The 213,828-nt window shown below is 39.1% G+C and overlaps 3 protein-coding genes across 3 annotated transcripts; 2 read left to right on the top strand and 1 right to left on the bottom strand.

Moving 5' to 3' along the window:
- The first annotated feature begins 70,813 nt into the window (after nt 1-70,813).
- On the top strand, nt 70,814-148,851 carry LOC109428458 (ras-related protein Rab-27A). The gene is made up of 3 exons (XM_019704222.3): nt 70,814-70,953; nt 141,454-141,686; nt 147,904-148,851. The coding sequence occupies exons 2-3, from the start codon at nt 141,528-141,530 to the stop codon at nt 148,417-148,419; spliced, it is 675 nt and encodes a 224-aa protein (XP_019559767.2). The 5' UTR covers nt 70,814-70,953; nt 141,454-141,527; the 3' UTR covers nt 148,420-148,851.
- A 123-nt stretch (nt 148,852-148,974) lies between these two features.
- Nucleotides 148,975-164,093, top strand: LOC109428455 (TNF receptor-associated factor 5). Its single transcript, XM_019704219.3, has 4 exons — nt 148,975-149,232; nt 162,026-162,729; nt 162,786-163,182; nt 163,241-164,093. The coding sequence occupies exons 1-4, from the start codon at nt 149,149-149,151 to the stop codon at nt 163,550-163,552; spliced, it is 1,497 nt and encodes a 498-aa protein (XP_019559764.2). The 5' UTR covers nt 148,975-149,148; the 3' UTR covers nt 163,553-164,093.
- LOC109428456 (otoferlin) lies at nt 163,560-186,889 on the bottom strand. The gene is made up of 10 exons (XM_062852281.1): nt 186,737-186,889; nt 185,825-185,909; nt 171,072-171,228; nt 170,819-171,005; nt 170,386-170,758; nt 167,065-169,963; nt 166,758-167,004; nt 166,447-166,697; nt 165,875-166,390; nt 163,560-165,113 (listed from the first exon to the last, which is right to left on the bottom strand). Exons 1-10 carry the CDS (start codon nt 186,887-186,889, stop codon nt 164,933-164,935), a joined length of 5,049 nt encoding a protein of 1,682 aa, XP_062708265.1. The 3' UTR covers nt 163,560-164,932.
- Nucleotides 186,890-213,828: the final 26,939 nt, after the last annotated feature.

Below are 213,828 nucleotides of genomic sequence, written 5' to 3'. Positions count from 1 at the left end.
GCACTCCTGATAAGGGTGTATCATTTAAACAGAAAACTTCACCTGGTTTCATTTATTTTGCTCTCTTACAGAAGAGTTTTCAAAATTATGTTTATTGTCAATTATGAACCATTTTCAGCATTCAAAAAGTTTTCAGATTCTGCAGCATTCCGCGATCTGGATAAAATTACAATAAAATATAGGGCATATCCTTTGTGAATCGCAAGCGAACGGGTACCAGAAAGTACCAGACGAAAAAATAAAACATTTCGAAATTTACACCTTTTTTACTAGTTTTTAGTAACAATTTAGGTTTAATTTCGAAAAGCAACTTTGTTTCGACTACTTTTTCAATGAATGGCCACTTATTCTCGTAAGATAGATCATAGCAGAATACAACTCTGGTCAAAATGTGTCAAATGGAATTAATTTAGTAAATTTGGGCAGAAATCTCCATGCACCGATAAACGCCTAAATGTAGGCAATGCAATAGTAATCTAATGTAGCTAGAACTGTTGTGTTCAAAATTTGTTATAAAAAAAATCAAAAACAACTCAAATAAAGAGCTCACTATTTGTAGCATGTAATCATATGTTGATGCACCGTTAAGAAAATATTTTCAGATAAATATTGTTTTTCATAGCTAAACTCATTGAGTTTTTCACTCAGTACTCCAGAGAACTTACTTTTATGTATAAAGTTGTGTTAAAATGCCATGTTTTAATAGAAAAATTCAAACTGATATATTCCACACGGCTTCTATCATCATGTTCAAACTCCTAAAATTTCAATCCATGATTAATTTTTGAGTTTTGATGCGGAAAACACAAGACTATAAACACTATAAAAGTTACCCCAAAATGAAAATGCGATTCCCAAAATATCTAGAAAAAGGTACAACATTTAAACTGAGTTTAAGAGGCCGTTCAAAAATAACGGCCTATATTCCCAAAAATTGTGAAGATAGAACAATTGTTCAGCAAGTTTCCCAATTATGACACTCCTTACAACTTTGCTGAAGACATAAACACTTAGGCCTGTCCAGCTTTTCAAAAATGTTCTCTGAATCTCAAGTCCACCCCCATATTTTGATTGGCATCCTAAAAGAAGCAACTGGTCAAAATTTCAGCCAAATCCATTAAAATTAAGAGGTGCATCAAATCAATTTTGAGTTTTTCGACTATTTTTGAACTTCAAAAAATCATAACTACACTAAAACATGTCAAAACTTAATTCTTTCGGCAGAAATTGAAAGCTATACTTGTTTGCTACAACTTCTCCGAACAACGTGTGCCAATAAAATTGAAGAAAACATGTGTAATTATCACATTTGTAATCAGAAAAACCTTAAAAAGTTGATTTTTTGATAAATTTTGTTCTGGAATACCCTAATATACGTAATAAATTGGATTTTTCAAAACGGCATCATATTCTCCAATGTTTTTTAGTTATTTGCTTCTTTGGCACCAATGCTGTAGGAGTTGAGCAAAAATTACTAAAATTCGTGAAAGCCAAATGTGGCCTAAAAACTAGCTTTTCGGGTGCAATCACGCTTTGGCGCGCAAAAAGTGGCATCGCGTAAGCACTGATATGATAGCCAACACCTGTCATCGCGCTTGTTTGTTATCACCCGTGGTAGGGGGTAGCCAAGGCAAACTACTAGGAAGCAAAGCTACTACGTTCAGTACAATTTCGCGCCACAACGTGATTGCCTCCAAAAAGCTAGTTTTTAGGCCACATTTGACTTTCACGAATTTTAGTAATTTTTGCTCAACTCCTACAGCATTGGTGTCAAAGAAGCAAATAACCAAAAAACATTGGAGAATATGATGCCGTTTTGAAAAATCCAACTTATTAAGTATATTAGGGTGTTCCAGAACGAAATCTATCAAAAAATCAACTTTTTAAGGTTTTTCTGATTACAAATGTGATAATTACACATGTTTCCTTCAATTTTATTGGCACACGTTGTTCGAAGAAGTTGTAGCAGACAAGTATAGCTTCCAATTTCTGCCGAAAGAATTAAGTTTTGACATGCTTTAGAGTAGTTATGATTTTTTGAAGTTCAAAAATAGTCGAAAAACACAAAATTGATTTGATGCACCTCTTAATTTCAACGGATTTGGCTGAAATTTTGACCAGTTACTTCTTTTAGGATGCCAATCAAAATATGGGGGTGGACTTGAGAATCAGAGAACATTTTTGAAAAGCTGGACAGGCCTAATAAACACGTTATCTACACTTATATAAGAATTGTATTTCTCTCACACTTCTAGGAGAATTTCTATGAAACGAGGTGGCCCTTGTTTCCAAACAATATTTTTCATGGAAATATAATTATTTTTCAGTTCTCTGTTGCCAAATAAAATGTTCGACGCTTCAAGCTATTTTTGGGGGTGAAAATAAGCGTTGTCCTTATAGAGGTTATAAGAAATCATTTCTAGCCTTTAAGTGGATTAAAATGGCTATTTATAATCCAAAATGCTTCCTCAATATCTAAATTCAAAATTTTATCGCTAGTACATACATAATACACCATGAAAAGGTGTTAAAACTTTTTGGCCATGAAATGGACCCTGTTACTCCAGTGTGCGACGGTATGCCTTGCGAGCGTACGACCGCCGCCGGACTCTAAGAAAAGAAAAGCGCGACAATCACCAACACTCTTGTAATTTAATAGGATTTAGACCTTTTTTTTAGGTCAAGAGAGAAAACAATAATCTGCGTTTCTCCTGGGTTTCTTCAGAAGCCGATAAACTTAAAATACTTAGTTGTTTATACCAACTAGTCCGTCCTTCACGCTAGTTGCTCGTGCCACATTTACTCATTTTCAGTTAATAAGCACTTGCAACTCTGTTTTATTGTACTTTTTTCTTTGATACATTTGCCTTTTCAAAGCTTCCTTCCATTCATTTCACTAGCTAGCCTTAAGCATAGTTTTTTTTTTGTTTATATTTATGTGTATTTTAACTTATAGCTACACACTTATTCGAGAATTACGAGTTCGGTAATTATTTTTACTGGGGTGGAACTGTTAATCGAAGATTTTGCGACAAATCAGTATTTTTGTTCAAAGATATAACGAACTTCAGTAATGTGTGTTACATTTTACTGAGTTCGGTAATTTGAGTCACTTGTTACCCGGTAATTTTCACATTGTACTGGAAAAGGGTAAAAAGTCAGTGAAAACAACTACCGATTTTCAGTTATCATCCTCCTTTACCGAGTTTTCGCCAATGCAAAACGAAAACAAACAGTCGCTCTCACAAGCAGCTGTCAGACATGCATTCACCATCATTTTACAGGAGCTGCAGCAGTAGAATTGTTATCGAACTCGGTTTCGCCTTCCACAGTAGCAGAAAACTCGATCTTTTCAACACTTTATGAACTCCCAGGTAAGGAATACAAATTCTGAGACGAATTGGTGGAAAAAGTTATTGTGCAGGAGTAGATCAGCGAAAATGCTGCAATGCGAGGCTTCTCCCGTCTGATTCAAAGATGTTTAGCACCAGCACCTTCGCGGATCTAATTTTGTCTACCGCTTTCACAAATTCGTTGCAGATTATGTACTATTTATCCAAGAGCTTTAAAGAAGATTTAAAAAGACGAGTCTTTTGCCGGCATTCATGACTATCTGCAATGTATGCAGAAATGACCAAATAATACAAAATGCAAGGGAGTGCAAGGTATGGGCAAGCATTTTGAAACTGAGAAACTCGGTAATAAGCTGTAAACAAACGAATAACTGAAAGTCAGTAAATTTCCTCGACAAAAATTACTGGCTAGCTCAGTTATTCTTTGATGGATGACAAAATTTCAATTTACAGACACTTCGGTAATGGAATGGTATACCGAAAAGTCAGCAGTTCAAAAACCCAGTAAAATTTTACCGAAGTCGGTAATCTAAACTAGCTGTGTAATTCTACACTTATTAAGCATAGTATCCTGTTCAGAAAGAATCACTCGAACTGATTCTTGACAGAAACTTTCTACAATGAGTGTCATTTCATTTCTTCAAAACTGTGTAAATAATACGGTTCCTCGAATAGATTACTCGAAATCCAATATCCGTATGCAGAACTTGACCAGTTTGCCTTTTTTTGCCAATCTGCCCTTTCTCCACACTATATCTCAATCACATTAACGAAGATGTTTATTTTCCACGCCAGCTCGTCTTTCCTTCAACAACTGTCCTTTTTTTTTGTCCTCATACCAGTTCACTTTTGTTTTAAGGCAGATCTGTCCTTTTCTCGCCAGACTGCACAAAAAAAAACGAAATCTGTCCTTTTTCAGATGACTTGTAGACAAAAATCATGACTGACTTCTCTTAAAACTCCAGATATTGCATATTTTTTTACTTTGCATCAAAAATTTATTAATAACTAAACTTTTGTCGAATTCTTTTTTTTCTTGCATTTTGCATTTTTTTCTTACATTTTTTGATGAGCCTTTCAATAACAAATTATGTCTAAATATTGAATTTATTAACAGTTGTCAAAACGACATTCCAAGGAATCGTGTTTCTCATGCGGACAGTCAGGACATTTCTCCAGCTCACCGGATTGTCCCGCACGTGGTCGTACCTGTCGCCGGTGTCAACAGTTAGGCCATTTCGAAGTTGTGTGCAAGAAGCGTAAATCCAGCATTAGGAAACCAGGAGATTCGAAGAGAATTCACACAATCGATGAAACGTCTGCAACATTCAAGAATTCAGATGAAGAGATCAAATCTGCGACAGATGAAAAGGTTTACTATGCCTTTTACGGTGGAAATGTCAGCAACGTTCAGGAAGCTACGATCGGAGACAATAGAATCAACGTTTTGATCGATTCTGGTGCTGACGCAAATTTGATTAGATTGGAGACATGGGAAATGTTAAAGGCTAAGAAGGTGCGAATTGTTAAGTCGCGTTAAGGGTATGTCTCGTATTTTGAAGGGATATGGCTGCGAGAAACCATTAGATGTTGTGGGAACGTTCGAAGCAGAAGTCATCATTGGACGCCGATCAACGATTGCGGAGTTTTTCGTTGTCAGAGGTGGTCAAAAGGATATTATCGGCAGGGAGTGAAATTATCGATCACGATCGCGATAGTAGAAAACTCTCCCACACGCATTATCGGCGAAAAAAGACGTGCGATAAATTCAGACCCGGGTTTCTGCCGAGAATGTGTTTTCGCTCGTTCCGCAGCGCCGAAAATCGATTATCATCAGCAAAGAAAAGTTGACTGGTTTGCTTTCTGCTCTTTGTTCACCTTTCCGTAGTCCCGTCGTCACTGGCTGTAGCTTTTATGTATAAAATTTCCGTCCTCTCTCGAGTAGCTTGTGTGGTTGAGTGGTTATGGTGCACGCTCATACACATTTTTGTGGAGGGTCTAGGTTCCAATCCTGTTAGCGGCAAATTTTTGTTATTTGCCTTCTGATGATTATCGCGATAACTTTGCAGGCGATAAAGTTGGATAGCGAAAATGAAAAGAGCGATTTCCAGTTTTCGGCTATCTTTGATCGAGGACAAACAGCAACGACCGATAAACATTTCTCACAGGAAAAGTAAAAACAGAAAAAATCGGTTGCCCGAAAAACGCCGTTTTTCGTCTCAATTTGCTGATAATTTCATTCCCTGATTATCGGAGACTCGACGGCAAAGCAATTGGGAGTGTTGAAGGTGGGTGTTGATGTGAACAACGTCAGCACCGATACTAAACCGTTCGCAAAGATAAAGGGCGCGAAGGCGAAAATAGAGATGGATCCCGAGATCAAGCCAGTATTCCAGCCGTTGCGACGGGTACCGATACCATTGGAAGGCGCAGTGAATAATAAACTTGAGCAGTTGTTGAAACGAGATATTATTGAGATCAAGAAAGGACCGGCCACGTGGGTATCTCCATTAGTGCTCGTTGGCAAAGCTTCAGGTGAACCCAGAATTTGTCTGGACTTACGGCGAGTAAATCAGGCAGTGGCTCGAGAGCATTTTCCGATGCCCGTGGTGGAAGAGTACCTCGCGCGATTAGGAAAGGGAAGGATCTGGAGCAAGCTAGATATACGCGAAGCATTCCACCAAGTCAAGTTGAGTGAAGATTCCAGAGATAAAACAACGTTTATCACCAACTGGGGGCTGTTCAGGTTCAAACGTCTACTGTTTGGCCTAGTCACCGCACCAGAAATTTTCCAACGTATCATGAAGGAGATGCTGGCCGGATGCGAAGGTACCTGCTGGTATCTGGATGATGTCATCATTGAAGGTGAAACCAAAGAAATTCATGACAGAAATGTGCAGAAGGTAGTTTTTTAAGTGTATGAGATAATTGTTGGAATAAATTAACTAGATTTGAATATTTGTTTTAGGTCCTTGACAGGCTCGAAGAAAGAGGAGTAGAGTTAAATTGGGAGAAATGTGCTTTTGGGGTTACACAGCTTGATTTTCTGGGTCATTATATCTGAAGCTGGTATCAGTCCATCTCAAGTCAAATTGAACGCGGTTGCGTCATTTCGATCACCGTCCACCGAATCGGAAGTTAGAAGCTTTCTTGGTCTCGCAAATTATTTGAACAAATATATTCCTGACTTAGCAACAATCGCGGAGCCTCTTCGAGACCTGACGAAGAAGGACACTAGGTTTGAATGGACTGCCGTACATGAAAGTGCGTTTAAGAACATAAAAACTAAGATTGCTTCAGCCACAACGTTAGGATTTTTCAATCCAGGCGATGATACAATAGTGATAGCTGATGCAAGCCCTTCGGGATTGGGAGCTGTTCTGTTGCAGGAGAACTCGAAGGATGATCGCAGAGTAATTTCTTTTGCATCTAAATCGCTGACGGATACTGAAAGACGGTACTGCCAAACCGAAAAAGAGGCTTTGGCTTTGGTGTGGTGTGTCGAGCGTTTCCGAATGTACCTTTACGGAAAGCCTTTTACGCTCATGACTGATTGCAAAGTTTTGCAGTATCTGTTCACACCACGCTCGAAGCCCTGTGCTAGAATTGAGCGGTGGATATTACGGTTGCAAGCATTTGACTATAATGTGGTACACATTCCCGGGCACCAGAACATTGCAGATTGTCTTTCTCGTTTAGCAACGGTGAAGTCAGCTGCATTTGATTGTGGTGCAGGCGGGAACTGCTTTCGCTTTAAAGTGGAAGAAACTAAAAGAAAAAAGTCAGAGAGATCCAGAAATATCCGAAGTTTCAGTACTCCTCGAAGATGGCAAACATGCAGACATGCCGTTGGCATATCGCGTTATTGCCGTTATCCACGAACTGTGTGTCGTGGATTCAATCTTGTTAAGAATGGATAGGATTGTTATTCCTAAAGTTTTGCGAAACAGAGTTCTACAAATCGCTCATGAAGGACACCCTGGAATAACAATGATGAAAAGTCATTTGCGAACGAACGTGTGGTGGCCAAAAATGGACCACGATGTAGAAAAGTGTGTCAAGCTCTGCAAAGGGTGTACAATAGTGTCCGCACCAAATCCGCCTGAACCAATGATAAGACGTGAGCCTCCTAAACAGCCATGGATGGACGTATCAGCTGACTTTCTAGGACCGCTGCCAGATGGAGAATATTTGTTGCCCAAGTAACACAGAAAACATCTTTTGAATTATGATTCATAAAAGATGCTTTATAAATAGATTATAAGCGAGAATCAAAACATCTTTAGTTGAAAATATGTTATAACTAAGTATAGCGACAACAAGTTGATAAATAATGTCATCGCCATTTTTAGAAGTTAATTTTACGTTTAAATTACGTGGAATACACATGTATGGAGTACTAAATTTTCCTTTTAAACGACGTGTAAAAATTATACTTGACCATTCAAACATGTTATATTTACGTCGCAAGTACGTTGCTGATACAAGTTTTTATCATGCGTAACCATTTATTTAATTGAGATGTATCATACCTAATCACCATCACTTAATAATCGCAAGGGGATTTGATCTTTGTGGCACTTAATGTTCATGATCAGCTCCAACATTTGCTGACAATTTGCAGAAAAACAACATTCTTGCATTAGCTAATAGCTTATAAAATTGAGCACACGTTGTAGTACACGTAGATGAGATTGACAGCCGTGAAAATTGAGTAATTTGACAAAAATTGTGGCACATATTCGTTGAACAAAAACTTACAGGGCACAGGGTACAAATCATTCGTTGCCAGGAGTTTAATTGAACTTATTTACTTACCTGGAGCATATGTACTTTATTTTAGAGAATCATTTCCACTTACAAACCTGAGAAAACTGAAAAATGTTCTATTAACAGAATCCTGATTGAATGCAGTTCCGTTTGTTTTGGTTTTGCTTTTGGTAGCTACCTTGTATATACAATTTTGTTATATTATTGTCGAAACAAAGTATGCAGCACCAGGAAAAAAACAACTCTGAACAACGCATTATAACTTCTTCAGCTTGGAGTTTATAGTACGTCAAATTAATGTTTTTTCTAGGTATTTTAATGACAAACAAAGTAATATGTTATTAAGATGTTCAAAAGATGTTGTTTAAACGTATTGCAGGCACACCTTTTTTATTAGGCGATCAATGATTAATTTATGGTAAGGTTACAGTGACTGATAAAAAACCTACAATTTCATATAAAATGAAAGTAAGCCGAAAATTCTTTGTTATATTGTTGGAGAGAAAGACTTTTGAAAATATTTTTATTTTCTATATCCAAGAAATATCACATAATTAATTTTATTTTTGGAAATATTCCCATTATCAACATTTTTTGACGGCACTGTATACGAATGCCACCATGTTGCCTTCACGTAAACTTGAAATGTATTCAAAATGTAAAAAACTAGCTGATTATTTGTGGCATTAACCATCTGACAAAAAGCGCTTGAATTTTTAATCACTGAAAACTATTATTTCACCGTAAATCTGGACTCGCATAGGGGATTTGATCACTGTACTGGGCAATGACAACATGATTATTCCCTAATTTTTTGATGGCTTCATAATAATGTTTGACCACCAGCATTTCGTAGGAGGGAGCTGATAGTAAAATTGTGTTTTGGACTTGAGCTGTCAGATATTATTGAATAGTTTGCGTTTGGTATTAGCTTTACTTCCTGCTAACATGATCACAGAAAGAAGGTATTGGTGACGTTTTTATATACTTCTCAAATACATAATGTATGTTCTGACGATGTATTGAAAAACATCTTGTATAACATCAAAGATGTTGTATAGTCCGCCATTTTTTGCGCTTTTTCGGTGATATAAGTGTATGAATTTTAGTTTTTCGTATTCGTGACCTAACATGAGGATTTGTATGAAGCTTGTATTATATACATTTATATAACAAAATGTGTTACTTGGGTGGTTATTGTTGACTATTATAGTCGATATATGGAAGTTTGTGAAATGAAAGAGATTGTTGAATAGGAGACTGGAAACATGAATTATAAAATAATGTTCCTATCAAATTATATTCTACGAATAAATTATATAATCGAAATAAAAAAAAAACAAGTACCGCCAGTTCTATGTTGCAAGATCGCCCAATGTTCCACGAGCCGAGTGACTGTCAGAATCGAAAAAATGTGGCAAGGTGCGCCGACCAGTGCGCGAGTCAGTTGGTAGACTGAAGCGAACGACGTGGTGCAACCGCTTACTGCAAGTCGGAACGTTGAAAGTTGGCAACAGCCATATTGAATTTAAGCGGCAATTGTGCTCATTCTGCGAATGGAGTGACGTGAGAGAAGTCGGAGTCGTATATCGAAGTGAGGAATACCGTCTCGAATGAAGTGACTCGCCGTGTAAATCAAATGGAGCGTCACCTCATTCGAGTCGAGATTTCTCACCTCGATATGCGACTCCGATTTTTCTCACGTCACTCCATTCGCAGAATGAGCACAAATGAGTGATTTCGAGTTTCCTCACTGCGGCTATCTAAAAAGTTATAGGCAAGTGACAGAGTTGGTAGCTCTGGTCCCGACATTGGCCAGACCAGAGCTACCAACTCTGTCACTTGCCTGCAGCTTTAGGTTCCGGCAGTGAGGAATCTACAAATTCCCTCATTACCGATCAGCTGCTCCATTTACTTACTTTCGACGCTGCGACTGGCAGAGCGCCGAACCAACCAAACCAATTTATCCTGCTGCTCCTGATTTCGTCCGTCGTCTACTGCGTTAGTCTATCAACTAACTCGCGCACAGCTCGGCGCACAGTTTGGGTGAGGAACGCACACACGTTGCCACGTTTTTCTCGATTCTGACAGTCGCTCAGACTATGAAGCCATGGGCGATCTCACTAGTACGTAATAGGGGTGTTACCCGAGCAAAGTCTGACAACAAATTGAAAACAAATTTTGATGTTATGATATTGCAAATTATGATAACTCAGGTTGTTGTCGTTTTGGCCGTTTTAACGGTTAAAACATCAAAAATGAGAGCAGAAAAATGTTCTCGTAACAGTAAGTTGAAAACAATTCCTGCTATCAGTGATAGCAAATTGATAACTGTTTTTGCTATCAGTACAAAAAAATAGAAACATCTTTAAATATAGGGTTTTTTCGATTGATACAGGTACTCTTCGATATAACGTACAAAAAAGTTTTCTTTTTGTACGTTATATCGAAGTGTACGTTATATCGAAGCAGAGAAAATTTTAATATTTGTTTTGCTAGTATTGATGTATTCGACGTGAAATTAATCCCAAATGATGATTTCGGTGAAATTCACAAAACCAATAATGAAAAACTTGAGTTTTGACGAAAAAGTAATTTCATTTTTTGTGCTTCGATATAACGTACACTAAATTTTTCCCCAAATTGCGCTAATTCTGGGTAACAAGGCTAATGCTGCAACAAAACATTGATTTGAGTGATTTCGTAGTTTATCTAAGGGTTATTCGTGGGAAAAATAAAAAATTTCAATGTTGTACGTTATATCGAAACAAAATGTACGTTATATCGAATTCGTTATATCGAGGGTACGTTATATCGAAGATTACCTGTATATAATCCTAAATGCCATAATATAATTACACTAATGGTATATCCTTAGAGTTATTATACAAAGTTGCCTAGAAGTTTTGAAATAACTTAAAAACTTATTTTTCATGATAGTTTAGAGTAACAGCAAAACGAAATCTATGTTTGAAATCAAATATAGTCAAGACCAACTGAAATCAAAATGTGATATCAATTTGCTGCTGAATACAAATCGAGTTTTCGATTTGCTTTCATTTTGTTGTTAGACTCTGCTCGGGTAATGTATTTTTTTATCGATGTATATTTTTCTCTTCCGTGCCAATATTTAAATCCATACAATTCTTATACATTTCAAAACCGTTATTTTTATATTGTCCAATATCCTATCTCTTATCCTACAACAACCATCTCAGTTTTCTCCGGAGAGAATTCGATACCCAGCTTGAGAGCACAAGTAGATAAATTGTCCAAAGTATCCTGTAGTGGTCCTTGCAAATCGACTGCTATTGACCCAGTCACAGAAACAACACAGTCATCCGCAAGCTATCTTAACGTGCGCTGAATTTGTTCGAAACGCATTTCAAATCAGCACATGGCACACTATCTCATTCACCACCATTGGAGGAGCAGAGAGACCGCGTAAACACTTCAAAACAGTACATCGAAAACCAGCGGAACATAAAGTGCGGAACAAAGCAGAAAGGATGGGATGCATCTACCAGAATGGCGATGAACACTCAAGTATTGCGTAAAGGAAATCGTGATGTCGGGTTGCCGGTTCGTAACAAAGTGGAGTTGCAAAATACCTTCTCAAGATTTCAAGACATGGAGAAGACCACGGATGCAATCGGTTGCGATCCACACCTAGTTACATCACCTAGTGACCCTACACACTTAATTTTGATTACCGAGTTCGGTAAATTTTTGACGAGACTAAAACTGCTGAGTACCGAACTCGTATTGGGCCGCCCGGTTGAATTACCACTGGGCATATAGTACGATGCTACAGCGCTGGCCCCTCGGCTGGTTCTGGCTCAGAGTCAAAGAGAAAAATGTAACAACAACAAAACATTGTAACCGCGTTGAGTTTTGCCCAATAAAGTTGAGTTCAGTAATCGTAACGTTTTTCCTCGGTTATTCTTTTATTCGCTACGGAAATTCCACTGCCCAAACCTCCGACAGGTTATGGGACCAGTTGTTCGGTCGGAATATCGGGAAGTTGTGCAGGTAAATCGTCGGTTCGGCCGGTTGTACGCGCAGGAGGAGAATTTCCTCGAGGAGGAGGAAGATGGCGGACGCTGCTAAGTTTTCGTTCCCGAGACTTTCCAACACAAATTGGAACGTGTGGAAATTTCGGATGGAGATGCTTTTAACTCGCGAGGAGTTATGGCATGTGATTGACGAGGCCAAGCCGGTGCCTGTCACGGAGCAGTGGACGAAGGAGGACAGACGAGCCAAAGCTACCATCGGACTCACCATCGAGGACAGCCTGCTGGGATTGCTGACGAACGCCACGAGTGCTCATGATGTATGGGAGGCACTACGACAGCATCACGAGAAAGCTACAGTAACCTCTCGTGTTTCGCTGCTCAAACGGCTGTGCAGTAAAAAACCTCCACGAAGGTGGCGACATGGAAAACCATCTTCTAGAGCTCGAAGAACTCTTCGATCGTCTACAAGTAGCTGGATTGGAGCTCGAGCCGGAGATGAAAGTGGCCATGGTGTTGCGGAGCCTCCCTGACTCGTTCAGCGGTTTGGTGACCGCACTCGAGAGTCGCCCGGACGACGACATTACAATGGAGCTGGTGAAGTCAAAACTGCGGGACGAACATCTCAAGCGCACGGAACGAGGAATGAACGATAGCAAGGCGCTGAAAACGGTACCAAGCGGAAAGGCATCCGAAAAAGGTATGTTTCTTTTGTAAAAAACCCGGCCATTACCGGAAGAACTGCCGAAAGTACCTGGCTACTCTCAAGGGGGAGACGGATGCAAGCAAACGTGAAACCTCGTCGAATGCAAGTGGACAAAAAGCGAAGCAGGCACAGGACTCCGGTGTGCCGTTACTTTTCTCGGCGGATGCTGGTAGAAGTGCTCCTGCGGCAGAGGAAGATGGAAAGTGCTGTACGGTGAAAGGATCTACGCGGTTCTGGTTCGTCGATAGCGGCGCGTCGCAGCACATGACAAGCAACAAAGCCTTTTTCTCCGAGCTGGTCGAAGACGTGCGGGTAGAAGTAACTCTTGCCAACGGTAAGAAAACGGTTGCTGCTGGAGTTGGCAACGGAATGCTGCTGTGCGAGGACGGCGGCGGCAAGAAGCGTGATGTGAAAGTGCAGGACGTTCTCTTCGTCCCAGAATTAGAAGGCAGTCTTTTGTCCGTGAGCATGCTTGTTGTGAAAAATTTCTCTGTTGTGTTCGATTCACATGGATGTCGGGTCCGTGATGCGAGTGGCTGCACGGTGGCGGTCGCTGACTTGCGTGGTGGGATGTACCTGTTGAGGTGTTGCGAGAGATCTTTGGCTGCTGCTGCGTCTCGCCACAATGAATTCTGCCAACATACGTGGCACCGTCGCTTTGGCCACCGGGACTACGACGTGGTGGACCTGATCAACAAAAAGGAGCTAGGCATGAACATGAAGGTGGTAGACTGTGGAATAAAGCTGGTGTGTGAGTGTTGTCTCGAAGGCAAACTGCATCGGAAACCATTCCCAAAGGTAGCACAGAGGCGTGTTAAGGAGGTGCTCGAGCTTCTGCACACTGATGTGTGTGGACCTTTCAAACATGTGACACCCGGAAGCAAGAAGTATTTTATGACGATCATTGACGATTATAGTCGTTATTCCACCGTATACTTGGTGGCGAACATATCCGAAGTGCCTGGGAAGATTAAGGAGTACGTGAATCTGGTTAAGAACCAATTCAACCGTAAGCCAAAAGCGATAAGGTCCGACAATGGAGGAGAGTACGTGAATACCGAGCTACGTGAGTTCATTGCTGCGGAAGGCATCAGGGCGGAATACACCACACCGTACTCGCCGCAGCAAAACGGAGTGGCTGAGCGGCGTAATCTCTACCTTCAAGAAATGGCTTTATGTATGCTCATCGATGCCAATCTTCCAAAGGAGTTCTGGGGCGAGGCGGTATCCACGGCGACGTTTCTCCAAAATCGATTGCCTTCTCGTTCCGTTGGATGTACTCCGTTTGAGCGCTGGTTCGGTCGCAAACCGGTGATGCCAGGGATTGAAGGTGTTTGGCTGCGAAGCGTACGTCCACATCCCGAGTAAGAAGAGGGGCAAACTTGAGAGCAAGGCGAAGAAGATGGTCTTCATCGGATACTGCAGTCAAGCTAAGGCGTATCGGTTTCTTGACCTGGACACTCGGAAAGTTACTGTGAGTAGAGATGCCCGTTTCCTGGAATTGGGTGCAGAAGTGAATAGTGAACTTTCCACCGACGTTCGTAACAAAGGAGAAGTAGAAGTTGAGATCGGTAGTGCGGAAGACAACCGTTTGGAGACGGAAGATGATCCGGACGAAGATGCAGACTCTTTCTACAGTGGACCAGAGGAACGAAGCTCGGAAGAAAGTGATTCTGCGGTTGATGAAGCTGGAGCTGCTGGTGGTGTAGTTCAGAACCGGCGGCGATCTGGCCCCATTACTCAGGGTGTGCTACCGAGAAGGCTCGAAGACTACGTAATCGGTGAAGCCGGTATGGCTGCGTTTTGTGGTGATGCACCGATGACGTACGAGCAGGCGATATCTTCTGCTGAAAAGAAAAAGTGGCTTGCTGCGATGAAGGAGGAGATGTCTTCTTTGCAGGACAACGACACCTGGACACTCGTTCGGTTGCCACCCGGGCGGGAACCCGTGGGAAGTCGCTGGGTGTTCAAGAAGAAGGAGGATTCGGACGGCCAAGTTGTACGGCTCAAAGCTAGAGTAGTGGCCAAAGGCTACTCTCAGCGCTTCGGGCAAGATTTTGAGGAAGTTTTTGCGTCTGTTGCGATGCAACAAACGTTCCGCGTTCTGCTGGCCGTCGCTAGCAGCAGGAAGATGGATGTCAGGCATATCGATGTCAAATGTGCTTACCTCTATGGACTGTTGAAGGAAGATATTTTCATGGCTCAACCACCGGGTTTCGAAGTTGCTGGGAAGGAGGACTGGGTGTGTAAGCTGAACAGGAGCATCTACGGCCTGAAGCAGGCCGCACGGTTTTGGAACCACACCATCAAGGAGTTCCTGACAAGTATTGGCTTCGAACAGTCGACTTCGGATGCGTGCTTGTTCATGAAGAACCTCGGCAACGGAGAATGGCTGTATTTGTTAATCTACGTGGATGACATGGTGCTCGTGTGCCGTATACAGAACGAAATCGACAAGGTTGAAGCGCAGCTTCGGAAGAGGTTCCGTATCACTTCGTTGGGAACAATTCGTCACTTTCTGGGGATGAGCGTGAATAGGGAAGCTGATGGAGTATATTCGATCAACCAGGCTGCTGCTATTCGAAAAATTGCGAAGAATTACAATCTGGAGGAGGCCAAGCGATCGAATGTTCCGATGGACACGGGCTACTACAAGAACAGGATGGAATCAAAGAGCCTGCCGAACAACATCGAGTACCATCGTTTGATCGGGTCACTGCTATACATTGCCACGAACAGCAGGCCGGATATTGCTGCGTCCGTTTCAATATTGAGCCGGAAAATCAACAACCCGCTTCAATCGGATTGGACTGAAGTTAAGCGTGTTGTGAGATACCTTTGCAGAACAGCAGATTCAAGATTGCGCCTCAATGCCGAGAATCTACAGTTGGAAGGTTTTTGTGACGCCGATTGGGCAAGTGATACCGCGGACCGCAAGTCGAACAGTGGATTCGTGTTTCGTCTTGGCGGCGCAACGGTGAGCTGGAGTAGCCGGAAACAGTCATACGTTTCGGCTTCTACGATGGAGGCTGAATATGTAGCTCTAGCTGAGGCTGGACAGGAAGCTGTCTGGCTGCGCCGACTTCTTGCGGAACTGAAGGCAGAGCAGAAATCACCAACCGTTATTTGGGAGGACAACAAAAGCTGTTTGGAGTTCGCTACCCAGGAGAAGCAAAACCGTCGCTCCAAACATATAGATACGAAGTATCACTTCATCAGGGAGCTATCCAACTCTAAAGAAATTCTGCTGCGGTATTGCTCCACCGACAACATGCTTGCGGACATAATGACAAAGCCATTAGGAGCTGTGAAGGTACGGAAGTTCACGGAGATGTTGGGACTGAAGGCCTGCCAACGCTGATCATCGAGGAGTATTGGGCCGCCCGGTTGAATTACCACTGGGCATATAGTACGATGCTACAGCGCTGGCCCCTCGGCTGGCCCTGGCTCAGAGTCAGAGAGAAAAATGTAACAACATCAAAACATTGTAACCGCGTTGAGTTTTGCACAATAAAGTTGAGTTCAGTAATCGTAACGTTTTTCCCCGGTTATTCTTTTATTCGCTACGGAAATTCCACTGCCCAAACCTCCGACAACTCGTTCAGCAAAAATGCATTGTTTACCTTTTCCATACGATTTTGACAGTTGTTTTACTGAACCTCAGTAAAATCGATTACCGAAATTACCGAGATCGTACTGCTGTTATAATCTCGTCAAAAAAGTACCGAACAGGCAATTCAGAAATAAGTGTGTAGGTAACCAGTTTGTTTCTGTGAAAAACTTATTTAGTCCCTAACCAGAACTCCTACAAGCTAGTGGTAATTTCCAATAAAGCTCTTGTTACTTGTTCAAGTCTGCCCAAGTTATTCCTGTCCTCAAACCCGAAACACAACAGATTCTAACAAATATCTCAACAACTCAAATCATCATTTAACGATTATGTATTCACTCTTTTTATCTGCTAATTAACTATTATACGAATCAAAACAAAATCTACTTTCGCGACTACTTTTACCCGCAGTCAGAGATACGCGCGAGACAGTCGCCTAAGAAAACGGACCCGTTTTCAAATTGTCCATCATAGTGCTCTTTGATAATTCTTGAAAAAAAAGGTCGCCACATGGCCGGGTGATATGATGACTGCTGCGACTGCACGTGGCATTTGCTCTGCGATTGGATTTTGTCCATCATTGAAGGCCTTGGAAAGTAGTCGCCATAATTGTGATTTTCTTGCAACGCACAATATTATAAACTCCATAAAATTGTGGAGTGAAGTTATGTTCAAAGGCGAACGTCAATCACTAATATAATTGAGAAGGCCATGAAAAGTGCATGCATACCGCAGCATACTTTGATCGATCTCAATTAAAATAATAATTATCAGCCGGCTTTCATAAATGATGTTCTTTTAATCTAATTACATATTTATACAAAATATAAAAAGGTGACCACGTTAATGGACCGCGTGGACCGTGAATACAATGAACCACTCTCGGAAGCGCGGTTTGTTGGAAATGCATCATCTGCACCCTTCCTACAACACTTGGAATACTTGCAGGTAGGTAGACCACACTGTCCCACCAACAACGAAAGCAACTCAATTAGTGCAATGATGTTAAAGTTGGTTACTGCGGTGAGCGTGGAGATATTTTTTTTTTTTTAATTTCAATTTTGCCGTCCTTGTATTTACATCAACTCGTGGGAATCCCTTCCCCGTCATCACGGTAACTAACTACACTAACTACATACCTACACATAAATGTACGTAAATGGAAGAGCACGCTGCTAACTTCCTTCCGCTCGCTATTGTGTTCCTTTGCCTTTCCCGGTAGCTTGGGTATCCGCTTCAACTACCTGAGGGTGTTGTTTTTTAGTTTTGTTTTGCGGAAGTGAGTCTGGCTAAGCATATTATGTTTCCACGCTCTACCTTTTGTTTGTATTGGAGATAATTAGTGTCCCATAAACATCGACTTCAAGGGTCTGTGTCAATTGGCGAATTACAATTAATTTTCACTTAAACTTGACAGTTCGATAATTATTTCCTTAGGAGAACTGTCAAGTTTAAGTGTTGAACTGTCAAATTTAAGTAAAAATTAATTTTAATTCGCCAATTGACACAGACCCTAAGGACGCTTAACGGGAATTAAGTTCTTAAACATTGTGCTTCTTTTGTAGAGGTGATGCAGATTAGTCTCTATAGCAGGCCGATCAGCAGGCCGTGATTTTTTTTATCAATAGGGCACTGCATGAAATTCTCTCCTTCTCTTTCACGCTTACAGAGATATTGTAAACAACAAGGTCAAGAAATGTCAAACTCCCATACATAATCAAAACAATGCAGTACCCTATGTGCGATACTTGCAAACAACCATGCGCCTCCTTTGAAAGGGATGAATTCGAATGCATCTCCTAAATACATCTCGAAGTGCAGGTGGCCACCGCACCCCTTCGAGGGGGTGAGAATAGATCAAAGGAAACGAATTTGTTTCGCATTGACAACAAAACAAGTTAATAAAGTTCTGGTCAAGGTTTATACAACTAACCAACTATATATTTTATGATAGATATGAGTTTGAAATTCTAAAAAGTATCAATCCTTATTCTCAAGGTTTTTTCGGTAATTTATCCCAATTTAACTGATTGCTCTAGAAACATATTTTTTTATAGGACCTGCTGGCAACTACGACGATTACACCATAAAAATATTGATTCGATATTCGCAGTATTTGATGAGATATTTCAGAAAATGTTTTGACCCAATCTTGCCCCTCTGTCCCATTGTCACCATCAACGACGGTATACGTGTTTGAGCTTTTTGACACTAGGTGTCACCTGGTCACCTGGTGGATAAATCCTGAACCAAAGACCGAATTGTCACTGGAAATCGAATAATTACACTATATGTCTCGTTTCAATTTTATTCCACTTACGAGTTGACAAATTTTCTCGTTTTGCGTAAGACGAAGACAACCGCACCAAAGCAGCAGCTAGCCGAATTGTTCTTCATCACCGTTCAATTTTCACTTTGCCAGATTCACTCATTGAACCAACCTTCAATTCGCACCCCACAAAAGCTCTGTGGCGATACTCTCTAGCATACGCAGCTTTTTCATTTTTCTTACTCACTCTCCTAAACAAACACGAGAAAGAGAAGGATGGAAGAGGGGGCACTTGATGTAATACTAAGTAAATGAAATGAAGTGAACATCCGAGTGAAAGCTCAGAAAAATCTTTGTAAAAAATCGCCGGAAGAACTTCTGTATTCCTTTACGGAATAATTTAGGGATTTGCTTGCATTAAGAATTCCTTTTCTTTAGAAATTTCTCCCGTGATTCTACCCAGGATTCTTTATGGGGTTCCTCCATGATTTTCTGCCGCGATTTCTCCGTGGAATTCTTTTGCGGTTTCTCTCATAATTTCTTCCTATCCCGAACTGTACACGGAGTTCCCATCAGAATTCCCCCTAAGATTTATCTCTGGATTTTTTCTGAAGGTTTTCCTAGACGCAAGCATCTAGGAATTTATTGGATTTATCGCCAGATTTGCTCCCATAGTTCCTCCCTAATGTTATTATGTTTCCAGTTCAAAACCGAATTAGCGACATCTTTTCTTTGACTTCCGCTGCTTTTGCCTTGCGTTAAACACAATGTCGGAAGTGGGGCGCTGTATAGAGCATCAGGTGTACAATACAGCGCCCCACTTCCGACATTGTGTTTAACGCAAGGCAAAAGCAGCGGAAGTCAAAGAAAAAATGTCGCTAATTCGGTTTTGAACTGGAAACATAATATATAAGAATAACGTCAGCGCAGATTTTGGTTGTATAAAAGTCATTTTGACGTTATTCTAGTATTGTGTTCTAATTACGCCAAATTAACTTCTATACAACCATATCGTAAGTCTTATATAACATGCGTGTTGTTTGAGTTTCCCGATCTATTTCGGAGCTTGTTATGGGATTTTTCTGGAGTTACTTCTGGCATTTCTCTTAGAGCTTTTCCGGGATTCTTTCCGAGATTTCTTCCAGAAGTTATCCTGAAAATTCTTCAAAAGTTCTCCTTTGGGTTTTCCCAGAAGTTAGTACCGAAATTTCAGCCAGAGTTCCTCCATGAATTTCTCCTAGGATTTCTTTCAAAGTCTCTGTCATCAGTTATAGAGTTATGTGTTTAGAATTTTTGTTGAAGGTTTTGTTGTTTTGTTTAGAAGATTTTGGCCCAGAATTGCTACAGGAGTTTCGCTTATTTTTTCTCGGGATTCTCGGGATTCTCGCACGAATCCCTCCAGAGATTTCTTCTAGTGAATTTCTCAGGAATTCTTTAAGAGATCCTCGCGGAATTCTTCCCGTAGTTCCATCCGAGATTTGTCTTTTAAGTTTTCCGGGATTGCTCACAGAGTTCCCCCAGGAATCTTCGGGATCTAGGCGTACCTACTCGAATTTATCTGATAGTTCTTCCCGAGATTACTTTTTAGAGGTTCACCACAAAAAATCCTGAAAGAACTCCAACTGAAATTTTGGAAATTCATAAGGAATCTCGGTAAAAACGGTTTCAAAAATATGCAGGATATCTGAAAAGAACTCTAGAAGACTTTGGAGAGACTTTTTTTTAAGAAAGTCAATTCCGAAAAACTGTGGTGCAAATTTCTTTAGGAACTCCTGCAGAATTTGTGAAAGGTACACCATGATAAATCCTGGGAGAACATAGGAAACTTTGGAAGAATTCCCGGAAAAAATCATTAGGAGATGTCCTGGGAAGAAACTTCTGGGACAATCTGTGTAAAATACAGAAGAATCCCGGAAAACCTATTGGATAAATCCTGGGTGAAATTGAAAAAAAAGTATCTCAGTGTAAACTCCTGGAGAAATCCAGCCGTAATTCCTCCCAGAGTTCCTACTTAAATTTATCCCGGAACTTTTCCTCAGATTTCTCAAGCTTTTTCTTAAGTTTTCTTCAGGAGTTTCTAACGATATTTCGGCCAGGATTTGCTCTCAGAATTTTCACAAAGTCTTTCCCGGAAATCATTCTGGAGTTTTTTTTTGGGAGATCCTTTTTTATAAGTTTTCCAAGGTTCCTTCCAATGTTTCTTTTGATATTACTTCAGGAGTAGCTTTCAGATTGTTTCCCTGATATTTTCGCGAGTTTCATTCCAGTTTTTATTCGAAGCTGGTATTTTCCTAGAGGTTCTTCCAGAATTTCTACGGTAATTCGCCTCGAGATATCTGTAGGAGTTATCCAGGAAAACATCCGGAATTCCTCCATAAATTAATCCTAAAAATAAATTCTCCATGAGCTCCGCCCGAGGCTTTATTTCGAACGATTCGACATAGTGGTTTTTCGAAGTTGCATTCCAATAGTTCCTCCTGAACTAGAATCTCCCAAGCAAAGTTTCTACGTATTACTCTTAGAGATATCCCAGAGTTTTTCTCGGGATTGCTTCTGTACATCCTCTCAGCATTTCCGCAGAAGTTCCTCCAAGGTTTCTCTTGGAAGTTTTTACAGTATTCATCACAGTCCCTCATGGGATGTCTCCAATCTCCTCCCAAAATTCTTTACGGAGTTTCTCGAAATTTTACACTATAATTCCATTCGAAGTTGCTCCTGAAATTTCTCACAAATAATCCTGTTAGTTATTCCAGGAATCACTCCAGGAAGAATTCAGAAAAGAACTTTGGGGGTAATTTTAGGAAATAAAATAAATGCACGATAAATCTCGCAAAAAAAAACTCTGACCAAAGTTTTATGAAAAACTTCAAAAGTAATTCTGTAAAAAACTATTAGATAAACCGGAGTAGCAACTCTTAGAGAAATTTTCGGACGAACTTGGGAAAAGTTTTTGGAGGGAATCCTATTTCAGTTCAGAATCGTATTTCAGTTTCATCAACCAACGTGGACTAGTACATATACACATACATTTTTTGTCTCATTTCTTAAAGCTAATCCTGGAAAACCTCTATGATATGTACATCCCAGTTAGTGTCTCCTTAACTGCCCATATTCGCATAGTCGATGTAAGCGCCACTGTACTTTTCAACATACTTTTGGAGTTTTAACAATGAATAAATATAAAGCTCAAGATTTTTCCACGTTGACATCTAAATTAGGGTTAGATCTTGTGATATTTTTAATAAAACTGGTCACCAATATGCACACGCGTTAGATATTAGCTTTTGTACGGTGGCCTTGCCAATGGTGGTTACATCGACTATGCGAATATGGGCAGTTAAGAAATCTTGGAAAGAACTGCGAGAGAAATCACGGTTAAACCTCCGAAAGAAATTATGGAGAGCAAGCTCCTTGAGAAATGTTAGCAGAAACTCCTGCAGACATCCCGAAAATGAATCTGGGAAAAAAATCGGGAGAAATCATGTGAGAATGCCCTGGAGAAATACTGAACTCTAGGAGGAATTCCGAAGGAACTCCTGGAGGAATTCTGGAATAAATTCCAGGAATATCGCTGGGAAAATATCGGTGTCCTGTAGAAATGCCGAAGGAAAAACTGTGGGAAACATTCTAGGAAAATACTAGTACAAATCCTGGGAGAGACTTCTGGAGAAACCTCGACAGGAACATTGGGAGGAATCTAGGGAAATCTTCAGGAGAAATTCGAAAAGCAATCTTGAGAGGAACTCCAAGAGAAATCTCTTGAGAACCATTGGGTAATACCCAAGAAATTTCTTGAAGAAGTTACAGCAGGAACTCGTTGAAACCTCGTTCATGAAAGAGTTGAAATAATATAGAAATTTCCCAGAATTCCGTGGAAAAAGCTTCATTGAATCCCCATTTAATGATACGTTGGAATCTAGATCAGATATTTTTGGAAGGCCGCCCAGAGGTTCGTTAGATCTTGTCGAGAGTTGCAATGGAAACTTGTTCAAAGATTAATTGGAGAGATCTGTTGGAATCTCATTCAGAGTAATCAGAGATTCTCTGGAATCTCTATTGGAGATTAGTCGTGATCTCGTCCAGAGGTCGTTGAAATCTCTTCTAAAGACTCGCTGAAATCTCGTCCTAAGATACGTTAAAATCTCGTCCAGAGATTCGCTGGAATCATGGTCAAAAATTCATTGAGGTGTCATCCAGAGATGCGGTCGAATTAGGTACAGATAATCGCTAGAATCGCATACAGAGTTTCGCTAGAATATCGCCTAGAATATTGCTGAAATTTCATCCTGCGTTTCGTTGTGAGATTCGTTCGAATTTCGTCCAGAGATTCGCTAGTATTTTATCTAGAGATTTGCAAAAATATCATTCAGAAATTCGCTGAAATCTTGTCCAGATACCCGACTAGAAAATTATATCAAGTTTGTATCATATTGTGTTATGATGTTATGATATTTTTCTCTAACTTATTGTGTTATAAACTAGCTGCAGGATGATAACTAAATAACTAAAATGGCAACAAAAAGTACACTGGTCTAATCAAGATTATATCCTATTTTGTTATAATCATATCAAAATTATAACAAAATGTGATATGAATTTTAGCTTCGGGATTACTGGTTTCTAGCATAATCTATATGTAAAAAAATGAGTTTGAAGTCCCTTTGAGGCAACAAAACTCACGAACGGCTGAACCGATCAGGATGGCTCTTGCATGGTTTGATTCGTATTAATGGTGGCTGTGTTTATATGTAAAAAAAGTTACGAAAATTAATTTAAAAAGTAAGAGAATTGATAAAGTACTGATTCTTTAAGAGCTGGGTAGAAAATCAACACGATCGAAATAAAACCAATCTAGAGTGCGGTGCAACAATGGCCACAACAATTGTCAAACCGCCACGTCTTGGCAAGACAAAGTTTGCCGGGCCAGCTAGTTGGATATAATTTTGTTACATTATTTACAAAATGTCAAAGATTCAAAACTAAATTATAATACAATAAGTTATGAAACAACATTTCAAGCCTAACTTTACCAAACACCGTATCTAACAAAACCCACGAACGGATAAAATCGAAGGGGAAGTTCGCTGTTCCCATAGCAACTCATACATTGAGCATTTCAGAAACGTGAATAATCCGGGTATTTTTTCTCAAATCATCCCCAAATGTGAGTGATACAAGTAGTCCTTAACGAAATTCAGCTCCTAATGTGAAAATCTCTTTTTTGTTTACATATGTCACATACGGTGTTTGGTAGAGTTAGGCTTGATTTATAGCATAATGTGATATAATTGAGTTATAGTATTTTGATAACACCAAGGATGTTGTACATGAGTTATAAATATCATGATTTGTTAGGATTATGTTATATTTTTGATATAATTTTATAGTCGGGTAATCACCGGAATCTCATCCAGTGATTCACTGAAATTTTGGAATCGCTGGAATCTCGTCAAGAAATTTGTAGGAATCTGGTACAGAGATTCGTTGAAATCTCTCCTAGAGATTCGCTGGAATCTCATCCAGTCATTTGTTGGAATCGTCAAGAGATTCATTGAAGTCTCGTTCAGAGATTCATAGAAAACTAGTTCAAAGGTCTACTGGAGTTTCGTCCAGAGGTTCACTAGAATTTCTTTCAGACATTCGTTGGAATTTCCTCCAGAGATCCGATGAAATCCCATCCAGAGATTCTTTGGAACTTCGTTCAGAGATTCGTTCGAGATTCGTTCGAGATGCGCTGGATTTTGATCCAGAGATTCGCTGAAATCTCGTCCAGACATACACTGGAATTATCCAGAGATTTGTCGGAATCTCGTCCAAAGATTCGCTGGCATCTCGTCAAGAGATTCGCTGGAATGTCATCCAAGGTCCAAATATTCGCTGGAATCTCACCCAGAGATTCGTTGAAATATGGTCCAGAGGTTCGTTGAGATCTTGTCTATAGTGTCGATGAAATCTCGTCCACAGATTTGCAGCAATCTCGTCCAGAAATTTACTGAAATCTCATCCCGATAATCATTGGAATCTTGACCAGAGATTCACTGAAAGCTCGTCAAGAGATTTGCAAGAATCTGGTCCAGAGATTCGTTGGAAAGTCTTCCAGTGATTCGCTAAGATCTCATCCAGTAACATCCTCGTTCAAAGGTCTACTGGAATCTCGTGCAGAGATTCACTGAAATTTCTTCCAGAGATTCGCAGGAATTTCGTCCAGAAATTCGATGGAATCTTGTCCAGAGATTCATTGACATTTTGTCCAGAGATTCGAAAGAATCTCATTCAGAGATTCTTAGGATTTTCGTTCTGAGATCTGTTCAAGATTCGCTGGTTTCTTATACAAAGATTCGCTGAAATTTCGTTCAGATATACTCTGAAATCTCATCCAGTGATTCACTGGAATGACATCCAGAGATTCACTGGTATCTCATCATTGTATGGAGAAACTCCTACCGAAAGAAAAAAAAAACCCTAATTAACACAACTAGCGGTGGTGGCGCCTTTCTCGTGCCTTCGAAAACATATTTCAACACAACTCAAGTGACATGTTGATGAATATCGCTCTCACACGTTTAACAGAAATCTATTTCATGGCATCAGAGATCATATCGTTTATCTGGCTTTTGATTTCTGAGCCTTAAACTCTTGAAAAATACCCGCAATCATGAATTGTGTGCCGCCATTTTGATTTTAAGTCCGGCAGCTTTGAAATTCTGGTCGCCATTTTTGGACTCCGGATTTCTTCCCCATACCAGATACACCCATATTGAATGGTTTTAGAGCCCAAAACTCCATTAAACAGCCGCCATTTTGAATTTTGAGACACCATCTAGGATATTCTGGTTCACTATTCCGATTGTCTTGCCCATACCAAACATACCCATATTGTACGGTGTTTTAGAGCATAAATCTCCATTAAACAGCCGCCCTCTTGAAGTTTATGCCGCCATCTTGAATTTTGAGACGCCATCTTGGATATTTCGGTCGCCATCTTGGATATTTAATTCGTTATTTTTGGACTTGAGACTCCCAATACCAGATATACACATATTCCATGATTTTAGAGCCAAAAAGTCCATTAAACTGAAGCCATTTTGAATTTTGAGCTGCCATCTTGGATTTTAGACCGCCATCTTGGATATTCTGGTTGTCATTTTTGGAGTCCAGACTTCTTCCCTATATCAAATATGCACGTATTGCATGGTTGCAGGTCCTAAAACTCCATTAAACAGTCGCCATCTTGAATTTTGAGACGCCATCTTGAATATTTTGGTTGCCATTTTGGATATTTAAATCGTCATTTTAGGACTCCAGACATCTTTCCAATACCAAATATATACATATTGCATGGTTTTAGAGCCTAACACTTCATTAAACAGCAGCCATCTTGAATGTTGAACCGCCATCTTGGATATTCTGGCCGCCATTTTTGAAGTGCAGACTTCTTCCCCATACCAAATTTACCCATCTAGTATGGTTTCAGTTCCTGAAACTCCATTAAACAGTCGCCATCTTGAATATGGAGCCGCCATCTTGGATTTTAGACCGCCATCTTGAACATCCTGGTTGCTATTTTTGAACTCCGGACCTCTTCCTCATACCAAATATACCCATATTGTATGGTGTTAGAGCCTAAACTCTATTGAACAGCCGCCATCTTGAATTTGGAACCGCCATTTTGAATATTAGGCTGCTATCTTAAATTTTGGGCCGTCATCGCGGAATTTCTGGTCTCTAGTGTTAGTTTTCGCATAAAATTCGTCAACCATGCCTAAAGGTTACAAAAATCGCCGCAGTTTGATGTGTCGCATTTTTCAGTTATACATACGGCCAGTTCCACCGGTGCTGGTCCGAATCACTGAAATGGCCATAACTTCGGAACGCCTCGACCGATCCGAACTATTTTTATTAGCAAACAATGCGGTAGAATTCCGGTTCGATTCGAGCTATAATCCGAAAAATCGGCCAATGGGAAGTGCCTTAAAAATGAGTGAACTATTTTTGCGCACAGACATACATACATACACACATACAGACATCATCTCAATTCGTCGAACTGAGTTGATTGGTATATGCGACTTGACCCTCCGAGCCTTCTGTCGAAAATTCGTTCATTGAGTACACTCTGGTGTACGAGAAAGGCAAAAAGGGTGCAAGAGAACTAAGTTTTCGTATGAGTGGACTGTGAATGACCCATGCAAGAGAGCTTCTACAGAGACGAGTCACTTCCCCGAAAAATGAAGCCAGCCAATCGATTGTTTTCTTCCCAACTCCAGTTTTTTATGATTTAAACTAGGACTCGAACAATTTTCCATCTTGCCTCAAAGTTCTGCAAACACAACCCATATCAAAAGATGTGAACTTTGGGGACCTTGAACGTCAAGAAGCGTAGCCTACTTTCACCATGTGGGACCGCTTGCGCTCGCTCTCTTGTCAAGTTCCATGACATGCTCCGCTGTCAACGCGCGTGAAATAAAAGGGCGCTCCCAGCGGAACAGCCATCTGCGATGCGACGGATAATGAGAAATGAACAAACGACCATGCGCTTCCATTCAAAACGTTGGTTGGTGATGTTTGTTACCTCGAATGAGAATGCGACTATTCTGGAAAGAATATTTTTTATTTGTGAGAAAACTTTGCGACGACACCGCAAATTCAATTTGTCATTCAAATCCAATTTCAAAAAAACATCAAACAGCAGTGCTACGGTGGGAATTATAAGCTGATGAATTGAACTGAGGTCCAAACGAGAACCACGGAAATGTACAAACGCTTGGAAGGAACTGGTGACAAACGAGGAGATGCAGGAAGTAAAATTTAATTAGTAAGCGATTCCCGTTTGTCGGAAGGCGAATCGAAGAACTCTATTGGAATCGAGCGGAATGTTTGCCTGGAGCGTATAATTGAAGCACAGACAAACAGACGTATCCCTTGGAACAAGTTGTGATTGAATTTATCTCCGCTAACGCTTTATTGTGTTTCGTCTACTAGATGGCGGTGGTGAGCAAACGTCAAACAGTAGCATGAAAGAAGCAAGCGTCGTAAGCGAACGATTTGCGAACTTCAGAGTATTTGAACTATGTAATCGTTGAAAATATGGTTGATGGAATGAGAGTAGAGTGAGACCTCTGTTTGTCCGTGTATGAATTATGCCACAGTAGTAAGAACTCCAGCAAAAATGTGGAATCTTTTCCTAGGAAATCGACAGCAAGGAAATTTCCAGTGCTTCCGGATGTAAGGTAAGCACACCGAACTGATTGTTTGAACGGAGGCATTTATCGAATCAGCATACCGTATTATCATCAATGGGAATGTGTAAATATTTTCCCTAATGTTTTAACAGTCTGTAATGGCAGTAAAGGGGAAAATTTTGCTCATTACCCTTGATTTTTTTGTCAGTCATCGATGCCAATCGAGCGAAGAACTACCTACCCTTAGTGGGCTACGGTTTTCACTTGTTTTCCCAGGATCGCACAGTGGAGCACCTAGTACATCAAAACTGATCAAAATTATTTTGACGCATTTTCACAACCCAAATGCAACCCAAATTAGTAATGAAACGTTTTTCATAGTTTTCGTATTTTTTTATTTCGTCATTAGGGTGATCAATTTTATGATTGTAAAAGTCAAGATTTTTCGAAACTAAAATTTTTCAAAAAATCACAACTTTTGAACCAGTTGACCGATTTTAAACTTCTTTTTTTTGCTTGAAAGCTGTTGAGTTCTAGTTTTCAGCAAAAATACGTTCAGAGGGCCAAATAGTGTTTTAAGACAAATAATATCATATAATAATATAATCATCACGATTTTTTCAAAGTGTTGCAACTTTTGAAATCGGAAACATCCGGAAGGTTTTCTTTCTGCTTTTGAAAGAGGAACAATAGTTTTATCATACACTAAACGCAGATTTTCCGGAAACAGCCGGAAAATCAACTTATTTCATTTTGAATGTACGGTAAAGGATTCCATCAAATATTTTTTTCAATATTTTCATATATTGTAAGTAAATTCAACGTCAATTTGTTTGGGTTTCAAATTAACAGAATAACAACATTAACCTTCTTTAACAAACTGCATTGTTGAATTGATTAACTATCAATTTCATTCACTTTGTACGGTCAAAACTAGCACGCGCTGTGAGTTATATCAAAGAAAACGGCTAAACTTTAGCTTCACTTAACCTCTTCTGATAAGCGTAAACAAAACATTTGTACACTGCTTAGCTGTCAAACGATTACACGATAACTACACTTGGCAAAAACACAACGGAAAACCCAATTACTTCATTTTGAGTTTTTCCACTTATGATCAGGTTTTGATGTGATTTACTCCAATGTGGATCGTTGTAAGCAGTGCCTACTGTGTGTTGATTTCCCGAGAAGGTTTCCCCTTGTTCCTATAGCAACCCAATTCAAAGAGTGCGACAGAGACAGTAAGCAAGCGTTGTGGGTTGCTGTGAGTGCCCCACGGAAGCATGCGGTTGTTGTTCGTGTTTAGCTAGATAACCCTAGCTAGAGTACCCACACAAGCGGAGTCACTACGCAGCTTGTTATCAGTTCAGTCCCAGTCGAGCAGTTACTCCGGGTGGTAGCCGTTTCAACAGGTTTATCGGTAAGGACTGTATCGGAAATTAACTATAAACGTTCACCACTGCCTAAAAAATAATCTATTCGAAATAAATATAACTTTATTTTTGGAGATACTATATAAATCTTTAAAATAAAGAATGGCAGTTCTGATTTTTGAAAAATAATCATTTAACTTGGACTTATATCTCAAAGATTACACATATGTTTTTAAAATTTTGGACACCCCCTAAAAATTTGAAATAGCGAAAACGGTGGAAAAATATTAATTTTTTTCTCTTATTTTTGCGCAAATATATTCTTTTCCAGAATGCTCATGATATTGGAAAATTATTTTCATTTAAAAAAATTTCCTCCGCCGTTTAGCGCAATTCTCAAAAATGAAAAAATGGCCATTTTTCGAGATACTCTTTTTTTATGCGTCTTCAAGGAACGATTACGCAAATAAAAAATACATAAAGTTGAAAATTTGCATTTTTTTCAATTGGGTATGCATTGAATTCTATTGAAGAGGTAGTTTTACCAGAGAACGGAATTTTATAACCTCTGAAGATATTTAAAACAGAGCATCAAAGTTCGACCAAAAAGTAGGTGTTTTTTGGGTTAGACCATTTTCTACATGTTGGAGGGATTTCTATCCAAAAGAAGATTTTTAAAAGTCGGTATTGAGTGATATGTTATGTGTACATAACTCCTAGTAATAATCATCATTTTCCAGATTTTTCCCAATACATTTTTTTTTCGCTACAGATTATTGAAACGTTAAAAAGATTTAAAAAAATTGCCTTTTGTCCAGATTGTTATTTTGTGTGGTGTACTCAAAGAACCATATTTTCAATAATACTATACATTATCCAATTTTCTTCAAGTTGTTCTAAACTTAACTATATTGTGAGGATTTCATAGAAGAACCGAAATAAAATGACCAACCATGCTTCGAGATAGAGCCTTTTGAACGTTTATAGTTAATTTCCGATACAGTCCTTAGTGTAAAAATTGGTTTTATTTTTAGTGCTATTGACCAGACTGCTTGGTGCCTGAAATTGCTGCTTTCTCCGCACGTTCGCCAGTCCAAGTAGGTAGGTCTGCTTGGCGGCGAAGTCAAAAACCTTAGCCCAGCTACAGCTGGGCCTACTAGATTGTACAGTTTTACAGTGGTGAAACTGTTTTAGTGGTGATTGTGATGTGTGTGTTAGATGGTTTTGCGGAAAGGATGTAAATGCAACAGGTGCCATCATCGTCCTTCAGAGCGTACCAGTCAGTAGTGACAACAGACGAACTGACAGACAGACAAGGTGGAGGCTCGTCCGTCCTTGATTTCTGGGGATCTGTCTCGCTTGCTGCAGAAATACGGTGGAATGGAGCAAACTGGCGTGTTCGGGTGCAAAGTGACTGAAACGGAAAGCGAGTGCGGATGACGATGCTTCGCCTGAATTTATGCAAATTGATGTGCTCTGTTGTTTACCGGATGGAGGGAAACTGTTTTTTTTTGTGAACGAACGCCGTTGTTGGCGGCAACCAACGAGTGAAGGACAGGTGCACGTGTTCAGAAGAAAATATGGCGCGATTATGAAAATTTAATCATGAAAAAGGTGAAAAAGGGATCTCGAAGTGCTTGGTTGGTTGGATTTCAGGTCGCATGAAATGTGAGGATGTTTCAAGAAATGCGACGATTTCGTAGAGTGTATACTAAACATTTAATTAACCCTAAAGCTCAAAATGCAAATTTACTTCGATAAAATGCCTGATTTAAAATAAAGTTAGAAGTAAATCAGTCAGGGTTCTTTTCATAAAAAAGTACAAACCATAAAGCAATCGCGTCTTCAATTCAGCGACACCACGCGCTTACGCTTACACTATATACTACAGCGCAGACACAGAAAAGACACTTTAATAATTCTCATCCTACACTAATTTAAATGTCTAGTTCACAAAATTATAGTAATTTTTTCAATTTTTTTATTTTGTAGGCCCATACGCCCAAAAGCTTAACGGAGCCAAATTAACTATTAACATTTTTCGTTAGACAATTTGGTATAACAGCCCTGTGATTAGTGATGTCGCAAATTAATCGATTATCCCAACTAATCGATTAATCGTTCAACTAATCAATTAAATTTTAATCGAGTAGCGCCTTACTCGATTATACCGATAATCGATTATTTGTTTCGATTATTTCATCGATTATTACAAAAACGTGGTACAGAGAAACAGTCGTCATACTCTGCTCGCTTCCCATCGATCATCTTTTCAACACTAGTTTGTGTTATGGGATAAAAAAAGAACAGGGGTTTGGGACCCTAGAAGTGCCATAGTGAAGGAATTTTTGAAAAATATTGAAACGGGGCTTCACAGTTTATGACCAACGTTAGAAACCCCATGGGAAACTTGGGGTGTTCAATTGATATGTTGATTAGAACGTGCATATATTTAGGCGCTTTCGAATGCTCACAGCTTTTTAAAATAACATTTGTAGGGTTTTCTTACAAACTTTAATGTTGTCTGGATCAAGCAGAGCCAAAGTTTTGAATGTTTTTTCCAATGCATTGCCACTTGTTCTTGGAATCTAAATTTGGTTTTGAACCTCTAAACAAAGCGTAGTTTCACGAAATGGAATCAATTCTGTAAATTGGAACAGGACTACACCAATAAACGCAGAAACGTATGTAATTCCATTGCAGAAACATGTCCCGTTAACAATCTGCTCTACAGCAACGTTCTGACTATTTTTTCAATACATGGCCACTTATTTTCGGTAAATCGATCATAGTAGATTCCAAATCTGGCCTTGAATCTCTTAATGAAGCGTGTTTTTATGAATTGGAATCATTTTTGTAAATTGAGACAGAAATCTCCATACACCGATAAACGCCTTAAAGTAAGCAATGCCCATGTAATTTCAAATAGATAGAAAGATAGAACTGTTGTGTTAAAAATTTGTTTAAAAAACTTCGAAAACAACTTCAGACTCTAGTTTAATTTAAAAACACTTCACTAATACTTCACTTTTGCAAAAGAAAATAAAAAATGAATAACTCTTTTAAAGAAAAACTAGAAAGGACGGGCAAATTCCTTTTAATTCTACTACTGTGCTTATCTTCGGACAGATAGGCCTATTTCGTCTGTGACTTACAGACTTCTTCAGTGTCAAGTGCTCGACTGAAGAAAACCTAGCATTCGTTGTGGTATTTATACTAGGAGCACAGACAAACAGACGTAACACTTCGAACATTTTTCAATTGAAATCATGGTCACGGAAACATATTCGCCCAATGCTAAAAGGACTAAGTTTGGCCGACCACCAACTAGGTGGCGGTAGTGAGCAAACGTTAAACTCGAACAAAAACTATGCGAGCGCCACGGTTGGGCAGTTGGCCAACTATCAAATTTTGAAAAAGACCGTTAAATCGGTGTACGATGAGAATTATCAGAGTGTTACGTCTGTTTGTCTGTGCTAGGAGTGTATGTGTAGGTACGTGTGTGGGTAAAAGTGTAGGTATAAAAATGTAGGTACAAAATTGTAGGTACATATTTGTAAAAAAAGGGGGTGTATCTACCTGTTAGAAAACAGGGTGTCAATAAGATACCTAAAGCTAGGAAAATTCCTACCGATTGGTGTTTGTTGTGTTATTTTTTCCTGCCGATTTGGTAGGTAGTCAATTTGTGTTTTGTGTATTGTGTAATGTTTTGTGTGTGTTAGGTAAAAATTTCTCGTCCTTTCTAGTTTTCTTTAAAAGAGTTATTCATTTTTTATTTTCTTTTGCAAAAGTGAAGTATTAGTGAAGTGTTTTTAAATTAAACTAGAGTCTGAAGTAACAAGTTCTACTAAAAGCTCTAAAGTAATAGTAAAGTTCGAAAACAACTTAAATAAAGGAAACTTATTATGCGTAGTATATAATCATATGTTAATGTACCGTGAAAATATACATTTTTCATAAATACCGTAATCCGGGGTAACATTGATCAAAATTTAAGATCTTTCTTTAGTAGTTCTCTTGTAGAAGCAAACGTTAAATGTTTTATACTTTTAAAACAAGTACTGGCACTCTTGGTTTGTGTTAGACTACTTTAAAAAGTATGTTCAAAATTTTAGATTTTGTTAATATGGGGTAACATTGATGATGTCAGTAAACAATGTTCGTTTGTGTTGAAAACACCCTTAGTCTAGTCTAGTCTAGTCTAGTCTACACATACACAGCCATTCATTGAAAGAATCCTGGAAAATGATAGAATCGACTACTTCTACCATTTTTCTTGTCATTATCAATACTTGCAAGGCATCGGAGATGTATTACAAGTATTGAAGCGGCCAGGCCTACTGTGCAGCGTTATTGAATACAATTGAACAGAACTATGGAACGGCGACATCTCGTCAGCCGCACCGTATCGTATGTGTAATAAATGTAAAGCAAAAACGTTGGGAGTGACGTTGCTAAGAAAGTTAATGTCACTCCGTTGGGGCTCCTCTTCTTCCTGGGATGGGACAAAGGTATTTATGGTACTATTAACCCCTCATGTCCTGGCTCGAAAGCCTAGGTTTAAGCGCCATTGCTCGCTCTCTGAAACGAGAAGAAAATATAACGATCCCTTCCCCGACTGGATTAAATACCCTGTATTATAAATCGACAAACTACTTAGAACCATAACTGCGAGTCTATGACGATGACGATTACACTCGTAAATTAAAACATTAGCGGTACCACTCATTACACATTCACCACTCTTCAATGAACCATGCATCACCCTACCCTTTCTTGTTGCATACCGATCGAAATAGGCCAGGGGAAGTGGTTGACCTAGGGCCAGGATGAACAAAACGTCAAATCCACTTTTTCTTTTCATACAAGCTATGGGGAGAAAAAGCAGATTTGACGCTTGGTTCATCCAAGGGCGCTCCCCTATGGCCAACAGCATCAACAACACATCAACATTCCTTGATGAACAGAATTCACCCGGCCCGAGAGTTCCGACACTAGAACGGCCCCTATCAGAATTGGAAGATTCCGATTGGAAACGGCCCCACTCCAGTGCCAAAACTCCAGGACCGAGTGATCTCCGTTCATCAATGAATAAGTCCATACCGTCCGCACGCAAAGAGCTATACGAAGAAAAACAACACGCCAGAATGCACTCCCATCCGAAGTAGCTCCACCTAAACTATTTCCGCGCACCGAATCACAAATATAAAACAAAAGCAGCACAACCCCAACCCAAAATAGTTAAGCTTTCAACTGGAATTCGCTCACCCGGAAAATGTATCCATGGAATCGTCTGATTACTGCCTTCTCAATGTTGGTAATCCAATTCGGCTACGGGTCGAAGCGGTCGACGCTGCTGCTTTTATGCATAACCTCCATCGATGCTTTTCTCCATTTTCGCCAGGCCAGGTCTTCAGAAAAACGATACCGGGGAATCCACAACTTCTTTCGCTCGGTTCCAATACCAGACATCATTGAACGGGTTCCACAATTTTTCTTCATAATCACTGGTTTTGCTGGTTTTGCTACAATTTGAATTTTCACTTTTCGAACTACAATTTGACGGGAGCAAATTTTTGCTTCCTTTCTCTTCTACAGCCCACTCGTTCGTTTGTGTTGAAAACACCCTTATTAACTAAATTCGGGGTCCCTGATTTCGAATATGTTGTCCAAATTCTTACAGCTTACCTACTTTTCAAGTTATTTTAGGAATTAAATCCTATAAACTAAGAATAACGCCTAAAGGTAGGCAATTACTTAGGAAGACTAATCTTAATAAATCGTCTAATTGAAAAGGAGCACTTTCATAAAAGTTTTGTTGATGAAATTTAACTCTGACATGTCATGTTTAGTTAATACAATGATTTCGAACCTCAAATGTATCTAGATTTCATAGCAGAACATGAATGCTTCAGAATGTATCTCAATGCGTTGCGAAACACAATTGAGAAAAAAACGATTTATTTCTATGTTCATTGAGTCGATTTCCATGAGTTTCATATCATTTGGTAGCTAAACAGTAACAGATTACGGAAAACCATTGTTGAGCAAAAACAAATTACCCCGCTGATCAGTGATACCCCGTTTTATGGTACCGTAATAAGCTTTAACATTGAATTGCCAAGTTTTCGCATTTTATTTTGATTTTTTTTTTCAGTTGTTTTAAACTGTTCAGTCCTATACAAAACGAGATTCAGGTAAATTTCATGAATTATAGAAAACGAAGGTGGAATGAATATTTTGGGTTGTGTAGGGGTAAGAAGGACCGCCTTAAGGGTGGGTAGGACTGACAGTGTTGGATTTAGTTTGATAGCTCCATGAGAACCACACTAAACCCACACATTATTCACAAATTGAAATCTAGGGAGTACAGAAATGATTGGAGAAGCCGTGTGAAGCACATCATACTGATTTTTTGTGTAATAATTCATTATATTGGAATTTTCACAAAATTTTAACAACAGCTTGAAATTAAATACCAGAGCATTGCATACTGTTAGGCGTTTATCAGGGTACGGAGGTTTCTGTTCTGTTCCAATTTACAAAATTGAATACAATTTGTAAAAAAAAGTGTTTCGTTAGGAGATTCAAAGCCAAATTTGGATTCTATTATGATTGATCTACCGAAAACAAACGGGAATAACCATCATTTAACACAATTAATGGCTTATTAGCTAATTTTACCGGTCCGTTTCAACCGCACAGTTGAAAAACATAACTTTGGAAATCCCTTTTTAATTACCCTAAAAGTCGACGAATTTCGCGCCAACTCGACCAACGGTTGGCAGCACCCTCTCAGAATCGAACGAAACTTTGTGGGCATAAACAATCAGTCTTTCTAAGCAACTTTGCATATTTTGTTTTTCGAAATTTTTCAAGAGTACCATTGGAAGAGGGTCTAATTTTTTTTCATATATTTTTTTCAAATCGATGTAACTCAAAAATGACAAGACCAACAAAAAAGTGTTGTATGGCGGACTATCGTGAAATTCCATAATTTTTTTTAGAAAAACATCCAAAAAATACAAAATTAATTCCTACACTAAAAAAAAAAGGTTTTAAAAATTTAAATCGATATTACAAAAAAACCTATGTTTTTAAATCGATGATTTTTTTTCTGGAGAAAGGTATTTCAATTACCTACATTTTCTCCAAACAATGTTGCTGTGACATATTTAAAGGAAAAAAGTTTTTCTAACAAAAACTTTTTTCATGTCTACATTGAGTGAATATTTTTCATCGTGTTTTGTGCCAACATGGCCATATATAGGTTCAGCAGCCTCTCATCAACCAATGAAATTTTATGGAAGTTCAAAAAAATGTTTCAGAAGCAAATTTGCATAATCTAATATTTATCTAGACTAACATTTGAAAAGGGCGTATTGGAGTGACCCACACTTATAAGAAAAACATAAAATTCAAAAAATGCCAAGCCTTACCTCCTGCATCAGTTGTTTTGAATTCCCAGAAGCTACGTTCAGCATTTGAGCAAAATCGATGTAGTCTAAGGGGTGATACACAAATTATGTCACGCAAAATTTGACCTTCTTCAACCCATACAAAACCTTTATTTTTCAGTGTAGGAATAAATTTTGTATTTTTTAGATATTTTTCTAAAGAACTTCATGAAATTTCACGATAGTCCGCCATACAACACTTTTTTGTAGGTCTTGTCATTTTTGAGTTACATCGATTTGAAAAAAATCTATGAAAAAAAATTAGACCCTCTTCAAATGTTACTCTTGAAAAATTTCGAAAAACAAAATATGCAAAGTTGCTTAGAAAGACCTATTGTTTATGCCCACAAAGTTTCGTTCGATTCTGAGAGGGTGCTGCCAGCCCCATAGGGGTGATACACAAATTATGTCACGCAAAAATCGACCATTTTCAACCCCCCCTCCCCCCTATGTCACACTTTTTGTATGGGACCTCAATATTTTTTGTATGGATCGTCACGTTTTGCTAAACCCCCCTCCCCCCTAAAAGCGTGACGTAATGTGTGCATGACCCCATAGAAGGGTTGGCGCGAAATTCGTCAGTCACGAAAAATCAAATTTAATTGCAAAATCGATTTGCACCCTGTAAAGTACCGTAATCCGGGGTAACATTGATCAGAATTTTCGATCTTTCTTGAGTAATTCTCTTGTTAAAGCAAATGTTTTATATTTTTTATATTTTATGTTTTATATTTTCGAAACAAGTACTGGCCCTCTGATTATGTGTTAAGCTACTCAAAAAAGTATTGTAAAACTTTTAAACATGTTTAAATAGGCTTTTTAATCTAATTTTTGATTTTGTTGATTTGGGGTAACATTGATCATGTCAGTGATCAATGTTCGTTTGTGTTGAAAATACCCTTTAAATTCGGGGTCGCTGATTTCGAATATGTTGTCCAAATTCTTACAAGTTAGAATGACAAGAGTTATTTTAAGATTCAAATCCTTCTATGCGTTCTTCATCAGTTTTCATAAATGGGGGCCAAACAATACTACAATATTCAAGAATCGATCTCACATAAGAAATGTATAATGTTTTGATAGTGTATGGATCGTGAAAGTTGATATCTACTACTAAATCACTTTATAAACCCCAGCATGTTGGTTGCTTTAATGCAGCCAAAACGTAACGGATCGCTGTACAAGCGATAAACCGTGCAAATGTTTAAGAAAATACTATAATAAAAATAATCGATTACCAGGAATAATCGATTAATTATAGCCGATTAATCGACATCGGTAATCGCCATGGCAAAACATAATCGATTACCGACTAATCGATTATTTGAAATTTTGCGACATCACTACCTGTGATTCCTGAATAGCACACTTTTTGCCTTTCTCGTACACCGAAGTGTACCGAAAGGCTATATGTTCACTCAAAAACCGAATTTTCGATAGAAGGCTAGGAGCACAGACAAACAGACGTAACACTCTGAATCAGTGAATCAAAATTCAACCATCGCGCAACAATAACGACAATGTCGCAACCTGAATTTGTTGCAACATTCTATCCAATGCGACATAGGTTTGTCCCAAATTGATCAGAATAGGACAAAGATCGAGTTTAGAGATTTTTAAGCCTTGCATTGTGATTTTCGAGCGGTAACTTCGAGTCGGTAAACACTGTAACGCTACTGAAGATGTATCATCAAAAAGTTTCGATTTTGGGTTAGTAATAATTGATTATTCACGAGTTGAAAAGTACGCAACAAATTCAGTTTCCGTTTTGTCTGCAACAAAAATCATCGAGATCATGTCATTATCTGTTACCAGTTGGGATAAAGAGTAATCGCCGCGTCTTGTTTGTTGCTTTGTGCCCCTTTTGTCTGACAATTCTCTTCACTGACTCTGATAATTCTTATCGCACACCGATTAAACGGTCTATTTAAAAAAATCATAGTTGGTCAACTGACTAAAGGTGGCGCTCGCATGGTTTATGTTCGAGTTTGACGTTTGTCCACTACCGTCACCTAGTTGATGATTGGCCAAACTCAGTTCTTTTAGCATTGGAGCGATTCCAAGCAACAGCATCAAAATTAAGGAAATTTTTTAATTCATGATTTTCTATTGAACTGAAACTTTGCACAGTTTTTAAGTTCCATCTAAATCGTCATTTTCCGATATCAAATTATTTTGAATCACGACTAACTTTTCAAAAGGGTGTATGTGAAAATGGTTCAAAAATATTCAAAAATCTGCACAGCCAAAATGGTTCGTTCGATTGCAATAAATTTTTCAGCAAAGTTAGATAACTAAATGGTGATTCCTAAGAAAATATACACTGTGAAAAAACATCTTTTTTAACATTAAAAAATATCATTTTTGTCACAAAAACTCAAATATCTCAAAACCCTATCTTTTTACCAACGTATTTTTTTTAGGGAAGACGGTCCATTGTATTAGCAATCTACCATAAAAATTTGGTGATGGTAAACTAATAAACAAAAAAGTTATAACATTTCAAACATTTCACAATTTTCACATTTGGTAAATATTTTTTTCTGTGTAAATTATTTCGATCAGAAATCGCAGTTAGATGCAGATTTTATTGTTCAGCAAAGTTAGATAACTAAATGGTGATTCCTAAGAAAATGTACACTGTGAAAAAAAAACTTTTTTTAACATTAAAAAATATCATTTTTGTCACAAAAACTCAAATATCTCAAAACCCTATCTTTTTACCAATGTAATTTTTTAGGGAAAACGGTCCATTGTATTAGCAATCTACCATAAAAAATTTGGTGATGATAAACTAATAAACAAAAAAGTTATGACAATTCTAACATTCCACAATTTTCACATTTAGTAATAATTTTTTTAGTGTAAATTATTTCGGCCGGAAAGCGCAGTTTGATGCTGATTTTATTGTTAATGGCCTTGCGTGAGTAAAACAATCTGTTTTTATTATGTACTAGCTGTCCCGGCAAACTTTGTCTTGCCAACCTTGTGGTGGTTTGACAGTTTTTGTGCTCATTTAAGCAACGCACTCTAGATTGGTTCAATTTCGATCGTGTTGATTTTCTTCCCAGCTCATGCAAAATCAATACTTTATCATTTTTCCTACTTTTTCAGATGGTTTTCGTAACTTTTTTGCATATAAACACAGCCACCATGAATACGAATCCAACCATGCAAGAGTCATCCTGATCGGTTCAGCCGTTCTTGAGTTTTGTTGCCTCAAAGGGACTTCAAACTCATTTTTATATATATAGATTATGTATATTATATGTACAGTACTGTTCCGATTTTATCACGCCCTCCGCGCATTAGTCGTTTATTGATTAATTTGCTGTTACATTTGAGGACAAGTGTTTTCCCTCTTCTTCAAGATGAATGTTGAAAGCGTGTTTTGCAACGTTAAAAATATTGAAATGGGTATAAATGTTGAAGTATATTTCAAAGCATTTTTGAAAAGAGGCGTGATTAAATTGTTTAAACAGATGTCGCTGATGGTACGGTGGCATGACTCTCTGCACTTAGCACTTCTGGCAATTTCTCAGTTGTTGTCGTTTTCGAACTTCCTGCGCCCTGCTTTACCGATGATATACAGATGGCTCGTTTGTCAAAGTCTAGACGGCAGGACGTGCAAATGCGTAAATTTGTATTCAATTTGGGCATAACCAGTCTCTTTCAGTTTATCTATGAGATTTCGTAACTCTTTTGAACATTTTTTTTCACAAGCGGTCTACAAGAGAGCGTTGAGTTGAAGACCTTTGAGAAAGCGACTGTTCATGTTGTTCGTTAGATTATAATAAACAAAATCACTTATTAGTTTTAACTGACTAGTTTGGTGTTGTTTGCTTGGACGAAGAAAAAATTTACTATAAAATTTTTAATATCCATAACGGTAGTATTTTTTTGCTTTTTCGTGAGCGTTTTCATGGTATGTATACAGTAAGGTGGCCCACACTTATATGAAAAACAAAAATTTCGAAAAATGCTAAGTCTTACCCCCAAAATAAGTTGTTTTGGAGTCCCTGAAGCTACGTTCAAAATTTGAGCAAAATCGGTTGAGCCTAAGGGGGCGCTCAAAACGCTTGAAGTTTGTATGGGAAAACTTGGCCAAATGTATGCAGAAATTTTAAGTTTTCGAATTTTGCCGCCAGGTGGCGCTGTAAGCGTTCAATAATCAAACCCTTTGGTCTTATTGTAGGTGACTATATGCCAAACAACTTTGTCGAAGACCGCAAAGTGATCCAACTTCTGTAAAAAAAGTTATACCCTTGGTAAAGTGAGGATAAACTTTATTGTTGTTTTTCCAAAACATGTAAAAGAATAATATCAATAATGAAATCTCACTACTTTGCCTCACTTTGCCTAGGGTATAACTTTTTTCACAGGCGTCGGATCACTTTGCGGTCTTCGACAAAGTTGTTTGGCATATAGTCACCTACAATAATACCAAAGGGTTTGATTATTGAACGCTTACAGCGCCACCTAGCGGCAAAATTAGAAAACTTAAAATTTCTACATACATTTGGCCAAGTTTTCCCATATAAACTTCAAGCGTTTTGAGCGCCCCCTTAGGCTCAACCGATTTTACTCAAATTTTGAACGTAGCTTCTGGGAGTCCAAAACAACTTATTTAGGAGGTAAGACTTAGCATTTTTCGAAATTTTTGTTTTTCATATAAGTGTGGGCCACCCTAGTATACAGACAAACAAACGTAACACTGACGAAATTTTCATTGACCACGCCTTTAACGATCATTTTGAATCTTGGTTGTGGCTTTCATAACCAGAAGAGTGCCCATCGTTTTTCTTTGCGTTTAACGTTTCACACTAGCGCCTTCTGATGACGATATTGCACAACGCAGTGTTTCGTGAAACATTTCTACCAGGTGGTGGTAGTGTGAACTGGGCGATGGATTTTCACGAAAATTGTTCTAGGCGTTTCGTCTGTTTGTCTGTGGTATGTACCTCTCATGCATTTGTTGTTGTTGAAGTTACTCGCATTTTTCCGATCATAAAGTCTGTTCTCTAAGGGCCGATTTCTTCACCTCGGCTTAACCCGTAAGCCAGGCTTACCCATATAGTTAAACCTGGCTTAACGCCTAAGCCAGGGTGAAGAAATCGACCCTAAGAGGTATTTTTTTGCAGATCAACTAGACGTATACGCGTATATATAAAACTTTTATTATGCAGCTTTCGTCTTCAAAATAAGTTTAATTCCATTTTTCTTATGATCAACAGCTTTTCAACACTATCAAGGGATTTTTTCACCAGTCACGTACAATAAAAAGTATGACAATCTCAATATTTTTGATCACAACACTGGATCGCGTGTAAGGTTCAAATAGGTACTATAGTAATTATAAATAATCAAACAAAAATATCATGAAAACAACTTGTTTAATTCATGCGGTAGCCTTTACAATAAAATCAGCATCAAAATATAGTTCTCGAAATAATTTACACAGAAAAAAAATTTTTTTTTGTTACTAAATGTAAAAATTGTGAAATGTTTGAAATGTCATAACTTTTTTGTTTATCAGTTTACCATCACCAAAATTTTATGGTAGATAGCTGATATAATGGGCCATTTTCCCTAAAAAATTGACGTTGGTAAAAAGATAGGGTTCTGAGATATTTGAGTTTTTGTGACAAAGATCATATTTTTTTATAGTAAAAAAAGAAATTTTTTACAGTGTATATTTTCTAAGGAATCATCATTTAGTTATCTAACTTTGCTGAAAAATTCATAACAATCGAACAATCCGTTTTTGCTGTACAGCTTTTAGAATATTTTTGAACTATTTTCGCATACACCCTTTTGAAAAGTTAGTCGTGAGTGAATATGAAGGTTTGATATCGAAAAATGGCGATTTAGATGAAATTGAAAAACTGTGCAAAGTTTCAGATATTTTTGAAATGGTCGCTCAGGATCGACTGACATGACTCCGTGGAATTCCTCATTGGGCGAATACGTTTCCGTGACTATGATTTGAATCGAACAATTTTCGAAGTGTTACGTCTGTTTGTTTGTGCTAGGAGGGTCAAGTTACATATACGTATAAGTTACACGTTGTCGGCCCAAAATTCAAGATGGCAGCCCATTATTCAAGATGGCGGTTCCAAATTCAAGATGGCGACTGTTCAATAGAGTTTTAGGCTCTAAAACCATGTAATATGGGTATATGTATTTGATATAAGGAAGGTGTCCGGAGTCCAAAAATGGCAATCAGAATATCCAAGATGGCGGTCTAAATTCCAAGATGGCGGCTTAAAATTCAAGATGGCGACTATTTAATGGAGTTTTAGGACCTGAAACCATGCAATATGTGTGTATTTGGTATTGGAAAGATGTCTGGAGTCCCAAAATGGCGACCAAAATATCCAAGATGGCGTCTCAAAATTCAAGATGGCAACTGTTTAGGAGTTTTAGGACCTGACACTATGCAATATGGGTATATATGATATGGGGAAGAAGTCTGGACTCCAAAAATGACAACTAGAATATCCAAGATGATGGTCTAAAATCCAAGATGGCAGCTCAAAATTCAAAATGGCTTCTGTTTAATGGAGGTTTAGGCTCTAAAACCATGCAATATGGGCATATCTGGTATTGGGAAGAAGTCTGGAGGCCAAAAATGACGATTCAAATATCCAAGATGGCGACCAAACTGTCCAAGATGGCGTCTCAAAATTCAAGATGGCAGTATAAATTTCAAAATGGCGTCTGTTTAATGGAGGTTTAGGCTCTTAAACCGTACAATATGGGTATATTTGGTATGGGAAAGACAACCGGAGTGAAAAAATAGCGACCGGAATATCCAAGATGGCGTCTCAAACCACAAAATGGTGGCTGTTTAACCTTTCAGGACGCGCGCCATCAAGCAGCCTTAACAGCACCGCGCTCGTGCTGCATACGAGAAGTGAGGTTTTTTGGTAGTGTTGTACATTTTACAACGTCGCGCGTCCTGAACGGTAATGAAGTTTCCCGAGTATAAGTAAAATTCATAACAACATCATCATTTGATATTCCTTAGTGAAGTACTCAAGATCACAATTAGCTATTGGTTTGTTTGACATAAGAGATAAAATGTAAAAAATTAGTATGGGGAAAAACATAATAATATCTCATTTTGATATTATAAGATAAGGCTAATACCTGGGAAGATCTGGGCTGTAGCACATCAAACCAATGTCAAAAAATGATCTGACAGATGGATTGGAGTAAAAAAAAAGAATTATGGCTGCGACCAGAATCGAACTTGTGACCTTGTGGTTTATGATCAGTGACATTACCACTGCACTACGACTTATATCCGAAAATAGAAGGTAACAAGAGCATCAAGTTCTACGTTTTCCAATGTGTTTGCGGCTAATGGTAGTTGTGTTGGTTTGGTCGTGACATGTTGTAGATGAGTGTGTGAAAGAATTAATTATGATCTTGAATAGTAGTTTTCAGATCTTACAATTTTCGGATGTTAAAGATGAATGTGTGAAAGAACTGATTTTGATCTTGAGCAGTAATTTTCAGATATTTCGATTTCTGGATGTTGCAGATGGAAATGTGAAAGAGCCAATTTTGATCTTGAGCAGTATTTTTCAGATTTCCCAATGATAAATGTTCTATTGCAGAATATGAATACAGTTTCCACCCAAAATTTGCAAACAGTAGTCGTAGTCGTCACGACTGTCGTCTGTTCGTATACCCGAGGCAGAATCGCTCCGAAATTTGTTAATTGAAACTCAAAAAGCTGATCGTCTGCAGCGGTATGTTTTGTTGAATCTAGAAAAAAAATAGTCCGTTTTTTCGAAATGGACGTATTCTGCTTAGCCGATGAAGTTCCCAAATTGTCCGGTGATTCATTTTTTGGATTCGTACCACAAATGCAAGCTCGACATCGAGGTCCAACTCATGTTGTCATCGCAAATATCGATTATATGCGTTTTTGTGCCGATTATTCTGTTTTTTTTTGGTTCAATTGCCGCATCCATAAACCCGCATATTGAAAATGAAGGTCACTTCTACTTCATTTTTGTCCCAGTGCTCGTTTGTAAAATTTGTGGTGGACATAAGGGAACATCTATTTATTACGTAACGCTGAATTCGACATTTTTGAACTCGGTGGTTGGTTCATTAGGATCTGGTGGACCCCATAATGTGTTTGTGTATGATAACTCCAACTTTTTTGTATGGGTCGTAACGCTAAACTGTATTCCCTATTCCCCTGAAGCGTTACGTAATTTTTTAAACCCCTATCTCCTGAAGCGTTACATTATTTGGGGATGGTGCATAATGAAAATTGATAACTTATAATGTAGTTATTTATGTAACGAGTTGCAAAAAGTGGATTTTTTCAGCACGAGTCGTACATTTATCAAACGAGGCTTGCCGAGTTGGATAAATACGAAGAGTGCTGGAAAAATCGAGTTTTGCAACGAGTTCCATACAAAATTTTATGCAATGATATTGGTATTATACAACTCATTTGAGTTGCATAATGTTCATAATGCAACTCAAATGAGTTGCATAATGAACATTATACAGCTATTTTTTTATTATGTAACTAATTTTAGTTGCATAATGAACCAATACGGAAAAGTTGGTCATTATGATACTCAAATTAGTTATATAAAATTGAAATTATGATACTGAATTGCATAAAATAGTTTTCGCGCGTAATGTTGGGAAATTTCGTCATTTATACAGCCCGTTGCACAAGGTTTTCCAAAGATTTTGAAATCATATCTCGATGAGATATTGAGCAGATATTTGTCAACTTCTTGAATATTTCATCAATATCATATTAAGATATGACATCAAAATTTGATCGTTTTAAGATATGATTATGATATTCACGTCTACCCGGGTAGGCTCTTGGCACTATAGAATAGCGTATCATATGCGGTGTGCGGTGTGTGTTGAACTGTACTTTCTCTTGCTTTCCTGGCGCGCAGCGTCATGCGCGATGCGGCAACGATGCCGAGTGCGTGCAGTTGAACCAGGCAGAAGATAATTCTTGGCACGCACTCTTACTCTTCCTGGTGGCTGCGTATAATATTTTCTCTCTTTTCACTTTGCGCTCTGATGTGCGTGCCATCTCTGGTGACCAACTCAATATCTAGCCTGTGGGGTGTGAACAAACGATAGTGTCATGCCCTTTTTCTGCCCTTCCCCTTGCAGGCATCAGTGACATCAAGTCTCAAGTCGAAGGAGTCAGTGCGATGCTGTCTGATTGAGGAGTGGAGCCTTGACCGTGAGTCCCGTATAATGCCAAGTGAACCAACCATAGCCTAAATGATCAATTAATCATTTATTCTATATTAGACATTAGCTTTCATTAATTGATCATTTTGCATCATCATGAGCAAAACTCAAGTTAGGATGGTGACTACCTACATACGGTACATTTAAATTATTACATCATCATATGTGACATGCGCGAAAGCGAAATAAACAAATCACACGCGGTAGTTGGTCAGCAGGTGACCTAGTTTGCTTCAGCAGGTCTCTACCTGTTCTAGTTGGCATACGGTAAGCCAAAAAGAATGCATAACTACCGGAGTATAACATAATAAAACATGTGACTCATATAAGGAAGCATTCTAGCCGCTTCCAATTAGATAATAAGTAAGAGACGCGAGCTTTCTCTCTCGCGCTTTTTGAAGTACTAGAATGTTGGTACTTGAGTAAAGAGAGCGAGAGCGGAGAATGTGACGCTAGGCGCTTAAGTTAAGTTAAGTGGGGGGAGAAAAAAAATAATAACCAAAAACTTGTAATTATATATAAGATACATTTTTGAATAAAGATGTCCGTCGGTCGGAGTTAGTTATAACAGAAGAAAAGCGAGTTGGCTTTTACCTTCGATGACAAATTCCGTGTAGAAGCAGTGAAAACCCTTGACCACTCTGGTCAACGCGGTGCATTTGGTGACAGCGGAAAAGCGCTAAACAAGTGCAGGCACGCCGTTTGTGATTGGAAAGTGAAAAAGAATAAAAACCTATTGAAGTATCTAAGACCCAGCTGGTTACTACAGAAGAAATCGTGTAAGTGTTGCGCAGAAAACTATTAGGCGAAGCGCGAAGAAAATAGTGCAAGTACGCCGTTAACTGATATGGTGAAACTTGTTAAGTGAAAAAGTGAAAAAAAGAGGCCGTACTACTTACTACAAAAAAAACTATTAGGTACCAGAATAAAGAAACGGTGCGAATCTTTTAGTTGAGTGGAAGAAAACGTGGCAACCGGCAAAATGGAAAAGATTACAACTACTGCCTATCATCCACAAGCAAACCTTGTAGAAAGATCTAACAGAGAGTTAAAAATATATTTACGGCAATTCATTGGCGGAGATCCTCAAACATGGGATCAACTTCTTCCGCATTTTACATTCCAGTATAATACGACAATTAATTCATCAACTGGATTTACACCTTTCGAATTACTCTATGGCAGAGCTGCGAGAATTCCGAACTCAATCTACAGAATGAGAGATATGGAACTAACTTATTGCGATTATGCCGACGAACTCAAATTAACCCTAAAACATTTTCATGATAGAGCACGAGAGAACTTGATTGTATCAAAGAAAAAACGAAAAGAAATTTACGATAAACAAACTAATGAATGGCAACCAATGTGGGGTGACATGGTTCTTGTGAAAGCCAACCCTACAGGTACCGGCCAAAAATTGCAATCATTATGGAGAGGACCTTATGAAGTGGTCAGCTTTCCTAGCGAACAAACAACTATCGTTAAAAACGGAAAAAGACTAGAAAAAGTTCATAATAACAGACTTCGAAAATATAATGATTAATGAACAAGATACAACTGTATGTAAATACGTAAATTTTAAAATATATCTAACTGATTGAGCAAATATAAATGTCAACAAATATTTGCGTATTTCTAAGTTAATATACAATAATTAAAATTAATTCAATTAAGCGGGTCAAATTAATAGTAGTGTAACTTTAGAATTAACACTGCATAACTAATTACTTTTCTTTTAGAACGAATATGCTACACTAGAATTAGACATAAAAATTATTATGGTTTAAATATATTAATCTTTACTTAGATAAGTCATTATTTAATGAATTATTACTATTTAAATATACTACAATATGATAGTATAATAGCGTTGAATAAGTAAATTTTAAGATTGATATCTAGGTAATAAAAGGAAAGTTTCCTTAATAATAACAAAAAAAAAAAACAAATATATCTATATATATAGAATAAAATGCCTTAGGTAATATTTAACGATATTTTTTTTATATACTGGTTTAATTATATGGTGGCAAATATGCATATACTTGTGTACATCTAATTTTCGATTAATAAGTAACTCAAACAAATCTCAATTATAATCAAGCAGAGACTTAAAAATAAGACCGAACACCGGCAATGAGTATAATAATATACAAATGGGGAGCATATTATAATTTTTTTTTTGGAACTATAATTTCTTTGAAAAGATCCAATTACGAAATATGGGATAAACATACTTGAGGGGTAAAGCTAACACAAGGGATAACTTGAGAATAAAGAATATACAATCAGTTAAACTCTGATATTTACTGGATATACTTAAAAAAATGTGAACTATGGAAGTTCATTATTTAGGACACAATGATCCTCCAGATTTTTGTTATAAACAAATACAATATACATTGAAAGATAATAATATCAGTTAAACGATTATGTGTTGAACATATTTTTTTTTTAAAACAAATTATTAAACTTTTGAGAAAACGTCGTATGCATAAACAATGCACTATATAAACAGACAATACATTCAAAATATCTATAATGATAAAACCATAAAGGGGAGGGACATAAAACTAATTACAATCGAATAGAACAATACTCATCATTCAAAAACCCAAGGCATGACATGGGTCATACAACTAATTGAACCTTCCCATATATTTTCGCTTTTAGAGAGAGCAAAAAGCAGTCTTCCAAAGGACGTAATATTCCCCAAAAAGAAATTGAACGGTGAAATAATATCTGAAATTCTAAACCTCATAGAACTTTCTTGGGAAACCATGAATAATGAGATTCTAATCCTTAAGCTTAAAATCCCATTAGTTTTAAAACAAACCTTTGTGGCTTATAAAGGGATAACCTTACCACAAATAAATGGTACACTGGTTGCATTAATTGGTTTAGATAAAAATATATTGATACAAGAAGTTGATCGAGACTGGGGTTTCGTGATCCCACAATCAACGTATAATCAATGTCAGCGCTTTACAACATATAGAATATGCGACTTCAATTCCATTGAAATAGGATTAAATTCAGAGGAAGAATGTCTCCTAAACCTCAGATTTAGAAATTCATCAAAAAATTGTAAAGTTAGAATTGTAAACATTACGAAAGATACGTGGTTTGCAACAGAAGACCCAAATATTTGGGAATATGTCACTCCATATGAAATCAGAATTAATGTATTTCATGGATTTAATCACTCTTTTATGAACATAAAAGGGAATGGAAAAATAAACTTAATACCAGGAATGATGATAATTTCAAACTTCACTAAATTAACATACACGAACATAACAATATTTGACAGTACAGCATATATCTATACGCACACCACAAAAAAATTAAACTTTACCTTAGATACTTGGGAAACGTTAATGGTCCCCACATTAAAGGAAAATAAATCACTCTATTCCATCTACGATCACAAAAAATTATTTGAGCTCGGGGTGGATATAGAAGATCTAAAAAATTCAAAACCTGTTTTAGAAAATATGATCTATTCCCCTTTATCGTCACCATGGACTATTTACAGCTATCTGCGGGGACAGTTATTATACTTATCATTATAATAATTTCGTTCTTTTGTTGTTTTAAAGGGAACATTTCTTGTCATAAGGAGTATCATACGAAAACACCGTCTCGATATAATAAATCAGACATTTTACATTTAGGAGTCATAAACAACCCACATAAAATTGTCCAAGATAATCAAAATACAAGAAAAAGTTCCCAATGTAGTACAGGATTGAAAACGGAACAGAGATTAAGTGTACACAAATCTAGAGATCTTCCAGCCCTTCCGATAATAGGAGAACAGGAAGAATACTACCTTGAAGCTTATTTGGAACTCCCAGAACATACAAAAAAACTCTCACTTCAATCGAAAATAACAGACAACAAAATCAATAATAAAAACTTTAGACACTCCACCATGCAGAGGGGAGCGCCTTTAAGACGAACAGTCAATTACTAAAACCAAGCAACAAAAACAACAAACTAGGGGAACTGCGGCCATAACGCCCATAGGGGGCAAGTTGCGCCACCCTTGTTTTAGGCAAACCACGTTATTTTCAGTATTTTTTTCAATTGCAATCGCTAAAATAAGAATAAAAATGCTTCTTTACATTTGAGTTTTCATATTTTTACTAAAAAAAAATTGTACAAAAACTTCGAAAAAAGATTTTGGTTAGTTTTGATGTAATTTTAGCCTGTCAAATGTATGCACTTTTTTACATCATTTAAAAGATTTTTTTTTCTCGCTATCCCCACAAACTGTTTTGCACACTCCCATTATTTGTGTACCAAGCGGAAAAAGTATAGAATTTGACCCTTACAACTTTCTTACAAGGGTCCAAACTTCTGAGGCATGTGTGGGGTAAGATGCCCACCCCTAGTTATTTACATTAAAATAGCCATTTAGATCCAAATTCTGGCACAAATTATGTAGAACACAAGTTGGAACCAAGCAACAGCACGTTTTTACTATAAATAAGTTCGCCCCGCATTAAAACAAAAATTCTGAAAATCAAACTTTTTTTTCAAATTTGAATTTTTAAGTAGTAAAACATAAAACTGGTTTATGGTTTCTTCCATTTGGAAGGAAACATGTTGATGCTTCATGTAAGTGCCAAAAAAGTGTGTATTATGAAATGTTTCATGATTAAAATTGGACTCTTCCTTAGCGTGGGCGTCTTACACCCAGTTCCCCTAAATCCAATAGGATTTAGTACAAGGTGGACAATACGAAAGTTGAAAGAATGGAGTTATTTCTAGCAAATTAAATAAGAAATTTCATACAATTTTGCATACAATCATTTATTTTCTTATCATCTAATTTTAACTAATTCATAACCAGCACAGAAAATTTCAACCAGCATTTTCCTATAAACGCGGTTGAAATCCGCGTTACTTAGGTTGTACCGAGTTCTATGTGGACAGCAGCATTCCTAAAAAAAAAAAAATTTTAAATACAGCTGCTAAGAAGCTCAATAGCTTCTTCACAGCTTCCATATGTCACTTCCTTTATATCGAAAATCCATTGATTTTCGAAATACAGGAAACGACAGACGGAGGAAAAAAATGAAACATTGCTCCATTTTAGGACGGGATTCTCCCATCCTAAAGTGTTGCATAAAATTCGTTCCGCCTCAGCAGTCTGAGGACCGGAACTACTAGACAACCGCCAACGACGGTGTACAAGATCATAGACCTCAGACAAGAAGTATCTTGCGGTCAATTTTTTTTTGCAGAAGGCAATAAAATAGGAATACAAAAAGATCCCATGATGCCAAACCAATAGATGGTAGCACATGTGATCTTGGTTTTGAACACAACAGTAAATATTTTAATGGTCCACTAATGGCTAAATAAAGCCAAATACTTACGTTGGATTGGGCCCACGCACCAGCATTGGGCCCAACAAAATCAGGCATTCCACTATAACAATAGTGGAACGCCTCTACACTGCCACAAGGACATACCAGCAATAGGGCTGCAGGAGAATCCGAATCCACGTCAAAGTTGTCATCTGTCGGATTGGCCATGTCCACAGCCGGAGGGTCCATGGGAAAGCTATCATCCGTCAGGGTGATAGGGTAGTCCATATCCAAATGATGAGAGCCGAAATTGTCATCTTTCAGGGTCGCCTCCCGCGCCTCCCGCACCTGGGAACGCGTAAATGGTCGACGCGAAAACACCATATTTTTCGTGACATTCTTCCTCGTTTTTTGGTTGACTCCAACCTTCGGAATGAAGGGAGATCCTCGGACTCGGTTGACTCCCACCTTCGGTCTGAAGGGAGTTGATGAAGATTCCTCCACTTTGGGCTGTTGGCGTACAAGTAGGAGAGATCCTTCGCCGTCTCCAACCCTCGGGCTGAGGGGAGAACCTTGGTTGACTCCAACCTTCGGAGTGAAGGGAGTAGAAGATCCGTTATCGGGGTTCATGATGACACGTTGATTTCGTTAGCTGGAACAACTGGACCGATTCACACAAACCACGAGATATTTATACTAGAGTCGAAACACGAGGTACCGAAACCCGCGAAGCAAAAAGAAAAAAAAAAACAAAAACAAAAATTTAAACCGTCAACAAGCTGATGTGTAGCACCGCTGTTGCAAACCGTCGATAATTGAACATTGAACATTTCGGTTTTATTACACTAGTACACAAAAATTTTCGAACCTAATAATTTGATACGTATATTCTAGCGTGGATTCATACACTAAGTACAAAAACACAACCGAGAATATTACTGTTGCACCCAACATTTATATATATACATATTTTTTTTTTTTTTGAAACATTGTCGATTTTAAATCAAGGTTCTTTTTTTTTTACCAATACTACCAACTTCGAATATCTTTTGCTCCTATTGGTATTATTACCAAACTGTATTATCAAACAGTATTTGGTTTCAATAGATATATATAATTTCTCAATACAGATAGTCGAAAAAAGAAACAAAAATAAAATAGTTCATATACATATTTAGATTAAATTTCTGCCTACTACTAACGAAAAATAAGCAGTTATAAGAGTAGAAAATATTTTTTTTAAATAATTGAATTAATGTTCCAAGGTAACCAATGCTCATGATTGTAAGTTTTGTAAACCGGTGTTATTATAAGCAAGATCAGCAAAATTACTATATTGAGGACATGAAAAGGTGATTTTAAGTTACTCACCATATAAAGCTACGATACGAGTACTAAAAAAATCAACTGTACACAAAAGCTAATCGTTACATACCTTTAGGCGATTACCGCGGTACTAGTATAAGAGCAATTTTTTTTTCTTTCTCCAACATTATATATGAGGATTACACACAAAATCTAAGTCTCGTTACAGGGTTAAAACTTAGTTGGAGATGTGGAAAACTACAGCAGGGAAAACCATCTAAAATCCCTTTAGATGTCTGAAGAGGGGAAATGACGAAAGGAAGAAGTTGTTTTTTTTAGACAACGGATAGCCTACTCTACCCAAGAAAAAAACTGTGAAAAGGGGGGAGTATCCATCCAGGAACAAGCCCGATGAAGCCGACTAATGTAAGTATAAATTCCAACGGAAAAGATATATTTCTATTTTGGACGAGAAATGTTACATTCCATTGGAATTTCATTTTTTGGAAATCGGAAATACCACTCAAAATTGAATCAAAATTTCTTTACAAATGTACATTTTGTACATATTTGAAACTCAAACATAATTTAAACGCATTTCAAAATAGTGAAACAATAATCGATAAGGGTCAATATCCCAACTAGAATGATTGAATCTTTAAGAGATAAGTAGACACATAAAATTCATTTTCACTTTCTTTTTGCGAGAGTCATAAAGAATGACAATAACTACTATGGGGATGAATAATCAGGGGAAAATATTTTTACATTACAAACGCGATCAATAAAAAAAAAAGAAAGAGTTAGGTTTTACCGCTAAAAGTGACATAACACATACCTTGAGAGCTAGAGACATCATCATATCTTGAGTGAAGACATCATCATTCGCGACCGGCATACCGCGGGATCGGAGGCAAGCAACATATCAGTCAATTACATGATCATATAAAAGAGCAGTCTTCGGAAGGTAGAGGGTATTGGACATTCTTTGGAAGAACGAGACCATCACGAAAGGGTGCACACTGCACATATGGAAAGCGAGTCAAAACAATATTCAACATTCAAAAATCTTCTTATCAAAAGAAACGTTTATTGAAGCCAAGTTATGTGCTTAAAGAGAATCAAGGAAGTTCTCAACTCAAATCATAGCAGAAATTCTGCAGTGAATGTCATTCGATCCATCAATTATTTTTTTTTACGAATGCATTATACGATTAAAAAAAAAAAACCAGAAACTGTTTCACGAACGATTTTGAAACAAAAAGTTTATCAACAAGAAAATAATTTATGTATCAGAGGATTCAATCTTCATGATCAACTGGAAGAGGTAAACGGGAAATACTTAGAAGAAGACAACATCTGTAAAAGTCACGATGGAATGGAGTAACAGTAAAATTGAATATTTCTTTGAGTGGAGCGGAAGTACATCTCATCCGTCTGAGGAACGATATCGTGACGAAGGAATATAGACGAAGGAAGTCCATTCCTAACACCTAACGTGAGACACTCTATCTGTGTGGACAAGATCGAAATTAGGAGAACTGGGAAAGTAATTTACGGAACGAGAGGATGACCGAAGGCGAAGGACAGCATGCAGGATGACCGATGGCGAAGGACAACATGCTCTCAAGCGTATTGTACGACATGATTGGTAGAAAGGAATTTGTTTCAAGGTAAATGGTAGAAATTTGTAGAATAATTATTTCGAGAGTTTCGGTAAATTTTACAAGAAATTTGGTTAAAGATAAAATATGACTAAAACTGATAATGAGAATTGACTCCAAACATATATCATAATACAACTTTTACGAACTTTCCATTTTATAACCAATATTATTTTATAAATCCATGAATAATAATAACCAACGCTAACCGTTTGCATCTTAAATCTTCAATTCAAGATATCAAACAGCTAATTAACGAAGGGGATATTGAACCAACCATAGCCTAAATGATCAATTAATCATTTATTCTATATTAGACATTAGCTTTCATTAATTGATCATTTTGCATCATCATGAGCAAAACTCAAGTTAGGATGGTGACTACCTACATACGGTACATTTAAATTATTACATCATCATATGTGACATGCGCGAAAGCGAAATAAACAAATCACACGCGGTAGTTGGTCAGCAGGTGACCTAGTTTGCTTCAGCAGGTCTCTACCTGTTCTAGTTGGCATACGGTAAGCCAAAAAGAATGCATAACTACCGGAGTATAACATAATAAAACATGTGACTCATATAAGGAAGCATTCTAGCCGCTTCCAATTAGATAATAAGTAAGAGACGCGAGCTTTCTCTCTCGCGCTTTTTGAAGTACTAGAATGTTGGTACTTGAGTAAAGAGAGCGAGAGCGGAGAATGTGACGCTAGGCGCTTAAGTTAAGTTAAGTGGGGGGAGAAAAAAAATAATAACCAAAAACTTGTAATTATATATAAGATACATTTTTGAATAAAGATGTCCGTCGGTCGGAGTTAGTTATAACAGAAGAAAAGCGAGTTGGCTTTTACCTTCGATGACAAATTCCGTGTAGAAGCAGTGAAAACCCTTGACCACTCTGGTCAACGCGGTGCACAAGTAATTCTACAGTGTAGTTTGCTAATGTTGTTCCGGTGAGTTCCAATATTCACATAGCCCCTTCTTCTTTTCTCCTCATCCAACAATCGACACTTCATGAACTCCATGTTCAGGTTATCTTTCAACATCGTCTTCAGAGCCGTGACGACTGACGAGGGTCAGCAGCAAGTGGCATACGATGTCAAATTTATCCATGTCCGCCTAGGGGCAAGACACTGTGAAATCCGGAGCAACTCTGAGCAATCCTGAGTAACTCTTTTTGTTCGAATCCATTCAGAAACGTTTCTACGAAGCGGGAAATCAGGCAATACTGCTCGATTTTTCACTGGTATCAGGCAACACTTCGGGAAAACCGGAGTGATCCAGAGCTTTCCAGAGAAATTCTCAGCAACACTTCGTTACAGAGTTACTCTCGCTGTATCTGTCTTGCCCCTAGATGTCCGCCCTTGTTCCGCAGAAAATGATCACGCAATGGGTCTAGCGATACTCTTTTTTCGAAGACTCCGCTCAGGGCCATCCATATCTCCTTCGGCGTTCGTTTCTCTTGGACATACTCCAGCAGGAAGTCATGAATCCAGGAGATCAAAAGCGATTTGCATCGTCTATCCTTTTTCTCTCGCTTTTCCCGGCTTCTCCCGCTTTCTGCTGTCGAATGTTTGCGAAATCTACAGATTTCAACCTAAAAACAACCTTCAATGTGAGTAATTTTATGTTTTATGTAACAAATGACTTGACTACTCAAACTTTGTATGTAAATTGTAACGACTCACTCAAAGTGCAAATTTTCGGTAATACCAATCCGTGTGATCAATTATGAATTTCAAATAACTCAACGTACATATGTACAGATGGGTAAATTATTGGTTAAATTGGAAAAAAATCCACAGCTCAGGTGTGGATGTTATAAAAACATAGGTACTTTTTGAACGTTGAAAAAAGTTATCATGGATTGACACTGGATCGGGAATATCTCCAGCAAGAATATATTTTAAGTTGAACAACTGTGTCGCTTTGTAAGTAATGAAAAACAAAAAAAAAAACAAGTCAGTGAAATAATCATATCAGTGTGGGAAAATATATTACACTCAGGGAAGTGAACTACCGAAATTCATCAAAAGATCTTATGCAATTTAGCCATAATTGTAAAGTATGGATGCCATAAGAATATTGTCGGGCCGCCACCAAACCGGACTTCGCATAATCAAGTCGCGACGCGACCCAACTCGTGACGTTTTTTAATCATGTCAAAAGTAGTGCGCATCCTTCCCGTTGTTGTCAGCAACACAGCGCACTAGATGCGAAACAGTTGCGACACTTGTGGACCAAGAAAATGGCAAATGTTGATTGAATGTCGGTCTTGATTCCAACCGGATAGACAATACCTTATGAAAATTGAACATGCTTATTATGACCTATTTACATAAGATAAACTTATGAAAATAGCAGAAAAATCGTAAAATGATGCAGACTGGAATCGATCCATGAACGTCGAGATCCACTGAGCTCGTGCCTAACATTTAACACATTTAAATCGGGCGTCTCATTGGTTAGATATCGATTTTTATCCAACTGGTGAAACTTTAACAGTGATCGCTCAGCTTTCCAGCAGGCAACATTGCTGCACATGGAGCCAAAGATAGCACACAGAAATCATGGCTACTATGTTTCAAGGCAAATTGTAGTGATGCCCATCGAATAGTGCAACCATCATGATCAAAGATTTTCATTCTGGATAAAAATCAATAACTAAATTATGAAGCGTCCGATTCGAATGTGGTCTTCGACAAAGTTGTAGCTGATAGAGTAGCCTAGGAGTATCAAGGATCAACTAACACTTAAGGGTAGCTGGGGAAAGGCTACCCTCAATTGAATGAAAAACCCAGTTTTCCCATAATAATTCCCATACAGACTTTGAAGGGCTTGTGCACCAAATCAGCTCAATTTTTGGAAGAAGGCTTAGAATCTGATTACGAATCGAATAAGCGGTGTGAAGCAAAAACGATTTTTTGAACCACGCTAGTATGCACCTGGGAGTCGCTTTAATAGGACACTGCATGAAATTCTCTCCTTCTCTTTCACTCTTACAGAAATGTTGTAAACAATAAGGCCAAGAAACGTCAAAATCCCATACAAAATCAAAACAATACAGTGGCCTATAATGAGCGCTTGCACAGTGACGTCAGCATTGCACAATGGTCCACGAAACAGATTTACGAGGAAAGATGCATTCAGCGCCTTCAAATGATTTTCTAGATTAATATGGTCTTCTACAAAGTTGTTCCTAAAAATAAGGCCCTGATTTCAATATACAGGAACTTCACTTCACAGAATTTGAACAGTAAAAAAAAAAATACATGAACATTAGGGTGGTCCATATTTTTAAAGAAATTGGGAATAAAACTTTTTTATTTGCAAGAATAACTATATACATTCTTCGGGATAGTTGTAGATCTATCAAATTTTGAGCAAGTTTGCTGATGACACTTTTTTATGTAGCTTTAAAATTGACCGATCAAGAGGTAAAAGTTAACGCCAGAAAACCGTTTTTTCTTGAACCACCCTGAGCTTATTCAGAAAAATACCTCTAGATCGGTCAATTTTAAAGCTACAAAAAAGTGTCTTCAGCAAACTTGCTCAAAATTGATAGATCTACAACTTTCCCGAAGAAAGTATATAGTTATTCTTGCAAATAAAAAAGTTTTATTCCCAATTTCTTTGAAAATATGGACCACCCTAATGTTCATGTACCGTCTACCCCCCTTTGGTTTGAACGATACCTCATGCAAACCAAAGGGGTTCATTTTCTAATTTGAACTTCTAGTAACCCTGTGGGCATCGAAAAACACACTGATGGTAACCCTTTTTGCTGTTTTGTTTTGATTCTGCGTTCCGTTTCACCCCGTTCCATAAGCAGAATGACGTTTGAACCATTTTTAGTTTGAACCATGTGCAGATTAGAGGGGGTCAAATTAAAAAGTGTTCAGATTAGATAAGGTCAAACCAACGGGGGTAGACGGTATATTGAAAAGAGGGCCTTATTTTTAGAAACAACTTTGTAGAAGACCACATTTGCCTAAAAACTCATTTGAAGGCGTTGAATGCATCTTTCCTCGTAAATCTGGTTCGTGGACCACTGTGCATTGTCTCCTTTTCTTTCTTTCCTTCGGCGTCGGTCCATAAAGCTGTCCTTGCCCTCAAAAAAAAAAAAAAAATGAGCGAGCTAAAAGTTCTGAAAACCCCTGGCCTATAGTAAAAATAAATTCACATTCAGGAATAATTCTATTAGTTGGACCATTTTACCCCATCAATGCATTTTGAGGCGGGTTCCCCTACATACGTTATTTTGTAAAGTTAGGCTTGAAATACTCTTGAAAAAAAAAAACAGAAATGTCTTCTCTAAACATAAAAAAAAAAATAAATGAAAGACTGCACAGTGGGAAAAATCGACCCAAAAAAAGGATCTTGTAACGCCGCTGGTTTCGGTACGTGAAGTTGACCATTTCTGACGTAAAAAAATGCGAGAAATCGATTGATGCTAAATTCATTCACCGCACGGCACGGGAAGTGGTCCATTTTGCCCCATTTTGCCCTTTTTTCATACAAGAAGAAAGTCAAAATGTACTTTCAAACAACAAGCGCGGCTGTAGATCGTTGAAAATAGCTGCAGGTAAAATAAGAGATTCATAGCAATCATAAAAATACATTAAAGATCCTTTCGAATGCTTATTTTGCCCCATATGCCCCCACAACTGCTGGAAATACACACTTTTACCTAATTATGAATGGATTTTTAATGTTACTGATTTGAAGTTGATTTTTTTGGCATAAACAAAAAGCGCTAAATCTATTATCATCAGAATCATCTTCGGGAGTTGTCCAATTTTGCCCTATTTTCATATAAAAAGGAGATTTAAAACGTATTGATAAGAAACATATACTACTAAGGACCGTAAAAAAATAGTTGTTGGTGCAATTGGCAGCTAACAGTAATCATACTCGTATATGAAAGATCTTTTCCCTATTTTACCCTATATGCCCCAAAAACTGCTGGATGATAACATTTTTTGTATTGTTTTGTAACATCACTCTACTCATGGTTGCAACATGATGTCATTTTTGATACATACAAATACGGTTTATCGATTAGCTTTAAAATCACGGGAAGGTACAAACAGCTGTCCGTTTTACCCCAATTAGCCTTGATTTTTTGTCGTCTCATGAATAAATTGATTTCTTGTGTTTGCTTATGTCCAAATTAATCGACTTCTGGTACTGAAACCAATGTAATCAAAAGGACAATTATAATATATGACTTTTTTCCAGTTCTTGCTTTTGGTGGGGAACTGAGGGCATAATAAGCATTAATCTTAATCTTAATATGTGGCAAATATGCTCAGAATTGATTAAATGTAGCATCTTTAATACATACATATTGGTACTTTTGAGACGGCCTATTTAATCAGTTTTGTTTATATTTGGCACACTTAAAAAAAACATATTATACCCTAATTCCTCATGAGAAGCTTAAATTATAGAAAAAGTCGTATATATGACTGTATTTTCGATTACATCGGTTTCAACACCAATGAAAATAAGGGAAATTAATTTATTGATTTAATTAATTTATTTATTAGCTTATAATTCATTACATAAAAAAGCAGGGCGAATTGGGGTAAAATGGACATCTGTTTGAACCATTCCAAGAATGATTCTTGTATTAATCGATAAACCGCATTCGTATATATCAAAAATGATCTCATTTATGTTTTGCAATCAGTGACATTGCAAAACCATACCAAATATGTTATTACCCAGCAGGTTTTGGGGCATGTAGGGTAAAATAGGGAAAAGATCTTTCATATACGCGCATAATTACTGTTTGCTACCAATTGCACCTAAAACTAATGTTAACGTTCCTTAGCAGTATCTGTTTCTTATAAATACATTTTAAATCTCCTTCTATGAAAATAGGGCAAAATGGGGCAAATTGGACAACTCCCGAAGATGATTCTGGTGATAATAGATTTATCGCTTTTAGTTTATGCCAAAAAATCAACTTCAAATCAGTAACATCAAAAATCTATTCATGATTAGGTAAAAGTGTGAATTTCCGGCAGTTGTGGGGCATATGGGGCAAAATAAACATTTGAAAGGATTTTTATTGTATTTTTAGGATTGCTATGACATTCTAATTATATCTGCAGCTATTTTCAACGATCTACAGTCGTGCTTGTTGTTTGAAAGTACATTTCGATTCTATTCTTGTATGAAAAACCCGATTTAATCCACTTATGGTGCACAGAACCCTTCTTACACTTATTAAAATTATTGTTGTATTATTTGTATATAACATATTTGTTTTGTGGAATTGACCAAAAGTTCTAGAAAATATTGTGGATTTGGCATCTAGTGGATTGGTTCCCAAAATAGCATCATGGACCATGGACTAAACTACCAGAAATGCCAGACACTTCCTACCCAAGTAACCACGAAGCCGTATATAAGTGCATCAATTTTGCTATATATTTATAATTAAAATTATGAATATAATGCTGCATTACTTTATACACCTCATTGAAGCAATATTAAAGTGGAAAAGGGCCCCACTAAAATCAAATTAGTGCCACATATTGCAGCACGCTGACAGCCATTGCTAAAGTAATATAAATGCATGTGCTGTACATTTGCATTTCACATGCTTAATACGTGCAACACGAAAAACCAAAACAAAAATCTATTTATAGCACCGTTTCGTTATCGACGGTGCTGATGCCCATGAATGTTTTAATCATTATTTTTTTGTCGTCGGATCGGGAGTCGAACCAGAAGTGTTGATGACCGCTAGATGAGTTCCATACGCGCTGGCGCCTTGGACCGTTTCTGCTGCAGTGATAACAACAGATATTTTATCAACTTAAAGGAAACTGTTCTTCTGTCTCAATCATTGTAGTAGAGGGTAAAACGACTATGCTATATGTAATAGAATACAGTAAACTATCACATTCCGATAAATTACTGATAAATACATAATGCATTTTGAAAGATATTTAATCAACATAAGAAAACTAAAACCTCGATTGAAACACCCTTCGCACACTGCTCATATGCTAATTGTGATTTTCATCGTTATTGGCATGTGATAGCAGCCTACAGAAAAGAGAAAAGTTCATCTCTAAATAGGTTTTGCTGTCGTCGATCGGTGGCTCAAACGGGGAATCAGTTGGTCGGTAGTCGAACCAGAAATGTTGAAGACCGCCTAGAGTTGACCGTAAAGTTGTTCAATCTTCTTGATTTCATTTGTTTACCATTAGAGTCAAGCTTTTATAATTGTATTGTTAGAGCAAACTTTGCTAGTTTGTACATTGCATTTATTCAGTTTTTGCAGTGTTGAATTATTGAATTATCTTATATCACCTTTTAATAAACCCGAATGTAAAGAAAAATGCAATGCATCATCACACTGATAATGCCAATCTAAAGGATTATTGCATGACAAGTGTGGAATTACTGCATTTCGCATTGCAAAGGTTGATATTCAGTCTAATTCGTGCAATATTATAATGCTTGTGGTTACTTGGGTAGAGTATTGTATGGAATGTTTAAAAAATAGCTTACATATTCTGGAATTTTGTATCTTTTATTAACTGCTAAAAGATCGTGAATCGATTAACAAATGGGTAAGAAAATCAGCGAGATACACTTTGTCTAAATCAGTCAATTAAATTAGCTCCGAAGTACTTGGTATTCATGGTTATGGTGTAAAAACGACAAAAATGGTATATCTACTAAGTTAATCAGTTTTGGCATTAGCTAGTTATTTTGGCTGTCTGGTTCTTCAAAGCTTTCATTTAACATATTGTTAGTTTCCATAAAATTCCTGTGTATTTGTAATTTGTTATTTATAATTTTGTTAAAAACAATAACCTGCTAGTATACACTTTGTATGAGGTCAGCATCATTTATTGAAATATAATTTCCCATAGACTGGTCAAAAACAAATGCACGATAACAAGTGAATATAATAAAAAAAGAATTTATTGAAATACTCTTCGTAAGATATCTCAGTAATCAAATGTCGAATCGAAATAAAATTTCAAGGCCTTATACAAGCATATTGTAGCTTTCATTTGGTGCTTAGAGAACCCAAATCGGTTGACAGGCGGCTGAGATATTTATTATGGTACCCTTACCCTTGGTCAAACATCTCTCAAAAAGTTAACCTGTATTACTCCCAAATACTCTTTGAAAGATATCTCGGTAACCAAATGTCCAATCCTAATGAAATTGTATTGGGTTCTACTAGAATGTTGTAGCTTTTATTTGGTGCCTGGATAACCGAAATTGGTTGACAGATGGCTAAGATATTTATTATGATACTTTTGGTCAAAAATCTCAAAAGGTTTAGTTGTATAAATCTGAAGTACTCTTCGAAAGATATCTCGATAACCAAATGTCCAATCCTAATAAAATTTCTGAGCAATCTACTAGGATGTTGTAGCTTTCATTTGGTGCCAAGAGAACCCAAATCGATTGACACACGGCTGAGATATTTAGTATGATACACTTGGTCAAAAATCTTAAAAAGTTTAGAAGTATGACTCATAAGTACTCTTCGAGAGATATCTCGATAACCAAACGTCCAATCGAAAAAAAAAATTCAATAGCGTTCTACTAGGATGTAGTAGCTTTAATTTGCTTCCAAGAGAACTCAAATCGGTTGACAGACGGCTGAGAAACGTGCGTGACTTTTTTTTGTAACGCACATACACACACACACACATACACACATACACACACATACAGACATTTGCTCAGTTCGTCGAGCTGAGTTCATTGGTATACGAGACTTGGCCCTCCGGGCCTCGGATCGGAAGTCGGTTTTTCGAGCGATATTCATACCCTTCTTATGGGTGTAAGAAGGGTAAAAAGGAATTTATTGAAATACTCTTCGAAAGATATCTCAGTAACCAAATGTTCAATCGAAATAAAATTTCAGGGCCTTTTACAAGGATATTGTAGCTTTCATTTGGTGCTTAGAGAACCCAAATCGGTTGACAAACGGCTGAGATATTTATTATGGTACCCTTGGTCAAAAATCTCTCAAAAAGTTAACCTGTATTACTCCCAAGTACTCTTTGAAAGATATCTCGGTAACCAAATGTCCAATCCTAATGAAATTGTATAGGGTTCTACTAGAATGTTGTAGCTTTCATTTGGTGCCAGGATAACCAAAATCGGTTGACAGACGGCTAAGATATTTATTATGATACTTTTGGTCAAAAATCTCAAAAGGTTTAGTTGTATAAATCCTAAGAACTCTTCGAAATATATCTCTGTAACCAAATGTCCAATCGAAATAAAATTTCTGGGCGATCTACTAGGATGTTGTAGCTTTCATTTGGTGCCAAGAGAACCCAAATCGATTGACAAACATTCGAAATATTTATTATGATACACTTGGTCAAAAATCTTAAAAAGTTTAGAAGTATGACTCATAAGTACTCTTCGAGAGATATCTCGGTAACCAAACGTCCAATCGAAAAAAAATTCAATAGCGTTCTACTAGGATGTAGTAGCTTTCATTTGCTTCCAAGAGAACTCAATTCGGTTGACAGACGGCTGAGAAACGTGCGTGACTTTTTTTTGTAACGCACATACACACACACACATACACACATACACACATACACACACACACACACACACACACACACATACAGGCATTTGCTCAGTTCGTCGAGCTGAGTTCATTGGTATATGAGACTCGGCCCTCCGGGCCTCGGATCGAAAGTCGTTTTTTCGAGCGATATTTATACCCTTCTTATGGGTGTAAGAAGGGTAAAAAGGGCAAAATGGGGCAAAATGGACCACTTCCCGTGCCGTGCGGTGAATGAATTTAGCATCAATCGATTTCTCGTATTTTTTTACGTCAGAAATGGTCAACTTCACGTACCGAAACCAGCGGCGTTAAAAGATCCGTTTTTTGGGTCGATTTTTCCCACTGTGGGCTGTGTGGTGACGAGTGTCTTATCCGCGCACCTTTATACATTGCAATCGTGTGCATACATGCAACTGTGCGGCGGCGACAGTCGGTACATGCTCTGCTGCGCAGCAGCCGAATAGTCAGTTCGTTATACACTCTTGTGCTTATCACACGCGGCTACCACAAGTGGCGACGAGGATGAAAAAAAAGTTGAATGATTTGCGGATAAAGCAGATCTTATTTATTTTGTTTATTCAATCTCGCTTGAGTGTCGATCAATGCATCAGTGAATTTAATAATTTTCGTTATATTCTGTGTCATATTCAATGAAAGCGGTTGAACAAAAAAAAATAATAATGAAGAAAGAAATAATGTTGTGCGGGTGTTGACGCAGCGTTGCAGTTTTTTTTCTGTTGATTTTAGTGAAAACAAATGCTAATAGAACAAAAGAGAAAAGTCAATATTTGAAGCAACAGAAGATTTTGATTTGCTTCAGAGTGAACAGCGGAAAAGTGGTGATACGACGCCGCGACCGTTTTGTGCAGGCTTTGTGCGAAGGTGGTGACCTTGACACATTGTTTTCTGCATGCGGTACCGAAATAAAAAAAAAAGCGTTCTATAATAGTGAGTGTGTGGCATTGCGGCTAAGCAGCGAAGGAAAGGCGGATGGGATGGCTGTTATGAGTGAATGCAGGTAATGCAAAGTGATGTATTGAGAAAGCGATGTGGCTTTTTGTAATAACGGAAAGGTGAGTAAAATAAAATCTTTTCGTTGATGTTCTTTCGATACACTGCGTAAAGCCGTGTTGGAAGTGGTACTAAAAGGTGTGTATCTATGCAAAACCATTTTAATAGTGATTGGTGTTACAAAGCTTTCCAAGACTTGTTTAAAATGCATTTGGAATACTTTGGAAAGTTGAAATTTTAGATGTGAGATGCTGAAAATTATGTCGTATCAGGTATCACGAGAAAAATGCAGATAAACTTGCAGATGCAGATTTGCATCTAGCAATAAGAATGGACTTAGTATCGTAGTGAATTAAGCATGACAACGTGATTCATGTCACGAAGAGCTTCGATGATATCGTGATTAAATTCACTTGAGCTGAAAAAAAAATATGAATGTGAGGAATTGTGATTGAATTCACTGATGACATCGATAAACTTCTGAAAGGATTAGCTTAAGAGTGGTTTTACAAAAAAACTGTTACTATCAAGCGCTCTGCGAATGTTCTTATATAATATTAAGTCGTTGTATCCTGACATGACTGGATGCTGTGTTTATCATACAACTCAGGGGCAGTGGCCGTTCTCCTCCATACCTTTTAAGACAGTCATGATCATGCGGTATTAAGATACATTTTACAATTTCAAGCGTTGACAAATTCAAAGGTACGGGAAAAATATGTACATGTGTGTTGTTTGTAAGACATTTGCTATGTTAACTTAAATCCTTTATGAATCGCTATTTCTTCTGAAGGTCATAATTCGCACAACCGTTAAATATATTGTTTCATTGGACGGATAAGGTTAATTATCGAGGTGCTAATCGTTTCAGGGAAATAAAAAAAAAATCCAAAATTTATTATCTGGTTGTTGTGCAGTATCGATTGTTCCTCCAATAAATCTTGCTTGCTTCGTGGAAACGTCGGTTTCATTCTCGTTTTGCAATAGACTTTTCGGGTTAATATCGTTCAACTCCATAAATGGGACAGCGCACAATAGGGGGATTCACTTAATAGCGAAAACTGATTAAACTGATTAAAGCTTGCGATCACCAAGACAATCTTTGATTATTTCATTCGCAAAATCATGAACCATTTCAAATAAACAGAAAATCATGGCTTACGCTGCAATTTAATGTTTTTAGTGAGTACCCCTACTATGATCGGATTTGTTTAAACTTGTGTACTTTAAACAAATTTGTTGTGCTGTGCTGTTATTTTATGTACTGACGTTGGGTCAAGCTTTCAATTCTTTCAATCATAGTCCTTATTTCATTGCTGGATCTATTCCTTCTTCGTAATAATAGAAAATTGTGTAAGCCACACTACCTAATTTTCGGTGAGCTATGTTGCCAGGATTGCCATAATGTATAGTTGCCAAAACAGATGCTGATGCAGAACAGATGCACCTTTTCCATCTCACTGAAAATAGGATAACATTTCTTAAGGTGCAGCACCAATTAAACACCTACGCAACACTTAGCTGGCAATCATTGTTATCGGCTGACTCGAAATATGGGAACAAATTAAAAAAAAACTAAAGCTTTGGACGCGCTTTTCAGTTTGTCGACCTCCATTTTGCAGTATTGTCTTGTCATAATGATGAACCTCGAAATATCAACAGTGCACGGAATGGGTTTTGTTCGAGTTGTGATTAAGTTCACTGCTCACAAAGACACGGTGATTACAAACACCAAAGAGAGTTGGAGATTACTGTGATTAAATTCACTCGGAGACTACGGTAACACATGTGATTAAATTCACTGATAATGTGAGGAATAGAATGTGACAAAATTACAGAGCTGTGATTGAATTCACTGAAAGTACGTGGAAGATACTGTGATTAGATTCACTTGTAAATGACAGGATGCCATGTGATTTAATTCACTGATGGTGTGATGAAAAGGAATTCATTAAGCCAATGGAAGTGCATGCAAGCAGTTGTGATTAAATTCACTGATCAGTTTAGTCCAACTGACTCATAGAGTACATAGAACGGTGTGATTAAATTCACTACATTACAGTGAAGAATACAAGAGTAAAAAAATAAAACGTGATTGTACTCATTAAGAGCGTACTGCACGAACGGTGATTATATTCACTGAGAACATATAGAAAGTTGTGAATGAATTCACTGTTACATGAAAAAAAGATAGGAATGCTTCTGTATAAAAATAGTTTCCATTGGATGTCACAGTTAAAAAAAAGAGTTTTTAAACAAAATAAGGGGTAGCCTACCAATTATCTGTACAGTTGTACAGTAAATAAAACAGTTGTATGGCAACCTCGAAATCGGTTTCTATTATTCATTATTCATTATCGTAATATATTTTATATGGGGAAGTTCTAAGCAAAAAAAATGTATTCTTTAACTTCATTTATATACAACTAAAAAAAAATGCAACATATCTAAGGTATCCGACAGAGCATAACTATTTTGTGTTGATATCAACCACTAGTAGTGTGCAAAGTTTTGAGCAATTGGTTTACGAAAAGGCTATAGTTCTGTTTGAATCACTCACGAGTTCAAAATAATTATTTTTTCTGAAAAACATGGAAACTTTGGGTAGATGTCCGGGATTTCCAGCTCGTCTATTAGATAAAGTTTTGGTTCACCAATCCAAAGACAGTTAGATTTCCGTTTCGGTCGTGATACGACTTCCTGGACATAGTATATCATTATGCCTGCTACATAATATATGAATTCTTTTAATGGCAGGCAAAGAAAGTCCTTCTAAACTAAGGAAGTACGCAAAGAAAACTAAATTGAAGGGAGAGAGGCCAAGTTCCAGTGGAAATGTAGAGCCGAAGGAAGAAGAAGTATCCATTTGGGCAGTGTATTGAGAAATTGTGATTAAATTCACTGGCAGAGGGTATGAAAAATGCTGAAAGTATACAGGAAGCGCTGTAATTGATTCCACTGTTAAGAAAAAATTGAAAAAAATAAATGCGATTTGTGGATCACCTAGGTTGTAGCAGTGTGGGCGGACGAACTCATAACAATAGGATGCGTGAAATGGAGCTTGATTTACTTAGAAGGGTAGCATAAGAAAAAAATCCCAAAGGATGCGTCAGCGAGGATTCCTACATGGATTCTGTGGAAATGAGCTAGTATTATTGTCAACATCGGAACACTTGGGTTATATAGATCTTATATAACGAGACTAATACGATAGACTGAGTTTTAGAATGATTACGCCATAACGACTCCGAAGAAATAATCAATATATTGGACCATTAATTAATAGCAGGCTGTACTTTTCCTTTGAGTTGAAAAGAATTCAAAAGCACTTAAATTTTCAGACGATTGGAAGCAGTTTATCAACATGTTGAACGAGAGAAATTATAACTGGTCAAATATATGTGCTCGAAATATGATAACTGTGGAAACTAAGGAATAGTGTGCAATTCGAGAGAATAAATCCTTCTTATCGTGCAATGAAAATATACGATCAAATAATAACAGTCCCGAGGAATAAAGGCAGGTACATACTAAATAAGAACAAGCATAAAGAATTGCTATTACGGCAAACCTAGCACCGTCAGTCGGCTAGGCGTGTCGTAAGCCGCGGAGTGAGGGTTCGATTCCCGCTCCTATCGAAGAAAACGTTTCGTCAAACGGAAAATTGTCCACTGGGTCTTATTTGTGTTGTCCGTTGCCTAATGATAGTGCTTGTTCAGTCTGTGTACAACCTCTGGTTGAAGACGGTGTAGTGTATTTTATATGCTATTTAAAAAAAAATCCTGAATGTTCCTGGCAAAAATACACAATCAATGTCAATGGGGAATAAATGAATCGATGATTATTGGAGTTCCTCCATAAATGTTACGATTGCTTATGGATGTAAGATCCCATCTTGGCACAACTTGTCCAGTAAGATAGATTTCGCTTGTATAATGCATTTGGGCGTGTTTAACCGAATATTTTGAGTGCACATCAATGGAGAGAAGAATAGTTGCTGTATTATATCAGTGGGTGTTCCTTTTTCTCAAAAGATATGAGGAAATATTTGTGCTGTTTCACTCCTATCTCTACAAACTCAGTAGGTAACACAGCAAAGCAGAGTCAATTTGAATCCATTGACAAATAATCTTTAAAACCAGAAAAAAGTGTTTTTTTTTTGGGAAATATGGAGGGGGAGAAAGAGCAGACAAAATGCAATAGAAGACTTGCTTCAACAACAACACAAGTGAATGAAGGATTAACATTTGTCGTAACAGGTATTATGAAATGCTGACTGGTGCAATGATCAGAAAATCATACAGTACCAAACACCTATTGTAACAATACTGCTTTGAATTATTCTATTGTTGATCAGTCCCCATGTCCATTTGTAATCAGAATCGTGTTCAGATCACTTCACTAGAGCACAGCTTTTAAAACACAATTGCGCCTGAAAAAGTTTGAACTATTTGACAAATGTAGAATAAAGAAAGGGGGATGTGGTGACGAGTGTCTTATCCGCGCACCTTTATACATTGCAATCGTGTGCATACATGCAACTGTGCGGCGGCGACAGTCGGTACATGCTCTGCTGCGCAGCAGCCGAATAGTCAGTTCGTTATACACTCTTGTGCTTATCACACGCGGCTACCACAGGCTGTCCTAAGATATGAAAATAAAAACAAAGCCTACTCAAATTCTAACAGTTCCTGTTTTCTCGAATCATCTGGCGATTCACTCTTCCTCAGAATTTAGTGAACAGGTTTTGCAAACAAATCAAATGTTGAGTAAATCGATTTTTTTTTAACAGTTCTAGTTATAGTTGATTTTCCTAGACTGGGCTGCACCTTCCTATAGAAACGTGCTATAAAGCATTATGCCACGGTGTTACATTCATGCGCCAAAACGCGCGAAGCGAATCAAGATCAAAAGCACATTCCACGCGCGTCAGCCAGACTACTAGAAAGAGTTGCCGTGTTGCGTATACTAAAGTTGAACGAAATATGAGAAACCCATCCAGGGGGATGATAAAGAGAGACAGCTTATCTGTGGAACGGACATTCACATTGTGCTCTGCCAGCATCGCCACCACCGCCGCCGGCAATTTTTATGGATGAACACACTTTTCGTGTTGAGTTTCGCATTTGAATGGATGATTTCCAGCAGAATTTTGAACCTTGAATATCATTTATGAACGTCTTAGTTCTAGGTAGATACATAGATGAATAGTTGATTAGTTTTGGTCTGATATGACGGGAATTAGCGCATATGACTAAGTAGAACTAACGAAATACTTCTATTTGGTCTGAGTCTTGTGAAAGACGGAATTTTGGATGCAGTCTCATTCTTAAAGTTCTGAAGTTAAGATATTATAACACTTATTAGCACCACCTTGTGGGTAAGTCCAGAAGCATCCAGTTCATTATCGGATGTCTCGACCAACATTGCCGATGACTCCGCACTTAAGCCGAGAAAATTTACACTTGCACCGCGTTCCTAATGGGTTAAATCTATTTATCAACTTCACCTCCCTCTTTTATTTGACCCTCGTACACAGAGCGTGAACATTAATCAATCCAAAACGGAAACCATAACTGCTGCAAAAGCCCCAAAAAAGTGCCAATCTTCATCAAATGTAACGTAGAGAACACACATCTGTAGTAATCGCCTTCTTTAAAGCTTCCAAAGCACAGAGACAAATTCAACGGAAACAAAACCACCCCCCGAAAGGGCCCAGCCAGGTCTAGTAGTCAGGGGAGTAGATGAGAGTTCCGCGCCTAAACGGAGCAACCTTCGGATTTTCCTTGCATAGCAACCATACAGTTGCTAACACAGAGTGTGCGAACGGGATGGATAGCAAGCGGTGTGCGCTGCGAGTGAGTGACTGAGTGCCGACCCGCCGCAAAGTTGGGTGTTTCAACCATCCATCGACTACTCGTTATCAGTAGTTCAGTTCAGTTCAGTTTCAGTTGCTGTCGAGCAGCGATTCGGTGCGGTCGTTTTCGTGGTTGGTGCGAAAAAAGTTGCAAAGTGTAACGAACGTGGTCACGTTTCAGCTTGGGAACAGGTGTTCGGTGGTGATAAAAGCTATCATACTCGGTGGGTAACTGAGCTTTAGTTTCGCTTTAGTTTTTATATTTTTCGATCCGGGTAGGCCGGGTGATTGGTAATACGAAGTGCACCATGGTGTCAAGGCCAAGGCCAAGGCCTACTGGGTTTCAGACAATGCAGTGTTATGTGAAAAACCCGCGAGTAGTTGGTATGGTGAACTTGATAAAATTGTAGGTACAAAACGAATTTATTAAGGCACAGGCGACAAGTGCAACAGGTGCTACCGGGAATTGCTTTAAAGCGGTTAAAGAGACACCGAAGAGTCGAATGGGACGGCTTGCTGTTGCGAAGACTCTCACGAGTGGAAAACTCGTTACGGAAAAAAGTGGAATCGAGGATACATACACGCAGTGTGTGAAAGGACGCCTGAATTTATACAAATTGGCTTACTCCGTTTACTAGATAGCAATGATGTGTTTTTTCTCTGTATAGGAGATGTGAATAGGTGATTCAGTGCATGTGCTGTAATTTGAGGATGGTTAACGCAATGTCGGGTCGACGGTGCGCTGGAGAGCAAAAATCGGGAACATGATTATTTTCCAGTCTGCAAATTATGTTGAACTAAATTACTATGAACTATTATCATTATTATCGTGAATTGAAAACATATTTTCAATGTATCGTCGGTGTATGTTTTGCAGTATGCAAATGACTAAACCTGCACTTGAATGCTTCAGAAAAAATGCAGAGTTCTTCGTTTTTATATACCTAACTCTGATCGTTTATATTTTTACTATCCCAGTAAATTCCATCACGTCTACTGCGTTTTGTTTGATCATCCCGTGCATCCAAGCATTGTCGTTGTCATTGATTTTATCAAAGCTTTTTCTTTCCAAAATAATTGTATATAATTGTATACTTAAATGATACTCGATTTTCAGGGATCACCCTAAAATAGTTGCTTCAAAAGTTCATATCAGTAACAAATTTTGAATTTTGCTACAACATTGATTATACGTCGTTTTCAAAATTTGTTACTGATATGTTGCACACATACATTTTGATTTTCTCTTATGTCAGCCCCTCTTGGGAAGGTCGTAGCAGGCTGTGCGCGCGAGCGGCTGCGTTTTTATAACTGTCACGCGTTTCCGTTGCTCTGCGTTGTTTTGAATATATTGACAACCGAATTGAGAAACGGCTGGTGGTGCTATTCGTTCCGGAAATTTTACCTCGAAAAGTGTTTGCAAATTGATTTTCGGTATTTACCATATGTCTCTCACCTGACGATTTAGCGGATTACGTAGAGTTGAGTAGGATAATTCGCGATTGTTGTGAGAGTTTGTCTTATTTCCATCGGGCTTGCCCGAATTCATCTTCACATTCACGTGATTTCCGTGTAATTTCTAGTGATATTACTGCTGGGTGCCCGGGAAATGTAAATGAAAGTCAACAATTTCGTCTTGAGAGCACTGGAATTCGTATTATTTGGTGAGTTTGTTCTTGTATATCGTTTTGGTGCCTAAAAGTTGACCAACCATATCCTATGGACTTAACCCTTCTACAACAACTCCCAAGTTCTCATGGCACATGACATCCCTGAGAGGACGTAGAGGTCTTTACATACCTTTCTTTGGTATCCAAACAATTTTCCATTCCCATCCTTCAGCTGCTGCAAGGACGTGGCCAGGACAGCTTCCGACCTTTGAAGGATTGCGTAAAACCGGTATTCTAGAATTGCTTCAGTAGTATTTCGTGATACCTCATTCTGCTACTCCTCTAATCTTTCCTTAACCTTCATCCAGCCAACGTACATTTTCCACCTTCAGAAAAGCACAAAAATGGTCATAACTTTTTTGTTTTTCGATGGATTTTGATGAAATTCTCACAACTTCCCGAAAAACTCTCCTAGTTTATGATGCCGGGGACATGGGTGCCTGGTCCACATGGTTCCGGAATTATTCCGGATTGTCTTGGGGTACCAAAATTGGCCACATACATTGCGCAACGTATATCTCAAGATCCCGATGAGGTAGAAGTATAGTGTCTTCGGCGAATTTGTTCAGCAGGTTAAGAACGAACTGGCAACGTCGACTTTGGTTCGCGATTCGGCCGCTAGGCGGCGCCAGTGTCAAAAATGTTCAAACCCTCATATCTCAGAAACCGGATAAGATAGAATGATGCTGTCTTCGGCAATATTCTTCAGCAAGCTCAGAACTATCTGATAGTAAAGTCTTTGGTTTGGGATTTGTCCGCTAGGTGGCGCATTGTGTTTGAATTTCAAACGCGTATATCTCGATACCCTAATGAGATACAAGCACGCCGTTTTCAGCAAAGTTGTTCAGCAGGCTAAGAACTATCTGGCAATGGCGTCTTTGGTTCGCGAATCGTCCGCTAGGTGGCACCAGGGTAAAAAATCTTCAAACTTCTATGTCTCAGAATCCTGATAAGATAGAATAATGCCGTTTTCAACAAAGTTCTTCAGCAAGATAAAAACTGTCTGATAGTTGAGTCTTTGATTCGTGAGTTATTCGCTAGGTTATTTGGTACACCGTCTTTGGCCCCCTGCAGACAAATTTCGTCACCCCACAATATTGCTCCGTTTTTTCTTCCGGGAACTCTTCCGGGAATTTTTCCAGGAATTTCTTCGGGAATTTCTCTAGGAATTCCTTTGGAAATGTCTCTTGGAATTCTTCCGGAAATTTGTTCAGGAGATCCTCTAGGATCCACATCAGGAACTCCTGCGGAGATTCCTTCAGGACTTCCTTCGGTAATTTCCCCAGGAATTCATCTGATAATTTCTTCAGGAGTTCTCCAGGAATTCCTCCGGATTTCCTCAGAGAATTTTCCCATGAATACCTCCATGAGTTCCTTCGGAAATTACTCCATGATTTGCTCCGGAATTTTCCTAAGGAATTCTTTCAAGAATTTTTCCAGGCTGGATTTCTCCGAGAATTTTTCTAGAAGTTTCTCCAGGAATGTCTCCAGGAATTCCTTCGGGAATTTCTTCAGGAAATCCGCCAGGAATTGCTTCGGAAATTTCTTTAAGAAATTATCCAGATTTTTTTCCAGGAATTCCACCGGGAATTTCTTCAGGAAAACTTAAGTTTAAAAAAATCCACTGGGAATTTCTCCAGAAATTCTTCCGTGTTTTTTTTTCTCAGAAAACCCTTCTGAGAATTTCTCCAGGAGTCCTGGGAATTTCTCCAGGAATTCCTCTAGGAATTTCTCCAGGAATTCCTAGGAATTTCTTCAGGAAATCCTTCAGAAATTTTTCCTAGAATTCCACTAGGAATTTCTTCACGACTCCCTCCAGGAATTTCTCCGGGAATTCTTCTAAGACTCCCATCAGCAATTCCTCCGGTGATTCCTTCAGAAATTTCTCCAGGACTTTTCCGGGATTATTTCCAGGCATTCTTTCGGATATTTCTCCAGGAATTCTCCCGAGGATTCTTCCAGGAATTCTCTCAGGGGATTCCTGCATAGATTCTTCCAGGAATTTTCTTGAGGGGAATCCCCCAGGAAGGAGGTTTTCCTAAAGAATTTTCCAGAGGAATTGCTGGAGAAATTACCGGAGAAATTCCTAGAGAAATTTCCTGTGGAATTCCTGGGGGAAATCCTAGAAGGATTCTCAGAGGAATACTTGGTGAAATTTCCAGAGGATTTTCCGAGAAAATCTCGAAGAGTTCCTTTAAAAATTCCCGGAGAAATTTCAGAAGAGTCCCCGGAGGAATTCCTGAAAGAATTCCTGGAGGATTTTCTGGAAGATATCCAGAAGAAATATCCAAAATAATTCCTGAAGGATTTCCTGGAGAAATTCCCGGAGACATTCTCGGAGGAATTCCTGGAGAAATTCCCGGAGGAATTACAGGATAAACTCCCGGAGGTATTCGTTAAAGAAGTCCTAGAGTAATTACGGGAGAAATTCTTGCGGGTTTTGTGAGAAAAAAAAAACCCGAAAGACTTCCTGAAAAGAATCCTGGAGAAATTCCCAGAGGATTTTCTTGAAAAATAAAACCGACAGTTTTCCTTAGAAAATTTCCGGATATATATTCCGGAAGAAACTCCTGGAAAAATTCCCGGAGAAATTCCTAGAGAAATTCTTGGAGGAATTTCTATAGAACATCCCGGAGGAACTCCTAAAGAAATTCCCGAAGGAGTTCATGAAAGAATTCTCGGAGGCACTCATGGACGAATTCCTGGGGAAATTCTCAGTGATTTTTTTGGAGAAAATCTTGGTAAAAAAGTCCGGAGGAATTCCTGGAAAAATTCCCAGAAGAATTCCTGCAGAAATTGCCGAAGGAGTTCCTGAAGTAGTTCCTGATGGAAGTCCTAGATGAAATCCTGGGGAAACTTTCGGAGGAATCCCTGGAGGAATCCCCGGAGGAATTCTTGGAGGATTTCCTAGAAGAATTCCCGGAAGATTTCCTGAAAAAAATCCTGGAGAAAGTTCTTGAGGAATTCCTGGATAAATTCCAGGTAGAATTCCTGGGGAAATTCTTGGAAAAATTCACGGAAGAGTTCCTATACAAACCCCCGGAGACATTCCCGGAAGAAAAAAACGAAACAAAAGAAGCAATATTGTAGGGCGACAAAATTTGTCTGCAGGGGGTCAAAGAGGGTGTTCAAGTATTGTATGTTGCTTCTATAACAATACGCGCTGCCAACTTCCAGTCGGCATTTCTGAATCATCGCAACGAATCAAGCACCACCTATGCTGCTGTTTGTGTTAGTGAGATCGAAGAAACGTCAGACTCCCGCGTGCTGATTGGCTGCGACGACTCTGGCGACGGTTTCATCCGCGACGGATTGAAATCGTCGCGTTCGATAAGGGGGAAAACCGTCAATATTCTCTCTTGTACCATCGTACTCGACCGTCTACAATCATTCCAAATGGCTCTTCGCTTGCTGAACAGCTATGCTGAAAATGGGATACTTCTTGTTCATTGTTCATTCAAATATTTTCTTAATACTAAGCGGACTTATCGAATAATATCAGAACCAAGGACACCAGATACGTCTTAATTCCTCTTGAATTTCGGAACAATTTGCTGGACGTTTTCCGATCTTTGAGATAAAATTGTTCGGATGTTTTGATTGCTTGTGTCACCTAGCGTCGCCATTGCATGATAGATCTCAACCTGCCAAACAATTTTTCAGAAAACACCATGCTTTTAGCTAATTACAGTAACGAGATACACGTGTTTGAATATTATACATAAGGTGCCACCCAGCCAATAAATCACGAATCAGACTGTCTATCAGACAGTTTTTATCTTGCTGAAGAACTTTGTTGAAAACGGCATCATTCTATCTTATCAGGATTCTGAGATATAGAAGATTGAAGATTTTTTACCCTGGTGCCACCTAGCGGACGATTCGCGAACCCAAGACGCCATTGCCAGATAGTTCTTAGCCTGCTGAACAACTTTGCTGAAAACAGCGTGCTTGTATCTCATTATGGTATCGAGAAATACGTGTTTGAAATTTTCAAACACAATGCGCCACCTAGCGGACAAATCCCAAACCAAAGACTTTACTATCAGATAGTTCTGAGCTTGCTGAAGAATATTACCGAAGACAGCATCATTCTATCTAATCCGGTTTCTGAGATATGAGGGTTTGAACATTTTTGACACTGGCGCCGCCTAGCGGCCGAATCGCGAACCAAAGTCGCCGTCGCCAGTTCGTTCTTAACCTGCTGAACAAATTCGCCGAAGACACTATACTTCTACCTCATCGAGATCTTGAGATATACGTTGCGCAATGTATGTGGCCAATTTTGGTACCCCAAGACAATCCGGAATAATTCCGGAACCATGTGGACCAGGCACCCATGTCCCCGGCATCATAAACTAGGAGAGTTTTTCGGGAAGTTGTGAGAATTTCATCAAAATCCATCGAAAAACAAAAAAGTTATGACCATTTTTGTGCTTTTCTGAAGGTGGAAAATGTACGTTGGCTGGATGAAGGTTAAAATATGAAAACAAGAATTCTTTGTGAGATTCTTCAAATGAGTTCTGTCGGTCAGAATTTACCTTGAACTAGGAGGTCCACAGGAGTTCTCCCTGAGAGTTCTTCGGGAATTACTCCTGAAGTTATGCGGAAACACCTCGAGGAGTTCCTGGGAAATTCCTCCAGGAGTTTTTTTTTGGGAATTCCTCCAGAAGATCCTCAAGGATTTTTCTTGGTGATCTTCAGGAATTCCTTCTGGAGTTCCTCAGAAATTTCTTCAGCAGTTCTTTGGGGATTCCTTGAGAAATCTTCCAGAAGTTCCTTGGGAGTTCCTGCAAGATTTTTTTGTAAATTCCTCGAGTTGTTCCTTGATATTATTTCAGGAGTATCTCGAAATTCTCTCCAGGAGTTCCCCGGAAATTCATGGGAACTTCTCCAGGACTTCCATGGGATTTCATTCAGGAGTTTCTCGGAAATTCCTCCAAAAAAATTTCAGGTTTTCCTCCAGAAAATTCTCAGAAATTCCTCCAGGAGATTTTTAAGAAATTCATTCTGAAGTTCCTTGAAAGTTCCTCCAGGTGTTTTTTTTAAAGAAATTCCTCTTGGAGTCCTTTGGGATTTTTTTTCAAAAGAGTCTTGGGAATACCTCCAGAAGATTCTTCAATATACCTCCAAGAGTTCCTTGGTAACTATTCCAGAATATCCTCAGCAATTCCTCTAGGAGTTTTTTCGAGAATACGTTGAAGAGTAACCCGGGAACTTCTCAGGGAGTTTCTCAGGAATTCCTCCAAGAGTTGATCGGGACATCCTTCAGGTGTTCCTCGGAAATTCTTCCAGGAGTTTCTCGGGAATACCTTCTTTGGAAATTCCTTCAGAAGATGCTTGGAAATATCTCCAGAAGATCCTTGGGAATACTTCCTGGAGTTTCTCAGGAATTCCTCCAGACAAATCGTAGGAATTCCTCTCGGAGTTTCATTTAGAAGTTCTTCATAATGTTCTTCCTTGGGAATTCTTCCTGCAGTTACCCAGGAATTCCACTACGGATATTTTCATAATTTCTTCTCGCGTTCTTCAGGAATCTCTTTAGAAGTTATTCGGAAATTCTAGCAGGAGTTCCTCGGGAATTCTTTCAAGAGTTTCTCCAGGAATTCCTTCAGGAATTCCTCAGGAATCACTTCTGCAGTTGCTTGGGAATTTCTCGGAAATTCCTCCAGGAATTTCTCGGAAATTCCTCCAGGAATTTCTCGGAAATTCCTTCATGAAGTTCTCGGAAAAAACTCCTTCAGAAAGTTTTCGGAAATTCCTCCAAGAATTTCTCGGAAATTCCTTCAGAAATTACTCGGAAATTCCTTCATGAGGTTCTCGGAATTTCCGTCAGGAAGTTCTCGGAAATTCCTCCAGGAAATTCTCTGAAATTTCTCCAGGAATTTCTCGGAAATTTCTCCAGGAATTTCTCGGAAATTTCTCCAGGAATTTCTCGGAAATTCCTCCAGGAATTTTTGGAGATTCCTCCTGGAATCTTTCGGAAATTCTTCTAGGAATTTCTCGGAAATTTCTCCAGGAATTTATCGGAAATTTCTCCAGGTATTTCTCGTAAATTCCTTCAGGAATTTGTCGGAATTCTTCCAGGAATTTGTCGGAAATTCCTCCAGGGATTTATCGGAAATTTCTCCAGGAATTTCTTGGAAATACCTCCAGGAATGTCTCGGAAATTCCTCCAGGAATTTCTCGGAAGTTCTTCTAGGAATTTCTCGGAAATTTCTCCAGGAATTTCTCGGAAATTTCTCCAGGAATTTCTCGTTAATTCTTTCAGGAATTTGTCGGAATTCTTCCAGGAATTTGTCGGAATTCTTCCAGGAATTTGTCGGAAATTCCTCCAGGGCTTTGTCGGAAATTCCTCTAGGGATTTGTCGGAAATTCCTCCAGGAATTTCTCGGAAATTCCTCCAGGAATTTCTCGGAAATTCCTCCAGGAATTTCTCGGGAATACCTCCAGGAATTTCTCGGAAATTCCTCCAGAAATATCTCGGAAATTCCTCCCGGAATTTCTCGGAAATTCCTCCAGGAATTTCTCTGAAACTCCTCCAGGAATATCTCGGAAATTCCTCCAGGAATTTCTCGGAAATTCCTTCGGGAATTTCTCGGAAATTCCTTCGGGAATTTCTCGGAAATTCCTTCGGGAATTTCTCGGAAATTCCTTCGGGAATTTCTCGGAAATTCCTTCGGGAATTTCTCGGAAATTCCTTCGAGAATTTCTCGGAAATTCCTCCAGAAATTTCTCGAAAATTCCTCCAGGAATTTCTCAGGCATTTCTCGGAAATTCCTTCAGGAATTTCTTGGAAATTTCTCCAGGTATTTCTAGGAAATTCTTCCGGAAATTTCGCGGAAATTCCTCCAGGAATTTCGCGGAAATTCCTCCAGGAATTTCGCGGAAATTCCTCCAGGAATTTCGCGGAAATTCCTCCAGGAATTTCGCGGAAATTCCTCCAGGAATTTCGCGGAAATTCCTCCAGGAATTTCGCGGAAATTCCTCCAGGAATTTCGCGGAAATTCCTCCAGGAATTTCACGGAAATTCCTCCAGGAATTTCTTGGAAATTCCTCCAGGAATTTCTTGGAAATTCCTCCAGGAATTTCTTGGAAATTCCTCCAGGAATTTCTTGGAAATTCCTCCAGGAATTTCTTGGAAATTCCTCCAGGAATTTCTTGGAAATTCCTCCAGGAAATTCTTGGAAATTTCTCCAGGAATTTCTTGAAAATTCCTCCAGGAATTTCTCGAAATTTCCTCCAGGAATTTCTTGGAAATTCCTCTAGGAATTTCTTGGAAATTCCTCCAGGAATTTCTTGGAAATTCCTCCAGGAATTTCTTGGAAATTCCTCCAGGAATTTCTTGGAAATTCCTCCAGGAATTTCTTGGAAATTCCTCCAGGAATTTCTTTGAAATTCCTCCAGGAATTTCTTGGAAATTCCTCCAGGAATTTCTTGGAAATTCCTCCAGGAATTTCTTGGAAATTCCTCCAGGAATTTCTTGGAAATTCCTCCAGGAATTTCTTGGAAATTCCTCCAGGAATTTCTTGGAAATTCCTCCAGGAATTTCTTGGAAATTCTTCCAGGAATTTCTTGGAAATTCCTCCAGGAATTTCTTGGAAATTCTTCCAGGAATTTCTTGGGAATTCCTCCAGGAATTTCTCGGATATTCCTCCAGGAATTTCTCGGAAATTCCTCCAGGAATTTCTCGGAAATTCCTCCAGGAATTTATCGGAAATTCCTCCAGGAATTTCTCGGAAATTCCTCCAGAAATTTCTCGGAAATTCCTCCAGGAATTTCGTGGAAATTCCTACAGGAATTTCGTGGAAATTGCTACAGGAATTTCGTGGAAATTCCTCCAGGAATTTCTCGGAAATTCCTCCTGGAATTTCTCGGAAAATCCTCCAGGATTTTCTCGGAAAATCCTCCTGGAGTTTTTCGGAAATTCCTCCAGGAATTTCTCGGAAATTCCTCCAGGAATTTCTCGGAAATTCCTCCAGGAATTTCTCGGAAATTCCTCCAGGAATTTCTCGGAAATTCCTCTAGGAATTTCTCGGAAATTCCTCCAGGAATTTCTCGGAAATTCCTCCAGGAATTTCTCGGAAATTCCTCCAGAAATTTCTCGGAAATTCCTCCAGAAATTTCTCGGAAATTCCTCCAGGAATTTCGTGGAAATTCCTCCAGGAATTTCGTGGAAATTCCTACAGGAATTTCGTGGAAATTCCTTCAGGAATCTCGTGGAAATTCCTACAGGAATTTCTCGGAAATTCCTACATGAATTTCTCGGAAATTCCTACATGAATTTCTCGGAAATTCCTACAGGAATTTCTCGGAAATTCCTCCAGGAATTTCTCGGAAATTCCTCCAGGAATTTCTCGGAAATTCCTCCAGGAATTTCTCGGAAATTCCTACAGGAATTTCTCGGAAATTCCTACAGGAATTTCTCGGAAATTCCTACAGGAATTTCTCGGAAATTCCTACAGGAATTTCTCGGAAATTTCTAAAGGAATTTCTCGGAAATTCCTACAGGAATTTCTCGGAATTTCCTACAGGAATTTCTCGGAAATTCCTACAGGAATTTCTCGGAAATTCCTACAGGAATTTCTCGGAAATTCCTTCAGGAATTTCTCGGAAATTGATCCAGGAATATCTCGGAAATTGATCCAGGAATATCTCGGAAATTGATCCAGGAATAACTCGGAAAATCCTCCAGGAATTTCTCGGAAGTTTCTCCAGGAATTCCTCGGAAATTTCTCCAGGAATTTCTCGGAAATTCCTCCAGGAATTCCTCGGAAATTCCTCCTGGAATTCCTCGGAAATTCCTGCAGGAATTCTTCGGAAATTTCTCCAGGAATTCCTCGGACATTCCTCCAGGAATTCCTCGGAAATTCCTTCAGGAATATCTCGGAAATTCCTCCAGGAATATCTCGGAAATTCCTCCAGGAATTTCTCGGAAATTCCTACAGGAACTTCTCGGAAATTTCCACAGAAACTTCTCGGAAATTCCTCCGGTAATTTCTCGGAAATATCTCCGGGAATTTCTCGGAAATTCCTCCGAAATTTCCGGGTATTTTTCGGGAATCTCCGGGTATTTTTCGGGAATTCCTCCGGGAATTTCTCGGAAATTTCTCGGAAATTACTCCAGGAAATTCTCGGAAATCCCTTCTGGAATTTCTCGGAAATTTCTCCAGGAATTTCTCGGAAATTCCTCCAGGGATTTCTCGGAAATACCTCCAGGGATTTCTTGGAAATTCCTCCAGGGATTTTTCGGAAATTCCTCTAGGAATTTCTCGGAAATTCCACCGGGAATTTCTCGGAAATTCCTCCGGGAATTTCTCGGAAATTCCTCCGAAAATTTCTCGGAAATTCCTCCGGGTATTTCTCGAGAATTCCTCCGGGAATTTCTAGGAAATTCCTCCAGGAATTTCTCGAAAATACCTCCAGGAATTTCTCGGAAATACCTCCAGGAATTTCTCGGAAATTCCTCCAGAAATATCTCGGAAATTCCTCACGGAATTTCTCGGAAATTTCTCCAGGAATATCTCGGAAATTGATCCAGGAGTTTCTCGGAAATTCCTTCAGGAGTGTCTCGGAAATTACTCCAGGAATTTCTTGGAAATTCTTCCAGGAATTTCTCGGAAATTCCTCCAGGAGTTTCTCGGAAACTCCTCCAGGAATTTCTCGGATATTCCTCCCGGAATTCTCGGAAATTCCTCCAGGAATTTCTCGGAAGTTCCTCCAGGAAGTTCTCGGAAATTCTTTCAAGAATTTCTCGGAAATTCTTCCGGGAGTTTCTCGGCAATTCCTCCAGAAATTTCTCTGAAGTTCCTCCAGGAATTTCGCGGAAATTCCTCCAGGAATTTCTCGGAAATTCCTCCAAAGATTTCTCGAAAATCTTTCCAGAAATTTCTCGGAAATTCCTACAGGAATTTCTAGGAAATTTTGCCAGGATTTTCTCGGAAATCACTCCAGGAATTTCTCGGAAGTTTCTCCAGGAATTTATCGAAAATTCCTCCAGGAATTTATCGGAAATTCCTCCAGGAGTTTCTCAGAAATTCCTTCAGAAATTTCTTGGAAATTCCTCCAGGAATTTCTGGTAATTCCTCCAAGAATTTCGCGGAAAGTTTACTGTTATCATTTCTTGAAATAAAAAAAAAAACAGAAAACTTATCAATCTGCAACGTCACAAGTTCTTGGAATACTTTAAAACCCAAAACTCAATTCATCGTCTTTCGTTTCGCGATTTTTAAAGCATGATTGGCTTCAGGCCTGCTGTGCCTCAAATCCACGCGCAAAGCTTCTTCAAAATGAAAGACTAACTTAATAAACAGAGCCTATCTCAATCCACTGAACTGAAACGAAACTTTCGATAGGTTTCCATCTACTTCTTTACGATGATTAAGGTGACGACCCGAGCAAAAAATTTAACCGATTTGAGTATAAACTTGTTTTTTTGTAAGGTTAACTCATGTTCAGACATCAAATGTCAAAACTACAACGAACTACTCGTGTTCGTGCAAACGAACACTAAATTAAAGCAACTCATCAAAGCATGCCGGGTATCGAACGTTTTGTTTATATAGGGTACTCCTTGCCGTCAGCCTCATGGTTAAGAAAATATTTATCGAGCAAAGATAAAGTTTTTCGCGCGAGTTCGTCCTCGATGACGGTGGCGATGGCTATGAGGCTATGACTTGGGGGATTGGTGGATTGAAAACCGAGAGTTCTTCAAACATTGCTTCTGTAGCTAAATGGAAATTAATCACCCCCTAGTTTCCGTGGATGAAGGTACCTAGATGGAAACGTTGTGCTGAGGGATGGGAGGTGTAAAATCTAATTACAGTGAATTCTACCTGATTCGATATCGAGTCATCCGTTACTTCCAGTTCAACTTCCAGTCAATTCGCATCAATTTCTTACCGGGATTTGGATCGAAGTAAGCTAGTTTCACTGTTTGTAGTAATAACCAGATTGGAAGGAAGATTCTCGGAAAACTTTCGTTCCCCGTGGAGACGTAAACTTCAACGACCGAATCGCACGTGACAGCTATCAGATTGCGCTTGGCTGAAGGTACCTTGTTCGTTACTACCTATGTCAAAGTGAACGTCGCGACTTGTGCGAAAACGTCGTGGAAATGAAAACCGATTTTTTTCGATTTTGTTTGTCTACCACTGGGGGAAGCGGCAACGATTCCAACGAAAGTTAAGCAAACTCCGAAACGTGACATCCAATCAAAGCGTTGGCATTTACTTGGTGATTATTTGTGGACAATCGTTCTACTGGGTGGATTATAGGACGGCCGGCATAGTGAACGGTTCAATAGTCAGCTAAGAGGTCACCGAGGTTAACCTATAATTCCGTTCAGAGTGGAAATGAGTAGGCGATGCGAAAAAAAAAATCAATCGTGCTTACCGCGATGGAATGAAGATTAAAGGCTGCATTTCTTCGTAAAGTAGGCGAGTTTTTTTTTTCGAGTTTTTTTTTCTTTTTGTAAACTCAAACCTCCCTTTCGCAACTTTCTATAGAATTTTATTTAAGTAGAATCTGGAGCCATTTATACAGGGGGCCTATTTTGGGCACTTGTCAAATTAAGCAGATTAACAAAAATCCTCTAAGCTTTCAAATTTCATTCTTCTCATTTTGTTTACGTATAAATTTGTACCACTTTTTTATGAAAATATAGTGTCCCAAGTAACAATGAATGTTGAACAGTGAGAGTATTAGCTGGACAATAGCTGGTTAATGGTGTCAACGGCTGAACACAATGACAGTTGAATACCCAGCGTATCAAAAATTATCTTTTGGTCTGTCTCGGAAATTCCTCCAGGAATTTCTCGGAAATTCCTCCAGGAATTTCTCGGAAATTCCTTCAAGAATTTCTCTGAAATTTCTTCAAGAATTTTCGGAAATTCCTCCAGGAATTTCTCGTAAATTCCTCCAGAAATTTTTCGGAAATTCCTCCAGAAATTTCTCGGAAATTCCTCTAGAAATTTCTCGGAAATTCCTGCAGGAATTTCTTGGAAATTCCTCCAGGAAATTCTCGGAAATTCCTCCAGGAAATTCTCGGAAATTCCTTTAGGAATTTCTCGGGAATTCCTTCAGGAATTTCTCGGAAATTCCTTCAGGAATTTCTCGGAAATTCCTTCAGGAATTTCTCGGAAATTCCTCCAGGAATTTCTCGGAAACTACTTTCCAGGAATTTCTCGGACATTCCTTCCGGAATTTCTACGAATTTCCTACACGAATTTCTCGGAAATTCCTACACGAATTTCTCGGAAATTCCTCTAGGAATTTATCAGAAATTTCTTCAGGAATTTATCAGAAATTCCTCCAGGAATTTATCGGAAATTCCTCCAGGAATTTCTCGAAAACTCCTCCAGGAATTTCTCGGAAATTCCTCCAGGATTTTCTCGGAAACTCCTTCAGGAATTTCTCGGAAATTCCACCAGGAATTTCTCGGAAATTCCACCAGGAATTTCTCGGAAATTCCACCAAGAATTTCTCGGAAATTCCTCCAGGAATTTCTAGGAAATTCTTCCAGGAATTTCTCGGAAATTCCTCCAGGAATTTCTCGGAAATTCCTCCAGGAATTTCTCGGAAATTCCTCCAGGAATTTCTCGGAAATTCCTCCAGGAATTTCTCGGAAATTCCTCCAGGAATTTCTCGGAAATTCCTCCAGGAATTTCTCGGAAATTCCTCCAGGAATTTCTCGGAAATTCCTCCAGGAATTTCTCGGAAATTCCTCCAGGAATTTCTCGGAAATTCCTCCAGGAATTTCTCGGAAATTCCTCCAGGAATTTCTCGGAAATTCCTCCAGGAATTTCTTGGAAATTCCTCCAGGAATTTCTCGGAAATTCCTCCAGGAATTTCTCGGAAATTCCTCCAGGAATTTCTCGGAAATTCCTCCAGGAATTTCTCGGAAATTCCTCCAGGAATTTCTCGGAAATTCCTCTAGGAATTTCTCGGAAATTCCTCCAGGAATTTCTCGGAAATTCCTCCAGGAATTTCTCGGAAATTCCTCCAGGAATTTCTCGGAAATTCCTCCAGGAATTTCTCGGAAATTCCTCCAGGAATTTCTCGGAAATTCCTCCAAGAATTTCTTGGAAATTCCACCAGGAATTTCTCGGAAATTCCTCCAGGAATTTCCCGGAAATTCCACCAGGAATTTCTCGGAAATTCCACCAGGAATTTCTTGGAAATTCCTCCAGGAATTTCTTGGAAATTCCTCCAGGAATTTCTTGGAAATTCCTCCAGGAATTTCTTGGAAATTCCTCCAGGAATTTCTTGGAAATTCCTCCAGGAATTTCTTGGAAATTCCTCCAGGAATTTCTTGGAAATTCCTCCAGGAATTTCTTGGAAATTCCTCCAGGAATTTCTTGGAAATTCCTCCAGGAATTTCTTGGAAATTCCTCCAGGAATTTCTTGGAAATTCCTCCAGGAATTTCTTGGAAATTCCTCCAGGAATTTCTTGGAAATTCCTCCAGGAATTTCTTGGAAATTCCTCCAGGAATTTCTTGGAAATTCCTCCAGGAATTTCTTGGAAATTCCTTCAGGAATTTCTTGGAAATTCCTTCAGGAATTTCTTGGAAATTCCTCCAGGAATTTCTTGGAAATTCCTCCAGGAATTTCTCGGAAATTCCTCCAGGAATTTCTCGGAAATTCCTCCAGGAATTTCTCGGAAATTCCTCCAGGAATTTCTCGGAAATTCCTCCAGGAATTTCTCGGACATTCCTCCAGGAATTTCTCGGAAATTCCTCCAGGAATTTCTCGGAAATTCCTCCAGGAATTTCTTGGAAATTCCTCCAGGAATTTCTTGGAAATTCCTCCAGGAATTTCTCGGAAATTCCTCCAGGAATTTCTCGGAAATTCCTCCAGGAATTTCTCGGAAATTCCTCCAGGAATTTCTCGGAAATTCCTCCAGGAATTTCTCGGAAATTCCTCCAGGAATTTCTCGGAAATTCCTCCAGGAATTTCTCGGAAATTCCTCCAGGAATTTCTCGGAAATTCCTCCAGGAATTTCTCGGAAATTCCTCCAGGAATTTCTCGGAAATTCCTCCAGGAATTTCTCGGAAATTCCTCCAGGAATTTCTCGGAAATTCCTCCAGGAATTTCTCGGAAATTCCACCAGGAATTTCTCGGAAATTCCACCAGGAATTTCTCGGAAATTCCACCAGGAATTTCTCGGAAATTCCTCCAGGAATTTCTCGGGAATTCCACCAGGAATTTCTCGGAAATTCCACCAGGAATTTCTCGAAAATTCCACCAGGAATTTCTTGGAAATTCATCCAGGAATTTCTTGGAAATTCATCCAGGAATTTCTTGGAAATTCCTCCAGGAATTTCTTGGAAATTCCTCCAGGAATTTCTTGGAAATTCCTCCAGGAATTTCTTGGAAATTCCTCCAGGAATTTCTTGGAAATTCCTCCAGGAATTTCTTGGAAATTCCTCCAGGAATTTCTTGGAAATTCCTCCAGGAATTTCTTGGAAATTCCTCCAGGAATTTCTTGGAAATTCCTCCAGGAATTTCTTGGAAATTCCTCCAGGAATTTCTTGGAAATTCCTCCAGGAATTTCTTGGAAATTCCTCCAGGAATTTCTTGGAAATTCCTCCAGGAATTTCTTGGAAATTCCTCCAGGAATTTCTTGGAAATTCCTCCAGGAATTTCTTGGAAATTCCTCCAGGAATTTCTTGGAAATTCCTCCAGGAATTTCTTGGAAATTCCTCCAGGAATTTCTTGGAAATTCCTCCAGGAATTTCTTGGAAATTCCTCCAGGAATTTCTTGGAAATTCCTCCAGGAATTTCTTGGAAATTCCTCCAGGAATTTCTTGGAAATTCCTCCAGGAATTTCTTGGAAATTCCTCCAGGAATTTCTTGGAAATTCCTCCAGGAATTTCTCGGAAATTCCTCCAGGAATTTCTTGGAAATTCCTCCAGGAACTTCTTGGAAATTCCTCCAGGAATTTCTTGGAAATTCCTCCAGGAATTTCTCGGAAATTCCTCTAGGAATTTCTCGGAAATTCCTCCAGGAATTTCTCGGAAATTCCTCCAGGAATTTCTCGGAAATTCCTCCAGGAATTTCTCGGAAATTCCTCCAGGAATTTCTCGGAAATTCCTCCAGGAATTTCTCGGAAATTCCTTCAGGAATTTCTCGGAAATTTCTTCAGGAATTTCTCGGAAATTCCTTCAGGAATTTATCGGAAATTCCTTCAGGAATTTATCGGAAATTCCTTCAGGAATTTATCGGAAATTCCTTCAGGAATTTATCGGAAATTCCTTCAGGAATTTCTCGGAAATTCCTTCAGGAATTTCTCGGAAATTCATCCAGGAATTTCTCGGGAATTCCTCCAGGAATTTGTCGGAAATTCCTCCAGGAATTTCTCGGAAATTCCTTCAGGAATTTCTCGGAAATTCCTTCAGGAATTTCTCGGAAATTCCTTCAGGAATTTCTCGGAAATTCCTCCAGGAATTTCTCGGAAATACCTCCAGGAATTTCTCGGAAATTCCTCCAGGAATTTCTCGGAAATTCCTCCAGGAATTTCTCGGAAATTCCTCCAGGAATTTCTCGGAAATTCCTCCAGGAATTTCTCGGAAATTCCTCCAGTAATTTCTCGGAAATCCCTTCAAGAATTTCTCGGAAATTCCTCCAGGAATTTTTAGGAAATTCCTTCGGGAATTTCTCGGAAATTCCCAAGAAATTCCTCTAGGAATTTCTCGGAAATTCCTCTAGGAATTTCTCGGAAATTCCTCCAGGAATTTCTCGGAAAGTTCCTCTAGGAATTTCTCGGAAATTCCTCCAGGAATTTCTCGGAAATTCCTCCAGGAATTTCTCGGAAATTCCACCAGGAATTTCTCGGAAATTCCTCCAGGAATTTCCCGGAAATTCCACCAGGAATTTCTCGGAAATTCCACCAGGAATTTCTTGGAAATTCCTCCAGGAATTTCTTGGAAATTCCTCCAGGAATTTCTTGGAAATTCCTCCAGGAATTTCTTGGAAATTCCTCCAGAAATTTCTTGGAAATTCCTCCAGGAATTTTTTGGAAATTCTTCCAGGAATTTCTTGGAAATTCCTTCAGGAATTTCTTGGAAATTCCTTCAGGAATTTCTTGGAAATTCCTCCAGGAATTTCTTGGAAATTCCTCCAGGAATTTCTCGGAAATTCCTCCAGGAATTTCTCGGAAATTCCTCCAGGAATTTCTCGGAAATTCCTCCAGGAATTTCTCGGAAATTCCTCCAGGAATTTCTCGGAAATTCCTCCAGGAATTTCTCGGAAATTCCTCCAGGAATTTCTCGGAAATTCCTCCAGGAATTTCTCGGAAATTCCTCCAGGAATTTCTCGGAAATTCCTCCAGGAATTTCTCGGAAATTCCTCCAGGAATTTCTCGGAAATTCCTCCAGGAATTTCTCGGAAATTCCTCCAGGAATTTCTCGGAAATTCCTCCAGGAATTTCTCGGAAATTCCTCCAGGAATTTCTCGGAAATTCCTCCAGGAATTTCTTGGAAATTCCTCGAGGAATTTATCGGAAATTCCTCCAGGAATTTCTCGGAAATTCCTCCAGGAATTTCTCGGAAATTCCTCCAGGAATTTCTCGGAAATTCCTCCAGGAATTTCTCGGAAATTCCTCCAGGAATTTCTCGGAAATTCCTCCAGGAATTTCTCGGAAATTCCTCCAGGAATTTCTCGGAAATTTCTCCAGGAATTTCTCGGAAATTCCACCAGGAATTTCTCGGAAATTCCTCCAGGAATTTCTCGGAAATTCCTCCAGGAATTTCTCGGAAATTCCTCCAGGAATTTCTCGGAAATTCCTCCAGGAATTTCTCGGAAATTCCACCAGGAATTTCTCGGAAATTCCACCAGTAATTTCTCGGAAATTCCACCAGGAATTTCTCGGAAATTCCTCCAGGAATTTCTCGGAAATTCCACCAGGAATTTCTCGGAAATTCCACCAGGAATTTCTCGAAAATTCCACCAGGAATTTCTTGGAAATTCATCCAGGAATTTCTTGGAAATTCATCCAGGAATTTCTTGGAAATTCCTCCAGGAATTTCTTGTAAATTCCTCCAGGAATTTCTTGGAAATTCCTCCAGGAATTTCTTGGAAATTCCTCCAGGAATTTCTTGGAAATTCCTCCAGGAATTTCTTGGAAATTCCTCCAGGAATTTCTCGGAAATTCCTCCAGGAATTTCTTGGAAATTCCTCCAGGAACTTCTTGGAAATTCCTCCAGGAATTTCTTGGAAATTCCTCCAGGAATTTCTCGGAAATTCCTCCAGGAATTTCTCGGAAATTCCTCCAGGAATTTCTCGGAAATTCCTCCAGGAATTTCTCGGAAATTCCTCCTGGAATTTCCCGGAAATTCTTCCAGGAATTTCTCTAAAATCCCTCCAGGAATTTCTCTGAAATTCCTCCAGGAATTTGTCTCAAATTCCTCCAGGAATTTCTCGGAAATTGCTCCAGGAATTTCTCGGAAATTCCTCCAGGAATTTCTCGGAAATTCCTCCAGGAATTTCTCGGAAATTCCTCCAGGAATTTCTTGGAAATTCCTCCAGGAATTTCTTGGAAATTCCACCAGGAATTTTTTGGAAATTCCTCCAGGAATTTCTTGGAAATTCCTCCAGGAATTTCTTGGAAATTCCTCCAGGAATTTCTTGGAAATTCCTCCAGGAATTTCTTGGAAATTCCTCCAGGAATTTTTTGGAAATTCCTCCAGGAATTTCTTGGAAATTCCTCCAGGAATTTCTTGGAAATTCCTCCAGGAATTTCTTGGAAATTCCTCCAGGAATTTCTTGGAAATTCCTCCAGGAATTTCTCGGAAATTCCTCCAGGAATTTCTCGGAAATTCCTCCAGGAATTTCTCGGAAATTCCTCCAGGAATTTCTCGGAAATTCCTCCAGGAATTTCTTGGAAATTCCTCCAGGAACTTCTTGGAAATTCCTCCAGGAATTTCTTGGAAATTCCTCCAGGAATTTCTCGGAAATTCCTCCAGGAATTTCTCGGAAATTCCTCCAGGAATTTCTCGGAAATTCCTCCTGGAATTTCCCGGAAATTCTTCCAGGAATTTCTCTAAAATCCCTCCAGGAATTTCTCTGAAATTCCTCCAGGAATTTGTCTCAAATTCCTCCAGGAATTTCTCGGAAATTGCTCCAGGAATTTCTCGGAAATTCCTCCAGGAATTTCTCGGAAATTCCTCCAGGAATTTCTCGGAAATTCCTCCAGGAATTTCTCGGAAATTCCTACAGGATATTTTTGGAAATTCCTCCAAGAATTTCTCGGAAACTCCTCCAGAAATTTTTAGGAAATTCCCCAAGGAATTTCTTGGAAATTCCTCCAGGAATTTTTCTGAAATTCCTCCAGAAATTTCTCTGAAATGTCTTCAGGAATTTCTCGGAAATTCCTCCAGGAAATTTTTACAAATTCCTCCAGGAATTTCTCGGTAACTCCTCCAGGAATTTCTCGGAAATTCCCCCAGGAATTTCCCGGAAATTCCTCCAGGAATTTTTCGGAAATTCCTCCAGGAATTTCTCGGAAATTCCTCCAGGAATTTCTCGGAAACTTTTTTTCAACCAATCAAGGGATAAATTGGTCACATAGCATCTAAATTAACCAAATCGAATATGATGGTTATAATTCTTCCGGGAATTTCTCGGAAACTCCTCCAGCAATTTCTCGGAAACTCCTTCAGGAATTTCCCGGGAACTCCTCCAGGAATTTTTCGGACATTCCTTCAGAAATTTCTCGGAAAGTCCATCAGGAATTTCTCGGAAAATCCATCAGGAATTTCTAGGCAATTGCTACAGGAATTGCTTGGAAATTCTTACATCCTACAGCAATTTCTCGGAAATTCCTCCAGGAATTTCTCTGAAATTCCTCCAGGAATTTTTCTGAAATTCCTCCAGGAATTTCTCGAGAATTCCTTTATCAATTCTTAAGAAGTTCTTCAGGAATACCTCCAGGAGTTTCTTATGGAACTCCGGGAGGAACTCCCAAGGAACTCCTGGAAAAAATCTGAGAAACTTTTGGAGAAATTTCTGAAGGGATATCGAAGCAATTTTCGAGGGACTTCTAGAGGAATTTCCGAGGCACTTCTGGATGGGTTTTCATGGATCTACTAGAGAAATTTTCGATGAACTGTTTGTGGAAATTCTTAGGAACTCTTGGAACAAACCCCGAAGATCTCCTTCTCGAGAAACTCTTTTAAGAATCCCCGAGGATCTCTAGGAGGATTCCCCGAAGAATCAAGAGGTCCGAGTTCAATTCCCAGTTTTCCCACAGATTAATTTATCCAGCTTTTTACGCTAGCTTGCCATAAACTGTGAATCACCCCCTTATGACAAGTCTTGCCAACACTATGAATTATATTATGGTTGAATCAAAGTAAGCTTTGTGATAATTTAAATTTTTCTATGTTGACAAACTGAAATTTCAAGATTTTTTTTCACTCCTTCGGAAACAGGACAATTTTATTTTCATTTTTTATGATCTTTAATTCATTTATAACTAATAATTTCACTTTTTAGGTTGATACAAATGTTGTCTCCCTGCTGGTAGGAAATATGGGACCAATTATCAAATGAAAAAGTTAAGAAGCACTGTCATCCACCATCGAAGATGACTAGGAGAGACGTTAAGTGCGTTATTACTAGCTGCAAACTGTGTTCATATCTCAGTTTTGGCTGAATATGAATATTTTTTATTTCTTGTGAATAAATGTCTGTGTCGGCCATCAATTTTAGCATGGCTCCTAGAGTCTCAGGGTGTTTTTACTGAACAGGATCTAGCGCATAAACACAGAACCGACGTGTGGGCTGGATAATTCAAAATAGCTCCTCTCATCAATAGTGAATATTCGGGGCCGGACCAAAAAGGCGGACGAGGGGCAGGGCCCCGGGCCTCCACATTTTAGGGGCCCCCACATAAACCATTTCTGTTTGCTAAACATTAACAGTACTGTTCAAAAACACAGAAATACTTTTGTTAATTGAATTTGTACCTCCGAAAGGCGTCCACATCCGCTCCGGCCCCGGCCCCCCATAATCTTTAATCCGGGCCTGTGTATATTCCAAAACTTTTACTTCCCAAAATTCTGATCAGTTAGTCTTGAACATGCCTTTTTAAGGCAAACAACATACCAATTAATCAATCCCCAATCGAATATAATAAAAACCTGAGAATAAAACCGAGTTTGCAGTTTGTGAATGGAGGGAATTATCATTTTATTGTATACTTATACTCTTATATGAAGTGAAACAATGTAATTTGGTTAACCCAATCCTCCCATTAGTGCATAAACGAATGAAAGGCAACACAATTAAAAAAAAACCGCGTCAGTCTCGTAAGAACACTGCTCGTTGTAGTCGATCCCACTTTAATGTCTGCGCTACGATGAACTTTTTTAACTTCTTCACTTCAACGCTTTATTTAAATTCATTGCATTGGTTGGCTCTCAGCTGTGTGATCCTCGGGTGCGTGAATCCGGTAAAAATCACTTATTTTTTATCCAAAAAATAAAATGTAGAGATCAACAAATTGGTGGCTTCCATGAAGCGAAAATTTTTGACAGTTGAATAAACAAACCTAAATACCCAGCCTACTTAGATGAAACTATAAAATCTGTCGGCAAGAATTGTCAAAATCGAATCACCCCTTGCAGTTTTATAGCCAGCGTAAAAAGCTGGATACATCCCGAAACACCTTCTCTGGAAATATTCGCAGCTTATGGTAAAAATTATACTCACGAAAGCGTTTTTTTATTTTACACAATTTTTAAATTTAATCAAATCAGCTAAAGGTTGAATAAAATGATCAAAATTAGATGTTTAGGAGCCGAATAAAGGATTGTACTTCTTGTGCTCAGCTTTTGTTTAAATGATGGCTAATTTAAAATAGTTGGAGAAACGTTTGTACAGCATGAAATTGTTACCTAGGGTACGCTCAGACAAACAGATGTCTCACTCTACCCACTTTCCTTCGTTTCCCTTTTTAACGGACTATTCAAATATTCTGTATTTCACAAATCTCTCGCTCATGACACTCGCATTTTTTTTGCTTCCGTTTGACGTTTGTTCACTACCGCCATCTACTCAGAGAAACACATCGTAATTAGCATGAAGCGATTATACTTTTGTGACGATGATTTGAATCGCACTCTGTTCGAAGTGATACGTCTGTTTGTCTGTGGTGTACGTATTCCAGTTTATTCCAGTGAATACTAGATCCCAGTCCTAGAAAAACGGATTTAACCGGAACCGCAAAATGAGCGCGGTATTTTCGGTAACGGCCCAATAGACTTTTTTTTGTTTCGCATGACAGCTACCGTCAGCAGTGCTGTGGATCGTTGTTGGTCCAAGGATTCCGTTTTTTTTTTCTTTTGTGCACCCTACCGATGCGATGACGCTGGTCGTTCAACGATGAAAAGCTATCCAAGCAAGCGAGGAAACGCTTGATTACAAACACACGTGGGAGTGTGCTGCATTAGATGGGGCGCTGCTGCTCGTTCCCTCTAGGTCTAGATAAAAGCTTTTCCAATACCTATGCTTCTAGAGAGGGCTTCTGTACTGTCTGACTGAATGGGGTGTAATAATTACTTTTCCATCGAAATGGTGCTTTCCTGTACGCACACACAGTGGGGGCCGCCCATAACTATGTGTCAGACATTACCAGGTCGGGTGGTGCAAGGAAGTTTTTACAGGATTTTACTAACTTGTTTGTTAGCTTGAGTGGTATTGAAGCCTGCATTTGTTCAAGCTTCATTTTAACGCTTGAATAACATAGTAGAATAACTAGCCACAGAAGTCCAGTGTCGCGACTGTTCGTGTGACTAACATCTAGTTTGCCACGCCCTTACAGCGTCAGCAGCGGTACTAGAAGTGTCAAGTTAATTTTGTTTACAAACAAAAAGTCCTCTTCAAGATGGACACTTGAAAATAGTAAATTATTGCAATCAAAGTTATTAAAATAATTGAATAAGAAAAGTGACTACAGCGCCATTGGAGTTCTAGTGTATTTCTATTAATAACATCGACTCGGCGAAGCAAGCTCCATTCAGCGATAAAAAAAACAAACTTGCCAATGAAGACAGAAAAAACGGTGTTCAGCATAATTACTTTCAGGATTATTTAATGTATCTGGCGATTTCGTTCACATTAACACAATAGAAAAAAAAACGTCACTACAAGTCACTACCATACAAAAGACATACAAAACTGATCGCTATTCGCCTACTATGTTGTTTAAACTTAAAAGCTCCATACCAAAGACCCCGTTTTGATTTTACAATCGTATTTAATTGAAACCTTCCAGCAAAACCAATTGCACCAAAATAATAAGAACAGATTAAGCCAGAGTCTCCTTCGATCAGACAATGGAAATACTCAACTGCGGCTAGTGGAAATGACGATGATTTCTTACCTTTTTTTTCGCTTGAAAACTTCTCTTCGAAAATTGCTTTCACGCTCCGCTTGCTGCGCTCGAACTTTGTCTGCTTTCTTCCTTACAGATAACTTTGGTTTGGAATATCGAACGACCACGCAAGTTTCACCTGACTTCAAGAATTAGAACGCCCACCACCACTTTTATTCGTGTCCATTTTTTCGAGCTCAAAAAATAGAATGCGTAGGTTCCGTTATGGGTTGGGGTCTCGCAATGGTTGAAAGGAAAAGGATCCACGCCATTCATGCACATAATGAGCTGAGCGCAATGGTATGCAACGTAGCCCTACCCTGGCTTCTTTTTAACGATGCAGAAATAACCATATCGCGAAGAAGGGTTTCACATTTTCACCCAGCTTTATATAACTTCCTTTTCGCGCGTCTATTCAGTTTAATATGCTTTTGATCTTTACGAGAACTTCTATCATTATTGGTCACTGGTCATTGGAACGGTTTTACCGTAGGTTGCAGCGATGATGTGTGCAAAAGGGTTTCTACAGCAACTTCCTGTTATATGGACTATATACGATTCTATTTATACATTTGTTTGACCAAATATCGGAATCGGAAATAGGGAATCCGTATAACCGTATTCTGGAACTCGTTGCCTACTTTGATTGCTAGTGAGGTCTTACAGCAACAGAACATTATGTGCATATTCCGATGTGATTTAATCGTGGAATATATTTAATGGGGTGTGGCACTATTTGGGCAGGGCATGGAAGGTGCCCTGATAGCATAGGCTAATTGCAAGACCTGAAAGTACCGAAGAAAATCAGGGAATTTCGTGTGTCCAATCCGGTACCCCATAATATTCATTCCCGTGTAATTTGTAATTTGTGTAAGTTATTTTTAGCGTGTTATCCTTAAAACTAGAGCAGACGTTTCTACAAATTGGCTACGAGCGATAAAATTGAAGATTTCCAGTAGATCCGAAAGCTGTTTTCAGGAACATGAACAGGGAAGCGAGCGTTTGCTTCTGCAGAGGGGCTGTTCATAAACCACACAGACCAAATTTTGGCCATCTCATACCCCCTGCCCCTTTTTGTATGGAGCGTAGACTTTGGCCACACTCCCCCTGCCCCTAAAAGGACTGCCGGAAAACAGTAAAAGCAGCCATCAACGACGCAGCTGAGAGCCCCATCGGGTACGTTGAAAGGAGTCGACGAAACGAATGGTTCGACAAGGAGTGCAGAGCGATTTTGGAGGAAGAGAACGAAACAAGGGCGGTAATGCTGCAGCAAGGAACCCGGCAGAACGTGGAACATTACAAACAGCAGACGAAAAAACGCCACCTCGAAGAAGCGGAGTGCGAAGAATGGAACTACTGTGCCGTTCTCAAGAAACACGGAAGCTCTACCAGAAACTGAACGCATCCCACAACAGCCTTGTAACGTGAGCCGAGATATGCAGGAATAATGACGGGAATCTCTCAACGGACGGACGTGAGGTGATCAAAAGGTTCAAGCAGCACTTCAATAATCACCTAAATGGTCTGGAGAACGGATGGAACGACTACGCCAATACTGGAAAGCATGGTATCGCAGCTGAACTCATCAAGATGGGCCTAAAGTTTGCCACCTGTCTGCACAGCTGGATTGTCAAAATCTAGGAAGCCGATCAGCTACCAGAGGAGTGAAAAGAATTGGTAATCTGCACAAGAAAGACGACCATTTGGAATGCGAGAGAGCGATCCACATTTTGAATACTGCCTACAAAGTGCTATCCCAGATCATCTTCCGTCGTGTGGCACCTCAAACGAATGAGTTCGTGGGACATAACATAAGTGGAACTCCATGGTCAGAGCGAAGGAAAAAGTTGTATCCTTTTCCAGCGCGCGAAACTGTTATATCTTTCATAAAAGGCGTCGAACTGTCACTTATTTTGGTAAACAAAAAACATCTGATCCAACCAGTATTCCAGTTTTGGCAAAGAATACAGGAACGAAGATTGGCATCTGAGATATGCGCAAAACTAGCTGCTGGAAATCCACATATTCCGGTTATCATAAATTCATTGAAATCTTCGAAATAACACATCCACGTTCCACATATCGATCTCCTTTTATATTTAAAGCCATAAAACGTACTTTCGACTTGAGTTTACAAAGTTTTATTACAATTTATGTCCTATTTTAGATCTCCACGTGCTGCCCGTCTAGATCTATGAGGTCTTTGTTTTACTTCACAGCAATCAAAAATGGTATACATGCTGAAAAATAGTATGGTAATTATGTTATAATGCATTTGACATTTCGATGCCTTGTATACCAGCGTACGAACTCGGAAAGGCATCAACTTTTTGAGCCAGAGTTCCACTTATGTTATGTGGTAGTTATCAACTTGGCTTCATAGACGGCCGGTCGACAATTGACTAGATCTTCATCGTACGGTAAAACCTTCACGAATATGATTAATAACAGGTCCGAACGCATCACCTGTTCATCGATTTTAAGGCGACGCAGAGTCATGGAAAATCATGGACGAAAACGGTTTTCCTTGGAAGCTGACCAGACTACTCAAAGCAACGATGAACGGTGTGTAAAATTGCGCAAAGGCTTCGGATGAACTATCCGACTTATTCTAATCTCCCCTGGAACCCCCTAAGACGGGCCAGGGATTGAACCTAGGACTTTCTGCATACGAATCAGAAGCGGTAGCCGCTAGACCACCAAGCCCGTCTGTTGCCATTTATGGGTTCCAGACAAGATAAAAAGTTAGATTATTATTTTCCCAATTCCATTTATTGACTACCCAGACAACCAATTTACACGTACAATGAAGTTTATGTTCATGTTATACGTAGTTTTATGCGTTAAAGTTACATCGCATAAGGTGCAGGAAAAGTGCCTTATGCGTACAAAAGTGGAGGCGCTATACGTACATTGACGGAGCAATAATAACGCTATATTACTTGAAGCGATATCTTATGCGACGCACCGTGAGCACTATTGCGACGTAATTCAGCATCTTATGCGACTTAATAATATTTGAAAAACAAAATTCTTGTCAGCTCGATATCGAAATAATGATCTTTGGATTGTTGAGACACACTTCAAACTTAACACCAAACGCTTCTTATGAAACAAGCTGATCAATAATCATGATATTCTAACTCACCTCAGTGTTTGAAATGCAATTGGTTCACCTGCGCTGTGCTTGTTTGGCAGACTATCTGGAGTTAAAAATGACGAGGCATCTTTTCTCGCACAGTTTTCACTACACCTCTTTAGCTAGCACCTCCCATTGTTGATTATCAAGCCAACAAAACAAATAATGATGACTTTGCAACCATAATTACGGCTACGTCGTAATAAGTTCAAAAAATATCATATGCGACGAATATTGTCCGTCCGCTGTACATATATGCGATAGTGATTTAAAATAGTACTTTATACGATGTACAGCGTGCATTTTTTGAGATTCTTTGTTGTCTGGGTATCTAAATGTTTCGTCACATAATTATAATAATAATTTGAGAGAAAAAAAAATCAAATAAAGTCTATATTTGCACTGATCTTAATGATCCTTTTGCTTGCGTGTAGGCCTGAGAACCAAGTACGGTAAATCACAGCAAGAAAAATCCAATCAAATCGTAGTAGCCATTGAACCCATTCGTAAACAACCCCGCCTGAAACCATGCTGCCCATGCCGCAATCAACCTGCAGCCTACTGAGCACCGGAACGACGACGGCAAGATTGGCAAATACTAGGTATACCGATTGGCACCAATCATCATCGATTGGTTCCGTTCCGAAGCGGCGGACGATGATGGTTTGGGATTCGCTTCACTATCAATTTGCCGTTGGAAAGTGAGAGTGCTCATGGGTATGCCGGCAGCTGGGCAAATATTTGCACATTTCCACACCTTTTTGATTACGGTGATGTGTGCTTTTCCGAACTGCTGACGACGACTGGACAGGGAGCGAAGGTCCAGAGGACCGTGCAGTGTCCGCAGGAAAGAGCAAACAGTGACCGAAACAGCAGCACAGATAACGGGATGCGGTCTTCATTTCCGCTTCCGTTTTCCGTTTTCTGTTTTCCGTTTTCTGTCTTCTGTCTTCTGTCTTCTGTCTTCTGCCTTCTGCCTTCTGTCTTCTGTCTTCTGTCTTCTGTCTTCTGTCTTCTGCCTTCTGTCTTCTGTCTTCTGTCTTCTGTCTTCTGTCTTCTGTCTTCTGTCTTCTGTCTTCTGTCTTCTGTCTTCTGTCTTCTGTGTTCTGTCTTCTGCCTTCTGCCTTCTGCCTTCTGTCTTCTGTCTTCTGTCTTCTGTCTTCTGTCTTCTGTCTTCTGTCTTCTGTCTTCTGTCTTCTGTCTTCTGTCTTCTGTCTTCTGTCTTCTGTCTTTTGTCTTTTGTCTTTTGTCTTTTGTCTTTTGTCTTCTGTCTTCTGTCTTCTGTCTTCTGTCTTCTGTCTTCTGTCTTCTGTCTTCTGTCTTCTGTCTTCTGTCTTCTGTCTTCTGTCTTCTGTCTTCTGTCTTCTGTCTTCTGTCTTCTGTCTTCTGTCTTCTGTCTTCTGTCTTCTGTCTTCTGTCTTCTGTCTTCTGTCTTCTGTCTTCTGTCTTCTGTCTTCTGTCTTCTGTCTTCTGTCTTCTGTCTTCTGTCTTCTGTCTTCTGTCTTCTGTCTTCTGTCTTCTGTCTTCTGTCTTCTGTCTTCTGTCTTCTGTCTTCTGTCTTCTGTCTTCTGTCTTCTGTCTTCTGTCTTCTGTCTTCTGTCTTCTGTCTTCTGTCTTCTGTCTTCTGTCTGCTGTCTTCTGTCTTCTGTCTTCTGACTTCTGTTCTCTGTTTTCTATTTTAATCCATTTTCAATCGTTTTTATGGGTTTTCACTAGTTTTCAGTTCAGATAAGTTTATTTGTGATAAAATTTAAAAGCATGCCACTTCCCTTTCCACAATTTGAATGACGTAGTTGCCTGTATGTACATTCCTAAACAAGCATTTCCTACATTCGGAAACAACTGTTGATTCCTTCATTCATCCGTACAACCCAGAACCATGCTGGCTGAATCGTTCCGCATGATGTGTCATTCCATAGACGTACAATGGAACCAAACATACATTTACTTTACACGACACCCACCCCCATGTCTTCAACAAAATCACTTCAAACGGTCCTACCTCCCACGCGCCTGTCTTTGTGCTCCATTGAGAGACGGAGGATTTACGCTGGTTTTCTGCTAGAGAAAGCTTCACTCCTCCGCATCGTCGTTGTAAATGCTGACAGAATACACTCTTCGTATCCGTGCGTTGTAAGCAACGTTGTTCTCCTGCTGCCGTTGACATTCATGGGCGCCGCTCGCAAATTCAGACATCATAAGTGAGCGCAAAAACGGTTTCCACTGACTCTCTCCGTACCATACCGGTGATTCTTCTTTTGTTCATGGGAAAAAGACGCAATTGCTGACTTGCACGCCAAGGAGCACAATAGCAGATTGACGGAGCAAGCTCCCACATGGCGACGCAGGTATGCAGAGAAAACGCCACCACAGTAGGCTATGAAGTTATGGGTTATATGGACCATACATCTGTCCGTAGTTGTCATCGCCTACTGGGATGGAATACCTATAGCTAGGCAGCTGACATGCAACGATCCACGCCTGTCGTGTTTTTTTTTATGTTTCCTTGAATCTGCGTGAGTAGCATCTCCAGGAGAGATAGCTCTTAGTCAAGCAAATTTGTTCTATCAATTCTACTCCATGTTTCACATTTGCCAACTCTTTGCTCCAAGTCGTCGAAAGTCTGAAACTCTTAAAGTGACTTCGTAGAGCATGAGCATTGAGCATTATTGATTTCATCGTAAAACCTCCTAGTCCGAAAATCCCAAGCAATAAATCCATAACCATACCGAGAAGAAACTAAGCCTAAAAGCATTCCGGTGAACACGGGATGGTAAAACAGGTAGCATTATCTACGCCGCTGTTTGGATCACCGTAGAAAAGCTACCGGAAATGGTGGCATCACGGATAATTGTAGGAATTTGGTTTCTCCATTTTCTTAGCCTCTGAGATTCATACGAAGTTATAACATCGATGTTGATGCTCGTACCTAGCTAATACCACAGACATTAGCTAGTATATTGTTCACTGCATTGAGATGTGAAAATGTATGAATATTTATTCAGAGACTGCTGAATTGGCATTGTCTAAGTATTAACTGATTTGTTTTATTTTTTGGTTCTACCTTACTTTGTTGAAATTTGTTTAAAATTCGTCAACATCTCTTATTATTACTATATCTTTATTAAAGAGATTTTCAGCCCTGTGCTAGTTCATCTCTTTTCTCTTATCGGTTCACCTCTACTGTTTATCATTATTTTGAATTAAAGAAACATCCAAACCATAAATTCCATTAAACGAGTGTGAAACAGCCCTAACCTTAAAGGTGGAGCATACTGGGAAAGATGTAAAACCGTTTACTGCCACTTTACTGCCCATAAACCATAAGCCAAACCGGCTATTAAAGAAAACTCGTTTACAAGCCTTTTCCCCCTGAAACGACGAAAAGTTTTGCTATTTCCGTTTGCTATTTGCTATTTGCGTTTTGAACTTAAGGAAGATGAAAGGTTATGGGAGAAAATCCCAGGGCAATCAACCGACGCACCCGAGCAGAGGAGAATATCAAAATAATAACAACGGAATCACAAAACCTGTTTTTGTATCTTGGTTTGTTATTATTAACTTATTGAGGCATTACCGTTCCATAACATGATATGTTCGACAATCTTATTTTGTTACGATCATGCTATTGGTATATATTCTTTAAAACCCATTTCAATAACATGTTTTGTTGTAGCACAAGCTCAGTTATTATTGTGTTATTGAGACTGCACAAATATTTTATCATTAACATTCATCCAGCCAACATACATTTTCCACCTTCGGAAAAGCACAGAAATGGCCATAACTTTTTTGTTTTTCGATGGATTTTGATAAAATTTTCACAACTTCCCGAAAAACTCTTCTAGTTTATGATGCCGGGGACATGGGTGCCTGGTCCACATGGTTCCGGAGTGATTCCGGATTGTCTTGGGGTACCAAAATTGGCCACATCCTTTGCGCAACGTATATCTCAAGATCCCGATGAGGTAGAAGTATAGTGTCTTCGGCGAATTTGTTCAGCAGGTTAAGAACTAACTGGCAACGGCGACTTTGGTTCGCGATTCGGCCGCTAGGCGGCGCCAGTGTCAAAAATGTTCAAACCCTCATATCTCAGAAACCTGATAAGATAGAATGATGCTGTCTTCGGCAAAATTCTTCAGCAAGCTAAGAACTATCTGATAGTAAAATCTTTGGTTTGTGATTTATCTGATAGGTGGCGCATTGTGTCTGAAAAATTCAAACACGTTTATCTCGATACCCTAATGAGGTACAATCATGCCGTTTTCAGCAAAGTTGTTCAGCAGGCTAACAACTATCTGGCAATGACATCTTTGATTCGAGAATCGTCCGCTAGATGGCACCAGGGTCAAAAATCTTCAAACTTCTTTATCTCAGAATCCTGATAAGATAGAATGATGCCGTCTTCAACAAAGTTCTTCATCAAGCTAAAAACCAGTGTCGAAAAAAAATCAGCACAATGATGTTCAATTTGTGCGAAAACGAACACAAATAAACAAACACAGTTACCCATAGACACGAGGCCGAGAATGAACATGACAAAGAAGAGACGAGACAATGAAAGCGGCGTCTTGTGGTGTCATCCACTGTAGTTGAAGTTCAGTTCAGCTGAACTTCAGCTCGATGAATTCGAATATGAATATTTCAATTTGGAATTGATTTATTATGGTTTCAGGCATGCAAATACTGATATGTTACGTTAATTCAATGCATTATAGTTACTTTTGGTGAGTGATGCAAAACAACTGCATTTTTGCTTCTGCATCGTCCTTAATTAACACAAATCAGTTGAAATTGAAAATACTTACTTTGAGTATCAGTAGGTGGTTGAAGTTCAGCAGACAGCGGTCAAAAGAATTTCGAAAGCATACATTTCTGAGAATGCCGCTCGGGTTGTCAAGACGACTATCAAAACAAAAACAAATCAACGACGCTGGCGCCACTGGGCGTCGGTGCAGACGACCGTAATTTGACAATTTCCGCCACTGGCTAAAAACTGTCTGATAATTAAGTTTTTGATTCGTGATTTATTCGCTAGGTTTTTTGCTACAGCGTCTTTGACCCCCTGCAGACAAATTTTGTCACCCCGCAATATTGCTCCGTTTTTTCTTCCTGGAATGTCTCCGGGAATTTCAACAGGAATACTTCTGGGGTTTTTTTTTCCAGGAATTTGTCCAAGAATTTCTCTAGGAATTCCTCTGGAAATGTCTCCGGGAATTCTTCCGGAAATTTTTCCAGTATTTCCTCTAGGACCCACATCAGGAACTCCCGCGGAGATTCCTTCGGTAAATTCCCCAGGAATTCTTCTGGGAATTCCTCCAGAAGTTCTCCAGGAATTCCTCAGAGAATTTCCCCAAGAATACCTCCATGAGTTCCTCCGGCAATTACTCCATTTGACTTTACGTCGAGTAATAAAATTTACCGTAGATTTTTGTGCGTGTAATAAAGGGATTCAAAACATTGGTCGGTAGTTTTTAATCTTAATTTGTTTGAAAAAAATATGGAAACTATCGAACGTCTAGATAATTGCAATATGCTTACGGTTCACTTACTCGAATGAAATTCGATAACTGCAACAACTGGCAGACGTCAAACATCTGTCAGTTGCTGCAGAATGCAGCCAATCCTCTCTCCTGTTCTTGGCGTAACGTCCTCACTGGGACAAAGCCTGCTTCTCAGCTTATGATTAAGATGTTATAACTCTCGTGTTCTATAAGCACTTCCATAGTTTTTAACTGAGAGCTTCCTCTGCCAATGACCATTTTGCATGTGTATATCGTGAGGCAGGCACGAAGATACTCTATGCCCAAGGAAGTCAAGGAAATTTCCTTTACGAAAAGATCCTGGACCGACCGAGAATCGAACCCGTCACCCTCAGCATGGTCATGCTGAATACCCGTGCGTTTACCGCCTCGGTTATATGGGCCCAGAATGCAGCCAATGTGCATTTAAAAAAACATTATAAATTACTAACAAAGTTATGCATATGTTATCAACACTTGTTTTGTTATTTATGTTATTTTATTATGATTAAGATATTATAACTCATTTTGTTTTCAGATTGTTTTCTATAACTTTTTCGTTTCAAAATTTGTCATTGAATATTTTACATATTTGCTATTATTAAGTTGTAATTGGAACTAACAAAACTTGTTAAAACTGGTCTACCAGGAACATTTTTTTTTGTTATTTTGCCGCTTATGACAGACAAGTTTATAACATGAGATGTTATGTTAATAACATGAAAATAACTCTTTTAGTTACTCAGTTGTTTTGCCTAAATAACATATTTTATTATGCTGTTATTGCTATTTCCTTCTGCTCGGGCAACTCGACGACAAAATGGAAAGGCGAAGAAAATGCCAGTGCTTATAATGGCGTCATCGGCGGTATGTATTCATTATTCAAGCATGGTGTTTATTGAGAACAATTTCATTTTTCCTTACGAAATTTCAACCGCTCAACCTTAACCGTTTCGACTTTTATGTTCTTTTAGCAGCATTGTTGTGATGCGGACTACTGACATAATTCAATGAAATATTAAAAGGGTAACTGAAAATGATATTGTATGAAAATATGTGCAATCGAAGCAGACATTTTACACTTTTAATGTGTGTTTCAAGTTGAACTATTGCTACTGACTTCTCTTTGAGTGAATCCCTTTTATTGTGTCACTGAATATGCGGCAGCCCAAGTTTTGTGCAGTAAACGGTTGGTGAGCTCGTTCGAGCTTTTTGCCTGTCTTGTACTCCATGGTATTCCGAAAGGCAATATGATCGCTTCAAAAACGAAATCCGGAGGGTTGTTTTATACATATACCAATCGACCCAGCTCGACGAGTTTTTATATATGTGAGTATACGTGTGTATATACACTAAATAGTTATTGCAAAATGAAGATATTTACAGCACGAGTCATACATTTATCTAACGAGGCTTGCTATTCTGTAGTTCCAAAAAATACCTTCAATGTGGGACCCAAACATCTGATAAATTTTTCAAGCTCTATTTCAGCACAAATTTAATACTATTGTTATGTTCTGATCCGCATGCAATGCATCTATAATTAGTGAAAGAGAGGGGATAACTACTGAATAAAAATAAGGAAATGACTGTCACATGACATCATGGTTTCTCTATTTTTCTCTTACTTTCACACTCTCATTAGCTGTAACTCACGCTCGGAAGGAATCCTTCGAAGTCACAAAAGAAATCCCGTACAGAATCCTTGATAGGATCCTTAAAAAATCACGGAAAGAAACCCGGCTGGAAGCTTGGCAGGACTCCCTGCAAGAATATTTGAAGAAATCCCAGGAGGAATGTCAAAGTAACGGGAAGAATATGTGGAGGGACCCCGGCAGGAATCCTGGCACGAATACTTGAAAAGCTCTAGCAGTAATCCTTGAAGGAATGCCGACTACAGTGATAGACATTCGTTTAGCCGAGAACAAAAAAAGTGTCAGGAAACTCATACAAAAGATTTTATGATAAAACTTTTTTATCGTAGTAATAGTATATCTAGTACAGTTTTATAAAAATGTGATACATTAAACTTACATATACACTGAAACAAAACCGAGGGTAAAAACCCTTCAAATTTCATTTTTTGGTTTTCAATAGATTTTTTGCAATTTCGTGAGTATATTTCGAGAATATACTCCAAGGCATTTAGTTTATGACGTGTTAGCAAGATATTTGACCTTAAAAGTTTATTTATTTGTGAAATTCAGAGAAATATTATAAAAAAATGTCCCGATGAGGAGAAGCGACGATAAACAAATTTATTTAAGAAAACTGATTTTTGTAAACACTCAAACGTAAGCTTGATTAGCAGTTTTGAAAATGTGGCACAGAATTATTGTTCGAAATGTTCAAATTATTGCATAAAATGTCATGAAAAAATTAAGTATATTGGTTTTTGATTGGTTAAATTTTAAAATGGGATTGATAAAAGCTAAAATAAATAGTTCTGCATTGAAATAAAGACGTGCCCTAATACCTGTGGAGTATACCCAGTGCCGGATTTAGGGGGGGGGCAGGGGGGCCAGGGCCCCGGGCCCCCACATTTCAGGGGCCCCCACAAAAATTCACTAGACGAAAAAAAATGTGAAGCAAGAAAAAAATGTAGTGCACGAAACTTTTATTGATTGGATTTTTGTCGTAAGAACTTTAAATTACTGCCTACTGGCATAATGTATGTGATACAGGGGATAGACAAAATGATCGGGACAGGCAAAATTTTCACTTCTCAAAAAATGTTCAATTAGCTGTAACTTTTCGAAAAGTGCATCAAATATTTTCAAATTTTTACTGTAAGTTCCTCAACTAGTTGTGTATCAGTGGACAAAATTTGGAAAAGATCGGACAATTCTTCACGAAGTTATAACGATTTTTGAAAAAGGTAAAATTATCCGATAGCCAACTTTGAGCTGTTATATCTCCGGATTCAATGAACCGAATGCAATGAAATTTTGTCCATTTATGACTTATATAATGAGCTATGAAAAACCATTGACTTAACTTAATATTCTTAACACGGAAGAAAGTTATAACGATTAGATTATTTTTCTAAAAAAACACCAAATTATCCAAAACATCAACATCGTTTCAAAATTCAAGATGCAAATTATAGTTCATTTAGTTTCCCTCTAATTGACTTATATATAAATGCGTTTTGAAGGAAAGTATCAACATAGCCGCCAAAAAATTGAAAAAGTAATGGGATGCATATTAAAAATAGACCAATTTACTAAAAATTCGTGAAAAAAATAAAATCGCTATAACTTTTTCGCTTGTTAAAAATTTCAAGTTAAGTTAAATGTTTTCCAGAGTTCATTATATAAGTCATGAATGGTCAAAATTTCATTGCAATCGGTTCATTGAATCCGGAGATATAACAGCTCAAAGTTGGCTATCGGATAATTTTATCTTTTTCAAAAATCTTTATAACTTCGTGAAGAATTGTCCGATCCTTTCCAAATTTTGTCCACTGATACACAACTAGTTGAAGAACTTACAGTAAAAATTTGAGAATATTTGATGCACTTTTCGAAAAGTTACAACTAGTTGAACATTTTTTGGAAAGTGAAAATTTTGCCTGTCCCGATCATTTTGTCTATCCCCTGTATGTTGTGAATCTTTTGAGAAAGACTTCAACAATTTATCCATCTTCTTCAGATTTTTTTTAGTGCAATTGCTTAACCCTCTAATACCCAAATTTTTTATTTTGATCTAAATATCATTTTTCGTCATCTAAAATCGATTTGAACATGTTTTGGAAGATGATTCTTTTTAATTTTCGATTTCGTGAAATTTAGTTTTTGATTTTTCTAATTTTTAATTTTGAACATCCCCACACTTTTATATTTTTCCTGGAAGCCTATTTGGGGTACGGATTTTTTTAGATGAAAACATTTTGAGATTTTATGATTATTGTTGAAGTATTTTTATTTTATTTTTTTTTCATATATAATTTTATTTTCCGTGTAATTTTAAGGATAATAATTTTAGAGTGTATTCGATTCCCTTAAACTATTAAACTAGGGTAGAATGATTTGGGAAAAATTTAAAATATGTTAATTGTAGCGATTCAACACAAAATAAACAATGAATTCTAAAAGGTAACCAAAACATCAATTTTTCAATGACTTTTAAAAAATGTAAATACACTTCAAAATACACCAAAAACCATTTTGAGATATACAAAACATTCCTAAATATCAGCCAATAATATAAAAATTTTGATTTTCCACGAAACAAAAATTACAAAAATGCTCAAACTATACCCCGTCTAAAGGCGGGGTTGGGTATTAGAGGGTTAACAAAAATTACTGGATATCCTGAAGAAAATCTTCGACTAAATTCTAGAGGAATTCAAAAACTCCATAAATTGCAGTTAGCCAGGGGGTCTCCAGTTAGCCTAGTGGTTAAGGCTATGGATCGCCAATCCGGAGACGGCGGGTTCGACTCCCGTTCCAGTCGGGAAAATTTTCTCGACTCCTTGGGCATAGAGTGTCATTGTGCTTGCCTCACAATATACAAATTCATGCAATGGCAGGCAAAGAAAGCCCCTCAATTAATAACTGTGGAAATGCTCAAAGAACACTAAGTTGAAGTGAGGCAGGCCAAGTCCCAGTGCGGACGTAGAGCCATAAAGAAGAAGAAGAAGAAGAAGATAAATTGCAGTGTCAAAAAGTTCCTGCTAAACTAGTTTGTTTTTTTTCTGTCCAAAGTTTTTTTTAAATATTTTGAAGAATTTTTCATAGATTTCTGGAAAGAATATTTTTTTTTAGAAATTAAGAAGTTTTTATGAAACTTTTAGTTTGATTTTACTTAGACAGCTTATGGCTTATCCAAACCCAAAACTGTTGGAACATGTTTTTTTTTGTTGAAATCTAGTATGACTTTAAAAGATTATTTTGTAGAGTTTCAGTCCGATTTTTTTTTCGATTTGAGAGACTTGTTTACTGAAATAAGGATGATTCCATGACGAAATCCCGACAAAATAAATTGAGAAAATTTCACTAGAAATTGATTAAAAAGTTTGGAGATGAACCAGCCTCGGGCTGAAAATCTCCCTAATAAAGCTAATAATAATAATTAAAAAGTGGTCCGAGTTTTCAGCAAAAGATTTTTAAGAAATTGAATGGGAAATTCCATTAGATATTAGATGAGAAATTTCTTCAGGAACTTATCATGGATTTCTTCAGCACTTTTTATTAGAATTTCCTCTTAGATATCAGAGTTTTGTGGAAAATTCGTTTCGGAGATCGCCAGAACCCAGCAGTCGCGTTAAGACAAGTTTTTGTTAAATGTTCATTCTTCATGGTGATCGACCAGCAACTTCTCCGGAGATTGCAGCAGGGATCCACTATAAATTCTCTTTTGATTTCGCAAAATCGACACCATCGATTGCGTTACAAATTTTACTAGAAACTAGCTGTCCCCGACAAACTTTGTCTTGCCTACTGCGTTTTTGACGTTTCAAGTGTCTAGCCAACTAGGCTGGCCAGATTTGTCCCGTTTAAATACGGGACACAGTACCCTGTTTATTCAAAAGCAGATGCTCATACAAAAATGCAAGATTTGGTTAAATAATTGGCTTATTTCATTCAATCTGAAGAAATATATTATAAATGAGCATTAGTTGTGAACCACATTCATTTTAACCATGATTTATTTGAAAAGAATGTCTAAATTATGAAACAAGTAGTTGATGCTAGAAATTTGAATACTTTCGGTGCCATTTCTCGAAATATGAGCCGTCCAATGTATATTATTTCAGCCAGAATACAGTCTAGAAGATATTGGGAGCTATTAGAAGACGTAATAGTAGTAAACGCTGTGATTTATGCAAGTGAAACCATCATATTTCATCAAAACAATACTTAAATACGTGATTTTTTGATGGTTTGTGTTATTTTTTTTCTGTTAAAAACGTTGTTTTTCGCAAAATTTGAACCTGCTTTGGTCATGAAACTTTCATTAGATTCTTTTGAAACACTTCCGATAAAAATAACTACATTAAATCTCAATTGAAAAACATTTAAAATATTATGACATATTTATATGAGATGCATGCATAATTAATATGGCAAAACTTCCAAAAACGATCTAATTCATGATTTACAAGTCGATCTATAATGCAGATCAGCATACAAAATGACTTTGTTGGATATTTTTCGAAATTTGATAGTTTTTTTATGGAATTCTAAAAAATTGTACAATTCGGCTAAACGAATGTCTTGGCAAAACATGACATTTGAAGGGTTTTTACCCGCGTTTTTGTATGTGTAAGTGTGATGTATCACATTTTTATAAAACAGTACTAGATATACTACAGTTCCTTACCGATTTTGGCAACACCCGTTTTTGTCTACTCCCGATTTTAGCAACACCCGTTTTTGGCAACATTTCCTTCCCGATTTTGACAACACCCGATTTTGGCAACAATTTTTTACCGATTTTGGCAACAAAAAATTTTGATCAAAAATTTTTACCAAAAAATCGTTTGCATTTGTAAATGTATTCATATTTTAGCCTTACTCTTCTTCAAAAAATCAAAATTCATTAAATTTTCTAAAATCAACAATATTACAAATCATGACGTAATTTATGAACGTCACCTACAGGGATCGTTTCATAACTTGTGAATAGTCCATATTTAAAATATAAGCCAAATTGGCGAATAAAAGTTGAAAATAATCCTCAAAAAAAATTACCGATTTTGGCAACGCCCCAATTTGGCAACATAAAATCCACCTCGTGTTGCCAAAAACGGTAAGAAACTGTATCACTACGATAAAAAAGTTTTATCATAAAATCTTTTGTATGAGTTTCCTGGCACTTTTTTGAATTTTTTTTAGCCTCGGCTAAACGAATGTCTACCACTGTAGAACACTGGGAATAAAACTTTCAAGCTTTTCTAAAGCAATCTCGGTAGAAATCCGTGGAGGATTTCCTGGAGGAATTCTGGGAGGCATATCTGGTAGAATCCTGAGAGGAATCTCCGCTGAAAGCTTGATAAGAATCCCTGAAATAATTACAGAAGAAATCCCCGGATGATTTACTGTACAAATCCCGAGAGGAAAGCCTGAAAAACTCCCGAGAAGCCAGCAGGAATTCCACCAGGATTCTCTGAATGTATTTCGACAGAACTGTTTGAAAGTATACTAGTATGAATCTGTGAAGTGATTTCAGCAGAAATCCATGAAGGAATTTTGGCTAGAATTTCTGAAAGAATTCTTCCAGGGTTTTCATTCAAATATTACGTAACGCAAAATTTGGCAATTTTAGACCCCCTCCCTACCCCACGTAACAAATTTTGTATGAGAAATTTTAAATGGTGTATGAAGCGTAACGCAGCGCTAGACCCCCTCCCTCCCCCCTTAGCGTTACGTAATATTACGAATTCTGGCTGGAAGTTGAGTAGGAATTCTTGCAAGAACCATAGAAGATGTCCCGGAAGGAATTATTGAAGAAATAAAAAAAAATAAACTGAAGAGTTTTTGAAAGATTCCCACTAGAAATTCTTGCACGAATATCTAAAAAAACAAGGATTGCCTGAAAAAAATCTCAGCAAAGATCTATATTTTTTTCATATATTTTTTTGAACGAACCCCTTAAGAAATCACAGCAGGAATCCCGGGAGGAATCTTTTAAGGAATTCCCACACGAATTCCTGAAGGAACGCAGAAAAGAATCTCTGAAAAGAACCCAGGAGCAATCCTGGAAAGATTCTCGAGAGGAATGGCTTAAAAAAAATCCGGAAAGAATTCCTGAAGGTATTTCGAGAAAATATCATCTCATCTAATTCCATCTCAATCTTCACTCTACTCTCTACCCTCTACCTAACTGTCTTCTCTAACCTCTACCCCAACCCTCTAACCTACGCTCTATCATAAACCTCAACCCTACCATCTGCCTTACCCTCTACCATAACCACTGTCTTATCCTTCACTCTACCTTCTACCGTACCCTCTAATCTAACCATTCACCATACTCTCTATACTGCCCTAAATCGTATCGGCTACCCTACTATCTAACCTATCCTTCACTCCACCGTTCACCCAACTCTCTATCCTACCATCTACCCTAACCCTCAAGCCTTTTATTCATCAAGCCCTATCGATAGATACCCATATTGCATGCTATTATAGGCCAAACTACCATTCCGTGGTCGCCATCTTGGATTTCAAAATGGCGTCGAATATCGATTTTTGACTTCTACTCATCGAGCCCGATTGATAGATACCCATATTGCATGGTATGTATTCTCAAACTTCCATTCCGTGGCCGCCATCTTGGATTTCAAAATAGCGTCGGATATTCATTTTTGAGTTCTACTGATGTAGCCCGATCGATAGATACCCATATTGCATAGTATCCAAAGTAACATTGTCGTTAAAAAATTTTGGCCGTCATCTTGGAACCTAAGCCACCATCTTGAATTCCAATACCCCTACAACCACCTTCACATCCTTAGCAATGTGTATGCCACATTTGATTGAAATTGCTTGACGCATTCCACAGTTTTGGACCAACATACAAACATATAAACATACAAGGATACATACTAGAGTGGGTCAACGTTGTATGGAGAAACTTTAAATTTGATCGAATCAACCCGGAACAAAGCTTTTTCAATCTATATTAGCGTCCAAAATAACTGTGCAAAATTTGGAAGCGATTGGTTGCGTCCCTGTTTTCCGCATTGCGATTGAAATTTGTATGGAAGTTAGTATGGGGGAAAACGTACATTTTTGCATTTTACTCATAAGTTGAATTCGTTTGTCTAATACCACGTAACTAATTACGTTAAAGTATAGCCTAGGATATACCGAAAAACTTTGCCGAAAACCGCAAAATGATCCGACGCTTGTGAAAAAAGTTATTCGCTTGGTAACTTAGGACAAAAATTGAGATTTTATTATTGATGTTATTCCTTTACATGTTAAACGTTAAGCACCACCCGGCAATCTGTACTTTATAACTTTTTTCACAAGTGTCGGATCACTTTGTGGTCTTCGGCAAAGTTTTTCAGCATATTCTAGGCTATACTTTAACGCCATTAGTTAGATTGTTTCAGACAAAAAAAATCAATTTATGAGAAAAATGCAAAAGAACACGTTTTCCCATACTAAATTCCATACAAATTTCAATCGCAATGCGGAATACGGGGGTGCAGCCAATCGCTCCCAAATTTTGCACAGTTGTTTTGGACGCTAAATGGAATCGAAAAAGCTTTGTTCCAAAAAATCGACTTTGTTGACCCAGTCTAATACATACATACATGCATTGACTCTTGTATGTTTTGATTAACAACTCTTCCGAAGACATGAACTATAAATTATTAATCATTGTCAAGATTCCAGGGATAAATTTCTTTCGCATTGGAAATGAAGCTCATAGATCGTGACAATATGTAATCTTCGCAGCATCGTTTACGCCACCTTGTGCACCAGTCACAAGCTATATTGCGCACCATGAACAAGGTATGGATATGGAGAATATCTTCTCTGAAGAAAGTATTCTGAAATTTTGCTTAATTCTGGAGATATTCACATTAAAAAGACTGTCCCATTTATGGGACGCTGGGAGTTCGGGGCATCTGTCCTATAAATAGGACGCTGGGTGGATATGGGTTATGCCCCTTGAAAGCTACTGAAACCTCCTTAATCCTATTGAAATGCCCCTCAATTTCCCGTAGTCCCATTGAAACGCCAACAAATCCTGATACAATGTGATCGAAAAAGCTTCTCAAATCCCCTGAAACGCCTCTGAAGCCCCTTGGAACCCCCATTTATGGGCTCTGGTAACTTTCTGGAAACTCCTTGACTCCTCAACAGGAGCAAGACCTGTTTTCAGGGGGTCTCAGGTTCCAAAGGGTTTAAAGAGTTTTTTATGCTATCCTTGCGGGTTGAAGGATATACCTGGTCTCAGAGGGGCACATGGAGGTCTCAGGGGCGTTTAGGGGTCTTAGGGGCTTTCAAGGTGGTTCCATGAGGTCTCTGGGCGATTCAGAATGTCTCAAGGGGTACCTGGAGGTTTCCAAGGCATCTCAGGGGATTTTCAGAGTGTTTAACCCTCCTTTGGCATTAGGGCCATTTTGACCCAAACTGTACTCTACGCCAGCGAGCTGCTGCCAACGTGATGCAAAAGGAAGGTTAAGGAAGGTTAAGAGAATGGTCTCGGGGGAAACCATGAAGGTTCTTAAAGGTGTTTCGAGAGGTCGCAGGGAGTTTTCAGAGGTGTTTCAGAAGATCTGACGTTTCAGGGGGTTCACGAGCGTTTTATGGTACTCCACGTGGTTTTATGGATAAGCTGATTCTAGGGATGAACCCTTGGATGAACCAGAAAAGGCCATTTGAAATACCTCTGAAACACCTTTGGAAGGTTCCTAAAATTCTCCTGCAACGACCCTGAAAACCCCTTAAACCGCCCCTGAAATGCTTCGAAACCTCCATAATTCTAGTAAAACAGCCTTGAAACTCTTGTAATCAATTAGAAACGTTTTGGAACGCCATTATAAGACACCATAAACCCCCTGAAATGCTAGCAAACGCCCTCGACACCTTTCGGAACGCCACCAAAACGTTCCTGTAACCCTTTGAAATACTCTGAAAACCCCTAAAATGTCCCTGAAGTCACTTGCTCAGCTAGTCTATATATAAAACAATGAATTTTTGGTTGTCTGTCTGTCTGGCCCTTATGGATTCGGAAACTACTGAACCGATCGGCGTGAAATTTTGTGTGCGGGTTTTTTTTTTGGGGTTGGGGAAGGTTCTTAGAATATTTATTGTGAGTACCCTGCCGCACTGGGAAGGGTAACTCACATACAAATGAAGTTACGGGGTTGTAAAAAAAACGCAGTAGGCTGGCAGAACGACGTTTTCCGGGACAGCTAGTAATAGTAATAATAAGAACCCTATTCTTTATTACATCAACGAACCTAACCTCAAAATGACTAACAACTCTCAGGTCATTTTGACAGATCTAACATGAGCATGAAAAGGACGGCAACAAGAAAGATCGATAAAGTAGAATATATGATCCGTCTTTTTCGTGTATGTGTGTGGTCTGTCAAAACAACCTGAGAAGAGTCAAACATTTTCATGGCTGGCTTTGTTGGTGAAATGAAGAATTGGTTAAAGTACTGTAATTGAATCTTCACCAGAGTGACGCGAGTCAGGGCCACGGCCAACTGCGACTCAGTTGGTGGGTAGTCGAACATCAATCAACCTCCAACCAGGCTATTATAACATTCAATGCATGATGACAATGAATCAATCAAATTTATTTTCTGTACCTACAGTAGTCTCACCTGATCGGAGTCTGGTGGAGTGGAGGTTATTTCAATATACTGGTGGAGATGGAGCGGTAGAACAAGCCATACGGTGATGGAATGCTTGCACTTTCAGTTTAAAATTACGAAAACACGAAAATATGTAATGAATAATTTAATAAAAAGTGCCGGGTGCTCCTGCCAACGCAACGTCGCGTTGACGCAACTGGTGACTGTTGGTGATGGTACTACGCACGCTCGCGTCAGAATACCCATTTTTTCATTGCTATCTCTGTCGCTCTTCAAGAGATTTTCCGCGTAACATCGAATCGTCCAGGAGTTGCAGCAGGCTGGGCGCGCGGGTGACAGCAGAAAATTTTTCGCTGCTTATTTTTTCGTTATCTCAGACAATTGAATTCGAACCAATTCTAATTCGGCAAATGGTGAAGCAAAACTGCTTGGTGAAGTAAAATGGCGTGTTCGACGTCGCCTCGGTCGCCTCCATCGACCGAGGCGTGGTGTGTAGTTATCTTGCTACATAGGACAGCGTTGTAGTGGCAGTGTTGTGCTTGATTTGTTACGATATTAAAGGAGTGGATACCGAGAATGATCATTTGACGGAGAGGTAACGGCTGGTGACCGTATCGAGTACGGTTGTTGGCATCCAGTGGCTGGCGGCTGCATCGAGCGCAGTTGTCGGCATCCCCACAACGTTGGCTGGTGACCGTGGCGTGCACGGTTGTCGGCATCCTGTGGTCGGTAGCTCTGGGTAAGTCGTCGGTGATGCTAATCCAGGTAAGTGCAACGAACATACCTCCAGAGAACTTGAGTACCCAACAGTTTCTGTTGCATTGATTCAAATTCTAAATATTTCAAACTGAATATATAATTTTATAATAATCCAGTTGCATAGCTTAATCATACTTAACCATACCCGTACAAAAATCCCATCTCCTTTCTATTTACGAGGGCGTCGGTGAGTCGCTGGCATCTCGATAAATAGATTCCTTCCCTGATATCCCTTCCCATCTGCATAACGTATTTCTTGTCGTTTCAGAGAGCGAGCAATGGCGCTTAAGCCTAGGCTTGTTAGCCAGGACACAGTGTAAATGCCTGTGCCCCATCCCTGAAGCGAAATGGCCCAAGGAGTGACAAAACCTTTTTAGCTACGTCACTCCCAACGTTGGTGTTTGAAGATACTATAACACTTACACTTACATCAACACATCTACATGTACTACTCGAATACACTCAATCTTGTCGCTTCACTCGCTTATAGTGAATCCCAATTCAACCCATTCCCAATATCCAACTCCTTGACACCTATGGGGGTGCCGGTGAGTCGCTGGCCTTTCATAAAGTAGGTGTCATATCATCACATCCTTTCCTATCCTCGTAACGGAGAAGATGGGCGTGGCCGGCAATGGAAGTTTTCATGTCTTTTTTACTTCAACCTCTAATTGGATAGCTGTTCCCTCCCAAATAGCATTCCATAAGCAATTAGAATAGGAGTATTAAAGTTTCAACATGGCAACTTTCAGTATGCAATCTACGAATTACTCCGTTACCACGCAACGCAACGCAACGCAACGCTATCTCTGTCGCTCTTCAAGAGGCCCCATTTAAAAATACCCATTTTCAAGTTGGGCGGCCCAACTTGAAAATGGGTATTTTTAAATGGGGCCTCTCTAGGGGCCTCTTGAAGAGCGACAGATATAGCAATGAAAAAATGGGTATTCTGACGCGAGCGTGCGTGGCATCCCCGATGGGAAGCGGAAGGGTAGCTCTTTGCATTTTCATCATTCTAGAGTGCCTTTAACTTAGAGTGGCGTCAATGTCAAAATTGGAACAAAGATCATGTGTCAAATTGCTGTCAAATCCATACAAACGCGCGTTCCAAATGAGCAGGAGACCTGTCAAAATCGGAACATGACGCCACTCTCCCTTCCAGTCACTCTACATCATTCGATTCCGGCGTAGGCATTGTGAGTAGGATGATTTTTCGTACCTTCGTGAACCCTACGCGAAAAACCTCAGTGGGAGTATTGTAATTGACTTTCAGTTTATTTTAGGATCATTCAAGCTTCGGGCAGTACAGTGTAGCAAACATATTTCGGGATTTTTTTTTAAACTTCAAATGTTTAATATCATTCTCAAGTTTCAAGGATCTCTCATTCTAACTGCCAATACCGGTGAAAACATCCGATTACGATGCTTCGTCAATTTGTGCTCTTGAAACTGTACTCACCTGAAATATCGCCCATGCTACGCTAAAATCGCGCTGGTCTGGGGCTAGGATAGGGACCGTCAAAGCACGCGAAACGCAGCAGACCAAGGAGACCATTTTTGAATTGTTAATTCAATTTTAGCGAATCAACTGCCGGACACCGCACAACAAAACACCAACTTAATTTCACCCAACACGTGTTTCCTACACAACACCACCGATCGGATGCCAGCAATTTACCTCAAAAAGATAAATTTTAATTTACGGGCGATCCAAGCATGCCCGTTGCGTGTGGTAGGTACACGCACGGTGTGTCTGGTAGAACAAAATTATTTAAAAAAAATCGGTATCGCTAAGATACCCACCAAATGAAAGCTGAAGGTCCCCCTTTCATTTGAGGCTAAAACAAGAAAGTTCTATCGGCGGTCCTAGAACAATTTTTTTTTTCAAAAATTTATTACTATGAGACTTGCATTTTCTTCCTTTCCACCTAGAGTGTAACCTAATGGGTTCGTATAAGGTCGCTCATTATCAACGTATCATACTAATAAGTAAACGGGTAAAACATATTCATTTTTTTTTATACAAAATGTTGCCCAGACAAGCGTAAAAAAATATTTAAGAGAGTTGTAATAGAATTTTGCCAATATGTAAGTATGTGTGTTAACCATCTTCTCCTTATTAACATGTAGAAGAAGTTATTTCAACTGCCATTCTTCTCGTTTTTATCGACAGTACCACAGGTTCGAAAAATTTTACAGTCGTAGTAGGCCATGACTTGAATGTCAATAAAAATAAAACGATCAACAAAGTAGCTCGGATAAAATGACTACGTGTCGAGTCCGGTATTCGTTCATTTTGTGTTCCTTTCTGGTACTTGTAAAAGCATTCAACATTTTTCGCAAATTAGAAGGATTGCTGTGTGGTATATAATTAGGTATTAGGCCATATGAATAAAATTGAGTAAATACTCTTTACTAAATCTCTGTGAAGCCGTAGAACAAATCACTGTGAACCTTCACAGAGATCTGAGTAAAGAGTATTTACTCAGCTTTATTCATATGGCCTATTGAATCATAAAAAGTAAAAGAAAATTAATTTCAACATAGCTTTGCTCCAAACTTTTGGAGAAACAACTACGACATGAAATCATAAAGTTACGATGAAAACCGTACCAAGGTGTGCGTGCTGTGATCGAAGAAGCTTTTTCTGTAACCACTATTATCATTGAAGGTAGTTGATGTTCACTGATTTAGATATTTGTTTTATATGGTTGAGCATACAAATAATAGACAGAATAAATTAGAAGTCCCAACTTGTTTTTATTTGTATTTGCAGGTTATTGATATTATTGAACAACATTTTCTGAAATATACCAAATGTAGAAGTTGGTATTATCCTTCGATAATATATCGCAATTATTCATTTAAAGTTTATTAGTTCAATGATGAGATCATACCCTTTAGAATTACTTTCTTTAAGTATAAATATAATTTAAATCTTCTACGCGGAGCATCTATATTAACTGTAATTCTGAAACATGTAGTACTGCAAGAACTACAGTTTCTCCTTAATTAACGGGCAAACGCGGCAGACTTAGCACTACTACCGATGGTGCAAAAAGATAGTGCTCGTTGCAATTCTGCTAAAGATGCTAAAAGGAGATTTAATATATGCATTGAAAATGCAATCACTGTACTCCATTCTCCTGCAGCAATACAGTGAATACATTCTTAATACGAAAATATCAGTTTAGACGAGAAGATCGCTTTAGATTTTTCAATGATGACGATTATGTTAATGGTGGCCTTGAGAACAATTGAGTTCTCCAAATTTTATCTCACGAAACCTATTGCAAGCCCATCCATATACGTGAGAACAAAAGATGTTTACAAAGTTCTTACAGATAGATTAACACGGGAAATCTGAATACAAACCACTACCACACAGGAATTTGGATTGGTCAATAAATCTCGGATTTCAATTAGAATATTATGAAAAAGTACCTTTTTCACTAATAAACTAATTAAAACAACACAATTTTTATTTTAGTTTTGCTCCATTATTGTAGGCCCACCTATTTCAAATAATGGGTCGTGACCCACCTGCCCCATAAGAAATACACGCGTTTTAAAGATTTGATTCCAGAAAATGTCGAGTTGCGGTCATCTTAGGATTCTGGAAAGTGTATGTCGTCTTGTAATTAATTGTAGTATCTCGGCATGCCCTAACACGCACACTACTATACATATCACCTGTAAGTTTCGTTTGTATCATTCAGCAACGTGTACATTCGCAAGCATCAAAGTGATCGAACATTAGCACCTCTGGTGAAAAAATCGCGGAAATCATACGAAATATGAATTCATCGTTAAATGCATGTGTCAAGTCCTGTAAAATAGTGTTACGTCTGTTTGTCTGTGCTTATATCGTGCATTGCTCAATAGAGAAAATAATAAAATTCTCAAATAATTGATTTTTTTGTCAAATGCACGCTACAAGGAGGAACACGGTGTTATAATAATTACCAGTATTAGAGCATGACGCGGTACACATGTAAATTTAAATTTGAACTCATCATCTCCACCTGCTTGAAACTATTACAATTTTTCTAGCATTACTGCCCATAACCACGAAACTGACTACTGTTTACTGGATTTTTTTTTATTCACTTGGGACTATTATGCTTTTTTGGGAAGTGTAATAAACATCATATAAAAAATTTTTCGTCGGAAAGCCATGTTGGCAATGGATAAACTGTTTTTCATTACTACTTAGTACTTTGAGAAAATACGAAAAAATATCATATTATATCAAAAAAAAAATTGTTCTAGACCCGCCGATAGAACTTTCTCATTTAAGGCTCAAATGAAAGGTGGGACCCTTAGCTTTCGTTTGGTGGCTATTTTAGCGATACCGATTTTTTTAAAATAATGTTGTCCACCAGACACACCGTGACGCGAAATTTGCATTGTCCGCGGTTTCCATGGTCTTCCGATGTTTTATGCGTCCCATAATGAGCATCCCGTTCTGAATACAAAACACATTGCACACGTGTTGGGTGGCCGGGGTGTTCTTTCGTGCAATTACCTGCATTATCCACCCGCCGGACGACGCAACCGCCATGACAGTTCGATGAAATTTTCAACAGTCGTTCGTTCTGCTGATAAATTTCTCTGTGATCTCAGCATGCGTGTATGTATGTGTGTTGTGTTTATCAGCATGCAGCAAGCAGTGCACAAATGAAATGACACATACAACAGCCGATAACAATCTGAGGTAATTTCCTCGCACAGTTTACTCCTACTCGACGTGGTCTTACACCTCCGTTATCGAGATCATTACATAGTGGGAAAATTGCAAATTTTGGTGGCCTCACAACAAACATACATACATTTATTTGATCAAAGGCACATTTAAGATAAGACATACTCATGTATGGTTGTTATCCGGCATTGCAACATGTCCTGCCCACCGTATCCTTCCGGCTTTGGCAACCTACTGGGGTCGCCGTAAAGTGCAGCGAGCTCTGGTTTATCCTTCTCCTGCACACCGCCAAAGATCGTCCTTAGCATCTGGCGCTCGAAAGCTCCGATTGCTTGCAGAGGGAATGGTGCCTTTGGTGCGAGTGTGAATTTTTGAGACCGCAGCTTTTCTGGAGCCCGTAGCAGGCGGAAAAATGTTCTGGCGATAATGTCCATGTTGTCCGCAAAGCACACAAATTGGCCGGATTTCATGAACATCATACCCCGGCTGTTGAACCCGGCTAGTCGCATTACACCTTCCAGAGCGATGTTTAAGAGTAAGCATGAGAGTCCGTCATCTTGTCGCAGTCCCCGGCGAGATTCAAATGAGCTGGATCAAGAGCTGGATAGTTCGTCCATGATTTTCCATGATGCCTCTGTGTAGTCGATACTATCGTATGCCGCCTTGAAGTCGATGAACACGTGATGCGTTGGGACCTGGTATTCACGGCATTTCTGGAAGATTTGTCGTACGATGAAGATCTGGTTCGTTGTCGACCGGCCGTCGATGAAACCGGCTTGATAACTTCCCCCGAACTCATTTGTTTTAGGTGACAGAAGACGGAAGATGATTTGGAATAACACTTTGCAGGCAGCATTTAAAATGATGATCGCTCGAAAGTTCTCGCACATTAACATGTCACCTTTCTTTTGGATAGGACAGATTCTCTATCCTATCTAGCATATTAAACTATAGAAGTGTATCCCTACTACTCAAATGAAGTTATCATCACAGGAATCCCGTGAAAACTATCTGGAGGAATCCAGTCTAACGATAAATCCTTGGAAGAATATGGGAAGATATCCCACAGCACACCAGAGTTGGAAATATTATCGTCGTAAAGCAACTCGCGAGTGAAAAACCAACACAAGGCTTACTCATGGTACCAAGAGTAGGCCATGTATGAGTTTATTAGCATTCGCCTGTTTGACAGATACGCATAATTCGATTACCGCTTGTTGTTATCTTCCTCAGTGTCTGTTATCCACTGAAGAATTAAGAATATGTGTTAAAATGAGTCCAAAATCATGACATGTCCTGCAAAATCATGATGGATGGTAACTCCCTGAGATTCCTGAGAGAATCTGGGAGGAATCTCGTCAAAAATCCCTGAAGTAATCCCGTAAGCAATCCCTGAAATAATCCTGCAGTAATTACCGAGAGAACTCATGAAGATTCCCCGAGCGAATCCTGAAAGAATCTCGGAATCTTAATCCTAATAGGAAAAATCCTCATGGAAATGGAGAAATTTTTGGATAAATTTCTAAAAGAATCCAAATGAAATCCTCTTTTTGGAAGAATGTCGGAATCACTCCAAGGAAAAATTCAATGATGAGAACCCGAAAGAAATCCATATAAGAACTTTCAAGGGAAAACCGGGAATAATTAATAGAGGAATTCCTATAGAAAATGGATCCTGGAAGAAAACCCAGGAATAGTTCTGAAGAAATCCCTGAAGCAATCATGCCAGAAATCTCTACCCACGTTACATGTACATAACATGTCAAACAAAATCACGACAGTGCATGTTTTAGTTGCCCACAGGTCACTGTGACTTACCACTAACAAATAAATACTAACATCACGCAGAAAAATCTGTGTTAAAATCAAAAATATTTGAGGCAAATTCAAATAAATTGTCAATTTGTTCTGGCCACAAAAATAAAACTGTTTGGAGCAAATCGAACGTCACATTTGAAGCTAATGCAATCCATGTTTGAAACAAAAATGCATCTTCTGACAGATTATGTTAGAAATAAATGTAAATATTTTTGTTTTTTTTTTTGTGGCAGGTCGGCCCTACGGAAATATTTGTTTTCCCATTGAACTTTTAAAGTCATTTCCTTCGCTGGAAAAATCCACCTTCCGTGTTGTACTTTCAATGCCAACATCATGTATAGGGCACTGCATGAAATTCTCTCCTTCTCTTTCACTCTTACAGAAATTTTGTAAACAACAAGGCCAAGAAACGTCAAAATCAAAACAATGCAGTGCCCTATACATCTATTAGATAACATACGCTCCCGAAAACAACGGGATTTCGTGAAGACTTTCGGTGAACCTTGCCTTTTTTGCAGGAGGAAATTTTGTTTGATGTTGCAGCTGGAACTTGTGAGTTTTGTTTATGTTCTCGACGGCGGAACGGGGGGCTCCTCAATGGGTATTGTCGCAATAAATGTGTAATTGAGTTATTTAGTTTTAAAAATTAAAATTTTAGTTTTAAACATTTTATCAATTTACCGAATAAACATGAATATTTTTGTTTCAAACGAACGAAATTTGTCTCCGTGATGCTACAACTATGTCACAGTGGCTTCTGCGCAATCAAAACTTGCGCCGCCGTGACTCTTCTGTGACATGTGTATTACTTGGTGTGGTAGTTTAGCACATTAAGCCCAGTTTCGAGTTCAACAGGAATCACTCAAGAAACTTCTTGACCGATTCCTGGCAGAAACTTTCTACGGTGACTGCCATTTGAACTGTCATTTCTTCGCAACTGCGTACTGTGATCGAAGAAAAACGGTTTCTTGGGAGATTTAGGCAAGGAATTTCCCATGCATCAAGATAGGCCGATCTCCAGTTAGCCTAGTGGTTAAGGCTATGGATCGCCAATCCAGAGACGGCGGGTTCGATTCCCGTTCCGGTCGGGAACATTTTCTCGACTCCCTGGGCATTGTGTATCATTGTCCTTGCCTCACAATATACAAATTCATGCAATGGCAGGCAAAGAATGCCCATCAATTAATAACTGTGGAAGTGCTCAAAGGACACTAAGTTGAAGCGAGGCAGGTCAAGTCCCAGTGGGGACGTAAAGCCATAAAGAAGAAAAAGAATCTGAAGAAATCGCAACAGAAATATGTTTAGGAATCTCGGGTGAAATCTCAGGGGGAATCTCAGAAGAAATCCTCGAAGAAATCACAGGGGGAAAGAGTCGTCAAAGGAGTCTCTGAAGAAATGCCTGGAGAATTCGGAAAAGCAATATTGAGCAGGATTCTTGAAGTAATTACTAAAAAAATCTATAGCCCAGTTTCGTGTTCAAAAGGAATAGCTCAAGTTATTTATTGACCGATTTCTAGCAGAAACTTTCTGCAGTGACTGCCATTTGAATTGTAATTTCTTCGCAACTGCGTACTGCGATCGAAGAAAATTGGTTTCTTGGCCAATTCAGGCATGGAATTTCCCATGCATCAAGATAGGCTGAGAATTTCCTTCTGAACTGCAAACAGGCCTTAAAGTGGAATCCCGAAGAAATTCACCCATAAATTTATAAAGAAAAACTGGAAATACATGAAACGTTTCAGAGAGAATCCCCTAAGGGAGCCCTATAGGAATCTAAAAAAAAAAAAATCAATAAGGTAATCTGGAAAGGAATCCCGGGGTATATCTAGTCTAGTCTAGTCTAGTCTACACATACACAGCCATTCATTGAAAGAATCCTGGAAAATGGTAGAATCGACTACTTCCATAATTTTTCTTGTCATTATTAATGCTTGCAGTACATCGTAGATGTATTACAAGGATTAAAGCGGCCAGGCCTACTGTGCAGCGTTTTGTATTTTTTTTTTATTAATGAACGTACCAACCGCTCAGTTTGATAGAAGTAGATAGAAGTGGGTCTGGAAAGAAATCCCGGGGTATATCACCAAAAACTCGGAACTCGCGAATCAATCCCTGAATGGAGAAAACACTAGCGAAAACTCAAGCAAAATCAATGAAGAGGTCCCGGGAGTACACAGTAAAAATATTTAAAGAAATCCTGGAGACCCAGATAGAATCCTAGAGGAGTCCATGATGCAATCAGTGGAATAATCCATGAAAGAATCCCGGAATTAAACCCGGGAGAAATCATTGAAGGAAACCCGGGAGCAGTCCTTTTTGGAATCCGGAAAATATTCGTGAGTGAATTTCTGAAGAAGTCCCTGCAGGAATCCCTAAAAGAATCCCAGGAGTAATCAATGAAGGAATCTCAGGAAAAATTTATAACGGAGTTCTAGAAATGATTTCTGGAAGAATTCTTTACAGAAACTTGGAGGAACCTCTGAAGGAATCCCAGGAGAAATCAGATATCCCTTAGGAGAATCCGAGAAGGATTCATAAAGGAATACTTGAAAGAGTCCCGGAGTTTCAGAAAAGAACAATGAAGACATCCCGGGGAAGTCTCTGCAGGAATTCAGAGTATATTCTTTGGTAGAATTTATGTGGGATTCCTTGAGGAAAAACAGGAGAAATTACTAAAGAATTTCGTGAGGAATAAACGAAGGATCCCTGAAAAAATGCAGATAGAATTCCTAAAACTATCCCGAGCAGAAGAGAATAACAACAGCATAACAAAATGCGTTATTTTGGAAAAATAACTGCATAATGGAATTAGTTATTTTTTTGTTATTAACATAACATATTGAGTTATAAACTTGTCTGTCATAAGCGGCAAAATAACAAGTCACATAACAAAAATTTGTTCCTGGAAGATCAATTTAACAACATGTTTTGTTAGTGTCAATAACAACTTAATAACAGTGAATTTGGGAAATATTTCAAGAACAAGTTTTGATATTAAAGAGTTATTGATAACATCCCGAAAGCAAAATTAGTTATGATATCAAACAATCGCACATGCTGTTGAATAGGATGCTAAGTGGAGGCGATATGCGTACACTTTACCCGTGGTTAAATGAAATCATGTACGCATATGGCCTCCACATTAGCATCCTTTTCTACATCATATATGACTTCGTGTTGGCTGAGAATGCTACATATATTTAGACTAGCATGTGAGAATGGCGGAACAATCATTGCGAACTTCAGTTTCTCTCTTCCCTCATAGGCGTATTTTCAACTATTCATGTAATCTTTTACCACAAATAGGTAGATCCGACTTCATCCTCTGGAATGACAAGGAAAACATGTGAAAATATAAAATATTTCTCTTATATTTTAGGCATTCGAATTTCGGTCCCCATACAGAGTACCTCGGATCATTATCATCGTTTGACGAATTCTTTTCAAGATTGGCTCCAGCTATGGATTATTTCCGGAAGAGCCTTTATTTTGTTTTAAATATTGTTTATAATGTTTGTCGAAAATATAAAGAGGTTTTGTGCCTTTTTGAGAACGATTTCACGCATAGTTTTCGAAATCACTCAAAGGGGTTTTCCCTCTTCCCAAATTTATAGTTAAAAATGAATAAATAAATAAATAAAATATTTCTGAAGCATAACTCGCGAAATACTGTAAATAACGTTGCTGAATGACGTATCAGAAGGCCGGCTCCAGAGGCACGTTATCCTCCATTTGGGACATTTGTGCCATTAAAATATACATTTTAAATATATACATTTTAAATACATTTTGCTGTATAAGAATGGAATCAACCATTCTTAAGCAAACTTTAGCTTAAGAAACTGTTGTTCAGTTACTTCTGTTCCTTGGGATAGCATAAAGTATTTGTACACTCTCAATAATACAATAATAATCAAACTTGTTCCACAACAAAATGTAATATTGAAATGTTATTTAACGGCTGTATACCAATAGCTTGGTCATAACAAAATAAGATTGTCAAACAAAACATGTTATGGAAACGTAATGCCTTGATAATTCAATAATAACAAAACGAGATATAAAAACAGGTTTTGTAATTTCGTAGTTATTAATTTGATATTCCCCTCTGCTCGGGATCATTCAATGAGTTATCGCATGAACATTTGAATAAATAAAAAGAAAATCGCGTTAAGTACTGTTCCTTTGAGTTCCACTAAGAATTTGCATCCTTCGACAGATACGTATTTCGACCTCAACTGTAAGGTCGTCTTCAGTGTCTTGTACTTGACTCGACTGGACACTGAAGACGACCTTACAGTTGAGGTCGAAATACGTATCTGTCGAAGGATGCAAATTCTTAGTGGAATTCAAAGGAACAGTACTTAACGCGATTTTCTTTTTATTTACAGATATTCCCCTAACAAGCCCAGGTTAATCATCATCATTTGAATAAAGGCAGCAATTAATCCCGCGAGAATCCCCGGAAGAAATCCTTGAAGGAAATTTGAGAAAAAATATTGGGGAGATCTTCTACTAGAATCTCAAGAATAATCCGATAACCCGCAAGGAATCTTGAGAGGAATTCTTAAAACAGTAACCTGAACAATTAATGAAAGAATCCCGGGAATAATCTTTGATGAATGTCGGGAAATATTTCTGAAGAACTTTTGGGAGCATTCTCCCTATAGGGATCCCGGGATTTTCGAAAAAAAAATCCTGGAGGAATCCTTGTCAGACTCCTAGGAAAAAACTCTTTAAGGAAACCCGGGATGGATCAATGGAGGAATCCTGAAAATAATCTTAAGAAGAATCCCGAAAAAAAATCCTGAAAAAAATCCCAAGCAAAATAAATGAACAAATCTCGGGAGGAAGCTCTGAATAAATCCCACGAGGAATCCTTGGAGAAATCCTTGACGGAAACCCAAGAGACACTAAAAAACGTAAAAATTCCTAAAGAAATCATGTGAGAGATCAATGAATGAATTGCTGGAGGAATCTTCAGAAGAGCACTTGAAGAAATCTCAAAAAGAACCGCAGATGAATACCGGGAGATATTCTAGGACCAAAGAGAATGCCATGAGACTTCTTGAATTCTCTGAAATCTTAAATAGCACGAATCTCCATAGGAATGTTGGGAGGCACTACAAGATGAGACCTGCTAGGAATTCTTGGAAAATCCAAGGAAAAATATAGAAAGGAATCGTTGAATGTTTTCATAGATTTTGGAAAGGCCTTGTATTCAAATGTAGTTTAATACATCAGCGCCATCTAGTGCGATGATTTTCAACTGTTAATCTTTACGACACATGGAGTTGTTGACCCGACTAGAAGATTAAAACAAAAATATAACATTATTATTACAAACCCTGATATTTATAACTCATTGTGATATAATCAAGTTTTTATATCTTTGGGGTTTAAAAATATTATATCTCAATTATATCATATTATGTCATAAATGTTGTTTAATAACTCATTGTGAAATAATTTAGTTTCAATTACTTGACATTCAGAAAATCATTTTGTACAATTGTATCAAAATATGATAGAAACTAGTTTTCTTGAAGCTAAAACTTATATCATATTTTGTTATCATATTGATCAGATCATAACAAAATAGGTTATTATTTTGATTAGACCGGTGTACTTTTTGTTACAATTTTAGTTATTTTAACATCATTCTGCACCTACTTTATAACATAATTTGTTAGAGAAATTTTTTATAACATCATAACACAATGTGTTATAAACTTGATAGATTTTTCTAGTCGGGGAAGACGCCATCTCTATATCTCTTCGTAGAGATGAGCTACAGTAATACAGTAAACACCTGCTCGAAGGATTTTTGAACACATTTGCGGAAAACATCATGTAATCCTTGCAGCAACGTTTCTGCCATCTAGTGGGCCATATCTGAAGTTAATTGTTCACCACCATGATGCAAGAAGTATGGGTATTCTAAACATCTTCTCCGTAGACAGTATGCTGAAATATTGTGTAGCTCTCAAAATATTCACTTCAAAAGTACTATACGAGTTTTAGACTCAAAGAATTGTTTGCTGAATTCTGAGAAAACATTTTCTGAGGATTATGCTCTAAAAATCCTCAAAATTTCTATAGGGTTTTGTCAAAACTTAAATTAGCATTGTTTCTAACATCGCCATAAAACCTACACATTGTTTTCTCTCCGAAACTTCTTAATAATGTGCATTAAGATCATCTCCAAACTCTATCTAGGTTTCTAATATTGTTTTAGGGGTATCAGGGGCATAACGGACACCCCTGTTTTTGTCGAAACCGTTGGCTTTTTTGTGAAACTTCTAATGCATAAGTGTAAAGGAGCAAGTCATGGTTGTATTTTTCAAAAGTACCATTTATATTGCTCCAAAATAACCAAAATATCATTGAAATTTAAATATGTGAAATTCTTATAATTTCGAAGCAGCATCAAATAAGGTATAACGAGTTTTGGAGTGAGTACTTCATAAAAACAAGTGAATTGTTACCTTATCTACATTATACGAAGATTCAGCTATGGATGAAGTATTTTATTTTTGATCAGAATTTACTTAAAATATCAATTTTAATGTTGTACCGTCTACCTCCGTTGGTTTGAACGACACCTCATGCAAACCAACGGGTTTCATTTTTAGATTGAACTTCTAGCAACCCTGTGGGCGATGGAAAAACACACTGCTGGCAGCATTATTTGATGTTTTGATTTGATTCTGCGTTCCGTTTCACCCCGTTCCATTAGTGGAATGACGTTTGAACCATTTGTAAGTGTTTGGTTTGTTAATTGGTTGTGTTGAAGTGATTTGGTGTTTTTATTTTCGAAAAATGAATGACAGGTAGATTTCGTGTTAGATATAGGTAAGTCCCCCCAATAGTCCCCCATTTTACATGCAGCTAGGGCAGTAGTAGACAAAACCACCTTATATGCAGCATATCTTCCACCGAGCTTCACCAACCCACCACCAGAGGTCGAGAAAAATGCAGTTATGGGCGGCCATAAGGGGTGGCGTAATGGGGCCATTACGAACGATGCACTTCGAAAAGGCAATGACCGAGGGCCGAGGTCATGGACCTTGAAGCCTTATGAAAAAGCTTAACTCTTTCACTTACCCGGTGAACGTTGACCAAACTAGTTTGAAGTCCAACCAACGGAAAAGTTTGAAAACCAAAACCGATAGTTTGAAGTGAGCTAAGTTAAACAGCTAGAAGAGGAGTGAAGTGGTGTGAAAGTGCTGAAAGAGGACATTAGGTAACGGAACTCAATCTCCCGTGATCAACCTGTTCCTTACATCGACATTTGTCCATCTTTTTCACCAGGACCCCGCAGTTTCCCCTTCGCCCCACCACGTCCTGGTGCTTAAACCGGGTAGATTCCGGCAGCGTTGTTGGCCGAAGGCCGATCCGTCCAAATATCGGCAGCCTAGGACGTGTAGGCGGGTCCATTCAGCTGCAGCTGTACCCCAAAGCCACCCCGAGGCAAGAGACGCGGCCAGACGTGGCCTGAAGAACCTGCGGTACCACGTGCACCGAAGGAAGGAACGCCGGCGACCGGCGGTGAGGAGAAAGGAGGTTGCTGCGGAGGAAAGGGGCCCCGAACATTAGGAAAAAGGTTAGATAGAATATAAGAAAGTGGGGAGGAGTGTAGAGGAGAAAAAGGAGAAGAAGCAATAGAGTGTGCACAATGTCCAGAAACCAGAAATATAGGCCTTGTTTTAACGAAGTGCTTGTGTAGCTACCTAAATTGAGTGCGAGAATACGTAGGTGAGCGTGCCGACCCTGAGGCAGTTGAGTCGGGGAGTCTCTAAAACGCTCCCGATTGGCTGACCCGATACTTACACATTTTTAATTTGAACGACGTGCAGATTAGAGGGGGTCAAATTAAAAAGTGTTCATATTAGATGCGGTCAAACCAACGGGGGTAGACGGTAGTCGATTCGGGGCGAAATGAACACTGGCAATTACGAATGGATGTACGCGCATTGCATACTGTAAGGCGTTTTAGAGAGTTTGGAAAAAATCAATCCGATTATTTTAGCCTAAAGTTTACTTAATTAACGTTGATGTTATATAAACTCGTCCAAGATGGAGTATATCTGTGGTATTGATCTCCGTAGGCAAATTACTTAACTGGTCGATGTAACCAAAGAATTAGCATAAAATATGCAGGGGTGTCCATTATGCCCCCTACAGTTTATTTTATATAATTTTGTCAGAGAAATACACCGAAATAGTTATTTATGCAACAAGTTGCAAAATGATGATTTTTTAAGCACGTGCGACTCGTGACTTATCCATCGAGGCTTGCCGAGTTGGATAAATACGAGGAGCGCAGAAAAAATCAAGTTTTGCAACGAGTTGCATACAAAGTTTTTTTTGTAATTACGAAAAAATCCCCATCGAGAGCGATCTTTTCTTGCTACACAAACATGTATCAGTAGAAACCACGTGCGCGCGCTTATGTTTGTAGGCGTAATTTTTTGTTTGATCAGGTAGGCTATGGTGTACAGCCATGACCCGCTGCGCTGGTTGGGGGTTTAATAGTTGGGTGGCTTTTTAGTTGGGGCTCCGGCAGTTGAGCTGTCAGCCAACTAAAAAGCATCTAGATGTCATAATTCAATGTCAAACTGAAAATGACAACCAATCTGTAATTCCGAGGGGCGAGCTAATGAGTTTTTGGTTTCTTAAATTTTACTGATAATCGAAAAGAATTTCTATTTCATATAACACATAAAAAAACATAAAAAACAACATGTACAATTACTTCGAAACAAATGCAAAACATCGGCAATCTTTATTTTGTCGATCATTGAAAGCATTTTGTGCTTGCACTTTGGTCCGGGTGGTTTCATAAACATCTATATTTTCACTTCACCGACTAAAAATGGGTGAAAATAATTATTTCTCGCATTGACCATATATGTATCTTGCAAAACGTATCAGTTTTGCTCTAAATGTAAAACAAATTGAAAATTTTTACTTTTTACTTTCAACCTAAACATGCAATATGCACGCCCCTTGTGCTGCTGTCACGTCACCCAACTAGCGAATCAAATTCGTTGGTTGGGTGGAGGTTGTGGCTCAACGAGCGGGTTCCGACTGTAGTAGGCGTCACCAATGATCGAGCTCCCGTTGTCAAACAGTTTTCCGCAGGAAAAAGGAAAAGCAGATTCAGCAGCTGCCTCTACACTACTTACGTTTGTAGTTCGAATCGTAATTGAAATCGTCCTGATTCGGATTCGAGCTGCTCATTAGATTTAGGGCCGATTTCTTCACCCGGGCTTAAATTTTAAACCAGGCTTAGCAAAATTTTAAACCGGGCTTAACTTTTTTTGGATTTCTTCACCTCGGCTTAACCACCAAACCCGGTTTGATAATGCTAGGGCTTAAGTTAAGTGTGGCTTATTTTAAGCGGTGCTCTGAGGTGGCTTAGCAGTGCTAAGCCAGGCTTTAGTAGCAAATTGCAGAGTTTGGGTTTCTTCACCTGCTTCAAGCACTGGCGTAGCCACGGGGGGGTTTTAGGGTTAAACCACCCCCCCCCCAGAGCCAAAATTTGTGGAACAAATTTTCTGTATAAAGCGCTGAGACGAAAAATTTTTTCGGCTGCGCCGCTATTTTCAAACTACGAATACAACTGCTCATTACTGTTTACAAAATGTAAATGTCAAATCAAAAAAGGTATCATTAACCGTTGAAAACCCCTCCCAGAGACAATTTCTGGCTACGCCACTGGCTTCAAGGATATACTTTGGAAACATAGCGAAAATATTTGGAATAAAATACCTTTACACTTGGGAACAATAAAACTTAAAATTTTTGGATATAGATGGAGGCGATGAAAAAGAAAATGATATTCATCATCAGTATATGAGAGTTCCAGGTCATTTGGCCGAATGCAGTTTGGGCGAAAAAAGAATGATGAAATTAGGAGCCGTTCATATAACACGTGGACAGAAAAATCGTGAATTAAAAAAGAAAAATCCTATGATAAAATCTTGATAGTTTCAGTGCCAACCAATCCCTCAATGGTAAAACTAGAATGAATAGGCTATGATTAAAAGAAGGAAATATTTCTAATGGTCATATTGATAATGTCAAGAAGTTCCTCTAAATTCTTTTGATCATGATTCGGCTAAATGGCATTTGGCCATATGACCGATTTGGCCAAATAGTGTTCAGCCAAACGGCCAGACACCGTTTTCGGAACGATCAAGATTTTTACATGAGATTGAAAGTCTTCAAAAAGGTACGTGTTGATAGTGTTGGAAGTTTTTCATCATGATTTGGAAGTCAAAAGTACATTTGCATTGAAAAAAAAAGAAACTTCTTTTTAATTTTATTGTCGTTCTCTAATTTCAGGTCACGATAACCATATTTTTGTCTCTTACGGTTCAAGAGATATTACTTCTTACAAACAAATTTAGGATGACAGTTAAAAAAAACTTTCTTTCAATAACTTTTTATACACTGATTTCTTACAAAACTTAGTTCAGATCACCTTTAGATCATCGAACATCCAACAATTTTTCTTCAAAAACAAAATATGTATTTCGACAATGATTTTTCATAAGGGCCTAACTGACTTGATCGATTTCTCTTCGTCGACTCTCTCTTTCGCTAATAACTTGATCAATACAAATAAAATCATTATTCTTTTTGTTTCTATAGCAAGATGTAGTCGTCCTCTTCGCATATCAACCAAAAAAACTTTAGAAAACTCTATATACATTCTGTAATAACACAAAGAGAGGATCGATGAAGAGAATTCGAAAATGTCAGTTAGGCCCAAATTAAGAATCAGTGTCGATTTATTTCCTAATTCTTTAGCTTAGCTTAGCTTAGCTTAGCTTAGACTGACTGCACATATCTATGGTTGCTACATCCGTGATTGACTCGAACCAATGACAGTTGCACAATGAATCAACTGAATAATTGACTGGGAGTGGTCAACATTCTCACTGTGCACGCTTCAGAGGCTCTCTTTAACAGTACAATAACGACGCCGGCCACGTCCTTGCAGTCAGGTTGGAAGAGTGAAGGAATGTTAATAGCAACCTTTGTTATGTGAAAGTTGGCGTTTACCGCACGTCTCCACCAAAGGCTGCAGGAAGGAGTGATTGTTAGTAGGGCAGGTATCGTTGGGTCAGGATTCACCTCGATAAGTAATATGACCTTTTGGAATTGCAGTATGCCGTGCAAACTGCAGTGATGTTGTTCGCTTCACGCGGAAAGCAAACAACCAACCACCCTCGTCAGGTGGTTGCTCAATATTCACTACAAATGAAGCAACAAAGTGCTATTGTTCGCATCACGCGGAAAGCAAACAATCGACCACCCACGTCAGGTGATCGTTTAATATTTACTATTAAAGACGCGACAACACATACAAACTTAAGCGCTATTGCTCACTCCGCGCGGAAAGTAAACAATCAGCCACCCGCGTCAGGTGGACACTCAAGATTTACAACAAAAGATGTGTCAAAACATGCAATCTGATGCGCTATTGTTCGCTTCACGCGGAAAGCAAACAAACGACCACCCACGTAAGGTGATCGCTCAATATTTATTCATAAAAATACATACAACAAATATACATGGACAGATACATAGAAAAACAGTATGTCGTTAAGAGATTGCACAAAAAAATGAAATTCAATAAAAAGAAGAGATAGTTTGTAAAATGCCATCCCGAACAGTGACAAATGTATTTATTTCCTAATTCTTTAGTTATTAAATTGTTCGTGGTTTACTTCCAAACATAGCTTATTTTGAATACCTAATATCTAAAAGTGACGCAAGTAGGTTTTAAATATCTGTTTCCCAACAAACATTTTTGCTGAACAAGATTTGAACAAACCGCTATTAAGCAAATTTTAGCTTAAGAAACTCTTATTTAGCTACTTCTGTTACTTGGGCTGTAGCTCAACACTATAATATTTGATTTATATTTGCCGTTTCAGTATGACAGCGGACTCAACAGCGGACTATTTTTTTCGTACTACATATAACAAACAGTTGAAATCGAAATATTGCAACTCATTTCGGTTGCATTATGAATCATAATGTAATGTAGTTGTTCGATTGACAACCCGAGATTCCACGGTAGGAGCTTGGAAAACTTTGGCGGTTATAACCGAGGTTATAACACGGTATGCTTGATTTAAATTTGGTGTATACATATCATGATGGAAAACGTGGTTATTTCAATTTAATCATCAGGAAGCACGATGATATTGATGGGAATGATCATATTCCAGTAAATATTTCTTGCCGTTGAATTTTTTTTAAATTTTAAATTTTGAAGCGAGAGCGATTTTTTTCATGAGTTTGTTGTAGAAATGGTCTATCCACACAAGCTTTTCATATACCATATGTTCAGGTTCAGCTTTTGAAATGAGCTGTAGCTGATTGAATTTAGATATGTCGAAATGACATTTTCAGCACTGCAAAAAAAAATCCGTTTTATATTAACGCTTTACTAACAATAAAATTGACAATTTCCGACCACTATTCCAGATAATGTATTTTTGTATGAAAATACAAAAATTTATGTATGGGCCATAACGCTTGATCATAGTTTCCCTTTCCATAGAGCGTTTTACAATTTGTGGACGACGCCTAAAAAGTATTTAAAACAAAGCATCAAAAACATCAACAAATGAAATAAAAAGGTAATAAAACTGTTTTGACTAAGGGTTTTCATTGAATGTACACAGCTCAAAATTCAAAACATATTCGCAATATGGTCTGAAGCATCCCGACTAGATGGACATTACAAAATTATAACAAGCTGTGTTATTTTGTTACAATAAATTTTTATAACAAGGGTTGTTATAAAACATGTACCGTTAGTAGTTAAAATAACAGAAATTCTAACAAAGTTGCCATATGAAAAGAACAAAAATGTAATAACTTTTGTTATGATCCCAACAAAAATATTATAAAACTTGTTCCATGAAATATGGTAGAATTTAACAAAATTATAACAAATTGTGTTATAATTCCTTGGCAACCTTTTAGGGTAAAAACTAAATATTTTTACTAATTTTTGGGTAAATATTTTTAACTGTGTTATTCTATTTTTAGAAAAAGTAGGTGACAAAAAAAAAGTTTCCAGTACGTTATAAAATTTTCGGCTCCGAACGGGATTTGAACCAAGACACCTACCATCGGTAGAAATCTGGCGCCTCTGCCAATGAGACCAACACGGCTCTTGAAGAGAGCGATGATAGAAGCTTTACTGGTTCTACGTATTGCCAGTGTCCTCATTCAAATCCTTGTTTGTCAGACGCACACGAGCGGGGTAGTAGTATGACGTCACATGGAGCTCGTTGACGTATAATAAATTTGATTTGTCGTTAGTGATTTTGTTTCAATCTATCACAATTATATCATATGCAGATATGATAACAGCTGTAGATATAATTTTGTTATATTCCACATTTTTTTATTTTAAGAAATGAAATGGAATCTATCACACAAGGGGTATATCGTCACGTTTGGAGAAGGCAGAGAGGGTTGAAAATTTCCAATTTTAGCGTGACGTACTTAATAGATGTTCCCTAAGGTCGAAGCAAAATAGGTAAAATAAACAAATTCCATGTTATAATTATTTTGTTCCACTTTTGCTTTCTCTATGTTCAATAACATTCACTCCTTGATATACTTTTTGGCGAAATTAGAACAACAATACTGTTTTGGTATTTATTGTACAGTATACGTTCGCTCGGTGCAAACGCTTTAACTGCAATGCTTTTTAACTGCAAGTCCGGTAAGTGCAACAATTTTGCAGTTATCGCACCGCTATCCGTCAAAGTTCTGTCAGAGCAGACGACAGCTGCATAGCGATGCACTTTCGAATGCATTTTAGATCACTTTCGGACCAACTGACAAGTCGTTGACGTCTGTCAGTCGTTGCAGTTAACGAATTTCATTCGGTAGGTGAAACGTAAACATGTTGCAGTTATCGAACGTCTACTGTAATCGTTTGTTGTCTTCAACTTGAGGGTTTTATCAGCCAAATTGCCTGAAACTTGCTCACGCAGTACCAAAATGTACTCTATGAAAGCAGCTGTTTTGTTGGTGAGGATTCTTATTCGATTGGCACATCATCCGGGAACTTTTCCGGCTTAGGATTAGAGTGCAATGAAAGAACCTCAAAAAATAGAAAAAAGATAGCTGTGAAGTATTTGATTTCCAGCTATATTCTAGCTTACAGTTTGTATTAATAATAATGTTTACATCCGACAGGCCATGGTGATATTCCAACAGATTTTTTTTATTACACCTTCTATCTGTAATGATATCGTATAACGATAGTAACTTCAAAGCACTGCCCGAATAAAAAATACAGTAGAAAAACCGAACGTTGTATTGTAACAGTACTATTTAGAACCAACAATAAGATGTAATGTAGACACCTATACCGTGAATTGTAAATAAGATTTTTACAATATATTATACAGGTTGTTAAGTATCGTAACAATATAAAAAAATATTTTTCTCCATATATATTTTTTTGCAAAACCATACATTTTATTGTTAATGAATTGTTCAAAATACTGATACGTGGGTTTAAATATACCGTACATTGTATGGTACATGAATGGTTTCAAACAATAAAATGTACCGTAAATAAATTGTTTTTAATTGTAATTTCACTACTGGTTATACATTTAATCAAATGGTTTTGGAATGGTTCTCTTTTGTTATGTTGTATTGTTTTACATTACATAAACCATATATTGTTATATTATCTTGTCATTTTCCTCCTGTTAATGGCACCTTAGGCTTACTAGACTTATAAGAATGCGCTTTGGAAATTCTCCAGAGCGTTTTCGATAACCCACGATCGCCCACGTCTAAGTCTGAGTAGTCTCTGATTGCATTAACAGTTGAAGCTTAGGCTCCCATGCCCCACCAGCCAGATAACTGGGTTTTGCAAACTAAGCATTATTTGTGGCAACACTTTGAGCGGCATGATGGAACTATGCCGAGCGCGCTAAGTGTTATTAGACCACTAATGTAGTTGCATGAAGTGGGTGACGAGGTACATAAGTATCATTACAGCGTGCTTAACCGTTATTGCAATATTGAGGCACCAGTTTGACTACAGTTTGAAATACATAACAACTCATGAGAAAACTGTCAAGTTCGATTCAAATATAAGTTAGGTTAAAAAGCGAACCAGCAGACGAACCTATATTAGAAGTAATTTCAGTGTTCAGTCCAGTCCAGTCTTGTTAGAGATCACAGTCATTTACACCTTTTCGTCGATATTCGGCTGCCTTTGTCTCCGACATTCGCAACACAAGCAATCAAACTACCGTACGAAACAAAAATGTCAAACGAATGCACTTGACCACGATTGCGTCTTCGGGAGACGGTTCGGCTTTTGTTATTCCTGTCTTCTTCCACAATGAGAGCTGTGATGGCCATATGTGTGTTGTATTCAAGCTGACACCCGACTGCGGCATCGAAATGAAGGTAGTGAAAAATGTCGAATGTTTACAAGACTGGTTCAGTCCATATGTTAAAGATGGCTCTACGTCAAAGATAAAGTTTGTCAATCGCATTTGAATCGATTGTGGTCGAAGGCAAGTGAGAGAAGACGAGAAAACTACCGAAAGAATAGTGTTGAACTCATCCACTGATTTACGGTAATCTGACCTGCATCTTTCCGGATTGGCCTACATTCGTATTTCTCTCATCGCACCCTACACACCTACCATACCACACCATATCTCTTGGAACCCTGCTTGGACCTGCAGTTCTTAGGACATCTGATTTACCACTGATTTAAACATGTTATTGACTTTAAATTGATGTTTCAACTTATTCACTTTTTTCTCTTTCCTTTCCTTTGCATCAAAAAAGTCACAAACATCAACAAAACAAAGCACGGAAAAAATCTTAAACTGAATAAATAATTAAAAATTCACGGAAAAATAATGTTTCGGAAAAGTGAATGGTTCAAACGTAAGAAAAACAGTATGATATATTTTTACATAAAAATCCAATGTAAATGTATAGTACAGCGAACCATTTCATTACAATACACTTTATTGTAGCTGGTACACTGTATGGTGCAGGAATGGTTTTCACCAAACACCCTATGGTCAGTTTTTATCCGGGTGCTGGTTTGGGAAGAATTTGGCAGATTATAACTAAATAATAACAAGTTCTGTTACTTTTTTTTTGAAACAAATATGACGCCGTTCCCAAATTACGCGTCGCTCAAGGGAGAGGGGAAGTACAACTAAGCGTTACGGTCCATACAGGACTTTCATTCAAAAAAGGGGAACGCACAGTGTTTTATTTTGCCGATTTCGTGACATGAAGAGTTGAATGATCAATCCACCTATAAGTGAGATGAAAAAAAAATATTTTTTCAAAAAATGCAGATAGACGATGTCTTCGGCAAAGTTGTGGAATATGCAATTTTAAACAACTTTGTCAGAGACGTTATACTGCTTAATCTCATACTTTACGATATATATTGCGTTGTATGTGCATGACCCCTAGAAATCATATATTTTATCATAACTTTTTAACGGGATTTTGTACATTTTTTGCGTCTTCTACAAAATTGTTTGAAATGTGAAAGTACATGTTTTTGCCGAACATAAAAAACGCTAGTTTATAAAATCACAAAGTTATTTACAAATTACTGATTTTTATAGGGTAATTTTGAACTCATCTAACTTCGTTCGGCGCCAAATGGCGCAGAGAACCGTTTCGAATAATGAAACAGTTATATTTCTACTATATGAAAATGGCTTAAACTTTTGTATACAAGTGTATAAAGGATTATGGTAGAAAAACAAACAATTATCAAATATTGAAATTATTTATTAACTTCTTCATTTAATGAGATAGAATATCGTAATGTTCAGCAAAATTGTGTATTTTTATATGTTCAACAACTTTGCGGAACATGCAAATAATGTAAAAATTCTGGATTAAAAGTTATAATAAAAATAAATTTCTGAGTGATTTATTAATATGTTCATTTTTTATAAATCGTTAAAATATTCATAGCTTTCTACCTAGACTTTCTACATTTTTTTCTCGTTCTCAAAAGTTGTTAAGCACAAAAATACGCAATTTTGCTGAACATTGCGATATTCTATCTCGTTAAATTAAGAAGTTATTAAATAGTTTCAATATTTGATATTTGTTTGATTGTTTACCATGACACATAAAGGATACACTTGCATACAAAAGTTTAGGCCATTTTCATATAGTAGAAATATAGTTGTTTCATTATTCGCAACGATTCTTTAGAAGTTATACGAGTTCAAAGTTACCCTATAAAAATAAGAAATTTGCAAATAACTTAGTAATTTCAAAAGCTAGCGTTTTTTGATGTTCAGCAAAAAATGTATATTAATAGCTTTGTAGAAGACGCAAAAAATGTACAAAATCCCGTTTAAAAGTTATGACGAAATATATGATTTCCAGGGATCATGCACATACAACGCAATATATCTCGTAAAGTATGAAACTTAGCTTTATGACGTCTTTGACAAAGTCGTTCAAAATTGCATTTTGCACCACTTTGCCAATAACATCAAACGTCTATCTGCATTTTTTGAAAACATATTTTTTTCATCTCACTCATAAGTGAATTGATCATCTAACTCTTCATGTCACAAGATGCGCCTTGTCTTATGTAGAAACTTATCCGAAGAAACTATACATATCTCAAAAATCAGCGGTTGAAACGTTATTTAAAAAAAGCGCAGGAAATCGGCAAAATAAAACACTGTGTAACGGACGAGAAGGGAGTGTTCAAACATGACGATTTTCGCGTTGCGTTCTAAATGAATGCTATAAGTTTTGTTTTATGGCGTTTGGCTCGAGTGGTTAATATTACAAAAATGATAAACTATTTCACGCCAATACTGAATATCCAACAAATTTTGAAATTATTTTGTTACAAAAAAATGTAGCAAATGCTACAATAAATGTGTTACGAAATTATGTTATAGGTAATTATTTTATTATGCATAATGTAGCAAATGCTGTTATATATCTGTTTGAATAAATAATACAATTTTTGTTATAGTTTTGTTTTTAAAATAATAACAAATTTTGTAACAATTTTGTTATGTTTATTCACCTATAAGAATCCTTACAACAAAATTATATCAAATTCTGTTATTTCTAACAAGGGTTGTAATAATTTTGTTATAATCTTGTTAGGAGCTTCTGGTCGGGATCTCACGACCAACACATTTTCAAAAACTCATTATCGACGATGCAACTCAAACAGGACTATAATGGGTATTAAAACATATAATAAACATTGCAACGCCTTTTCTGCAATATGGTACTTCAACTCTGTACAATGAAAGGCAAATTCGAACACGACATGTTGTGGAACGATCATATGGAGTAGGTACTACATCGAAGATTTTCGATACTGGGTAAAATATCAACAGTCTAGGTAGTCATCATTGTAAATTTCCTTCTGCATCTGAAAAATTTGCCGAGCGATTCCACTTTCCCTGCTAAAATTTCAGCGGATATTTTGTTGTTGTTACTCCATACTGCAAATAACGGGCATTTCAAAATATCGGCAGCTTAAAATGACATTTCCATTGGAAAGTCACTGGAATGATATGGGAAATTTCGTTAAGCTTGGCTTAGCGTAAGCCATCGCCTTTATTTGCTAAGTCGAAGTGAAGAAATGCAAATATGTAAACCAGGCTTAAATATTTGGCTTAACTTTAAGTGTGGTTTAAGGTAAACCAGGCTTACGTCGGTAAGCCGGGTAGGTGAAGAAATCAGCCCTTAGAGGCAGAGGCTGAATCTACGGCAGCCACGGTGGTAAGTAAAAAGTGCGTACGAGCAAAAGTGCCAAAAAGTGCTACTATTCAACACTCTTAAGAGTGCCGAAAAGTAGTACTTTTTGGCACACTTGCATTGAAGTGAAAAGTAGGCCGTTTGAGCATACATTATCCAACTGAAATGTTCAACTTTTCACAATGTAATTGCAAAAAACTATTTTAGGATATCCTCTCTTAGCGTATGTGGTTCTGAAAAGTGATCTACCTGAAACATCCAACCTGTCTAATTTTTACTCAAATTTCAACCTATTTATCCCACTGTTCGCTTATTCCAATGGCATTGTGCTCGAAGGTACCACTGGAAATGAGGAATCCACTCGGTCTATCTCGCCTCCCCTGTTCATTAACTATTTAACATGGGTTTTAGCTTTGGCCAGCCAGCACGATCTCAACTCCTTCCACCTGGCATCTAGGTACACAGCACACGTATGGGAAGGAAAGCTCCATCCGTTCCAGACAGGCATGTCATCTGAAACTGAAATATTATGTTGTTCGGTTTCGGAGTTAAAACTCAGAGGCAGCAGCAGCAGTAGCAAAAGCAGACATTCCACCTTCACTGAATGTATCCTCACATTTCATCTTTTGGTATAATTTCCAGGAGGAGGACGACGACCGGTTCTTCCTTCAACCGAGGAGGGAACTGAACGCGTTCGAGTTCCACGTGGGTTCAGCATGGCGTCGACAGCGATAGATTACGACTACCTTATCAAATTCCTGACCATCGGCGACTCGGGCGTTGGGAAGACGAGCTTCCTCTATCAGTACACAGACGGCGTGTTTCACACCAAATTCATTTCGACGGTGGGGATCGACTTCCGCGAGAAACGTGTGGTGAGTATGAGCTGTGTGTTTGAATTTTTGCGGCATGTTCGGTAAGGTATGGTACGGTGAAGAATTTTACGGATTCCAAACGATATAAAGTAAATCAAGTTAGATATCTTAGGATTAAGATCGGAGTTGGTTCGAGAGCATGTTTAGTATGGATTTGAATTGGATTTCAGTTGAATTGCGATTAGGACTCTGACTTGAATTAGATTTGAATTGGATTTAGATTAGATTTGGATAAGTAGAAAAAAAAAACAGAAGAAATATGGAAACCAAAAACAAAAATAAGTAAAAACAACATTAAATAAAAAACCAGAAACCTGTTGTATAAATCAAAGTGGAATAGTGCAGCGATTAATCTTTTCGTGGATGCAACCAGGAAAGCATAAAATCTTATATAAACTTTGAAATGGCATTTTTCGGAAAACGCATTATGTAAAACGATGTCTGTCGTGGCAGCTAGTTAATAACAAACTACGATTGATTCAGATACAATATGAAATTAATAATCCAAGAACAAAAGGCGGGAGTTGAAAATTGAAAATGAGAGCCCTTTAGAGAAACAAAAAAAAAATGAAAATGGAAATCTTGAAACAAAAACGTGCAAGTTTATATGCGGAAAATATAAAAGATAATAAAAACACAAAATTTATGATATGTAGGATAACGAAGACAACATAAAAATTATTAATGACAAATAATTACAAAACTTCCTATTCTTAGTTCAAATATTTAAAAATAGGGAAAATTGAAATAAACAATCAGAAACAAAAAGAAACCGAAAAGAGAGCAGAAAACGAATCGTGAAAATTGATAAACGGAAAATATTTGGGATTATTGAAAATCAAATAAAAAAAAAAGGATAATTCTAATATTATTTCCAAAAACAAAACATAAACCATAAGAAAAAAGGTAAACGATGCATAAAAAAATAATGGGAAATTTATTGTATGTGAAAAATTAATAACAAAACCGTAGAGTAGAAAAATTTCAAGTACATTAGGGGTACTCACTAAACAGATTAAATTGCTGCGTAAGCCATGATTTTCTGCTTATTTGAAATGTTTCATGATTTTGCGAATGAAATAATCAAAGATTGCCTTGGTGATCGCGACGTTTAATCAGTTTAATCAGTTTATGCTGTTAAGTGAATCCCCCTAATAGTTTAAGTTTCACCTGAAAATCAAGTATTACCTTTTTTTAAGTATAATACTTAATTTAATTGAAGTATCTTGCGTTACAGTCATCCAATTTTTAATCTTTTTGCATGAATACTCTGAATTATATACAGGGGATGGCCAAAATGTTTGGGATAGGCAACTTTTTTTTCTCTCGCAAAAAAATTCAACATGCTATAACTTTTCATAGAGTGCATAAAAAAATCTCAAATTTTGACTGTTTGTCAACCTATTATATGTGCATCATTGGTACAAATTTGGGCTCGATTGATTAATTTTTCGTGAAGTTAGAACCGATCGGGTAAAACACTATTATTTAGATAACTAATTTTTGAACTGTCATATCTCGGAAACCAGTGAACCGAATTGAATGAATTTTTTAACGTTTATCAACAATATATTGATACTTAATATGACGTTATAAAATGTAATATTTTCTCACGGCGAATTAAGTTATACCGGATTGAATTTTTTACCCATATAAAGGAAAATAAGTAAAATTTACAATACCACAAAAAATTACTAAATGCGTTCTTCTTCAATCTAAATAGGCTCTAATATATCTGATTAGAGATAACTTGAGAACAGAAGTGGAAAATCTTTGGATATCAACACTAAAATTTATTGACATTAATGTAAAAAAATTACATTTTTTCGTGAAAAATTCAAAAAGTGTCAATCCATGATAATTTTTTTCAACGTTTAAAAAATACCTATGTTTTAATAGTTTGTGAAGCATTTGCACATTGGTAGTGTACGTTCAAAATTTCATTCAATTTGGTTCACTGGTTTCCGAGATATGACACCTCAAAAATGAGTTGTCTGAAAAATAGTGTTTTACGCGAACGGTTCTAACTTTGCGAAATATTAATCAATCGAGCCTAAATTTGTACCAATGATGCACACATAATAGGTTGAAAAACAGTCAAAATTTGAGATTTTTTGATGCGCTCTATGAAAAGTTATAGCTTGTTGAACTTTTTTGTGAGAGAAAAAAAAGTTGCCTATCCCAAACATTTTGGCCATCCCCTGTATGTTTTGATCATCTGAACGCAATTTTTACGTCAGATGAAACGAATTCGAGTTATTGCTTAATATATTAGAAGCTCTCCTTAAGTTTTAGCAAAATAAAAAACCCGATTTAATCCACCTATGGTGAACAGAACCCTTCTTACACTTATTAAAATTATTGTTGTATTATTTGTATTTAACATATTTATTTTGTCTAATAGACCAAAAGTTCTAGAAAATATTGTGGATTTGGCATCTAGTGGATTGGTTTCCAAAATAGCATCATGGACCATGGACTAAACTACCAGAAATGCCAGATCAGGGGCGTACAATTTCGTTTCAATGATACACTTTCATGCAACATTTGAATGAGTCACTTCAAGTGTTTCATACATTTTTCTAATGACTCGGTCGTTAAAAAAAACTTTTCCACTCATCGTAGCACTCGGTAGTCTCCCACCCGGTCGCATTGCTTGTGCTTCACATGTCAGAGCATTAGTGTCTCACTGGTGCGCGCTAGTCTCTCAATGGTTACGGGCGCCGGTTAATTGGATTTAAGTGGTCGAATTTGTTATCCTCTTTCATAAAACATAATTATCATTCTATTGGCGTGCACCACTATTTAAAAATGTGGTTTAAATAGTGTTTTTAGCATGTTGAAGTATTTCAATGACTCATAAATGAAACGAAAATCCAAGTGCATCATCCCATGTTTCATACACACTTGTTTCTGTAGCAGCAACGAACGAGTGTGTTGCTGGGTGAGAGATGAAGCATCACAGCAGTCCGTTCGCATGGGAAACGATTTGCTACAGTCGTCGTACGTCATGTTTTCCTTTCGAAATTGCACGACCCTGTGCCAGATACCTCCTAGAATCTTGTATGGAATGTTTAAAAAATAGCTTACATATTCTGGAATATTGTATCTTTTATTAACTGCCAAAAGATCTTGAATCGATTAACAAATGGATAAGAAAATCAGCGAGATACACTTTGTCTAATATCTCTTTATCAGTCGAATAAATTAGCTCCGAAGTACTTGGTATTCATCGTTATGGTGTAAAAGGATAAAAATGATATATCTACTATGTAAATCAGTTTTAGCATTAGCTAGTTATTTTGGTTCTTGTATTTATTCCACAATATATAAATTCAAAGGTTTCATTTAACATATTGTTAGTTTTCATAGAATTCCTGTTTATGTGTAATTTGTTATTTATAATTTTATTGAAAATAATAACCTGCTAGTATACACTTTATATGAGGTCAGCATTATTTTTTGAAAAATAATTTTCTAGACTGGTCAAAAGCTCATGCAAGATAACAAGCGAATATAATAATAAAAAAGGAATTTATTGAAATACTCTTTGAAAGATATCTCAGTAACCACATGTCCAATAGAAATAAAATTTCAGGGCCTTTTACAAGGATATTGTAGCTTTCATTTGATGTCCAGAGAACCCAAATAGGTTGACAGACAGCTAAGATATTTATTATGATACACTTGGTCAAAAATCTCTCAAAAAGTTAACCTGTATTACTCCCAAGTACTCTTTGAAAGATATCTCGGTAACCAAATGTGCATTCCTAGTAAAAATGTATAGGGTTCTACTAGGATTTTGTAGCTTTATTTTGGTGCCAGGAGAACCGAAATCGGTTGACAGACGGCTAAGATATTTATTATCATGTACTTGGTCAAAAATCTCAAAAAGTTTAGAGTTGCATAAATCCTAAGTACTTTTTGAAAGATATCTCTGTAACCAAATGTCCAATCGAAATAAAATTTCTGGGTGATCTACTAGGATGTTGTAGCTTTCATTTGCTGCCAAGAGAACTCAAATCGGTTGACAGACGGCTGAGATATTCATCAATATGCTAAATGTCAAAAATCTCTCAAAAAGCTAACCTATATTACTTTAAAGTACTCTTCGAAAGATATCTCGGTAACCAAATGTCCGATCGTAATAATATTCAATATGGTTCTACTAGGATGTTGTAGCTTTCATTTGCAACTAAGAGAATCCAAATCGAATATCAGACGGCTGAGAAACGTGCGTGACTTTTTTTTGTAACATACGCAGACACACACACACACACACACACACACACACACACACACACACACACACACACACACACACACACACACACACACACACACACACACACACACACACACACACACACACACACACACACACACACACACACACACACACACACACACACACACACACACACACACACACACACACACACACACACACACACACACACACACACACACACACACACACACACACACACACACACACACACACACACACACACACACACACACACACACACACACACACATACACACACACACACACACACACACACACACACACACACACCACACACACAGACATTTGCTCAGTTCGTCGAGCTGAGTTGATTGGTATATGAGACTCGGCCCTGCGGGCCTCGGATCGAAAGTCGGTTTTTTGAGCGGTATTTATACCCTTCTTATGGGTGTAAGAAGGGTAAAACAAGAAAAAAAAAATAAAACAAAGAATGATAAATGAAAAAAATTGCATACACTAAAAAGGGCGTAAAATAGAGGGAATTCTGTGCATGAATTCAGTCAGGGCTTTAATGAGGGAATCTAGTTCGTGAGACAGGTATTGCTCCTGGCCATGTGGGATGCGACCAAGGGCATGTCCAGGAAGTTCTCAGAAAGACCGAAAAAGTGAGTTCCATGGAACACTAGGGGGTTGCTTCAGGGGATTTCAGCAGCCTTTTGATGGCGTTTTAAGAGGATTAAGGGGATTTCAGGGGCGTTTCAGTAGCATTAAGGGGTTTCTGGGACGTTGCAAGGGGCCTCTAAGGGCGATTCAGGGGGTCTCAATAGTCTTTAAATGGCGTTTCATGACATTTTTCATGCCAGAGTCGTATCAGATAGCTTCAGGAACACTCCTCAATGTAACGCTTAGGGGGCGTTTGGATTCACGGGGATTTATGGAGAATTCAGGGGCCTTTCAAGGCGTTCCACAGAGGTTTCAAGGGTTTTTGTGAAGGCATCTCTGAATATCATCTGAAACATGCCAAAATCCCAAAAAAAAACAAAAATCCGAAATCTCTAAATTATTACATTATTATTATTATTACATTTTCATGTTCATTACATAGTTATTATTACATTTCCTTATGAACAATGCCCACACCAATTGAGCTATTTTATGTAATTGAGGCCAATATATAGCCCTATAATATAACTATATCTGTTCCAAAAATCAACTGAATTGGTCGAGAGGCATCAGAAATTAAAGTGTATAAAAAATAAAACTCGAAATTTGTGAATTTTAATTTGAAAATGAAAAATATTAGACAAGAATTGAAATTCTTGAAATACTGCATAAAATGGAAATGTAAAACTTAAGACAATAAATAAGAATTTACAAACAACATGATGAACGCTATACGATGAGTCGAGTAAACATAAACATTGAAATCAAAAAAAAAAAAAAAAAAAAACGAATAAAAATGAGAAATGTTTAAAAAGGAAAAAAAACAGAACGGGATATGAAAAAAGAAACATAACAAATAATGGAAACGAAAGCAATGATAAACAAATGAAAACGAGATGCGGAAATCGGAAAGCAAAATAATAAAAAGCGAATGACAAAAAGTTAATCGTATACTATGATTGAAATAAATAGAGAAACGAGATACGTATAAGTGTAACGTAAACCGAACAAAAGCGATAAGTTTAAGTTTGAACCGGAAAACATATTTGATAAACAAAAAAGTGAAAATCAACAGATTAAACACAAATGTAACGAAGAATGACGAACACAAACGAATGATTAAAAAATTACTATTCAAAGATTAAATGGGGAAAGAATTTATGGAAATAACGATGAATGAAAATTGATAAACAGAACTCATACAAAGCAAAAATGATGGAAAACTATTAAGCGATGATTCGAATACGACACAAAACTTTGATCGTGAAAGATTGGTTATTAATGCTTTCTCTTCTCCCGCAGCTGTACAACTCGAACGGCATCAACCACCGGATACACCTGCAACTCTGGGACACGGCCGGCCAGGAGCGGTTCCGCAGCCTGACCACGGCCTTCTACCGGGACTCGATGGGCTTCATCCTCATCTTCGACATCACCAACGAGCAGAGCTTCCTGGACGTGCAGAGTTGGATGGAACAGCTCAAGCAGCACGCCTACTGCGAGGACCCGGACATCGTACTGTGCGGCAACAAGGCCGACTTGGATCACAAGCGGGTGATCAGCGAAACGAGAGCCCAGAGCTTGGCCGAAAAGTACCAGATCGAGTACATTGAGACGAGTGCGTTCACCGGGCACAATGTGGCGGCCGCCGTGGAACTGCTGCTGAACAAGGTGATGAAACGGATCGAAACCATCGTGCTGAGCTCGACGATACAGGCCCGGAGGGGCGTTCCGAAGCTGTTTGTCGACACGAAAGACCCCCCGGTCAAGCTGGAAGGGGCGAACGGGACGGACAAACCGTCCGGATGCCGATGTTAGACGACCAAGGGGTGGGGAAGGCGATTGTTTTGTATGGTGAGCAACTTTTGTGAATCTCTCAAGGGACGAACCGTAGACAAATTTTGACTTTTGAAACAAGAACTTTTATACGAGAAACTCAGCGAACGCTAGCGATCGCTGGCTACGCTGATCGTTTGTTAAGAAACTTTGTGAATTGTTATAAACAGATTAATGTTGGATTTTTGTTTGTTCGTGAAACGAGAACCAAAAAACCGAGCTGCTTCGATGCCAACTGTTGGTGTTTGTATTGTGACAAAACGTGCGTGTCGAAAAGTTAGAAACCACAAAATTGTGAATACGACAATATGCATTTAAAATGAAGAGAACCGAAACCAGTATTGTGAATGTTGACTTCGTAGTTGATGTATATTAAGACAAATGTTATGGTAATACGATGTCTGTCAGATTTTACCTGCTTTAAATTTTTTAACGGTCGATGACAGCCCTGCACTTGTGCGTTCTTCTTATCTTGGACTCGATAGGAGCACAGAAGGAGAACAAAAAACGACCAAGCTATGTGCAATAGTAGGCCCTGCAAATGTGATAAGAATGAAGCCGTCGGTCGCGCAACGCCTACTGTTTCGGGTCGTGCTCGGATCTAATCACGGCCAGCAGAAGCTCGCCTAATTTGAGCGGAGTAACATCGAAGTCAAATTTTTCATTTTAATTTTGTTTTTAACTTTTTATTTTGATAAGTATTGCACAGCAATGTCCACCACAACCACTAAGGTCAAGTTTAACAAATCGTCGTGCTACTACTGCAACGAATGGTTCGAAAACAACGACATCGAGGTAAGTTTCGCAAGTCGCAATTGACGAACGGTGATAGCCAAATTGCGTATACAAAGGTATGCGGTGCCTTTCAAGTAGGTTACGCAACGAAAGTGAAAACCTCTTTTTTAATTACTGTGTTATGAATGGTGACGAAGTGTGCCTATGTCTACTCAGAGGACTGTTATCAAACTTATCAGCGGAGCTAGCGGTGGGGAACAAGTTTGAGTGTGTGCCAGCCGCGCCAAATAAATGAGTAGCTTGCAGTACGATAAAAATGTAAACATTACTCACCGCGACGAAATTGGTGGAATTTTGCTGATAACGTGCAATACCTATGGGTACTCTTCGTATTGGCTCGGCTCCAATGCAGGTCAAAGCAAACATGTGTTGCTTGATTTTTTTTGTTGGAACGGCGAGCGTCGGCGGTAGCAACTCTGTCGCAGCAACCCAAGACAGATGCCCAAAGGTGTGCGGTGTCTGGTTGCTACGATTTTTCTCTACTATTCAAACTTGCGGATGCGGAAGTAGAATTCAATAACAATGACATGGAACGTGTGACTAGCTCCTTTCTGGACATGCCCAGTTAGTACACAAGCTAATCGAAGTGGCCGCTGATTAAGTTGCCAATGCTTTCACTTGAGTAGTTGAACCTGTTTAACCCCAGTAGGCTTTTGTTCATTAGTTAGAAAGTTGCTTAAAGCAGAAAAGGTGCTTTTTGGAAGTGTTTTATGGTAAATAGGACTACCTTAAACGCCTGAATACAGGGTTCGTCTAATAATGGAGAAAGTGTATGGACTGCACGCGATGTATCAGGCCGATCCATGGTGGTCGGAAGACTCTACCATTTATAGAAGACGAAGAAAAAGCGAATCTTTCGTTGATTCTTTCAGTTGCGAAGAAACTAGTGAACGTTGGAATGAAGGTGGATCTCTACATCGGAAAGGCCGTACTGGCGCTGAAGATTCAGAGAAAACAGGTGACAGTCGAGGGCAGTTGCGCCATTCCCGAAAGTGCAAGGTGAGAAACGCATGCAAGGTCAGGGCACAGAGGTTAAGAATGTTTAGTCAGCTGGACAACATTGTAAAGAATCGGAGGGCGTATGCTCAGAGTACGTAAGCCGTGGAATTCGGAAGAAGTGAAAACAAAAATCCTGGAAGAACTCACACTGAGTTCCAGGAGGATTTTTTAAAATTCTGTTGGAATGAAATATACACAGTTCAAAATTGTTACAAATTGTTGAGTACGCTGTAACAAAATTACCTCTATCGCTTTCATCCAATTCTCCATCGGATTGTAAAATTACAGGTTGTATGCAGTATGGAGCTTGCTTACAACTTTGCGTACCAGAAATTCTTTTAGGTAAAATCAAATGAAATGATATGGAAAATTAAACGTTCTAATATTTAAGTCTATTGTAGTTTCCAGAATTTCTTTTTGTGCAGAAATGCGCTTGCTGGCGGATTAAGGAATGAATTTCCGGAAATGTTTTCCCAAAAAAAAATTTGAACTTCTGGTGGAATTCCTGAAATTTGCGGAATTTCGCGGAAATTAATTTAACAAATCGCTGGGGTTTTACTGAAACAAATCGACGAAGTAAAACATATTCTTCTTGGAAAAATCAACGTATAAATTTCCAAAAACGACTCATGATAACATTTCGGTAAGACTTTTTGCGAGAAGAAATTCTCAAAAAGCTTCAAGAACAAACAAAATTTCTGGAAGAAACTGTAAGTTGTTTTATTGGAAGTTTTTTTTTTCTAAGATTTTTGAAAGACTATTGAAGTACTTCTTGAGAGAAAATTACAAAAGATGATATTTACCACTGAATATGAAATTAGGGAAAATGTCTGATTTCAAGAATTCCTCTAAAGATTCGTCTTAATATCCCTTCTAATCATAGCTTTCCATGTATTTTTAAAAAAATTCTCCAGCAATTCTTCCAGATATTCTTTGAAGAATTTCCCCAGGTACTTTCCTTGGGACTTCTTTAGAAATTTCTCAAAGTTTCATCTTGGAACTGTTCCGCTGCACTGGTTTCCTCAGTAATTCCTTTTGAAATTCCTCCTGAGATTTCTTATGGGATAACATAGAAATTATCATCAATGATTGCTACTACATAAGGTCATGGTTGTATTCCTTCATGTATTTCTTGAAACATTTCTGAAAAAAACAAATCCTTTAGTCATATTGTCAGATTACTTACAGGCGTATTCTTTGGGATTACTCCGAAAATTCTTCGAGAAATTTGTCAAGAAATTTTTCTAGGAATTTATCTAGGTATTGCTCTAAACGTTCACTGAAAAGATGCAATTGCAGAAAAAAATCACACAGATTCTGAGAATCTCTAAGAAATTTCTCTAATTGTAACAGAAACTTTTATTGCTTGAAAATGAATTTCTCCAAAGTTTTCTTCAAGTATTACTCCATTTATTCAGGAATTTTCTCGGGCATTTATTTGTAAATTTCTCTAGAAAGTTCCTGCATGGGTTTCTCCAAGAGTATTTTTGAGTATTTCTCCAGGCATTGCTTAGGATTTATTCAAACTTTCCTTCATAGATTCTTTCAAATTTTGTTTTTCAAAACAACCTCTGAGCAATTTCTTCAGAAATAACCACAGAATCTAGTCCTTAGTATTTTTCAAAGATTTTTTCAAGAAATATTTCTATTAATGCCTGCAGAGGGTTCTCCAGTTTTTTCAGATATTATTGCAAGAATTACTTCGAAATTTTTAATTTTTGCAGTAGTTCTCCAAAGAAATTCTCCTGGATTTTTGTTTTGTTTATGCAGGATTCAATCTCCTCAGAAATTCAATAAGAAATTTTTGAGAACTCCTTCAGATGTATCTCCAGGAGTACTTCCAAGGATTCCTTTAGAAAATTCTCCAGTTATCCCTCAGAAATTATTTAAGGAATTTCTTTAAAAAAATCCATTAGCACCTTTGTTTGTGCAGACATTTTTCCTCAAGCATTTTTCCCTTGGAATCACATAGCACATTCCTCCAGAAGTCTCTGATGATGTTTTTTTTTTGAGAATTAAGGATGTATCCTTAGGTGTTTTTTAAAGATATTCTCCTAAGGATTGTCTTAGGCATTCATCCAGGAATTGCTCTGAAATTTTTTATCCAGTAATTCCATTAGCAAATTTTGAAGAATTCCTTTTGAAAGTTTCCAAAGCTACCTCCGGATGTTTTTCAAGGGATTTCTTGAGACAATTCTCCTGAGATTTCTTCGAAACTTCTTCAGGAATTCCTCAAGGAATTCTTCAGTAATGTTTGTGCAATTTCTGGAGGAACGTCTAAAAAATCCGGAGAGGAATACCAGAACAAATTTGGCATTGCAGGAAATATTTCTAACGGAATTCTACAGGTATCACTTATGGCGAAACTGGAAGCATTTTCTCATTTTTTTGGATTTTGATTTTTTATTAAATAATGAAGCAATATTTTCAAAATCGGTTTTCGTACACATGTAGAGTATGGATCAAGGTATCTTCTGATTTTTTTTGTGGTGGAAAATGTTTTCCATTTTAGCAGAAACCATTTTTTTGTGGAATTTCGTTTAAAACCGATTTTGAAAATATTGCTTCGTTATTTAATAAAAAATCAAAAACCAAAAAGTGAGGAAATGCTTCCAGTTTAGCCTTAAGGAATTTCTTTAAAAAAAAAATCTTTACAAAACCCTGGAAGGATTTCCAAACAAATCCCTGTATGAATATCTGATAAACGCCATGGAAGAACTTTTGTAGAATTCCTTGCTGAAATTTATGAAAAATTCCCTACAATTTTGGAAAAGTTTCTGGGAATAAATTTCTCCTCAAAGTAATTTCTAAAAAAAAATTAGCAGGAATATCTGAAAGAACCCCTGAAGGAATTTTTGGAGAATCCCGGGAGATATATGAAGAAAATCTTGAATGAAGAAGAGACTTCTTAAGAACTTCCAGGAGAAACTTCTCTGGGAACCTTTGGTAAATTTTCTAGGAAGAAATTATTCACGATTGTATAGGGATATTCACGAGGAAGTATCTGAAGGAAGCTCTGGTGGATTTCCTAAAAGAATCCCTGGTAGAATTTCTAAATTTCTTGAAGAAATTGCTGGAGGAACCTTTGAATTTCTTAAATATTCTCTGAAAGCATTTCTGAAGGAACCCGTGCATGATTTCCTGAAAGAATTCTTGCACGGATCCCTGAAAAAAATCTTTGAAGAAGTTTTCAAGAAAACCAATAAAAGCTTTTCCAGTGGAATTTTTGGAGAAATTTCTAGAGGAGCTTCTAACGACAATTCCGAACAAAATCCGTGAAAGACTTTCCGCAAGAAATTCCTGGAAGAGTTCTTTAGGAATCCAAGAAGCAATATCGGAATGAACCTATGGAAGGTTTTAAACAAAGTTCCTCTTCTAGTTTCTGGGGGATCCTCTACAAAGCTATGGAGAAAAATCTAAAGGAAACTAATAATTATCTTGAGGTTTCAATGGAAGAATTTCTGAAATATTTCTCAGAGAAATTTCCGAGGGCATTCCTGGCAGAATGCCTTCGAAAATCCCTGGATGAGTTTCCGAAAAAAACATTGTAATTCCCATACAAACTTTGAAGGGGTTGTGCACTCTGAGTTTTTCACCAAATCAGTTCAGGGATATCTGAGGTCACCTATAATATTAGATCTACACTCGTAACAAAGCATCGTGCACATCCAAAACTAAGTATTGTGTAGTTTAGTAGACATGCATGATTAGTTTAACCATTTAACCATATAGCTTAGAGGTGTTTTAGATCATACATATTTTTGTTTCAACCTCTCCAGAAATTGTATCCATAACTTTCTCAAGTTTTTTTTTTATCCTTTGATTCTCTTGCAGGGTTTCTTAAGAAGTTTCTCATGATATTTTTTCTGAGAATTAAGGGTGTGTCTTAAGGTGCTTGTTATGGTATTATTCTAAGTATTATGGGGGCTTCATGGCCGAGCGGTTAGTGGCGTCAGTCGTTTAGGTGTCTCGTAAGCCTCGGAGTGTGGGTTCGATTCCCGCTCCAGTCGGGGAAAACTTTTCGTCGAACGGAAAATTCTCCACTGGGCCACTGGGTGTTATATGTGTTGTCCGTTGTCCAATGTTTGTAATGTTCAGTCTGTAGAGGCCCGCAAGGTCGAAGACGGTGAATTGTCTTAAAAAAAAAAAAAATATCTCAGACATTCATCCAGGAGTTTTGCAAAATTTCTTTTAGAAGGTATCTCCTTAAGTTTTTTAAGGAAATTTTTGAGACAATTCTCCAGGGACTTCTATGAAAATTGCTCCACGAGTTCCTTACTGAAGAATGTTTGTGCAATTTGTGGAGGAAGTTTTGGAAAATCCCTGAAGGAATATCAGAACAAATTCGGCAGGGATCTCCAAAGACATCCCAGGAGATATTTCTGCAGGAATCATTTAAGAAATTTCTCAAAGAGTTATTGGAGAAACCCTGGAAGGATTTCCGAAAAAAATCCATGAGGAATTTGTGAAAACAAAATTAAGAAGAATATTTGAAAAACGCCATGGAAGAACTTTTGCAGAATTTCTTGTAAAAATTCTTCATAAAGTCTCTGGAGATTAAAATATCTAACCAAAGGAATTTCTGAAAGAACCCCTGAAGGACATTTTGGAGAAATTTCCAGTAGAATCCCTGTAGAAATCTTAGTTGGTATGTACTTTTGGATGAATTGCTGGGGGAATACTCGAAGAAATTCTCAAAGGAATCCCAGAGGAATTAATGAATAACTTGGAGAAACTTCTCTGAAAACCCTTGGTGGAATTTCTAGAAAGAAATCACTGACACATGTATGGGGAATTTCCTGGAAAAATGCTTCAATACATGTGTTGGAGGATTTTGGAAAAAATCTAAAAAAACTAGAAATACCTGGAAGAACGCATAGATAGGCGTTTGCACAGATCCCTAGAAAGAACTCCTACAGAAATCTCTGGAAGAATTTCCGGAAATTTTCAATATAATTCTTAGAGCAATTTTTGAGAAAAGAAATATCTGGTGAACTTCCTGGAGAAATGTCTGAACGAGTTTCTGAAGGAATTTCTGAGAAATTTTCAGAAAAAAAACCACTGGTAGAATTTATGAAAGAATCTGTGAAAGAATTTCCAAAGGAGTCCCTGGAAGAAACATTCTGAAGGAATTGCTGAAGAAGATTCCGATGATTTTTACGAATTACTGGAATATTTTCTAAAGTTATTAGTAGTGGAGTTTCAGAAGGAATCCATAGAAATCTACCCAAAACAAATCTTGGAGAAATTTATGAGGGAATACCTGAACGAAGCCCGGGGGGAATCCCTAGATAATCCCTGGAAGAAATTCTAAAGGAGTCTGTTGAAGATTTTCTAAAGAAATCCTTGGAGAAATTGCTGGAGGAACCCGTTTGATTTTCTTGAAGACTTGCTGAAAACACTTCTGCAGGAATCCGTGGATGATTTCCTGAAAAACTCTCGCACGGATTTCTAAAATAAACCTATGGAGGAGTTTTTAAGGGTATGCAGCAAGGGCCAGGAGACACATGGTATCTCAGGCAAAGTTTTTTTTTTGTAATAATCAAAGGCGTTAATTGCAAAGAATTTGATAGAGAAGTGGAACCATCTCGGCCGGGATCCTATTTTGGGCACTTTTCTGCTATAACTCAGCCAATTCTAAACCAATTGACACAATTTTTGGAACAGGACGAGATACGTATAGTGTCTAGCCGTGTACAAAATTTCAAGTCAATTCGTTTGGAATTGACTGAGTTATAGCGATGAGTGCCCAAAATACTGGCCGCTGCCCAAGTGGTACTCTACCCTAATTCGCAACTTATCCGTCTGCCATCTTCTAACTTTTTTGTTTCACGTCCTAAAGACTTTGCGTCTTCGGCTAAGTTGTTAATTTTGACAAAATAAACAACTCTTTCTTAGACGTCAAAATTCCACAGCCTACTGTTTTGAAGTATCTTTCGAAATAAAATTAAGGGGTTACATATGTTGAGGTCGAGCACAAATTCGATTTTTTTTAATTCTTTTATCTTAAAGTATGGGTTCTTAAGTATGCTGCGTCAAATTTCATAGAGATCCAAGCAGTACAAGCAAAGATTAAGCGTTTTGCGCCTCACTCCCTCACTCACTGGTCGCGTAGTGCAAACTTGAAACTTTAAACGCGATTATCTCGGAATTATGTTTTTCCAAAAAACATCGATGCGGTGACTACGATTTCGGAAACAATTCTCAACCGATTTCAACCAAATTTATTTTTTGAGTGTTCGCTATTTATGTGTATGCCTAATAGAGCTTGCTGACGTTTATTCACCTCTCTCTTTCAAGCATGCAGGCGGGATAGGATTTGTTTTCATCGGGAAACCTTTCCTGATGACAACAAATCCTATTCCGCCTGCATGTTTGAAAGAGAAAGGTGAATAAACGTCAGCAAGCTCTATTGGGATTCTATATCGCAAGGAGCACTAATTGTATACAAGTGGTGTTGTGAAGCTCCGTGGTTTCCAATATGGGGTTACTATCCATGCCATTTTCTAAAGAATCTAAAGTGCGATGAGAAAGTGAAAATGGTTTTCAGATTATGCGTCTCAAGAAGCAATTACTACAATCAGTGGTTCTCAAGATGTGGCCATGGGCTATGCTGATTTCGCAAGATCTGAAAGTCTGAGCAGAAGGTGTGAATGATTTTAAGATTCTGTGTCTCAAGTAGCACTTATTACAATAAATTGGTGTTGCAAAGTTTAGTGGTTCCCAAGCTTAAATTACGGACCATGCTAATTTTGCAAAAAAACAACTCTCCTTGGAGAAAATGTACAGGGGATACTCAAAATAACTGGGACAGGTAAAATTTTCACTTTTCAAAAAATATTCAACTCGTTGGAACTTTTCGAAAAGGGCATCAAATATTCTCAAATTTTTACTGTAAGTTCATCAACTATATGTGTATCAGTGGTCAAAATTTGGAAAAGATCGAGCTATTCTTTACGAAGTTATAAAGGTTCTAGAAAAAGGTATAATTATTTGATAGCCAACTTTGAGCTGTTATATCTCCGGATTTAATGAACCGAATACGATGGAATTTCGATCATTTATGACTTAAATAATGAGCTAATAAAAACTTTTGACTAAACTTAAAATTCTTTACACGAAAGATAATTATAACGATTAGATTATTTTTCTAATATAACACCAATTTATCCAAAACTTCATCATTGTTTCAAAATTCGAGATAGTTATTATAGTTCATTTAAATTTCCTCTAATTGACTTGAATATATATATATTTCAAAGGAAAGTAACCAAATAGTCGGCTTTAAATTGAAAAAGTAATGGGATGCATATAAAAAATAGATAAATTTACTAAAAAACATAGAATAAATGAAATCGCTATAACATTTTTTCTTATTAATAATTTGAAATTAAGTGAACTGTTTCTCAAAGTTCATTATATAAGTCATAAATTATCAAAGTTTCATTGCATTCGGATCATTGAATCCGGAGATATAACAGTTCAAAGTTGGCTATCGGATAATTATACCTTTTTCTAGAATCTTTATAAACTTCGTGTAGAATGGCCCGATCTTTTCCAAATTTGAACCACTAATACACAACTAGTTGATGAACTTACAGTAAAAATTTGAGAATATTTGATGCCCTTTTCGAAAAGTTACAGCGAGTTGAAAATTTAAAAAAAAAATCAAAATTTTACCTGTCCCAGATATTTTGAGTATCCCCTGTAAATGCTTCTTAGATTCTGGATCTCACGGAGCACAAATTGCAATAAAGTTGTGTTGTAAAGCTCACAGGTTTACGATCAGGGGTCACGGGCCATGCTAATTTCTCAAGAATTTAGATTGCCATGAGAAAATGAAAATGAATTTCAGATTCTGCGTCTGAAAAAGCAACTATTACAATAAAGTGGCGTTGCAAAACTCAGTGGCTCTCGAGCTGGTATCACGGGCCATGCTAATTTCGCAAGAACCGAAAGTCCGAGGAGAAGGTGTGAATATTTTTAAGATTCTGCATCTTAAGTAGTACTTATTACAATACACTGGTGATGTAAACCTCAGTCGTTTCCAATCTGGGGTTACGGGCCATGCAAATTTTTCAAGATGCTAAAAGTCCTATGAGTCCTCAAGGATCACTTCTTACAGTTAAGGGGTGTTACAAAGCTTAGTGGTTCCCAAGCTGAGGTAACGGTCTATTTGGCGTAGAGTGATCTAATATGGATCTGTTCATAAATCACGTAGACCAAATTTTGTCCATTTAGATGTCCCTTGTGTTTCTAAAGCACCCATAAGGCCTCTTGAGATTTCCCTCAACCCCCTGAGAACCCCTGGAACGCCCCTGAGATCCCCTGAAACTTCCTGAAATGACTCTGGAACCCGCTGGAACCTCCTTAGAACATCTGCAACGCCTCTGAGCCTTCCTGAGATCGCCCTAGGGCCACTTGGAACTCCTCCTGGACCATTCTTATAATCCCTTGAGAACCCTAGAAACTCCCTAGAAACTTTTAAAACCTCTGGAGTCCCTTTTGAAACCCACTGAGAACCTCTAAAATGCCTCTTAGGCCGCCTGTACCGCCCCTGTGACACCCTGGATCTCCCTGAGAACACCTGTAATGGAACTGAGACCTCCTGAATTGCCTCTGTGGGCTCTTGAGAACCTGTAAACCCACCTGAGATCTCCTAAAAGTTCAGACAAATAATTTCATTTAGTTCTCAAACCTTCGGTTCTTAAGAAATTCGCGTGACCCGTGAGCATAAATTGTAAACCACTGAAGATACTTTTTCTTGGGATGACCATTCCGAAAAAACATGTTCACTTCTTCCTAGCACTTTCGATTGATTCTCGTGAAATTCTTGTGATCCGTATTGGAAACCACTGATTTTATGGTTTTTGATAAGAGTTCTTGTTGTCTGGGTACTGCACAGTAGCGAATCCCCCTCCTCTAACACTCCCTGTAACCGACAAGATGACGTCTACCCTTCCGGAAGCCGAACTGAATGCTTGAAAGATCCTTTACACCCTCGGTGTGCTGCATCATGATAAAAATCCTGAGGATAGATAACCTAAGTAACCATAAGGCACTATTATTCGCCTTACGTGCCAATACAGTGCTAGTATAGAACCTACTTGCTCTATATTGACCGTATTATAGTCCTATAAAGCCAAAAAGGCGAAATATAGTGGTTATTTGGGAATGGTATGGAGTACACCAATCGACGGTAAATTCTTCTCGGATATAAATAACAAATATCCACACATACCGCAGTGCGAATATAGATTCGGATCACTACTTAGACGTTGTATGCATGAGCTTAAAACTTTCGACAGTCATTATCACGCGTCGAAGTCGAACGCCGCGGCTCAACATCGAGCAGCTGCGTAACGTGGAAGTGGCTCAAGACTACGCGTAGCAGTTAGCAGTGGCCCTACCAACGGAAGAGCAGCTTGGCGCAGCTACACTTGAAGATGGCTGGAGGGACATCCGATCCGCCATAGGTAGTACCTCGGGTGCAGCACTAGGCTTCGCGACTCCGAATCATAGAATCGAACAGTGCTGAAAAACGAGAAGAATGCAGCATGGGCGAGAATGTTGCAACACCGTACGAGGGCGAATGAGGCACGTTATAGACAGGCGCGGAACAGATAGAGCTCAGCCTTCGGGAGAAAGAAGCGCCAGCTTCACGGGATCGTGAAACGTTGGAAGAGCTGTACAGCGCTAAGGCACACGAAAGCTCTACGAGAAGCTGAACCGCTCGCGCGGAAGCTTTGCGCCACAAGACGACATGTGCCGAGACAATCACGGGAATATTCTCACGAGCGAGCGTGAAGTGGTCGAGAAGTGGTGGCAGCATTACAATGAACACCTCAATGGCGACGTTGCAAGTACCGAAGGTGGCGTGTTAACAGATCTAGGAGTATGTGCACAGGACGAAAGACTCACGGCCCCTGACCTCCATGAGATTAAGGAGGAGGTTTTCTGGTTGAAATACAACAGAGCCGCTGGAGCAGATCAACTACCAAGCGAGCTTCTAAAATACGATGGAGAAGCACTGGTGATAGCACTACACTGGGTCATTACCAAGATTTGGGAGGAGGAAGTATTACCGGAGGACTGGATCGAAGGTATCGTGTGTCCCATCTACAAAAAGGGCGACAAGTTGGATTGCGGGAACTATCGCGCGATCACACTACTGAGCGCTGCCTACAAGATACTCTCTCAAATTTTATGAAGCCGTCTATCAGCGATTGCAAGAGAGTTCGTGAGGAAATATCTGGCTGAATTCACGGATGTACGCGCTACAACGGACCAGATATTCGCCATCCATCTGGAGGAATGCCGCGAATACAACGTGCCCACACATCACTTGTTCATCGATTTCAAATCGGCGTATGATACAATCGATCGAGAACAGCTATGGCAGATTATGCACGAGTACGAATCCCTGGATAAACTGATACGATTGATCAAGGCAACGATGGATTGAGTGATCCGCGTAGTTCAAGTATCATGGACACTCTCGAGTCCCTTCGAATCTCGCACAGGGTTACGGCAAGGTGATAGTAATCCAGATCCTGACCAGTGTCTGCCAGTGGATTTCAACTGTGGACTACCTGCGATCGAACTGAAGAATTTTCGAAAGGCCATGCCATCCCCGTATGCGGAGAATTGGAGGAAAGCGATGACCGAAGAGCTGGAGTCGATTCATGCCTACAAGACCTAGCCGTTGGCTGATCTCAATCCAGGGTGAAAGGCTGTTGGATGCAAATGGGTGTATACAATCATGCGAAAAAATAGCGTGGTTCAAGGCTTGCTTGGTTGCGCAAGGACGCAAAAGACTCAATAACTCCAACAACGCAGAGTACCACATCGGGAAAGTCCTCTGTATATAGCTGTGAACAGTAGGCCAATCGCAGTATCGATCTTGGGTAAGAAGACAAATCATCCCAAACATGAGGATTGTAACGAATTGAAACGTGTGGTACTGTACCTCAAGGGGACAATCGACTACCGATTACGTCTAAGCAAGAAAGGTTAGACCTTGGGTTAGACCGGTTATTCTAATGCAGACTGGGCCGAGAATCGGGATAATCGGAAGTCACATAGTGGTTTCGTGTTCCAAGACATTCGTGTCCCGTGCCTCCGGACGTGCCCTAAGCAGTCTTGTTTGTCCTTAGTAACGACTCGTTAACAAAGGTTAACAACAGCGGAAGCCGGGTTTGCCACTCTTGCAGAAATGCAGAGGCAGCTCAGGAGGCTGTATAGTTGAAGTTACTGCTACAAGAAACTGTGTCAGTGTGTTTAGAGTATTGTCCCTTAATATGCTAACAGGAAATTGATAATGCACGCACATTGTCTACCCAGCCTATACGCTATCGACTGACAGCTGCTGACGAGGTCATAGCAGGCTACGGCTCTGCCTCCTTTTTCGCTCAGTGTTCGGCCACGTCGGACGTGCTGCAGTGCATCGGGTCGCTGCGCTGGGCGATTCTCATCGACAACCATAAGCCAAATTCCCTCAGAATTGAATGACAAATAACGAGTAGTCATCCATAGAGATACTTAGAGATGTCTGAAGATTGTCGAAAAGAAGAAGGATCAAGGACCTTCTCGAGAAATAACAAATTGAATGTATCTGCTGCCTAAAAACAGTAATTCTTACGTGAATATCTTCAGTACTACTTTGAGGGTATTTTTAATTGTAAATCTTCCTTTGCCCATACCGCTATGCCTGATTTCGCCTCGATTGCGTATCACTGATAAGATAACTGATAACTCCATTTCACTCACATCGACTCCCCTTTCATCATTTCAGTCCCACATAGCCGACTGCGGTCAGATACTGGCCAAGTGCTCCAACGGGTGCGGAGTGTACGTCGCCCTGAAGGACATGGACCGACACCTGAACCGGTGTCCGGCGGGATTCGGCGAAGTGGCGGCCACCCATCAGCAGGACGCAACCGGTGACAAGATCCACGAACTGGAGCTGGAAATTGTCGGACTGAGGGCAACTCTGAACGAGGAGATCCGACAGCGACTGTCGCTCATTACGGATTTGGGGCAGCTGAAGAAGCGTACGCAGCTGGGCGACGAGTGGACGGCCAAGGTAGGCGATGTGCTGAACGCGTTGAAGAAGTGTATCAATGAGGAGACGGATAGTAGGTGTGTGGACGTGGAGCGGTGCAAGTTGGACATTAATCGGTTGATGAGGGAGTACGAGAGGATCGAGGCGTGGCGTTTGGAGTTGACGACGAGGTTCAATCGGGTGGAGGGGATGGCGGGGAAGGAGGGGGAAGAGAAACCGAAGGACGCGAAGTTGGTGATGGTTGAAAGTCGGTTGAATTATTTGCAGACGGAGGTGGAGAATTTGAAGGGGGAGCAGAAGCGAAGTGGAGGGGAAGGGACGCAGCAACAGGTGGGTGTGATGCTGAAGGGGAAGAGTGAGGCGGCGATTGAGGAGTTGGAGAGTAAGATGCAGACGGTGGATATGGTGCTGGAGGATCATCACAACTCAATCAGGTAGGTTGAGGGATGATGAGAGTGAAGGCAAGTACTTACCGGTGGAATCGTTGTAGGATTTTTCAGGACGAGGTCCGGAAGCAGATGTTTGAACTGCGGGGTGAGATAGATCCGATGCGTTTGGTGATCCAGGAACAGCTGGACAAGCAAGCCAAGCTGGACTACGAGCTGAAGGGTGTGCTGAACACTGTGAATGAAACGGAGGACGTCAGCGAGAAGTTGCAGAAAACGTTGGAGAAGTATCGGAGGGAAACTTACTACACGAAGCAGAGCTTGGATGACTTGCAGGTGCACCTGCAGCACCAGGAGAAGCTGGTGGTGATTCAGAACACGGAAGGGCACCTCATTTGGCGGATCGACCAGTTTGACAAGCGTTTCAAGGAGTCTCAGCAGAGCGAGTTCATGCTTAAGAGCCCAATGTTCAGCAACCGGTCATTTGGATACACGTTGCGGGTAAGATGAAGCAGCAGCTTACTACGATGATTGCGTTGACTGACATTTGTTTTGACAGTTGGAGGCGAGTCTCAATGGAATTGGAACGTGGCGCGGACGCAACATGATCGTCGGGTTGGTCGTGGTCAACGGGTTCTACGACAATCTGCTGGAGTGGCCGTGCGTTCTGAGTGGGACGATTACGCTGCGGGATCAGCCGGAGGACCGCTCCAAGCCAAAGGTGGACTACTCCCGGACGATTGTGGCTCGACGGAAGCACCAGAGCTACGACAAGAACCAGAACATCCACATTCCGCATCAGGTGCTGCGGTCCGAGCACTACATCCGGGACGACGCCATTTTCCTGGAGGTTCGGATCGATCAACAGTAGGCGCTGCTTGAATGGGATGTTTTTGTTTTTTTATTTATGCTCATAAGTAAAGAGTGTTCGTGATTTGTTTTTAGTTTAGTGTGTATGTGTCAAATTGTGTTTGTATTTTAAAATTTGAAATATTTCAACTTTCAAGTTAGTTTGTTTTTAAATTTTAAGAGTAATAGTTTGATCCTTCTTCGATAAACTGTTGGTGGATTGATTCTCTATGGGAGATAGTAGCTGCATCGTGTTTTTGTTTCATTTTTACTTGGTGTTTACATTGTTTACATGTTTAGGGTGTAGAGTTGTTGGTAGAGAAAATAAAGCTTTAGAGTTGTATAAGATCTATAGCAACGTTTTCAAAAACGTACCTTGAAATATGAAAATATGCGGAGCGAACAAGAGTGTCGAACAAAAATCGAATAGTATAGAAAATCTGAAGCTGCTTCAACATTGTTTAAAATCTGTTTACATTAGCGCTCGCTGTCAGTTTGACGTCTGTCAATTTGACAGCTGTCAGCTATCCTAATATTAGAATAAAATACATTCTCTTTAAATATGCGGTAACAATGATTTCTTTACGTTTAAAACTTGATACTTTCGTGCAAACTTGGGTGGGGATTTTATCAGTTTTTCTTTGTTAACAAATCTGTGGTAATAATCGTCGGCTTGGTTGGTCTGACTTTTGAAGCTCACTCTCTATTTCGCTACTGTCTGTATAAGGTTTCGAGCGATATGCCACGAGAATTTGATATCTAGATTCATTAGTTTTAATCGCACACTAACTACCAGGCTTTAGTAAGCTCAGAAGTAGTATGATTTGCTGTCCATAGGTTGAATGATTGGCAAAATTTGATTTTGAAAAGATTGAAAAAGTTCTGATTGTGATTTTCATTCGCTACGTGCGAGTCAAAAGTTGGATTGAATCCTATAGAAAATGCAAAAAGACTTGATCGGAGAAAACAATACCTGTTCTGGTCACTCTATTTACAAAACGTCATTATTTTGTTTACCTTTCTTTTTCTAAAGTTTGTACACCTTTGGTCACCCTCTACGCGTAAATCGCCTACTTTGATTCCTTTCTACTATAATGGTCTGGTAATACTGATATGCAATTACGCTGTGCTGCTGTTCGATGTTATTTTCTTAAGAAGTCTACTAAACGATTTTCTGAATAAAAGTGTTTATACTTACTTCAAATCAAAAGAAAATTATCACGACTCGAAACAGACGCCTACTTCGATACAAAGTTAAACGAAAGCGTAGTCCTATGTTAAAGCATTCGGTGAAAAAGACAGTCTTCAAAACGAAAATCGGACAAAATTCCTGCGTCCAAAAAGGAAGAAACAAACGCAGATTTGTTCCAGATGTTGGCTGTAAACAGAAGAACTGCTCACATTACGCCCCGAGCATCCGCTTGACCGAGTAGCCCGGGATGGCGTAGAAGAACAGCAGTAACAGGATGGCCAACCCGATGATGATGAGACCCTTGATGATGCGCCACTTGTAGTTGTGCCAGATGATGTACCGGATCGATTTCAGAGGATTCAGGAACCACATGAAGGATGCATCCGGTCGGCTGTGTCGGGAGGGGAGAATGCAACGAGAGAGCGTGGTGAGTAAGTGATAAGATTGAGAAGAAGCTTTTTCAAAGCTTGCTCGGATGGAGGAGGTGAGGCGTCGTCAACGGGAGCTTTTATCCACCCACCATGGTTGCTTCGATTTGGATGAGATGGAAGCTTTGATAACTTGGCTAAAATTGGTCAACACTTTATTACAGTTAACTTATTTTATATACTGTAAAGAAAAGGAGTTCCGAAGCAATATCACAGGGCTTTATGGAGTTTTCGGGCTTTCAAGGGGATTCATGGACAGATGTAAGGAATATCTGGGGGGAGGGGCGGTGTTGGGGTGAAACCTTCCTGAATCCCTTCTCATATTCCTCTAAAGTCCTTTCGAAACTCTGATGAATCCCTTTTCCCCTAAATCCCCTGAAACTACCTTGAAATCCCCGATGAAACTCTATTTGCCTCTCCCTGAGATCTCCATTGAACCTCTCTTGCAACATCTCTTAGGCCATCTATATTTCTGTTGCTTAGCTTCCCACCTAAATTCTGCTCTCTTTAAACTTCCATGAGTCTTTTCTTTAAACCCGGAGACCCAGTTTTGCTTTTCAACTCCTCTTTCGTCCTCTCCTCAATTGCTCCTAAGACCCAACGTTGCCCCCTTCAACACCCTGAAACCTCTTTTTAATCCGCATTCCTCTTTAAACCACCTCGATACCCTCTTTAGAGCCCCCTCTAGATCTCCTACATGCCCCTCAATGCCCCATATACTTACTTCGGTTTCTCCAGCGGATCCGGTTCATTGCGTCCGTACCCGGCCGGATTCTTCTCCGCTTCGTCCTTCGTCAGCAGGTGAATCTCCGCCTCGACCTTCCCGGTCAGCTCCATCTCGTCGTTCTCCTTCTTGATGAAGAACGGCCACCAGCCGCGGACGCGCTTCTGCTTGAAGATGTTCACCGTCGGCACGTTGTCCGTTTTGAGCATGTCCAGGGTGCACAGTTTGGACGACTTGGCACCTCGCGGGAAGCGGTTCAGATTTAGGGAGATGGCTCCCAGGAAGTCATCGGCGGAGAAGTGGTCGGCATCCCAGACCTGGAGTTCCAGACGTGCCGGGATCTTCACTTCGGTTTCGTCCCAGCTGAAGAGCGATTCCTTCCGGGAGAGGACGATCCGCTCCTCGGCCGCCAGGTACTCGAACGGGTAGATGAACCGCCAGTTGAAGTTGCCTTCGCCGGTGAGTGAGCGGTAGTGGATGTCCGTCGCCTGGATGTCCTGCGGACCTTTGAGCCACCTGGAAGAATGTTGAGCTTAGGTTAGGTACGTCTTGATACATCTACAGAGACTTACCCTTTCACATAGATGTCAGACATCTTCTCACCGGTGAAGAACGCGTCGTCCTCCAGCACTACGTCATCCGTATTCCAGATGACCACTCGCAGTTCGTACGACTTGGGTTTCCGAGGCGATATGTCGACCGGAGGTCCCGGCAGAGGCATATCCATGGGGAACATGTCGACCCACATCTCCAGCTTGCCCTGTTCGATGCCCGGTTTATCAGTGCTGTACAACGATCGCGATTCGATGTGCTCCGGAACGATCTGCAAACGAGACTTCAGGTCAATATCTAAGGTTCTATGAACTGAAACATTCCTACAAACCTTGCATCCAACTCGAGGAACTTCATCCCACCGGTGTAGAACCGCCAGTGCCAGATGCTCGTCCCGGAACTTGCAGGTCGTCGGTTGATTCCACGTCTGGATCTCCTCGTGGGTGAAGGTGAAGCAGTAGCGTCCGATCGACACCCTATCCTGCTGATACTGCGGCGGTTCCAGCTTGTTCTCCTTGCATAGCTTGGTGAGGATCTGCGTCGGCTTCATCGGGTCACGCCACTGGTTGTACCCGGCACTGAAACGACATGCACTTGAGTTCAGAAAATCCCTCAAACCCCTCCCAAGCAATACGTACTCTTCGTAACGCGCCGCAATGCCGCACATCGCCCGATGCTTGCTGTAGAACCGGTTCTCCAGATCGATCTTCGTCTCCCCGATCAGATCGTCCGCCCCGACCAAGTCCCAGTCGAAGATCTGCACCGTCAGCATCGAGTCCTGCGGGAAGGTCGCCTCAATTTCGAAGCACTTCCCGAACACCGGGTTCAGCTGCTTGCTGACGTAGTTCTCCTTGTCGGATACCCGTTTGCTGCCCAGCTGAAGCACTACGTACGGATCGGCCTTACCGTTCAAATCCATCGGATGCAGGTCGGTAGCTTTGACGATGTAGACCCGAACCAGAACGTGGATCGGGTCGTTCAGCGGAAGTGTAGGGGCAAACGCGGGATCCATGCTTTTGTCGATCGGCAGCCTGAACACCTTGATCGCTCCCTTGAAGAAACCGACTATCCGGTTTTCATCCTCCGTGCTGTCGCCGGTTTTCTTGCCACGATACAGCGGAAAGGACAGAAGCCACTCCTTGAAGTTGTTGTACTCCGGCAGTGATTCCAGCTCGGTCGGATAGATGTGGCACGTGGCAGTGTTCGAACTGGCGGTCTTCTTGGGCGTTGATTTTGGACTGAGTTTGGACACGAGTTTCGACGTCTTCACACCTAGCTTCTTGCCACCTTCGACAGTTGGAATGTGGTTTTCAAGCGCCCGGGAACTCGTCGCAGGCTTCGAGGCTTCAATCAGTCGCTCGTACGACAGAAAGTACTTGGTCCACCAGTCTTTGCTTGATTCGTCGTCGTCCTCCGCGTCGAAGGTGTCGTCATGTTCCAGTTTCCGCTTTGTCTTCTTGTGCTTGGCCACCTTGCTTACACAAGCTGCTCCGTACAGCGTGAGGTTGTCGCCGGAGATCGACTTCATCATGGAACTGTCGTTGGGCATTGTCGTATTGTTACCTACCAGATCCTTGTGCTTCGACAGAATTATCTGACCGTTCTGATTCACGCGCCTCGTATCGTCCCTTGGTAGTGATCGATGCATGTACTTGTGAATGGATGTTATTTGATGGGTACCCACGAGGGTGTATCGTCCGAAAGATCGACAATCCACCGCACGAACCGTAATTGGAGGAGCGTATCGTTCCTCAACTGGAAGTTCCAAATCGAACGACTTGACCATGTTGGCAAAGTTCGGGTTCTTCTTGGCGTTCTGGATGATGCTAGAGTTGAGTATTTTCCCAGAACATTCGATGTCTATCCGTGGCTTGTCCACCGTCATGAAATGTACTCGCTTGAGATCCCGCAAACCCCAGAACAGAACTTCGATACGAAACCGTGCTAGGTTCGGTCGCACCTCTCTCGGAACGGGAATAATTGCCATTGGTGGTGGACCAGGCTTGTCTACTCGGGTCTCCGTTGCCACGCACTGCGGCTCTGCCAGCCTTGGGATATCGACCGATCCTAGTTCCAGCATTTCGAAGGCCGCCAAAAGTTCACCAGCATTGTCTAGTCCTCTGGTGATCTCAAACCACTCCAGCACCGGGTTCGAGTAATGATTTTCTTTCAGCTTGATCCTTGGCTTCGCCAATGCCCTTCCGATGAACTCAGACTTGCCAACTTTGTCCTGGTCATAGATGTCTATCACAATCGTTGGAGGGTCCTTCCTAATCTCTTCTTTTGCACCGTAGATCACAATTTCGTCGAACACCAACAACTCGTCCCACGTTGGACTCAGCGTCTCTTCAATCACTTGTGTAGTTCTCGAGTGCTCAGTCATGTACACGATTGCAAACGGATCGCTTAAACCAGACGCATCCGACCCGATCAACGACCTCGCCTGATAGACATGTGCCCGAAGCTGGAACACGTGGTTATCCACATAGCGGACAGCCGTTGGAGCCGGAACATTGGGCTTGTCCGAGTTCTTAAATTCGTAGCATAACTCATACCCTCGTGGTAACCCTGCGTAGAATGATTTCTTGTGCTTCAACACTCCTAACCAGAGGTAGATGTGCAACTTTGCCCTCACTTGCCATCCTGCTGGACCTTCCGCTTGTTTGCCAGGCAGCTTCAAAAAGATCGTCTGCACCTTTCCACAGTAAATTCCCGTTTCCTCTTCCGTCGTAGAATAGATCAAATCTCTTGCACTGATCCTATGGTACGCCACCCGTTTCCCATTGGCCACCATCCAGATGAACACATCCGGTAACGCATGCTGCGGATCATCTATCAAGAACTTCAGTTTGTTCAAATACGTATGTGCCGTCTTGTACCGTTCCTTCATCGAACTTTTAGTCACCAGCGCCCGTAGATTCCTGGACATATTCCCTATTGACTCAACCTCTCGCTGACACAGCTTCATTCTCTCCTTATCCAGCTTTGTCTTACCCGTCCCCGGCCCAACCAACGCCCCCTTCGTAATCTGGAGATACTGGTTACAACTCGTTGCGACCTCTTCAAGCACTGCCCGCAGCTTCACCTCCGCCGTGGGATCTTCATCCTCTATGAGCAGGTTCGTCTCCGCCAGTCCGATCTCCATTCGCTCGGTGATCTTCGCTATCATGTTACTGTTGTACATCCGCCTGCGCAGGTCCGGAAACGAACAGCGCACGTCCATGCACGGTTTCATGTCCCAGTACGGCAGGAAGAAGTGACTTTTGTCGTGCGTGGACGGTTTCGAGGCACTTGTAGTACTGCTGTACGAGGTTGAGTCCACCGTTTCCAGCTCGTCGTCGTCGTTCATGATCGTTGCACTCTCGTTGTGGCCGTCCAGTGAGTTGCCGGCATTGCCCATGCTCAGCTCGAAGAAAACCGGCCGGTCGCTGACCTTTCGGTCGATCATGGACGCTTCCAGAACGGTGCCGAATAGGAAGAAGTCGTCGTTCTTGCAGTAGGACGACTCCGAGATGGGCAGGGTGGATTCCAGGTCGACTGAAAAACGGGGATTTAGTTAATTCCTCACGGGAAGGTCGCCAGGAGACGCTTCCTCCCGGGAAGGTCTCCGGGAGACGCTTCCAGCCAGTTGGGAAGGTCGGGAGACGCTTCCAGCCAGTTGGGAAGGTCTCCGGGAGGCGCTTCCAGTCGGGAAGGTCTCCGGGAGACGCATCCAGTCGGGAAGGTCTCCGGGAGACGCATCCAGTCGGGAAGGTCTCCGGGAGACGCTTCCAGTCGGGAAGGTCTCCGGGAGACGCTTCCAATCGGGAAGGTCTCCGGGATACGCTTCCTGTCGGGAAAGTCTCCGGGAGACGCTTCCAGTCGGGATGGTCTCCGGGAGACGTTTCTAGCTGGGTAACTTTCCGGGTGACGTTTTCAGCTGGGAAAGTCTCCGGGAGACGCTCCCTCAGTAAACGTACCATTCTTATCGGTGAACAGCTCCACATTGTCGGTGATCTCGGTCCGGATGGCGATCAGCAGTCGTGCCCGGTAGCTCACCCCCTCACCCAGGCCCGTATTCAGGTTCGAGTGCTGATCCAGCAGGTTGTAGTCCCTCGTTGAACCGTACAGATGAACGAACGACGGCCCGTACGTCGGCAGGAATCCTTTCTCGCCATCGTTGGAAATCTGCTTCAGGTCGATGTAGTGCGTACCGATGATCGACGGTTTCATGGGGTCCGCATCCCGCAGCTGCACCTTGATCCGTTGACACAGCGGTGGGAACATCTCCGTGAACACCAACTGCTCGTTCCATACTGGACTGTAGGAGGCCTTCTTGACGGTGGTTTTGCCCTGCGGGTGAACCAAGAAGGTCAGACTGCGAACGACAAGCTGTGCGAACTGTGAACTTACGGTCAACCCGGCGAAGGACACCTGCACGTACGGATTCACCAAGTCCTTGGCCTCTCCGGTGAACGCCCGCTTGACGTTCGCCATCAGCGAGGAGTTCATCCGTGGAAGGCCATCGGCCCGGTAGATCTTCACGATGAACTTGGCCCGTTGCCGTTCGATGGGAACGCCGTCCGGCAGCAGTAGGTTCCTACGGATTAGAAGAAAGAGCGTCATCAATGAAGAGTTCTGGGGAAACTCGCCTTACGCAACTTACGCCTCGATGTCATCCGGGTCCTTCTCGGACTTGGGAGGAACTTTGACCGTGTCGCCCTTGCCGATGATGCCGACGTCACACTTGAGGTACCCCTTGGGACCAGAAACGAAGTCTTCCGGATCGGTCAGCAGCGCCCATTTGTGATAGAATTGGTGGTCTAAAGTTCAAAATCCGGGGAGCGAAACGAGAAACGGAAATTAGCGAACTCGGTAATTACGAGACTATAGGGCAACTCATAAAACTAAAAAAACATGCAATTGAGCAACAAGCGGAAACTACATCAATATCAGACTCCAAGCAGAGGAGAACAAAAGTGCTAATAAGGGTAATTACAGTTTAAACTTCTTCCGGCTATTAGGGGGGTTGCAAAGCATTAAAACATCATCCAAGAGTGCCATACCAAAGAGTGCCAAGAGGAACTAAGCGGTGTAACCGTTGACAACGACGACCAGTGCGCAGTGGTGGACATAGCAACGCTTGTGCGAGTGACATCAGGGTCACTATGATGGACGGATAAATAAATGTAAATGTCGTTAGTTTTATCTCTCATAGTTGCACTGTTGTGCAGTGCATTCATGGTGGAAACCGTCCGGAGGCTGCCACCAGAGCTTCAAGCAGTAAGCACTAAAAAGCGATACGCCCTCTTGAATGGCTCATTTTCCTCTTTGCCGAGTGTTGTGGTTCAACAGACAAAACAATTATTGTTGTCTGCGTCCGTCCATGGCATGGCATGCTGCGATGCGATGGTGGTCAACCATCATCGCATCGCCCAGAGCATATCCAATGGAGCGAGTACGGGCGATGCGCTGGCTGGCTGGCTGGTGAACGCAACAAGTTCCACCAAAGCAACTGGTGGGAACAACACAGTAGGCAGTGCTTATTGCAAGCTTACAGTCGTTCGTAGTTCTCACTACTGCGTCGTGAAAAGTGGTATGCGTAGAAGAGGGACATGGGTGGAAAAGCGGAAATAGTTTTCGTTGCGTTGTATAGTGTGGTTGGCTCTTTATTTATGTACAGAGATATGCAAAATACTCGCAACTTGTAATGTTGAACTAGGTTATTGTAATTTTGATAAGTAAAATAAAAAAATGACATAAATAAATAGGGCAAAATATATAAAAAAAGTAAAATATAAAATAAGTTGAATAAAAATTATTGTAAACAAATAAAGAATAACATTAAAAAAAAACAAACAAACAGTACTCGCGCTTTTCGTATTATGTGCAACACGTTGAAAAAATTACGCTGTCACGAAGGACAATTGGCGCGCCTCCTTTGCCGTTTGGTTTTTCTCAGTATGCGACAATTTTATTCTTTGGTCTCGTCTATTTTGTTCATCGCTGTATTTGTCCAATCATGTACAGTGGATGTACAGTGGAATGCGGACAGAATAAATAAAGTCCTGCACGGTATTGTCAGCTGTTTGCTGTTTTCGTTGGTATGTTTGGTGTTTTCAGTGAACTTTGAAGGTTAGGATTCTCCTCGTCATCAGCGCAAACGTGTTTAGATCCAGAGTGAATGAGGTGGGGCTATTTATTCGTTTGATAAGTTGATTGTCATTAATACGTCCTTTGAATGTGGCGATATATGGTGGGATAGCCTCAAATGTAAAAGTTTGTGCGTGACAAAACACACTTCCACGTTTCCCAAAGTTCTTATAAAACTTTCAATGGAACTTTCTGGCTCATCTGGCTGAAGAGTCTCGAGGACTGCTCAAGCATTCAAGCTTTCTCTGCAATGAGGAAGAACATAGCGGTACGTCACTCTAAATAGTCGAGATTCTGTAAAAAATCTCTGCCAAAATTCTAGAAACTCCTTGGAGTTATATTTAAAGTAACTCAAAGAAACCTTCAGAAGGAAACCCTGCTGCTATTCATGAATAAATGGTTGGAATACAGAAGGAGTCTCTCGATATACATATGTCAGAAGCAATCCCATGAGAAATTTCAGACGGAATCTGAATCTCTGATGATTTTTTTAAAACAATTGCTGATGAAATTTCAAAAGCAACATCTGGTCGAGTTTCTGTAGAAATCCCTGGAGGAAAGTCGGAAGGAATTCAAGGAATTCTCTTGCAGGAAACCCAAGAGAAATATTTGAAGTAGTTCTTGGAAGAATGCATGGAGGAACTCATGGGGATAACATACATGAAATTCCCAAAAGAATCTGCTGAGAAATTTTCAGATGAATTCCAGGAGAAATCCTTAAAACATCTGGACTATTTTCTGGAGAAACATGGACAAGCCATTTTGGATAAGTTCGTAGAACAATCCGTGGAGAAATTCCTAGAGGGATCCTTCGAGTAATACTCGAAAAAATTCCTTAGAAAATCTCTATATGAATTTCTGAAGGAATTTCTGAAGAATTTTCTGGAGATATTCCTTCAATGATTTTCAATGGAATCCTTGAAGGAAACCCTCGAAGGAAATACGAGTTCTTTGGTGAATTTTCTGGAAGAATTTTATAAGAAATCGCTGTAGAAATTTCCGAAAAAAAAAACCTTCAAAGAATTTCTTGAAAAAGTCTCGGAAGAAATTCTTAAGAGAATATTTGAAGGAAATTCTGCGGGAATTTCTGAAACAACCCCTGGAAGAATTTCGAAAAGAACCGTTGAAGAGTTTTTGAAAGCATCCGTGAACTATTTTATGGAGAAATGCTTGAAGAAATTAAAAGAAAAAACGATGGACCATGTTCATTCAAAAGTTCTGGAAGTATTTCCGATGTATTTAATGAAGCAACTTTGGGTGGAATTCATTGAAGATTTTTAAAAGGAATTCTTGATGGGATGGCAGGAGGAATTACTTAAGGAATCTCAAGATAAGTTCGAAAGAGAAATTTTGGTGGAATTCCTAATAAATCCCTGAAGGACATTCCGAAAGAATCCCCTAAAGAATATCAGAAAGAAATTTTTCAAAGATCTTTTGTAGAATATTTGTGTAGGAGTCCGTGGAAGATTTTTTGAATGAATATCTGGACGATTTTCTATAGAAACACATGTAGCAAATTCAGAAGCAAGCCATGGATTTGTGTTTTAATTCTTGGAGAAATTTCGAGAGAAAACTCCGGAAGAATTTATTAAGAGGATCGTAGCAGGCTATGCGCGCGAGTGGTTGTGTTTTCAAAACTGTCACGCGTTTTCATTGCTCCGCGTTTGTTTTGAATATGGCCGGCCGAATTGAGAAACGGCTGGTGATACTATGCCTTCCGCAAATTTCAACTGGGAAAGTGCTTGCTTCGGTTTTCAACATATTTCTCAAACCTGACGATTTAGCGGATCACGTAAGTAATGTTGAGTAGGATAATTTGTGATTGTTGTTAGAGTTTGGAGAATTTTATAAAATAAAAAAGGAAGAATCATTGGTAGAATTTTTAGAGAAATTCTTGGAAAAGTCCGGAATATTTGAGGGAAACTCTGAAGGAATTTCTGAAAGAATCTCTGAAACAATTCGTTGGAAACTTTTCTCGAAGGAATAAGCAAAGCAAAAGCAGAGCAAAGCAAAGATAACCGTACACATCCACAGCATCCCCACAGTTGTCTCGGGAAGGAGTATTTATTAGTAGGGTAGGGTAAGGTGTGGATCTTGGAGCCACCTTTGGTAGGTGATATGATCCACTAGTTATATGAAAATACACGACACGGTCTTCATCCCATTTATAATTTATTTGGTCGCGATAGTAAAGGTAATGCGCATACGTCAACGATCCTTCTATATCAAACGCATCACCGTATTGATCGTTTACACAACCGTGACCGTACAATGCAACGCGACCGAGATTTTCATCGCAACTGCCCCAAACACGCGTCATTTTTCACTTTTCCTTCGAACAATGCCATCCGATCGCGATCCCCATCGCAACGAGCCTCTGCACGAATCTGGCCTACTGCTCACTCCCACAGGAAATATTGAAAACAGCGCGCTCAGTAAAAGTCAAATTTGTTTTCAAATGTTCTGTGTGAGTGAGCAGAACAGGGCAAATTCGTACAGAGGCTCACTGCCCCAAACACGCGTCTTTTTTCGGGTTACGTACAAAAGGCTGAAATACGAAAGGCTGAAATTACAGAAGGCTGAATGCCTCAAAAGGCTGAAATAACATGTGGCTGAAATAGTGATTCGACTAGTTTTCAAACGCACAAGCCTAAAGGCTAACCTCAACACTAACAACTCAGACAATCATATCACTCCAATCGGGAATAATTACATACCATCATTGATTTTACAATCTATTTGAAAATTTGCTTGTTGGCCGATTACCCAGCCGTGGCACTCGCACTGGTTTTGCTTGAGCTTGACGATTGACCGTCCTACCGTCCCTAGTTCATGGTTGGCCAAACTAAGCCATTTTTGGAATCGGAAAGTTTTACGACTGGCCATAATACCATGGATTATGGAACGCCTACATAACTAAGACAGTATTTTTCAAATAAATAGCACATACATATTTCAAAGAAGGGAAAATCTCTGATGATGTTGTTTTAGTAGCCGTAATGACAACCATCTCCAATACAACATGACTCGAAAGAATGGCTCATGTTCAAAGAAGGATAAATTAGTGATATGAATATTATTAGTTCCATTTTGTGTTCCTTGGTATGCACCATTAGCATTTTCACTATACGCTCAGTTTCGGAACTAGGGCCCAAGCTGAGGGTTACGCGTACGATTCGCGTTCGGACCAAGACTTTTCATTATGAAAACGTTCTTGACTCCCTAAGGCATTGAATATCTTTGTACCTGTTACACGATATGCCAAAGCCGAGAAGCAGGCTCGATCTCAGTTCTGGCGTTACTCCAAGAAAATAAAGAAGTTCTACAACTTATATATGCATTTTCGTATTTTCAGCCTTTTTAGTTTTCAGCCTTATGTTACACTTTCTTGATTTCAGCCTTTCGTATTCAGCCTTTTGTGCATTCAGCCTTTTGAAATTCAGCCTTTTGTTACAATCCCCTTTTTCACTTTTTCCTTCGAACAATGGCACACGATTGCGATCCCCATCGTAACTTCTTTTCAAACAATCAAAACTATTATAGACGAATAACTGTTCTTCAATTCCACAAAAAGATACGTCAATTTCGACTGTAACTCAATGACTTCTTAACTGGCTAATTCACACTTCAAAAAATGTTCCGATACTCAGACCAATTGTCACTGGTGACATTTAATAAAATTACCTTACCTTCTTGATCCATTAAACTGCCTTGCATTGTACCTATGCAATCAACAGAAGCGGAGAAATAGTGTACAAATAAATGCAAGCCTTTGAATGGACGAGTAGTTTATCAAATCTTCGGTTGCCTGGTTGAGAGAAATGTTTAGTGGACTTGCATTCACACCTTGTGCGGATTTGGAATTTGAATTTAATTTAATTTTTAGCATATATGCTCTAATTGAGTCGTGCAGTTTTGAGAGAGTTAATTGTCTCTCAAAACTGCACGACTTAATTGGGTTGTTTAGTGAATAAAATATTGCTATTTTCTATAGCCCAATCGAAAGAGCTCATTTTTCTGAGTATAACGTGATTTTATTGGATTTCAATACCTTTGTTTTGATGGTTAAATTAACAAAACAGTTTTAATTTTCGTGGATAGAATGACAGTTCAATCGTTAAAATGACAGTTCGACCCGAACAAAAAAATTTCCCCATACAAACTTTAAATGCATTTTAAAAATAGTTCCCGGACTCCAAAAATTATGAAATTTTGGATTTCGACTAATTTTTGGGCGGAGAATCTAATTATGAAATAATCTATATACCCCTAAAGAACCCAATTAGAACAAAATGACGAGTTAGCTATATGGCTTTTGACATGGATTAAGATATCCAATACGACTGGAGTGGATGCCCGAATGTGGTGCTGGTTCAATCCGAACTAAATGATAATCACGATTCACGGATTCAAGAGATGGTGAATTCTCGGTTGCACAAGTTACGTAACGCTAAAATCGACCGTTGCAAACTCCCTCCCTCCTCCTTGTAACGCTTTTTGTACGAAAACACAGAGATTTTTGTATGGATTGTAACGTTACACTGGCTACCGTTCAGAAAGGCATACCAAAATAGTTATTTATGCCACAAGTTGCAAAATGATGATTTTTTTCAGCACGAGTTGTATAAATACAACGAGTGCTTAAACATTCGAGTTTTGCAACGTGTTACATACAAAGTTTTTTGTAATTACGAAAAACACCCATCAATTACCACCTTTGGTTACACATACACATTCGGAGAAAACATGCAAACGGACTTCCACGTGTATTAGCCTATTATCCGATCAAGTAGGCGATTCAGTATGCCTACAGACCAGGACAGACCGAGATGGCTGTCACAAATTTTCTAACTCCCACCCAGTTCAGTCTGGCACTTTTCCTTCAAAGAGGAGAAGTTTTTGGAAGGAAAAAAAACGCAGTAGTCGGTGCGCGCGCGCTGACGTTTCAAATTTTCGCGCTGTCATTTTTTTCGCATCTGAAAATTTTAAATTTTGGAAGTGGTGGTGATTTTTCATATTTCGAATTTCCCGCTGTTTGATTTCGTTGTGTGCGTCGTCGTTTTTCGTGTGATTTTCGGTGTGGATGATGGATTGCCCTCAGTGAATTCCGCGTTTATGAGACGTTCTGACTTCTGGAAGTGGTGCGGCGATTTTGAGGTGTTCTGGCTTGAGGAATAAGATTTTGTGTCTTCAAGAGACAAATTTGGTGAGATCTACCTAATTTTTCTTTTTATTGTTATTTTATTATATTATTGTACAATTGACATTTAATATTACGGGGCTTACACACACGGAGGGGTAGCCTAAGGGGGTTAATTGAACTCATGACCGGACTTAAGTACGTGGAGTAGCCAGTCTTTTGTCATGAGCATGGTAGATAATTCCCTTCCGGAATGATTCTGCAGCCATAGGTAATCCTTGCGCTGGTGGTGGGTACACTTAATCATCATCATCATCATCCTAATTACATGTACTGTTAAAATCATACTGAATTCCTGACCATTCCTGCACCAAAATCCTATTTCCTTTCTATTTTTTCGAGAGCGTCGGTGAGTCGCTGGCATCTCGATAAATAGTTATCCCTTTCCTACTATCCCTTCCCATCCACATAACGTATTTCTTATCGTTTCAGAGGCCGATCAATGGCGGTTAAGCCTAGGCTTGTTAGCCAGGACACAGTGTAAATGCCTGTGCCCCATCCCGGAATCATAAAGGCCCATGGAGTGACAAAATTTCTTAGCTATGTCACTCCCAACGTTGGTGTTCAAATATACTTAAACACTTTCACTCACTCCAACACATCTGCATGATTTACTCAAATACACTTACACAATCTGAATCTTGTCGCATTACTCGCTTATAGTGATTCCCAAATCACCCCATTCCAAATATCCAACTCCTTGACACCTATGGGAGTGTCGGTGAGTCGCTGACCTCTTGTAAAGTAGGTGCCATATCATCACATCCTTTCCTATCCTCGTAACGGAGAAGATGGGCGTGGCCGGCAATGGAAGTTCTCATGTCTTTTTACTTCAACCTCTAGTTGGATAGCTGTTCCTTCCCAAATAGCTTTCCATAAGCAATTAGAATAGGAGTATTAAAGTTTTAACATGACAACTTTCAGTATGCAATCTACGAATTACTCCGTTACCACGCAACGCAACGCAACGCAACGCACGCAAAGAGGAGAAGTTTTTGGAAGAAATAATACCAGAAGTGACCGAAAGGACATGCGTGGACATAAAGTTGATAGATATCCGGTATATTAAATTAGAGATCAGCCAAACTAGGAGGAAATTGTCCAATCAAACAAAAGTGCCGAAAAGTACTACTTTTCGGCACACTTAAGAGGAAACAAACCATCATCGCTTAGCAAAAACCCAAAAGCAGTTTTCTTGCTGAAATCTCAGCTAATGTAGATATAAATTTACCACTGTACTATAGTCACCACCTGGATAACAGTGAAACCATTTTCAATGACGGTTTTGTAATTAAGAGCATGAAAACGGCTTTTGAATAATTGATGATTGCTGATGACTGAATGATGGTTATTTGAGCCTGAAAAGTGCCGAAAAGTAGTTCTTTTCGGTACATTTGTTCAAGTGTGGAAAAGTAGGCCATTTCACCGATTGAAAAGTAAGCACTTTTGAAACGTAATTATTTACAAAAACATATTATATCAACAATTTTCAAAAATCCAACGTCTGTCAAAACTTTTAGCTTTTTTTGACCATTATTTCTGCATCTTGAACAACAGTGCAATAGATGTATTAGTAAAAAGTAAGACTAGAGCCATAATTACGAATTACGTCATAATGCAAATCGTCCAAGAAATCGTCCTTTTTGGCAATGAAAAATGCTTATGCTAAATTTGAGACAAATAAAACAAATCTAAAAATTAATTTTCAAGAAAGAACCGTCTTTTTTAAAAACGTTCAAATTTCTTCTAAGTTCGCTTAAGAAATTATTTCAGAAATTTCTTCAGAAATGTTCCCGTAGATTGCTTCACAAATTTTCCGAAAAATTTCCATAGAGAAACTTTTATGAATTTCTTCATTGATTTCTTAGAAAATCAATAAGTTACGTCACTTCGTAACCATTGGTTTTACAAAATGAAACCGCCAACCTGGAGGAAATTCTAGAAATGACAGAAACTGGAACTAAAGAAATGCATAGGAGAGTTATAACTATGGGAAACTTTCGAAGGAAATCAAAGAAAAATGCCTGGAGGTGTTTCCGAAAAAATCTCTTATTGGAATTTCTTAAGTAAACCTCGGAGAAATTTCTGAAAGAATACAAGAAAAAATGTTCATAAATAATTTGCAGACAAAAGGTATTTATTAACGTCTAAATACATTTCTAAAGTGATTCATATAAAATGGTCTGAAGCAAATCCTAAAAAGTCCCAAAAAAATGACCACGTGGTTTATGGACAGCCCCATTAGGCTTCCTGGAAAATATAATGGAGGTGTGAAGGAACTTCTCAAGGAATTTCTGAAGGAATATCTAGAGGAACTTCTGAAGACATTCATTATTGCATCCCTGGAGGAATTCCTGGAGAAATTCTTAGGGGATTCCGTGGAGGATTCCCTGGTGGAATTTCTCGCGGAATTGTTCGAGGATCTCCTGGAGGAATTTCTGGAAGAGTTTCGGGTGAAATTACTTTAGGATTTTCTGGTGGAGAATTTCGGGGAAAAATCTCTGGAGGCATCTCGGAGGAATTTCTGGAGGAATGTCTTAAGGAACTACTCGAGCAATTTCTGAAGGAATACCTGGAGAAATTTATGAATGAATCCCTGCAGGAATTCTTGGAGAAATTGCTGGAAGAAATTTCTGGAGGAATCCGTGGAGGATTTCCTGGAAATTCCTTACGGAATTCCTCGAGGAATTCTTGGAAGGGTTGCGGGAGACATTCTTGGGGAACTCTGGCAGAAATTCCTAGAGGATTTTCTGGAGGAATTGCTGGAGGAATTTCAGGAGTTTTTCTTCGACAAATTTCTGAAAGACTTCCTGGTTGAAATTCTGGAGGATTTTTTGAGGAATTTGTGAAGAAATTCATGGATGGATCCCTGGAGGATTTCTTAAGAAATTCTTTGAGAATTTCCTGGGGGAATCCACGGAAGAATTCTTGGACAAATTTCTCGAGAAATTCCTGGGAGAATTCCGTGAGAAATTCCTTTAGCATTTTATGGAGGCATCCGTGGAGGAAATATTGGGGGAATTCTGACATTCATAGAGGATTTTTCCTAAACAAATGTCAGGAGGGATCTCTGGAGGAATTTTAGGAGTATTTTCTGGAGGAATTCCTGGAGGATTTATTTGAGGAATTTTCGGAAAAATATATGAGGCGTCCTGGAGAAATGTCTGAAGGAAATTCTCGAGGAATTTCTGAAGGAATTCCAGGAGGAATTTCTGGAAGAAGTTTTTGAGGAATTTCTGAAGAAATTCCCTGGAGTAATACCTCAAGAAATTTCTGGAAAAAAATCCTAAAGAAATTCCTGGAGGATTCCCTGGAGGTGTTCCTGAAAGAGTTTTGGTAGAAATTCCTATGATTTTCTGCAGGAATCTGTGGAGGAATTCTTGGAAGAAAGAATGGAGAAATTTCTAAAAAAAATTTCTGAAAGAACCACTCGAGGAATTCCTGAAGAAATTTATTATTGAATCCCTGGAGGAATTCCTGAAAAAAATCCTGGAGGAATCCGTGGAGGATTTCCAGGAAGAATTCCTCGTGAAATTTTTGGAAGAGTTCCGGGAGACATTGTTTTAGGATTTTAGAATTCTTGCAGAAATTCCTAGAGGATTTTCTGGATAAATCCCTGGAGGAATTCCATGAGGAACTCTTGGAGGATTTTTTCGAGGAATTCCTGTATGAATTTCTGGCGTTATTTCCCGAGAAATTTCTGAAGGAATTTCTGGAGGAATTTGTGAAGGTATTTTAGAAGGATTTTTTGAAATAATGTATGGATGAATCCCTGAAGGAATTCCTGAGGAAATTCGTTGAGAATTTCCTGGTTAATTTTCTGGAGGAACTTTCCCGAGGAATTCCAGGAAGACATTCTTGAGAAATTCCTTCAGGATTTTCCGAAGGATTCCGTGGAGCAATTCCTAGAGGAATCCCTGGAGGAAATATTGGGGAAATTCTGGATTTTTCCTAGAAGAAATTTCAGGAGGAATTCCTGGAGGTAATTTTGGAAGAATTCCTGGAGTATTTACTGGAGGAATTCCTGAACGAATTATTTGTGGAATTTCTGGTGTAATATATGAGACTTCCTGGAAAAATTTCTGAAGGAATTATTGGAAGGTTTTTGGGTGAATACCTGGAGGAACTCATGCACGAATCTTTGGAGAAATCCCGGAGGAATCTCTGTAGGTTGCAACAAGGATTCCTATCAAAATATTTTATTTAATCTATCCAATTCTAGCATCACTAATTGACCAGGATCAAAACCCTTTCACAACGACATTATTATTTTTTCTATAATTGATAATTTTCTCGATATTCTCCATTGTATTTGATACGTTTATAAAATTTTATAAGAGTCGAGATAATGACTTCATATTAAAGTTTCGCATTGCCTTGAAATCATCACCATGCGAAGCCTTCTCCAGAATCCCAATATGAAGTACTTGGCGATGTTAGCACCACAACATGTTGAAACCCCTACTTGGGAATTCATATTGCATGTAACACCATAATTCTATTTTGTACCATGATCATACATATATGGCACCATCATTGTAGTGACCCCCTAAGCAAGAACCCTGCGCAAGCTAGTGGCGGTCAGCACTGGAAACTAGGTGCTATAAAGACTCTAATCTACACTTTTCGCTGCTGGTACCATCTGGGAGCATTCAAAAGGAAGGTAAACAGCAATCATTTTGTTGTTTTGAACTCAAAAAGTATTTCAGATAAAATGCATTTAAAAAATTGTGGCAAAAATTCAAAAATATTTCAAGATAGTAGAGCGTCTGACGCAATTTCATCTATGTATTTTTCAAAGATTCCAAGAACAAAGGTTCAAACTGACATTCACAAGACGCGACGCAAGACAAGCAGGGATGAGAAATGTCATCAAAATGTCATTTCGTTATTTGCTCATTCCACTGCACTTAGTTTGAGATGTTTATTGGCGACATCCATAACTAATCAGTATTATGGACTGGTGATGCGTACGAACAGAAATTTGCATCGCAAGTGGTGTGAATAGGAAAATGCCAAGACATTTTTTCATAAAATTCCGTGACATTTTCCATCCTGGGAGACAATACAGAACAGTTATCGTTTTTACAGATTGTCAAAGATGGGCAAGATCGCGCCCAAAACCGTTTGACAGAAAAGGTAATTTTATATAGTATCCTTGATGGTCGCTAGGACGATAAGTGTAACGTCTTGTCTTGCGTCGTGTCTTGTGAATGTCCAACATGAAATACCTCAGATATGCTTAGAATAGGGTGGGGCTCATTTGGCAAACTCTATCCGAGATATGATTTCCAAAGTGGAAAGTGATCTGTTGGTCGAAGTAAGTGAGCTGTGCAAAAATGAGCGATTTCGGTTGATATTTAGCAATGATTTTGAAGTGTCGAATTTCCCAAGGTAAAAACTCATCAATCTAAAGAGAACATTTTCCGAAATTTTTGTCAGAAACTCACCGAATAACAAAATTCCGGAGTTATGAGAGGCATTTTCATAAGGGCAGGCATGGGAAACGCTCACTCAATTTTTGCACGAGCCTCTAATTTTAACGCCTCCAAGAATATGTCGTCCATACGTAACACTCTAATCATCATCAAAGCCAGGATTAATTGACTCGGATTACCTACCTGGTGCTTGTAATACTATTCCTTAACGTTATGCAACAATGTATTGGTCCGACAACCGCCTCGGTATTATCTTGAACTACTGAAGTAATCGAAAGTTACATTTCAATACTCGCAGTTTTTCAAGGCAGCATTGCCGGACGAGTGCCAACTCCTAGTAAACTTTTTGAAAGGGGAAAAACGCAGCACAGACAGTTCAAGCCTAACTTTACCAAACACCGTATCTAACAAAATCCACGAACGGAGAAAATTGAAGGGGAAGTTCGCTGTTCCCATAGCAACTCATACATTGAGCATTTCGGAAACTTGAAAAATCCGGGTATTTTTTTACAAATCATCCTTAAAGGTGAGTGATACAAGTAGTCCTCGACTAAATTCAGCACCTCATGTGAAAATCTATTTTTTGTTTACATATGTTACATACGGTGTTTGGTAAAGTTAGGCTTGAGTTATACTGCAGCATGATACTCGGCAGAACGGGGGGAACTCCGAGTGGAAGAAGCGCAGTGCGAGAAAAAAAGGCGAAAAATGTTGAAAGGCAGAAGCAGCACTTTGATTAGTGTTGAGGTGCTTGAGGCAATGGAGGCAATGGGGCACGTTCGGTATAGTACTAGATTTGTAGTAATGAGCTGAATTTTAGTATGGTGAGAAGGTAAATTCTCCGTTTCTGCAATGATATGATGCAAAAAGCGTGGGTATTATGATCCCTTGCCTAATTTGATGCTGTTTGAGCAAAACTTTGGATAACTATGTTGTTTATGTTGAAATGGAGAAATGGAGAAAACAACAACACTGTTGCCCAAAGTTTTGCTCAAGCAGCATCAAATTAGGCAAGGAATCATAATACCCACGCTTTTTGCACCATTTCGTTGCAGAAACGGAGAATTGACCTTCTCACCATACTAAAATTCAGCTCATTACTACAAATCTAGTACTTCACCAATCTGTCCTATGGAGTTAATTCAAATAAGTTGTATAATAACAATAAATTGCATGAAATTCTGTATTCAGTTCGCTGTAAAGCTCAATTAAGTACTCGTTAATCGGCTTACTTAAGTGTTCGTTTCTTGAAAAATTAACCTACTTCTAGAATTTAAAATTTATATTCCACAAAAAGCCAAAGAAACAGTTAATCAAGTAGGCCTGCCTACCTGCCTACCCAGATCCAAACAAACATATTTCGTTGTCACCGCAACTTCGCTATCAGCCACCTAAATCAAATCTCTCAACGAGATCTCGTAAACCCCACACCGAAATTGAGCAAAGTTCATTCCATTATCTAATGGCAGCGGAAGTGGGTTAGCAGATGGGAATCAAAATAAACTCCAAATACGATGGGAGGTATTTTTTGCCTTTTTTTCTTGTTTCGTCCTCGCGTATCGCGATGAATGTACCACCGCGGTAGAAAAAGGGTGGGGGAACCATGAAAACGCGATGAAGCAAAGCAGGCCTTGTCTGAGGGACCTGTTGATAACCCCAGACAGAAGCAGTGAAAATAGCAACAGGTATTGAGACAGGTCTACCTTCGACGAGCTGTGCTAGATTGAACCCCGAATAAAACTTTTTTTAAATAAGTATAAATTTTATAGTTATTATATTTACCTATTATAACAGTTGTTATAAAACATATTTGAAAGTTACTAGGATTGTCATAATAGTATACTAATTGACGTAATGCAATCAATATCACTGTAACCTCAATAGTTGTAATAGCTGCAATTTCCACTTAACGCCAATCGTAACAATTTTTTATTACGCCAACGAACCTAACCTCAAAATGACAGACAACTCTCCGGTCATTTTGACAGATGTAACATGAGCTTGAAAAGGACGGCAACAAGATCAAAAGAGTAGAATACATGATCTGTCCTTTATGTGCATGTGTGTGGTCTGTCAAAATGACCTGAAAAGTGTCAAACATTTTCATGGCTAGCTTTGTTGGTGTAATGCAGAATCATATGGTAGGAACGATACCACAACTAGTCAATTTTTATTCGACAAACCACTGCACAAACAAAGTAAACGTGGTGAAAATTCCACCCTTTCGCGTATCGATGGAAAACCTGTCAATCCAGTAGACAGTCTGGGCAGGCTTATGTAAACATATCACGCGAGCGTCTCGCCGATTTGTGCCAGCAAAAACAAACAAACATATGCTACTACTACTGGTGGTGGTGGTGTGTGGATTCGTTACCCTAATTTGGATCATGAAATCTTCATCAGGTGGGTGGAGGAGCCGCCGATATTACGAAACAGAGGGAGTTGCAACTACAAACGTGATCCGCCAACCTGTCACAACCGGTTGGCTTTGTACTCGCGATTTTGGTTCAGTGTAGGTAGCAATCGTGCGCGCAGTTCAAAAGATCAACAAAACAAAACGCAAACAAGTGGCCTACTAGGATAATCGGTGTTGTCTTCGATGCTGACTGACCGTCGTTGCCATCTTACCTTTCTGATGCCAAAGCGTTGCCACGTCCAGTTTGAACGATCCGACGAGTTTGTTCGTTTGGAAAACACCTCGATTTTGAAGCACCTTCGCAAGTTAAAGTATTTCAGTGTGTAAAATTTGACGTTTTCGCGCGTGGGTGTGTACATGTGTGTGTATGTTCGAGTGTAATCGTGTAAGAACGCACGTCTCATCCATTTGGCGTAGAGTTTTCATATCACGACATCGACATTTTTATCCGGTCGGGAATTCAATTTGTTCGAGAAATGAACAATCGTGCCGGAGAATACAGTTCGAAGTTATGGAGACGCGCAGTGCAGCGGCAGCACGTGCAATAAACATCCACAAGCACACAGATACATACATACACACGTACGCAGACACAGACAGACATACAAGTTGTACCAGTTGAACAGCCATTAGAGATACGTTGTTACACAAGTGAGGAAAACAATGATGCAAAACAATAGAAAGAGATGTCGGGAAGAAAAAAGAGCAAAAAAGAGAAAACATGAAAAATGGCAGAATATTGAAAACATTCATCAAATTTGAATAAGTAAATTGTGTGTGTGTAATATGGTTTGCTCGGTCGGTCGGACGGTTGAATGCTTATCACTGTTGCCTGCAGTATAGAGTCTCAGCAGGCGCGTCGGCGGCGTCTTCGTCTTCGTCTTCAATGGAAGTGGGGTTGTATAGTTGTTACAATAACCATAAACTGACAAGGGGATGAAAACTCAAGTTCAAGCTCTCGCCCCATAGGCTACTGTGATGATGGTGCGAAAATGCTGCTGCTAAAGGGGATGCATTATTCATGGACGACGTTGCAGTTCATGCTGTTGTTCACGTTTCAGGTAAGAAATGGGAACGAGTTGGAGTACACGCTGAATGGTTTTCTGTATTGTGGTGTACAGTACAGATAGATGGAATGGGAAACGGATGCACTTTGAAGTGGCGGTGGTCGCATCATCCCGGATGCGATAACGAGTTTCTACGTTCAGCTTGACCGATGATGCGGGAGAGGATGTTCGCAGACAATCAGTTTGGCTCGAATTCGTAAGCAGATTCATTTTCGGTTGTTGGAACCCTACTTGAGCTGTCTTTTCTACGTTTCTGTGTCATTTTTCCGTTTGTCTTTTCTGTGCTCTTTTGTGTCTGTCTCTATTTGCTTTTGTTCTGCCTGTTCCATATTTTTTGGTCTGCCTGTTCTACTTGTTCAGTTTGTTATGTCCGAAATGTTCTGTTTGTCTGTTCTGTCTGTTCTGTCTGGTCTGTCTGTTCTGTCTGTTCTGTCTGTTCTGTCTGTTCTGTCTGTTCTGTCTGTTCTGTCTGTTCTGTCTGTTCTGTCTGTTCTGTCTGTTCTGTATGTTCTGTCTGTTCTGTCTGTTCTGTCTGTTCTGTCTGTTCTGTCTGTTCTGTCTGTTCTGTCTGTTCTGTCTGTTCTGTCTGTTCTGTCTGTTCTGTCTGTTCTGTCTGTTCTGTCTGTTCTGTCTGTTCTGTCTGTTCTGTCTGTTCTGTCTGTTCTGTCTGTTCTGTCTGTTCTGTCTGTTCTGTCTGTTCTGTCTGTTCTGTCTGTTCTGTCTGTTCTGTCTGTTCTGTCTGTTCTGTCTGTTCTGTCTGTTCTGTCTGTTCTGTCTGTTCTGTCTGTTCTGTCTGTTCTGTCTGTTCTGTCTGTTCTGTCTGTTCTGTCTGTTCTGTCTGTTCTGTCTGTTCTGTCTGTTCTGTCTGTTCTGTCTGTTCTGTCTGTTCTGTCTGTTCTGTCTGTTCTGTCTGTTCTGTCTGTTCTGTCTGTTCTGTCTGTTCTGTCTGTTCTGTCTGTTCTGTCTGTTCTGTCTGTTCTGTCTGTTCTGTCTGTTCTGTTCTGTCTGTTCTGTCTGTTCTGTCTGTTCTGTCTGTTCTGTCTGTTCTGTCTGTTCTGTCTGTTCTGTCTGTTCTGTCTGTTCTGTCTGTTCTGTCTGATCTGTCTGTTCTGTCTGTTCTGTCTGTTCTGTCTGTTCTTTTTTTTCTGTCTGGTGTATCTTTTCTGTCTGATCTGTCTGTTATGTCTGTTCTGTCTGTTCTGTCTGTTCTGTCTGTTCTGTCTGTTCTGTCTGTTCTGTCTGTTCTGTCTGTTCTGTCTGTTCTGTCTGTTCTGTCTTTTCTGTCTGGTGTATCTTTTCTGTCTGATCTGTCTGTTATGTCTGTTTTATCTGCTTTGTCTGTTCTATTCGTCCTATCTGTTTTGTATGTGTGGTCTGTTCAGTCTGATTTGCATTCTTTCTATTCTAATGTTTGTTTCTATTCTAATGTTTGCTGTAATTATTTTGTATTTTATGTCTGTTCTGCTTGTTCTTTCTTCTCTATCTGTTCTGCATGACCGGTCAGTTCGAGGTTTTTTGCCTGTTCTGTTTTCACTGTTTATTTTTAAATCTGTTTGTTCTAGTACTGACTATTCTGTGTGATCTGTTTAATCTATCTATTCTGTTGTACATGCTCGGACTGTTCAGTTCATTCTCTTTGTTATTTCTGTTAGTTTGTTTTGAGATATGTCTGATATGTTTTTATGCTTTTTCTACTTTTACTATTATTTGTCTCTCAATTATTATTTTATGCATGTTATACATACTTGTTTGTTAGTCTGATTTGTTTTTCATTCTGCCCTATTTAAGCAAGTTTGTTTCTGTCTCTCAAACTATCTATGCTATTTCAGTTTAACTTCGTATTTTTAAATTTATAGTATTACTATCAGTATGCTTTTTTGTCTTTCCCTTTGTTAGTCAATCATTTCTCTGTACACTGTATTCTGATATTCTTTGCACAAAGAATATCAGAATTATTTTGTATATTACAAGGGTTCTAGGAAATTTCTCTGCAGCGCCTTGAAACCCTCCACAACCTCACTGAAAGGCTCTGAGCGCAATGCAATCTCTCGAAACTCCACACACCACTCAGAAACCCCAATCAAACTCCCTTTAGTCCCTGTAATTTTCTTGAGAAGCCTGCAAAAACTCCATGAAACCATAAAACCCCGAAACGCCTTGAAACCACCGAGAATTTTTCTCCAGGACCTCTCCTGGTGTTTCAGAAGGGATTCCCGGAAACCCACTGATATGTGTTGAACTCTTCAAAAACTCTTTTGGAAGCTCCCCAAGACCTCCGTAAAGTTCTCTTGAGATCTTCTGAAGCCGCTTGAAATCCCATGTAACCCCTCTAAGTCCGCCGGTAGCACTAGGTGAAACGCCCTGGAATCTTCTGAAGCCCTCTGAATCTTCTGGAAACTGAAACGTCTTGGAACCCATTAAGATCTATACAAACCTTGCTTAGATTCTCCTAAAGCCTCCTAAAACACCTTGAAACGCATTGATATCCTGCCTAAAACCTACCTGAAACTGCAGGAAACTTCACTAAAGCCCTACACAACCCCTGGTAACCATTGAAATGACATGAAATCGCTTTGAAATCCGAGTGATTTCCGAAAATTTATCTTACATTCTCCTGAAAATCCCATGATACCCCTCTAAGTCAGCTGAGAAGTTCTCATGAACCCCCCGGAAAACTCGCTGAAACCCCTGGGAGTTTAATGAAGGCCTCCGGAACATGCAGAAACTGGAACGCCTTGAAACCTCTAGGTCCCTAAAAACTTTGCTTTAAGATTTTCCTGATGCATTTTGAAACACCTTGAGACGCATCCTTCTGAATCCTTCTGAAACTTTCCTGAGACCCCCCCCCCCTAAAACTTCTCTTAAGCCCCAAAGAACTCCATGAAACTACAGATAACTCACCCAAGGTCCTACGCAACCCCTGAAATTTACTGAAATGACATAAAATCTTTTTGAAACCCCAACAAATCTCGCAAATTACTACTAGACTCTCATGAAGCCACCACACCCCCCCCCCACCCTGAGATCTCTTGAAACCCCACTAAATCTTCTCTGAAACCCCCAGAAACTCCTCTGAAATCCCCTGGGAGCCTCTGAAACCACAGGGAGTTTTTTTTAAAGTTCCCCCTAAAAGTCTCTTGAAATGGCTGGAAACGGATTGGAACTTCCACGAGGCTTGTAGAAACTTCTCTCAAACCTCCAAGAATCCCAATTAAACCCCTGAAGCTCCCAGAAACCCATTGAAAACTCCTAAAACTACTTAAAACAGCTTGAAACACACTGAAGCTCTCCCGAAGCTTTCGTTAAACTCCCAGAAACTTCTGGAAGCCCTCTGAAGCTTCCTGAAACTCTTTGAAATGCCTCTCAAACCTCTTGAGACTCACAGAAACTTCGTTAAAGCCTCCAGGAGGAATCAAACTAGAACCTTCCCTAAGCCCCTGAATCTTCTGCAGCCGGACTGTTTCGCCGCTACTGCCGAGATCTCACTGGCCTCGAACATGTTTGCAAAACTTGGTTCCATCGTCGGGGTTATATGGTCGGCGTTAAGTCAGAGAGGACCATGTGTCTTTTACTTAATTTCTAGAAAAACGACTTTAAAGTTTGCAACTCTATAAGTTTTGAGTTTTTCAACGAATGTTCTTGATTTTTAGCCATAAATCTTAATAAATATTCATCACAGCATCGCTCTGTATTGATCACGAAAAAACGTGAAATAAAGCTTAAAACCGAGAAATTGCTAAGTAATTGATTGTACTTAGTCCACTCTGACTGAACGGTTTTTTGAAAATCTTCAACCAACTACAGTTCACACTCAAGTATTTACATATTTGATGAAAAAATAATGCACAAGTAGGACAACAGTTAATAGGAGTAGTGTAAAATGTGAGCCGGAAGATTGAAATTTGATATTTTTGTTATTACACTGCTGATTACCATTTTCAATTTTTATGTTCAGTCAGAGTGGACCAAGTACAACAGTTCAATATCACATGAAGGGTAGTCAACTAATGAGCTATTCAAGAATGCTTAACTTGAAGATTTAAAAGCTAACAACTTTTGAATGTATTTTCATAGTTCGGTACGTTTTTGAAATATTGTAGTTACACAGTTTATAATAATTTATTCAAAGGACTGGCATTTTTCAAAAATTCGTTCAGACAGAGTGAACCAAGTACACAATTCTTAAATAACCGGTCAAAGCTAATTCTTCATGAAACGGGTATTGGTACATTTCAATATGATGCCTAATAGCTACTAAACAAACATATTTTGATTAGGAAAGGATTACGAAAAATAAGGTAATTTCAACAATTTTTCTTAGAGACACTTAGTCCACTCTTTCTGCACGCGAAATGCCACAATATGCTTCAACACGATGATCTGTAAAATACGATATTGACCATAATAAAATGGAATTTTACGTGCTTTCTTGATCAATAATCATCAGAAAATGCGTTAGGGAGTCATAGAATTTAGAAACGTATCAGATTTTGATGATAAACTATTTCATTTATTGGATTTTAACCAATACACATTTTTTCAACTCTTTTGACATCAAGCATGTGGTCCACTCTCACTGCACACTATTATCGATTTTTGCAGTTCAATCAAAAGAAAATTGTGCTATAACTCTCGTTAATTGTAACATTAAGAAAATTGGGTGAATGTTCAAAGTAGCTTAAGTAATTCTTAATCAAATGCCCTAAAAATCTAATTTTCGTCAATTTTGTTACTTGGTCCCCTCTGACTTAACGCCGACCATATATGATCCCTGCGCCTTGAAAAGGTAAAAAGGCATTACTCGTCCTCTTTGAAAGCTTTTTGAAAGCTCTTTGAAAGCCCTTTGAAGACCTCTTTGGGACTCCTAGATACCCCCATGTGGTTTACAGATATTATAGGTCATTGATGTTCTCCCGGGTGTTGGAGGCCTTTAGTTCAGTCCAAACACGTATTGTGTACCGCAAACGAAGAACTATCTGAACACGGTGATCTTGGTTCGAGACTGGCCCACTAGGCGGCACCAGTGGGGAAAATGTTCAAACCTCTACAACCTAGGATCTTGATGAGATAGAATGATGCCGTCTTGGGCAAAGTTGTTCAGCAAGCTTAGGACTATCTGAAAATTGAGTCTATGGTTCATGATTTATCCGCTAGGTGGCACCTAATGTCAAACAAGTTCAAACAAGTATCAAAACTTTAATAAGCATGAAGTATGCCGTTTTCGACAGTGTTGATCAATAGATAACGCTTGAGATAACGAATTATCTGCGAACAAAAACTTTGCATATATATTCCTGGCGCTACCTAAGTAACACACATGTTACAGAAGAACCACGGTGGCGCAGGTTATTGTTGCGCAGAAGTCACTGTGACTTACTTCTAGCAAGTAAATATTGATTTGCTAGAAGTAAGGCACAGAGACTTCTGCTCAACAAAAACCTGCGCCACCGTGACGCAGAGTTATGTAATCTCGAGAATCTAGAGAGATGTAATCTAGTAATCTAGAGAAGTTATGTAATCTCTTGAGATATATCCCGAGGGCTCCCTGAAAGCCCAAAGAACAATCACTCATTTAGCCAACATTGCAATGACTTTTTAATTCCACATTTAATTGAATAACAGTTTAACACTATTTCATTACAGCTTGTAATCAGGCGTTGTTCAAACAAAAGTGAAGAAGTTATTCAGCAATCTTTCCTGCAAGCGCGATAAAGGCTTTACAGTAGGAAGTAATCTGTGTTATATCAGCCTCTTATTGAACTTGTATTCAGCTATAATAAACAGCTGCTAAAAACAAAAACAAATTGAAGTGCGAGGTACTATTATAGTTCAATCATGTTTATTTTTCGCATCTAAACGCATTTATAACACACAAGCTCTTCTAAAAATTTCTCAACTTGGGATTTGAACTCGTGATCTCACAATCACCCGTCGCATGCCTTACCGACCACGCCATCCTGGAATTGGCAAGCTGCTCGCTGAGACTGAAACATCTTCACAAAGCTGTGAAAGGTCAATCTTCAGATTTTTGAAAGGTTGTAAATATTGATTAAAAACCCAGATTAATCCACCTAGTGGTGATAGTGCCTTTCTCGTCGAACATGTACTCATGATCTTTCCTTGGTTGGGATACGACTGGGATGATTTTGCTTCAGAATGTTGGCTTCAGCCTTTTGGGGGAATCGAAAACACTAGTTTATGAATTTTTCCGACGTTTCGATCTGTATGGGGCTTTTCAAGGGTTCAATCGGTCAAGGTTTCCTAGTCAAGATGGCCTTGCCTAACTTAAAAATGTAATACGAAAGTTTTGATATTTATTGAGTCCGTTCGGTTTGAAACCGTCGTGATGTGGACAATCGCCTACCTATCGGGCGGTTTAGAATTCGGTCCCTGTTTTTGGAATCTTCTACCGTCAAGGCGCCATTCACGGTGGGGGCTCCATTCACCGTGTGCCTTCGAATATTTTTTCATTATTTCCATATTATGATTGAATGATATGACAATTTCCCTTCAATTTCACCAATACAACTCTAATGTATTGTTACCATGTCAAAACGCTCATTAGAAACATTTAAAAGTATCATTTTGACACTAAAAAGTGTTTACATGAAGCGGGTTTCTGTTCGTTTACTGTATTCATAGTGAAAATACGAAAACTGCGCTAAGGTGATTTAAGCGATTAACTAAATGTAGTAACGTTTTTATTCCACCAAGAAGCAATTAAATTCACATATTAGGTATGTATTTTGCATTACCGAAGTAAGTTTAACAAGAAAGTACGATTACCCGTACGTTTTAATTGAAACAAAAAGGCACGGTGAATGGGTACCCTAAAAATCAATGGTCTCCATTCACCGTGCCCTATATTGTCCCATATATCTAGAAAAAATCGAAAATTTGAACAATCGTTTTTCTTATAAAATCTTGCAATTTATTACTTGAAATGAATTTAAACAAAGAAAATTCCCTTGGCTGGGTTGTTTTGATCATTTTAAAACAAAGTAGAATAAAATTTCTCATACACGGTGAATGGGTTCCTACTACCACGATGAATGGTGACCTACCACGGAATTAGGCGACCCTACTACCTTTTACTAATTGTACTATATCACCAAATTTTGTGAAAAAATTTCTACTTCTGTGGATATTGCTTTAATATTAACCTATAATGAAGGCAATTAAAAGCGGCACCAACAATGCTTATAAGACTAGTGTCAAATGACAGCCCTTATTTGCCCCGAATCGTCTTAGATCCACGGTGAATGGTGCCTTGACGGTACTATTGTTTGTTTAGCTAGTTTCTGTGATAGGGCCATCATTCCGAAGCATGATCTTTCCGTCGACGTAATGCGAACTGTTCCTGAATCCCGAGAACACCTTATTTAGAAAAGCAATAATTTTAATAAAATTGGGAAATTTATTAATTGAACATATTCCGACGTTACGTTAAACGTATAGACAGGGCTGAAAAATATCAGAATTTTCAGTTGACTGCTTGAGCACCTTCACTATCACTAAAGACCGATCAACATCAAGACGATAATTGCAAGCTAGGATATTACGTCTTTCACAATCACAGATGACTTTACGGCAGGCCTGCCCAACCTTTCAAGTGATACTCCATACCAGTCGACGGGCCAGACATTAAATTTCGACATCAAATTTCGAAAGCACGAATGCATCAGTGAAATTTTGTACATCCGATTACTCGTTCTCACGGCAAATCACAACACTGACATCATTTGGATCATATAAATGTGAGTAAGAATTCTTGATTTTATGCAAAAATCACCCTGAATACTTTTTTTCTGAATTTTGCCGAACCGCAGGTTGCAGCAAACAATTTGCTGAAATTCAGCAAACTTCCCTGATTCGTTCAGTAAACTCTGCTGTTCAGCAGCAACGTTTTTCTGAAATTCAGTAAATTTTGCTGAAATTCTGCTTCAAATTTGGCTGTACCTTTCAAGTTTAAAATTTTTAAATTTATGTATTTAAATTTTTCAATCTTTGAAAATTTTTAACAAAACACTACCTGTTTCGAGTTTATTTTTAATATTAAATCTTATTTAAATATGAAATATCTTCAAATATTTCAATCCTTGGGCCAAGTTTCATTCATCGATTCCGCGGGCCGTATGTTGGACAGCCCTGCTTTACGGTCTTCGACATAGTTTTTTCTTCACACTTTAGGGTATATTTTATTATCATAGGTTACAAAATTCATGTAAAATTTGACTAAAAATGCGAGCAAGTGAAATTGCCCATACTGAATCCCATAAAAAAAATCCCAGTAGTTTTAGACGGAAAAGAGGATTGAAAAAACTTTCTCCGGGGTTGATGCGATAATTTTCTCATATAACGTTGACCTATCCTACTGTATATTTTTACACCTCAGTGATTTGATGAGATTGCTTTAGTACAGACAAACAGACATATCATTTGTAACATATTGCTATTATATTCATCGTTACGAAAAAATAATCGCCAAATGCTAATCAGGTTGCGTTTCACTGCGGCTTGATGTTGGTAGGGGGCTGTTCATAAACCACGTAGACCAAAATTTGGCCATCTCAGACCCCCCCTCCCCCCTCGTAGACTTTTGTACATACAAAAATTTTAAAATTTGTATGGAGCGTAGACTTTGGCTAGACCCCCCCTCCCCCCAAAAAGTCTACGTGGTTTATGAACGGCCCCTAGTGAGTAGACGTCAAACGAGCAACAACGATTAATATTTGTTTCAACCGTTGAAAACAAGGACAATGGAGAGTGAGTAGAGTAAGACGTCTGTATGTATGTGGCCTTCGTTCAGTCAAGATTTTGTTTTCTTACAGATATTTATCGCTTGCATTGACTTTGTTCATTTTTGAAGTTCCTGCGAAGCACCCTAGAAAGCACCCAATGCTGGTTTTGCATCACTATCGGTAGCCTCTAATGTGGTCTGAGCCTTTTTTCTTGCTAATCGTTCTTCATGGTTTAAAAAAAGACCGCGGTTCGATGTGTCGCATGCATAGGTTTGGTTCTTTTTGGCATTTGGCCACTTCCGGCTGGACACCCTAGATCGGTCCTGGAACACTATCGGTAGCCTTTATAAAGATCTTCGTTGTGGTCTATTTTCTGACTAATCGTTTATCACGTTATTTAAAAAGCCGCTGTTTAATGTGCCGCAGGCATGGGTTTTGATATCTACTACATTTGACCACTTCCAGCGCTACACCCGGAACCGGTTCCGGAACTCTATCGGTTGATCCAAATATGATCTGAAACTATTCTCTTTTATTAGCCGTTTATCAGGTTGCCTGAAGAGCTTGCGATTTGATGCGCCGCATGTAAGGGGTTGGTTAATTTTTATACTTGGCTACTTCCGGCGTGACATCTGGAACCGGTTCAGTAACACTACCGGTTCAGATATGGTCTGAGAATGTTTCCCTGCCCACTGTTCATCAGGCTATCGAAAAAGCCGCTGTTTGTTGTATCGCATGCATGGGTTTGGTTCACTTTCATATTTAGCCAGTTCCGGCGGAACACCCAGATCCGGTTCCGGAATACTACCGGTTCAGATATGGTCTGAGAATGTTTTCCTGCCTACTGTTTATCAGGTTATCGAAAAATCCGCTGTTTGATGTGTCGCATGTATGGCTTTGGTTCACATACATATTTGGCCACATCCGGCGGATCACCCGGAACCGGTTCCGGAACACTACCGGTTCAGATATGGTCCGAGAATATTTTCCTGCCTACTGTTCATCAGGCTGTCGAAAAAGCCGCTGTTTGATGTATCGCATGCATGGGTTTGGTTCACTTTAATATTTAGCCACTTCCGGCGGAACACCCAGAACCGGTTCCGGAATACTACCGGTTCAGATATGGTCTGAGAATGTTTTCCTGCCTACTGTTTATCAGGTTATCGAAAAATCCGCTGTTTGATGTGTCGCATGAAGGGTTTGGTTCACTTTCATATTTGGCCACTTCCGGCGGGTCACCCGGAACCGGTTCCGAAACTACCGGTTCATATATGGCCCGAGACTATTTTCCTGTTTACCGTTCATCATGTTTTCGAAAGTTCCGTGGTTTGATGTGTCGCATGAATGGGTTTGTAGCGTTTTCATATCTGGCCCCTTCCTGGGGTACCGATCCGGAACACCTAAATGGCCATAACTCCGGAACGGCTAGACCGATCCGAACCATTTTCAATAGGAAACAATGGGACCAGATTCCGCGTCGAATAAACCGTTGGTCATTGAAATCGGTTGAGGTTTACTGCCAAAAAGTGATGTGAGTTTTTTTTGTACACACACATACACACACACATACATACACACACACACACATACATACACACACACAGACATCACCTCAATTCATCGAGCTGAGTTGATTGGTATATGTGACTCGACCTTCCGGGCCTTCTATCAAAAAGTCATTTTTGGAGTGAACATATAGCCTTTCCAGTACACTTAGTGTACGAGAAAGGCAAAAAGTTGTGAAGGTGACTACAACTTTGAAATTGCTACGAAAACTAGCAAATGTTTTGAATATTTCACATTGGTGTGAAACAAACATCAATACATATTTAATAATGAGGAACGTTCCAGTACTGCTCTATTATAATTACTTTGATCTGTTGTTCAATCGAAAAGTGATAAGCGAACGTATAAATCATAAATCCGTTTATACAGCTTACTGTTAAACCATAATTGCACGTTCCCACAATAGCTGAAGTATTAAACATCAAAAGCAATTGTTCAACTTATGTTGAGCACAATAATCAGCTTTCGGCAACTGTGGAACATAAGCTTTTTATCGCGTAGAAAAAAGTTCTTCTTCAGCTTATATTAAAGCTAGTAAGGGCAAATCGAGTAAACAAAAACGGCTGACGTTTGTTAAGCTTATAATTAAGTTGCTGTTCACATACGTGCCAAATGTTGCATTTTGGCTTATTTACTATGTAATTAGCATCATTTCAGCTTATTATTCAGCATTTGGTTTTGTTCAGCTGCTAATGTTATAAACCAGAAATTGTTCAACATGCATGCTTATTTATGACTTTGAATTGTTCCTTGGGAGGATCCCTATAGGAACTTCTGGAGGAATTTCTAAAGGATTTTCCTCAATAATCCTAGCGTAAGCCCTGAAGGAACACCAGGATAAACCCTTGATAGAAATTCCAGAGAAATCTATGGACAAATAACCAGAAAAACTCACTAAAGGACATCCATGGTAAATCCCTGGAGGAACTTCAGGGGGAATCTTTGGAGAAATTCTTCCCCAAAGAACTTTGACAAATTCTAAAAGAAATTTTTGGACAAACCCTTGAAAAAATCCCTAGAGGATACCTGAGAAAATGTCTGGAGGAATTACTCTGATGGAATCTCTACAGAAATCTATGGAGCGATCTGGAAAACCCTGAAGGCCCTGACAAAATTCCTGAAGCAATTACAGAGAAACCATTGGAAGAATTTTTCGTGAAATTCCTGAATAAGTGCATAAAAAAACCTGATTGAATTTCGTGTTCAAATCCTTAGGAATTCCGAGGAAACTATTCTTCTATCTCTTCGGGATCTTGAGTTAAACGTTGTGGTCAATTTTGGTATCCCAAGTCAAATTCCGAAGTACAGGGGGTGGCCAAAATGTTTGGGATAGTCAACATGTTTTTCTCTCACAAAAAAGTTCAACATGCTGTAACTTTTCATAAAGTACATCAAAAATTCTCAAGTTTTGGCTGCTTGTCAACCTATTATGTATGCATCATTGGTACAAATTTGGGCTCGATTGGTTAATCTTTTGCGAAGCTAGAACCGTTCTCGTAAAACTCTATTTTTAGAGTACTTATTTTTGAACTGTCATATCTCGGAAACCAGTAAACCAAATTGAATGAAATTTTAAACTTTTATCAACAATATATTGATACTTATTGCGACGTTATAAAATGTAACATTTTCCCACGACGAATAGCATTATAATGGTTTGACATTTTCACCCACATAGAGGAAAATAATACAAATTTACAATATCACACACAAATTACTAAATGTGTTCTTCCCTTAACCCAAATAGGCTCTAATATATCTTATATCTTGAGAACAGAAGTAGAAAATTTAATGACATTGATAAAAAAAATAGGATTTACCGAGAAATGTCCAAAAAGTGTCATTCCATCACAACTTTTTTAAACGTTTAAAAAGTACCTATGCTTTAAAGTCTTTTTAAGCATTCATATATTGAAAATGCTTTGACATCCATGTGCACAACAGAACATGTGCTCGATGAACAAATTGAGATTTGAAATTATGAAAAGAAATCCACGTACTCCGGTGAGACTCGAACTCACGACTCCCAATTCGCTAGACGGGCGCTTCTATTCCTTCAAGCTACGGAGTCACTCGACTATCTCCGTCGCCAGCAGGCCTAGAACTGAACTCGATTCCACAATCGCACATGGTTATCTTCTTTTCACAATCCAAACCCCCTTCGGATGGGATTAGATGAACATCTAACACATTGTCTGTTGTGTTTCAACAGTGTAATTTCCCACATGGCTTGGTCAGCCAAAGCAAAATCAAGAAATTGACATTTGTAAGGTGCTACGGTCACCCTTACCGTATTCGGTCGGCCGAGGACCGACCCGTCGAGAGTCCGACTGCACACTAATTGCCATACCAATAAGTGATTGGAAGGCAGTGCCCGAAGCTCTCGACAATTAAAAATAACTTCCTCTCCCGCTTTGACATACATGTGCACAACAGACAATGTGTTAGATGTTCATCTAATCCCATCCGAAGGGGGTTTGGATTGTGAAAAGAAGATAACCATGTGCGATAGTGGAATCGAGTTCAGTTCTAGGCCTGCTGGCGACGGAGATAGTCGAGTGACTCCGTAGCTTGAAGGAATAGAAGCGCCCGTCTAGCGAATTGGGAGTCGTGAGTTCGAGTCTCACCGGAGTACGTGGATTTCTTTTCATAATTTCAAATCTCAATTTGTTCATCGAGCACATGTTCTGTTGTGCACATGGATGTCAAAGCATTTTCAACAGTGTATTTTTTGGTGCTAAATCTGCGTACAGTAGACGTTCGATAAGTGCAACATGTTTACGTTTCAGTTACCGAATGAAATTCGCTAACTGCAACGACTGACAGCCGTCAAACAGTTGTCAATTGCTGTTGGACGCAGCCAGAATGCACTCAAAAACATCGCAATACAGTTGGTATGCATCAGAAAACATCGCAACTCTGTTGACGTTTTGTTTTTGACAGATAGCGGTGCGATAACTGCAAAATTGTTGCACTTAGCGGAATTGCAGCTAAAAAGCATTGCAGTTAAACGGTTTGCACCGAGCGAACGTCTACTGTATCATACATTTTAGTACGTCTTGCTCAGACATTTGGAAATACTGTCAAGGACCGCACCATGCAAGCGGATTTTTTCAAAAACTGTATAAAAATGTACGAAAAGGAGTCAGCTTACACCGAAAATCGACATTTTTTTCAAATCTCGAAATGAGTTACTGAATCGATCAAAAGAGTCGACTCTGAATCTCTGAACAAATTCCAGGAAAACCACTAGCGATCTCTGTAGAAAACCCAGGAGGAATTCCGGTTAGAATCTCCGGTGGAATCTCGAAAAAAAAAACCCTGAAGGTATTCCATAAGCAACCTCTTGGGACATGCAGGATGGAATCCTCGGGTGAATCTTGTATCTTGTAGGATTTCTGGGATGGATTTTGGGTGCAATCAGGTTAGGTTAGGTATCTTTATTAGAGAGATTTTCAACCCAAGACATCACTAAAAAAAATTACGGAAAAAATCCTAGGAAAAATCCCGGAATAAATCTCTGGAGAAATCCCGGGAAGGGCCCCAGGAAGAAACTCGGGATGAATTCCAAGAAATATCCCGTTAAGAGTCCCAAAACTAGGGAAGAATCCCAGAATTAATTCTCAGGTGTTTCACCAGGAGGAATCCCGAGAGAAAGCAGTGAAGAAGTCTCGAAATAAATCTCCGGAGGAGACCTTGTTGGAATTCTGAAAAAAAAAAATATAAAGACATCTTGGTGCAATTCTTGGATGGATTTTGCGATAAATCTCTGAAGAAATCACAGAAGGAAGCATGGAATAAATTCCAGAGAAATCCCGTGAAATCCCACTGCAGGAGTCCCGGATAGAATCTCAAAAAGAATCCCGAGATTGATCCCAAGAGGAATCTCGGTGAGAATCCTAGGACATATATTTGGATTCCTGAAGAAAACCCTGGATAAATCTTTGAAGTAATCCTAGGAGGAATTCCTGGAAGAATTCTGAGAGGAGTCCCGGGAAGATCTTGAAGCAATTTTGAAGGAATCCTTTAATAAATTTCCAAAGAAACCCGGTAGGAATCGTTAGGAGAGTGTTGGGAGGAATCCTATGATTAATCTATGGATAAATTCGGGAAGAAATGAATGGATAAATTCTCCTGAAAGCCCCTGTAAAAATCCCGGGAAGAATTCCGGAGATATGTCGCAAGAATTCTCGGAAAAAATCCCATAAGCTTAGGAAACTCTAGGAGAAATACATTTTTTCCTCCCCTCTGGGAAAATTATGCCACTGCGTTTAATAAGGTGTGGCTTTTGTGGCATATATGGAAATACATGGAGGAAAAAAAAATCGGAGGATTTCTGTAATGGATTCCGGGGGGAATATCTGAAGGAATTTCCAGAGACATCCTGGGAAAGATCTCCCTGACCAGAAGCACCTAACTAGATAATAACAAAATTATAACAATCGTTGTTAGAAATAACAGAAATTGATATAATTTTGTTGTGATATTTTTATGGGAGAATAATCATAACAAAAACGTAACAAAATTTGTTATTATTTAAGAAACAAAATTATAACAAAACTTGTTTTATTTTTGCAAGCAGACGTATAACTACTTTTGTTATATTATGCATTATAATATAATTGCCTCTAACATAATTTCGTAACACGTTTAGTGCAATCTTTGTTATATTATTTTAACAAAATTATTTCAGAATTTGTATGATTTTTTGTGTTGCCCCCAAAAAAGTTTAAAATTTTTGTTATTTTGGTAACCCGAGCCAAGATATTTATAACAAAACTTGTAACAAATTTGTTATGAAATATATAACAGAACTTGTTATAATTTTGTTATGATTTCGCATGTTTAGTCTAACAAAATTTGATATAATCTTGTTATGATTGTATCTCAACCTGTAATATTTTTGTTTAAATTGGAACGAGTTTTGTTAGAATTTTTGTTATTTTAACTACTAACGGTACATGTTTTATAACAACCGTTGTCACAAAAAGCATTGTAACAAAATTACACAACTTGTAATAATTTTGTTTTTCTAGTCGGGTCTGGATAAGTTCCCGGAAGAATTACTGGAGAAATCTCGGTAGAAATTTCAAAATCAATTTTTGTAGGGGATTCAGAAGGATTCCTATGTCGAATCTCAGGAGGAATCTCATGACTACCCGACCAGAAGCTCCTAACAAGATTGTAACAAAATTATTTCAACCGTTGTTAGAAATAACACAATTTGATATAATTTTGTTGTAAGGATTTCTAAATGTGAATAACCATAACAAAATTGTTACAAAATTTGTTATTATTTTAAAAACAAAACTATAACAAAACTTGTATTATTTATTCAAACAGATATATAACAGCATTTGTTACATTATGCATATTAAAATAATTGCCTATAACAAAATTTCGTAACACATTTATTGTAATTTTTGCTACATTTTTTGTAACAAAATAATTTCAAATTTGAGGGGCCATCCCTAAACCACGTGGTCATGTTGGGGGGGGGGGGGGGGGTCGGTCAAAGACCACGGTCCATACAAATTTATTTTTTTTGTATGAACGAAAGACCACGCGGGGGGTGGGGTGGTTTGGTTCGAAATCTTCCAAAAAATGACCACGTGGATTATGAACAGCACCTGATCATTTTTGTAATATTGACCACTAGAGCCAAAAGCCATAAAACAAACTTATAACATCAAGTATAGCATTCATTTAGAACGCAACGCTAAAATCGTCATGTAAAAACTCCCTCCACTTCCATTACGCTTGTTTGTATGAAAGTCCTAAAATTTTTGTATGGGCCGCAACGCTCGGTTGTGTTTTCCCCTCTCCCTTGGCCGACGCGTAATTTGGGGACGCCGTCATATTTGTTTAAAAAAAAATGCAACATAAACACTTGTTAACATTTAGTTGTAATCTGCCAAATATTCTTCCTAAACCTCAAGCTTTGAAGCTACTATCGTTATACGATATCATTACAGCTGGAAGGTGTAATTATGAGATGGCACAAATTTTAGTCTACGTCGTTTATGAACAGCCCCACAGCTATCTTATATCTATTTTTTGGGGTTCTTGTATTGCACACTAATCCAAAACCGAAATAGTTCCCGGATGATGTGCCAATCGAATAAGAATCCTCACCAACAAAACAACTGCTTTCATAGAGTACGTTTTAGTACTGTTACAGTTTTAAGAGATGAACCAGCCTCGGGCTGAAAATCTCTCTAATAAAGATACCTACCTACTGTTACAGCCCTTTGTAGGGTTGTAACCGTTATGTTTCCGACAAACTTTTTGCTTTTTTCTACACCGTGCTTTTTGAATGGGCGCTGGGTACCCGGGTACCCTGTCGACCACATAAGGGTTAAAGAACATTATTTCTGCTGGAAGCTGTGGCGAAGAACCTGTTGACGCAACAGCACAGTATTTTCTAGATGATGTTGAGTTAGTTTTGTGGCACAATTGTTAAGTCTTGTCTGGTGTGAAACAAAACAAGTAAACATTGACAAACTTCCCCTTCATCAGGTCATTAGTTTTTCTTTCTTCTCTGTTAACTGTTATTCTTACGCGATAGATAGTTGGGTAAACAACGTGAAAAAAGGCTTGGAACTTTTTATCAGATCGTTTTCAAATTTTGGTAGGATGTCAAAGATACAGTAGACGTTCGATAGCTGCAACATGTTTACGTTTCACTTAGCGAACAAAAATCCGATAACTGAAACGCCTGACAGTGTTAACAAACCATAAACTTACGTAAAATGAACGTGAACTTCATCCGTCTGTTCATTTTGGCTAACATGGCGCACCATTTTGACATTTGGCGATGCGATAACTGCAAATTTGTTGCATTTGCCGGACTTGCAGTTAAAAAGCATTGCAGTTAAACCGCTTGCACTAACCGAACGTCTACTGTAATAATAGGGTACTAAAATTAAAGACGAAATCTCGCTTATATTGAATAATACGATCAAGCATGGTATTCTAATCGGAATTGTACTTTACTCGAACTTGAAAAACAAAGGAATAATGAGAAAATTCGAAATAAGAAAAATGGAAAATAGTTCTACTTTGACATTTGAGGTCAACCTTGTGTGACTGAGCTCGACATTTTTCGCACTGGGATTTCAAAAATGTTCCTATCTGACATACACGGTGAAAAAAAATCACTCAAAGTATGTGTTATAAGCTAGGGACGAGACAAAAGGCTAAAGAAATAAAAATTATATATTTTCAACTACGGTTAATAAAAACGTCAAAATATGAGTAAATATGTACTTTTGAACCATATATTGTGGTTTAAAACAAGAATCCCGATAGGGCTTTGGGAGCCTATTGGTAATAATCTTTCTGAAAGTAACCGTTTCCGAGATATTCGGAATTTAACTTCGTGAGTCTGTCAATATGTAAGAAAATGTGATATTTTCATAAGTTAGTCCATGCTCAATCAACAACATTATGTTATTTGAAACACCTTTGTATATACCAAAAACAATCACTCACTTGATTGGACGTTTGAAATTCAATACAAATCGATATCGATCGATATCGAAAATCTGTCACTGGTTGACCGGGATGTTCCAGGCAATTTGGCCGATACAACCCTCAAGACGAAGAGAACAAACCTGTCGATAATACCCAAAGTTTTCTTAAACGACGGATATTGCATGTGCTGATATTTGCGACCGGATGAACAATGTTTCCGTTACATAAAACTACGTTTTGTATGCCGTCCAATACTTTTGAGTTGAATTTTACACAAATGACGTATCTTTACACGCGTAACATTAGATCGATTACCATAAATACCTAAACAGAACTGCTGTTCTAATTTCGCCAAAAATATAACATGGAATTTGTTTATTCTACTATTTTGCTTCGACCTTAGGGAGCATCTATTAAGTACGTCACGCTAAAATTGGAAATTTTTAACCCTCCCTGCCTCCTCCAAACGTGACGATGAACTTAATGGATGACCCCTTGTGTGATAGATTCCATTTCATTGCTAAAAAATAATGTGGAATATAACTAAATTATATCTACAGCTGTTATCATATCTGCATATGATATAATTGTGATAGATTAAAACAAAATCACATACGACAATTCAAGTCTATTATACGTCAACGAGTTCAATGTGACGTCGTACTACCCCGCTCGTGTGCGTCTGACAAACAAGGATTTAAATGAGGAAATTGGCAATACGTAGAACCAATAAAGCTTCTATCACCGCCCTCTTCAAGTGTTGTAATGGCCTCATTGGCAGAGGCGTCAGATTGCTACCGATGGGAGGTGTGTTGGTTCAGATCCGAAAATTTTATAACGTCCTGGAAACTTTTTTTGTGTTACCTACTTTTTCTAAAAATAGAATAACAAACTTAAAAATATTTATCAAAAAATGAGTATAAACATTTAGTTTTTACCCTAAAAAGTTGCCAAGGATTTATAACACAATTTATTATAATTTTGTTAAATTATACCATATTTCATGGAACAAGTTTTGTAATATTTTTGTTATGATCATAACAAAAGTTATTACATTTTTGTTCTTTTCATGTGGGAACTTTGTTAGAATTTTTGTTATTTTAACTACTAACGGTACATGTTTTATAACAACCCTTGTTATAAAAATTTATTGTAACAAAATAACACAGCTTGTTATAATTTTGTAATGTCCATCTAGCCGGGTAATCGTGGAAAGAACCTCAAGCAGAATTAGCTTATGCTAAAATACACGCTTTTCAAAACAAAAAAAAAAGAAGAATGATGAAGGTCTGCTGGAATCGTCGAAAGAGTCCTTGAAAGAATCCTGGAAAAACTCTCGATCAAAAACCCAGGAAGAATCCTTGAATGAGTTTCGGGAGAAATCTCAAGAGAAAACCCGGAAGGAATCCCAGGACGTATATCGGGAGTTAGATAGAAATATTAAAAAAAAAAAAAATGGTAAGAAACTTCTAAAGGGAACCCCTCTGGTGAACTCCTGGTTAGAATTCCGGTAGCTATACTTGGAGAGAACTATGGATGAGTATCGCGAGGAATCCCGAAGAAAATCCCAGGTGGAATTTCTAGTGGAATCCCGAAGAGATTTCTTGGAGAAATCCCGGAAAGAATCTTGGGGAGACTGCTGGGAAGAAAATCTGAAGTAAGCTCTGGCGGAATCGTTGTAGGAATTCTTAATGCATCTCGTAGGGTTTCTGGGATTAATTTTGTACTCTCAAATAGTCCCCCTGTAGGAATTCAAAGAGGAATCTCTGAACTAATTCCAGGAAAAACTACTGGAGGAGTTGCTGTAGCGATCTCTGTAGAAAACCCAGGAGGAATCCCGGCTAGAATCTCTGGTGGAATCTCGAAAAAAAAAAAACCCTGGAGGTATTCCATAAGCAACCAATTGAGACATGCAGGAAGGAATCCCGGGTGAATCTTGTATCTTGTAGGATTTCTGGGATGGATTTTGAGTGCAATCAGTGAAAAAGCTTAGGTTAGGTATCTTTATTAGAGAGATTTTCAGCCCGAGGCATCACTGAAAAAAAAAAAATCCCGGAATAAATCACTGGAGAAATCCCGGGGAGGTCCCCAGGAAGAAACTCGGGATCAATTCCAAGCAATATCCCGGTAAGAGGCCCAAATTCATGCAATGGCAGGCAAAGGAAGCCCTTCATTCAAAAATTGTGGAAATGCTCAAAGAACACTAAGTTGAAGAGAGGCAGGCCAAGTTCCAATGCAAACGTAAAGCCAAAAAGGAGAAGAAGAGGAATCCTCGGAGGAAACCCGGGAGGAATCCCCAGAAAAGTTTCGATAGGAATCCCAGGAGGAATCGCAAAAGGAAACCCTGAAGTGATCTCGAGAAGAATCCCGTGATGAAGTTCTGCTGGAACCTGTTGGAATTTCTACATGATTTCCATGAGCTGAAATGGACAGGTAACCTGAGATGATTCCCTGAATGAAACTAGGGAGGAATGCCGGGAGAAATCCCTGGAGGACTTCAAGAAGCCATTCCAGGAGAAGAATCGTAAGAAATCCTGTGAAGAACCTCCAATGATACCCGGGAGGAATCCCTAGAGAAATCCTCTGCGGTCTCGTGGGAAAAGTTCAGAGAGGAATAATGGAAGAAAATCCTGGAGAAATCTCGGGATGAATTTCTGATGGAATTCCTGTAGGAATGTTGGGGAGACTGCTGGGAAGAATTCCGGGTGGAAGCTCTGGAGGAATCATTGTAGGAACTCTGAAAGAAATCCTTAAATACATTTGTAAGATTTCTGGAATGGATTTCGGAAGAAATCTCTGAAACAACTTGAAATCATCCAAGGAATAGTCCCGGTAAAATCCCTGGAGAAATTCCGGGACCAATCTCGAACCAAACTCGGAAACATTCAGGAGGAATTACAAAAGGAATCCCGGAATATCAAGAAGAATCCAGAAATAAGGCTCTGCAGAAACCAGGAGGAATCCTGACTGGATTCAGTAGAGAATCCTGACCGGGTTCTGCAGAGAATCCTCACCGGAATCTGCAGAGAATCCTGACCAGATTCTGCAGAGAATCCTGACCGGATTCTGTAGAGAATCCTGACCGGATTCTGCAGAGAATCCTAACCGGATTCTGCAAAAATCCTGACCGGATTCTGTAGAGAATCCTGACCGGATTCTGTAGAGAATCCTGACCGGATTCTGAAGAGAATCCTAACCGGATTCTGCAGAGAATCCTGATCGGATTCTGTAGAGAATCCTGACCGTATTCTGTAGAGAATCCTGACTGGATCCTACAAAGAATCCTAACCGGATTCTGTAGAGAATCCTGACCGGATTCTGAAGAGAATCCTAACCGGATTCTGTAGAGAATCCTAACCGGATTCTGTAGAGAATCCTGACCGGATTCTGTAGAGAATCCTGACCGGATTCTGTAGTGAATCCTAACCAGAATCTGCAGAGAATCCTAACCAGATTCTGCGGAGAATCCTAACCGGATTCTGCAGAGAATCCTGACCGGATTCTGCAGAGAATCCTGACCAGATTCTGTAGAGAATCCTGACCGGATTCTGCAGATAATCCTGACTGGATTCTGCAGAGAATCCTGATCGGATTCTGTAGAGAATCCTGATCGGATTCTGTAGAGAATCCTGACCGGATTCTGTAGAGAATCCTGACCGGATTCTGCAGAGAATCCTGACCGGATTCTCCAAAGAATCCTGATCGGATTCTGTAGAGAATCCTGATCGGATTCTGTAGAGAATCCTGAACGGATTCTGTAGAGAATCCTGACCGGATTCTGTAGAGAATCCTGACCGGATTCTGTAGAGAATCCTGATCGGATTTTGTAGAGAATCCTGATCGGATTCTGTAGAGAATCCTGATCGGATTCTGTAGAGAATCCTGATCGGATTCTGTAGAGAATCCTGATCGGATTCTGTAGAGAATCCTGATCGGATTCTGTAGAGAATCCTTATCGGATTCTGTATAGAATCCTGATCGGATTCTGTAGAGAACCCTTACCATATTCTGTAGAGAATCCTGAGTGGATTCTGTAGAGAATTCTGACCGAATTCTGTAGAGAATCCTGACCGGATTCTGAAGAGAATCCTAACCGGATTCTGTAGAGAATCCTTACCGGATTCTGCAGAGAATCCTGACCGGATTCTGTAGATAATCCTTACCGGATTCTGGGGATAATCCTTACCGGATTCTGTAGATAATCCTGAACGGATTCTGCAAAGAATCATAACCGGATTCTGCAGCAAATCCTGCCGGATTCTGCAAAGAATCCTAACCGGATTCTGTAGAGAATCCTGACCGGATTTTGCAGAGAATCCTGACCGGATTCTGTAGATAATCCTGAACGGATTCTGCAGAGAATCATGACCGGATTCTGCAGCAAATCCTGCCGGATTCTGCAAAGAATCCTAACCGGATTCTGTAGAGAATCCTGACCGGATTCTGCAGAGAATCGTTATCGGATTACACAAAGAATCCTGACTGGATTCTGCAGCAAATCCTGACCGGATTCTGCAGAGAATCCTGACTGGATTCTGCAGAGAATCCTGACCAGATTCTGCAGAGAATCCTGACCAGATTCTGCAGAGAATCCTGACCATATTCTGCAGAGAATCCTGACCGGATTCTGTAGAGAATCCTGACCGGATTCTGTAGAGAATCCTGACCGGATTCTGCAGAGAATCCTGACCGGATTCTGCAGAGAATTCTGATCGGATTCTGTAGAGAATCCTGATCGGATTCTGTAGAGAATCCTGACCGTATTCTGCAGAGAATCCTGACTGGATCCTGCAAAGAATCCTAACCGGATTCTGTAAAGAATCCTGACCGGATTCTGCCGAGAATCCTGACCGGATTCTGCAGAGAATCCTGACCGGATTCTGCAGAGAATCCTGACCGGATTCTGCAGAAAATCCCGACCGGATTCTGTTGAGAATCCTGACAGGATTCTGCAGAGAATCCTGATCGGGTTCTGCAGAGAATCCCGACCGGATTCTGTAGACAATACTGACCCAAATTTGTTGAAAATTCTGACACGAAATTCTGTAGTGAATCCTTACCGGATTCTGTAGAGAATCCTGACCGGATTCTGTAGAAAATCCTGTCCGGATTCTGTAGATAATCCTGTCCGGATTCTGTAGATAATCCTTACCGGATTCTATAGAGAATCCTGACCGGGTTCTGTAAAGAATCCTGACCGGATTCTGTACCCAAGTAACACACTTGTCACGGAAAAGTCACGGCGGCGCAGGTTTTTGCTGCGCAGAAGTCTCTATGACTTACTTCTAGCAAGTAAGTTATTATTTGTTAGAAATAAGTCACAGTGACTACTGCCCAACAAAAACCTGCGCCGCTGTAACTCTTCTGTGACAAGTGTGTTGCTTGGGTAGAGAATCCTGACCGGATTCTGAAGAGAATCCTTACTGGATTCTGTAGAGAATCCTGACCGGATTCTGTAGATAATCCTTACTGGATTTTGTAGATAATCCTTACCGGATTCTGTAGATAATCCTGACCGGATTCTGTGGATAATCCTTACCGGATTTTGTAGATAATCCTGATCGGATTCTGTAGATAATTCTGACCAGATTCTGCAGAGAATCATGACCGGATTCTGCAAAGAATTTTAACCGGATTCTATAGAGAATCCTGACCGGATTCTGCAGAGAATCGTTATCGGATTACACAAAGAATCCTGACTGGATTCTGCAGCAAATCCTGACAGGATTCTGCAGCAAATCCTGACCGGATTCTGCAGAGAATCCTGACCGGATTCTGCAGAGAATCCTGACCGGATTCTGCAGAGAATCCTGACCGGATTCTGCCGAGAATACTGACCGGATTCTGCAGAAAATCCCGACCGGATTCTGTAGACAATACTGACCCAAATTTGTTGAAAATCCTGACACGAAATTCTGTAGAGAATCTTCACCGGATTCTGCAGAGAATCCTGACTGACTTCTGCAGAGAACCCTGACCGAACTCTGTAGAGAATTCTGACTGGATTCTGCAGAGAATCCTGACCAGAGGGCAGAATGGGGCAAATTAGACAAACACACACCATGCTGGAGAATGAAACCATCACCTTTCGATTCAGATTCGCAATCAATTGCATGAATTGGGTGCCGTTTCGGGTAAGTCGGTTTGTTCTCAATCAGATATAAAAAAACATTTATAGAAAAACGAAGTTAAGCGAAACCGTTAATGAACAGGGGTTTCGCTAACTGTAATCTGATAGAATCAAATAACGTTAAAAACGACCGATAACCCTGTTTCCTACAGCAAAACCCCTAAATTTCACTCTCCATTCAACCCATTCAGCAAGGTTAAACACCTTGCCGGTTGCAGACAGCTTTTAATAAAATCACTTTTCCGTCCGCTTTATCTATCTGCTTTGAAATCCTACGCATCCTTTCGTATTCGTATAACTACATATCTACCCAACTCAAAGACGGCCAGGCAGCCACGCTTTCCAAGGAAATTTAATTTTTTTTTTGCTCCGAGTGTTGTCTATTTTTTGATCTCCGTCTTTCGTCCTGTCGACGTTTTTGTTCGGCGCAAGATATTTCTCGACTACAACAGACAACAGGACGTGAATCGTAGTAGGCGTTTTTTGATGAAAAAATGCCTCGGTCTCTTTTTGAAGAAATGAAAAAAGAATGACAGTTTCTGAAAACGTTCACAACAATACGACTTGACGTCTGCTACGAATTGTTGGACAAATGCAAACTTAACAGATCAACTGACAAACGCAACTACCCAATCATCAAACCGTTCGTTCCCTTGGAGACACCAGCAATTTGATTGTGGCGATAGATTCAAATTTCTCTCACAGCGAGCGCTGTGATAGCGTCTTCATGAAATCACTGCAGTATTCACTCCTCGCAGTAGCATTCTTGGATTTTTTTTCTTTAAATCTTTATCACACATCCGTTTATCCATGTCCAGCCTGTCATCTGGTTTTTCATTAGCTTTTACCCACTACACTCCGACAAGTTCACCGGATGAAAACACCAGGACAACACAAGACACATTAGGTGCCATTAAAAGGAAAAAAAGGTTATCTTCTACCTATGCTACTGCTAATGCTACAAGGCCAGGAGTCAGGACTATCTCCGTTTGCTCTTCGCCGGAGTAGCATCCTGAAGTAGCTACAACCAACTTATCTAAGAACAAAAACCAGCAAATTGCTGCCAACCGTCAAGATGGAGTTACTCTCTTCTTTCAGAGACTCACTTCCAACTGTGGTGGTGCTTTTTCGAAGACAAAGTTGCCTCATTGGGTGTTTTTACCGTTAATTAGATTTACGGACTTTTTCCACTTCATCTTGATGACACGGTACGGTGAGATGGGGAACTGCAACTGGAACTGCGGATGCAGTGGAGTGCATTATCTCCGGCATTGTTTTTCTCATCGACCAACCGACCGGCGAGGCGTTGAAATGAAGACGAAACAGATGTTGAGTGGCTGTTACTCGGAGTTTTTCTTTTCATTCTTTGCACAGAAAATTGTTTCACTGCTAGGGAATGTAACTTTTCCAACCCTTTCGGGTTAATTTATTCAGTGTGTTGGTAATAAGTTTATGTTTTTTACTTGTTTGGAAGAAAAAATATGCTAATAGAAGGAACAGCAGGCCATGGATTACTGGTAAGTATCGTGGAAGATGGAAGAATGGAAATACGTAAGCAGTAGTAGGCCATAACTGTTTACCGACGAAGCAAAGACCACTCATGACGAACCCTCGTCAATGAAGTCCAAACATCACCTAAATAAAGCTACGAATGCAAAGCCCACAGGGCATATTGTCGTTGTTACTAGTCCCACCAAACCTTAAAATATGACCAATTTCATCTTTTCTCTTTCTAATTTTCTAGGTCTTAAATAAATATTTACGCTACAGTGTGATAAAACACAATTTCTTGACGTTTTTTTAGAAAGCCTTAAAAATAACTGAAAACTTATGATTAGCTAGCGCAGTTGAAAGGATGGAGAACAAATATTAAACTGATCGTAAAGAATCCTAGAAGGATTCAGCAAAGAATCCCAACTGGATTCTGTAGAGAAGCCTAACACGGAAGCTTTAAACGGATTCTGCCAAGAATCCTACACGGATTCTGTAGAGAATCCTGTCCAGATTCTGCAGAGAATCCTGTCCGGATTCTGTAGAAAATCGTGTACGGATGCTGTAGAGAATCCAGACCGGATTCTGTAGAAAATCCTGCCGGATTCTGTGAAGAATCCTGTCCGGATTCTGTGAAGAATCCTGTCCGGATTCTGTGAAGAATCCTGTCCGGATTCTGTAGAGAATCCTGTCCGGATTCTGTAGAGAATCCTGTCCGGATTCTGTAGAGAACCCTGTCCGGGTTCTGTGGAGAACCCTGTCCGGATTCTGTGGAGAATCCTGTCTTGATTTTGTAGAGAATCCTGTTCGGTTTCTTTAGAGAATCCTGACCGGATTTTGTAGAGAATCTTAACTGGATTCTGTAGAGAATCCTGACCAGATTCTGTAGAGAATCCTGACCGGATTCTGTAGAGAATCCTGACCGGATTCTGTAGAGAATCCTGACCGGATTCTGTAGAGAATCTTGACCGGATTCTGTAGAGGATCCTGACTGGATTCTGTAGAGAATCCTGACCGGATTCTGTAGAGAATCCTGACCGGATTCTGTAGAGAATCCTGACCGGATTCTGTTGAGAATCCTGACCGGATTCTGTAGAGAATCCTGACCAGATTCTGTAGAGAATCCTGACCGGATTCTGTAGAGAATCCTGACCGGATTCTGTAGAGAATCCTGACCGGATTCTGTAGAGAATCTTGACCGGATTCTGTAGAGAATCCTGACCGGATTCTGTAGAGAATCCTGACCGGATTCTGTAGAGAATCCTGACCGGATTCTGTAGAGAATCCTGACCGGATTCTGTAGAGAATCCTGACCGGATTCTGTAGAGAATCCTGACCGGATTCTGTAGAGAATCCTGACCGGATTCTGTAGAGAATCCTGACCGGATTCTGTAGAGAATCCTGACCGGATTCTGTAGAGAATCCTGACCGGATTCTGTAGAGAATCCTGACCGGATTCTGTAGAGAATCCTGACCGGATTCTGTAGAGAATCCTGACCGGATTCTGTAGAGAATCCTGACCGGATTCTGTAGAGAATCCTGACCGGATTCTGTAGAGAATCCTGACCGGATTCTGTAGAGAATCCTGACCGGATTCTGTAGAGAATCCTGACCGGATTCTGTAGAGAATCCTGACCGGATTCTGTAGAGAATCCTGACCGGATTCTGTAGAGAATCCTGACCGGATTCTGTAGAGAATCCTGACCGGATTCTGTAGAGAATCCTGACCGGATTCAGTAGAGAAT

Source organism: Aedes albopictus, chromosome 1 (genome assembly GCF_035046485.1).
Source record: "Aedes albopictus strain Foshan chromosome 1, AalbF5, whole genome shotgun sequence".
Classification (NCBI taxonomy): Eukaryota; Metazoa; Arthropoda; class Insecta; order Diptera; family Culicidae; genus Aedes; species Aedes albopictus.
The sequence above is the reverse complement of the archived record's forward strand: the minus strand, read 5'-3'. Positions and strand labels throughout refer to the sequence as shown.

Coding starts and splice junctions, on each gene's coding strand:
- LOC109428458 (XM_019704222.3), top strand. CDS start 141,528: ATGGCGTCGACAGCGATAGATTACGACTACCTTATCAAATTCCTGACC. Junction 141,687..147,903: donor ACTTCCGCGAGAAACGTGTG/GTGAGTATGAGC, acceptor CTTCTCCCGCAG/CTGTACAACTCGAACGGCAT.
- LOC109428456 (XM_062852281.1), bottom strand. CDS start 186,889: ATGAATCTGCTTACGAATTCGAGCCAAACTGATTGTCTGCGAACATCC. Junction 171,229..185,824: donor AACGCTTTGGCATCAGAAAG/GTAAGATGGCAA, acceptor TTTGAACTTTAG/ACCACCAATTCTATCACAAA. Junction 169,964..170,385: donor GCTGTTCACCGATAAGAATG/GTACGTTTACTG, acceptor CCCGTTTTTCAG/TCGACCTGGAATCCACCCTG.
- LOC109428455 (XM_019704219.3), top strand. CDS start 149,149: ATGTCCACCACAACCACTAAGGTCAAGTTTAACAAATCGTCGTGCTAC. Junction 162,730..162,785: donor GATCATCACAACTCAATCAG/GTAGGTTGAGGG, acceptor GAATCGTTGTAG/GATTTTTCAGGACGAGGTCC. Junction 163,183..163,240: donor CATTTGGATACACGTTGCGG/GTAAGATGAAGC, acceptor TTGTTTTGACAG/TTGGAGGCGAGTCTCAATGG.